General features: G+C 34.1%; 15 protein-coding genes across 29 annotated transcripts; 10 read left to right on the forward strand and 5 right to left on the reverse strand.

Moving 5' to 3' along the window:
• Positions 1–3,961: 3,961 nt before the first annotated feature.
• LOC128166617 (WW domain-binding protein 2-like) lies at positions 3,962–8,761 on the forward strand. Its single transcript, XM_052831900.1, has 7 exons — positions 3,962–4,118; positions 4,861–4,963; positions 5,357–5,495; positions 5,890–5,982; positions 6,248–6,391; positions 6,837–6,938; positions 7,220–8,761. Exons 1-7 carry the CDS (start codon positions 4,063–4,065, stop codon positions 7,351–7,353), a joined length of 771 nt encoding a protein of 256 aa, XP_052687860.1. The 5' UTR covers positions 3,962–4,062; the 3' UTR covers positions 7,354–8,761.
• A 675-nt stretch (positions 8,762–9,436) lies between these two features.
• Positions 9,437–16,344, forward strand: LOC128166616 (tyrosine--tRNA ligase, mitochondrial-like). The gene is made up of 13 exons (XM_052831899.1): positions 9,437–9,558; positions 10,603–10,750; positions 10,835–10,982; positions 11,347–11,525; positions 13,562–13,663; positions 13,891–14,005; positions 14,242–14,320; positions 14,536–14,645; positions 14,760–14,858; positions 15,028–15,094; positions 15,340–15,528; positions 15,671–15,796; positions 16,192–16,344. The coding sequence occupies exons 2-13, from the start codon at positions 10,611–10,613 to the stop codon at positions 16,227–16,229; spliced, it is 1,392 nt and encodes a 463-aa protein (XP_052687859.1). The 5' UTR covers positions 9,437–9,558; positions 10,603–10,610; the 3' UTR covers positions 16,230–16,344.
• Positions 16,345–19,605: 3,261 nt separating this feature from the next.
• LOC128167604 (DNA-directed RNA polymerase III subunit RPC4-like) lies at positions 19,606–30,124 on the forward strand. 2 transcript variants are annotated; one of them, XM_052833404.1, is made up of 10 exons: positions 19,606–19,832; positions 19,956–20,091; positions 20,645–20,746; positions 20,935–21,107; positions 21,221–21,387; positions 22,053–22,143; positions 26,598–26,735; positions 26,941–27,041; positions 27,528–27,683; positions 29,490–30,124. In XM_052833404.1, the coding sequence occupies exons 2-10, from the start codon at positions 20,012–20,014 to the stop codon at positions 29,610–29,612; spliced, it is 1,131 nt and encodes a 376-aa protein (XP_052689364.1). In that variant the 5' UTR covers positions 19,606–19,832; positions 19,956–20,011; the 3' UTR covers positions 29,613–30,124. The 2 variants fall into 2 exon arrangements, with proteins under 2 accessions (XP_052689364.1, XP_052689365.1); XM_052833405.1 differs by having other exon boundaries at positions 21,224–21,387.
• A 2,867-nt stretch (positions 30,125–32,991) lies between these two features.
• LOC128164465 (casein kinase I-like) lies at positions 32,992–39,545 on the forward strand. Of its 2 annotated transcripts, XM_052828297.1 has the most exons (10): positions 32,992–33,180; positions 33,299–33,374; positions 34,120–34,230; positions 34,501–34,649; positions 34,852–35,080; positions 35,558–35,728; positions 35,923–36,071; positions 36,198–36,333; positions 37,465–37,671; positions 38,148–39,545. In XM_052828297.1, the coding sequence occupies exons 2-10, from the start codon at positions 33,299–33,301 to the stop codon at positions 38,369–38,371; spliced, it is 1,452 nt and encodes a 483-aa protein (XP_052684257.1). In that variant the 5' UTR covers positions 32,992–33,180; the 3' UTR covers positions 38,372–39,545. The 2 variants fall into 2 exon arrangements, with proteins under 2 accessions (XP_052684257.1, XP_052684256.1); XM_052828296.1 differs by lacking the exon at positions 37,465–37,671 and having other exon boundaries at positions 32,995–33,180.
• A 905-nt stretch (positions 39,546–40,450) lies between these two features.
• LOC128164467 (uncharacterized) lies at positions 40,451–104,901 on the reverse strand. The gene is made up of 26 exons (XM_052828300.1): positions 104,786–104,901; positions 104,238–104,443; positions 103,170–103,223; positions 102,936–103,040; positions 102,249–102,333; positions 102,024–102,080; positions 100,672–100,793; positions 77,737–77,842; positions 76,879–77,049; positions 76,047–76,097; positions 75,782–75,884; positions 75,618–75,698; positions 75,094–75,169; positions 74,337–74,492; positions 49,015–49,185; positions 48,745–48,798; positions 48,300–48,398; positions 47,790–47,874; positions 47,507–47,563; positions 46,766–46,887; positions 46,569–46,674; positions 46,020–46,190; positions 45,607–45,657; positions 41,820–41,922; positions 41,234–41,335; positions 40,451–41,150 (listed from the first exon to the last, which is right to left on the reverse strand). The coding sequence occupies exons 2-25, from the start codon at positions 104,395–104,397 to the stop codon at positions 41,237–41,239; spliced, it is 2,445 nt and encodes an 814-aa protein (XP_052684260.1). The 5' UTR covers positions 104,398–104,443; positions 104,786–104,901; the 3' UTR covers positions 40,451–41,150; positions 41,234–41,236.
• On the forward strand, positions 104,886–107,247 carry LOC128164468 (uncharacterized). The gene is made up of 4 exons (XM_052828301.1): positions 104,886–105,045; positions 105,378–105,466; positions 106,019–106,113; positions 106,438–107,247. Exons 1-4 carry the CDS (start codon positions 104,930–104,932, stop codon positions 106,465–106,467), a joined length of 330 nt encoding a protein of 109 aa, XP_052684261.1. The 5' UTR covers positions 104,886–104,929; the 3' UTR covers positions 106,468–107,247.
• A 144-nt stretch (positions 107,248–107,391) lies between these two features.
• Positions 107,392–119,170, forward strand: LOC128166615 (sarcoplasmic reticulum histidine-rich calcium-binding protein-like). 4 transcript variants are annotated; one of them, XM_052831894.1, is made up of 4 exons: positions 107,392–107,836; positions 113,200–113,430; positions 116,111–116,587; positions 117,271–119,170. In XM_052831894.1, the coding sequence occupies exons 1-4, from the start codon at positions 107,494–107,496 to the stop codon at positions 118,932–118,934; spliced, it is 2,715 nt and encodes a 904-aa protein (XP_052687854.1). In that variant the 5' UTR covers positions 107,392–107,493; the 3' UTR covers positions 118,935–119,170. The 4 variants fall into 4 exon arrangements, with proteins under 4 accessions (XP_052687854.1, XP_052687855.1, XP_052687857.1 ...); XM_052831895.1 differs by lacking the exon at positions 107,392–107,836 and adding an exon at positions 108,936–109,402; XM_052831897.1 differs by lacking the exon at positions 107,392–107,836 and adding an exon at positions 109,490–110,034.
• Positions 119,171–120,115: 945 nt separating this feature from the next.
• On the reverse strand, positions 120,116–134,546 carry LOC128164473 (serine/arginine-rich splicing factor 7-like). 5 transcript variants are annotated; one of them, XR_008240946.1, is made up of 11 exons: positions 133,524–134,491; positions 133,094–133,171; positions 129,842–129,934; positions 129,394–129,498; positions 127,353–127,859; positions 126,958–127,032; positions 126,818–126,862; positions 126,130–126,267; positions 125,158–125,190; positions 124,573–124,766; positions 120,116–123,281 (listed from the first exon to the last, which is right to left on the reverse strand). XR_008240946.1 is itself a non-coding variant. In XM_052828311.1 (11 exons), exons 2-11 carry the CDS (start codon positions 133,652–133,654, stop codon positions 123,188–123,190), a joined length of 1,299 nt encoding a protein of 432 aa, XP_052684271.1. In that variant the 5' UTR covers positions 133,655–134,137; positions 134,445–134,546; the 3' UTR covers positions 120,116–123,187. The 5 variants fall into 5 exon arrangements, 3 of the variants coding, with proteins under 3 accessions (XP_052684271.1, XP_052684274.1, XP_052684273.1); XR_008240945.1 differs by having other exon boundaries at positions 124,573–124,787; XM_052828311.1 differs by lacking the exon at positions 124,573–124,766 and having other exon boundaries at positions 133,524–134,137; positions 134,445–134,546.
• A 77-nt stretch (positions 134,547–134,623) lies between these two features.
• On the reverse strand, positions 134,624–145,075 carry LOC128164474 (rho GDP-dissociation inhibitor 1-like). Of its 2 annotated transcripts, XM_052828315.1 has the most exons (6): positions 144,925–145,075; positions 140,880–141,065; positions 140,652–140,735; positions 139,613–139,753; positions 138,769–138,783; positions 134,624–136,039 (listed from the first exon to the last, which is right to left on the reverse strand). In XM_052828315.1, exons 2-6 carry the CDS (start codon positions 141,058–141,060, stop codon positions 135,840–135,842), a joined length of 621 nt encoding a protein of 206 aa, XP_052684275.1. In that variant the 5' UTR covers positions 141,061–141,065; positions 144,925–145,075; the 3' UTR covers positions 134,624–135,839. The 2 variants fall into 2 exon arrangements, with proteins under 2 accessions (XP_052684275.1, XP_052684276.1); XM_052828316.1 differs by lacking the exon at positions 138,769–138,783 and having other exon boundaries at positions 144,925–145,073.
• An 82-nt stretch (positions 145,076–145,157) lies between these two features.
• On the forward strand, positions 145,158–155,531 carry LOC128164472 (NADPH:adrenodoxin oxidoreductase, mitochondrial-like). The gene is made up of 13 exons (XM_052828310.1): positions 145,158–145,210; positions 149,913–150,088; positions 150,291–150,386; positions 150,589–150,711; positions 150,813–150,857; positions 151,079–151,147; positions 151,297–151,398; positions 151,869–152,061; positions 152,401–152,591; positions 152,734–152,799; positions 152,899–153,007; positions 153,393–153,563; positions 154,379–155,531. The coding sequence occupies exons 2-13, from the start codon at positions 149,933–149,935 to the stop codon at positions 154,507–154,509; spliced, it is 1,452 nt and encodes a 483-aa protein (XP_052684270.1). The 5' UTR covers positions 145,158–145,210; positions 149,913–149,932; the 3' UTR covers positions 154,510–155,531.
• Positions 155,532–158,331: 2,800 nt separating this feature from the next.
• LOC128164669 (SUN domain-containing protein 2-like) lies at positions 158,332–175,145 on the forward strand. 5 transcript variants are annotated; one of them, XM_052828644.1, is made up of 23 exons: positions 158,332–158,496; positions 160,798–160,890; positions 161,541–161,581; positions 163,283–163,318; positions 163,982–164,148; positions 164,927–165,343; positions 165,524–165,556; positions 165,767–165,793; positions 165,903–166,061; positions 166,294–166,630; positions 167,115–167,188; positions 167,497–167,567; positions 167,822–168,022; positions 170,056–170,232; positions 170,712–170,780; positions 171,006–171,049; positions 171,158–171,365; positions 171,628–171,837; positions 172,101–172,185; positions 172,304–172,419; positions 172,901–173,068; positions 173,210–173,302; positions 173,496–175,145. In XM_052828644.1, exons 3-23 carry the CDS (start codon positions 161,547–161,549, stop codon positions 173,619–173,621), a joined length of 2,853 nt encoding a protein of 950 aa, XP_052684604.1. In that variant the 5' UTR covers positions 158,332–158,496; positions 160,798–160,890; positions 161,541–161,546; the 3' UTR covers positions 173,622–175,145. The 5 variants fall into 5 exon arrangements, with proteins under 5 accessions (XP_052684604.1, XP_052684607.1, XP_052684603.1 ...); XM_052828647.1 differs by lacking the exons at positions 158,332–158,496; positions 161,541–161,581 and adding exons at positions 158,537–158,880; positions 168,222–169,193; XM_052828643.1 differs by lacking the exons at positions 158,332–158,496; positions 161,541–161,581 and adding an exon at positions 158,546–158,880.
• Positions 175,135–178,809, reverse strand: LOC128164674 (uncharacterized). The gene is made up of 6 exons (XM_052828652.1): positions 178,619–178,809; positions 177,498–177,608; positions 177,277–177,355; positions 176,976–177,134; positions 175,553–175,659; positions 175,135–175,249 (listed from the first exon to the last, which is right to left on the reverse strand). The coding sequence occupies exons 1-6, from the start codon at positions 178,757–178,759 to the stop codon at positions 175,202–175,204; spliced, it is 645 nt and encodes a 214-aa protein (XP_052684612.1). The 5' UTR covers positions 178,760–178,809; the 3' UTR covers positions 175,135–175,201.
• A 3,472-nt stretch (positions 178,810–182,281) lies between these two features.
• LOC128164671 (uncharacterized) lies at positions 182,282–184,628 on the forward strand. The gene is made up of 3 exons (XM_052828648.1): positions 182,282–182,486; positions 183,067–183,451; positions 183,984–184,628. Exons 1-3 carry the CDS (start codon positions 182,310–182,312, stop codon positions 184,115–184,117), a joined length of 696 nt encoding a protein of 231 aa, XP_052684608.1. The 5' UTR covers positions 182,282–182,309; the 3' UTR covers positions 184,118–184,628.
• Positions 184,629–194,314: 9,686 nt separating this feature from the next.
• LOC128164672 (uncharacterized) lies at positions 194,315–197,978 on the forward strand. Its single transcript, XM_052828650.1, has 3 exons — positions 194,315–194,530; positions 196,383–196,767; positions 197,295–197,978. The coding sequence occupies exons 1-3, from the start codon at positions 194,360–194,362 to the stop codon at positions 197,426–197,428; spliced, it is 690 nt and encodes a 229-aa protein (XP_052684610.1). The 5' UTR covers positions 194,315–194,359; the 3' UTR covers positions 197,429–197,978.
• Positions 197,979–201,176: 3,198 nt separating this feature from the next.
• LOC128164673 (ependymin-related protein 1-like) lies at positions 201,177–208,242 on the reverse strand. Its single transcript, XM_052828651.1, has 6 exons — positions 208,010–208,242; positions 205,319–205,429; positions 204,611–204,692; positions 202,621–202,791; positions 202,219–202,322; positions 201,177–201,573 (listed from the first exon to the last, which is right to left on the reverse strand). The coding sequence occupies exons 1-6, from the start codon at positions 208,154–208,156 to the stop codon at positions 201,511–201,513; spliced, it is 678 nt and encodes a 225-aa protein (XP_052684611.1). The 5' UTR covers positions 208,157–208,242; the 3' UTR covers positions 201,177–201,510.
• Between the last annotated feature and the right edge of the window lie 14,567 nt (positions 208,243–222,809).

Raw genomic sequence — 222,809 nt, forward strand, 5'->3', positions numbered from 1 at the left:
TCAGTAATTTTCATGCCTTTGCTTATGCCTTTTTCTACATTGTGTTTCGGATCATATACTAGTACATGTCTGACCGCCCCAAATACACTAACAAAAGAGCATGATCCCATATTCCAAAACTACGGAAGCGTATTAGTGCCACATATACACTTCACATTTTTTTATTTTCTACACTTTAAAGTGTAAAATTTACACTTTAATCTGTAAAATTCACACTTTAATCTGTAACATTTACACTTAATTCTATAAAATTCACACTATAAAGTGTAAACTTCACACTTTAATCTGTAAAATTCACACTTTAATCTGTAAATTTTATACTTTAATTTGTAAAATTCACACATTAAAGCTGAACACCGCTCGTAAATAGGCACCGTCACACAGATACCTGGTATATAAACCCTTCGATTTCGTTACACCCGATTGCACACCTGAACCTCGTGGCCGACATGTAGTATTCCTTTCGTGGTCTTTAGATTTTATGCATTTTTTTCTTATCTTATGTTCATTTTCTGTTCGTAAATAATGCATTGACCAATTTATTTGATGTTAGTATTCTCCTGGCTTCAAAAAGTGCGTAAAATTTGATAATTTCATCGCGACCGGGTAACACGGCGAGGCAAAATGTACGTCCACACAGGTGGGACCTCTACAGCGAAGTACTTTGAACTGTTTAGAGGTCTGTCCCTTATATAAGGGTTGTAGGGACAGCAGTGATTAAAGAGAAATATGGCGGACAGTGCCTATTTACGAGCGGTGTTCAGCTTTAAAGTGTAAAATTCTCATTTTAATCTGTAAATTTTACATTTTAATCTGTAAATTGTACACTTTAATCTTTAAAATGCACACTTTAAAGTGTAAAATTCACACTTTAATCTGTAAAATTCACACTTTAATGTGTAAAATATACACTTTAATCTGTAAATTTTACACTTTAAAGTGTTAAATTTACACACTATCCTGTAACATTGGCTCATATATACACATACATTGGAGAGTATTTATCATTTCGAATTCCGATGGTTTGATCGAAGCATTATACAGTGACATCATTACACAGTGATATTTAAAAAAAAAAAACGTGGGTTTTTCAAATAGAAATAAGTGGTTTTATGCCTCGGCTTTTTTCCGCACTTTCTTCGATGATTTTGCAATAAAGATAACAAATAAAGTTGAATTACTGATCATTCAAAGAATATTCGTTATGTATCATTCTGTCTAAACCTCGATTTAGCATAAGTACGTTCAGTACTCTGAGTTGTGTACGTACTACAAAAACTTGATTAAATAAAATTGTACTGTATACAAATGAATAAAATTGATGCTTTAAACTAGTAAAAGTCTTGTATACATTTAGCAGGCTTGAAGGCATTGTTACAGATAATTCTACAATTTATGTTGCAGCCACCATATAATTATGTGGTGGCCGGCTGGCCGTCAGATAAATTAATATTAGTGGTGGTCGCTAGTTTTTAATCCATTAGATTTTCACTTTTTTCAGTTTTTGTGAACATTTTAATCTGATTGAAAGAGACAAGGGAAACAGCTTGCATTATAAAAAGCCCTTAGCGTTGAACATTTTTTGGCCATGTGACACTGATACATTTTGTCTAACAGAATTTAATCATAACTGTTTCAGTTTTTGAAAAATCGAAAACTATTTATGAAAACTCATTTCTCGATTGCAATGTTTATTACTAAAGCAAGATCAAAGAAATGCCGGACATTTAATTTAAACAGCCATGTGGTGTTGACATAGTATTTTACAGATTAATGTGTGAATTTTACAGATATATGTGTAAAACTTACAGATTAAAGTGTGAATTTTACAGATTAAAGTGTAAAATTTACAGATTAAAGTGTGAATTTTACACTTTAAAGTGTAAATTTTGCAGATTAAAGTGTTAATTTTACACTTTAAAGTGTGAATTTTACACTTTAAAGTATGAATTTTACAGATTAAAGTGTATAATTTACAGATTAAAGTGTGAATATTACACTTAAAAGTGTGAATTTTACAGATAAAAGTGTAAATTTTACAGATTAAAGTGTGAATTTTACACTTTAAAGTGTAAATTTTACAGATTAAAGTGTGAATTTTACAGATTAAATTGTGAATTTTACACTTTAAAGTGTGAATTTTACAGATTAAAGTGTAAAATTTACAGATTAAAGTGTGAATTTTACAGATAGAAGTGTGAATTTTACAGATTTAAGTGTAAAATTTACAGATTAAAGTGTGAATTTTACACTTTAAAGTGCCACATACACACTTTACATTTTTTTTATTTTCTACACTTTAAAGTGTAAAATTTATAGATTAAAGTGTGAAATTAACAGATTAAAGTGTGAAATTTACAGATTAAAGTGTGAAATTTACACTTTTAAGTTAGAAAATTAAAAAAATGTGAAGTGTTATGTGGCACTAATACGCTTCCGTACAAAACGCAACGTGCCAGGTTATATTTTATGGAAATCAAACGCTATTCATTTGGTCGAAAGAGCTTTAATAATCACAAAATTCTTTACTTTTGATGAATTCCCATAAACCACATAACTACTGTTTAAATGCTATTGTTTAAAATTAATGCTGACATGAATATGTGGTTTTTATTTGGCATCTCTTTGATGACTTCTTAGGTATATAGTACAGTTTGTTTTTTTTAATTTTATTATGCACAAGACATATATGTATTTGGATTAGGATTATTATAAGTTCGTCTTTTATCTCATTTTGGTTGTTATATTGTGTCTATGCATATTGAATATTATTTTGATTTCATACTTTCGGTTTCTTGAAACACTTAATTTATCAAACGTTTTTTTGTTGGCCATAAAACGACCTTACAAGTGTCAACTACATGTATTTACAATTATTAACTCTCTGAGACTCTTCAATGCAAATAAGTGGCCCGACATATAATTATATAGATGAATTTGAAAAAAATCAATTTTGTTTTCATCTATGATATTGTTTTCAATCAAAACAGTTAAGTATCAAGTCTATCATTTACAACAGTTTCAAATTGTTTTCCGGTGATATTTGTAATTGTTATTTCTCTATACATTGTATGTAATTTTGTAGGACTCTTGGATTTTCAGATTCAAACAGTGGTGCTGTGTATCTTCGTGCTATGTTTCCTGGATAAATGTCATTTAAACTGTTTTAAATATGCCAGTATAAAATATTGAGTTAATTAACTTTAGTAAAAAGGGGCTTTCACTTGGCTTTCGTCATTTCGTGTATGATAGGGGCCTATTGTATAATCCTGACATGTTCGGATCCAGAAAATTTGTCCGGGAGGGGTTGAGGAGGGAAATTTATGTTCTCCGGGGGAGGGGGTGTTCGGGGACTATTTTTGATATGATTTCAATATGTATATGATGTAAAATTAAGAAATTAAAATTTGCCGAGGTGTAATCCAGACCGACCCCCCCCCCTCCTCTTGTGACTGGATTTTGAGGAAATCTTAAATGAATAGGTCCTTTTTGTTTTCATTCATTTCTTTGATTTTTTAGTTCTTTGTCGAACTATTTTTATTTAGGCCTGCTGTATTTTTACTTTTATGAAAATTTTGGTGTCAGGGATAATTTAATCTACTAATCAATGATGTTGTGAATGATATGTACAATGTACATCCTTGACCGAAATATCTGACATTTTTCTGTCGTTTTTAACGATTTAGATATTTTACATGTCATGAAAATATTCCGAAATATCTTAACGTTTTTTTAAAAATGATTTTGATATTTTACATGCCTGGAAAATAGTCCGAACTATGTATCTGAGTATGTTCTAATATGTTTCTTTCATTGTGTACAGTAGGTTTCTCCCAAAAAGTTGGTTATGTCGTTTTAAATAAAGGGAACTTTTTGGAAGTGTAGAAGTTGTATTAACTGGGCATTGGTGGCGTACACAGAAAATGCACGATTTCCGTTTATGTCCGGTTATATGATTTTTGTCTACTCATATCCGTTCGGAAAGCATCGGATAACATTACTACGAAAACGTAAACAAGTTGAAAGTACTTGATCGGGAAGAGATATCTGATTTTAAAGAAAATGTCAATTAATACGGCACATGCCCAAGGTGGAGTTCTTATATTTGCCGGAGAACGGTAAGTCTTTTATTTAGTTGTTTTGAACCAGTTTCACTAAAGGATTTTTTCATACAGTGATAGATTATGAAATGTCAAAATCACCTGACATTGTGCTGTCACTGACTTCACTTATTACGCTAATTTCGGTTTTGAAAGAACATTCTAATATTCTCTCTTTGTTGTGTAAAATATATGTTGGAGGATCTTTTATCTTTGACACATGATAACATTTTAATTAATCACTCAAGTAAAATAAATCGATTCCCAAAGGAAAGATTATGAATTCAGAATTTAAGTGCGCCTTTTCATGGGTGTTGAACGATCATGTCAAAAGTCTAATGATATCAAATATGTTGCCTGAAAATTAAAAAAACCAGTGTATAAGTCAAGCTATAAGTTGTAATCTTAATATCGCAGAAAATCCTCCGGCCTGTGTGCATGGTAAAACTATTAAAAGTTTAGAATGGCTAAATGCATCCATTTATTTAATACCACACATATTGTTTGACTATAGAAAACGCATACTTAACCACTAGTGTAAAAGTCCACACTACACTATAATGAAAATGATTTGTCTACATATGTATATCATTAGCCTACATTTGGTTCTGCTCAAGTTTTTAAACCAAACTGAGTAGCACTGTAGACAAACTGATTAATAGCTTTTTAAAGCTTATTGTTGTCTTTTTTCTTTTAGACATGGTGTTTTTAAAACATTTAATTTTTGTAAATTTGCTACATTACCTTGTTTCTTTTGTAGGATTTTGTTGTATTGTGATGATGTGGAATTGGGATTCGATGGAAATAATCAACCAGAGTTTAAAGGTCACAAGAAAGGCCGTCTGTACCTCACCACTCATCGGGTAAGCTTGATTTGTACCCAAATAATTCATCAGTCATCAGAGGAGGAGAAATAATGTCAAAGTAACTTGTTAATATGAAAGTAAAATTGAAAGTATGGGAGACTGAAAAGAGGGGTATGCAAATAACATTCAATGTGTATGATTTTTTAAAAAGAAGATACAGTAAAACGTGCTCATAACGAAGTCCCAGGGACGGGCAATTTTGCTTCGTTTTAAACGTAATTCGTTATATTTGTTAACTTCACAAAAAGTGTAAAACCCATGGGGAATGAAAATCACTTCACTATAAGCATCGATTCATTATAAGGGTGATTGCTATAGGTGTGTTTGACTGTTTTACTTCTACTGTACTGTATGACCTAGATTTGACACCACCTGGCCTTTACTTTCCAGGTGATTTTCAATGCTGCCAGTAGCAAGGAATCCATGCAGTCCTTTAGCATGCCTTTCTTCTGTATGCGGGAAATTGAGCTAGAGCAGCCCATATTTGGGGCCAACTACATCAAAGGAAGAATTAATGCAGAGCAAGGAGGTACAACATTTGTTAAATGTTTCACTTAAACAATTTGAAAGATTGCATCAGCCCATCAAGACCAATATCGTTTATGATGGACCACTCAATTAGCAATTGTAATGATAACATACTTGTATTCCTTGGGAAAATTACATTTAACCAGTCAAAAGATATAGATGACTAAAGTATATACCGATACATGTAATTAACAGAGCTCATAGCTTTCTGGATTTGGTTAAAATTTATTGGAAAGGAATATTATCATTATGTGACATGGATCACCTTAAAAGGTTTCAATTCAAATATTCCTAAGAATAAGAAGATATTGCGTGTTGATTGTTAATGGTTGTCACTTGTTAAGTCGGTAGGATTATCTGCTGTTTACTTCTGATGGTTGGATTATTTGTTTTAGGGAAGTGGCAGGGGTCAGTAAAGATCAAGATGTGGTTCACTGCGGGAGGAGCCATAGAGTTTGGACAGGCCATGTTACGAGCCGGACAGCTTGGTATATATCATGCTTTTAATGAAGAGGAGATCTTTAAATTTCTCTGAAAAAGTTTTCAAAAAATCTTGGTGAAAAATGAATTCTGAATCAGTAGAATTAATCAAGTTGTTTTATATGAATATATCACAGAATTTATATCTAAACATTTACTTTATTTGAATACTACAATAACATTGTATTTTAGCATTAAATCAGGAACTACAATAACATTGTAGTTTAGCATTAAATCAGGAACACTTTAACAGTATCTATTCGGATTTTACAGCCTCGCGGTACATGCAGGCCCAGCAGCCACCAGCTTACACCCCACCCCAGGGGCCGGTCTACCAGGCACCTCCCCCCATGTACACCCCTCAGTACGGCAACTACAACTGGGTCCCATTCAATACATTCCCTAACGCCCCGCCAGGTAGGTAAAATTTAGACTTCATAAAACTTGTAGCCCAAATTTTATTACTGTAAATCCTAATTAAATGCAAGGATTTAATTTAATATCTGCGTAAAATTACGAGAAGCACATCTTGGGAATTTTAAAATCTCACTTTTATTTTTCGGACATATGTAAACTACATAAAACTATGATAAAAATTTGGCATTCGCGATTTTATGTTCTCGCGATTTGATGAAAAATGTTTGAATTGAGGAATTAAGTACTCGTGTAAAATAAGAAATCTACAGTATATGTAAATTATTAATGATTTTGTCAATTTTTCAAGATGTGAATACTTTAAATACCCTATCCTTATAAAAGAGAAAAAAACTCTCTGAGCTATGAAATGTGAAATTACCAACATTAGATTTTAATGAATATTTCGATAAGATATGGGGCCTTTGATTTATATTGTCTTTTATAGCCCAGCAGGTGTACATGACAGAGTCGCCTCCCCCTTATCCTGGCATTGAGCCCACAGCCCCACCCCAGCCAATGAACGGCCACCCCCAGGAGTCAGCAGCAGGTCAGAATTTTTACATTACATTATCTGATTTTGTGAATAAATATGTTTGAAATATGAATTCCACAAATATTAACTTAATAGACTTATGCATAATAAGTAGTAGTGATAATGTAGCTTAACCCCAATTATTCGTTGGAATGATGGGGGGATTTGTTTAAATTAAAATTGTCAGATTAAAAAAAACAGCAGAGGGCTTTATTATTGCAGCTAATGTGAAGTAAATACATGTAGCATAAATGAATTTGAATGTGGTTTTTTTAATTTGGTTGTTTGTTTTGCAGATGCCAAAGCCCGAGAGGCTGCTGGCTCATCCTACTACAATCCCTCAGCGCCCCACAATGTTTACATGCCCCAGCAGCAGCCCTATGGGGCTCCACCCTCCTACTCAGATGTTGTTGACAAGAAAAATCAGTAGAACAAGTCTGACCAGGTGGTGGATTAAGTGATAAACTGAGAGAAGCTGCAGGTTTAAAGATCAAATGGAGACCTACCTTATTTGTGTATTTCTTTGAACTTTTATCAAATGGCAAGCTTTTCTTCTATTTGATTGGACTACATTATTTAAATGTACAAAACTGAATAGATCCCTCTCATTAACAGATTAAGGTAGTTGGAACACATTGAAATCATTTTAGAGTTTTTTGTCCATGTCCTCATTGTATTGTCCTGTTATAGTTGTTAATGCATGTACTGTGCTTTAAAGGTTGATGGTATTATGTCATATAAATTGTATTGAGATTACACATGTCATTGTGTAAATTTTCATGTACTCGTACATTCAACAAATGTAACTTCACAGGCATTTTAAAAACTCTGCCATGAAAATGAGTTTAAGCAGTGACTCCTTTTTGCTAACACTTCAGTATTCACAGAATCTAATCATTCACAAATGGCCGCCGCTCTTTGTATTTGTTTTATTTTTGGTCATGTTACGAAATTACGTGTAATCAATTCATGTGGTCCAACTTTAAGTCATTGTTATTGTAAGCATAAATATGTTCTTTGAATAAATTTACGCTAGATCTGCAGTGTTGATGTGCACCATGTAGATTATTATTATGAGTATTGTAATTAAGTACGAGTTGCATTAATAACTGTGTAAAGCATCATTCAGCATCATTGTCATCATTCTTGTCTATTAATTGTGTCTGCAGTGAGACAATATTCCTTGCAATTTTCAGTCAGGGTTTTGACCAAATCTCTATGTACTTGTCTTTCCATGATCTTCTCATCTTCACTAGCCAAGGGTTCACTGTCCACTTTGTTCCATTATAACTGTTGTAAAGGAGCGAAGTGGATCATCACCCTTGGCTAGCGAAGATGTGATCTACACATGTACTGTGTAAAATCATCTGAAGTCAACATATAGAACATCTGTTTTCTTTGCAGTTCAACAATAAGTATTAAGTCACTTTTACCACATTTATCTTTTAATGGTTTATTACTATGTAAGTACCAGTATTGTACCTGTCCTTATATATTCTTGGTTAATTTTTATACTTACCTAACTTTGAACTTAGTATTTAAAGATATAACTTTGTGTTGCTTATAAATTAATTGCACACAAAACTCAAAATCCAATAAACGGGGAATTTTTGAAGGAATGAATATATTAGTTATACTGCAATATGTTTTCACATTAATATGTATCTAGTTGCAAATACATGTACATGCAGACATTTAAACTCAGTTGGAATTGTTAATGATTGTTTTTGTAATGTTATTTATATGTAGATTTGACTTCATGAACTGAGTTAAATGCATGCAATGAAAACATTAACATTATATTTGTCAGCTTGTTGTTATTAAAGTTTCATGGTGAATTTTGTTCTCTTTATTTTTCCACTTGCTCCCAAATTGGTGGGAGGGTTAATAACTAATTAAGACTTTTATTTGTGACAGCATTATTCATATATTTTTGAGGCATTTTGATAAAAAAAATTAAATTTTGAAAATGATCAATCAAATTATGTTCAGATATCAAAATAATGCATTTTCTGATACATGTATTAAAAACAGAACATTGAATACCTGAAAATTAATCCCTTTCTTGGTATCAAAAAGTAGATATTTTGTGATAAAAAATTAATTAATTTTATAATTAATTTGATATTGAAATTTACTTAGGTAGGATGTACATAGTAGTTCAAATGCTGAGCGGGGGCATTATAGACGGAATCCAACTACTCAGTGACAGTATATCTGGAAAGTTTTGCCTCTAGAACATGTTGGCCCGACAGTAGTTAAACTCCTTTTTTTTCCCACATTTTAAAGATATTTCTGATATCAAAAGAAAAGAGAATTTTTGAGTAAATAATACAAATTCGTTTTCTATTAAATATAATTATCTGATATAATTTTTTTTTCATATAAGAAAATATTGGTATATAAGCAATACTACAAGTGTTGGTTTTTTTTTTTTTTTGTGAATGAGCATCACTGGTCGATGTAACGTATTTGTCGGAGATAGTTTTTAAAATAAAAAATCAGATTCTCCAAAATTATCCGCTTCGATTTCAATAGTCAACATGGCCGCGTTCATGGGTTAGACATGTCAGAGTATGTCAGAGTGTGTCACCACGAATGTCGATGCATTGGCCACAAATGAAGTAACTGAAAGGTATTTGAACATCAAATAAAGATACACAAAACAATTCAAGCGGACTTATGATTAAGAAGTACACTGACTAATGTGCACCATTAGTTAGATAGGTATTGTCAATGAGTCCGAATTTCCTCAGAGGATTTCCTAGGCTTAAATCTTTCACTCTTAGCGATAACAACAAACAATAGATAAGATAATCATGATTAATTTAGTGTCAACTTTAAATGCATGTGTTGGTTTTATTGAGGTTTTCAGTTTCATTTTCACTCATTAGATCCGTATGGTTTCATACAACACACATCTAGCACTCAAAATATCTGATCTTTTATAGTCTGTCCCAAGTTATTGCTTCCATCGCTTTTTGATGATTTTTAATAAAATTTCACATACCTGTGAATGAAATACAGTTGAAATCGTTAAAAGGGAATTTATCCAAGATATCTTCACTGAACAATTATCCCTTTCCACTCAGAAAAATTCACAGGAACGAAAACAGATTCCTTACGGAGATTTATAATGTGGAATGTTTACATCTTTTCTCCATTCGGAATACACTCGGAATACATCGCCCAATTTTTTAACGTTATCATCCGGGCTTATTAATGGCTGTTGCAATGCAAAATCTCCGTAGACTTTCAATTTCGGGATGTGTATTGAAACCTGAAGCGGTAGAGGGGGCGTTTCAAAACAGATAATCTGGACATTTTTTATATTAGTGGATGAACGTAGTTTGAGCACAAAGCTATTTACTATTATTGAAATATCATGCAAAAAGTGGTGGAAGCAAAAACTCGGGACAGAGTATAGGTATATCTTTTGAAAATGATTTCACAATTCCGAGCATCTTGTCTGCTTAAAAGTCCTTTTTGAAGAATTTTGCTACATATTGAAAACATAATGCATTTCGTTTATTTGTTTATTAATGTTTAATTGAGAGCACTACGGACATGCCTAAAACTTTATGATCTGCTGATATGATATTATTGACTAAAATTCACACCAAATGTATTTAAAGCCTGAATTATTTTAATTGATTTTTGATTTTATTTCACCTTGAAGAGCAAGCAATGACCTCTCTAAAGTTAAGTCTTCGTCTGTGTCAGAGGGCCGTGGTGTCATTACGTCGATCCTACTGCAGTGTGTCGCCACGGAATGTTCTCAAACTCCAAGAGAGGGGCGTCATCCAGTCTGTATTCCCTACCACCCTGTAAGTGTAAAAAGAAGACCATAAATTATCTTTATGTACATTATTTTTGCAAAATATATTGTACCTTTCTCTTTTATTTAACAGTACTCATGAAGTGGAGAAACAGCTGGGTCAGCCTCTGACGGTGTACTGTGGATTTGACCCTACAGCAGACAGCTTACACATCGGGAACCTCCTGGCCATCATAGCCATGCTGCACTGTCAGAGGGCCGGCCACAGCCCCATCTGTGTGGTGGGTGCTCATTTTGTGCATGACATACTTATAATCTGTTGTTTCTATCAGTTATTAAAAACTATATTATTGATCAAATTGAGACACCAATTTATGTTTAACTTTTGGTTGCATGATCAGATGAATTGCAGATTACTAGTATGTATTTACAGATTCCATTAAATTTGATCCAGAAGCTTTATATAAAAATATAAGAATATAAATACAGATTGATATAAAATCTACAATAATACATGATTTCATTCTGTATAAGGGGATTAGGTTTTCAAAAGGTCAGGCAATCAGCAACCCTAATAAGCATTCTCCTAAAATGGGGAAGGAATAATCCTCAACAGATTTGTGATGCCAGAGCTTTGTGTTTCAGGTTGGGGGAGCAACTGCCAAAATTGGAGATCCATCAGGAAAAACAAAAGATAGAGAACCTATGAAGCAGGAAACCATTGACAGAAACATTGCCAGCATCACAGAGAGTCTGGAGCGAATCTTTGCCAACCATCAGAAGTACTTCTGGAGAGACCAGGACAAAGAGCTCCCTGGAGTCAGGTACTGCCAGCTTCAGGGGATCCTAAACAGCTGCTTGACCTTATGTTGTTAGATGGAAGTTGTTTTTTTATGGCTTACGGCCATCTAGTTGCCGGATAATCTTTACGGCAAAGAGTTCAGTTATCTGAACATGCGCGACAAAAAATAGTTCTATTCGAATGTGTTTGTTGTTCATAATAAATATCTTTAAGCAAGATTATGTTTTCCATATGTTATTATCACTTATGTTATTGTTACCAATATGAATTGACTTTATTTAAATAAACTCGAAATCTAACGCGAATGAATATTAACTGCAGTGTTTTCCCTAGGCCGTTTTTGCTATATATATAGCCCCCCGCCATGCATCACACAGTGCCGCCATGCTTTCCGCTATGCATACTTACATGTATTATAAGCAAACAATCTTTTCCCAATTATTTAAGATCCTAACAGTGATAAGTAAATGTAAAGTTGTCGTTATTTTGTTCAATCTTCATAAAAACGTTTGCACCCGCAGAGAGCGTCGCTAACCTTGATCGACATCGATCTCAGCAAGGGGGAAAGTGTTTAATGGTTAAAGAACTGAAGTTATGATTGAGATATATTGAAACTGGGATTATAAATCGGTAATAAATGCATAAATAGAGGGGCAATTACTACTTGTTTTAATATAATGTGCCTTCTTCGACACCTCCGCCATTATCGAATGTTGGGGATTTTCCAAGATCTAAAAATAGCACAATGTTCCCTCGATGGAGTTACCTTGGTTGTGCTATGATTGAACTGTTTATTTGTCGTAAAAATATTGGAAACTTGAGACCAAATGTACTCACATAAGAAAACAATATACAGTGAAGCTTGATTGCAAGTCATATACGGAAGCGATGTCACATTACTATAACATAGAGACATATCGTATAGTATGCCTCTGAAAATGACTGTGTACACATGTCATGTGAAGAGAGACTGACTGCAAAGTTATAGTGCAGTAATTAATTTTAATTAAATTTGATGTCAAAACAAGTTTGCTGTAATTGCATAGTTCTGCCTTTTTTTTTTGCCCTCCCTCCCCCTCCAAAGAGTTTATCTCTGTACAAAGGGGAAAAAATAAAATAGAAGGTGTAAATAATAGAACTGCCTTGTGAATCTATATTTCTTATAAAAGCTTGTGAAGGTCAGCCTCTTAAAAAAGTAGAAAAAACCCAGAAAAATATGAATAAATATACATTTATAAAATATAAATAAAATGGAATAATACTTGTTGGTGTAGATTTCATGAGAATTCATTAATTATAGTACATAACATGCAGTACATTTCATCATTTGGTTATATTATTTTTACGCGCAATGATTTCGCGCTGGCTGTGGCGCTGTTACGTCGCACCGTGCACCAACTCTCGCGCAAGTTCATAGTGCACAGGAATACAAGGTATACTGATATTTGAGAGCATGTTGGTTTTAAGTGTTTTTGTGTCCTATATAGTTGAATGAATTTACAGTTAATGTACTTCAGTCTTTGGATAAAAGAAAGAAACCAATTGTCTCATATTGTAGTTTGAGTCTGACATCATCATTATTATTTTATGCAGTCTATGATTTTCCTAAAAGCAATGGTGGTTTCAACCAATTGATAAAAGAGGCATCTAGATTTCATTCCTGTCTCTTTCGGTCACTAAGGTTCGACCAATCAACAAATGGGGCATGTTGATATGGGTCCTGTTAGTTTCTATAGATCTATGAATTACATGTAGCTAGTTACTTTCTATAGAACTATAAATAAACTAAAGTTTCCGTAAGAAATAGAGGGAATCATACTCGATCCATGTAAATAAAGTCATATCAAACCCGTAAGCCATTATGGCCCTTCAGGCCTTTGATTTTATGGTTTATTTTGGGATCATTGTTTGGAGTATCTATTTGGAATGTATGTTTGGGATCATTGTACTAGTATGAAATATCCATTTGGGAATGTTTGTAATCACTGGTTTTTAAAATTGCTCGAATGCAAAAGAGATGCAGGATTTTTCATCATGTTTATTTTCTTTCAATTCCAGGATTTTGAACAACAATGACTGGTATAGCCAGCAAACAGTGGTTGATTTCCTGTCTACACTGGGCAGAAAATTCAGAGTCGGTAGCATGATGCATAGAGAGAGGTAAGCCAAATCACAGAAAACACATCAACTGTACCAAAACTTAACCCCCACTGGCGGAATGGCCACTTTTTTTTCTATTTGGACAAATATTGACTATATGGCATGTTCTTACTGTAGATGAAATCACTTTAAATAAAACCAATGAACAGACTTTTTATTTGCACTAAATTTGAAGTCAAAACCCATGTATAGTGTTTTTTTGGTTTATCATTCTGTGCTTGTTTCAGTGTAAGAACACGGTTGGAGTCAGAGGAAGGGCTGAGTCTGACAGAATTTACCTATCAGGTGTTCCAGGCTTGTGACTGGCTTCACCTGTACGAAAAGTACAACTGTACTGTACAGGTATGTTAAACACTTTGGGTTTGAAGTACACATCAGTTAAAAATAGTACACATCAGTTAAAAATAGAGAACAATCTATCGGTACCGGGTATATTCATTCCGCATTGTATTTCCTTTCAGAGATAAAAAGACATTCTTTTTCTGTACATGCTGCACTGTATTTAAAACAGATTGAATTTAAGAACATCTACGTAAACAAAATTGTTATGGTAATTGATTGTATGACCTCTGTTGAAGGTTGGAGGTAGTGATCAGCTGGGAAACATTATATCTGGATATGAGTTCCTGACCAAAATCCACAAAAAACTGTTCTTTGGTAGGTACACTGGATACGATGGCTAATCCTTTAAAAGTTTTGATTTAGAAACATTTCAATTTTCTGATAGTGTACATGTTTTATTTGTGTATCATATTTGTTTACTTCAGTAACAGGATAATTTAGCTTCTTTGAACTTGTCACATAAAAAGTATTGTTATAAAGTTGAAGGTGCAACAATGAGCATTAAGACAAAAGAATATCTGTGATTTCAGGTTTGATGGTGCCACTGCTGACCACCTCTAGTGGAGAGAAACTTGGGAAAAGTGTTAACAACTCCATGTGGTTAAATCCCGACAAGACCACTCCATTCAAACTCTACCAGGTATAGAGGGCAGTTAATATACAAAGCTCATGTAGGAAAGATGTCTTGTATAAAAAAAAAACACTCTAGTAGATGTACTACAAACTCCGGTTATTGGTATGTGTTTGTTTTCAGTATTTCATCAACTTGCCTGATTCTGAAGTTGAGACATACCTCAAGTTGTTCACATTTATGACAAAGAGAGAGATTCAGGACTGTCTAGCCAACATGAGAGTGAGTAACTTTTTTAGCATAACTGTAATGGTAACAGTTAAACAGGCCTTTGTTGTAGTCAGAAGACTACCGTTTTTTCATGTACATTTACTTACATGTACATTCATGCACAAGTTTTCACCATGGTAAAATGTATTACCGGTAAATAACCTATGTTTCTTTGTTACAGGAGAGACCTGAACAAAGAAGGTCTCAAAAGAAAATAGCAGAAGCAATAGTTAAATTGGTCCATGGAGGTAAAGTAATTGTTGATTTCTCTTTTATCTAACATCTGATATTTGTTAATATTGAACACCCAAAACATGCATTTTTTATGAATGAATGATTTATTAATATACAAGGTATTTAAATTCCATCATAATGTGTCCGAAGCCAACATTGCCGCTGTTCATACCAACATAAATCATATTTTCCATCATCTCTCCTTGAAATCTGATTTTTTCCCATGAAATTTCTAACAACAAACTGTTTGTTTGAGTAGAGGCAGGTCTGGAGCAGGCAGTCAGGTGGACCGAGGTTTTGTTCCAGAACAAGGCAGAGAGCCTGGCCCTGCTCAGTGACCTAGAGGTCAAGGTCCTTTTCAAGAATGCTCCCTTCATCACCCTTCCTCTTGTCCCTGGTCTGAAGCTGGGCAGCTTGTGTTGTAAAATTAAAATGTTCAAGAAGGAGGGTATGTGCTCTCTCTCTCTCTCTCTCTCTCTCTCTCTCTCTCTCTCTCTCTCTCTCTCTCTCTCTCTCTCTAAATTATTATTCAAGTAAAATTTCATCATTGCTGATGAGGTTGCTTATGCATCATGAATGTTTCCTTTAAGGTGAGGCAATAAACAAAATCCGGTTTGGACAGGTGAGGGTGAATTTCCAGATGGAGACGAACCCAGAGCTGGTTCTGAGAGATACGGATCACATTCTGCCAAGTGATATAACCCTCTTTACACTAGGTACTCTCATCACTTTTGTATATTTGATACTTTGTTGTTGTTTTATGTCCCTTCCAGGTTATTTCACACAATTGAAATCATAATTGCGTCTGGCATTAGGCGATTATTGGCCAACTAACATGAAGGATTTGAAGCTGAGATAAACGGAAAGAAATTCCAGATTTACTCATGCTTGTTCCTGTAAAAATCATTAACATTACCAATCAATCAATGAATATAGCAATCCTCTTAATGTATGAGTATCATAGTGTTGCATCAAATGAATCATTTGAGTTTTGTATTTTTTAAACAGTTAAACTGTATTAAATTTTAGTTATGCTAAAATTGTGTCATTTTCTAAAGTAGATTTTTTTTTTCATTATAACAACTCAAAAATTAAATTGTCTTTCTTGCAGGAAAAAAGAATCATTTTGTTGTCAAATGGGTGTCCTAGCAGTGGGCAGCGACAAAGACTGGATGTTTTAGTTATAACTGTGATATACAAGTACATGTGTGTATGAGGAGTGTATTTGTGTTCATATTGTGGAGAATAAAAGCAATTATTCACATATCTGTCTTTCTCATTCATTCTTTGGGAGAGAGATGGACAGACCAGCTTATGGAAAACGGAAATAGTGATGTATAGAGTGATGATATGGTTGTTGTTGATATGATTTTGTGGAGGAGATCTTGTAGAAGATTGGCTGGTTCACTATGAAGGACTGCTGAACTGGAAAGTCAGCAACCATCAGTTTCTTTGTCATAAAAGTATAGTTGAGAAAAGAAATTTGCTTGAAAAAAGTCTTAGTCTAAAATCTTGAGAAAACTGATCAAATCCAAAACTGAGAACTTATTGTTCTCTCGTCCTGAGCCTATTATAAGACAGCACAATTCTGGAACTAGAGTTATAGGCATTGTGTGTTCCTTGTCTTGGAGAACAAATCCCACCAACTTATTGTGATACAAGTACAAGCAGCTATTACATTGATAATTCAAATTGTAAATGGGAAGCTCAAACCAGCCACTTTTTAGGTCACCTGAGTCACTCAGGTGACCTATTGCAATTGGTCTTCGTCCGTCGTCGTGCGTTGTGCGTCGTGCGTCGTGCGCCGTGCGTCGTGCGTTAACAATTTTACATTTTTAACTTCTTCTTGGAAACTACCAGGCCAATCGTTACCATTTTTGGTGTGAAGCATCTCTATGGTAAGAAGAATCTAAATTGTGAAATTTATGGCTCTACCACCCCTGGGGTGCCACGGGCGGGGCCAAATATGCAAAAAAAGCCAAATTTTCAAAAATCTTCTTCTCTACTTCCACACATGTGAGGAAAAAACTGAATGCATGATAATGATGTCCATGAGGCCCTCTACCAAAATTGTGAAATTTATGGCCCCTGGGTCAGGGGTTCTGGCTCTAGGGTGGGGCCAATATGGCCATATAGTAAAAATGTATTATAATCTTAGAAAATCTTCTTCTCTACTCCCATATGTATTTGTTTAAAACTAAATGCATGGTTATGATGTCCATGAAGCCCTCTACCTTAATTGTGAAATTCATGACCCCTGGGTCAGGGGTTCAGGCTCTAGGGTGGGGCCAATATGGCCAAATAGTAAAAATGTATTAAATCTTAGAAAATCTTCTTCTCTACTATCATATATATTTGTTAAAAACTAAATGCATGATAATGATGTCCATGAAGCCCTCAACCTAAATTGTGAAATTCATGACCCCTTTGTTAGGTGTTCATGCTCTAGGGTGGGGCCAATATGGCCATATAGTAAAAATGTATTAAATCTTAGAAAATTTTCTTCTCTACTCTCATATATATTTGTTAAATACTAAATGCATGATTATGATGTCCATGAAGCCCTCTACCTAAATTGTGAAATTCATGACCCCTGGGTCAGGGGTTCAGGCTCTAGGGTGGGGCCATTATGGCCAAATAGTAAAAATATATTAAATCTTAGAAAATCTTCTTCTCTACTCCCATATATATTTGTTAAAAACTAAATGCATGTTTATGATGTCCATGAAGCCCTCTACCTTAATTGTGAAATTCACGACCCCTCGGTCAGGGGTTCAGGCTCTAGGGTGGGGCCGATATGGCCAAATAGTAAAAATGTATTAAATCTTAGAAAATCTTCTTCTCTACTCTTATATATATTTGTTAAAAACTAAATGCATGATTATGATGTCCATGAGGCTCTCTACTAAAATTGTGAAATTCATGACACCTTTGTTAGGTGTTCATGCTCTAGGGTGGGGCCAATATGGCCAAATAGTAAAAATGTATTAAATCTAAGAAAATCTTCTTCTCTACTCCCACACATGTGGGCAAAAAACTGAATACATGGTTATGATATCCACAATCTCCTTTACCTAAATTGTGAAATTCATGGCCCCTGGGTCAGGGGTTCAGGACATGGGTGGGGGGGGCAATATGGCAATAAAGTGTAAATGCATATAATGTTTAAAAATCTTCTTCTCTATTCTCACACATTATGTTTACCAGGAAGTCCTCTACTGAAATTTTAATTTTCATGTCCCCTGGGGTATGGGTTTTGACTCTAGGGCAGGGCCAAAATGGATGTATAGATGTTAATGCATATAACGTTAAAAAATTATCTTCTTTACTCCCACATACCTGAAAGGAAAACTAAATTCATTATTTTGTAGACCAGATCTTTTAGTTTTTCACCAAAATTATAGGTTTCACAGTTCTTTTTGAATTAAATGTGGTTGTCATTACAAATTTATAATTTTTCTACTCCAGTATGAAACCTAATTAATTAGATGCATATATGAGACTCCATGACAAGTTTGTGTATTGGATATATGCTACTCAGGTGACCGTTAAGGCCAATTGGCCTCTTGTTGATACATGCATGTATTTGCTTGACTTAAAAAAGTAAAGAGTTCATGTTTTAAAAAAAGTGACTGCATGGGAGTTCATGGTTGCATGGTTGGTTGATTGGGGTTTGGTAGTACAGGTATTTTGTAGCTTGTGAATCGCACTCAAAATGCAAAAAAGAAATGTATAGGTTGACTTCATTCTATTGCAGCATCTGCCCAATTTATGTTGTGATGTATCCATTTAGAAGGATATATAGAATTTTCAGAAAAAACACCAGAGTTTCCATTTGGTCATCTTTATACTTTGCTTTTATTTTTTTTAAAAAGTAAGGATAGCTATGCTAGAGACATTTATTTTCTCTTTCTTTGATATGGGCCCCAACTGGTATGCCCATCAGCCAAATTACTCACCTGATACTAGTAATCTACATACTTCAAACAAAATATCTAAGCCCTCTACCAACACATGTAAGGTTACAGGTAGAATTGAAAAATGTTAATGTTTTTTCTTGATAATTTGAACATTTTTTCTCAAAGTAAAGGAAACATATGCCAGAGAAATTTTAATATTTTCTCTTTCTTTGATTTGGGGCAGATTTTTAGGTTCTAGCATTGCTTGTTATCAGGTTATTGTGGTTTCTGAGAAAAAAAATCTTTTTAATCAGCCCACAATATTTTCTTCTTTTTTTTTCTTTTTTTTTTCTTTTAATTTTCTTTCCATGGCCTGTTTAGCTGGTCTTTCTTTTAAACAAGTTTGAAAGCCGTTTATCCAAGATGTTTGTGACCAAGTTTTTATTGAATTTAGCCACGTGGTTCAAAAGTAAAAAAAGAAAGAAAAAAAAGTTGTTATTATAGGTAGTCACGATAAGAAAACTAAACGATATTGGTACAGGTGAGCTAAAAATATTGATAAGTTCAAATTAGTCCGGAAGAGAAAATTTATTATGTGAATGTTACACCGTTTTTGGTTGGTTGGTAGAAGGCAAAGAGAAACTAAAAAGACACGGGGCCGGGCCTATCGCAACGTGTGGTGGTGTGTTTCCTAAGCCTGGCAAAAAATTATATGTTGCTCGTATCTTTACCCTAAACAAATCGTTGAAGGACAATGCATTTATGAGTAAACGTCATATATCATTTTCACCGAGGAAATGCGGTCTATAATACTTGCTTAAGGATTGCATCACTGCTATCGAAATAGAAAGAGGCATGTAACTTTTTTTTCAAGAACACGACTATATTTTGAGTATATTTCGAGTATATCTCTTAGTTTTTCTGGTAAATATCTTATCTTTAAAGATATTGATATTTTAACATACTTTCTTTGTAGATTGAGATGTGTTGCAATTTTTTGAAATGAGAGAGATGGCAATGAGGTAATTCAGCATGGCAGAAGGTAATTCCTCCAAAGCCATTCCACGGGGTCTGATCAGCAGAAGAGGTCTGCCTCCAGGGAGAGGAGCAAGGTAAAAATATCAAATATATAAGTGAAAATACCACACTGTTTGACCCCCCCCCAAACTAGATGGACCAATCTGCACTATGCAACAGTTTTTTCCTTGGCCTTCATCTTGCGGAAACCCTATATAGATTTCTCACAGCAGCCTTTGTAGTTTATTGTGGAATCATCATTGTTTGAGAGGCACAACGCTGACAACCAGGGGGAAAGAAGTGAAAATAAAACAGGGCTGAATATTTCCCTGTATGCAGTAAATAATCTATTAATTAAAAATGAGATAATTTACTGAGATGGAACAGAGTTCTAAAAAGACTTTTGTGATAGTTTAGAAAGTAAACATAAGAATGTAGAAGTTGCCTATTCTATTAGTATATATGTAGGTGGTTTAGTCACCAAAAGAGTTCGAGCATGGTTCACAAACAAGTTATAGTTACTGTGACTGGTTCTTAGTTCTGCCAACAAAAATGTTTGGTTTGCATTTCAAAACTGAAAATGTGTGGTGAGCAAGGCATTCTTTTTAATTCAGAGTGTATTGTAAACTCTGTGGACCTGTATTGTAGACTACCATCAATAGGAAAGCCAAGAGATCTAACCCTTGGAGGAGTCCCAAAGAAAGTGTTTACACCTAACATCCCTGCCAGAAGGGACAAGAGTGCAGAAAAGTAAGAGTAGATTTGTCATGATATTTTATGAATTATTTCTTGCAGACTCATGGAGCTGTTTTTATGATTTAACAATCCAGTCATTATATATATGTGCACACAATGTCAAATGTTAAAATGAGCATATCATAAGTTTGCAAAAGGGAAAAATAAAACTTTGATAATGTCTTTTCCATATTGGTATGAAGGTCCGAAGTTAAAGTCGAGTCAGCAAAAGAAGGCAAGGAAAGATCAGAGAAAGCAAGGGGGAGAGGAAGAGACCAAAGAGGGCGTGGCCGAGGGAGAGGCAGGGGGCGTGGCCAGGATGTCATTCAGTCCCACTCTATTTTTGAACAAGGTCCCACAGACAAAGTAGTAAAAGGTAGATGAAGTTTTGATAAAATTTTAATTTGTTGAACTACAATGTATTCCTATCATCATGAACCATTTAATAACACACACCCCAGTAAAGTTGTTTGAATGACATTTTATTAGTAGGATCTTCAGTATTTGAGAGCTATAGTGGATCAGGACCACGGTCAGGCGGTGGGGGTGGGGGTGGGGGCAGAGGATCATCTGGGGGTGGATCCAAGCTGGGGGTCAAGAAAGAGAGGACCGACGAGGAAACTAAGCAAGCTTTGGACTATCTGCTTAGAGATGATGTAGGTCAAGTAGTGTATTTGCATTCAGATACTGTAGATTCCTAATTATAGGAGAGGAATTACTGTATACAGGGTTATTTTCACTGTGTAATTTTTGCCCTTCTACAATTGCAAACAGATTTACCCTGTCTTGAATTCGCCCAGAGACAGTTGTGTTTCAACAGTGATAATTTGAGACATTGGAATTCGGTCAGTCTTAAATTCGCTCGATGACAACGAGAGTGAAAGGAGCAAAAATAAAACCGTGGCAAATATTTCCCTGTATACAGTAATATCTGTGTGAAACACTCCACAGATTTTACATGTTCATTTCTATTTCTCTAACAGATGTGAACTATAAGAAACTAAGATATAAGGCAATATTTAACATATTGATTTTGCAATTTGAAGCAAAATGGTGTAATAATTGAATAAAGTACTCATGTAAAATGTGGAATCAACAGTACTGCATTTTAAATACTTGAACTAGTTCAAATGATATCATTTTCCAAACATATTTATTATTTGATTTCTCTTCTAATTTATACATTTTTAAATTGAGTCAATTAATTTTATGAAAGTACTGAAGTCACTTACTGCTACTGTCAATCTCATACTCTTGAATGCTGAGAAGTGACTGTAAGTTAGTTATATTTAGATTTTCACTTTTGAGTTTTATCCAACAGTTCATAGCTGGCCCTGTATCAGAAGAGGGAAACATGGCCCCTGTTCACCTACCGCTGTGTGTGATAGAGGATGTCAAACCAGCAATCAAAGGTAAATAGCTCCATAGCTCAGACAGGTGTGATTCTGAGACATGATGACCAACACACCAGACAGTTGTGACTCTGGGACATGATTCTTGGCAATGTGGTGTTGATAAGTACACTTGCTTCATAATATTGACATATATAAATAGAAGCTAATGATGCCATGGAAATTTGTTTAAGAAATATATTTATGTTGTGTTCTACAAATTTTCATTAAAATCTCTAAACAGGATGATAAATACTTGAGTGTGCACATGAGGTATGATACACCGTTTGATCGGCAGGTATTCAGGTGAATGTTGTGCCTTTGCACCGGTGTTAGAGAAATGTTATTCTCTGTTATATGTGATGTCACTTTGCTGATGTCACAACCAGAGGACAAGAACATTCTTAGTAAACTCTCGGAAAGAAATCTTATTTTCAAGTTTTCCAATCAACAAATCTTTACAAATAATATACAGAGTCAACCAGACCCAACCTAACACCAGAGTAGACCCCAACTAAACCTCGAGTTTACTTTTGGGGTTTACTCGGGGTTTGTTTTTAGCTCACCTGAGCTGAAAGCTCAAGTGAGCTATTCTGATCACATTTTGTCTGTCGTCCGTCTGTCCGTCCGTCTGTCCGTCTGTCTGTCCGTAAACTTTTCACATTTTCAACATCTTCTAAAGAACTACTTGGCCAATTTCAACCAAACTTGGCACAAATCATCCTTAGGCAAAGGGGATTCAAAGTTGTGAAAATTAAGGGCCACACCCGTTTTCAAGGGGAGATAATTAGAAATTAATGAAAAATTTCGAGAAATTTTCAAAAATCTTCTTCTCAAGAACCAGAAAGCCAGGAAAGCTGAAACTTGTGTGGAAGCATCCTCAGGTAGTGTAGATTCAAAGTTGTGAAATTCATGACCCCCGGGGGTAGGGTGGGGCCACAATGGGGGGTCGAAGTTTTACATAGGAATATATAGAGTAAATCTTTAAAAATCTTCTTCTCAGAAACTAAACAGCCAGGAAAGCTGAAACTTGTGTGGAAGCATCCTCAGGTAGTGTAGATTCAAAGTTGTGAAAATCATAACCCCTGGGGTTAAGTTGGGGCCACAATGGGGGGTCGAAGTTTTACATAGGAATATATAGAGTAAATCTTTAAAAATCTTCTTCTCAGAAACTAATCAGCCAGGAAAGCTGAAACTTGTGTGGAAGCATCCTCAGGTAGTGTAGATTCAAAGTTGTGAAAATCATGACCCCCAGGGGTAGGGTGGGGCCACAATGGGGGGGGGGGTCGAAGTTTTACAAAGGAATATATAGAATAAATCTTTAAAAATCTTCTTCTCAGAAACTAATCAGCCAGGAAAGCTGAAACTTGTGTGGAAGCATCCTCAGGTAGTGTAGATTCAAAGTTGTGAAAATCATAACCCCTGGGGTTAGGTTGGGGCCACAATGGGGGGGGGGTTAAAATTTTACATAGGAATATATAGAGTAAATCTTTAAAAATCTTCTTCTCAGAAACTAATCAGCCAGGAAAGCTGAAACTTGTGTGGAAGCATCCTCAGGTAGTGTAGATTCAAAGTTGTGAAAATCATAACCCCTGGGGTTAGGTTGGGGCCACAATGGGGGGTCGAAGTTTTACATAGGAATATATAGAATAAATCTTTAAAAATCTTCTTCTCAGAAACTAAACAGCCAGGAAAGCTGAAACTTGTGTGGAAGCATCCTCAGTTAGTGTAGATTCAAAGTTGTGAAAATCATGACCCCCAGGGGTAGGGTGGGGCCACAATGGGGGGTCGAAGTTTTACATAGGAATATATAGAATAAATCTTTAAAAATCTTCTTCTCAGAAACTAATCAGCCAGGAAAGCTGAAACTTGTGTGGAAGCATCCTCAGGTAGTGTAGATTCAAAGTTGTGAAAATCATGATCCCTGGGGTTAGGTTGGGGCCACAATGGGGGGTCAAAGTTTTACATAGGAATATATAGAGTAAATCTTTAAAAATCTTCTTCTCAGTAACTAATCAGCCAGGAATGCTGAAACTTGTGTGGAAGCATCCTCAGGTAGTGTAGATTCAAAGTTGTGAAAATCATGATCCCTGGGGGTAGGGTGAGGCCACATTGGGGGGGGGGGGTTAAAATTTTACATAGGAATATATAGAGTAAATCTTTAAAAATCTTCTTCTCAGAAACTAATCAGCCAAGAAAGCTGAAACTTGTGGGAAGTATCCTCAGGTAGTGTAGATTCAAAGTTGTGAAAATCATGACCCCTGGGGGTAGGGTGAGGCCACATGGGGGGGGGGGTTAAAGTTTTACATAGGAATAAAGAGTAAATCTTTAAAAATCTTCTTCTCAGAAACTAATCAGCAAGATGATTCTTTTTAATTGTTAAGACTTTGGCTCCAGGACAATTCTTCGGCCTCACAAGAAGGTTCAGAGTTTGATGTAGCTAAATATCCCATATATAAACAATTGTAAAGGATCTTTTTGAGAACTGCAATACTCAACATGTGATATGACTATAAAATTGAAGCAGGCAGCTATTTTTTCATTAAAATCATTTTGTATTACTGTTTTGGGTTATTGCCCTTGATTTATTGATTCTTGATTATTTTAAGTAATGCATCCACTGTTAACCAATTAATGTGATGATTATTTTTATACAATAATAAATATTCAATGTATATAAGTTGTTCTGCATAAGTAGTTTTGGGTTAGGCTGGATTAGTTTGTTTATTTTTGATTTCCAATTTTTAGATACTATGAATTATTTTAGGCTGGCACATATATAGGGACAGTGTCTATTGCATTGCAACGAGTGACTGTTTGGGGTTAAACTTGAACAGGTACGGAGAGATTGAGGGTGTTGACATCCCTGCTCTTTCTAATTTTCGTGTTTTTCTAACCAACGATACAGAATGTGCGGTCATTTCTGCCCTGTATCGCATTGATACAAGTGTGCGGTCATACCTGCTTGTATTGGTGGTGGTTGCGGCGGAGCACTAGTGTATGGTCATCCCTGCTGGTGTTCTGGCCTTTCTAGTGCAAGTGTGCGGCACTCCCTGTGGTAGGTTGAGCTGTTGGCGCAAGTGTGAGGTCATCCCTGCTTGCGTTATCTCTGCTTGCATTAACGTTGGTACCTGTTGAGTTGCGTAGGTGTGCGGTCATCCCTGCCTGCATGACGTTGAGTCCCTATATATGTGCAGGAGCGGTGATTAAAGTCTGCTCTTGTAAATATTTTCAGCAATCAGGGCTATCCGAGTTCCAAGGGGGAAATATGGATTTTATTTATACAGGATCTTCATGTATTAATGTACATTGTCCAGATTGTATTATGACTCCATTAAGCTGACTTTATCATACCTATTGTTCCTCAGGTGAGCGATGTGGCCCATGGGCCTCTTGTTTAAAACTTTGGGTTTTCTCAAGGTTTGCTTTTGGGGTCCACTTTATGCATTGAAGTATAAAGCAGACCTGTATAAACAGTATTTTATCTTACCTTCTTACCACCTGTAAGTCCTTTCCCTTGTATATTCCAAATAAATATGTAGTGTCAGCTTTCAGCGGTCTACTTCTGATCGGGGTTTACTCCTGATCAGGGTTGACTCTGTGTCCTTTCTGGGTCTACTCTAAGTTTACTTTGGGTTTACTCTGGAAAAACTCTTGGTCTGCTCTAGCAAACCTTGAGTGAACCCTGAGCAGACCCAAGAGTAAACCCAGGGTTTAGTTGGGGTCTACTTTCTGTAAGGTTGGGTCTGATCAGTACTGTGTAAGAGGGTTTGTAATATATAAGCTTCTCTTTAAATTTATAAAAAGATTTGAATGTCTTGCATTGTAAACGAAATCATGCCTAGCTTTGAAGTGGAGTTTGAAGTTTAGGGCATGTGTTAGATTTTTTTTTCTCAAAGCTACATGTACCGTATATACTTGTAAGTTTTCTTATAAATAGAAAACTTCATTTAAAAATGAACTGTACATGTATCTGTCAGAAAATAGATGTAAAATGAAATGCACGTATATACATGTATTTCATTCTAGTCATAATTAGAAGATGTTTATCTATACACAATTATAAGGAAGATTCTATCTATTTACAAGCATAACTATGTATACTTAAAGGTGGGGAAGTGAAATCTAGACAGTGTAGATGATTGTAGACAAAACTCTGTTAACTAGTCGCCACATCCTAGATCAGCAGATATTCCTATGAATATTTAGCTTTTGCACAGATGTGAGATGAGTACCAGTCTCGGGTTCAGTGTTCACTGTTTAAAGGGAGTGAACCTCTCCATCAGACTGGGACAGAATAGTACTCAACTGTCAATTTACTTTTAGTTTTACTTTATCAATTTTGTACCGGTACTCAACTATCAATTTATACTAAATGATATCAATTCACATGTACGGTTCATGTTCAAGACCAATGTCAATATTTGCATGCATACATTCAGCTGATGCTACAGAATTTTGACCTTGACTTTTAGATGACCCTGAACCTGTGGATGTGGAAATGACAGAAGAGGTCAAGGTCAAGCTGGAAGAGGCATCGCTGAAGATTCCGTCCAAAGCCAAGCTGACTCAGGAGACGTGTCAGCACATGTTCTCTTCACTTAAGAGTGGGGGTCAGTATCAAGTCTGTAAAAAATCCATGCCCTGGATGTATATATTGGAGGAAGAGAGGAATAAGTGTCAATCTGTAGATCTGTTTACAGCCTTCTTCTGGTCATAACTAAGTTATCGATGTTAGAGACCATATGTGAAATTCTGTACAGGTCTGGAGCAATGTCTTTGTCAGATTATGTCTGATATTTGTCATTTCTCTTGCAGACCCAAACCACATGGTATTTGTACAGTTTCCCGATGTGATGCCAGGGGTACCTGCTAGCTACGGAAAGGAAGAGGACGCTAAATCAAGCAATAAAGATCAGGTAAGACAGAAACTGATAGCCCTCTGTCTTGGGCAGTCATTAGTAAAACAGATAAAAAATACTGCCCTTTCTATGTGACAGACACAGGTAAAACTCAAAAAATGGCCCTCTGATCAGTAATGGTGCAGGTTAGTTACCAAAGAAATCGCTCTTTCATTTGTAGGAAGTAATTAGTGATAAAAGAGAAACAATTGACATTTTAACTAAGTCAATTGTTCAAGGCTTTTTAAAGTTGTTGATCTTCAAACATCAATGTTGAAATAAAAGGCTCTCTTTAATGCATACATATATGATCTTGCATCATGGTACTAATGAACAATGTCCAGATGAAAGATTTGTTTTAACATATCTAAAGAACTCTCTGATTTGATTTCTAGAATTGTGTGGCAGATGTGCAATAGATGAACAATGTGAATGCTGTGGTGTATGTATGAGAAGTAGATCAGATAGGGGTATATGTATGATGTAATGTTATTTTTTATGCAGAAAGAGGCTTCTAAAAAGATTGGTGCCAGTCCCCTTTCAGGATTCTCGGAAGGTCACATGGGTAAGCTGGTCATACGCAAGTCCGGTAGAACCTCCCTAATGCTGGGCAATGTGGTGCTGGATGTTTCCATGGGAACCAAATGTGGATTTTTACAGGTACATGATTAAACCATAAACCAAAAAAATATTAACCAATATGCAGGTTATACCGTAATGTCGCGTGTATAACACGCACTTTTTTTCAGCCAAAATTTGATCAAAAGTGGGGGGTGCGTGTTATACATAGGACCAAAATTGTACCCCATTTTTTCAAGCCGTGATTCTTGATACCACGGGAGTAGTGACTGCCGATATAGCGTGTTATGCAAATTGAATGAGTGTATACTAAATTTACTGCATCAGAAATACCTTATTCTTAATTTTTTTTCCCCCATGTATTGAAATATTTATCCTCTCTTAACACTATTTCTTGCATCAAACAAGTTTAAATATCGCCAGTGTATTCGCCATTACGTAAGCAGCCACCTGTTGACTCGGCGCGTGGTCAATGTTTGTTTAACAATTTCCGGTGTCAGAACTAGCACCTCTCTCGTGTCGGACTTCACAGGGTGTTTTCAAGTGCACGTAGATAAGCAATTATTCTGATTTTATTAAACTTAATTACTTTGTGTCCCGTTATGCAGTTAAACGTTATTGCTTTAAATTACATAGACACTGCTAAAATTACATCGATCATTTGTACGACTTGATAATGACGATATACGACATACGTACGTTTCTTCACAATGTTTATTTAAACAACAATCATAGGGTTTGACTATAATTAATCAATTAAATCATTTCTGGTTTATGTCTGCAAACATTATTACTTTTAAGCACTAAGCTCGGTTGCCGTTCTTCTCTACGTATGATGATCTTCTACTTCTCCGATGTTGTAAGAAACTCTTTACGAAGTGTCAAATGATATTTGATACCGTCCATGTAAATCGTGTCGTCCTTTTTAATTAAAAGTATAAGAACTTTGACTCTAATATCGCTTAGGCCATGTTCCGATCACGAAATTACAGTAATTACGCTTGGGTTAAAAAATCATCATTAAACATCGATAGTTATTTGGGAAAATGGCGGCCGTCGATTTTCATCGTCTGTGCTATGTTCCGATCTCAACATTAAAGAAATTGCGCATGGATTATAAAATTAACATGAAACATCGATAGTTTGGGGGAAAATGGCGGCCGTTGATTTCGCCATTTTTTTGGGTGCGTGTTATACATAGGACCTGCTGTTTTTTCGCCATTTTTTGGTCAACTTTGGGGGTGCGTATTATACACGAGTGCGTATTATACACGAGACATTACGGTACTTGACCTATGATTCTTATTGTACTTTGTGATAATTAAGTCAAAAACTTTAATTCTTCATTAGAATGGCCAATTATTTTGGTTATCATATCTAATAAACCTTTGGTTACCTCATGGTATTGCAGTAAATATGATCATTTATCCAATTGCATCACAGTTCACATGTACACTTCATGAACATAAACATACAATTTATTTGGATCATTGTCATGATTGACATTTGACTTTTAGGACGATATTATTTTTGTGTTTTTCACAGTAGTCTATAAGTTTATACATATTTCATCTTCGTCTTGAAGACTTTGGACAGGTTATGTGTTGTGTAAAATAACATTTGTCCCCCTATAGTTTTTTAGAACTAGCGATAAAGAATTGAAGATACTTCAAGATTCCATTGCTGATTTTACTATGATCTTTATTTTATGTCCTAACAAAAATCCTTCCTCAATATTACTGTGATTGTCAAGCAGGGCTCTTAATCAAAGTATCTTGGATGGCAACATGTGATGTCGTGTATGCTGATGTAAAGTGATAGAGTTGTTTTAAGTGTGAAATTGTGTGACAATGTAATCTGAATGTTTTATGTTTTGTGGTTTTTCAGGATGTGGTGTCCATTCACCCGGACAGCGGCGGGGGTGGGGACCTAAGTGTGTTAGGACATGTGTCTCACAGGCTGATCTGTACCCCGGACTTTGACTCTCTGCTGCGGGCCAAACAAGCCTGATACCAACCCAGAGGCAAACAAGCCTGATTCCACCCAAGTGAAGGAGGGATGGACAGCAAACTGACCCCAACTCAGTGAGGGAGGGGTGGACAGCAGCCTGTGTGTGGTTCTCTCGTGTGGATAAAATAGACATGAACTTGGTGTATTTGATCACTCTGTGCATAGATCATTTGTTTGGAGAATATTGGTGATAAACATTGTGTATATGATCACACTGTGTGTGGTCCATTTTGGGAGAATCTTGACTAAGTTGAAGCTTTTGTGCTTAATCCATGATGTGAAATATTGATTGTATTTGTTGTGAAGCATTTCCAATTGGTTTTACTGAAGTGTACTTGTGTTGTAAAGATACATGAGAAGTAATTGAATAAGTATGTATGATTGTGAATGTAGATAAGATATCTAGTTGTTTCTGGTGCAATATTGAAGAAATTGAGTTGTACTGTAATAGATGACAGATTAAGTTGTTATCTGAGAGTGAAAGAGATTAAATTAAAAGTTCTTTCAACGGACTTACTAGTTTGTTTTCTGTTTGTTACAAAAACAGACAGTAGATGCTTTTAAGGATGTTGTTTACTCAAGGTTTGAGTTCTCAAATCTGGATTGTTAAAAAGTTCAATTTAATGAGTAAAATTTGTTTTAAATACAAAAAGTATTTATGAAATGAATTATTAGTGACATAACAATCGATATTTTTACTAAAATATGGAATTAGGCTCTGACAAAGTTTGACTTTTAGCAAAACAGAGGAAATTCGCACTAAATTTTTCAGATTTTGTTTTGCACTGAAATATTTTTGGTAGTATTGTAATATTTAAATTTAAGATTTTATTTGTTAGTCAACATAATTTTGCATATTTTTTGTTGGTTTTATCTTGCTATTTCGTTTAGATAATCGTATGGAACACATCACAAAAATATTGAAAAATGCCTAAAAATTATAAAAGACGCCATATCTTAAAATTTTAATCATTGACCTCATATAAATTTTATGCCAGCAGAGAAAGGTCAATATACTTAGTTTAATACTATAAATGTTTTAGCATTATCATTATTCAGTTTTTTGTTATATTGAATCAAAAATGGGTAGTAATTTGAAAACTGATAGAGGAAATTCGGACTAGAATATCTAAAAAAATTGTGGATGAAAACTTTATGCTTTGTATCTATTTAATGTCACTACCATTCATAAACTGTATTTCATTTGTCAAAGAGTTAAGCAATTTGTATTATTTTCAAAATTAAGAAAATATCAATTTTAGTGTAAAATTTTTATGGATTTTTCTTAAATTTTCAAAAAATATTCAATGGCCATTAACTCAAAGAGTAGGTCATTGACCTACTCTTTTGAAAGTGAAGAATAACACTACCATGTAAGGTCTATAACACACAATAGTTGGTTTTTCATTATCATCATGCAGTGGAATTTTTTTTCATTCTGAGTAAACGCCATCCTTAAGAAAATATAACTTTTGTTCATACATTAATAATGCATAGTTTTGCACTTGATTTGAAAGCCTAATATTTATATGACTAGGATTGAAGAGGTTTTTTTGTTTTTTGTTTTTTTCTTTTTTTTTTTGGGGGGGGGGGTCTGTGAATTGGTTTACCTATGTCAACAGCATGAACGGATGGGCAGTTGAAGAATGATTTGTAGTAAACAGTAAACCTTTAGGAAGGCAGCTACGTAAGCTGGCATTGCTTGAAGCCGAAGTGTTCAAGAAACAGTAACACCATTCTCTCATACTCTCATACTCAAAGACTGACAATAGTTTCTTACATTATATTGATTGCTGATTTCTAACATTATTATGTTCAGATGTCTGTATTCATTATGGTTTAGGAAGTAAGAAGCGAGGAAGTCCCATGTCAACAGTGGCTACAGTAAACACCCCCCCCACACACACACACACACTGACCAATAACCACCGTGCTCTGTTATAGCTGTTCATTGATTCCTGTACGTAATGGATTCTCTGTGGACAAGATCATTGTGCCCGCGTCTTCTCGATTCTCTGTAAATATCGATAATGCCAATTTCCTTAATGACACACGTCCAGCGAAGTTTTTTTTCTCCTGCAAAATGACGATAACAAACTGCAGGGACGTATATACGTCCCTGCAAACTGCAAAAAAAAAAAATTATCTAAAAGATTTGAATTTATATAAAGATGTATGAAATAATGGTTGATGTTTGGCAGATAAAAGTAAAGTAATATTTAGCAGAGTAACCGTAGAAATTTTGCACGGTTCGTCATTTCTTGAAATGTATTCCATTTGAAATAGAAAATGTCACAAACACGTACACATATTAATCTGACCACCAACAGATCAAAGACCAAAATCACTATTTCTTCATATTATTCAAATCACAAGCATTTGCATGAGCGAAACCAGAAATTTATCCAGTGGGGTCCGAGGGATAATTGTGTTTGCCGGGGTGGGGGGGGGGGGGGAGTCTGAGGCCTATTTTCTTTTCGGTAATTTGAATTTTTCCGGGGATGGGGTGACCACCCCCCCCCCCCAACTAGCTCCGCGCATGAATTATTTACAGTGTAGCACAATAATGTTTCTATATGCAATTTACTATATTCAGTCTACCAGGGTTCTGTATTATTCAAAATTAAGCCGGATAATAAATATACTAAATTATATTTGATATAACTATTATATGTTATTCGATATATGATTTTGCATGTAGTAATTCTGTTGAGGATTTGTATGCATGTATTTATTACTGTAATGAAGATTGCTGGAGACAATCCATCTCGGTATATGATATTATATATATAAATCGATATTCATGATACTGAATTCATTACTAATAAGTATATGGGTTTGTGAGGCATACTACTCGTATGATTAATATGTCACTAGATTAATTTTTATGAATAAAAATATGAAATTGTTGTCAGTACAAACTCCGAAAAAGATACTTGCTAAAGCTGTAGTTAATGTCATCGGGCATCAATATTCTTTTACACGGCTGAAAATATCCCGAACGGTATATCATATACAAAAATGAAGTGTTCAGTGTGTGATACAATATTATTACTCTTTACATGATAATTATGATAATTAACAATCAAACCGAATAATTTTAATATTACATTACATTAAACTGCTCTCTCTCTCTCTCTCTCTCTCTCTCTCTCTCTCTCTCTCTCTCTCTCTCTCTCTCTCTCTCTCTCTCAGTTATTGTAGATTTCTTTAATATTTCAACATGCATAAACGTTATCTTACATCCCAGACAAAACGAAATGACGTTAAAAAAATAATAAAAAGAAATGTCTGTAGGAAACTTGTGGAAGGGGAAGTGGGCGTGTCCCACTGTGGACCTTTTTTGGAATTTTTTTCAGCTCTGACAGGAAGTGAACTAGGCGCTTGCGTGAACGTCATCGGCAACCAATAACGAAGTAAATAATGGCGGAGAATAAGTAAGAAGTCTCGACAATCAACGGTAATCCGTCCCTATTAGCTTTCCAATGGCGTATATTGTCGCCTGAACAATAAGTTTATTCATTGTATGAGCCGCTAACAGTGTTTTGAAGGAGCTCTGAAGGACAAGGTACGAGAAAAGACCTTCGAATCGACACCCTAGTCTCTTTGTTTTCGTTTTGTTTTGTTGATAGATTTGACAACTGGAGACAAAGAGTTTTGGTTTTACGGATGCCTTCTACTTTCAGATGGAATTAAGGGTCGGGAACAAGTACAGACTCGGGAGAAAAATCGGCAGTGGGTCATTCGGTGACATTTATTTGGGTAAGACAATAGAATGAATCACAGGAAGTTTTGACAGTTGAGTTTCGGACACACAGTATATGATGTCATGACATTATAATTTCAACCAGTTTGATGTTTGAAATATGTGTATAGGTCTTTTATTCCGATAAGGATTGATAAAGAAAGCTCCAGAGCAATTGACTTCTATAATGTCAGCGAAGTAAGAATATTTCGTTGTACTAATATTTATGTTTTGCCCCCCTCTGAAAAGGGTTATCTAAGGAATGACATATCTGTAAGAAAATTTGGTATTGCTTGCGGGCATTGTTGTTTTGCTTTAATTATTAAAGTTAACGGTATTTTTCTAAGACTTCATTTCAGATATAGTTGGTTTTCAATGTTAATTGACCTAGTGACATAGTTTCCTTTCTTGTTGAGTATAGACAGTGAATGAAATGCAGTGTCACCTTTGGCAAAACAGGAACTCTTTCATTTGTTGAGGCAATATTGTATTAAAGAGTATATTAAAACATGATGAAAGTATATGTGTTTTGTAATGACAAAACCATAGCAGCACACACTAGTTTTGTGAACTTGTCCTACTTTCAATACCTTCACAAGGTAGATACAACAAAGGGCTGTTGAATGTATTCAATAATTAATTGCATATCGTGTACAGAGACGACATTGTATAACTCCTACAATAAAATATGGTTTAAAATCTTTCATGTAATTTAAAATATACATGTATCCTCCTTATTTATTTGATTTTATCCCATTATAGGGACCGACATTTCCAATGGAGAGGAAGTTGCTATAAAGTTGGAATGTGTAAAAACAAAGCACCCCCAGCTCCATATAGAGAGCAAGATCTACAAGATGATGCAGGGGGGAGGTAACATTTGCTTATTCCTAATACACATGCCTATACCATATGTCTACACAAAAAAAGTTTGGTTCAACTTCAAAATGAAAATGGAAAAAAAAAATCAGCACAGGTTATTTCTCAGAAGCAAATATTATGCAACAGTGTGGTATGAAGGAATTGCAAGCTATTTAATTTCGTGTGCAAATCATTCATCAAGTTATTGATTGTTGAAAAACTTAATATGTAAAGGCCAACAACTGTACCTTGTTTCAAATGATGTTAACGGTCATTTTGCAGTGGGTATCCCCACCATCAAGTGGTGCGGAGCTGAGGGAGATTACAATGTGATGGTAATGGAGCTCCTAGGGCCCAGTCTGGAAGATCTCTTCAACTTCTGCTCCAGAAAATTCAGTCTCAAAACAGTCTTGCTGCTGGCAGATCAGTTGGTTAGTAAAGGGAAGAACAGTCGTGGAAACATAGAGAAAGACAAATGGACACTGAGAGAAAAAGAGCGTCTTGAATATCCCCTTCAAAATAAATATTTCATCTGTAGATTAATAATTATAATGGGATGCTGTGGTGTTATAAATTTTTAAACATTTATGCCCAAAATTACGAAATATGTACATTACTTTATGTTTATTGCAGATAAGTAGGATAGAATACATACACTCCAAAAATTTCATTCATCGAGATGTCAAACCAGATAACTTTCTCATGGGACTAGGAAAGAAAGGAAATCTAGTGTATATAATAGACTTTGGACTTGCCAAGAAATACAGGGATGCCCGAACACATCAACATATTCCATACAGAGAAAACAAGAATCTCACGGGAACTGCCAGATATGCCAGCATTAACACACATCTCGGAATAGGTAACTATGACATTTCCTTATACAGAGACTTACAAGTGCCTAACTCAGTAACTATCTATTCCAATTCTTTCATTATGCAAATGCAGCAACAATCTTGCATGAAACTTTTGTTTTTTATTCTGAATAGAATGGTAATTTTTGCCCTAATTTTATCTTGACACAACATTCTCAGGAAACGGAGCAAATTCAAAATGGTAATATTTTAATAAGCAAATCTGTGTTAGGGGCTAAAAAAATGCCACTGTGATTGGACAAAAAATAAGGTGAGGTGAAAATACCCATGTACTTCACAGTAATTGTCATTCCTTCAGCTTTGTGGGAGAATATTCAGAAGTTTTATTGATTTGTTAGTGTTAAAAGATAAAATATTGTCTTGAAATTCTCAGCTAAGGAAAACTATCCACAGTACTCAAGAAACCACAAGAGTAGAGAAACTAAAGTTTGCAAGACAAATGAAATCAAATTTTGTTTACCTAGAACAAAGTCGGCGCGACGACATGGAGTCTCTTGGCTATGTATTCATGTACTTCCTGAGGGGCAGCTTACCCTGGCAGGGACTTAAGGCAGCAACCAAACGCCAGAAGTACGAGCGAATCAGTGAAAAGAAAATGTCCACTCCCATTGAAGAGTTGTGTAAAGGGTTTCCTTGTAAGTTGTACATATTTACACAGAGAAACATACAACAAGGAAATGTTAGATAAATGATTTTAAAGAATCCATCCAAATATCAATAGTTTGTGACAGTATAGTTGTACAAATGTTATTTAGAGGAAACAAAGTAAGAAACAAAATCACATCTTAATATGGCACATGTAAATGTAAAAATTTTGCTTGATTTTCAGCTGAGTTTGCCACATATCTGAACTTTTGCCGATCCCTGCGCTTCGATGATAAGCCTGATTATTCATACCTGCGACAATTGTTTCGTAACCTCTTCCACAGACAGGGATTTACATATGACTATGTATTTGACTGGAATATGTTAAAATTTGTAAGTTATTCCATGTATTTGTACCATAGCAGTACATTGTAACCAATCCACATACTGATCCATAGAGCAATTTGTTATTAATGATATTAGATATATGTATTAACTGTTACATGTGTTCTTTGTCAGGGCGGGCGTAACAGCGATGACGCAGATCGCGGTAAAGTGAGTTCCTCTGCACGTCCCCTCCACGGAACCGCAGGAGGCAGTCGGATGCGGGGGGAACAGATCCCTCCCACTACCACCCCTCCAGGGGACTACAATAGTATGTATTCATTGACCATTATATACACAGAGGCATATAGTAAATACTTGATTTAGTTAAAGAGGGAAAAATAAATAAATTTAAACAGCAAAGAAAAATGTATCTAAATTTCATCCATGATTTTTTTAATGTAAAAGAACATTAAAGCATTTAAAGTTTGATTCTATTATGATTATGATCAAAAAGATATAATTTGAATTTATGTCTCTTTTGGTTTATGTTTTCAGTTGTAGAGTTCAATTATTTGATTATTATTATATTTATTGATAAACATGTTTTGTTTGTAGTATTAAACTAACTTTTGATAGCATTTACATTTGTAATTTTTGTGTTTATAACACAATGCGATACTCAGATTTTAAAAATTTATATAATCATAAAGTATATTATCAGTTATTCAGACATTTTTAGCCATGTACTGAAATTATGAAAGTCAGGAAATGTACATATGAACTCCTTGCATGTTGTTATCAGTCTGTTACTAGCTGTATACTGTTTCGTGACCTGCATTATTCTGTACTAGACGGACAGTGGTTGTTTGATGGATCTCCTCTCTGTCAATGACTGTTTCACAGGACAGACAGTGCAGTAACACTGTGTGTCTCCTGTCTGACAGAATGTACATTGATACACCTAATCTCTGGGTCTGCTTGACTAAGGCAAACAACACCTGTAAACTCAGCTTAGTACCAGCTTTCTGATTGGTCAGATAATCAAGAGTGATACACGAGTAATGCTTTCTGGAATTGGATAACTCCCACAGAGGATTTGTACTCAGCTTGTTCGAGTATTGACAATTTCTCTTTTGTTGCCTTTTGAAATGCATGGAACCTTTATTTTCTGTTGGTTCTGGATCCACTGATGTTTGCTTCATGCTGTTGTTGCCTGTGCTTTTTAAAAATGGCTTTAAACAGTTTCAGGTTCAAACGGTAACTGTCACAAAAGCAGGGCAGCAGCGGCATTACACACCCTCTGCATGTCTCAGGATCTTGCATGTTTTCTTTAGCCTTTATTTTCTGCATGCTTTCTCCTTCTTGATAAGTTGATTCAGAGTTCTGTTGCATTTCTGTACCCCCTCTGTGACTTGTTCTTAGCCCCAAGTCACAGCTACTATCTTTCTTTCTGTCCTAGATGGCACGCGGGGCTCACGCACCAGGGACCGTTTACCCACACGTCTTTCCCTCTCCTCGCGGGGTCCAGAGGTCGCTGAGGGGAATCCCGACTCTAAGGCCAGTGAGAGTAGACTAGCCACCCCGTCATCTGGTGGACGAATCAGTTTCAAGGGTTCAGGATTACCCATTCCTGTGGGGAACCCTAATGATAGTGCCAAGCTCAGACGTATAATGCAGGAAACCAGACCACATAGTGTTCAGTTGAAGCAGAAACCATAGGCAGTTTATCTCAACCGTGTGTTGTTCTGGATATATATTCATCTGTTTTTATGACCCAAGACTATATTAGTTTGTTACTCGTGAATCGTTATGCTTCACTTTGTTAAGTTTCCAGGGAGAAAGGGAGAACTCCATTACTGTATTTTTGTTAAGAGCTGTGTGACAGACTGTTCATTTAATTTGTGTTCATTGAGTGATGCTGAGACGTGAGTGGTATCAGTAACCATAGTGATGATTGTGATTTAATTATTGTTATTTAAGTGCAATATTGTTAACTTAGTATGTGAGGTAGTCTTGGTATCGGACCATTGTAAGCAGAACACACTCTTAGGTTGTAGTTCACCCGTACAAGCTCCTGTAGCAACACTTGTATCAAAGTGCTTTATTGAATATTAATGTTAGTTTTGTACATTTTAATCGTAGCTGAATCTCCGAGACCTATATCTCGGGAAAGAGAACGACGAACAAGTACACGCCTTCATCGAGGAATCCCAACAGGTGCTGAGTTTGTGCGGGACGGAACCCGTGTGTCAACGGCGCCGATGCAACCAGGGATGGTGACAAATTCAGCCATGCGTAGAGGAAGTGCGTCCAAGGATGGCGACAACCCAGCGAGAACGGGCTCCTCGCGACATGCGCGCAAGTGAGAGGAAGGATATTCCTGAACTTTGTACAAGGTTTTCCATGAACAAATCCTACCAAATCAGGAAATATCAGTGTGTGATCATGTGCCAACATCAACCAAAACAGTGATACAAATTGTTATATAAGTGGTGTGTGTGTGGCAAGTCTTGTTCAGTGTATAACAAGAGAGCAATAAGCTGCATAGGGAACTTTTCCCTGTTTCAGGTTTGCAAGTAGATCTCAGTCGTTCATTAGCAGAGTAGAAAGTTGGAAGTCTACTGACTGTAACCAGCCTCAACAGTGCTGGAAAAAGTTCTCAAGAATAGCTAGGCTTGTGTGAATGTGCTATGTCGACTTTGTAATATGTATTACTCATTTTCCGTAAATTAATTCATGCTCATGACTTTGCTCTGTATATATAAGGTAATGAAAGACATCACTTTAACATACTGTAAATATAATGTATCTTTCGTTTTTAACTTGGAAATATTGTGTATGTGTGGCCATTTGTAGGTGATAGATTTCTAAGTCTCTGGATGACAGTACGTACTTGTAGGACCAAGCCAATGTTGTAATATCTGTGTAGAGTTGTCCCCCTTCACCGTGTGTCAGTATTTCTGTAACAGATTAAATAATTACCTATTTATTTTAACTCGTGTATATTCATGATTCCCCAGAAATATTGAGAAAATAAGATTTATTATAGTATCAGATGAACCAATTTAAAAAAAATACTTTCATTACTTTGATACTACAGTATTTTGACAGTAGGACATGAGATGTGGACATTTGTGCTATACTATAGGTCTCTGTTGAGAGCTGGTATATTGACTGGACGGTCACTATATTGCCAATACATGGACAGATCAGTTACCGACAGTTTGATGATGTTTGTCTACTGCTGAGTAACAAGACTGGAACTTGCGTTCGAAAGTCCTCCTTTTGTAATGGGAATCCAATAGAGATGATTTGGTCATTGTCTGATGCATTGTATATGATTTCGTCAGTCTGATGCATTGTATATCTCCTTTAAATGATTTGGGATCTTTTGGACAGGACTACAATGAGTGAATGCTTTTTATACATGAGCAATTTTTTTTTTTATAAGTGAGACTGTTTGAAATTTTTAAAAGCGTATTTAATGGTCAATATTGTTGACTTGTCATCTTTTAAAATAAAAGAATTTTTAAAAATGAATTCTGTGGGTTTTTTTTACTCAAGATATAGCAAGGTATTAAACATTCAAATATGCCAAGTTTTCATTAAGAATTTGAAAAGGTGTCTCCATTAGAAATTCGAATCTTGATTCCTGTCCAAAAACGTAGCTTGGTCAAAACAATAGTTTGTGATCTCTTAGGTCATGTTAAAGAGTCGGTTTGACTTCTTTCAAATAGTTACCTTTACACAAAAAAATTAAGGCGCACTTTTTGGCCATATAATTTTGAAAATATTGGGGGCGTTCTTGCGAATATTTCTTAGTTTTTAATATAGTTTTTTTGGAAGTAAATGTATAGTTTTTTTTGGAAGTACATGAAGTAAATGCATGTAACGTCATGTATCTCTAGTACATTAGTCTTTCAGAATTCTGTTTTCAAAAGGTGAATGGATTTTTTCCCTGTCAGGTCACGTTTATTTTTGGGCCTGTAGGCTAGTGTTTATTCATGTAGACTTGTCTTATCTCATCAATAGCGGATCAGTCAGTTTACCCCCAAAAATAATATTCATAAAATACTTGAGAAGTTGTGTAGGAATACCAAAATTTGATGGTCATGTCAAAGATTTCCTTCACACTTCATAGTTGACCCTCTTTCCGAAGGAGGGGGGGGGGGGGGTATACTGATTTACCTTTGTGTGCCAGTCTATCTGCCTGTTCGCAACAATTTTTTGACGCATTTTTCTCGGAAACTATTACTTGCAACATGCTTGAAATTTTAAAGGCATGGGATTCATTTCTTAGTAAATTCGATGTCAACTACTATTTTTAAATAATATTCCTTTACCTTCAACAATTTACCGGACAAAACACATATCAAAATTAAATTATGCAAATAGATAAAACATGCATTAAGGTGGAATAACACACCTGGAAAAAGTCACTCAAATTAAAATTTGTACGATACCCCATTTATATACTTTTAACTTAGAAACTTTTTTTATACGCTACAGGTATTTACTTGCCATATATATACAACTTAATTCAAATGTCCTTGACACAATTAGCGCCCCTCATTTATCCACTTGCTACAACTCACTTGCTACAATTCGCCTCATTTATTCACTTACTACACACGACTCATTTATCTACTTGCTACATCGACTAATACTACACACGGATTCATTTATCCACTTGCTACATCCACTGTAATACTACACACGGATTCATTTATCTACTTGCTACATCGACTGTAATACTACACACGGATTCATTTATCCACTTGCTACATCCACTGTAATACTACACACGGATTCATTTATCTACTTGCTACATCGACTGTAATACTACACACGGATTCATTTATCCATTCACTACATACTGCCTTGTTTATCCACTTCAACACACGGCCCCTTTTTATCCACTTGCTTCACACAGCTAAATATCCACTTGCTACAAAACTGCATTATTTACATAATTATAGTTATTGACAAAACAGTATAATTATATGTTCTAATGTCAAGGCCTGCTGTGTATTTGTAATACGTCAAATCTTTGAGTTTTTAGACAACATAGCAAACAGAAGCTGCGGTTAACTCTCTCCTGTTGCGTTGGTTATGCAGGTTTTGGGAACCTCCCTATGCTCTCCTCTGCAGAACAACACAAATGTATAGTATTAACATAAACATGTTAAAGTTTGAATTCACTCAATTTCAAGTACAAAAAAGGAAACCTTCTAAGCTTGATCCTGTCCCTTTCTCCTGTGCTTCTCTAACTGTGCCAGATGAAACAATATCTTAGCTTCGTGGACCAGTCGGTCGTGGTATTCAATATCCTTGAAATGAATCATATGTAATTCAGTAGTATATAAATAGTGCCTGTTTGGGAGGGTAACAGTTGAAATTGACACCCCGAGAAAACCATTGTCAACCTCCGCTTCGCGTCGGTTGACAATGGTTTTCTCGGGGTGTCAATTTCAGCTGTTATCCTCCCAAACAGGCACTATTTATTTTGTTATACTGAATGTCTTAATTTTTAAGAAAATTTTACTGCTTTTATATAGGAATAACGTGAATTCTACAGCGAACCGTACGCGCATAATTTTCGCGCATGTAACATTTTTTAATGTTACCCGTTGCTAAGTGCGTTGCTAACGCTGAGGGTAATAGAAAATATTATTAACTGCATCTTAACCAATCAGATTTCAGTATTTAACATGAAAGTATAACAAAATGTAATGTAAAATTTCATTTCATTTCTACTTAACAGTCAAAATAGTCATTTTCAGATATGTCTAAAGTCTTTCCTTTCCACAGTACCTTATAATTTACTTCCGGTACCCCCTGATACCCATACATGGCCCCGTAACAACAGGCCGCAATGACACCGGTACTATCACTGTCTCCCCCATGGAACATGGCCCTATAGTCAATAAAATGAGAAAATTCTTATCAATAAACTTCAGGTATTCAGACAAAAACCTAAATTACGCTAGCAGTTTATTTTTTTTAGCGTTGTTTCTACAAAGCATCTATTTTCTACTAATTGGTGTGTTTTATTCGTTAACTTAACATAAATGCACATTGACTATATAAGCTAGAACTACATTAGACGTAACACAATATTTCCCTAAAGACTACAAATGAAAGTATTCTGTTAACATGGTCATAACAGCGCGTTACTTTCGCAAGCGTACTTTATACAAAAATAATTCGCGAGAAAAATTACTTTCGAAGTTATTGACTTACCATTTGTTAAAAAGAAAAAAATATCATGGAAACAACTCGTACTCTTACTGTGCCCACCAAGGATTAAGTTAATGAAAACTCGCGTACTGAACAACTCACGAAATAAGTTGTTCGCGTATATTTACGGAAGAATTTATATTCATAGTGGTATATTTGCATTTCCATTGTTCTTTCCCACTGTAAGCCCATACGGAGGAGCTGCAAATATTTCTCTATAATCGCAATTGCTTTGTCAGTATACTATGACGTCATAAAGGTGTAACGTTATATATACTTTTCCATGACCTTATAGATTTAAGGTAATGATCCATACGTCACAAAACAACGTCTGACGTAATTCACGCGTTATTACGTCTTTTCCGTGCCCGATCTAATCGAGACCTAACGCTAAAAGGTGTACATGTGTTTCAAAACAAAAAAATCAAGCTGACCTAGAAATTAATTCAAAACAAATCTATTAAAAATCCTGAAAACTGCAATCAATTAGCCTAATATGTTTTACGGTGTGACCGTTGGGGCGAGCGCAGAAGGAGTCACACATCTGTCATCATTGTTAAATGCAACCCGTGGACTTACCCAAACCAAAAAACTTTGGCTTTGTCTCGAAAACTTTTACCACCGCAAGGAACCGGAAGATATCAAACTTTTATTCCAATGGTCCCTTCCTAGGTTTATACACTTAAACAAAAAACTACCACTGAGCATTAATAAAATGTTAAACAGACTTATTAAAATATTTTGATAAACACAAAGCCGGTTTTTTTTAAATTTTTTATCTCTTCTTTACCTTTTAATAATGATCATTAAAATCAATAAATTGTGTGTCTGTGTTATTTCTCATCTTGTTCCTTGTTGTTACCGGTGTTTTAGTTTTCCTCTGTGACATCAATTTTGTTTTTAATCTTTTAATTTTTGTACGCTATACGTTGTAGACATGTTCCCTCCCCCTTTTTTTAGTGTGTGATATCCAATATTATTGAAAGGTTTGACCACATATGTTGCATATAACAAATACATGTAGATATTTTAACAGTTTAATTTTTTTCTTTTATTTATTCATTACAAAATGACGTGGCTACACGTAGATCTAATAATGATTAGACTTTTCTTTTTTAATAAGTTTTTGTCACCTACCTAACGTATACAATGATTGGATCAATATGACAATAAATTTAGCATGGAACTTGCATGTGTATTTACTGAGCAAAAAAAAAATCATTAAAACAAAACTAATCAGCCAAAGAGTCACCGTTAATAGTGAGCGCAGTATCAGTATTAACGGTGACTCCCTACTGTGTACTTCCTACACGTTACATTCAGTACAGATGCTTGATCCACCTCTAAATGTATCGCGGGAATATAAAACGCCAGATCACTGTGACGTCATACTTAACTTTTTGCGCTCGACAGTTTTCGTAAATTGTCGGACAAATTCGGGGAAGGAAATGACGTCATAGGTACAGTTTTTTACGTAAGCATATATGCTGTTTACTTTAATGTTTTTAAAAGGATTTTTTATTGTTAAATGAAAATGTTGTATGCGATTTACAGGTAAGAATTTTCCTTAGAAACGCTTCCTGTTCCGCCAAGTTGCTATGCACCGCAAAGGATCACTGGGATAGTAGAACGTTTTCACGCGGGTCCACAAAATTTTCTTTGAACAATGTGCAGATTTCAACTCGAATTTCCTCCGTTCGTACACGTTGTCTATGGAGCTCGCTACGCGAGCGGCGCTTCGCGCCGCCTCGCTGCGCTTGCTATTACTCAGCGAAATGAGAAATTGACTGGGTTGTGTCGATTGAGTACTCGTTTTGAAAATACATACCGCTTACTTTTGTCCTGCATAAACATCAATTCATTACAAGGTTGAACTTAATCCAATTCTTTGAACGTTAATCCCTGAAGATGCATAAACATCCTGACCGAGATCTATATTCCAGTGTATAAGGGAGATAAATACACAAGGGGAAATAATTTGACTTATTTCATCTATATTCTATATTCGCTTAGCAACGAGCATAGATATATTTTCCCACAAAAAATGTTTTTAGAATTAAAATCATACGCTTGAGAAAAGTTATTTCATCTTAAGAACAGTCTTTAAAACCAGTAAAAAAAAAGTTGAATAGAGGTTTTGTCTTACAGGCATATATCAGGTAGTTAGCATTATCCAAGCGTGGGACTGCAATTTCTAAATACCGATCTCGATCCATAATACTTACCGATATCCAAAGATACAATCTTTTGCGGACTAGATAATACAGATTGATCAACAGTTTGTTTAAATCATGTTTTCTATTTAACAATAATCTAAACATTTTTTTTAGAGTGATGAAATAATAAACCTATGCACAATTTAATTTTTACGGATCTTTTTTTCAAAATATATATTTTAATGATTTTTACCCAAAATACGCCCATTGTGATCCTGAAAAGGCCGATCCCTTGGGTAATTTTATTTCCAATTGATTAAGGGCGTTAATGTGTAAATAATATCAACATTTTAGAGAATTCTGTACGTAAATAAAATTATAAGAGCTTAAATTCTCTTTGAAAATTTATTTCATTTTATCTCATTTGTATGCAGATTTATCTATTTTTGATAAATAAGCAAGTGTAACATAAAAAGTTTTGTTTTGAAATAATAATTCCTTTATTTTACATAGGATATAAGTCAAAAAATTATTTTGTGAAATTCTAATTTCAGGCTTAGGCTTATATTCTTTATGTATGAAAAAGCGCCATTTTCCGCAATCGGTTCTATTTTTAGCAACGACCCTAGCTTTTATAATACCGATGGACCACCCAACAGGATAAAATTTGATGAGAACATATCCTCAGATACATGTTTGAAAAATATGAAAACATTCTGTACGCATTTTATTTATCTAGTGGGGTATGGACCATTACCTTAAACCACTACACAATACATCATGTGTTTTTCTCCAACTCCATTAAAATTGACGTATTTACATGTAATATTAAAACATGTTTTTGATAACGTTTTAAAGGAATTACTGTTATAACATATCATTGATTCTGTTAACAAATCTATGTGAATTAAAAAGATACATTACAGTCTGGATGGTTACTTGTGATGTAATGGCTAAATGTCAAGGTCTAGGCTAATACAGGGTATTTGCGAGTGGTAAAATGCAAATATAAGTAATAAACTACGATTATTTAGTGAACATGGCGTTATGAATAGCAACTGCTCTGCTGGCATATTTTCCATGATGCGCTAGCGCGCATCATGGAATATGCCAACAGAGCAATTGCTATTCATAACGCCATGTTCACTAAATAACGTTGTTTATTTCTTAAATGCATCTAGCAAGCCATTGACAACTTTTATTACCGTTTACAAAGTTCTCCCCAGTTTTTCCCTGCCTGTAGGATAGCATCATACCTAAAATAAAAGAAACCCAAATACTCTGTAAGAATTTCAATTAGGTAAATGCAATTTGAATTTGTATCTGTGGTTTATTAATATTCATGGATATCAATGATTGTGAATTAAAAATTTGTAGTCAGTTACCTGTATATCTTCAATGCAATATGTAATCAGATATTGCATTTTAATGAACAAAATCGTAATCCATAAAAATTGGTATTCAATAAATATTGCTGAAATCACAGAATACTAAAATGTACTAAATAAAATCTGAGGACAAAGAATGCCAATGAAGGTGGATTAAGAAAATGAGTAATGAAAATGTTTAAGATGATTAAGGAGTAGGTAAAAAATTAGAGAGCGGGAAACCAACTGACGCAATCATGGGAGCGTCGTGACCACTGGCCCCGCCCACTCCATCGAAGCTCAGACTGGTGTAAAACGAGTCCCTCTCGTCCGCATCCGTCCTGTCTGCCAAGGGATCACGTCGCCCGTCCAACAGACCTTTCTGGGTCAGATAAGTCTGCCACTTGTTATTAAAATACCCCCTAAAATAGACAATATTAGAAATGAAAGGCACTGTTTGATAAGGTAATACTTTGTTGGATATCAAAGTAATACTAAGTAGATAATATATATAATCCATTACTTATCAACCTGGTTAAAAGTACCGTGATGCAATAGAGGTCAAACAAGTACCATAAAATATATAGCAATCATGTCTATCAATCTGTCGGAAGGGTATTACTGGAAATCAACCGCTCCCACAATATTCTATTATCCACACACATAAATAAAATTTGGAAACAGGTACACTGGCTATCTAGCCCCAATTTTTTTTTTTTTTTTTTTTTTTTTTGCTGTTATAGAAACATCATTTGCTCTACCAGTCAACTTTACAGTAACACTATAACTGCATTTAATACCAAGCCTGTAAGTTTTCATCCACGTAGAAAGCCTGTGATATGATGTACTCCTTGGCCAGAGGAAGCACACTCATTAGTCCTGCTCCCCACTCTCTGGGCGGCTTTCCTGTATAACAAAACAATTTTTTAGAACACTAAAACTTAATTCAATACAAACACATGCACAAGAAGGGTGTTCGATTTAATAATCAAGATACCTCGAATGGCATATGACGTAAACAAAGCGGAAGTGAGACTGCCGAGATAACCGGTGGGGTTATGATGGGTCATTCTTCCTGCTTCAACACTGACAGCAACAAGATCTCTCAGCTCATTTTCACTGTGAAAAATGAAATAACAACTGCTACTGACTGAGTGACTGTCAACAGAAATAAGTCGGGATTTTTGCTGTTTGGCGGCAACCATGTGACGCGTTTTATCAAATGCCGTTCCGATGTTTTATTCCGAGGCAAAATGTTTTCACTGTCGAGAATAATTTTATGACGTCATGTATCCCATATGTGCATCTAATTTGTCATATTTTATGACATTACAGTGCTTGGGTTCAACTCAAAAATACATACACAATTGCTGTCATCGCTCGGGGGACCAAAAATCATTCAATACGATGTGGTGGGACAATAGATATACAATTGAATATGACGTTGCGTATGCTTACAAATAGACCCATTCTGTCTGTTCTTGATGTTTACTACAGAATGAGCCAACTATGTACATATTCATGTGAAAGTTACAACCAGTAAACCTTTTTCAGAAGGAATTTCAAGCAAAAAGAAAATTATGTCTCAGAGAGAGAGAGAGAGAGAGAGAGAGAGAGAGAGAGAGAGAGAGAGAGAGAGAGAGAGAGAGAGAGAGAGAAACAGGAGGGTTTATTGAATGATATGAAATATCTACGTATTTTGGTAACACAACTGTACTAATGTTAGAGGTAGACCTACCTTGGATACCTTAGACCGATACACATGGCTCTCATGGCCGCTCCACATCCCCCACCACTGCTCAACGAATCAGAAAAAACCTTTGTTACACTGTCTCAGTATTTCAGGAGATAAACACGACAAAGGGAATAATTAACTGTTTTACTTACAAGAGTGTGTTTTCATTATATATGTGAGTAAATTTTTTAGAATCAAAGTATAAACATAGATGCTAGCTGAATGGACTCCTATACAAGCTACATTACTGGGAATGTTGGTTGTGTAATACAGTGTCCTGGGTTACCTCGATTTAAAGGGCAGTCTACAGCCTCGCTTCCAATCCGGATCATCGGGGCGCAGTTGGCTCGTTTCGGAAAGGGTTGTCACCCCTGCAACATATAAAGAACAAAGAGGCATCGCACCATCGCACTTTGAAAAATTACACACTTTGAAACAAGTGCGTAATTTTTTCAAAGTGTGTTGTTACAAGGCATCTTAACAAAGAACATATTTTGATAATCTAAAAACAAATTTTACTCTTTAAAAATCCACCCATTGATAAAATTCCCTTATCTTTACACTAATATGTTCACTTGAGTCGGAAGTTACATACATGTATATAATCTTTAAAATATTTCCCTAAGATGAACAGGTAATTCTTTTATTAAAAGTCAAGTCGATTTCAAAACAGAAGACATATCACATCAAAATACATAAACACAAATCCTGAATCCTAAACAGTAAAATTAATATCCTTTAACCTTACTACCTGCTTACCACACGTGCAAATTTTATTATGCATGGATGTTAATACCTGGACTCCGGTATGCCATGTCGTTCATGCATTCTTTGTATTTCCTTGCGATCTCTCGGTACAGTTCGCCTTTAGACGGGGCTTTACATCCGGTCATTGCTGCAAGAACAGATGTATTGACATTCACAGAGTATTTGGTCCTTTATTTAAAAGGACATGGTCACGATTTTTGGCCAAATTCTATTTTTTCTCTATTTGTATTATCTACAATGCTTCTGGAATGCATTTGTAATGATCAAATGAAATTTTGAGAGTCAGTCGTAGAGTTGTAAGCAAGATGCAGGGCTCACAATTCTTTGTCATATACTAGTAAACCTGTTTTTGTATAGGTTCAATATACCAGTTAGAAACCTTTTTATGCAGATTTGTCGATATTTTTAAAGATATTCAAAGAAAAAAACCATAAATGCAAATAAATATATGATAAAAATAATAAGATTCTCACCCTCCGATGTGGCAAGGTGCATGACTGTGTCATCACTGACGATCCAGTAAGGAGCTAATGAATGTCAACACAAATATTGATCAGAATCAGTTTCATGCATGCAACGAAATTTCATGCCACAACACTTAGACGAGCTTCATCTTAATCTAAGTTTCATTTTATTTCACGGCATATTACGGTTGTGAGGAAAGTGAGATTGAGATCAAAAGTGAGCTCGTCTAAGCTTGGTGGCTCAGGAGCCAGGTGAGCTATAACATTTGAACTGTTTACGTTTAACGTGAATGGATTGAATTCCTCCCATATTCCTCAGCTCCCGTTGAATGTCTCTCCCGCTTTGACAGTTCTCCCACTCCCCATTTTTGTACCCCAGGGCATCCCCAGCGGCGCTCAGTACCATGGCCGCCTCGTATCTCCCATAGAGCTCCTCCATGTCTCTTCTATCTAAACAACACGATCGATTATATAATGAAAGCGAAAATAGCATTCGAGATTATTGGAATTCCCCGAACAAATTTAAAGCGTATAGTATACAATTATTTAATGCTTGAGCAGTCAATAGACCCGAATATTTTTCCCGAGTTGCAGGGAACAGCTCAGTATGATCTATTGCCTGAGGCCAACGGCCGATCTATTGCCTGAGGCCAACGGGCAATAGATCATACTGAGCTGTTCCCTGCACCAAAAGAAAAAATTCAGGACTATGGATTGTTCAGGCATTAAATAATTGTTTTATTACCTAATTCCTTTTATAGTATTTTGTGTTCACAATTCTAATATAAACTAGACACGATCTCGTTGCGAGCAACGAGGAGGTCTTCCGTCCGATTTTTAGAACAGGAAATGACCTTGCCTTTTATCTTCATCAACGAAACATATCAGGAAATGCAGATGTGATCTAAAAGAGTGATGGATGAAGGATTATACACCCCGTTGGATCCCTTATTTAAAGGACCAGCCCCATTTTATTTCATATTAAATAAGAGGTCTTTTGACCTAATAACAGGTTTAATGACCTATAATAAAAGGAAAAATAGAGGGTCTGCCTTTGTAAACGGAAGACCCTAATAACAATAAGAATAGAAGGGTCTTCCGCTGAAGACGGAAGACCCTAATAATAAAAGACTGTTTTTGTCTAAATCTTAATTAAAGAGTGTTTTTCAACTTGTACTACAGTCCAACAACCCATTTATGTTGCATATTTTAGTTAGAAAATTAAATAAAAACGAGAGAGAAATAGAGAGAAAGAACAAATCGGCTCCGGCGAGATTAGAACACACATCCTTTGCAGGTGTCTCAAAACATGACTGACGCGAAATAATTCCCGAATTTGTCTTTGAATTTTGGGAGTTTCCGCCCGGGAGGGGAGCTGAGTTTTTGTATGAGATGAGAAACAACGTGTAAGATGTCTGACTATTCAGGTTTGGTAACAGTGCGAGGTCATTTGAAATATTGATGTGTGTTTGTGTCTGGAGGGGGGTGAAAAGACCCGAGCTTGATTTTCGTCTTAAAAAAATCGAAAATAGAATTTTGAGGTGTGGATCTCGGGATTCGGTTAACAACAATTAGGGGAAGTCCTAAAACAATGACTGATAGATTTTACCCATGTATTTCAGTGTTGAGAATGTTTTTTCGTGTCGTTTACTATTATGTTTGACTGTTTTATTTCAGCAGGATTGATAAAATCTTTATAAATGTAGAAATAACGAAATCAGTTACACGTAAATTTATTCGGTAAAAATTTGATGACAGTAATTTTCACAGTTCTAACATTCATAAGTAGTTTACACGCTATCGTAGATACAGACTAAACGGAACACAAGAAATATACATGCAACAGAAGTATTACGCGGCTGCTTACATCCCTTGTACTGTGTATATTTTAAGTCCCCGTACCGGCTATACTCGCCGTTTGATCTCAGGAATTTCTTCTTAATTGTTCAATCCGCTGCATATTTCACAGACAATAAGAATGGGGTCCGAGGTACATTTACACAAAATTTCATTAGGATTGAGTAAGGGGCTCGGGAGTTAGAATTTTTTTTTACAGTACATGTCAAGCACGCCAATCGAAACTCGAATGCCCAAAAATTCATATCTCTCTTAAAAATGAACGAATAGGTTTGGTCATTAGTACAGTAATCTAGACTTGAACTAGGTTGAAAATAAAGGTTCAAGATGACAGATCCAGTAAAATCAGGCAAGGAAAACTAAATGATTTTATGAATAGGAAGGGGCGGGGGGGGGGGGGGGGGGGGTCGGTGCGTGTACTGTGTAAATTTAATTTCCACGTGTAGGCAATAAGCGCCGTTTAATTTCAGATATTCCTTCTTAATTGTTCAATCCGCTGCATATTTCACAAACAATAAGAATGGGGTCCGAGGTTCATTTTCACGAATTTTCATTAGGATTGAGTGAAGGGCTTGGGAGTTAGAATTTTTTTATAGTACCTGTCAAACACGACAATTGAAACTCAAATGCCAAAAACTTCATTACTCTGTTATTAATGAACGAATTGGTCTGGTAATTAGTACAGTAATCTAGAATGGTAATTAGTTAAAATTAAAGGCCCAAGATCAAAGATCAAGTAAAATCGGGCCAGAAAAACTAAATGATTTTATGAATTGGGAGGGGGGGGGGGGGGGGTCGGTCGTTGACTGCTATATTAAACGTAGAATATTGAATTCTAAATATCGCATATTACACAATTTCTAAATAAAATACAGATGTTAGAACAATATATAAGCGTTGTTTGAAAGATGTAACTATTGATTTTTTTACATCTATTTATTCTTAGGCTCAAACACTCATAAACGGGTGGTCAGTTTTTAAACCTTGTTGCAGTCACCCGTTCGTTTGTATAGTTACGTGTATAAACTTCGAATTCGGAGGCTTTTCTTAATCCCGACAGGCAACAGATTTGTATCAGTATATAGACATGCACAAAAAAAGGAAAAAGTACACCATTTTTAATAAAAATGACTTTTAAGCGTTGACTTCCAATCAGTAAGAAGACAATCATTTAACAATGAATTTCAAATTATTTGAATCCATACACATTATCCCCGAACTTGATATAAAATATGTATAATTTTTAAACGCCAATGTACATTTAGCTTCTATCCAATTTACTCCACGTTACCTGTACTAGTTCTTATTCAAATGCTAAAACATTTGTACTTGAGAGAGAGAGAGAGAGAGAGAGAGAGAGAGAGAGAGAGAGAGAGAGAGAGAGAGAGAGAGAGAGAGAGAGAGAGAGAGATTACACAGCGTTTTATAATGTTCAGGAAATCAATATATAAGCAACCTATGTCAATAAACGCATGTATACATGCATGTGTGTATCTATATATGGGATTAAATACTAAGCAGTCCTCCTTTTTAAGCCGAGTAGAATTACGTGGGTGCATTGCTAAATGTTGTGTGCACACAGTCATTGAGATGGCGGCATTTCTTTGATGCCGGCAAAGCGACCCAGCGAACTCTAATGCGGTCGAACTGCAGGGGCACTTCGGCGGCATGTCTTTGATGTCAGCGATGCGACGAGCGTCGTAATTTAGAGAGCTGCTAACAGAAAAGAGCTCTATATTTGTACTAAAAAAAAGCCGCTATTTTTTTCATTTATGACAAAAATAAAAAAAAAAACATTCAAATCCATCATTTTAAAGATAAACCCATTAATCAAAACACAAATGAGAGAGAAAAAAGATTCGGCACTCAGGGACTGAACCCGGGTCACCTGGGCACAAGTCCACCACTCTAACGACTGAGCTACGCGGACCCTCGCTTCAGAACTTTGGAGTCCAAAATCTCAAGAATGCATGGATTGATTTTAAAACAAATTTCATATTCTGAAGTTTTGAGAGCGTCTCTATCGAATGAAAAAATAAAAAAAATTCAAATCCAAAAAATTAAAAAATTAAGGTTTTTCATTTCCTTCCGGTGACGACCGGAAATCACGACGGACGTTCGGATATGCGAAGGGCACTGCGGCCGTTCACTCTCTACCTTCTCTGAAAATTTGAAAGTCCTATCTTGAATAATTTTTGAGAAAAATTGTGAACAAGCAAAAACATAAAATCTTTAATATCTCGGTACCGGAAGTGACGACTAAAAAAATCTCGTGTAATTTTCTTACAAATTTTGTCATGAATAAGATCTGAAAGTTTAATGAAAATCGGCTGAAGCGTTTTTGAGAAAACGTGACAGAAAAAAAAAATAATAAGGAAAAGAAACAAAGCAAAAACAATAAGGTCTTCCGTTTCCAACGGAAGACCTTAATTACAGAAGGTTATACCATTATGCATTCAGGTCATTGTTAATCAATACCAAGGTGACCTAAAAGACAAATTTTAAGAACAATATAGTAAAATAAACATAATAAAGTTATCTTTTAATCTTGTAGCAAATAAACTTTTTCCAAAATATGTTGCTGGTCCAATAGATCGCAGTCTATTGACTGGCGGTCCAATACATTGCAGTCTATTGACCGGCAGTTTAATAGATCACTTTTAAACCTGAATACACATACAAAATTGACAAAAATATTTAATCTATAATAAAACAACAAAATCCCTTTGATTAGGTAATAAACATATTTATTAACTAGACTTTGACCCGTGCGTGCACTGATTGGCATTGCATATTGGACATTTACGAAATAGATACATCGACACACAGTGTTGTTGACATTTACGTAACAAAGCTATAAGCCTACATTAATGCTATTTAATTCAATACACTTTCCTTAGTTAGAATAATTTAACCGTGTCTCGGGAATGGCCCTCACCACAGTTAGAATGCCTCCCATATACCAGTAATGCAGCAGAAAATTTGCAGAATCGCTCCGAAACGATTTTGGAATCAAAGTACTGAAAGTACTGATAGGCGGAAGCATGATTGCAAGTTGTCAATGTCATAGTGTTATTAAGGTCTTCCGTTTCCAACGGAAGACCTTCTTGTTATTGCTTTGTTTCTTTTTCACTATTATTTTTATTGTTTTTTTTTTTCTGTCACGTTTTCTCAAAAATGCTTCAGCCAATTTTCATGAAACTTTCAGATCTTATTCATGACAAAATTTGTAAGAAAAGTACATGGGTTTTTTTTTGGTCGTTACTTCCGGTACCGAGATATTAAAGATTTTACGTTTTTGCTTGTTCACAATTTTTCTCAAAAAGTATTTACGATAGAACCTTCAAATTTTCAGAGAAGGTAGAGAGTGAACGGCCGCAGTGCCCTTCGCATATCCGAACGTCCGCCGTCACTTCCGGTCGTCACCGGAAGGAAATGAAAAACCTTAATTTTTCAAATTTTTAGATTTGAATTTTATTTATGTTTTTCTTCGATAGAGACGCTTAAAACACTTCAGAATATGAAATTTGTGTTAAAATCGATCCAGGCATTCCCGAGATTTTGAGTTCAAAAGTTCTGAAGCGAGAGTCCGCGTAGCTCAGTCGTTAGAGTGTTTGACTTGTGCCCAGGCGACCCGGGTTCCATCCCCGAGTGCCGATTATTTTTTTGTCTTCCCTAATTTTGTTTTGTTTAACGATTTTACCTTTAAAATGATGGTTTTTGTTGTTTTCCGTTTTATTTTTATCATAAATAAGAATAATAACAGCTTTTTTAGTACAAATATAGGGCTCGTTTTTGTCAGCAGTTCGCATCGCCGCCATCAAAGACATGCCGCCGAAGCGCCCCTTCAGTACGACCGCATTAGAGTTCACTGGGTCGCTTTGCCGGCATCAAAGAAATGCCGCAATCTCCATGATTGTAGGCACACAACATTTAGCAGAAACACCAACGATATTCTACATGGCTTTAATACTGATTAGTATTTATTCACATAACTATATAGATACACGCATGCATGTATACATGCGTTTATTGACATATGTTGCTTACATATTGATTTCCTGAACACTATAAAACCCTATGAAATCTCTCTCTCTCTTTCTCTCTCTCTCTCTCTCTCTCACCCTGACAACCGGGTGACTGCGATATGGTTTGAAAACTGACCACCCTTGTATCTGTGTTTGGGGCTATGTATTAACAGATGTAAAGACTGATCGTTGATATACACTGTTGAAACAAAGAGTCTGATTATTCACTTTTGATTTATAAAAATCATTACGGCAGGGTGGATTGGGATTATAATCATTTACAATCAGTCTTATAAAGTTTAGATTTATTTACAAAAGTCTATAAACATGTACATGTTCGCCCAAAAGCGGGATTAGTGATTAAGCAGCGGGGTCAATAATTCTCTCTCTCTCTCTCTCTCTCTCTCTCTCTCTCTCTCTCTCTCTCTCTCTCTCTCTCTCTCTCTCTCTCTCTCTCATTATAGCTTATAGCTAAATAAACAATGAATGTGCATATCCGTATAAATTACAATAGCGAACATTTTTATATGGGTATTATAAATGTATTAATTTATTAAATCGGAATTTGAATTAATTATTCTCCCCTGGGAATAAACCCCGTTTCAAAATCGCCCTCACTTGGTTTCAGACTTTTGACGAGTCATCGGACAATACATGTATGCTTTGCCCTGCGTATAATCTCTCTCGGATGGGGATCCGATTACTATTGATGAAATAAAATCACTATTATTGATGAAATAAAATGTTTTTCTATTAACTTATATAGCAAATTAAAAATGCTGAGGTGGATTGAAAATACGCTTCATATATCAGACGTCCGCGTCAATTTGTTCCCGCCCATTTCAAACGTTTTGACCTGTTGCATTCATCTCCATGTACCTAATGTTAATGCTATACATATATTAGAATAAAAGTAAATATCAAAGAAAAAATCATAATTAAGATTTTGAGATTTTTAAATTTCAAATCAATGGTACAGTGGCTTATACAGCGCTTATACATTGTTCTTACATATGTATTTTGTTTAGAAATTGTGTAATATGTGATATTTAGAATTTAATATTCTACGTTTAATATAGAAGTCACCGACCCCCCCCCCCCCCCACCCCCCCCCCCAATTCATAAAATCATTTAGTTTTTCTGGTCCGATTTTACTTGATCTTTGATCTTGGGCCTTTAATTTCAACTAAGTACCATTCTAGATTACTGTACTAAGTATAATTAATTATAGTACAAATTATACTAATTATAGTACAAGTTGAAAAACACTCTTCAATTAAGATTTAGACAAAAACAGTCTTTTATTATTAGGGTCTTCCGTCTTCAGCGGAAGACCCTTCTATTCTTTTTGTTATTAGGGTCTTCCGTTTACAAAGGAAGACCCTCTCTTTTTTCTTCGGTTCCTTTTTATTACAGGTTATTAGACCTGTTATTAAGTCAAAAGACCTCTTTTTTAATATGAAATAAAATGGGACTGGTCCTTAAAATTAAGGATCCTACAGGGTGGATGATCCTTCATCCATCGCTCTTTTAGATCACATCTGCATTTCCTGATATGTTTCGTTGATGAAAATAAAAGGCAAGGTCATTTCCTCTTCTAAAAATCGGACGGAAGACCTCCTCGTTGCTCGCAACGAGATCGTGTCTAGTTATAACTATTTTCTTTTTAAGAATTAGTTTGATAAGATAAAACACTATTCTAATATGTCAATTAAGGTATATACATGTAGTAAATGTGGAAATATTCTGTTACTGCACCAGATTAGTCTGGATCATGCCTTAAATAAAGATTCAATGAGAAGAGCAATTTAAACATCAAAACATTTGTTTTATGAAGTACATAAAAAGTCACATTCGTATAACAGTTGATACTTATATGCAAGCTGAAATTACAGGAATACATTTTCATTTATTATGCCGATTTATTAAAAATGTCCATTTTGATATCAAAATGATGAAAGATTATTATAGAATTAGAATTTAGTAAACTGAACTTCTGAAACTGTAGTATTTTATTCTTTACAATAATGTTTCACAAAAATGCAGAAGATACATTTGTACATCACTTGATTACAGTATTTTACAGAAACAAGTAGTATGTGTGTCACTTTGCTTACCTGAGAAGCAATAGCCATTGAGAAATCAGCTTCATAGAATAATTCACAAAATATCTGGATAATGTGTTGTAAAAAAGGTATTCAATAAAGATATTTTGATGTTTTCTTAATATATTCTCCAGTTTAACAGTAACAGGATGATTTCAAAGTCATTTCATATGTGGAGAATTGCAGACCTCTAATTGATCCTCAGATTGCAGTTCATATATTTTGTTGACAAATGTTTAAAACTTAGAAAGAATGTATTTACTTACTGTAACATATTTTACAAAGATCAAACATATATGCAAATGTTGAGAGTTACAATACAATGTAAAAGCCCAGTAAGTTATGGATAACTATATATTGATATTCAATAATGTACAAATTATGTGTCCTTTACAATTGCTCCATGTTGTACTGTCAAATCACAGGTCTCTAGTATTGAAGACATTTGAACTTTTTAGTTTTTATTTTAATACTAATCTTCAAGAGAACTTTCACCATTACAGAACATAGACTTTCAAAGAATCCCTTTATGCCTGCATGCCGTAATGGTGTTTTTGGAAAGCGTGTTATCCTGGAGTGTGCCATTTGTGGTAACAACAATTTCAATTCACTAGTGTTGTCTTGCATCCATTATACCAATGAAAACTGTCTTTTTCAGCAGGATATTAAAATGTGTTGATGAAAAATGAATAATGGATATGTTATCAAGCAATATTTCATTACAATATACTTGACCCCCAATAAAGAAAACATGGATTTAAAAAAAAAATTAATCTATAATAAATTTCAATTTATATGTGTTTTACCTTAAATAATTTATTTTCAAAAGTATACATGTATTTTGCAAATAAAGGATGAGATATATAAGAAGATCACACAATATGAATTATCAATAATTGTAAGGTTATTTTGGTATATTAAATACAAGTAATGGAAAATATAGTGATTGAACTGTAAATGAAAGTTTAATTTTTTTTCTCCAAAATTCTTCAGTTTTTAATTGCATTTAGTATAAGAATATTTACTATATTATTAAAGATATGACAACAAGATATATGTGAGTTAATGCTCACTAGTGATACCCCTGCTCTGATGTGTATACAAAAAAGCATAGTTAACATTACATGTAATGGGAAGTTGACATCAAATATTTTGAAAAATCAATCCTACCGAATGGCATACCTTAACAAAGACTGAGTTAAAATTTCAAGCATCTGCGATTGTTGCTGAGATATCTTTGACAAAATTTGTGTTATAGACAAACAGACACACAACGGTAAAACAATATACCCCCTCTCCTTCCGAGCATGGGTATAATTAGTTCATTCTTAAACAAGAAAACCACGGGGAATATCATATTTAAATTTAGTTGTATTTACTAACCTTGAAAATGGCATTTAGGCCATTAAGATGAGGATTCCAGCATATTTCAGATGCCCTGCTTCCATTTAGAAGTTGCAAACGTGCAATGTTTGTCCCTCTTTAAAAGTGCTGAACTGAGAAGCCAACACCGCATTTTTATAGCAACCGTCTTTTTCTTTGTTTTGCTTGAATTTAGCTGTGCACCCAAATTTAGCAACTCTCCCCTTCACCAGAGATGAAGAATGATGTTGAGCTCTCATTGTCTCCTCTTGTCAGTTAATGTTAATCAGTTTCTTGACATTCATCTGAAAGAACATATACATATAGAACAAATAGATATATGTTAGGTTTTTATCTATAATCATTGTCAGGTATATAATTGAGTCTTTTTGGAATTGCAATTAATCATGAACGTGGTAGATCAAAGATATACTGGTATATAGTCCAAGTTCTCATGAATTGGAAATTTTAAAATTTAAAAACAAAAAATGCAGTCATCAAAATTATCATATAATAATGATGTAGAGAAATTTCCATAGGAAATTTTAGTCACTTTCATTATAGAGTAATGATAAGGTAATTCTGAGATATAAGTAAATACAGTGGGTAAAAGGATAAATCATATTAATTATTTTTAAATGTTCAATGAAATATCTTTGCAATTAATAGCCTATCTGGAATATTCATTATATCAACCAATGAATTGTATCTTGTATGATACTTAAAAGCTATATTTGAGATATTTTTAAAGAAAATTCATTTGCATTATTCATGAGTCATTTCTAAACCAAGCTGAATATTGTAATTTTTTGTAATCAAAATGAATAAACCCAATATCATACAGTGCTGTTCGTAACAAATTATAAAATCACCATATGAACATATAGATCTGCAAAGATGTCACAAGATATTAAAGGTTTAAAAAACGAAATGTTATCTTCCTATATATGCGATTCCATTGTGCTAAATTTTAATCTTTAAAGATATCCTGTAGGCCTCGCCTTGTATAGTATTCATAACAAAAGACCGACATTTCAGAATTATCGATGAATGCCTAACACAAACAATATAAATTCTTTCATAAAATGTGTTTACTTATCTGAGATTTCTCTGATTCTAACCCCCGCTTTTATATTGTGACATGTCTCCTCCGCACGTCACAATATACAAGCGGGGATTAGAGTCAGAGGAATTTCGGATTAAGAATGTACCAGCTCCTCGATCAAGATTATTGTAACACAAGTAATAGCTTTCCAAAAAGCTTGCCTGACTAAACAAAATTATTCAATGGAAGCATGCATGTATCAGTTAGGCTATCTTATTAGAAATGAATTTTAATTTTCGCTGCTGATCATAAATTTATAAACGGAACGTGCAAAATTAAGACGAAATGTCAGTCTTTTCTTCGATCTAGAACATGTACATATATATCACTTAAAATTCATTTATTCTATTAAATCAATTTTTTTAGGAATGTACACATATCATATAAGTGCATGTAAGTTTGAAAGCGGGAGAGTAAATGGTCGGTTTTTAAAAAAAATTGTATTGTTATATTAAGATGCAAAATCAACTGAAAGGCATTTTTAAAAATTTCCAACCATATGAAATATGAAAGGGTATAAAACACGTATTGTTTTTGAATGTGTGTGGGCAGCTTCATCAAAATCATCTTGACAAGCAATTAAAAGGGTGAATTCTCAAATTCATGAAAAAAACCTAACTGTAACTTCAATTCAATTAGAATTCTTTATTTGCAGTTTCATTTATTGCATACTACTACAAAAGTGGAGAGGGGGGGGGGGGCAAATCCATAATATTTCCATTTATCATATAAAGTTAAGAAAAGTGCCAGCTGCCAAAAAAGTGGGGAGGGGGAAGCAGCCCCCCTCACCCAACCCCCGATGCTACTTGCCTGTGATGTAAACACATGGTGTACTCTGGGGTATTCGCATGATCCCAACGGAATCGTCAACTAATCGGTGCGCAAAAACTATGAATGAGAAATTATGGCGCGAAATCCTGCTATTACCGTTCACGCGACGAATGAACTCATCCATTGGCAGAGATCCATGGGGAGGGGGTCAGATGAATTTTTTGACATTTGTTTTGTAAAAGCTACATAATTGTATATTATACTTTGGATCGGATGTTTTGAAAGAAATCGAACGAATTAAGAAACACACAATTAGTAATTGTTAAATGTAGTAATGTACATTTAGTAAGACACACGAGTAATGATCCCTTTTCAAGATTAATTAAATCGCCCAACTGAACGAAAATCGGGTCACACCCCGCTTCGGCGATTTAGTTCCTCCAGTAAACATTCCAGCTGTATAGATATATATTTGTTTTAATCCAAACTGATGACTCTCTTGTAATAATGATAATCCAACACCAATTATTGCTTACATTGTACCGTAATTTTGACAATATGTTACAACTTGTTGCGATGACCCCCTCCCCCTTTTTCACCATTCAAATAAAGTGGAATGCTGATCTATTTTTAAATCAGGATTACACACGTGCACTGCATGGTGAACGTCCCTTTTACTTAAAAACTCTTTCTCGCTGTTGTCATTACATGCCATATAACATTTTCATCAATTGTGAATGTAAATGCTGACATCTTAAACATGCATCGGTTAATCTTTTTTTGTGAAATATCATGATATTGCTTGTCCCATTGTCTGCACTGTTTCGGAGAATGCAACTTTTAAACCTTAGATATGCCTGACGTCATGACGTCAGGCAATGAAAAACTAAAATGATGAGGCAGACGTTTATACAATGAGAAATAACACATTAATTACCTAACTTACCTTACGTATGTCGAAGATGGACAGTCACCAGTTGTTCTCAACGTGGGTTTGGTGACAATAATTTTACACTGCATAACGTAATGTAGTATTGTCTGAGATTACTACGCGAAACGTTGGTATGTTTACAAATAATTTATAGGCATTGTATCATTCTAATAATCTTTTTAGATAGATTTATACACACCCTTGTTTTTTTTTGAAAAAGCATTCATTACCTGTTTCCCTATCAATTTTTCCTTCTGTACTCATAAACACGCAATTTCAAATTGAACTATTTTTTTCCATCGGAATTTCATCTACAGGCATCAGACTCCGTGCTTATCCTTTGTTTATGTCGCATACATCGCAAGAGTTATCGTTCGTTCCTGTACTATCAAAAACGTATATATACCACTTGCTATCTTTGCTATAGGTATTTTCAATGGATAATTAAAAACGACGAAGTAAAAATTTAGATCTATCAACAGAAACGATGTTTAAACGGGGGTCGAACAGTATGGGGGGGGGGTATAGAGTTGTGTGCCCTTAGTTTAAATAACATCCGATAGTTTACCATGAAAAAGGTCAGGAATTTGACCTATGACGTAGAAGGTCATGAAAGCAATTGCAATAGGCGCTTCCGCCTAAAAATTAATGAAGTTGCATTGAAGATTACATTGAAGTTGCAATGAAAATTAATCATAATAAACGTTTTTGAGACTGTAAATACCTTTCATCTAAAAAGGACTATATATGGTTTGAGCCTAAATTGGCCCCCTTAAATGAACATTGTCATTTTACTGTAATTCTTTGTTTTCTTTGCACAGATATACATTTGAAGTTTTTTTCATAATTTTCATTTTGATTTTTAGTGCCCACAATTTAAAAATATTACATCATAAAATTTACCTTTTCCCGCCATTTTCGCATTTTTAGCATAAAACGGCTTGTTTTGAAGCAGTTTTTCTTTAAGGAAACATTGAGCGACTGCTTGAACAAACAAAATATTTTCACCAAAGATGTATCTCTCAAGTACTTATTAGTGACAGAAAGTTCGTTCTTGTTCAAAGAGTCGCTTTATATTTCCCATTCGAAAAAAGATAAGAAAAATGTGAATTTTTGACTGATTTTGATTCCATTATAAAAATAGTGTCCCTTCTGACGTCATATACTGCCAGCGAGTGCATATAAATACATGTAGGTGAAAAACATATTTTATGTCAACTCTTTTATAAAATATCACAACAAATTAATGTGCCTGAATCACTTTAAAATTAGCAAATTATGGGGGCCAAATTTGACTAATATCATATATAGTTCTTTAATCCAAATAATGGAAGAATTCAACACTTTTTCGCCAACGTACAAATATTTGTTTGCTACAGAGACAATACACGAAACGCATTCTATCGTAAAACCAGGTCTGTAGGACATTTATCATTTTAACAATAAAACATTCTATCTTCACTCTCCTAAGAAATATAATGTAAATTTTTTGCATGAAATCAAATATTTTTTTGCCATCACAATGACAAAATTAAAGTAAGTACACGTACTATATATGTATATTTGTTATAATATTTTATAATTTCTCTCATAAGAAATCATAAATATATATGAACAGAATATCTAGCAAATTTCCAATGAAAATTTACACTTATTTGTATTATTGTTTATGAGTTTATTCATGCAAATATGATAGTGTGGAAACATAAACTAAAGATCCCAATAGCATGAATGTAATAAGCACGCGCAAAATTGTAAAATCTAAAAAAAACCAGATGATTTCCGGGATTTTTTGAGAGTTTTCGTTGATTATAAATTAGCGAAGCTTAGTTGAGAAAAAATAAAAACAAATTGGTAATCTTCAAGTACCAATGATGTTTAAAATATAGGAAACAAAAGACAGTACTCTTCCGATTTATCGGTATTAAAGCCAAAAAAATCCAGTCTATTATATTAATATAGTAGTATAGAAATGTCAAACCTTATATTTACTACATCAGTACGTATATTCCCCATTATCTCCCCTAGGTGGAGACATGTCCCTCGGCCATCTTTAAAAAAAAGGGCCAGTTGATAAGGCCAGCTAGTAGTCCGGAAACACATTTTGGTTGGTCGCGTATTACGTAACATAGAGACCAAAATTAATTATGATGTATATTATAAAGCTCGTGTTTTAACACGGACCTTTGATTGCATTGTTGAAAAACTTGGAATGATCAATTGAAACGATTATTTGTTCCAATGCAAGTACGTGGCCAATTTAATTAAAAATAATCTCATGAAATTTCTTCCGCAAATAGGCGCTTTTTAAATAAAAGGAGACAATAAAGTGTATGTTATGACTAAGTTTTAATACTTCCATTTTTTTAAATACATGTATTGAAAAGGCGTATGGGTTACATGTCTCACCTGGCCAAAATTGTCTTATGACCATTTGTTAAATTTAACAGCAGAAAATAAATTATCAGGATTAATTTCATTCCTTAAATAAACCATACATAAAAGGATTAGAAACAACTTTGTACAATTTACAAGTTCTTCTCCTTAGAAGGTAAATAAATGTAATATTTCACAAATGTCATTGAAATATTAATTAATTACACAAAATTTAAAACAACAATAAAAACGAACGAACATATTTTGCAATTTGCATGGGACATTCCCAAGTTCTAAATTGCATAATGACATTATTTGACTTCTCAATAGTTATGAATATTTATGTAAGTTGTAGGAATAAAGCGATTGACTCGATATTGTAGCCCTACACAGGGAAGGCATTTGATACTTTTTTCTAAATTGTAATCAACAAGAAAAAAAAGGAAGAAACAAAAATCCCCAACTCATATTGCCTTAATTGAATGAATTGTTCCTTACAGAGAATGTTGTAAATTGGTTTTCTTCCTTTGTTTAGAAACAAAGGTTAATGCTTGTCACTTCTTCCGGGTTGACTTTCAAATTTCTCGTTAATATTTTCTTAATTTCTGCAAACTTGCATAACTCAGAAAATCAGTTTTGTTGTAAAACTTTCTTTCAATTCAGTATTCTTTAAGTAAAAGAAAAGTGTAAATACTGTAGTATGTCATATTTAATCACTAATCATCTTTTTTGAAACATGGAAAATTAAACTACAGTAGTAATTAAATAAGATTTAATTTTCTAAGGACAATGAAATAGTATTAGAAAGACATTTCAAAGTCAACTTGCAAGGGAACATGTCATTTCAATATTCCAGTGCATGTCGGTACTTTCAGTACCTAGACTTAACACTTCAGCGAACAATTATCAATTATGACGCGGTAATTACGGGCTAATAATACTTGTTGATCATTTAAATAAAATTAAGTTGAAAAACATCTGTCCCCTATTTAGGTCTGTTATTGTTATCCCGAAACGTTGCAGGAAAGATGGAATCCTTCTCGCCTCGCATGTAAGTATCAATTTAGGATGCCCCATTCACAAAAATGTATAATAAATTGTAAATAATATTATGTTTCATATTGCTATACCGGTATTTTCTTTTTCTTTCACGCACAAACTTAATCTCGGATTAAGGTATCCGATCCATAATAGCCAATAGGACCTTATTTTTCTAACCTTGAATATCCATCATATATTTTAAAATACTTTGATATTAAGTTAAAGCATTTTAAGTAGAAAAAGATTTAATGAGAGAATTTTTCCAAAAATATTATAAACTAAGCAGTAATTAATTAAGGAAGATTGCATTAAGGTCTATGGGGACAAGCACGTTTTAAAAAATAAAAAAAGTATATACTAAGAACATTAATACATGCTTCGGTGGAAAGGTCTATCTTATCATTAGAAATACAAAAACTAATGAAAATAAACTTTATACCGTATAGATTTTTTTTTAAATTAATTTTTATAGATTGAAATCAAAGGGGGGCAACTCTGCAGGAAAATGGAAAGGTCGTTAATAAGAACACATTCCGCTCTCACATATTGATACTTAAACATTAAAATTATGTCCAAGAATACTGAGTATTAGGCCCAAACACATCTGTTACTGTTATACATCCAGATTCATTAAATCTGGGGTTATTAAGGATCAGATACCTTAAATTAAATCTATACTATCAATACTACTAAATTAAAATAATAGATTTGAATTTTTGGCCTTTAATACCGATAAATCGGAAGAGTACTTTTTTTTGTTTTATATATTTTAATCATCATTGGTATTTGAAGATTACCAATTTGTTTTTATTTTTCCTCAATCAAGCTTCGCTAATTAATGATCAACGAAAATTCCTCCAAACATTCCGGAAATAATCAGGATTTTTTGGATCTTACAATCTTGCGCATGCGCATTACATTCACACTAAATCGGGGGGGGGGGGGGGGGCTCTTTAGTTTATGGTTCCACAATGTTACATTTGCATGGATAAACTCAGAAACGATTATACGAATAAGTGTAAATTTTCATTGGAAATTTGGTATATTTTCTGTTCATGAAAGAAAATACGGGAGATAACCACAGTGCATTTACTATGAAAAATCCCGAGAGTTCTGAATGTCAACATGGTGTGTAAATTTGAAGCGAGTAAAAAATGTTGGTGAAAAAGTGCTGAATTCTTCAATAATATGAATTAAATTTTTAGATGAAGGGTATTTACAGCCTCAAAATGGCTTGTTCTGAATAATTTGACTGTTATTTTCAATGCAACTTCATTTTCTCCAAAATCGTCTCGGAGCGATTTTGCAATTTTCTGCTACATTACGGGTATATGGGAGGCATTTCAATTGTGGTGAAGGCCTGTTGCGAGACACAGATTATTTTTACTAAGCAGAGTGTAGTGAAATTAATAGCATTATTGTAGGCTTGGTTATGTAAATATCAACAATATCATGTGTCGATGTATCTGTTTAATAAATGTCCGATATCATATGCAATGTCATCCGTGCGTGGTCAAAGTCTAGTGTTGACAAAAACAGTTCATTTTTGATACCAAGTTTTTGAGGATACCATGTGAATATTTTTTTAAACTTTAAGCTAAAATAAGCGGTTTACTTAAATTCTGATAAAAATATTTTTCTTTAATTTTAACAACAACCGATGATAAAATTTTGGTATATATTCAAAACAGATCTTTGCTGAAAAAATACATAGTAGATGATTAATTTAAGAGAACACATTGATGTTTAAATAAAGAACTCAAAGCTCAAAAAGCTTTTCTGATCAAAGTTGTCGTCGCTATTGTCCGCGAGGTTTAGGTCTTACATTTTAATTTTCTTCTAATGAACCACTGTCCCAATGTACCAATTTTATCAGTGTTGCAGATACCATCTATAGGTTTAAATTTGTATAAAAATCAGACCCCATTCAAAAGAAACATTTTTATGATTTACAATTAAAAATCTTTGCATATTTTTACAGAATATTTAAAAAGGCTAACAAATATATAATTTATCACATGAAGCTTCCTAATATAAAGAAAATTCATTAGAGTTTTAATGGGGGTTCAAAGTTATCTCTAAATTGAATAGAAAAACTATATTCTTCTATTGAAAACGAATGCAATGATTTCTCAAATCAGGTAAGAAACACAATGGTACATGCTTCCAGTATATTAAAGTTTATTTAGGTCGTGTCCTATTTTAATCAGAAAGACACTTAAAGGAGGTGGGGGCACTTTTGCCGAAGTATATTTTAAAAAATATACTAAAGCAAATTAATGCTTAAATATGTCTAAAATTATTATTGCGTTTTGAACGGAAGACAGACAAATTATGACGCCTAACTAAAACAATAGAAATAACTTGCAAGGTATCGATATATTCTCTATATATTTACTTTAAATAAAAGGCATTCCCGATAAAACATGACATATGCACTATAAATGAATTGCTTAACAAGTAAAGTAAGTGAGTAAATATTTTTATAGTGACATGTGTATGTCAAAAGTATAGTACAATACAATATTATACATCATCGAATTATACCCGGCCCATTGGACATATATGTCACTTTGAAATCTTAGAATATACAAATAGAGTATATATATATATATATATATATATATATATATATATATATATATATATATATATATATATACATTTAATTGAGCGCATGCGTTTACTTTGATTTGTACAGATAACTTTGTCTAACTGAATAAATCAAATTGAGATATTTGGAAGTTTGTCTTTGATGTTTTTCCATAATGATATTTAAGTTGACAGTCTCATCTAGATGTTTATACTATGAAAGAAAGAGTTTCTATTATTTTCGTAGAATTTGCAATGAAAAATAAAACTTTTTCATCTTCATTTGAATTGCTTAGACTTATGCTCCTTCTTTTACCATGTTTACTTGAGCACGGTTTTAAAAGATTGGCTTATTTAAAACTTGGTTCTTAATCACATACTTTTTAGAATGCAAAAAACCCTAGAAACCAGAAACTAGTAACCAGGACATCTGTCTTTCACATTGATTTAATAAACAATAGGTATATAATTTGAAGGGGCATGGAACCTATTTTGGTCAAATTTTATTTTTCTTTTTTTCTTTTTATTGTTTACAATGCTTTAAAAATGCATTTCTAATGATCAAGGGAATTTTGATTTTTCTCTCTTCTAATTCATTTTAAGCATAAATAAATATTTCCTAGCATTTATCACATTTATTTTAAGTTAAAAACTGGAATTTTTACTTCAACATTCAAAACGTAAACAAAAACACGACGTAACCTTTTTTTTTTTACATGACACCGAATTGTGAGCTCTGTATCTCGATTATAACACGACGACTGACACTCAGATTTTGGTTAAATATTAGAAATGCCTTACTGAAGCATTGTAAATATTTTAAAACGGAAAATATTTTTTTTACCAAAATCGTGACAATGTCCCATAAGAAAAACCACCAGTATGAGTGTTTACATTACTTATATACATTGTATAACTTCATGATTATGTAAATTTGTGTTATGTGTCCTAGGGCTTTGATCAATGAAAATTCAAAACATTAATAGTTAACATAAATTATATATTGTCAGATTAAAAAGTATCCAGCACATGTCAGAGTCATTGTTTCGGGGAATGTGTCTGATTGTGGGTACCTCAGATCAAGTGGCAATTAGGAGAGATGTGGAGGACATCAGACAGATTGTAGTAAAATGACTAAATAAAATTGACGATTTCATTTTTATGCTGAGTGGAAGTAAAAGAGAATGCTTCAGACTGGAGGGATCAGATACGGACATTATGTGCTGGAAAAACGACCACAGAGTAATCTTGGACATGTCTCAATCTGAGTTTTACTATACAACCAATAAAATCCTGATACTTTCTGACACTTCTGAGAGTCCACCGGGATTCGTTTTACTTCAGTTACTGACACCATCAATGTATCAGAATGGAAGATAATCTCTATGTTTCTAGTTTTACTCTTATACAGTTAACATGTTCAGGGATTTTTTCTAATTCAACCGTACATGGATCCTGTGGTACTTGTATTGCTGGACCTGAACGAGGGAGGATGCAATTTGACTCTGCTGAGTGTTTTGTTTGTGACTTTTGGCCTCCGTCTGCCTCCTCATGGATAGACAGGTGTCATTCATGGCCTAACCCTGATGTTGTAAATGAGATTATCAGAAATGGATGTCACTTTGTAGCAATAGGACACCCGTTAGGACCCCATGAAAATAAAGAATGGAGCATCTCATTTTCTCGGGCAGAACAAAAATGCGTGTATGCTATGAACCAGTGTCAGTTTTTGACGTATGGGTTGTTAAAACTATTTTTAAAAGAAGTTATTAATCAACAGTTAGAAGAAACCAACAAAATGCTGTGTTCTTATCACATGAAGACAGCTATTTTCTGGGTGATTCAACAAAACACACTTTCCCACTGGTGTCCCCAAAATCTCTTGAGTGGTTTTTGGGCTTGCTTTAAACTCCTAATTAAATGGGTTTATGCGGGTTTTTGTCCTAATTTTTTTATCCCCCAAAACAACCTGTTTCTGACGAAGATTTATGGCTCAGCACAGAACAGATTGTTTCTGCAGTTACAGGAGTTGTACACGAGAGGTCCTACATCATTAACGTCCTTTGCAATCCTAGACTTTACATTTGTTCGGATGAAAGTTTGATAAGATATGAAATTGATCATGACAAGGAATTTTTTTAACGAGATTGGTGCTGATGAAATAGGAGCACTAGATTTACACCGTTGTATAAAGTTACTGCATGCAATAGAGCAGTTATTAGCTTCACCCTTGTCTCGATATCAAATTGTCACTTTATAGAAATTGACAGCCAACACCTTTCATAGAACTGCTTTCCTATTACAAAATATATGTACAAATATCAACAAAAAGGTGTATATTGCTGAAAAAATAAGTCGTCACATGCTGAAATTAGTAGCTAAGTCAGGGAATGTTTCTGACATGTTGTACATTGCTATGTATTATTACAAGACATTCAGATACAGGGAAGCTTTATCTATTGTAGAAATGACAAAGGGCAAGTTAGCACAACCGTATATAATATACGGGGGGCATGTAGATAGAGAAAGGTATGCTGAGGTTATGGGGGGAAAGACCTTATCTACTAAAATGAATCAGGCTTTAGCAAATGATATCATTCTGATGAACACTATTTGGTACATCAATGAACTAATACCTGGACAACAGTCTTCTTTTCAGAACAGGTGGCTAGTATTAGATATCCCAATGTATGTTATGATACACTTTTTAGAAATTTTGTGTTACAAACACATAAATACAGCGTTAGCGCAAGCATCTCTAGACGAGTTACAGTTCTTGATTCAAAATAATCGTGAAGGACATGGACCAAAAAAAGACATCTCCTGGGAGATCCTGGGGATCTGTCAACAGATCACAGGGAACCTCCAGGCTGCTCTATACTCATACCATCAGTCACTCGCACAGGATCCATGGCATAGAATACAAAGTGCGACTCGATGGAGAATACATTATATACTAGGACTAAACCCAACTGACTTTGCCTAAAGGATTCTTAAAAAAATCTATCGAACACAAGAGATTTTTTTTATTTTCAGAAATGAGGAAATTGACTTAATTGTTTTGCGTTTGTATTGTTCTCAGTTTTCAACATTGTTTTTATGAAAAACTCGACGGAAAATTATCATTCACTTGATTTCCCAAGTTTAATTCATTATCATCATACAAGTTGTATAATAAAAATAGACAAGATTTTATACTCGATTTTGATGGAGTTGAGATTAAATCATTGACCAGATTCCATTTTTAAATAATTTGTTCAAAGAAGTTGCAATAAACACTTCGGGTCTTTCATGAACTATACATGTATTCAAATAAAGGACATAAGTGATTTACATCACTTCTGATTGAAAGAACCATGTTATAACATTTTGAGGCAAGTTTTGTGTTTAACTTTAGCAAAGCTTAATTTTGTAACTAACACCATGGTTCTTAAATTGTTAAAACAAGAAATTCAGACTGCTGTGAAGACAAACATTACCATGAAGTTGTTATCTTTTGATTTGATTTGAACATATTTTATTATGCAAATATACATTTACATAAATGGATTAGGCAGCAGACAATGCCTATGTAAGCCTTCTCCGTAATCTTTTATGGATTGATTTTAAAAAATTAAAGATGCGTCAAATATAACGAACATATTTTTTTTGAAAAAATAAAGAATGTTAATGACAGTTTGTTGTTGTCATCAATTTGATGTTGTTATCAATGTGCCATAAATCTACACAGTTACAAACTCATGTAATTATATCGTAATATTTGCTGTTTACGTTTGCAAAATACGCAAAAAACTAATAAATCTGTAAATTTTGGTGATTTGGGTCTTTTTTGTGGCACAACTTATTGAGGACGCACGATCTACAACGACAATGCTTTTGGATGTCAAGAAATAGAGAAAAAAAATGGTTTTTTAAAAAAAATATCAACGCATGTTTGCTATCTGATTACAGTTCTGTTCCATAAGGTAAATTGTGGGCCGATCACACAGTTGTATTGTGTTATGAAGCCGATTTATAGATTGTAGATTGCATTATTTCTGAATTGTATATGAACGTTTTGTTAACTAACTTAAATTATTTTTGCGCAAATGAATTAACAATATCTACACAAAGGAGTTTTTACCCTTAAATTGATTAATTAAATGAAAATATGAAGTATTAGCTATTGGAGAAAAAGAATATTTTGCAGTGTATATCAAATGTATACATAAATAAGTTTTAAAACATATGTTTGCATTTCTAAAGTCGTTTTTGTTTCCAGTGGATGTTTCTATAAGGTTCTTCTGCCAAGGCCGAAGAGATGCAAATAGGTTATTAACACTGTTTTTCTATTACACACATGCATTTAATTACAAGTAAAATGTTTTAATAATGTATTTTGTAATCGAGTTCAATAGAGAGCAGTAAATGATCATGAAGGATATTAACGTTGAGATTTAAAACGATGACGTAAATGACTTCATTATTACGCATACGTGCTAGCATACGCTAGTGCACTGTCCATCATAAGAAGTGCAAATACGGCACCAAAAAATGAATCCCTCTGGCAAAATTTGATATTGTTTTTTAAATTGAACAATGAAATTATGATTTAAACAAGAGGCCCATGGGCCACATCGCTCACCTGAGGAACAATAGTTATGATAAAATCAGCTCAATGGAAACTATCTGGACAATGTACAATAATACATGTAGATCCTGTATAAATAAAATCCATTTTCCCCTGGATATTCTTATGTTTATAATCATTAGTCCCTTTTCTAACAGGATGATTTTATAGTCATATCATACGTTGAGTATTGCAGTTCTCAAAAAGATCCCTAACAATAGTTTATATATGGGATATAAACGTACATCAAACTCTGAACCTTCTCGTGAGGCCAAAGAATTGTCCTGGGGCCAAAGTCTTAACAATTATAAAGAATCTCTGGCTGATTAGTTTCTGAGAAGATTTTTAAAGATTTACCCTATATATTCCTTTGTTAAACTTTGACCCCCCCCCCACCCATTGTGGCCCCACCCTACCCATGGGGATCATTATTTTCACAACTCTGAATCTACACTACCTGAGGATGCTTTCACACAAGTTTCAGCTTTCCTGGCTGATTAGTTTCTGAGAAGAAGATTTTTAAAGATTTACTCTGTTTATTCCTATGTAAAACATCGACCTCCCATTGTGGCCCAAACCTACCCCCAGGGGTCATGATTTTCACAAATTTGAATCTACACTACCTGAGGATGCTTCCACACAAGTTTCAGTTTTCCTGGCTGGTTTCTGAGAAGAAGATTTTTAAAGATTTACTGTATATATTCCTATGTAAAACTTCGATCCCCCAATGTGGCCTCACCCTACCCTCGGGGGTCATGATTTTCACAACTTTGAATCTACACTACCTGAGGATGCTTCCACACAAGTCTCAGCTTTCCTGGCCGATTAGTTTCTGAGAAGAAGATTTTTAAAGATTTACTTTTTATATTCATATGTTAAAATTCGACCCCCCATTGTGGCCCCAACCTACCCCCGGGGGTCATGATTTTCACAACTTTGAATCTACACTACCTGAGGATGCTTCCACAAAAGTTTCAGCTTTCCTGGCCGATTAGTTTCTGAGAAGAAGATTTTTAAAGATTTACTCTATATATTCATTTGTTTAACTTCGACCCCCCAATTGTGGCCCCACCCTCAGGTGAGCTAAAAAGGTTAAGTTTACAATTCAATAAGTTGGTTTCTGGAAGAACAGACTTTGAAAATTTTCGTAATTAATATTGACAATTTTTTTTACTTTTTTAATCTGTAGCTTTTAAGATCTGTGTACAAACATAGAATTGTGAGCAAATCTCTGTATCTTGCTTATAATTCGAAGCTTAACACTCAAATATGGTTAGTAAATAGAAATTGTAGGGTAACAATTAAACACAAGAAACATGCACTACATGTATAACAAATTAAGAACACAATTTATTTTTTCGAAATGAATCATATATATACATGTATATACCTACATATTTCCGTCAGCGATATCAAACTCTATTTAAACTGAATAAACTCGAGAAAATGCCGAGCATCTCAACAAAACCTATTGCATTAATCTACCATTATGCAAAAGATAATGCCGAATTACCAATAGAATGAATTGTACTTCAGTACCCCTACATCAGATTTTGCTTAATTTGCGCAGGTAAACTGTTAACTGTTTGATTTACCGTAGTCTCTGTTTTATTTGATACGTAAAAATCACGAAATACAGACGATAGTTCTCAGGTTACAAAGCATAAAAAATGAAAACGAAACGAAAATCAGAACAAGCTAACACCAACGTCATGTGTGAAAGCTGTCAACGCATTGAAATATTTAGCCTTAATTTACTTCACAAAATCGGCACCAATATATTTTGCATGTTTCAAAAATTTCCCTTCATACGCGAACGGTTGCATAGCAAGTAAATTCATCATAGTCAGATCGACCCTTTTTCGTATAATGTCATGGCTGCTTTAAACAAAGAACCTCGTTTTAGAAGTATGGAATACGAGTCTTGGTAAAATGGGTATGCAAACCCGGGCCGTGGCAAAATAAAATCCGGGGCAGATCGGCAATCGTCAATTGCAAATACGCATTATTTTGCAGCAATATTTACAGCGAATACAAATATACTGGTCCATCAAATATCCCGAAATTTTAATGAGATTGGCAGATGTATACCTGCCAATCTTTTGTTTTGCTCAGACCAAGTCTTGCCTACCTATTTTACCGTAGGTAATTCTTACCGTATGCCGAGCCCGAAGCTATTAAACTGATTGAAACACGCATTTCCTTTATTATTATTTTCGTAATAACTCAGATTTGAATCAGAATTAGCACTTAATTTTTGCAATTTATATTTTCCTTCCCATAAGGATAATTTATGCTAAACTACGTTGAATTGAACTAATTAGTTCTTGAGAAGAAGATTTTTAAAAATGCACCCTCCTTTTTCTACAGTTTCAAGGTTTTCTCCGCTTTGAATACAGATCGGACTTTTATTTCTGCAATTTATATTTGCCCTCACATAAGGATGCTTTGTGCCAAATTTGGTTGAAATTGGATAAGCGGTTTTAGAGAAGAAGTTCAAAATGTAAAAAGTTTACAGACGGACAGACGGACAGACAGACAGACGGACAGACGGACGGACAGACGGACGACGGACAAAATGTGATCAGAATAGCTCACTTGAGCTTTCAGCTCAGGTGAGCTAAAAACCACAAACATGATTGTTTACATTATCTATATACAACTCATACTTATGTTAGTTGTGTTATGTGTCTTCTGGATTTGATCGATGAAAATTCCAAAGTACGTTAAACACTGTTCAATAGAGGAATGACAATATTTATTGTAAATAAAAGTCAAATACTATATGTTAAAAGAGATGATGCCCAACATAATCATTCCATACCGCCCTGCATTTTCTGTATTTCGAGTGTGATAAGTGTATTCCTGAGTTTTAGATTTTCAATTTCAAGCTCCACTTTCCTTTTTTGTAGGTCTACCATATCGAAGTTTCTACCACAGCTATTGCAACCGTTCCGCTGATACTCAGTTATGGATTCATCTGAAATTGATTGGTTGCGAAATATTGAGAATATAGGCAATTCTTCGAATAACTACCTCTTTTCATCTTAAAACTCTGATTGGGGTTATGTGTACATCAATTGTACTGTTAGTTTTGTTATGATGAGGTTACTCATATAATGTTATGATTTGATATTATTTTATATCTCAATTCTACAGAAGCTTCTCATGATAAAAGGAAGGCCTAGTATATAATTTTTTGTCGAACTTTCTGTAAAATTGCAATTTACAACCTGTGCTCGCTCTTCATGATTGAATATGATGAACTTGGAAAAGATGAATAATAAAAAATTGCAGAAACCCCTTTATATTAGCTTAGCAAGTATTTCAAATATCAATTTGCAGTAAAGAGGTATTGCAGAATTGTAAGGTTTTTGTTTAATAACAAATTTCCAGGTATAATGAGTATTTTATCATTGATTGGGGGGGGGGGGGGCTTCTTTCTCTTTTATAAAAGGGGTGACAGTTATGTTACAAGTATTGTTGATATATTTGATTTGCTCATTTTCAGTAGTTTACATTTCATTCCTCTAGAATGCTTAACGTTGACAGAACAATACATTAATATTCAGAAGACGTACATTCTGCACATTGACCCTCCGCCTGATAATCTTGGACATCGTCAATCAAGGTCTTCACCTGGGTTTCTTCACTTTCCTGTAAAATATTCACATATGCATTTTCTTATTGGTTGAAGTATCTTAAAGCGATACGGTAATATGAGCTTTATATTTCATAATTTGATTTTGCTGTATAAACCTTCTGTTAAGATAATTCTACTTGAAACTTAACCATTTAAAAAAACGACAAAATAAAAATAACCCACACATTTTATTAGAAGAAAGATTTTTCTTCAAAAGAATAAATGGCACACTAAAAGGAGTATTTTTACTTTAATCAATGCCTCTTTGGCTTCCAACTAAATATGTCTATCAGATGTTTGTTAACCAAAATTCTTTGTGTCTTTTCAGTTTTCATCAATCTTTCACACTAAAGAATTTACGACATTAAAATGTTCAGTTCACATTGCTTTCATTAATAAGAGGATCTTCTTTGTGAAGTTGACCATTTTATCATATGTGTAATTGTTCGTCACTGTACTCACGTCCTCTTCGTCATGAGACCCATACACCAATTCATACAATAGACGACCTTGTTCGACTAGCCTCCCATGATATTCAACATTCTGGGAAAAAAACCAAGGTTGTACATTCGGAAAAATAAGTATTCTACAGATTTAAGAATAACGTAACACTTGAATATTGATACCTTAAAGTTTCCCTCTGGTACCCCATGATACCCATACATGGCCCCGTACCAACAGGCAGCAATTACACCGGTATTATCCCCGTTTGCCCCATGGAACATGGCCCTATTTCAAAAGAATTATTAACAAGAAACAAGACCTCTTATATGCAACAATATTATAAGGGCTTAACATCATATAATACAAGTTTAATATATTTTGCAAAAGTATTGAAATTAAACCATTATTATATAAAATTTTAAAAAAAATATGAAAAAAACCCTTTACCTCTCACACAGCTCTTTCCAGTTCTTTCCAGATTGTAGAAGAGCGTCATATCTGTTGAACAAACAAAAGCACAGTGTACAACAATCGGCCATTCCATAATATATATAACAATGCAATCAAGCAGATCTACAAAAGTAGAAACATGTAGTGATTTGAAAATATACAAGTATATCATTTGAGAAAAATGGAATCGATGACGACCTTTAAAAAACCTTTAATTGTGTCAGATAATAATGCTTACTTCATCATTCAACACAGTGGTAGTAAGGTACACTATTTTTCATAGAATTTGTTTGGCTTGACTTAAAAAATCCACACAATGATATTCAGTCATATTTGCGATATGACTAGATGTTAGGGAATATTTTAAACATAAATGTCATCGATTTTATGCTTAATTACTTTACAAACCAACTTGATCTGTAATATTGTACATAATTTAGGAGGATGCCGGGTCATCTTGCACATATTTGGGCCAAATGTGTAAAAATTTCTTTTTACAACTATTTGTAAGGAAAAATGTTGAATATTTAAGTTGAAATTTTGTCTCAAAATAGGGTACTCTATTCTCAAAATGGATATCAGGTACAATTAGAGTGGACATCAATGACCACCTTTCATATTTTTCAAGTTTTTTAAAGGTATAGTTTTGGTCTTCGACTGTAGTTCAAAGTGAACAAGGCTTTGTTTTGTACTTGTGTCCACAATTTAGTGCAATCAAAACAACATGTAAAACCTCATAAAGCTACATGATATAGGTATGCTGATTTCAAATGTAATTATAGGATTCAAATTACATATATACCCAATTACTGGATATAAATTTACTTACGCAATCATTGGTGCATCATGTCCACTGGCTCCTCCAAAACCACAGAAACTAAGCTTCTTATAAAACGTGTCCCTCTCATCAACCTTCAGATTGTCCGGCTTGGGATTCTTCGTTCCGTCCAAAAGATTTTTCTTTTTGAGATATTCCTTCCAACGAGACTCAAAATAATCCCTGTTGATAATAACATTTCTACACCTTTCAATAAGATGTAAAATGATCTTTTAATTGACAAAAATCGATTGCACTTTTATTTCTCAAAATATAGCATATAACAAAATCACTATAATGGTTTAAAAAGGCAACAAAAAAGCTTTTAAAAATCTGATTTCCCTGGAAAGTTCTACATTTAATATATGTATTCTAGACAAAGCATAGCTATATTTTGGAAAAACAACCAATCCACGCAAGGATTTAATTTAAAGTTATAGATGCATTTAAGAAAAGAACTCCATGCATACATATTCTAAAAATGAAAATAGATTGATGAGGACAGAGAACAAAATAAGTCTGGGAAGATTCACTTCTCGTTTATATCGTCTGAAATTGTTCTATACTGTATTTATTTCCATTAAGGGTCCATTGACGCATGAAGAAAACAAAATTAAAAATGATTTTTTCCCTTACAAGTGTATATTTTTTTCAAATACGTTTGTAACAGAGAAAGCTTAATGTGATATCAGGCTGGCAACATTAAGACAAGCAATTATTATTTATATGGATAAACATAAATCCGACCTAATTTTATCATTGTACATTTGTTCAACGATTTTTATTTACAAAAATCGGATGACAACCAAACCACATTGTGGGTCAGCTCTTTGAAAATCCATTTATGTTCATGCTTATCTTGAAACTTACCAGGCCTCTAAGTTTTCCTTCACGTAGAATTTCTGCGATATAATGTATTTTTTGGCCTGTGGTAGAACACCCATTAGTCCTGCTCCCCACTCTCTCGGTGGTTTCCCTTTTTTGATGAAAAATTATGTATAATAGTTTTATGATAAATTCATAACATAATAAATTTTCATATCATTTAAAGGGTGAATTAATATTGGTGTTCGTAGTCTGCATAATATTGTGGATCAGAGTTATGTAACTGGTAAAGCGTAAGCTGTGAAGAGGGCAGAATTAAAGTCCAGTACATTTTTAATTCGCATTTTCCAAACAGTAAAAACAACCAATCTAACACTATTAAGTGAAAATATTTTCAAGATATCCATACCTATATATAAACTAAGTATTTCAATACCATTTTCAGTTCAGTGTGTGTTTTTGTGTGAGATGCATATGGAGTAATGTACCTTGTATTGCGTATGCTGTGAAGAGGGCGGCGGCCAGACTACCCAGGTAACCCGTGGGGTGGTGATGGGTCATTCTCCCGGACTCTATACTTACAGCAAGCAGGTCAGGTAAGTCCTCCTCCCTGGAATTTATTCACATCGAACAAAATTAATGAGTGAAGTGATTGAGTGATATCATGTCAGTGATAAAATTCTATTCGTTTGTAACAATCAAATCTCTCGCCTGTTTAAGGACATGGTCACGATTTGAGAAGAAAAGTTTTAATTTTTTTCTCATTTTTAGTGTGTATATATTCATTTATTATACACTCGGGTGCCAAAGGTATGTCTACTTTTTCTTTTTACTATATATTTCATTGAAAACCAACATTAATTAAAGATTCGTTAAAAAGTAACCCCTTGACCAATTTTGAAATAAAACCTGGATTGATAAATTCAGAATTTCTCTAGCTTTTGTTGCATCATTATTAAATATTTTTTCAACCTTGTGTTTCTGAGATTTGAAGATAATAATCCGAAGAAGGATTTTTCGGCTTGCATTCTGCAAAAGATATATAGTATAGCTATAATTTTATGAAATGAGTCGTGAAAAACACAATTTCAGTGAATGTCAAAAATTGCCAATTGAATCTCCTTTAATAAATAAAAATTTCTTCAAAATATGACAAAAAGAACAACAGAAAACCTTTTAAAATTAAAAATTTAAATCTTGTTTTCAATAAATAAATAGGGAAAAATATTTTTTAAAAATGACATACTTTTGGCACGCAAGTGTAGGTCAAAAACGAATTTTAGTTTTCTTGTAACAAACTAATACCAGGTTTTGATTTACATAGCTTGAATTTGGTAAAAATTTAGTTTAGATAAGATTATTTTCCAAGGATCAAGTATATTATCAAAAAAGTCAAACAGTTTTGAATTTTTGTCCTGTTTCGTTTTGTATAATTATAACAAATGCAATTTCTGTCTAGCAATCTTTATGCAAATAAAAATATAAAAATAAAATGGAAATAACTATCTGTTATTTTGCAATACAAAGGATTGGAGGAATATGTCTGTTTTTTTAACACATGACCACTAATAATTAAACCTTTAGAAATGTTCATTTGCGGCTGTCATTACGTTGACCGTACACATAAAAATTGAAATATAAAATTAAAAATTATATGCTTGAATATAGATGAGGTTGCAGAAAAAGTGAATGTAAGATAAAATGTTTAATTCCCTTCTAGAAACACATATTATGATTCAATTAGGAATCAATTCGTAGTTCATGAACATTATTAATAGAATATTTTGACATACCGTGGATATCTTAGACCAATACACATCGCTCTCATGGCTGCTCCACATCCACCACCACTGGTAAAATTAAACCACTTCAATGACACATGACAATAATTACAGCGGTCACTTTTCGATGTCCACACATCTCATGATATATCTTTTTTGCACAGCTTTAAACTTTAAAAAAATTCATCCATAACTAAATACCTCGTGCTGAATGCGATTCTACATCCAACCTCCCAGTCAGGTCTATCAGGCACTAGATCACGAACATTCGTGGTACATGTCTTACCTGATTTCATAAATTAAAAAAAAAATCCTCTGAAAATTGAAAACTATTGCTAGCTTAATGAATTCTATTGCATATGATGGAATAACAGAAGGTGTTGTGAACGGTACTTGTATATCAAACACCACTTTGGTAAACATCGCATGAAGTCATATACCGGTAGATAGATAGATAGATAGATAGATAGATAGATATATATATATATATATATATATATATATATATATATATATATATCTATCTATCTATCTATCTATCTATCTATCTATCTATCTATCTATCTAGCAAAGAAAAGATGGTTTTCCTCCAAATAAGACAATGAACCAATACCTGGGAATCGGCCCTTCGTGTCAATCATGCATTCTTTGTACTTCACTGCAATCATTTTGTACAGATCTCCTTTGCCACCGTTTCTACCGCTTTTTTGGGTTAGTGCTGAAGTTAAAATGTAGAACGTTGCTTCACTAAACCATATACATGCTCTTTGATTTGTAAATACATATTTATAAGTTATATTCTGATATTTATAGAAAATGTTGTCTCGTTTATTTTAATCTTACCCTCTGATGTGGCTAAATGCATGACTGTGCTATCACTGACAATCCATTCTGGTGCTGCATAGCGACAAGGAGCAAAAGTTCAATAATTCTAATTGCATGTGAAGTTTATATTTTATCGAATCATACATGTTAAGAAAGTTGGCAGTGTGAAAATTACCCACTGAATCCTTATTTGTCATAGGTTCAATAATGTTTTATGTTCAATGTATATGACAGCTTGTTCAATTGATTAGACGACCATCGAAGTTGCTTGTGTGTGTCATTGGTCCTTTTTAGTCCTTACCTGTTCGTTAAATTGGCCTTTGATAAATTTAATTTTCTTGTTCCAACATTTTAGGGTGTTTCAGTTCTTGGTTGATTGTTGGTTGATTAATTTATGGATAAATGGATTTATATACTGACTAATGACTGGCAGATATCTGGTAAATGTGTATTAAGATTTGACAGTATGCTCAATGGTTACTTTAATCTCATTTTCATTGGATAAAAAATTAAAGGCGTGTTACAAAATATCACCAAATTTTACTAGGAAAGAAACAATTTACATTGCCAGGAAATAAAAAAAATTCTTTGTTATTAGTGTATGATAATGAAACTAGATTTAAAGTTATATTACGTTTAACATTTAATGCAGATAGTCCTCCCATTGATTTCAATTCCTCAAGAATATCGTTCCCGACTTTGTAAAACTTCCAAGAACCACTCTTGAATCCCAGGGCATCTCCAACACCGCTAAGTACCATAGCAGCCTCGTAGTGAAGAGGGAGGAGAGCCATGTTTTTGGTGAGATACTGTTGAGTATAAAGTCTCCATAAATACCCGTAAAAGCTTTTGGAGCACATTTCACAACAGTCATTTGGGGTATTTCGAATCACCCCCACTTTACGGGTTATGTATGTTATGCAATATACGAAACATCAACAAAAGAAACTACCCATTATCAGCAATATATAATTTATCTATACACAAAATTTAAAGAAGAAATATCATACATTAATTAGTTGATGTGATATTTAATTAACGTACTCACTGTCCTCAATGCGGAAAATTTGCATGGTGAAAACACTTCAATGTTTCCCATTTATGTTAAAGAAAATTGACAAACTTTAGATTGATAGATCGGCATTTTCATAAGCTTTCAGAAACAGTGTTGGTTTAAAAAAAAAAAAAACCCTGTCAAATGAAGACCCAATTGCTGCATTTTCAACCCTCTTCAGTTTGGGGTAATTTGAATCGCGTGAACACAGTGACCCCATCCAAATAAATGAGAGCTTTGCCCACATTAGTAATGGATATATTTTGTTCAAAACAACGATATTAAAATGCTATGGCTATTAAAATTAAGCTTTGTAAAGGGACGAATGAGTTCTAGTTTCTAGTTCTAGTTCCGCACGTTTCTACCGACAACATGTAAAGGCGATGCATAGGGGGTGTACTGAAAATTAAAATAGTCCAAAGAATGGGCTAAGATAATAATTTCTTTACTCTTTTTAGAGTAAAGAATCAAAGTACTAAAAGTACTGAGAGACGGAGGCATTATTGCGGAGGAGATTAATCTAATAATTCCAAGTATAGAAGTACCGACGGGAGTTGATTTCATCGATTGATATTTATCTTAAAATCAACGATATGTAATATCGCATGCCAAGTAGTTTCTTATCCGTAATTGAATAACGCATATTTTCATAATATAGATTTTCACTTTGAATACCTCTCTATCCAGCCATTATAGATAATCTAAAAATAGGACTATACCGGCTAAAATGAGTAAATAAATAAATAAACAGCTAAAAATATCAGCTAGATATTTATTTTAAACTGACAAATTTTATCCAATTTATAACGTTAATTCTTAAATAGAAATATGCCTAATGATTCAATATAAAGCCTAATTGCCTTGTTGCAAGTCCGAAAGCTTACTGAGAAAGTCTTGAAAATGCTAAATTGGAAGTAAAAAGATCCGACAAAACTTTTTTAATTTGAGTCAAGATTTCTGACACAACTAGTTTTGTAGATATATGAGGAACTATTTTACCTATGAATGGCAAGTATTTTAAAAATAATTCCAAAATCCCTTCATGACGCTTTTCATCACTAAAACACACTTTATTCATACAACGCCCAGCTTCGATTTTTCAGATTCAAAAGGAACCGCCATCTCAATATCTAATGTAAACAAAACAAGCACATTCCAATCCCGGATGATGTAAATGACAGAACCAAATGAGGAGAAAATATTTCAGAATTACTTATTTATTAAAATTTTTTGATTTTTCTCATTCCTTTCTATATATATTCTATTGTATTGAAAATCGCCATTGTGATAACAATACGGCCGCTAAGCAAATTAGTAAAATGTACACCATTTCTCCATATGGACAATTTTAAGAATTCTATGAAAACATCATATGAATCATGTTGCGTAAAATTTTAAGATAAAATAAATTCCATCAAACTATGTATCAGTAATGTAAATATTTCTGGAAAAGTATATGGATCCAAGCAATATTTAACTATAAAAATTTTTAATGCTTCAGAATGCATTACATCGAATTAATCGATTATTTTCGAGAACAAGGTCTTGTCAGCGGCGATGATCTGTGGTTAGGTCCAAACACAGTTTGACTTCCGGTTTACCAGAGTTACTGCATAAGAGAGTTGATAAAAATCAATTCCCAAAAATAATAATGGTTTTTTCTTCTTCCAATTTTAAGGTATAGAATTCAAGGTTTAGAGTATCAATTAAGGGTTTGCAATACTAAATACTACAGGACAGAAACTACCTTGCTAACATATTCTTGTTCTTTTATGGAATATGCAAAAACAAATTACAAACAAAAACAATATTTTGTTAGTTAATAGTACTATACCTAATGATTCACAATATATACTAAAATTTATGATATATAATCAATAAAAACTTTTGAACAGTGAACTTTTTTCATATGAAAAAATCGTTCATGCTTAAAAACCCCTAATGTTACATGTAGGTAATACATGCATGATCTCAATCTCGCATAGTTGTTGTTCTTTTTCTTTTGCAGAATGTACGATTCGATTGTAGAGAGTGATCAAATATATTTCTAAGCGTTTCAAAAAGTTATGGAGATGAAACAATTATATATAAGAGACGCTACAGCTCATTTTGCTCAATTTTGCTCAAAATTACAGTCAAAGGAAATATTGCTAGCTCAGCCTTTTGATCAACAGCTTAGCGCATCAACTGTAAACATTTCATCGTGACTTTCTGCAAGGGATGAAAATTATACGAATTTATACAGATTTTACTTGTGGTGTAAACAAAATTTTAGAATTTCGGAAAAATATTTAACACGCAATTGCGAGACTTTTTTGCTGTAAAAAGATTCAATCTGTCAGTATATGTACGAATTATATTCTTTTATCTAACTATGTTTAAAAAGGGAAATATCCAAGAGGAAGATAATTCGCTGTAATATCTCTTTAAAGCTAAATTTATACTACTATATATTAATATTAAGATAATAGACTCGAAATTTTGAGCTTTAATACCGATAAATCGGAAGAGTGCTGTCTTTTGTTTTAAACATTTTAAACATCATTGGTACTTGAAGATTACCAATTTGTTTTTATTTTTTCTCAATCAAGCTTCGTAAATTAATAATCAACGAAAATTCCTCAAAAAATTCCGGAAATCATCTGAATTTTTTGTATTTTACAATCTTGCGCATGCGCATTATATTCACGCTAAATCACGGGAGCTCTTTATTTTATGTTTCCACAATATCACATTTGCATGGATAAACTTGGAAACGATAAAACAAATGCGTCTTAATTTTCATTGGAAATTTTTTTCTATTCATCAAAGAAAATACGGGAGATAACTCAAACACAGTGCATTTACTATAAAAAAAATTCCGAGAGTTTCGAATGTCAACAAAGTGTGTAAAAAAGGTTGTTGAAATATGTTGAATTCTGCAATTATAGAATTTAATCTTTTCGAAGAAAGGTATTTACAGCTTCAAAATGGTTTGTTGTGAACAATTTGACTGTTATTTTCAATGCAACTTTATTAATTTTCTCCAAAATCGTTTTGAAGCGATTTTGCAATTCAGTTCTGCTACATTACGGGTATATGGGGACATTTTAACTGTGGTGAAGGCCTTTCCTGAAGCACAATTAGATTATTCCAACTCAGCAGAGTGTAGTGAAATTAATAGCATTATTGTAGGCTTAAAGTTTGGTTATGCAAATGTCAACAATATACGGTGTTTCGATGTATCTACTTTGTAAAGCCCGATATCATATGCAATGTCAACCCGTGCACGCACGGGTCAAAGTCTAGTTTAAAATAATTATACCGCGGTAGATCTTGAAATACCCCGTACTTCGCTTTTAAAAGAAAATATGTACATTCTGTGACTGTCAAATGTTTTTACACTTTTTTCACGCGAAATTCTCTTATCAGCTTGCAAAAACACACTGACTTCCCAACTTACTTTGAAATCGACAGCGCTGGCCAGACGAATGCAGGATTAATCAAGCTTCACAGCACGTGGCCTGGGTACTCTACCTAAGCAAACACTGAATGTGTAGGGTTTTTTGCGTTAAAGGGTGTAATTTGGATGTTTAATTTATTCGTTTCACTATCCTTATAGTATGTTTAGTATGCATGCCAAGTTAAACTAAACTAAAATATACCATGCTACGATCACGGTTGTCTGTACTTAATTGAGGGAATACTAAAGTTCACAGAGCAGTGGTTCAACTTGTTGAATAATCACTTTATTGGATCGATGCCGGGGGCGGGAGTGCAGCTATACATAGAAAGATATATCTCCACAGGAGATTAATTGATAATGCGCAAGTAATATACGATACAGACTAAGAACCACGCCGTGTTTTATCCATTGACTCTCATAATTATTCAATATTTCGGTCAGCACAAGATGGTTCTTGAGGAATCCTCATTATTTGACGTCACGGACAGGAATTAACTGTATAAAAAGTATAAATAGCCACTAAACGATTACACACCACTGCTATTCTTAAACTCATGCATATTCATACTTACTTGGAATTTGACATATGGACTAAAATTTTCGAGAGAAATCAATATGTTTATTGATCGCAATATGTATAGTTCTATTTATTGTAATTGCAAATAAGATATTTATTTCAATAATAATATTGAAATATGAATCCCAAACGAATATCGCAATTTTTGTCGCTAGGTGGTGTCCGTCAAATCCACTATCGACGTCACATGCGAGCTGACCGGTAGCAATAGAGGAGGCTCATAGAGCCTCCGTCTAAAAATAAAATGAACTAATTCGATAGTATTATAATTTTTGCCGTGCTTTTTTTGTCAGTTTAGTTAATAATTCAAAATACCTGGAAGTGACACTTGATACACTAAAGTGGTGATGTCATAAGAATCCCTGTCAAAGTCACTATTTTAAAGACAGATTTCCTTTGTAACATAGCTCCTTTTTCCTGACATAATCTCCTTTCTGTTGATACCAACCAACCAAACAATTATAAACACGAAGTTTATTTATCTTATTGCAACCTAATTGTGAAAAGTGATTTGAATATCCCACGAGACTGTAATTGTCGTTTATCCCTCGCCTGATACACTGTTAAAACTTGGGTTTGCTTAAAAATGTCTTTTACCAACAATAAATAGGCCTTCTGGAGAAATCTACAAACGGCATTTAGAATACAATGTTTTGCTGAAAATGCATAGAAATATTTATTTAAGTTATATACTTTTCATTCTCAATCGGGAGAAGGCAAGCAATGTTTAAAGAATTTATAGTTTAGTGGCACAAACGATTAATGCCTCTATCCTCCATTCACTTTGTTCTGCATAATATATGAATATTAATACTTACTTTGAAATGGTTTCCACAATTTGAAGCAAAATGTTACATTGTTATGTCTCAAGTGCGTAATATGAGAACCTGTCCTCATTTCGGTAATATATGGGTATTTCCCCAAGATTCGTGAAAAATGATTATTTTCAAAGAATGGTAATGTTACTTAAATGACGATTTTAAGTCATTTTTCTCGGTTACAAACTGTTTGATTTTAATTTACAAAAAATCTTTTTTGTTCAAAGTGAAAGTAAAGCGACAGGAATTGACCTATGAAATTTGGCAGACCTGAACGTCTACCTACGCCAGTGACAGTAGTTAAGTTTACCTGTACCAAAGTTTTAAGTGAGCTTACAGTGTGTTTCAGATGGTATGAAATTTAAAAAATCAGAACAATTAAAAATATTGCAGGTTATAACATGATATCAAAAATAAATAATGTTAAAAATAGCTTATATATATATATATATATATATATATATATATATATATATATATATATATATATATATATATATATATATATATGGAATTACTAAAATACATATAGTATTTTTTAGTAAGCCAAACAGCTATACGACTATAAAAAGAGACAAGAGTACACGATACATTGTCAGGTGTGAAACATCGCTAGCAATAAATACCAATATGTTCCATCATCATCAGCGCGATTATTCAAGCTATGAATAGGGATGATCATTTTAAATGTATGATGGTACTTAATGAAATGATATGTTAATAATTAGCTCGTAGATTACGTCATGAAACATATTTAGTTTCAATATCCGACATAGTGACTTTGAAAGCTGTTCTTATAAAACCACCACTTTAGTGCATTGCGGGTTACTTTCAGGTATTTTGAATCAGTAGCTACCCTCCTCCCCCCCCCCCCCCCCCCCAAGTATTTTTCTTTAAAAACACACCTGGCTGCGGTCATAGCCGATTTATCAATTTAGAGTTTGTCTTGTTTTGCCGATTATAACAGATAAAAAAAGTAAACTGAACAACCTTTCTTAACGTGCAAATTTCTTCTATAAGGGGAGTACATTATTCAAATCACAGACTAATGTGCTTTTGTGAGGTATTATTTGTTTAAATTTTGATTAATTTTTAGTCCAGTTTCTCTATTACAAAGTGTTTTTTTTTTCATAAGCTCACGTAGTTTTTGTTAGGAATAAGTTCAGTTCAGATAATTCGATCAAACCAAATAATTTGGTACAAGAGGAACATACATAAAGAATACACAAAAATACAAATCGTCATAAGTAAATTTTTTCATACAGGAAAAAGATATGAATAAAATTTCAGGACATATTATACATGTAGAATCAATACTGATGTAAGACTATGGTATTAAGGTTCAAAATAGGAAAGCAACTAAGGGGAACAGACAGCGTCGAAAAAATTAAATATTAGAAAGTTGACATATTTATGTGATTTTGATTTCTTTTAATTATGCAAACTCCGCTTGCACCCCAACAATACGTCTTTTGAATTTATTGAACTGTACATTTAAAAAACCGATTCGTAGTTTTATCAAAGACAAAGACGCTGAAAATGTATACAACAAATACACTCTATTAAGAACAATCTTTTCTTTAGTTCAAACCATTGCGCTATGCTACAAACAAAATTGATTCATTTTCCGTAGTTTGATATGTCTATGATATTCCTGAATACTTAACCTTAGTCGTGTACCTTTGGCTGATAAAGTTTTAATGGCTGTACAATGTAACTTTCTTACTTATGATCGTTTGAATTTGAAAATAGGGTATATATTCAGACACTTACATACTTGTATCATACCAAGAAAGAACTATTGTCTGGTCATCTCCCTTTTTAACATCACTGTACATTACTTATAGCAAAGCTTAAATTCCCTTTTTCAGTACTGTAATGTTTATATATATTCTACAGTTTGCTGAATTTTATATGTTTTGGAAGGATAGTTGACAGGCGAGGGACCTTCTTCCTGTATTCAATTTGAAAGATGAATTGCTAAATGGACTATATACTGTGGTTTCATCAATATTCGTTGAACACCAATTTTCGTGGATTTCGTTAAGTTTATCCATGAAATTAAATGTTCATTGAAGTGCAATTTGTACTAATTATTTGTATTGATAGGGTCATTGGCCACGAATTTACATATCCTTGAAACTGTGATTTTCATTTTATCCATGAAAATTGATACCCTTGAATATTAATGAAACCACAGTATTTAGTTGTCCGTTCCCAAAGTTGATGGATCATGTTCATCAGTCTTTACAAACAATTATACTGCCAACTAATTTAAAAGAAGTCCAGAATAGTGTGATTTATACATATTTTTCGAAGAGCATTAGGTGTCTGAATGATAAGAAATATCCATGAACACTCTTAATACTCATGATGAAAATAAAAGTCAACGTTGATATTGCATATCAAGAATTAAAGACTAAAGGAAAGACCCATTTAACAATAATACAATGATTCAGCACGACAAATTTATAGACTTACAAAATGAAATTTTGACTTCTGTCAAAATGACTTCTAAAAGATCATTAAATTGGGCATTTCTGATGCGTTGGAGATGTTGTCTTAATCTCCCAAGTTCTTAAGATTATTAGCAATTATATTTTATTTTGAAATATTTCCCTTTTTACAACTACAAAATACTTATAAGAGACCTGTGCCCAGCAGGGCTGCCATAAAGGAGAGCTAATAGACTTTGATGCTGAGGTGGTGCCTTCTAATTCAGACAGCTAACTGTTTTGATAATATTTTTAAAAATGGAAATATCGAGCCAAATTTACGAACCAACAAAAATATTGATCATCCAGACATGAATCTGTGCCTATCATATTCGTAGAACATACAAGTAGTTTACTAATATTGCCCTAGATTTAACAGGTCATGTTTAACAATAATATATTATTGTAGACTGAAAATTTATGTCCTGCAATATGTTTTAAGGGCGTGTTGTGTTTCTTTTTTCTCTTTACTTATCACTTTATAGACGAGGAATGGAAAATAAAATGGGAAAAATAAAAATAGTATGATAACCACTTATTGGTCATAAAGCCTTTCATTTTATATACCGGTAATTACAATGCAATCACATGAATAACTAAACTTCAAATATATCAATCAAATCAACAAATTACTACCAGTAGTATTAAAATATTTTTTGCGAAGCACAGAACTATAGCATAACATAATTAATTTTTTAATTTAGTATTTTTATAAAATAGATTATTTCATTTTGTATGCCAACATCCATTAAGGTGCCTCACTACACCTTGAAATATTTTCTCAAATTAGCAGAAAATTACTTCCTTATGCTGGAAAGCATGATGGATAAGAAGTATATATGTCAAATAGGCGAAAAAAGTGCAATCTTGGAAAAAAATGATATTTTCAAAAATTTCATTCAGTAAACATAAACAAAAGCCCGGGCGGATTCGAACTCAGGATCTGCGGTTCACAAGCCTGATAGTTTAACCACTGAGCTATGATGCTATACATCTGAATCGATTGATACAAACACTTTAACAAAACATTTAAATTGCCATCTTGTGACGTAGTGTCTTAAAAAGTATAAGTCTAGGTGTAGTGAAGTACCTTAATTTGATTTCACCAATAAAGAATCTATATTAAAATAATAGACTCCAATTTTTGGTCTTTAATACCGAGAAATCGGAAGAATACTGTCTTTTGTTTTAAATTTTTTAAACATCATTGGTACTTGAAGATTACCAATTTGTTTATTTTTTCTCAGTTAAGCTTCGCTGATTAATAATCAAAGAAAAATCCTCAAAAAATCCCAGAAATCACCTGGATTTTTTGGATTTTACGATCTTGCGTTTGTGCAATACATTCACTCTAACGGGATCTTTAGTTTATGTTTCAAGAATATCACATCTGCATGAATAAACTCAGAAATGATAACACAAATACGGGTAAATTTTCATTGGACTTTTGCTTTATATTCTGTTCATAAATATTAATGATTTCTATGAGAGAAAGTATACATTTCAACTATGTACTTACTTTTGTCTTCGTGATGACAAAAAATATTTGATTACATGCAAAGGGTTAAATTATATTTGTTAGGAGAGTGAGGATAGAATATGGTTTATCGTTAAAATGGATAATGTCTTACGAACCCAGTTTTAAAAAGACAATACGTGTACGTTGGTGAAAAGGTGTTGAATTCTTCCATTCTATGGATTAAAATATTTAGTTGAAAGGTATTTGCAGTCTCAAAATAGTTTGTTGTGATGAATTTGACTGCGATTTTCAAGGCAACTTCATTAACTTTCTCCAAAATCGTTCCGGAGCGATTCTGCAATTTTCTGCTACATTACGGGTATAAGGGAGGCATTCTAACTGTGGTGAGGTCCTTTCCCGAGACACAGTTAGATTATTCAAACTAAGGAAAGTGTAGTGAAACTAATAGCATTATTGTAGGCTTATAGCTTTGTTATGTAAATGTCAATAATAAGGTGTATCGATGTACCTATTTCGTAAATGTCCGATATGCAATGTCAACCCGTGCACGCACGGGTCAAAGTCTAGTTAATGTAAAATTTATAGATACAAGAGCATTACATTCCAATTAATATATGACCATTTCTATGGAACTGGTCCTGCATAAAAGCTTCAATGAGTTACAGAAACTCGCAATCCAGGGAATGACTTGTTCATCAAACTGGAGTTCCCTCCTCTAGAGTAGCCTTCTGTTCAGTGTCCACTGGAATTTCATCCTTTTGACTTGGAACTTCATCATTTGCACTTTGAACTTTGCCCGTTTCTTCACTTTGAACTTCATCCTTTTCAATTTGAACTTCATACTTTTCTTCACTTTGATTTTCATCCTGTTCATCATCAACTTTGCTTTTTTTAACTTGATCGTCATCTTTTTGACTTTGATTGTCCTCGGTGTTACTTGAATTGTTGTCTTTATTTACTGGATCTCCTTCATTCATGGGTTTTCCTTGTGTTTTTGTCTTTCCCTTTTCCTGCAAATAAAATAAAACTCTGCATAATTGTAATAAACAAGAGATGATGAATTATCTCTAAGTAAACAAATTCTACCTCTTCTGTACGTTGTTCCTTCTCACCACTCACACCCTCTTTGTGTTCAGATCCATATGCTAACTCATACAACAGGTAGCTCTGTTTAACAAGTCTGTCGTGGTATTCAAGATTCTGAAGATGAAGTTGTGTATTTAAACAGATATATCGTACACATATTAATCTGTTTTGAAGACAAAAAACAATTTTATTGAATATACTCATAAACTTAATAATATTGATACCTTATAATTTCCCTCCGGTACCCCCTCATATCCATACATGGCCCCGTAACAACAGGCCGCAATGACACCGGTACTATCACTGTCTCCCCCATGGAACATGGCTCTAAAAAGTTAATCAACGTTAAAGGATTCTTCTGATCTATAGTTTCGCGTTTTTAGAGCTAGATCTTAAATAGTGATATACATGTTAATGATTTTTTTTCCATTGAATGAATGAATGTTAACTTTGCTCAAACCATATCAATGGTACATGAGATACAAAAAAAAAAACAAAAATATTTTCAAATGTACAATACAGGGTCAAGTTAGAAAGAATACAGAGTTAAATAAATCAAGCTAATGTTTTTTTTAAACAAATATGGACAATTTTTTAAATGAATCAATGTCATTGGTATTCATAAGTTTCCCAAATTTATTGGTGTTAACATTTGTTGAATATTTTTCTTCAATTAATTTGTTGCGGAATAAAGAAAATTCCTGGAATTTCATAAAAAAGTGGTAATCGTCACCCAAAGTGTTTTTATTACATTACTTTCTATGTTATTCCATCTTCCAGTTTCAATTGGTAATTTATGATTACAGGTTCTAAATTTTGTAAATATGAATCTTAAACCATTTCGAAGTTTTTTAAAATAAATTTCTTGTCCAAAGCTTTTCTTAAAGATTCTGTAATTCAAACATTTGGGTGCATTTTCTACATTCCTGAACCAATATTGTAAAAACTTATTTATGAGCGTCTCTTTCACAATAGATTTTAGCCAGTTGATACTAATAAAACTTTGATTAATCCAGACATAGGAAAGACCACATGAGTTAAGAATATCTGTAACATATTTCAACCATGTGTTCATAAACGAACCTCAGAAAAACATTTATAAAAATAGCAATACATTATATGCTTAAGTTTACAATTAATGTACAGATTGTAAAGCTAAAATAAAGGAAGAAGATTGTCTGTATACATGTACTTTCAATATTATAAACATTTCATGTATTACCGTTTACACAGCTCTTTCCATTTTTTTCCAGACTGTAGGATAGCATCATACCTTCAGAGCAAACAGAACAGTAATCATCAATTCCAAGAGATGAATGGTATTCAAACCAAGGAACAGTACATGTAATACATATGTACAAAATCAACGAATTTTAAAGAATTCGAAGATGTTTTGTCCTCTAAAGCATGTCATCATAGGTGCTAATATTTTCTGTAAAATCATATTTGGAACCTAAATGTTTAGAAAAGAAATTTCCTTTTAAAAATGCATTACGTACTCTGTAAGCATATAAAAGGGAGCAATAGGCCCATGGGACACATTACTTACCTGAGCAACAAAGCCATTATAATATAATCAGCTTTTTGGAGTCAAACAAAAAAGATGTCTGTATAATAGAGTTTTCTCGAAATAACATATAAACATATAACCCCTTTGGTAACAAGATGATTTTATGGTAATTTCACATTGGTTTTTAAAAAAAAGATTTATACAGATTTATCTCTATATATTCCTGTGTATAAATCCGCCCCTTCCTTGTTGCCTCACCCTACCCTTGGGAATCATGATTTCAACAAACTTAAATAACCACTATCTGGGGATGCTTCAAAACAAATTACAGCATGCCTGGCCTAATGGTTTTAAAGATTTTTCTCTGTATATTCCAAAGTAAAAATTTGACCCCCTCCAATGTAGGACCCAGCCTACCCCCTAGGGATCATGATTTGAACAAAATTGAATCAACACTAACTGTTTGTGCTTCTACGCAAGTTCAGCTTTTCTGGCTAAATGGTTTATGAGAAAAAGATTTTTGAAATATACAAACAAATTTTCAAAAATTCCCAATTATCTTGCTGTAAACAAGAGGCCCATGGGGCCACATCGCTCACCTGAGCAACAATGGGCGTTCAAAAGATATTGTGCCATATGGTCCCTCGGTAGAATAACAAAAATAAATATTGTCAAGTATTCGAATTTTACACTTATTTTTGCATACACGTAATCTTTGAATAATAAGAAAATCCTACGCAAGATATAAAACTAAACATTTGGTAGGTGTACACTGTTAAGTTGTTAACTTCCAATTCCCTATATATTCGTTCTGCCCCCCCCCCCCCTTGTAAAGCGATCAAAATATATGAGAGCATATAGGTACATTTTTTTCATCAACTTCTTACTAGTTATTGTATTTTTTTAAAAAATATAATAGTTATTGTATTCTATTTAAAAAATACTACATGTATAGATGTGAAGAAGAAAATTGTACCTCAATGTGCTCAATTCCTCAAATTTAAAACATTCAAAAATTTAATTTGTCTTCTCCATTATAATTAAATGACTGTTATTTACCTCGCGTACAAACCAGGATAATTTTCCGCTGTGATATTTTCTTAGGAATAGCGATAATTACTTTATCCCCGCAACAGAAATGTGTCAAAACTACGGAAACTGTTTTAAAGATGTCGTTTTTATTTACTCGTGTTTGAAAAACTATCAAAATTGATGTAAATTTCACATTATTTGTTGTATAAAGAGGGGGCCCCAGAGAGTAGGTATATACAGAATATCATTCTTTTATTTTGTTTTTACAAGTATTTAACATACTCTAATTCATACAGAATTTCTAATGTTCAACCAAATTTTCAGCGTCAATCGTAGAATTATAAGCAAGATACAGGGCTCACAGTTCGCCTAGGTTTGAGTCATATTCTGTTCACATGAGTTAATTACATTCAGCTTAAGATTTTTAACTTGGTTTTTCCTATTCAGCATTTAAAATGGAAAAAAAGAATGGTCTAAGATGTTCAATTCTTTTATTCACTCAAGACCAGTTCACTGGTATTTGAGGTTCAAAATCAGTTTATACAAATGTACATAAACACAGTCCAGGATCACATGTACAGTAGTCCTGAGTAATAATGACGAAAAAGGGTTAAGTTTACAATACAATTAGTTGTTAAAGTTGGTTTCTGGAAGAACAGACTATGAAAATTTTCTTAATAAATATTGACAAACTTTTTTAATCGATCTGTGTACACACATAGAATTGTGAGCAAATCTCTGTATCTTGCTCAAATTCGAAGCTTAACACTCAAATATGGTTAGTAAATAGAAATTGTAAACAATTAAACACAAGAAACATGCACTATAACAAATAAGGAACACAATTTTTTTTTCGAAATGAATCATATATATACATGTATATACCTACATATTTCCGTCAGCGATATCAAACTCTATTTAAACTGAATAAACTCGAGAAAATGCCGAGCATCTCAACAAAACCTATTGCATTAATCTACCATTACGCAAAAGATACTGCCGAATTACCGATAGAATGAATTGTATTTCAGGTTTTTTTTTATACATCAGATTTTGCTTAATTTGCGCAGGTAAACAGTTAACTGTTTGATTTACCGAAGTCTCTGTTTGATTTGATACGTAAAAATCACAAAATACAGACGATAGTTCCCAGGTTACAAAGCATAAATAATGAAAACGATACGAAAATCAGAACAAGCTAACACCAACGTCATGTGTGAAAACTGTCAACGCATTGAAATATTTAGCCTCAAGTTACTTCACAAAATCGGCACCAAAATATTTTGCATGTTTCAAAAATTTCCCTTCATACGCAAACTGTTGCACAACAAGCAAATTCATCATAGTCAGCTCGACCCTTTTTCGTATAATGTCATGGCTGCTTTAAACAAAGAACCTCGTTTTAGAAGTATGGAATACGAGTCTTGGTAAAATGGGTATGCAAACCCGGACCGTGGCAAAATAAAAACCGGGGCAGATCGACAATCGTCAATTCCAAATAAGCATTATTTTGCACAATATTTACAGCGAATACAAATATACTGGTCCATCAAATATCCTGAAATTCTAATAAGATTGGCAGATTAATAACTGCAAATCTTTTGTTTTGCCCAGACCAAGTCTTGCCTACCCATTTTTCCGGATGCCGAACGCGAAGCTGAATCACGCCTTTCCTTTATTATTATTTTCGTAATAACTCAGATTGGAAACAGAATTAGCACTTGATTTTTGCAATTTATATTTTCCTTCCCATAAGGATAATTTATGCTAAACTATGTTGAATTTGCCTCGGTAGTTCTTGAGAAGAAGATTTTTAAAAATGCACCCCCCTTTTTCTACAGTTTCAAGGTTTTCTCCGCTTTGAATACAGATCCGGCTTTTATTTCTGCAATTTATATTTGCCCTCCCATAAGGATGCTTTGTGCCAAATTTGTTTGAAATTGGATTAGCGGTTTTAGAGAAGAAGTTCAAAATGTAAAAAAGTTTACAGACGGACGGACAGACAGACGGACGACGGACAAAATGTGATCAGAATAGCTCACTTGAGCTTTCAGCTCAGGTGAGCTAAAAATAAAAAGCAAATAAAAAAAATGATACATATATTCGACCCCCCATTATGGCCCCATCCTACCACCAGGGATCATGATTTGAATACACCTGAATCTACCCTACCAAAGGATGCTTCCACAAAAGCTATAGTTTTTTTGGTTGACTGGTTTTTGAGAAAAAGATTTTAAAAAAATTTTCCCTATATATTCCTATGAAAAAATTTGACCTCCTCCCCATTGTGCCCCACCGTAACCCCAGTATTTATACCTATGTAAATTTCTACCCCCAACTGTGGCCCCACTCTACCCCCAGGGAACATGATTTGAACAAACTTGAATCTACCCTTCTTCATAAGGGTTCTTGTATGAAATAACTATACAGTTCTTATTTTGAAGTTTCATGTTTATTCGCAAAAGTTGCATTTTCATTTGCAAAAATTTTATATTTTATAGCAAAATTTATGCATTTATTCGCAAAGGTTTTGTGTTAATTTGTGAAATAATAATTTTTTTACCTATAAATATGAGCTCAAAGGGCTTTTGTACTTTATGTATATACTTATTTGTATATTTTCCATACTTACATGTTTTAATTGAGATTTTGGGTTGTTTTTTTTACTTCTACATGTACATGTATGTGTCATATTTGACAATGTTTTTTCAAAACTTACAGGTATTAATTGACTCTTGTGTGTTTTTCAGTTATGCAAAATGCTTATTTTTGGATATTGTCATTCCTAAAGCACACCAAGCCATGCAGACAAATAGAATACTGACCGTTAACCACTAATGCAGTACAGTGTATTATTAAGCAAAGGTCTAAATCAGTATTGGTAATTACATATTTTTAATACAGTGTATATAGAACTATCAGTGATAATCAAGTTGGGACCCATTTAAGTAAGTTACATACGCAATAATTAGATTTCAAGTTACATTATGCAATAATGAACATTTTATGTTACATACGCAATCATTGGAGCATCGTGCCCACTTGATCCTCCCCACCCAGAGAAACTGAGCTCCTTATAAAACTTGTCCCTCTCATCCTCCTTCAGTTTGTCTGGCTTGGGATCCTTGGTTCCATCTAACAGCTCTTTCTTTTTCAGATATTTTCTCCAACGATCCTCAAAGTAATCCCTGTAAGTGATAATCATGTTAAAGCATTATATTTTGGAACCTGAAACCGTGTAGACTGTTTTATCAATGTATAAGATATCAAAATTTTAATTAGATGCTGAATAATGCAGTCTTATTTCACAGTGTCATATACAAGGGTTGTCCAAAAGGTTCGTGGACGCATGTAGTTTTATTCAAAATAACATCCCATTATCAGGAAAATATTATAATATTGTAATATAGAGTAAAATAATGTATATGTATAAAAATCAGAGCAATGTGCATTTTTGTAATGCAGTTATCAATGTATATACATTGCCTAAACAGGCCGCATGGCCCAGTCTGACGTTGAGTTATAATGAAGTTTTTATAACGTCGTAGTCCTGGGTCTACCTGAGAGTAATATGCTGCATTCAGCGTTTGGTCAGAGGGTACTATCGCATATTCCATCAAAATATCACTTGTGCCACTTGTGGATAAGTAAACTCGGACTATTTTGATGTTTTTTCTGTTTCCTCAATTGTTTGTTTTGTTTTTATCGGTATTTTACCTCAGTCAACACAATTTTACGATGGCGCGCTGTTCCATGCGGTCAGATGACGTCGCTTTTTCAGGCGTTTTTGAAGACATATTCTTGCCGTGATATCTTTATAAGTTCTCTGCTGGTTTGAAAATATTTCTAAACGACATATGAAAATGACGTACACCGTATAAAAAATGCAAATATTCATATCTAAAAACTCAGTCATAAATTGGGGCTGTAGGGGTACCACCAAGTGACTCATGGGTTCCGGCTCATTTCAGGGGTTTATATCTCACTTGAGATAGGCCACAAGAACTTGGAAACACTAGGGTTAGGTAGAGGGCCTCAGAAGGTATTCATAATAAGCGTTAGAGGGCACATATGGCCCCTACAAGTGTCCAGTTAGCTCACCTGAACTTTGTCATATTTTTAACATTTCACAATGATATAGGGGGTAAAAGTGGTCCATCATCTTCCTTATCTTTGAAGTGTGCATCAAACAAATAACAGGGCAGTGTAGGAGGCATATGGGGCTGTTATTTCCCGGTCTTAAATTGAATTCTGCTTTGACCTTGACCTATAACTTAAAACTTTTCCAGCTGGCATTGAACTTTTAATTCAATCTCATTACAGAGTCCCCTAAATACAGACATTTTTGTTCAATCAATTCACCTTGAAAATTGGTTAATGTCACTACACATCCTTTAGGCTCTTATGTGAAGAACGAGTCAAATAGGACTAAGTAAAAAGAATATATGCTCTTGAAATAGGATTCTTGTGTGATCCAATATGACCTTGACGTTTGACGTACAAAATTCATTCAAGGTCACTGCACACCCTTTGACCATAGACACTGAGGTGAAGTTTGAGCCAGATTAGACCAAGCGGAGAGGAGATAAGCCCCGGACATGGATTTTTCATATAATACTGCTATGACGTGCGTACTTTCCTCGAGCCTTTGATACATTATAATTTTCCTTTATTTCTATGGAAAACATTCAAAACCACTTTAGTTTGATTTGAAATTTTATGACAAAGATTTAAATATACAATATGTATAAATAAACCCATACAAAATGACAAAAACATGATTGTCCATGAACGTTTTGGACAGCCCTCATATTTCAAAGTTACCGGTACTTTAGCAAAATAATTAAAATTTTGTTTAATAATTTTTTAAATTCACATAGTGTGATCAGTGCCAATTCTAAAGATATCTTTAAAGAAGATGTGAAGTTGAATTTTGTATTTGATGACTTGGGCTTACATAAAATAAATAACCAAATAATGTGATGATCATTATTTTAAAGAAGAAAAGGCAAATTATATCTTATGATGAATAAGATTATTTTTCAATCAATTTAGAATAAATTTACTTTTTCTGTAAAAGATGAAAATGCAGAAGAGAGGTATAAACACCTGAATGATCATGGAATACATTTTCTTTGATATTAAGAGAAAGCAAGAGAGAGGATACGGTAGAGTACTTTACTTAGAATATGTAATGGACATGATTCTAATGTATTGATAATCACTTCTAATCTTTATTAATGAATGTATTTTTCTGTTTGATGGAACATCACTTAATGCATATCTTCAGATAATTTCGACTTTTTAGAGGGTTTTTTTTAATAAAAATTTCAAATAGATTAAGAGATAAACATTTCAGCTATAGAATATTGTTGAATTCAGTGTTAGTCACAATGGTGTGGCAGGCATTTAACATTGTTTATGAAAGGAGCAGACTGATAAAAACTAGAAGTACTGTGAGCAAGCAAGCTCACAAATGATATCCCCCACTAAAAAAATATAAAATATTGAATGCATCATTTTTCTTAGAGTGACCTGGAACTTGCACAAATGACCAAAGCTATTAAGAGTAATGACATGTGACAAGCAATCTTTGTATCAAATGTAAGCTTTTTATCACTTTCCACTACAATATATGACATGGACAGGAATTATGCACTTTTATTAACACTGAACTTGAACAAATGACCCTGGATCAAGTTCATGACCAGCCTGAGGTCAAAAGCAATCTTTATGTGAAGTATGAACTTTCATTGTTTCTCCAAAAGACAGATGTTGACCGGACCAAATTTTGCAATTTTCCTTCCAATGACCTTGAACTTTCTCAAATGACATTGGGTCAAATCCTGATATACATGAGGTCATAAGCAATCTTTGTGTGAAGTATGAATTTCTAATGTTTCTTTATAAGAAAGATTTGGACTGGACACAAATTTTACAAATTTCGCAATTTTCCTTCCAGTGACCTTCAACTTGCCAATATGACCTTGATTCAAAATCATCACATATCCTCAAGTCATAAGCAATCTTTGTGTTAAAGATAAAAGTATAAATTTCTATACTTCTCCATAAGAAAGATATGGACCGGACACAACTGCACAGACAGATGGGTGAACGGAGAGACGGACACGTTGATTCCTATATATCTCAACCCCCCCCCACACAAACTTTGCAGGGGTATAAAAATCCTGACAAACAAAAAAACAACCAAATAACTTTATGAGTTTTCTTATGTTCACTTCAACTCTTTACATGCATCCAAAAAAGTCGGGGAGGGGGAGGGTGGGTGGCGCAACTTAATGATATTTTATTTTTCTGTATGTAAATTTAAGTAAACTGTTTGTTGCAAGAGCCCTCCTTTCCACCCCACCCCCCTTTCCGGCCATTGAACATTACATTTTTAATATATATCAATGCTTATCTTTGATCTTACCAGGCCTCTAGGTTTTCCTTCACATAGAAGTCCTGTTCTATGATGTATTTCTTGGCCTGTGGTAGCACACCCATTAGTCCTGCTCCCCACTTTTTGGGCGGTATTCCTGATTTGTTAAAAAATTTCAATATGTTACAAGGACCTCTGATGGAAAGATAGTAAGATGACACAAATAAACAACAAGTTATCTCTGTAACCAAAACACATTCAGGCTTTATTTAGTGAAATGATTCCTGTGATTTCCATGCCTGCTTGAAAACAATCAAGACAAAATAATAATTGTCTTTTCTAAACCAAAGTATCTCTTAGATAATGATCATGATTCTACTTTTCAATAATTAATACCAGTATTTCTTATATTTCAATACTTCAGAAAAAACCTCAGTAAGTAAAGATTTTAAGTCCTTGATAACGAATGGATAAGAGTTTGATATGTACATGTACCTTGTATGGCGTACGCTGTGAAGAGGGCGGCGGCCAGACTACCCAGGTAACCTGTGGGGTGGTGATGGGTCATTCTCCCGGACTCTATACTTACAGCAAGCAGGTCAGGTAAGTCTTCCTCCCTGGAATTCATTTAAAATAAACAATGTTAACTTCATAAGAATTATCATCCACTGGAGAATGATATAATTCACTGGAGAATGATATAACTCGGAGTACTGTAGATACCTTATTAAACGCGAAGAATTAATATCCACGTATTATCATGAGAAGCAACCCTCGCAGATTTTAAAATATTGCATTTGTTTTTCAGACATAAAATTATAACACAACAAGTGAAAAGCTGTCAATGTGACAGCAAACCGGGTTTTCTTTTATGTGAACTGTATCCATAATCCATGTCAACCCATGTCCAGTGAAATGGAGTACCCTATATGCAATATTTTGCTAAAAAATGACCAAGTTCAAAAGCTGGTATTTTTTTTCATAGATAATCAGAAATCAAAATCCTAGCAATATGCACACCTCTGATATATGTACAATTAATCTGCAAAAGAAAAACTTCCTATCTTGAAAACTGAAGGAGGAGTTATCCGTACAATGAGGGTACCCTATATGCAATATTTTGCCAAAAAATGACTAAGTTCAAAAGCTGGTATTTTTTTCATAACTTATCGGAAATCAAAATCCTAGCAATATGCACACCTCTGATATATGTACAATAATATGCAAAAGAACAACTTCCTATCTTGAAAACTGTAGGAGGATTTATCCATACAATGAGGGTACCCTATATGCAATATTTTGCCAAAAAATGACTAAGTTCAAAAGCTGGTATTTTTTTCATAACTTATCGGAAATCAAAATCCTAGCATATGCACACCTCTGATATATGTACTATTGATCTGCAAAAGAACAACTTCCTCTCTTGAATACTGAAGGAGGAGTTATCCGTACAATGAGGGTACCCTTTTGGCAGCCGCCTGCCCACCCATCCACCCTTTTCACCATTTTAATAACCAGATTTTTCCGTTGGAAAACCCGGTTAAAAATTAGTGCTTGCAGTATAATAATCTGACTCGAGATTGATTCAAAACAGCTGAATGTCGGAATTAGGTTCTCTTGTAAAATAAGGAATCTACAGTAACTCAGTGACCAGATTTCAATCTTCTTGTACTGAACTTTATTTTCGGTACTGATTCTTTCCTAATTCCTCATGGTATCAAAATGAAGAGATATATTTTGATTAAATAAGCTTGCAAGGAGATGGATGTAAAGAGATTTTTTCACTAACACAAAATACAAAACAAATTTTATCAAGCAAGCATTGCAATGGTGACACACAGACATACCTTGGATACCTCAGACCGATACACATGGCTCTCATGGCCGCTCCACATCCCCCACCCCTGGTCAAATAGAAATAAGAACTGGTAGTACAACAAAAATACAGCCACCAAAGCAACAAGATATCCTTGTCCATACAGAGCAAGCTTAATGCCTGAGTCAGATGATCCTTTTTGTCAATTTTTTAAACTAACTTTTACTGTTCTACTTAGGGCACAAAACAAATTTACCTCTCGTTGAATTCAATTCTACATCCATCTTCCCATTTAGACATGTTGGGTTTCAGATCATGAACACTGTTGCAACAAGTCATACCTGATTTCAGAAATTCAAAATCACTAAATATAGCATCCTTGCTAGCGAAGGTTCTGATCCAAAGGAAATGAAAATTAATGAATTGGACCCTTGGCTAGTGAAGATACAAATATAGTACTGGTAAATAAAATTATTAACCAACTAAAATTTTTCTTTGTAAAAATTAAAATTGCAAATCAGAAAGCATCAAAGTCAACATGTCATGATATGGATGCTACACAATGTCACATCTATTATGAACATGAGTGAAGAAAAAAAGGCTCTGCTCCTTATACAACAATAAACCTCTTCGTCAAAATGACATGATATATTACATTACGTCACATGTATAATGAATACAAGTGAGCCTATTGGTTTTGGTCCTACTATGAAAATAAACCTCCTTTGTTCCCTCTTTCCCACCTTACATGTTACAGTAGCATGCGCGAACCTAGGGGGGGGGGGGGGGGTCCAGACTCAATGCAAAATTCAAATTTCTTTAAATTACATTATAAAATTACCAAAAAATACCCCCCCCCCCCGGGAAAAATTTTCTGGATCTGCACATGCTACTTCTACAAACCTCCTTTTTCCACCCCCACCCCCTTGCCCCATTGCTGTACCTGGAGCCCTGCCCACCATGTCTCTCATGCATGCCTTGTACTTCTCAGCTATCGTTTTGTATAGCTCTCCTTTATCACAATTTTTACCACTTTTCTCTGTCAGTGCTGCAAACAAAAATAAATAGTCTTTTCTTTATGTGCATCTATACAAAGTAAACATATATGTAATATTTTTTTTTATATGACTGCCCGATAGGAGAATATCAAGAAAAGAATAAGCTTTTGTAATCTCACCTTCTGCTGTTGCTAAATGCATGACTGTATCGTCACTGACCATCCACTCTGGTACTAAAAATAGCAACAACCTGGTTATACTGGTTACAAAGAGGAAAAACCCTAAAACCATAACCTAATACCAGCAACAAAATACTTGTTACTGGCTACAAACTGCAAAAATACTCACACATGTTGTAATTTAACCTGTTACTTACAACAAATTGGTTTCAACACTTAATGGTATCAAGATTACCTAACCTTTGTACAAATTTAGGAAATATGTTACAAGATACATATTAAAAGTTTTTTTTCTGGCAATATGTATGACACACCAAATTCACAACAATAAGTTATACATAGTTTCATGGTTGATAAACTAAGTTTATTGGTTGCAAACTGTAGTTTATGGACAGAAAACTATAGTAAAAGACATTAACTTAATCTATGTTTTACATCTCGAAATCATAGTTAACAGGATCATCTTATTTCAGAAGTGTAAACTATAATTAACACTAAAAACAACCATTTGCGATTGCAAAACATAGTTAATAAATAGTTGATAAATATGTGAAACTATGATAAAGAACTCTCAAATATAGTTAACGAATATAAAATATAGTTTACAGATGTGAATCTATATTTATCAGCATAATCTATGATTAACGTTTATTTACAGACAGATAAAAAACTTAGATTAGCATTTGTTAACTATAGTTTACAACCATTAAGTATGGTTTTACAGATAACAAATCAATGACTATAAATTACAGTTCGTAAACTATAGTTAATAGTCAATAAACCTAGTTTATCTACGGTAAAATTATGTTTAGCTCATTTTTGTGAATTTGGCGTGCCATAAATATGAGCTTAGTTTCAGTCACCCATGAACCAGTCCTAAAGAAAACATATTACTGAATGAACCTGGGATTACAACTATAAATCTACTGACTAATAGAGCTCCTGATTAGTAAAGTAAGGGTCCTCGGTTCAACTTCAAGTCTGCCTAAGCATTATCATCTCATATTTACACTTACTAGTAACTCAATCAATTTAGTACTAACATATAAAATGTGGTCAGAAATTTACATTTAACATTTAAGGCCTCTATTCCTCCAAGAGATTTCAATTCCTTGAGAATCTCCTTCCCTTTATGGCAAAACTCCCAGGAACCATTCTTGTATCCCAGGGCATCTCCAGCTCCACTCAGTACCATAGCTGCCTCGTAGCGAAGAGGGAGGGAGGCCATATCTCTTTTCTTAGAGTTAGTTAGTCAGCTACTAGTGAGGCAAATTCTTAATATGAAATGAAAATGAAAGTTATTGGTAACGATCACGCTTAGTAAAAACAGTGCGTATGTAGCTTTTTAAATTTCAGGAGATACCCTTGATCCCCTTCTACAAACAAGTTAAACTCCAAATTATACAATAACATGATTACATATTATTTTTGGTTTACATTGTTATTACATGTATAGTTTCAATAAAAGAACACCAACCCGTGAACTGTACTACAGCCACCGAGGATGGGTATTTCCAAATGACTCAGTATTGACTTTACTCAGAAATCACTTTAGACGATTTTTTCTTCACATTGTATAAAAAGTAACAAATTACCGAGTAAATCTTTATACTTACTGTTACTTTTATATATTTTTTCTTTTGTTGTTGGCAAGTGACGGTTCTCGTTCAGGCGTATGTGTTGTGCGAAAGTGAAAGTACAGCAAAACAAATGGGAGATAACTCGTAACATACTTGCACACCGGAAACAACGTTTACGTTATGAAGAAAATTATGACAATTTTGTTTATTTTCATGAATTCTGGGCTCTGTTTTTGTGGCTGGACAGAAGACGGGGGTTACATTGGCCTCTATCCCGGGGGTTGCGCCGTACAAAGGTACTGTATTCAAGCCCCGGAGCCCGGAAGATGTATTAAACATGTTAAACATGCTGTGTAAGGGGGGGGGGGGGGTTCACAGGAATAAAAAACATTAACAGTGATTAAAGAATCGTCTTTATATTTACTACATATACAGGTAAATGGTGAAACATATTAACAAATCAGATTTTTCGTGTCAAAAGTATAGAATTAAGATATCATTGAAAATTACCCTGTTCATCATATTTATATGTTGCAGTAATTTTTTTTTTATATCCAGGAACATAGATCATTTAATTTCTATACGTTAGGTCTACAGCTGATCTCTGATTGTACATTATTTGTTACAGTGACTGTCCATCAGATGAAAGATGCATGCACTCTTTAGAGGAAACCATTTGTCCCCCAAATCATGAAAACCTGTGTCGGTGTACCCTAGGTATGTATTAATTATAAATCAGTAAAGGTATTATAGTCTGCCCCATGTTATTGCTTTCATCACGTTTTGATGATTTTTAATAAAAATACACATACCTGTGAAAGGAATACAGTTGAAATCGATAAAAGGGAATATATCCAAGATATCTTCAGTGAACAACTATCATTTTTCACTCATTAAAGTTCACAGGAACGAAAACAAAATTCTTACAGATATTTATAATGGGAGATGTTTACATCTTTTCTCCATTCGGAAGTACTCAGGACACCTCACGCAACTCACTTAAACCACTGTCCTTTTGTTAATTTGGTTTATCATCTTTGTGTAGCGAGTTCACAAGCTGATCGACCTTTACAGGAACATCTTATTTCATGATGCATGAGGCAATTCCAAACAAACAATAATTTTATTTTGGCCCCAAAATGTACATCCCCCTTTCCAAAGCATGTTGTTGCTCGGTAGTTGTGAAACTTGCAAGTTTCACAGATCTTAGTGAGTGTAGGTGTAGAAACCTAAAATTAAATTTTAAACTTCTTGTTGATGTGATTGTAGGCTGTGAGATAGATAGCCGTATAATACGATATGAACAATGGAGACCGATTCCAGGAAAGGGGTTCTGCAAATGTCTAAATTCTGCTACCAACAATGTAAGTGCAATCGGCAAAAAGAAGAAATATTAAGAATAAACAAGATGTTATTTGAATTACCAGTAGTCTGCTCATTTGCTTGCATTTCTAGCGGTTGGATTTTTTTTCTGTTTTTAGAATTTTTTTTCAATCAACCTTATCACTATTAATTACATGTGTAGTCAGTATTTCTGGGTATTTGTCATATATGTTCAAGTTAGAACTGAAGACACATTACATTTGTAATATAAAAAAAAATGAATGAACAAAATCCCTTTCTTTTGCTTTCAACCTTCATTAAGAATTTCTTATGTTACACATGATCATTCTTGTGTTGTTTTACAGTCATACTGTTCAAAGAACATGGATTTATGATGGAAAACGCTTGTATCAGTGCTGGTCATTGAAGAAGATGAAGAACAAATAGAGATATCATGAATGAAATTTTGACTTGTGATTAATCCTCCCTCATGGACAACTAACAAATGTTGTTTCTCTTCAAGAGCTTATACAATTGGCTTATTTATAATACTCATAATATTGATCCTTCAAGAGTGACTATCTGCTACCCATTTTTTTCAGCATAATATCAATGTTAAATTGTGACCTAAAAATGAATTAATGCACTATTAACTGTTTTACCAAGGAAAAATGTTCTCATTTATAATGCAAAGTTTATTACGGTATAATAAGATATATATACACTGCTGATTCGCCAAAATTAATGTGTGACACAATATTTACATGTATGAATTAATTTGTATCTTCTATGGTACTTTTAGTGAATTTACTTCTTATGGTGGTTGTATGATAATGGTTATGTGACTTTTTGTGAATGAATTGTTTACTTGCTTCAAGAGAACTGTTTATTTGTTTTAAAATATATTTTTTGAATTGTTTGTATAAATTTACGCATTATTAAATGTCATTGCATAATACATCTGCTCCAGGAACAGAGCATTTATTAATTGGAATGTGGTTTCAGTACATCTTGACATTGCACTGAAAGTTATTGTACGAATATTTATATACTTAATTTTTTATTCCATTATATGTATAATTTTTATGGGTTTTTTTTCCCTGTAAATGCTGGAATGGTTGGTTTGTTTTATTTTGTTTTCAATGAAAAAAAGATCTTTAAATACGAATGTTGAACATAGTGTGTTGTTTTTTTTTTTTAGTGAAACCACAAAATGTATATATATATAAATTGAGGTTTTCTCAAAAAAATTAATGAGTGAAAAAATGTGTTTAGCGGGGGGTAACTCTTGCTGGTCTCTAACAGGTGCTATGCGTATCCAATGAAGCGCGTCGGCTGGCGTATATCGGTAAACACAAGAGACATCTGATCGGCGTTCGAATGTAGTGGCGGTTATTATCAGGAGGGCTCTCATAACAATCATGCCCAATCGCAGAGAAGAACCCGGAATTCAAAAGCAGCAATCAGTGACATCGCGATGCTTGGCCATTGTCTTGAAATTTGAAAATGGAGGCAAGAGTGAGGTTGATGTGAACGAGGAAAGTTGTGTTGGAAAGGATATTTTGGACGATTTTAAGCTAAGGAATAAATCTTGTTATTGGAATCCAGCTTTATTGGAAAGCATCAATAGTTTGGAGTATTTGGGATTCGTGTCTCCCTGTACTGTTCTTGTGGGAGGTTCCGACCTTCACCTGGAGAATATCCGGACGGCCTGGGGAAGACGGGTCTTGAATGACCCCACGAATTTCAGTGTACAGAGCATAGGTGAGTCAGGTATTTTAGCGGACCATGAAAGAATGAAAAGAAACTAGCACTAATGTTTTGAAAAGCGTTTTTCGACAGATGGGCGAAAGGAAAATATTTTTTGAAGTTAGTTTGCAACCTTAATAGATTTATTTAAATTAATTGTTCAACGATTACGAAGTTGAGACAGATGTTTCCTTGAATTTTCATTGGTTTGTCTGCTTGTTTGTTGAGATGGCAAATTCAAAAATTAAAAGAAAAAGGGAGATGGGGGTTGTCAAGAAAAGTTCTTTTTAGGTAAGCACGGTAAGACAACTTTATTTTCAGTGGCCGAAATAATTATGCATGTTACACATGTAATTGTGCAAACATATAGCTTGAAGCAATTTTAACTTTATGATTTATTACCATAAACAGATAACAAAGTGTAGGAAATCGCAATTAACACCTAGGCTGACAATTTTATGGAAATTCTTTAAACAGGATAAAGTTTACAGGTGACGGGTTTATAATACAACGTTTAACGGTTAGAAACAATTGAATTGCGAGATTAAAGAGATTTGCTACAGATAAGATTGTGTTGCGATAGGCTCGGTAACATTACCGAGCTGAGAGGATTTGAGGTGAAATCCTGTCGTGTGTAGACTTTCTGCTTGCCTTGATTTTCTTACCTGATAAAGGTATAGTTGAAAGCAAAGAGGATTTAGAAGGGACCTAAGTTATGTCATAGTTTGAATCAGACTTCATAATCATTGCCTCCCAATACCTGTCAGACAACAATTCCTAAAAAATAGATAAACCTACTTTAAACTGATTTACAACCAGTAATTAAGATATTAGTAACTTTATATCTCATAAATAATGGCTATATATCTAAGTTAAATGATATGGAATAAAAGACATTTTAAAGATGCATTCAAATAATACAGAAAAGTTCAGGGATTTTACAAATCTAATAACAGGTGAAGAAATTTCTTACCTGATTTTAATTTCCAAAATTATTTATAAATTACCCATCTACATATCATTAATATTTTATACCCTTATATATGGTCTTTATTCTTTAAAATCTTCAGAGCATTCTAAGCAAAGAGATTTCTTTTCTTTATATAAAATATTTAATTTGAAAGAGGTTTTACGTAACAGTTTTTTTTTGTATTAGTGACAGACAATGAGATAATTGACAAGCCCAAGATAAATTCATAATGAGGAGACCATGAGATTGATTAATTAAGAGACTAATTAGTCAGCTGTCCCACACTGTGCAGATAATGATGAGATAGGGTATGGAAGATAATATGCATTCTTCATTTGGCATGTTTATTTTGTAAACAAACAGTTGTAAGGTTCTGCACTGAGATTTGTAGTTGATAATTAGTCTGACATCAAAACAGGTGTTACTGTGCCAGTTGGCAGAAAAATCAACACCTCAGGCCCTGAACAGTTTAACACCTTTCTGGTTTCACTGCTTATAAAGGAATTTAACTGGACAATTGATCATCATTCATGTAAAAGAAATATAAATAGTAGACTAGACATAAGAGAATCATTTGTGGACCTAAGGAATTAGGGAAATGTTCTTTCAGGGTAAGTGTTATGTAGTTCTTTTTTTTCACAAAATAATTACAAGGAAAATTTCTTAAATTAATTAGTAGCTAAGTTAACAGCTGGTTAAATTATTTTAATTAATTTTTGCTTTGATATCAAATTAAAATTATTAAACAGTTTTGTTTGCTGACTTGAAATGATATCAAGTAAGAATAATGAAGCATCGAATCAATGGAAATATTGATGTTTGGTCTTAGTACTTAATGAAAAACAAACAGAGATATGCTCACTTTGATAAATCTGATTAAAAAGGCTACTGTAGCAGTCAGTAACTGTATTCCAAATGGAATATAATTGGTTACATCAGGGGGTCCCTCCATCTTATTGTGTGTGAGACAGAGTGATAGCATTTAGTGACATTTGATTGAGCCCCACACTGGCCCCTAATGAAGGAAGTTAGAACAGCCTGCTGGGAGGGACAAAGGAAATACTGGAGTGGTCATTTTCCTATTTTACACAACTCTCTGACACTTTCTATTATACCCATATGTAATTTTGATATCTGTGGCCGAGCATTCCTCTGCACATGTTGAATACAGAAAACAGGAAAGAATAAGGCGTTGTTTGTTGGCACCCAGGCGTTTGGTCTGCACACATCAACATTTGGTGAGGTAAGGGCTAGACGATATACGTTCGTATTGATTTCTGTCATTGTTAGATTTACCCGGAGGGTTTTAGAGGGTGTCAAGTGTTGGTATACCCCCATAAACATTTCAGCCTGGAGTGGAGGCCCTCTGTTTCCTACCCTTAATGAGACATTTAATGCTATCAATATTTCACATCCCCCCTAAGATCTTCAATAGGTTGTTTTAGATGCTAAAACCTATTTAAAATTGTTTAAGGATGCCTTGCATTTTGTAAGAAATAAGAGACATACGCTGTAGTGTTATACATTCAGGTTAAGACCAAGCATTGCAGTAGATTATCAAATGTAATTTTACACAACCTCTCTGGAGAATTGATAGCTTATTCACATAGATGTGACAAATATTTTCAAAGAAAACACAATAGAGGAAGTTTTCATTGGGCAGTTCTATAACTTGCTAATCAGTAAGAAAACACTCTTTGAAGGAGGTTTTCTTTCCTTTCATACCTGACGCGTACCTGTGAATTAGGTACACACACACCTTGATAGATGGATACCTTGTTTGCACAACAACTTTTTCCGTTCAAACACTCACCCCAAAAATTTAGTATCTTGTGTTTGCTCTGTGATAAATGAATAAAAGAAATATTTAGTTTTTGCATGTTGAGTTTCAAACAATTAAACTAAATTTAAATTATATCCTAACTTCAAGAGATTGAATTATACCATGAGAGAGAGAGAGAGAGAGAGAGAGAGAGAGAGAGAGAGAGAGAGAGAGAGAGAGAGAGAGAGAGAGAGAGAGAGAGAGAGAGATTTCCACTGCTAGTACTGCAGCCACCAGCTACAAGATAATGGACATTGTAATTATATGTTGATAATATCTATAGAAGCCATAAATCGCCCTGATCAAAGGATTATCAGAAAATACCCTAGAAAGAAGTCTTTATTTATTGGAGTTGGGGGAGGGGAGAGATCTATACTGTAGTGATACTAACAGCGGTAGTATAGTATAGATCAATGCTCCGGGCCAGGCATTAACACCAACTTAAAATACTTCAGTAGGGGTTCAAGAACTGGTAGATTGTCCAGCCCAAACAAAGGGTTTATTGTAAACCAGATTAAGAGGTAATTTATGAGTGGACATGTTCTAAGTCCTTGAGAAATAAGTATGATGGATTTCGTTGATAATGGGATTAGGAGATGATACCACTTAGGTAAGGGGAAGTAACCCTGATTTCTTTCTGTTGTTAAGGGTTTGTTTAAGGGGCTCATTATTGCACACTGACCACAATCGTCATATTGATAAATCCATGCTCTGTGTCCTTTGGTGATGCCTTAGTCAGGAAAACTGATAAGACAGCCCTTCAGATAGAAATATCTCTAACAAGGACCCACTAGGGTACTTATGTGAAGTGGCTGATGAGTCAGTGGGGCATCATAACTGTACCTGACCCCTGGGGTTAGGCTCCCTCTAATGAAGTCAAATCCAGCTGTAGAGCATGTCAAGTACACTCAGTAGTGTGAAAACTGCCCAGTGTAACTGACCAGTGTGACATCACAATCACTTAGCAGGCTAATGAACACAGAGCCCAGATTTATTACTGTAACATCAGCACCCCCTATTTAGTGGACCTCTAGACAGCGTTAAGGCTTAAGAACAAGGGAGATAATTCACAGGTAGGGATTTATAAGGTGTTCAGGATTATAACAGGAATTAATTGTATATGTTCAGTAAAGGGGAGATAATCACTATTTTAAAGTCAAAGACAGTGACAGAAGTGTGTCTAGGCATCCTGACAGGTCGGGAGGTTTTATCCATTTATCTGTTCGACCGGGAGCCTCTATTTCTATGATTCTGATAGGATTGTAAGTTTTATTTGATAGATTAGGGAAATATTGTTCTGTAAGTGGTTAGAACTAGTCAAGCTTTTGTGAATTCCCAAGATGACATGTCACAAAAACGACACCAAATGTATTTGTAAAGGGTTTCTAATAAGTTTCTCCCTAAAAACTTTTGAGGCCATTTTTGGGTTGCCGGGATACGTACGCTGGCTGTGGTAGCGGATCCTTCACACAACTCTCGATCTATCTCGTAGTCTCTGATTGACACTGCGGTATACATCATACTTTTGTCACATATCAAAATGAAGTTCTGTCTAAATATTGTTCAAGACACTGTGCTGTCTCCTCATTTTAATATTGTTTTACTTTCACTCCTGTTCTACATGAAATTGCTCTGTGATAGCGATAAGTTAGTTTGCTTGTTTTCTACAACTCAATTTTACAGCTCATCAATATCGGAGTGGAAAATAAATATCAAAAGTGAGCAGTGATTATTGGTTTCCTACAAACGGAGATTTCTCTTAATTGACGTACATCTAAATGGACTTAGCCATAATATTAGTTTATTAAAATAGCTATGTACACAGTGCGTTTAGAAAACGTAAAATCATTTCTGTTTGCCAATCATCCATTATGATCAGACAGTAAAAACTGGCCAGCTCCAGACATATTGTATTAAGTCTAATGAACCAATTATAGGTCAGAATATATTGAAGAATTGATGGGTCATGATCCCAGGCCATTAGACAATCATTTATTACGAAACATAAAACTACCTGCTAACAAGTTTTTTATGAGGAATCCATAAACTCTTTGTAGCATTAGGGCAGTGCTTTATCTACAAATTGTTCTGTCTCCCATTCTATTGTTTGCCGTGAAAACAAGGTTTCTCAAGTGGTTAGTGTGACTTCAAATGAAATTTTGTGGATGTTTGATATTCTTTATCGGTGTTCAATAAATGCACAGCACGCATGGCATTACTGGTGCTGCGTTTCTATACAGCAATGTTGCAAGGCTTAAGACTTTGGTGTAACCTGATGACTTGGATCTATTATCTGGCTGTCTTAATCCTGTTTTGAAAGATGTTAGAAACAGCCTGTCATAATGGATTTAGTTCTTGTCAATTTGAAAAACTTAGCACTTCAAATTTAATTTTGTGAAAAAAATTAATCAATACTATAATATGCAACAAGAAACAAGATTTCATAAACATTGTTTCTACGTGTATTTTATGAGAGAGAGAGAGAGAGAGAGAGAGAGAGAGAGAGAGAGAGAGAGAGAGAGAGAGAGAGAATTTTAACTTTTAACCATAGAATTATTTTATTCAAAATTGTTTTTTAACTTTTAGGTGATGTTGAGGGAATAAACATGGAGGTGATACCACAGACACAGTTCATTCCCCTGTCAGAGATTTTATGCATGGTCATCCTTGACCTGAACAACAAGCAGGTGGTCGCGACCTTGGACATAATACAGGAGAGACTGAATCAGTGTTACAAGGGCATGCAGATCCCCGCCCCTCCGGTCATCTACGACACACTGGGCACACTCATCAGAGAGAGGAAGATCTTCCACACAGGTGAGGGTTACATCACAACTTGTACTCCACACCCACACCTCAAAGAAATGGATATTTTATTCAGGATATTAATTATTATCAAATATGAAGCAGAGCTCCATGCATCTTGAGAAAATGATAAAATAAAAAAATAAAGCTCCCCAAATCTGATGTATCATGTTTCTTGTCTGAGATTATAAATATCAAAATGAAACAAAATAGAGTTATGAGAATTCTAAAAGCAAATCAAATGTTTGAACAGACATGTTTAAAAGACTTAAAGATTTCTAGTTATAACATTATTTGATTTAGACCAAGCTGACAAAATAAGCATAAAAATTAACATCATTGTCAGGAAAGAAAGCCATTGAGAGCTGAATGGGCTCAGGTTTCTTTCTAAATGTTTATTACTAATACCAAGGTATTGAAGCTTTAAACGGAAGATAATTAGATTGAAAAGACTCTACAATTCATGAGTAGTTTTCCAAGCCACTGATTATACATTTGTAAACACAGACAATTTGTTCATCATTCTCTCGTTTGTTATTCAAGCATATTCTGTAACTAAATACTTGAGCCAGATAATAACTTGCAATTTTGAATTCTAAAAAGTCAGTCCCAATAGAGAAAGGTATAGAATGTCGCATAGGATTTCTCCCCCTCTTATCTGAATGTCCTTTGTTTGGCTGTAAGCAGAGTGTACCTGCCCCTTCATCCTACTGTTGTCCAAGAGCATTGAGTAATAATGGATTACAAGACAATACTGTGGTGTCTGATCAAGTGTGCATACAGGAAATCACCTACCCTCCTACAGCTCACTGAACCCATATAAACCTTTCAGGATCAGTACAAGATCAGAGGACTCAGTGACTTGTTTATTAATCGCTTCAAAGGACTTCACGATTATGTGAAAGTTTGGCTGTTTATGTGGGATGAAAGAGACATATGGCCCTTACTGCAGAGTCGATCAATTGCATTACCTCCCCATCAAGGACTGTAGTCCACCAGATTTATATCCATCTATAGTCCAGTGCTGGTCAATAGTCAACATAATATGTCCCTTAGCTCTGGGCAGCTAAATGACTTGCCACTAATTTGTAAAGTACCTCAGACAAATTGAGACAATTATTGCCAAACATGTTCACACTTGGTTTATGGTAGTGCTAAAATTGGTGTTCGTTGGACATTCCCCAGTTGCCTTGGGACAGTGTTAATTAGAAATATAGCACTGAACAGGGGGATAGACGGCTTATTATGGCTGAATTAGGGACAGGCCCAATTTATGCTGTACACCTGTCATATTAACTTCAATAACTCAGCTCATTTCACTTTCTCTTATCAAAGGAAATTTATGTCCGGTCCCTGATCAATGTCTTTCCGATTCTGTCTTGTTCTGTTTCAACCTGTTGTGAGATATGCAAGGACTGGATTGATTCACGGCCCACAAGAACCTTGGTATAATTTGGGGAAGTAGATGTACCCCATAATACAGAGATTTCTGTAAGTGACGCACATTGGCTTCGACTTACACTGACAAAACAATATCGACATGCCTCAATCACACAAAGCCACCCAGCTAACATTCAACTACAACTGAGGGTCAAAAATCTATTTGTTGTGCATATGCATATATGCATTTCTAAGACGTCATAGCAAGAATTAAAATACATCCTATTTAGGTAATATTTCTTTCCATGATCTGATCCAGACGCTATAAATCAGACTTGAATTCAGTTTTACAACTCTTGGTCTGGAGTTTTATGACAGTGCGTTTGCTCAGACAACTGAGCCATAAGTTCTTTATTTGAGGACATTATCGGGTGTTATGAATTTGTTAGTAAACACTTTCCAGCAGTTGATTGAAAATTTTGAGGCTTGCCTTCTTCCTGTAATTTCTGTCTCCCCGGACTATATCACAGCAATAAACCCAGCTAGACCAACATGGTGGCATTCAGTAACCTGTCTCGACCTTCGGTTTGTGAAGCTAGATTAAGCAACTGATTTTTAATATACCACCTTCAGGGTAGATGCTTTGTTGTAGCAAATGTCAAAGGGCCAGAAAATATCCGATCACAAAAGTTTAAAGATCTAATTGAAAAATCAGCTGTCAACTTGAGGGTGCAAACATTTTATGTTGCTTTGCAATCCATCGAATAGCCACACCACTCGTTCAAAATATCTTTTTATTGATTTCACCCCAAGTCATCCTAATGCATTGATCTCTTGTTCACCAATTCAGAGAGGGTGGAAAAATTACAGGATGCACTATTTTCATGTTTGAATAGAATAAAATGATATGAATCTTGGGTAATTGAAACATTGAATTATGGGAGATATTTAGTTTGTCACCTTTTTAAGAATTCTTGAAAAACTGACTCAATGCCAATGAGAACAAGGCTCTAATTGATTTGACAGAAACATGAAAAGATTTAATGAAACCATAAGGGTCTCAGTTTGAGTACAGGAGTTAATAAGAGAGAATTAATTGAATACCTAGATTTACTCTACAACCAGGCTTCAACCTGTTTTTATGAATACCTGTTTTGTAAATGCCTTACACTCCTTGTATAAATAGATTGTCAAAATGTCATCAGTATAATTGTGTTAAAATTCCAGTTTTTGATACATATCAATTTGATGCCAGAGGCCATATTTGTGATTGAGTGTCAATTTAATATTTTTAATCTGTTGAATCCTTCAGGAAGTGGATATTTTGTGGTGACATCAGACACCTATCGAATGCCCGAGGACCCAACTAAAACCATTCCTCTGTCATGGCTTCATTACAACCCTAATTACATACCAGTCCTGAACTCTAATGCCAAGGGTCTGACCAGAACCATTTCGTGCCAAGTGACTCTCGCCAACGAACCCCGCAAGGACGGGTCAGAAAAAAGTTCCAACCCAGACGATAAAATTGCAGAGATGAGGCAGACACTTGAAAGAGAGGCTCTGGATCGACATCCATTAGCAGACAAACCGAGATTGGCCCGAAGTCTCAGTGCTAGAAGACCTCGGGAGAGAGTTCCGGCAAAGAATGAGGATCTCCGAGACTTCAGAAGGAGTCACTCAGTCAGACGACAGGACGAGAAAGAGAAGAAAGTGGTTCAGGAGGAGAGGAAATCCACAGAGGATATAGCAGTGAGCAAGAAGAGCACCAGCAAATCCAAAGACAAAGGTATGTCTCAAACCGGACAGAAGACCTGTTGTAGAATTTTGTGTCTGAAAATAGTTTGATTTATAGTATGAACAAGGTGTATAGGTGCCGTATGTCATTTTATAAAATTTAAAGTTTAAAGGAGATCCTCAAGATTTCAGAAAGTATTTGTACGGTGCATTTGTTGGAATCATATGCATTTAAATACTGGTACACTAATATATCTAGCTTTGAAAATTTTGAAGATGAGTTAAATAGTTTACCCTAAATATCAAAACATGTACCTGTATTGTAAGAAAGCTTTTAGATGGACAAGGTAAAACTTTGCTATTAGATATTTCGTAAATATCAATAAGTCAGAATGTTTTGTCAATGTCAGCTAATCTACTAAAGCTAGCTTGTGTGTATTTTACAATAAACGTCTTAACATCAAGAGTCTTAGATCTCCTGAACCAACAAATTACTTAGTACAAATGTTGTGTTCTTTGTAAGTACACTGTACAAGTAATCCTACTTAAGCACATGGAAGAGCATTAATGAGACCTCTCATGAAAATGTATTCTCACAAGAATTAAAATCATTAATAAGTTATTGCAGATTATCCTAACACATATCTGCATTTATTGGATTCAACATATTCCTTAGCCATTATAAAGTACCGTAATCCAAGTTTGCAGGTCTTATAATTCTCTTCTTTTTTTCAGGTGAGAAAAAATCCTTATTAGCCAAAATTTTTGGAAGGAAAAAGAAAAAGCCAGAAACAACTCCGAAGGAAGAACCAAAGAAAGTGGAGCATGCAACATTCTCTGACCAGTTTCCACCTCCGGAGTGGTCATGGTACAAGGAACAAGTGGAGAAACAGCATCGCATCCACAAGTGGATGCAAAATGTTCCTCATCATCCACACAACTTCCACCACCAGAACTATGAGCAGGTTCATCAGATCTACCAACATCATCCACACCACTCAGACTATCAGACCATGAGGTTCGGACACGGGCCAATCAGAAGTGATGCTATCTATGGAAGACATCTTCCACCTCAACAGGAGAACCATTACCATGTTCCACCCAGAATGAGGATGAGGAACAACCCACCTCCTCCTATGAATGATGATTACGAAGAGATTCAAGATGTGGATGCCAACAGCAGATTTAGGTCCACCCTCCCTCATCATCATCACCATCCACATGAAATTGAGAACCTAAGGAGGATGTCAGATGGAAGACACACAAGGAGAAAAGAAAAATCAAAAAGAATGTCACTAGATAGAAAAGTGGACTCAAATTATGAAAATGTTCCAGTGTCTTCAAAATACCACTCCCCAGCCTTTCCCTACCACACAGAGAGGAGTCCACATACCCATGAACACAATCAGCAAATTACTCATCCCCAGCACAGTTCAACTCCACGTGTCACTGGCATGTGGCATCCGCACCACGAGTCACATTACCCAGAATTCCATGCAGAAGAAATCATTCAGCATCAGGGTACCGTCCAAAAAACCAAGAGAAAGTCACACCGCAAACATGGACAATCGAGTCACAGACATGTTGATGAGCGCCACAGACTTCCTGCCAAGAACACCTCTATTTCATTGTCTCATGATAGTGGTGTGAATCTTATTGGACTTCATGCTGTGCAATACAACCATCCGCATGACATTCACCACAGGAGAAGAGTTCAGGATGACATGTCCATTAGGAACAACCTTAGAAACGACCCATACGACTCTTATGAAGATATTCCCAACTACAACAAACACGAGGATCGTCCAAACTACAACAAACAAGTGGTTTGTGAAGTAGAAATTAATAAATCCCCAGAAATAAGAACACGACCAAATGAATATGTTTCCATGGAGATGGACTCCAAGACTGAGAATCAGAAACAAAGAAACAGTTGTAATTCAGATAGTGCATTAACTTTCAGTGAACAGAGTTGTGAGACAGTGGTGAAAAAGGAAGACAAGGACATTGAAGACATCACCAAGGAAACATCGGAGATTGTCCTTGGAGACAGTGGTTTCAGCTCACCGCGTGTCTGTGATGATAACTCTCCGGAAATGGAGAAACAAAAAATCAAAAGCAAAGTCAAGGAACTTGAGAAGGGAAGTCACTCTGACCTCTGTGACAAAAACGTGTACCAAAAATCTGATGACAGCTCTCCTGAAATTCACGACAGCCGCTCAAGTGACAAGGAAAACCGAATCAACATGATTAACAACTTAAAGCAAGCTCATGGTGACTATGGGGTCCTAACACATGTCAATCCAGTGAACGGCAAAATACCCCTATTCCCGCAAAACACAATGAACCCACAGATTCCAAGGAAATTCAGTTTCAAGGATGACTATGGATTCTTGTGAGCAAGGAGGAAAAAAATTATTAGACTGGAAATTTCCACTTTTGGGAGGTGCAATATTAAAACATTAACAGAATACCTCAGTTTGCATGAACGAAATTGTTTTAAATATTTATGTGTGTGTGCAGCCATTGTCATTGTTTTATAGTGCTATTTATGTAAATAATTTTTTTAGTCAATTTAGCAATGATTTCTGAGTTCTTTTACAAGATTTTCTACATTAAATAAATTAAAAAATCATTTAATGTTGATGTTTTTCTTTCATTGAACTGGAAATGAAACGTGTGTTTATGATTTAGTATTATAGCTTGAATGCAGGATGGTAAAAATTGTCCCAGTGGCAGCAATCTATGTAGAAAGTAATGGCTGATAAGAGCCATTAAGACAAACATTAAAGTTGGGCTTGGTTTATCATCTGAATGAGTTTTAAAACATGACCGTGATCTCTATGGTTGTTAACAACATAAATTTTCTTGATGCGATCTAGAATGATTTAGTTAAAATGAGTTGAACAAATCGTCCAATTCAGGCTTAAACAGGTAGAACATGATGTATGTTAACAAGAGCTTGGTTAAAGCACAATATTGCGACATTGCTAGAAGATGCTAAAAAAATCATATAACTGTTATAAGAAAGGAGGAATAAGCAGATGTACAAAAAAATATATGGCTGGGTCGCAAAACGAACTCGGGACTTGTGCCGTATTAGTCAGGAACTTTACCACTGAGCTACCCGGCCAGTATTTATGATCCATTTAGCCCCAACTACTAAACACACATATATGCAATACCATATATGATTTATGAGTTTCCGTTCCAGCATATAAAATATGGCTTACAACTCAGGTTTCGTATCATGTACATGTGTAATAATTTGTATTTATTTAATATCAAATACCTTGGTTTACTATCTAGTGAAATATGCAGAATTCTTTTTATGATAAGTAGGTCAGAGAGCAGTGGCAAGGTTACATTACAGAGGGCAGAGATTGACAGGGTCAGAGCTTTGAGGTTTTCTGGAACCAACGAACATTTTTCATTTGATTGGGGGTGGTGGTTAAAATACCCCAATAACCAAGGTAATAAAACTGCAAAGAAAACCACTTGCTCATTTCTGTAGAGATTGTCAAAACACAATTACATTCACAAACTGCAACGATATAGATTGAATAATGACAGTAAAAGCTTTAAATTAATAAAGATTTATTCATAAAATTAAGTATTTTAAATCTACAGACAAATTTCATTTGTAAATCAAAAATAAAATGTTCCAATATTGAACAATAGAATCTGCATAGTATACCATGTAACAATATAATCACTCCTATTGCATAGAATCATAATACATGTCATGTGACATAAACAGATTTTAATTGAAAAACAGTACATGTACTTCAATTCATACAAAATGGGGTAATCAAAATTTCCTACAACAGTGTAATTTTTTTTTGCATGGACTACCTTATGGCTTACAACTCAGTTTTCTATCATCCTGAAACGAGTGCCAATTAAGGTACCTTACTAAACCTAGACTTATACTTTTTAAGACACTACGTGACAAGATGGTGATTTATATGTTTTGTAAATTAAACTGTTTACATTGTTCAATTGCGTTGTATATCGTCGTAGGTCAGTGGTTAAAGTACTAGTATTAGGCTTCTGAACTGCAGATCATGAATTCGAATCCGCCTGGAGCTTAAATGTTCATATTTACTGAATTAAATTTTCGAAAATGTAATTTTTCATTCAAAATTGCACATTAAATACTGCCTATCCATAATGATATCTATCAAAATCAAGTAATTTTCTGCTGATATGAGAAAATATTTCAAGGTGTAGTAAGCCACCTTAACAAAATGAAAAAAAAAAAAATGCATGAAGAAACTTGACTGTTGAAACTTTAATTATGAAATCATCGATCAGACTATAAATGGATTGAAGTAACTGCCTTAATTTTGATTTTCAGATTTTGGACCTTAGAGAATTTTGAGAGTCTCGGAGAAGCACATTGATCCAATAGATGTACCCTATAGCCCATCTAATACTATTACATACATATTCATACAATGTTTATATTTGTAGGTTTATAAGAAGCTGCTGTATATTACCCTAAACTAATACCATCATTGTAGACTTGACCACAATTACCCCCTATAAAACATATCAATTAATATATGTACGTGTATACCAATATTTCTGTAAAGCAGGTAAACAGATCAGAAGATTCAAATCATAATTCATGCATACATGAACATTATATAAGAAGGGTAAAATATGGCAATTTTAACAGTGGAATGTTTCCATTTAGTATGGCATCATAATAAACAAGAGTAAAAATTTTGATAACAAACAAGAATTATTCATAAATATCAATGCATAGAAGTGATGAATTATATGTTTCCTAGCTTATACACATGAGTACCGGTATATATTAACACTTATGAACTCCATTTAGTGGTAGTGGTTTTATCTTCATTTTGGCCAAGCTTTCAAGCCCCACTGCACCAGGTCAAATGATGCAGCAACAAAACAATCAAAAGAAGGATAACTTTTTCAAAATGAAGAGTTATTTCCCTTTGTAGATCTTGGCAGAAAGAATATGCCAGCAGCATTATTTTTAATCTTTTATTCTAATTTATTTTATTTTTGACCTTAAATACTAAAGATTAATTTTGTTAATCCCTTTGAACCTTTTATAGTGGTAAACAATGAACACAATCTATAGAAGCAAGCAAAAACGTGCACTGGTTCATTGGAGAGGCTGAACACATCATTGAATATCTTCATAAATAAAAATCCTACATCACTCAAAACACAACCATTTTACAATACATGTAATTTATAGATAAAAACAAATACTTTTCAAAGCAACATTTTCTATAGCCTATCGTATTTTCCATTGGGACTGCAAAATATTGAAAAGCAAAAGTCTGTAAATTTTCCCGCATCTTTAGATACTGAGTAGATGTAGCCCACAAAAATGTATATTCATTACATATACTGAGATAACAATAAAGTTTGTTAGGGGATTCTTGCATAGAAACACAAGACAGTTAACAAACTAACAAAAATCTGAAAGAGACACAGTTCTATATCAATTTCTACTTGCACTAGCTGATATTGCACACATTTCATGGTTACTTAGTGGCGCTTCATTCATCAAGAAAATTTTTTCCTTCAAATAATTTGCCCGGGTATGCAGATTAACAAAGAATCCAGATAAGTAAATCAGCATCATATCTACCATCATTCTTGGATAAATTATTTCCCATCCACTTGGTCTGGAAGGTAAAGAACATGCAAGGAAAATCTGAATACAAGAGGCCCCACTGTATTACATATTCGCAAATATGCTATTTTAATTTTTTCTGTTTGTTTGTGTTTATCCTAATTGCATAAACTATGTATTATTTGTCTATCTACAACAAAAATATTATTTTCAATAAATAAATTTCTAATGACTACGAAAAAATGTATATGAAGTAATATTATTGCAAAAAAATCATAATTTGTCATAATAAGCACTTACTGTGTATGGAACAATTATATGACTGCAAATACATGTATATGTATGGGACAATAGTGTTCAGCATTATATTCTCCCTCTTTTCTGCCCCCCCCCCCCTCCATTTTAATCCCCTATCGTATGTACCTACTTGGTTATTTTCATTTGTCAAGAAATAAGAGACCCCGATCATCCTCAATATCCTGTACTAAAGAACAATTATTAGGGTACGTTGTACATATATGTCTTATACTCTTTTTATATGAAAGGAAACTCACATGACATCTTGAAAAAGAAAGTGAATATTGCAGAAATACCTCACATGACCATTATATTGTTTATTTTAATATCATAAAATTTTCACAACCCAAGCCCAAATCTAGAAAAATCACAAAAACCTCGATCTAAATTAAAGCTAACTGATGCCAATACTGATATATCTTGAGACAATCAAATCAGGTTTAAATCAATGTGTTATTGGCAATATATATTTTTGAAAAATGATTTATGAAAAGTTACAGTAAATGTAAAATTTCAACATTAATACTTGTAACAGACAACATGTGTGTTGGAGTGTAACTAAAACACAGACATTATTTTTAACATTGTATCATGGTATAATTCAAAGTGTGATTAAAATAAATTATCTGAGACTTTGATTTGTCATCAATGATTGCTGTAATATGATTTCTGATTGACAATTACAGCCTGGCATTTGACTGGCTAGATCTTGCCCTCTTGGTGCGAGTGAGTTCAATCCTCAGAACCTTCTGAGTTTGGGCTGTCTGCTCGACTTCCAATCCTGTCAAATTTGTCCCTCCCATGATGCTTCACTTTCTCCTCCTTGCTATAAAATCAAGACATAAATGAATCTGAATTAAATGAACAGCAAAAAATAGGCTGGGTCAGCAGCCTGTGGTACATACGAAGCAAGCTATCAGAGTAGTCTAGGATAGTATAACTGTTGTATCACAGGAATATCACAGCCTACCACTTGTATCACAGGAATATCACAGCCTACCACTTGTATCACAGGAATATCACAGCCTACCACTTTTCTACCTACCGGTAGTCTACAATCTAATATTGCAACATTCTATTTCCAGTGCTGTTTCAATCTCTAATATTATATTTATTTAAAACCAAAAGATTTTAGACCTTTTGATCATAATTACATGTATATTTATTTATACACAATTGAACAGGCATTATATACTGGTATACATATATATGTACAGTCATGTATAAAATGTCTCAATTATGATCATGTTTCAATATGGTAAGTTGAACTTTTGAATCACCAACAATTTTTCTAAAAGGTAGATGCTGGTATGTATGTGTATCCTAGTTATTATAAAACTTGATAAGTTTATAAAGATGTAAAAATTGCACACTTTCAGTCCATGTGCCCATGTAACTTATGTCACAGGAAATAAAGCAAAGGGATTTGCATCTTTGTAGATAATTCAAAAAAGTAACTGTGTACGGAGTTATTTTTGTCCTGTCAATTTTAGTCAAACACACTTTTTAAAAAAATGCCCAATTTTAAATTTTCCCTTAAAGCATTGTGTTTAGAGAGATTTTACATGTATTACTCAATTTCCAATTCCCCCCACTAAACTGAGGGACTAATGAAAAAGAGGGGATATAATAAAATGTGGCAAAATCTTTTCTGTCTACTGTATTATTAATATAAAAATGGAAAATATTTGGGATTGCACGACTTCAACCCAAGCTAAATAAATTGAGCAACAAACTGATCAACAACTGCATACAAGAAAAAAACCCAAACGTATTATCTTAAAACTCGTGGTACTGCTAGTAAAGGGGCATAACTCTTAACAAAAAGCTGAAAATACTCTTTTCCAAACCTTTCAATAATGGAATGCTTGTTATTATAAAGTCCTGAGAGAAGGAATGTCAAATTCTACTATTATAAAAAATACAGATATACTTCTCTGCCTGGATTTGTCAAATGCGAAAGAAGGTACATTATTTCTATAACTGGATCTACAGTTTGCTCTGCGCTAGCCTAATGCAAAAGGGAAGGAGTGTGTTAGTATATGGCATATGTGAATGCTATATCTATCTTTAAAAGAGCGTTAGTACTCCTTAAACCTCCTTATCAGTTTACTCACTTCCAAGTAAAACAGTTTCTGATTGGTTAATCCTCTTTGTGAAGGTGTGTCCTTAAGTGGATTGACAAGTCATAAGTTGCAGCTATCAGAACTTGAGTGGTGGTTTGTTACATGAAATTTGCTGTAGCTGATGGAAGAGTTACGGTTCTTTGTCAAATGCTTCCAAGTTAGTTATCTCCCTTGAGTAGCTGTAACTATTTTGATTCATTTTCTTGCTAAATATACTGGTGAAAAAATATGCAATGGGAAAAACTTAACATATCTACATTAGAGTTTGCTTGCTCTCTAGATCTATGACAATTATGTTACTGTGAAGTGCCTATCAATTTAATGATTTTATGAATAATGTCACCTTCAAAGTCAAGGTATGCATATATATTTAAGCATTCTACCTGAGTTTTTTCTATGTGCAAGATTTTATAAATTAAATATTAATATACATTATTGATAGCACATGAATAATAAAACAAGTGCTCATAATGTCTCTCAGAGACAATAAACTCTCGAGGGTGTCTCTCCTCAGTCTGTATCACTTGTCAAATTACATATAGATCCTCTTATCAAAAATCTCTATGCAATACATACCTTTCATCTTTACCATTTGAAATTTCATCATTCCTGTAAATAAAATAATTCTTAATTATTAAATGATTTCACCAAACAAAAATGCTGACCTGTAGAAGTCAGTTTATTACCAATGTATACGACTATGGACTCTTTAGTGGGGGTTCATGCACATTTAAATAATGAAACATCTTATAACAGTGTTGTTGCTCTTCAGCTTAATCATCCTCCCACAGGATTGTGAAGGAGAGGTCTCACCCTTGCATGACATTTTGATTACAATAAGTTCTTTCTGGTTCTCTAATACAAAAGAGACCATCATTCTCTGTTGGGTTCTATCATATTAAAGAATACCGTATATCAGGTTTTTTCCACGTCATGTTTTTTCTGCAAATCGCAGCCTAGAACGGTATATAAAATTTACGTGAATCAAATTTTCACTATTTCAAAGTCACATTGAAAATGTAACTCACAATTGTTTAAACTTGTGAGGTAAGAGGGGAAAAGTATCTAAATTGTCGATCTTTGTAATGAAAAATTCGGACAATGAAACCATTTACACGATTTCCTTAATGTGAAATAATTACCAATAATTATTTTCAGACACGCAAACAGTCATAGATAAATAGATCATGTACCTTTACATATACTGGTAGCTTAGGTATTATTAGACATCGGTTTATGCAAGGAAAATGACCGTTTTAATTAGCTTGTTAATGGATTATTCAATAAACAACAAGGCTTACAAATCCATTATCTGGCGCTTGTCCTCCGATCCCGCAATTTGTACCTCTAACTAAACAAACTGAACAAAGTTAACCGTACTTTTTCTTACCTGTTTACTTTATCAGAAAAGAGAGAACTCTATCACAAAAACAAAACTTTGTATCAAATTTACGCTGATTTATTTTCCGCGGTTCGGAAATAGTCACGAACAAAGCGGAAATTGGAAACATGCGGAAAAAACCCGATATATGGTATAAAGACCATTACCTTGCTTTGTTCTCCCCTGTTTCCTGTTCCTCCTCTGACATTCTGACGTCTACATCTTCACTGAGCCCATTGTTATCACTCAGCTTTGTATTCTCATCAACCTTATCAGCAGAAGAATTTTCCTTAGCTTCTGGCATACTTTAAAATCAATAAAAGGAATATGAAAATTTTGTGAAATACCATAATATATGAAAGACTACAAAGTAGGATGGTCTCCCTGCGCCAAAGTCCAATGGTTTGCTGCCTGTATGGACATTTTGGTGTCTTTCGCCATCAAACTTTGGCACCTGCACCCAAACCATCATACTTTGGCATGTTTAACTTGCTCAAAGGTATGCCGTAAATATATGATGGACCTTTTCAGAGCAGAGTAAATACAAACTTGTAGAATATCTACATGTACAGTCAAGCTTCGTTAACTAGATGGGACTGTTTAAAATCTTCGAGATATCCGTGTATTCAAGATATAGAAGTTAAAATACTTTTAAAAAAATAGGTGGTTGGGACTTACACATCACTTCGACATATCCACTGTATTCAAGATATTAGTGTTGGAGATATTAAAGTTCAACTGCACAACAGCGTGCATATTCAGCTTTTGTAATTTCAGATTTTGCCATATACTACAGTAAATAAAGCTCAAGTTACATGTGGTACCCTCTCAGATCATTTTATAGCTGGCCCTCACCTCTCTTCTGGTTGTTTATCTTCTGCCGGGGACTTGGAATTCAACCTGAGAAAGTTATGAATTAAAGTTACCTCCCTTTACGTAAAATTAGCTTTAAAACATTCAAACTTCATTCTTGTTGTTTATAACACCTGTAATACCTTTCAACATCATTATTGGTGTGTAGTGAATCTACTTTCTGTTTTGACAATCCATCTGTGTCTCTGTCTTTACTTCTACAAGAAACAAATGCATACTGAACTGAAAAATCAAATACATTTACTACGTAGCATGAATTGTCACATCAGTATTTTATTTCTTCATTGTAAATTTGTTAAACAAATATAAATGTATACTTAGATGGATAATGTGGTTTTATTAATACTCTTTGGTGCATCAACTTTTGGGGATTGTTAGAAAATATTGGACAAAAAGCCCACAGTTTTGAGGACATATGGCCCTGTGAATACAAATTATTGTGATTTTCTAGGATCTGACAAAAGCAAAATTACAAAAATTGGTGCTCAAAAAATATTTATGAAACCATATTATATACCTTCTTTCTAGGCTTTTTGACCTTGATCTATTCTTTTGTCTTGACCTTGACCTATCACATTTTCTTGATCTTGACCCAGATCTGTCTCCCTTTCTTGATCTGGATCTGTCTCTCCTTTTTGATCTGGATCTGTCTCTCTTTCTTGATCCTGATCTGTCTCTCTTTCTTGATCCTGATCTGTCTCTCTTTCTTGATCCTGATCTGTCTCTCTTTCTTGATCCTGATCTGTCTCTCTTCCTTGATCTAGATCTTTCTCTCTTCCTTGATCCAGATCTGTCTCTCTTTCTTGATCCAGATCTGTCTTTCTTCCTTGATCCTGATCTTTCTCTCTTCCTTGATCCTGATCTGTCTCTCTTTCTTGATCCAGATCTGTCTCTCTTTCTTGATCCAGATCTTTCCCTTTTCCTGGATCTGGATCTAGATCTGTCTCTCTTCCTTGACTGTGACCTTGACCTAGTTCTGTTTCTCTTCCTTAATCTAGATCCATCTGTATTTTGTGATCTTGACCTGTATTTGAAGAGCAGATTTGCCGTAAACAAACTATTCTTGTCAAAATAATTAAAGTTGCTTATGGGAAAATAAATAAAAGAGGCATTGTAGACATAGCATTTAACATAGCCTGAAACAAATTTACAAACATCAGAAAAAAATTGTTTAATGAAAGAAAAATTGAGCAAGATTACATACCCCATGCTCTCCAAAAACTTGACAATGGTACAAATAAATGAATGTAAGGTATGCATTAAATACACAAAGTAATTTGAAAAAAGGCATAACTTGCAAAACTTCCTGCTAACATGCACATCTATTCCTTTGGTTTTAACAAATAAAAAACTTGTAAGTTCAAAATTCTTACAAAAATAAAGGAATTGGAAGTTCCTGGTAATATGCACATCTGCAAATTGTGTCCTATATGCCTGCTAAGTTTTACTAAACTCCATGCAGCAGTTTAAGAGGGGTTGCTCTTACAAAAAACAGGACTGATGGACTGACTGACTGACAGACTAGTTAACAACATTATACCCTTCGCAACCTTGTAGAGTGGGGTATAATTAAAATGGATATAAAAAAATTCAAGTTGAAAAATAACCTTGCATAAAGAGTACTAATCATTTAAATAGGTATCTTTATTAGGTACTTCCCATTAAAAAATAGGACTCACTGAGGTTAATGGAAAAAGCATGATACCTTTTTATACCTGACATTCTTCTATCAGCCTGTAACAGTAATACTTTACCCCTATCACCTTGTAACAGTAATACTTTACCTCCTATCAGTCTGTAACAGTTATACTTTACCTCCTATCAGTCTGTATCAGTTATACTTAACCTCCTATCAGCCTTTGAAAGTTATACTTTACCTCCTATCAGCCTGAATAGTTATACTTTACCTCCTATCAGCCTGCAACAATTATACTTTACCTCCTATCAACCTGGATCAGTTATATTTTACCTCCTATCAACCTGGATCAGTTATACTTTACTTCCTATCAACCTGCAACAGTTAAACTTCACCTCCTAGCAACCTGTAACAGTTATACTTTACCTCCTATCAGCCTGTAACAGTTATTCTATACTTCCTATCAGCTGGTAACAGTTATACTTTACTTCCTATCACCCGTAACAGTTATACTTTACTTCCTATCAGCCTGTACCAGTTTTACCTTTACCTCTTATCAGTCTATAACAATTATACTTTACCTCCTATCAGCCTGTAACAGTTTTACTTTACCTCCTATCAGCCAATAACAGTTATACTTTACCTCCTATCAGCCAATAACAGTTTTACTCTGCCTCCTATCAGCCTGTACCAGTTATACTTTACCTCCTATCAGCCAGTAACAGTTATTCTATACCTCCTATCACCTGGTTACAGTTATATTTTACTTCTTATCAGCCTGTAACAGCTATACTTTACCTCCTATCAGCCTGTAACAGTTTTAATTCACCTCCTATCATCCTGTAACAGTTATACGTTACCTACTAGCAACCTGTAACAGTTATACTTTACCTCCTATCAGCCTGTTACAGTTATACTTTACCTTCTGTCTCTTGAGCATGACCTTGTCTTTCTTCTAGAAGATGGAGATGCTGGAGATCTTTGTCGCCTTGGAGATCTTGACCTTGAACGTGACCTTCTAGACGATCTGTAAGTAATTATTATTCACAAAATCTAACGTCTTTCCTTCAACAAGACCTGTAAGTGTGAGTAAGGATTATTCATAAATCCTCTCATAATGATTCATGTTACAAGTTGACATACAGTAAAGCATGGTTGTAGCAAAGTTTCTGAAACTACTCATTTTAATTTGTTGTACATTATATAATGTTTGAGACTACCGGTAGGTTAAATGAAACTTGCTTCATTGTAATTCTGAATTCATTATATGTGAATTCAATGCAACTATGTTTTACTGTATGAAAATATTGTTTTATTAAACATCAGCATTGCTTTACTATAAACTGTCTAATTACATGACTTCATGGTACCTATTTCTCTCTGATCGGGAGCTGTATTTGACAGTGGTCTGCTCTCCATAAGGGACAGCGTGTTCTACTCGCACACGACGCCCACAAACCAAGCTGTAACGATATGAAAAGCCTTCAGTGGGTACATACTACATGTATCTATTTCTTTCACAATCTAGGATACTTGTCAGCTTGGGTAACCATGTAACAGGAAGGTAATTTCATACAGATATTTGATACTCTGTGTGGCTAACAGTAATGGGACCCAGTAAAATTATTTAATAACTTCACGAATGGAAATAGAGCACCTTTGCAATGAATGAGGAAATAATGTCTAGATAAATAACTCCATTCAGTGCATGCTCTACAACCAAAAGTTGTTAATCTGTTTGGAGAAAGCACATACTGAATTTGATAATTAATTAAAAAGCAAAAAACTCTCACTGCACTGTAGGCACACATTGAAAACTCCTCTCCCCATCTTTAAAACTGGTAATTAACAAGCATTCTGAGAGTATTGCATAAGCAATACATGTCCCCTACCGGTTTGTGGAAATTGTGAAAACAATGCACTGTTATGCAGAATATCGAACCCGAACATTAAAAAATTGGAATATAAAAAATTAATTTTCTCAAAAATATGTCAACCAGACGCTACAATAGTGTAAACTTGATCTGTAGTTTGACATTTTGAAGCTGTTCAGCAAATTTCATATTATTCCCCAAACGCATAAAGAAAAAAAGTGTGGAAAACTGAAGTGGGACAGACAGACGGACTGACGGACTCCGGTGAAAACTGGTAGGAGAATAATAATATCATTAAATGAGAGAGACAGAATTTAAGCCAATTACATTTTGTATTACCACTTGTTGTCTGGTGTATATAGGTAAATTGCATCTACATGAGATAGATCTATATACAGACTACAGTATATACCTATTCACACAAGCCTATAATATTTTTAAAATAAACAAGGTTGTATACAAGTAACAGTATATATATAATGGTATGAAAAACTTGATATGTTAAAAAATGTGGTGTTTTCAACAAATAGGTGTCAAGTCGGATCTTCCGAGAGGTGACCTGGCAATGTATCGCAAGCTGGCACCAATCTATAACTGTTGACAGTTGACCACTGAATGAAGTTTCAGTGGCCAGTGCCTGGTAATGGGTACATTTGTGTCCATATAAAAGTGTTAAACATGCTGACAACTGCTCGCTTATCTAGTAAAAATAATGAAGCAGTACGGATGGAGACCTGGTACATCCAATCTTTTACGCAGGTGGAGCATCCCCTAATTTACAGTGGAGACAAGCAATATCCAAAATATTGTAGAAACCGCCTTTTAACAAAAGAACTTATTTCTTTGCAATTCTGCTTAATGGAATAATTCAATTAATATGAAACTTATTATTTCATGCGAAAGGAATATATTTAACTCATCTATATAAATTTGATTACAATTTCACCAGTTCTTTAAGTTAAAACAAATATCAGTATATTAGTTGATATATGATCAGCTTAAATTATTTAAATGGGTCAAGTTGCAAGTTTTAATGTAAAATTTGTACCTTTGGGTTGATTTTTTACAAAAAGTTTTAATCTTTTTGGTTCCGTTTAGGAATGATCCCCTTTGTGCACACAAATCAGCAGAAATTTCTTTAATTCCGAACTTATTTAATAGTCACTAGTTATTTCTATTACAGTATGTAATACATACACATGTATTTACTTTTATTTAGAAAAAGAATACATTAATTCTGCAAAATAAACATTTTGTTCTTTGGTCATTTTAAATCATGTTCTATTGTAAAATAATGCTGTGTACTCCAACATAGTATACATGTAGAATTAAAATCCCAGTGAAGAGTCTTACCGATCAATATGCTGTACTGTTTCATTGATGACTGTGGTTAAATGGTGAGATAAACTCATACACTTAAGCTGCCACTGCCAGCATCTGTTTGCAGCTGTGCACATTTTATGGAGAACAAAACCTGGTAAGTGAACATTTTTCCCGGGTCAAATTGAATTTTGTGATGTCCTGTGAACAATTTCTAATCTAAAATGATTGATCACAAGACGACAAACACCAGGTTTATGTGACATATTGGCAGATCATATTTCCAGTGTCCAAAAAATGTTTTATTTCACTCAGGAGATGCATACATTTAATCAATAAGTAATATCTATTCTTTATTGACAAAAACATTTTTTTTTATTGTTTTCTGACATATCCTTTTGTAATGTTTTTACATGCACAATTAAGTGATAAGAGTTTTTTATTCATCAAAATTAATCCATATTTCGGGTCAATGTAGTTTTGAAATCTTTAACTTCCTTCAGCTACAAGTAAGACGATATATATATAGTGCTGGGGGGGAGGGGGGGGGGGGGGCTCAAATTGATTGATAGTACATGTATTGATATATCTTACAGTTTAATATTTATTAAAATTACAATACAATACATAATAATATTTTATCAATACATGTAAGAATCTTTATACATATACATGTACTATATATTTCAATACACAACCAAATGCCTGGTTGACATATGATAGCTAGGTTGAAAGTGTTCAAAAATACTTCATCTTACTCTGCAAATGCATTCATTTAATCATATACATTTAATAATGAATTCTCTAGATTTTTATATTATTCTGTCACATCTTTTGTAGACATTAATATGCACCGTGCACAGATTAGAGTTATCCAGTCATAAAAAATAATCATCCTATTTTTGTTTGGGGGGGGGGGGGGGGCAATGTCATTATAATAATTTACTTAACTTTACATCAGTAGCCTAATTCATATCTTTTTGGATGCTTGTCCTTTTCAAATTTATTGGGTCTTTGTTTTTTATTTTTTTAAATACACAGTGCCAGAATTTTTCAGTTTTTACAAAAAATGCCACTGTTGAAGAGCTCATATGATGTAAGTCATTTTAGAATCCAACTCAAGCCCTGTAGAGTGTGCTCTAAAGTATCAGGAAGTACGATCATTTCAATGTATAACAGATGTAATGAATACACTTTAACGGAAGCAATATTTATAATTTTTGTTAACACACCCTGTGTTACTAATTCTGACAAAGAAACAGCCAAATAATGGCTTTGGTGTAGATAGGGTTTCCATGTTACACTTCGTCACGTAAGAACAGGTGCTTGTTTCACACACAGATCAGAGTTCCAGCTATAGAGGGGTTTATATCAATCTTAAGATAATGGATTATGAAGAGGAGAGATAGACATTCAGAGAACACGTACTTTCCATGAAGTTTCTTGACGGCTTCTTCGGCATCTTCCCCATACTTGTAAACCAGAAATGCAAATCCTGGTGGATTTCTAAAGTTACAGAAATTCTCAATGAACCTATATACAGTATTTTCACTTTGTCCATCTAAAGATAATGTCAATTTATTTCATTTTACAAAATTTAACACACAAGAACTATTTGGAGAAAATTGAAAACGTTAAATCTATAGCAATATCGTTAATGGACCATGTTGTGATTTGGCTATGATTAGGGCCTATATGCTATCAATGTACTGACATGTCAACATTTCAATAATTACTTCCACGTTATCTATGAAATTAATGTAACGGTGACCTACTTTTAAAAGTTTTACTATATAGGTCTACATTACAAGCATTTGCAACTTAGTGAGATTAGGAAGGAAATTCTAAAAACACACACCTGGCCACCCAAACGTCCAATATAGGACCAAAATGCTGGAACTCTCTCTCCAGCTCATATTTTCCCACACGACTGCCAAGGTCTCCCACAAACACACGGTACCCCCCTCTGCTCTCGTCCAGTATTGCCATCCCGTCTGGCTTCTTCACTGAACTAGCGCCATCTCGCTCACGGGACAACGCACTGTCCTCAAAAGATAGGGATTTTCCCACTACAGGACCTCACAAAAGTTTATACTACCGGCTGCGCGATGTCTCTTTAGGACGACTGACGCGGTAAATCTCTTTTATCTTCAGTAACGTTATGTCTTACAAATAAAATGGTCAGGACTTTAACTACAAATTCATATATATCCTGACAGCTATCTGTTTGTTTACTGCCGATCATTCAAGTCTCCATCCTCACAATGTCATTCGTTGCCGTGATTGGCCACGTGTGGTTTCGGGACCCTTGACATTGTGTGGATGTCAAGTCTCAACCTAAGTCCACTGTACCAGCTAAGTCATCTTCCATGCTACTTGTCATTCAGGGCTGATCCCAACCAACGGTTAATATCCAAAGGACTGGTACAAATTCATGGCAGTGTTTTATATTGTTTACACAAAGTAACCATTCTGAAAATTAATGAATTTACTTCCTGTTTATCATCCTGAACTGAAAAGCCAATGATAACACAAATGACACATAAGTATGAATCCCATACAGATGAAAAAATGAAAACTAGAAACAAAAGCAGTCAGTAAAATGACAAGACATAATTATCAATATGCCTCTTTTGGTTTGAAAAATGGCTTATTGCTATTACTCATGTGTTTGCAATGTACAGTCATAGTTTAAAAAAATTATTCAGTAAATTACCTCTTGCACCATCTTCCTATTTTTATAATTAAATCACCTTTAACTCTTAGTACATGTACTTACACTTTGGGAATATTGACATCTTGAATGTTGCTGCATTATTGCACAATTATTCAAATTTTTCAGATTTACTTCCCATCCACATATACACGACAGCTTTCATATGCTGCACTTTTAGTGACTAGCATCTGAGGCTTTAGAGAAGTTGACTTTATAAATCCACACAAACAACAACACACAAGTGATCATGTACACATTTATTTAGTGACAGATAAAGAAAATGACATCAGAGACAAGGAAATTACACAGAAGGTGTGGCCACAATCGGTCGTCTCTCTCTCCCTCTCTCTCTGTCCATCAAACCTCTAATTGCATAGAGCATGCAGCACCAAACATAAAATACAGGCATCACATGGAAAACAAAGCGCAGAGTGGTACAAACACCTTAATTAATACAGGTATACAGAAGATTTTGTATATACTAGTACACTTCATAGCATGCTATATTACAGATACAGGTATACATTATTCATAAATTCACAAAATGCATGTACATGTACCAATTTTAAGCCTTTCAGAAAAGCTGAGATTTTAAGTACCAGTTAAACTATATCTAAATTTGATCATATACCAATGGAAAGGCAAAAGTTAAAAACAATCTAGTGTCTAAATTTTTTTTTTTTTTTTTTTGATGCAGCAGTTCTGACAAATTGACCAACAGGTTTGCACAATACAATTAAAAAAAAAACTTTTCACTGTACAATCAAAAAATGCACCAAGAGAGATTGCACTTCAGAAATATATCAGATAAAGTCCTACAAACGGCATCTCAGAAGACTTGAAGCCACTGTACATGACCATCAAAAAGGAATGATCTGTGTGTTTTATTTCCATGGTATGTATAACAAAGATATACAAAAATATTACAGCAAAATTATAAAAAAAAACTACCGCTGATTTACTGATAACAAAAGTTTGGCTATTTTAGCTATGTTAGCTGAGACTAGCACTGAGTAATGTAACGTTAGTAACATTCAATAACAGGCCAATAACTGCTATCGTAAGGAGAAGTTTATCAGTATCTTAAAGCACTTGATAACACACATTGGCACTGGAGAGACACTACTGGAACACCTGCCAGACTACTTAGTTTCACTTTCTCTTGGGTTAAGTTGATGGAGTATGTAAATTTTTTGACAGAGTATGCAATTGTTTAGCTATCAACAAGGTGGGATCACTTTAATACAGGCAAGACTGACATTAGACCAAAACCATTTTTTTAAAACTAAGTATAAAAGAATATTAAATTATTATTATTATACAAAAATTTTCAAAGCCATTGCCAAATACAAAACTTCTACCATTTTCTTCACAGCTGTTCATCAATTTAAAATAAAAAGGCCACAATGTATTGCAGTTTGTCAGGTTATCCTAGATCTACGGAATATCTGAGCACATTTAATCGTCCCAGTCCTTCTTGATTTCAAACTTCCACTTCCACTCCAGGATGGAGTTGCGGTCGTCGTCTGTGAACTTACTCTCCACTGTGTATGACCCCCGCACCAGCATACCAGAGGGGGCCTCATCTATAGGGGTCAGGTATTCGTGGGCTGTCTCCTTGGGTCCGTAGCTTCCAACCATGAACTTTGATTTGTCAACTGTCAAACAAAGATTAAAAGGAGTATTAAAAGATTTGAACATCTACAGTGTCACTTGAATGCATTCTACATATAAAACACTATGCCACATTCTTTAAATATTTCATGTCCATACTTTAAATATGGTAAAAATAAAGATGCAGAGAACTAAGATATTTTTGTTGTCTTTGTCAATGGATCTCTGTGTTTATATACTGGTGTTCTGTCGATGCTTCTAAAGCATCCAGATCTACTGATGTACAACAATAGACTAGTGTAGTGAATGGTTTCCACTATACAGAGAGCACAATCAACCACTCTCTCGTATTAGTCACAGTTCTGGTCTATATCTGCCTGACTTTTCTTACCTCCCATGAGTCAAAATGTCAAATCAACTTTTGAGGATTTGTCAGGGTACATGTTTGCATTTCAAAATTTATTTCATTTACCGTTATAAATACATGTACGATCCATAACATAATAATGTAATTTGTCTTGAAATGCATTTGTAAAACATGTAATGGAATTTAAACATGAAACCAAAAATTGCATCCAAATATCTGTGTAAATCTTGAATAATGTTCTATAAATGTTTCATTCAATTATGCATTTTAATTATTCAAACACATTAACCAAAAAATTAAATTCAGAAAGAATTTTATTAAAGAATTCAGGTGTTTTGAAATTTTGCTCAGCTGAGTTGTGGTTCAGCATATTAATGAGGTATTCTGCAATTTGACCTCTGACCCATGGGAAACAGGAAGTAGGGGATGCAGACATAGGTTTCTGGTAATGATCTGACATGCAAACTGCTCCTTCCAAGATGCTTCTAGAAATCTACACAACAAAAGAACTTTCTCAGGATTCTGAATTTTTTTCTTCCTTCAAATTTACTCACGTATTTTTTAGAAAGTAATAGCTTTCTGTGACAGATTTATTGCATTGGTGGATAGAGTAAAAAAGAGTTTACTGGGCACCATATCACTGTCCAAGATGCACTTTATTGATGTATTTCATATATTTGTGAATGCACTTCTGTCAGAATATTCAGAAATACGGATGAATGCAATGTACATGAAGCATTGGCAAGGATGAGGGGAATATTTGACAGGTTGGAGAGAGGTCCCACTAATAATACTGGTTCATATGACACCTCCCTGTCTTACAACTGAGAGTATACAAAGCATTTTCAGCATGTAAGAACCTGCATTAGTTTGTGTTTATATGTAATATAAGAATACAAAAAATCCTATACACTAATTGAATGTTTTATAATTGTAGATATCTGTATAGATGTTTTTTATTTTTAAAAAATGATACATTATACTAGTTTGGCAAGCTTTTTCTCATCTTTGACAATATACCAGATAAATACAATAAAAAAAACAAACATGCATCTCTCTTTTTATTTTTCCTATATACTTATAAAATAACGACACATTTTGGAGTTGAAATAAAGCATTTATGCAAGCTTGTTGAAGACATTGTTTGATATTAACTGCAGGCAGTGCAGAGGCTGGCTGTACCTTACACTTGATACAACATCCAATTTCTCATCCAATGGTAAAATATTTTTTAAAACTGTAATACATGTTGACCTCCCTTTTAAAAGGACTTAGACAAGATTTGAAATTTTATTGTTCAATCTTTAGTGAATAGAATAGTTAATATGGGTATTTTTAACGCTTTGTCAAAATTGGAAAGTCAAATATTGAGTCATAAACAAGATACAGAGTTTGAAATTCTTTGTTTTGTAAATAAAGCTCGTCTTGTTATTGTTTAAACGTTTTGTTTTTTAAGTTTCAATCAAATGTTCCTTTCTTCTGTTGATAATATTATTTATAAATACATTGAATCAGTTCACCTTGCTTGCCATGAGTCATTCTGTCAAAGAAATGGAAATTTCTTTACATTATTTGCAAACAACTATGAGACTCAAGCTTTGTTTACATAACAATGAATTCTCACTTCTGTATCTCTCTTATAACTTTACTTCTGAACATTCAAATTTTGGTCAATCATTCACGATGAGAAAGTAAAACATTTACATATAACAATCAGAAAATAAAATTTTGATCTAAAATCATCTCTAAGTCCCTTTACCGTCCCCTAGTCTTCCTCAGCCTGCTCAATACACAGTCATATATATGTAATTTCTAGTCTACAAAAAGCTGTTTTCCTATAATGAATGAATCTGTTCTTCTGTTATATGACATCCATTAAAACATTATCTCATGGCTGCTAAATATGGATTGAACTAAACAAAATCTATTGAGTAACCTTGACATAACTTTTCAATATTACCTTGACATTGACAGTCACAAAAATCCTAATTTGTCTGCTGAGAACTACCAGTAAATACTGGTAGATGTAGAGTTGGAAGATCCTTTAAAATATGATTAAGTGTCACATCTTAAAAGGTTCCATCTATTGTTAACATAGTTACACGGAACTGACATTGTCTAACATGAGGGGATGTATGCTGTGTGTGACTATTGCTATGGAGGACTACGGGTCCCTACAGTACATTCCCATATAGAACAGACCATTCATTTACCAGCAAGGCTACAGAATGCAATTCATGGTGGAAAACATCAAAGGACATAACTTCATTATACACAACATTGATATCTGTTTTAAAGATTTATGAGTAATGAAGAAATAGTACACCAGTATGATATGCATATTTCAAATACATCAAAGAAGTTATGTTAGTAACACCAATAAGTTATGAGATCAAACTGAATTACCAGCACCAAGAACATCTAAAAGAAAGTCACAAAGTTGCATTAAAATCTTCTGAAATATATTCATGAATGTTGTCATTTTTTTCCTAGTTATAATAAGAAGTTTTAGCCAACATTAAGTGTTTCCTTATTTTAAACAAATGTAAAAGATTCTACTTCACTACCCTTCATCACATGACTTGAAAGTTATAGCTTCCTTTTACAAACTGTTTATCTAATGATTACATCTAGTCTAAAGTAAAGAAATATTTGAATACCTGAATGAACAATACAATAGCCATCCTAAAACAAAGCAATATGCTGTCTGTTTATTCCGTATATCGACTATTACCCAGCTTTTACTATCCACATTACCACTATAACACAGTCATTTGAACCCTATATAATCCAGGACAATGCCATTATAATGATTATATCCACCATTTATTTTTTCTGTGTATATTTGAATCCATTCTTTACTTTTCTCATCAAACATTGTTCTATCCAACCTACATCATCCTGTATAACATAATCTTTACTTTGGCTTTACACTTAATATTCAACCAACACTATCCCTGTATGACAGTTATCTTTACTATTACTTTAAACTGAATAATCCATGTACACTACTTTCATTTTTCCACTCATTTCATCCCTCCCTGTATTATACCTATGTATTCAGTCAGTATTATCCCTGTAAAAAATAATCTAGGATATATTCTCGGTAATACCCCTGTATCCAACCATATTATCACTGTAAACACTGTCTTATCCACCCGATTAAACTCAATACTCTATAATTCACACCTAATACAATACATATGTACTAGCAAGTGCTTGCTCCAGCATAAGCTGTTTCTTGTCTTACCCTGAATTCCTTTCCTGGATGTTTTTTGTTCATACCGGAGTCCTGAGACAATTTCTCGCTGTACATAAAATGAGACCTTCATTCGGTATTTGGCTCCCTCTTTAATTGTGAAGACTTGTTCTTTTAGTTTTGATAAATCCCCTGTGAAAATAGGAAAGAAATAGATAAAGCATTTATTCTGGTCCTACTAATACTTTCTACGATCAAGTCTTAAAATCATAGATATATTAGAAGAGACAAGTTTTAAAACATTTATAGATTACAATAGAAATTTATTTTGACAATATTTCTTCAAATCTGTTCTGTTTTTTCTAACTGCCACCAAACATGCAAGTTCATAAAACCTCTCCCCTTGAAATATTACAAGGAATTTAACATACATGGGCAATATAAACAAATACACACACAAACAAAAAACACTGAAAACAGTAATTTTTTTCATGTTCAATGGGGTATTCTGATGCAAGCTTTAATGTGAATAAAGACTGCATTTTTAAAAATCAGCATCAGTGGAATGTACATTCAATATGCTGTGTGAAGGCCTTTCTCATTCATATCACCTGTAATAATTATTAAATTAATCGCCTGGTGTGCATTAACATAACAACACCATGCAGAAGATTCACAAACCAGACCAGGCCCCATCAAGTTTACAGTGATACACTAACCATCAACTAACAAATAATGAAAGGAATTTAAAAAGAATTAAATTGAGACATAGATTTCATTAAACACTTGTAAACTTGTCCCTTAACACATGGAGCCTGACCACAGTTCAAGGAATCAGAATATCTCAAACTTTATGCTTCACTTACCAATTTCTATGCAAATGAGTATAATTATTTTTGTATTAAATGTAAATCCAACAATCAAATGAATTATATATAAAGAATGAGAGTATATTAAGGTATGACTTTTTAAACTTGAATTACTGCACCTTGTGAAAAAGTTGCTCATATAACACATACTAAAGAAACGTAAGCTTTAGGGCTTTACTTTTAAGGACATTTCCTAGTCTGACATTTTCTGGACCACTTACCTGTTAAATCTAATTCTTTGTCAGTTCGTCCTTCCACTACCAGTGACAATTTGGAAACTATAACATTGCGTGGATCATCAGGGACTGTGATACAAAAAGAAGCCTTGTGTCAATTTATCTGTTATTGAGTACCAATCTATCAAAATTGAATAGCAAAAAAGAAAATCTTTTATTTTTTTCTAAAATGAACAATTGATAGTTCAAACATGCTACTATTTCTACACTCACATGGAGGTTTGACTTCCTTAATGGCGCCCCCTAATAGAGACTCCTTGTATTTGCGCAGACTTTCATCCTCCTGATCGGCTTCAACGATTTCTTTGACAGACTTCTGAGCGGGGGCCTTGTAGTTAGGGTCGTCCTCATGCAGATCCTCTTCAGCAGTTGGCTTGTTCTCAGCTTCTGCCATGGTTCCTATAGACAAAAAAAACATCATTGGTATTGAGTGAAAACAAAACTTATCATCATTAGTTACCCTCATGTGTATATAAAGATAGACAGCCATTTTATGGAGAAGGCTTAAAAAGGCATTGCCTGCTGCCGAATCCCTTTATGTAAATGTATATTTGCATAATAAAATATGTTCAAATCACAGTGTGCCATTTTTAAGAGAGTTATATGCTCATGGCCATTTTCAGACTATATATTAAATCTCCTTTAGATGAAGAAGTCTAAGTAAAGATATTGGGTCTGATTTTTTCTTCTTTACTAAATAATGTTTATGCATTTACGTCTAAGCATTTACAAAGTTGCTCTCAAGAGCAGAGGGATTCACAGAGTACAGTATTCTGAGGTTGTACATATTCCTTCTACTAAGTCTTCATATCAACAATCTAATTAAAATTAGACCCTTCACTATCTCTTATTTCACATGCTGGTCTACAGTTTATCATTGAGGAGTGGATAAACAAGTCTACTTTTAATGAGATTGACATATCAATAACCAACACAAATAAGACACCTTTGCTTGTACATGTACATGTACCATGTGCACATTAACTCTATAGAACTTTTCATATTTTATATTCTACATATTCTACTGTATGAAAGCACCTTTTCCTCAAATGTGCAGCACTGGGCAGCAATTTTACAAGAGAACTTACAACCAAATTAAGAAATGCTAATAAATCACAAATTAATCAATTTTTTATTCTAAATGGCCGTAAAATATAATATTATGGAAATCAAAATAGTTGTAGATAAATGGTTATATATAAATTTTGTTCATTAAAGATTATTCCGCTTGACTGAAAATATCTTCACCTTTGTCGTAAGTTCTTTTGTAAAACACTGTCCTGTACTCTAATTTCCTACTTGTTTACTACAGTGGGATCTGAGCTTATGGAAACAGGGTCTACTCCTTAACCCACAACTCTAAAAATGAACTATGCAAACAGATTTAATCTGGAAGTTGGAAAAACTTGTTCTCATGATGCTTTTCATATATATCTGAACTGTCTGTTTTAATTTTATTCAAGTCTATCATAAGCAGCTGTTTGTTGTAAACAAGCTTCACCAATGTTGAAATGATTGGGTATTGGATGAGAGAATATATATTACACAGTTCTAAACTGTTTACTTGGGATTCAATATTTCAGTAAACTCTAACAGTAACTAAAGGCCAAGGAGAGCATCAATATCTCACGTGGGTCAACTATCCAAAAAACAATTAACAAATAAGTGGACTGAGAGGAAGTGTTTCTGAAATTGAAAAAAAACTATTTAAATCCCCAAAATACACGGATAATGAAGGATTAGTGCAAATATATTTCTGCTATCTGCTCTGTGGCTTCATATGATAAGAGTTGTTTGTGTAAAATGCAGAGGACCATTCAACTAAAAAGTTGCCACTACAATAAATATGATAAATAAATCAGTTGTCTGATGAAATCATGCTGTTGTAAACAACACCGACACAGGAATTATCATTATGATTGCTCTGTATGGCAGTATTAATTCTGTAGCACTACTACAGTGAATACAGGAACCAGTTGTCACCCAGTCAATTCTTAGAGGAAGAGAGAGATATTTTTGACATAGATTCATTTGTGAGCCATCATGAGTCTACACAAAATACACACCGCTTTGTTAAAATACACATACATTTTATATTTATAGGGAAAGGAAACATTTTACATTTCAAGCACAATGTACTTAAAACTGATGTTAATTTACACTCCTAATTAACCACAAGTGAGAAATACATTTATATGTATAAGGAAATCCAGGATATAAAGTATTTGTTCTGGAACTTTGTATGAAATTGTTCCAAACACAGGATGTAGGACACGTGGGATAATGATATTCCTTGATGCACTGACATTTACCATTCAAAGATGAAAACTGTTTAATTATTACTTACATGATATCTTTTCTTTGAAACTTTTAAAAAGCCAATCAATTTAGCACATATTGCTGTTTTAAGTACCCTTGGTGTTTAATATCAGTGGGCTTTTTATTCATTTCAAAACATGTAAACAACAAAATAGTAAGGTGACAATGTATTTTGTATAGTGTTCCTTGTCTGTCTCACAATTCAATGTAAGCTAGCTCACTAAGCTGTCACATCACCAAGTTCAAAAGAACCCTTATGAAATAGGCATCCATGCTCAAAGCATTTTCATCAAAATACCTGACTCTTGTCTTTGATTGGGGCTGCTGGATTAACTTAACAATGAAAAACAAAGAATACTCCCAATTTTTTTGTTATTTTTCCTAAAGGGGTGGGGGTGGGAAGTGATCATGAGGAGTGGATGTTATTATACAAATGAATTGATTTTCCAATACCCTGGTAAGCTAATCGATCAATAGCAGTTTATTAGGAACATAAAAGCAAATAACTGACTATACAGAAATGAGAATTTTAAACTAATTCAAGGGACATGAAGGACAGGTACCAGTAATTGAATATTCAGGGCTTTTTAACTAACCTGAAAACTTTGCTAGCATTTTGAACTACTGCATCTTGCAATTTTACAGGACCACATCGAAATCAAGCAGCCCACAAATTAATATAAATGCCCCTTGTGTGTCACTACCACTTAAAGTTAGCTGTAAAGTGCATAGTTTTTTTTAAATAAAATGCAACTTTTGGACAAAATTGGAATTCAAAACAACAAATATTTCAAGTCTTTTAACATATAACTATATTTGTAAATGATGAGTGTGAGATTGTTAACCTACATATGTTATCTATGCAAACTGAAATTAAGTCCACCTTAAAACAAAACTATTTGGTGACTTTTCAAATAAATTTTCATAATTTTCCTTGTCCCTATTTTTCTTTCTAATTGTAACATGCCCTGCCCCAAAGCAAATAGAAAAAACCCTTAATTTTTTTTTGTTTACAAGTGAATATATATTTCCAGGTTAAAGACAGATGTGTGCTCTACTTGCATTCATTACAACTGATTATTTGATTATTCACACTATGCAAATCAGTAATAGATCCATCTTAATACATCCATTAAGTGGTCCTGTAACTCCTAAGGACATTGATAAAACCTTCAAACCAAGACTACATGTACATGTATTATGCATCCATAATGGTGACTCAACATTCAACAACGGTTGACTCATCCGTTCATCAGATTTGAAAATGACCCATGTCATGTAATACTGACCAGAGTTACACAGAAAACATTCATCAACACTTAAAGTATTCATCAACATAAAGTGCCAGCAATAATAATATTCTGTATATTTTTTTACTTTTTTCCCCCCATCATATATGTTTCTGTGTTGAAGTAACTGATGACTATTGATCTATATAATATCTCTCAACTCAATCTTCTCCTCAAAATATAAAATTACATATTAATATACAATACATATCATTTCAAATGAAAAGCATGTTGATAACAAACTATCATTGCCACCTCATCCTCTGCCCACTACATCCAGGGGGGATGATGCATTAATCAGTTTGTTTCCTTCTGGATGATGTAGTTACAGACATCTGCTATTTATGTAGACTTGCACAAAATCAGGATTATAATTTGCTTCAAATGACTTTTTTTCAAAAAAATTATAACAAAACTGCGAAAATGGAGTCTAGACACAAATGATTAGAAAAAATGGACATTGGTGTATGTTATGCCCCCACTGGATCAGGAAGCTACAGAGCACCTGCTTGGACCTCCAAACAATGCATTCATGTCAAAAACAATAAAATATCCTCCACATATACATACACCAATAGGATACTATGTAAAACAAGTTTGAATAAACGTTAAAAGTTTGTTAAAATATCCAAAATGCATGAAAAATATACCCTGAATCCTTTTCAAACTGATGATCCTCCTCGCCCAATAAATACGCTTCCGGCTTGTAATCGTCACTCGCCGTAATGAAAAATAGTTCGTTGAAGCGTAATCAACGTCAAAATATGAGTCATATACAGCAAATAACGAGTAATTATGTCGTTAAACAATACAAATCTTAGAATTATTCTATCTTTTTTAACAGAGAAACCAAATACAAAAAATTAAAACTCTAAACAAATTACTACGCTTGACCTTTGACCTATGTGTATTCTGCATGATTTTGCATCATTTTGGGTAAGCACTAATGACAGTTTCAACTCAGTGTATTTTTACTATCTTTAATTTGTTTGATCCAATTGTTTAATCTTAGTTTTTCTACCCTTTTCTTGTTGATTTTGTCAAAGTGCATGGTCCTGCTATATACTTTGTTTTCCGAGCCCGATTCGTAAAAAACGAGAATTCTGTACATGTACAAATTAAAGTAAAAAAAATTTCATTAAACATTGTTATCACCTGACACAAGGCGAGCAATCGATTTGACTTTTTGCAGATTTGTGTTTGTTGATGAGTGTCGTTTGAAGTTAATTTTCATTGAGTTTCAGAATAACTGAGCCAATCATACCTATAAAACTTGGCACAGAGTTTTTATTATTTTAAAAAATAATATATATATTTACTTTATTCTTTCCATACTTTCATATTATTAAATGCAGGTCAAAGGATAAGGTGCTTAATTGGATCAGAGACATAAATGTCTCTAATTGGATTTATTAAAGTTGAATTCTTCTCCTAACCATAAATTTAATTAAGGGAGTTAATTAAAGGTGCAATATGAATGGTCAATTGGTGCAATGGGTGGTGCTAAATTAATATTGCCTAAATTGACTTCCCTGAATGTGGTATCAGTCCGTCAGGGATTAACCCCCAGCATAATCTGATACCCACTTGCAGCTGAATGGACTAGCAGCTGAGACAATTCGAACATCGAACTCAAACATTAATATCTCGGATACAATGGATATGTCAGAGTTTTTAGCTCACCTGAGCTGAAAGCTCAAGTGAGCTATTCTGATCACATTTTGTCTGTCGTCCGTCTGTCTGTCTGTCCGTCTGTCTGTCTGTCTGTCTGTCTGTCCGTAAACTTTTCACATTTTCAACATCTTCTCAAGAACTACTGGGCCAATTTCAACCAAACTTGGCACAAATCATCCTTAGGCAAAGGGGATTCAAAGTTGTGAAAATTAAGGGCCACACTCGTTTTCAAGGGGAGATAATTAGAAATTAATGAAAAATTTTGAGAAATTTTCAAAAATCTTCTTCTCAAGAACCAGAAAGCCAGGAAAGCTGAAACTTGTGTGGAAGCATCCTCAGGTAGTGTAGATTCAAAGTTGTGAAATTCATGATCCCTGGGGGTAGGGTGGGGCCACAATGGGGGGTCAAAGTTTTACATAGGAATATATAGAGTAAATCTTTAAAAATCTTCTTCTCAGAAACTTATCAGCCAGGAAAGCTGAAACTTGTGTGGAAGCATCCTCAGGTAGTGTAGATTCAAAGTTGTGAAATTCATGATCCCTGGGGGTAGGGTGGGGCCACAATGGGGTGGTCGAAGTTTTACATAGGAATATATAGAGTAAATCTTTAAAAAACTTCTTCTCAGAAACTAATAAGCCAGGAAAGCTGAAACTTGTGTGGAAGCCTCCTCAGATTGTGCAGATTCAAATTTGTGAAATTCATGATCCCTGGGGGTAGGGTGGGGCCACAATGGGGGGTCGAAGTTTTACATAGGAATATATAGAGTAAATCTTTAAAAATCTTCTCAGAAACTAATCAGCCAGGAAAGCTGAAACTTGTGTGGAAGCATCCTCAGGTAGTGTAGATTCAAAGTTGTGAAATTCATGATCCCTGGGGGTAGGGTGGGGCCACAATGGGGGGAGTCGAAGTTTTACATAGGAATATATAGAGTAAATCTTTAAAAATCTTCTTCTCAGAAACTAATCAGCCAGGAAAGCTGAAACTTGTGTGGAAGCATCCTCGGGTAGTGCAGATTCAAAGTTGTGAAAATCTTGATCCCTGGGGGTAGGGTGGGGCCACAATGGGGTGGTCGAAGTTTTACATAGGAATATATAGAGTAAATCTTTAAAAACCTTCTTCTCAGAAACTAATCAGCAAGGAAATCTGAAACTTATGTGGAAGCATCCTCAGGTTGTGTAGATTCAAAGTTGCGAATATCATGACCCCCAGGGGTAGGGTGGGGCCACAATGGGGGGTCGAAGTTTTACATAGGAATTTATATATATATATAGAGTAAATCTTTAAAATCTTCTTCTCAGAAACTAATCAGCCAGGAAAGCTGAATCTTATGTGGAAGCATCCTCAGGTAGTGCAGATTCAAAGTTGTGAAAATCTTGATCCCTGGGGGTAGGGTGGGGCCACAATGGGGTGGTCGAAGTTTTACATAGGAATATATAGAGTAAATCTTTAAAAACCTTCTTCTCAGAAACTAATCAGCAAGGAAATCTGAAACTTATGTGGAAGCATCCTCAGGTTGTGTAGATTCAAAGTTGCGAATATCATGACCCCCAGGGGTAGGGTGGGGCCACAATGGGGGGTCAAAGTTTTACATAGGAATATGTAGAGTAAATCTTCAAAAATCTTCTACTCAGAAACTTATCAGCCAGGAAAGCTGAAACTTGTTTGGAAGCATCCTCAGGTAGTGCAGATTCAAAGTTGTGAAATTCATGATCCCTGGGGGAAGGGTGGGGCCACAATGGGGTGGTCGAAGTTTTACATAGGAATATATAGAGTAAATCTTTAAAAATCTTCTTCTCAGAAACTTATCAGCCAGGAAAGCTGAAACTTGTATGGAAGCATCCTCAGATAGTGCAGATTCAAAGTTGTGAAATTCATGACCCCTTGGGGTAGGGTGGGGCCACAATGGGTGGTCGAAGTTTTACATAGGAATATATAGAGTAAATCTTTAAAAATCTTCTTCTCAGAAACTAATCAGCCAGGAAAGCTGAAACTTATGTGGAAGCATCCTCAGGTAGTGTAGATTCAAAGTTGTGAAATTCATGATCCCTGGGGGTAGGATGGGGCCACAATGGGGGGGGGGGTCGAAGTTTTACATAGGAATATATAGAGTAAATATTTAAAAATCTTCTTCTCAGAAACTAATCAGCCAGGAAATCTGAAACTTGTGTGGAAGCATCCTCAGGTAGTGCAGATTCAAAGTTGTGAAAATCTTGATCCCTGGGGGTAGGGTGGGGCCACAATGGGGTGGTCGAAGTTTTACATAGGAATATATAGAGTAAATCTTTAAAAAACTTCTTCTCAGAAACTAATCAGCAAGGAAATCTGAAACTTATGTGGAAGCATCCTCAGGTTGTGTAGATTCAAAGTTGCGAATATCATGACCCCCAGGGGTAGGGTGGGGCCACAATGGGGGGTCGAAGTTTTACATAGGAATTTATATATATATATAGAGTAAATCTTTAAAATCTTCTTCTCAGAAACTAATCAGCCAGGAAAGCTGAAACTTATGTGGAAGCATCCTCAGGTAGTGCAGATTCAAAGTTGTGAAAATCATGATCCCTGGGGGTAGGGTGGGGCACAATGGAGGGTCGAAGTTTTACATAGGAATATGTAGAGTAAATCTTTAAAATTCTTCTTCTCAGAAACTATTCAGCCAGGAAAGCTGAAACTCGTGTGGAAGCATCCTCAGGCAGTGTAGATTCAAAGTTGTGAAAATCATGATCCCTGGGGGTAGGGTGGGGCACAATCGGGGGTCGAAGTTTTACATAGGAATATGTAGAGTAAATATTTAAAAATCTTCTTCTCAGAAACTAATCAGCCAGAAAAGCTGAAACTTGTGTGGAAGTATTCTCAGGTAGTGTAGCTTCAAAGTTGTGAAAACATGATCCCTGGGGGCAGGGTGAGCCCACATTGGGGGGGGGGGTGTTAAAGTTTTACATAGGAATATATAGAGTAAATCTTTTAAAATCTCTTCTCAGAAACTAATCAGCCAGATGATTCTTTATAATTGTTAAGACTTTGGCTCCAGGACAATTCTTTGGCCTCAAAAGAAGGTTCAGAGTTTGTTGTAGCTTAATATCCCATATATAAACAATTGTAAGGGATCTTTTTGAGGATGCAATACTCAACATGTGATATGACTATAAAATCATCCTGTTAGAAAAGGGACTAATGATTATAAACATAAGAATATCCAGGGGGAAAATGGATTTTATTTATACAGGATCTACATGTATTATTGTACATTGTCCAGATTGTTTGTATTATGACTCCATTAAGCTGATTTTATCATACCTATTGTTCCTCAGGTGAGCGATGTGGCCCATGGGCCTCTTGTTTGTAAGTCCCAATCATTTATTTTTTAAAATATTTTACCCTGGATATCTCAAATATGTGTACTCGGATATCTTGAATTTTTTAAACAGTCTCATTTAGTACGAGATAATGAAGTTTGACTGTATATATATATACTGGTAGTTAAAGTGTCTTGTACGTTGTCTAAGGACACAACATTAAGTTACCTTCAGGGGCTCAAATCAGCAACCTTTGGGTTACTGGCATAATATAACCTATGATCACAGAGCCATGTGTTTGACTGTGTGTGTCTTCAGTGTTTAGGCAATTTTGATTTATATGACTAATATGTGATGTGTGTTTACAGGATTGAAAACTATATGAATTTAAAGAGGGAGGAACATATTTATCAAAACAATATATTGTGAATATCAGCCTGGATAGTTCTTGACTAGACTAAGACCAACGTTAGTGTGAGTCTTGACATTGTGCAGAGGATTGTATTATAGTTCTACTTTAGTTTCAATCTGATTACCGGTATCCGAATTAAAATCAGATCCTTGATGCCCACGATAAATAGCAACATGTCATGTCACAGATCTGATTTTAATCAGATAGACTTTTGATTTGCACTGATGGCATTGACACAGCACTGAATTTCTTGTTTCAGGAGTATATCCCTGACTGATCATGTACATTCTACCACGTCTCTGTTCCCGCCATCTGAGACAAGTTCTTCAGAAGTCTTGTAGTAGGAACCTGTCCACTTCCTCCAAGAATGTGCCTCATGTTTGTATCGTGGGAAGTGGGCCAGCAGGATTCTATACAGCACAACAAATTCTAAAGGCTAGTTATCTTAAAACAAATTACCAGTATGTGAATTGTAAAATGAAGTAGATTTGCTGTATGAGTTCTGTTACTGTGCCATATGTATTAAATTTTCTGGTTACAACTTCAGTTACCAAATTTCTCTAGATTTGCTTTTGTCACTACAGAATTTCCAAACACAGGAGATACATGAATTTATTCATTGATATTTCAACTGCAGGGCCATCCAGCAGCAAAGGTGGACATTTTAGAAAAATTACCAGTGCCATTTGGTTTGGTGAGATTTGGTGTGGCCCCTGATCACCCAGAGGTCAAGGTTAGTACTGGTATCCTAATCTATCAACAGCTATTTTACTCAGTCTACAGGTAGTCCCAGTTTTTAAAACTGCCCAAGTGTCTGTACACCTGTCCAATGTGATTTCATCCCTCAGATCATGTCAAACTCTTCATTTATTTTGGGTTGTATTTGTCCTTATGTTATCCTTAAAATGTAGCAGCATGAGTTTAATTTTTTGTAGAATGTGATCCACACTTTTACCAACACTGCAAGAAATGAGAGGTGTACATTTCTGGGGAATGTGGAGGTTGGAAAAGATGTGTCCATTGAGGAGCTCCAGGGGGCCTACACTGCTGTTGTTCTGGTGGGTCTGACATGTATTTAACTGTATTGGTATACACAAGTGGAGTGTCAAATAGTAAATGTTTAATTAGTTTCTGAAGTTAAGGATTCTTCCTCTTTCAGGCTTATGGTGCAGATGATGACAGAACACTTGCCATTAAAGGGGAGGTAAGCATGTACAGTGATAAGAGGTACAGAGTACATGTGTTTACAACTGAATGGATTACTTGTTATTTTATAATGCATTGCTGTAAATGGGACTATTTTCATCAACTACATCAACTATATAGAATTCTTGGTTTATCACTTTCACTCCCGTAGGTGCACTGATAGCAAATTTTTTTATCCATTTGATTGATTGATTGATTGATTGATTTTGCTTATTCCAGAAAAACCCCAATGTGATCTCTGCAAGGTCCTTTGTGGGCTGGTTCAATGGGCTGCCACAGGATAGAGATGTAAGTACATGTACTAACACCATGCTAGCCAACTCCAACCACTAGCTGTGTATCATTAGATGTTTATCATGCCTTCTTTATTTGTAAGGTTGCACTTATAATTATGGTAGTCTATTCTAGTAGTTTTAGCAATATGTTTCATTTTACAGCTGAATGTGGATTTAGACACAGAGAATGTGGTTATATTGGGTCACGGCAATGTGGCTCTGGACGTCGCTAGAATTCTTCTTACACCGATCAGTGTTCTAAAGGTAGGTAACTCAATCAGTGCACAGTGAATTCTACAGGTGAATTTTGAAGATAGTTTATACAGATATATTTTTTATGGGCATTCTATAGGTCTATTCTGCATGTACAATGTACTTTCTACAGGTATATATATACCTGTACCTACGAGGGTTTCTTACAGTCATGTATACCTCTGCCAGAAGTAAAAATAGCAGAAAATGCTTTACTTTACATTGTATATATATAAAAAGAAGGAAACTACTTGGTCTAAAAAAAAAAACAGTGAAAATTTGTAAATAGTATTTACCACAAACTGCTCACTGCAAGATTTGTAATTTGCAATTCAAGCAAGGGACCTAACTTTTAGATGACTGTTTACACTTCATTATTTTTTACACCAATGGTCAAATTTATTTGTGCAAAATCATACATTTAATTGAATTTTTATTTATCAATTTTTATTCTAAATATAAATATTCTAATACTTTCACAGAAAACAGATATATCACAGCATGCACTGGATGCCTTGTCCAGAAGTCGGGTTAGGAAGGTGTATCTGGTGGGTAGGCGGGGTCCCCTACAAGTGGCCTTTACCATCAAAGAGCTTAGAGAGATGATCAAACTGCCGGACTGTCGACCAGTCATACACAACAACGACGTTAAAGATCTCAACAAGGTCATTGAAGGCAAGTCTCATAAACTGTATTAACAAAGACACCAAGAACTAAAAAGTGTCTATATGATGTTTTAAATCAAAATGTAGATTTTATTTTAACACTTTTATTAGAATATTTTTAAAAGATATAAAATATTGTGATACATGTACTATAGAAAGAAACGTTTTACATTTGACTTTAATGTGTAAAGGAAGGTATCCTTATCAGGGCTTAGAAATTTTTCTGCAAGAGAAAGTTGTAGCAATCAGATGTACTTATATAATATTTAGCTTCCTTTAGTTGTATTGCACAAGTTTTATCAAAATATGTGCTTCTGAAATATTTTTAGCAAAATTTTGTTCTCTTTAGACTTGCCCCGTCCACGGAAGCGACTGACAGATCTTCTGTACAGAACTAGTATGGAGCCCTCGGACACAGACTCCCAGCTGTGGGCCCAGGCCTCAAAGGAATGGGAGCTCAGGTTCAGACTCACCCCTGCTGAGGTCATCGAGACAGAGGGCAAGGTCACAGGGGTCAAATTCTACATCAATGAACTACAGGTTGGAAATTTGTATATGTTTTATACTCATAAACACTAGATTCCCACAAATGATATTTAAAGAAAATTCTTATTTGAATAAAAAAATAAAGAACTTGTTTCTTATCAATACTGTAGTTACCGGTACTACTCCTATTCTTTAGGGAGAAGATCTTGTCAATAAAATAGCCAAGGCAACCTCAGAGACAGAAGACATTCAGTGTGGATTGGTGAGAATCTTTTACCCATGATGCTGTAATAACTGGAAGTTCACATTATGACTCGGTATATCTATTTTCTTACTATGATTATGAATTTTTGATTGATAGGTTTTCAGAAGCATTGGATACAAGAGTATACCCATAGATCCATTTTTGCCATTTGATGAGAGGAAGGGCATTATCCTGAACAAGAAAGGAAGAGTGGAGAATAGACCAGGTACACAATGTAACAGCTTGTCGTAGAAGATGATTGAATCTGATCTGTATTACATTTGAGTGTCTACTGTATTTGATACATGTATTTTTTCTGATAAATTACATGCATAGGTAATTGTATCGCATCAGCATTACCTGTAGGTCTGTACTCTGAAAGACAATAGTAGTAGGTCTCCAGTCAATGATGTAATGACGTCTGATTTAGGTACATGTATTTACTTTTGGGGATCATTGTATCCAAACTTTATTGGTTTTGTTATTCCTTCTATAAGTGTCCGTAATGCCATTCCATTTGTTGTAGATAATGGTGACGGTCTATCTGTTCTGTTTTAGGTCTCTACTGTAGTCAGTTTTTTAGAGACTGAATGGTGTGTGCTCTGTTTTAGGTCTGTACTGTAGTGGTTGGGTCAGCACTGGACCAGTGGGGGTTATTCTGAACACAATGACATGGGGGTTTGAGACCGGGAAGGTCATCCTAAAGGACATAGAAGATGGTGCTATCAGCTCAGAGGGAAAACAGGGGAATCAGATTATCAAGGACAAAATGCTTTCAAATGGTCAGTGGTGGATTATAAACATGTTAAGAAAGACTATAACTCAAACATTTCAGGTTTTAAGGTACCTTATCCCACTGAAAAAAAAACTCTCTTATATTCAAGTGAAAATAATTTCTTTTTTAAATTGTTAAGTTGAAAGAAAATTCCAATCAAATTTTGTCCTTAATCGTAATGGTATGCTGAAATTGTGTGTATTTTAATTATGATTTGGATTCGCTCTAGAAGACTATAATCACTTCAGCATACTTTGAAGAGAATGTCGATTTCCAAACAATTTTTACTATTAAGTACAAGATATGTAATCTGAAATTTCATGCATTTTGATGAAGGAAGACTGCACATTGAATTCATCTACCAGTTTTTACATAATCCATGCACAAACTCAATTTGTATATGCTGATCCCAATTCAGGTCTTTTTAGGATAAAGAGATAATGTTTTATGACACTACTGTGGTACACGTGGATCTTTACTGTAACAGATGATTGTTACCTGCTTATGTTACAGGTACATGTAGGCCTGTAATGTAACAGATGATTTTTACCTGCTATTGTCACAGGTACATGTAGGCCTTTAATGTAACAGATGATTGTTACCTGTTTTTGTTACAGGTACATGTAGGCCTGTAATGTTACATGATTGTTACCTGCTTGTGTTACAGGTACATGTAGGCCTGTAGTGTAACATATAATTGTTACCTGCTTTTGTTACAGTACATGTAGGCCTTTAATGTAACAGATGATTGTTACCTGCTTTTGTTACAGGTACATGTAGGCCTGTAATGTAACAGATGATTGTTACCTCCTTGTGTTACAGGTAAACAACTGGTGACCTTTTCTGAGTGGGACAAGATTGACTTAGAAGAAATAAAGCGGGGAGCGGAGGTGGGGAAGCCAAGAGAAAAGATCACCCAGATCTCAGAAATGCTCAAAGTGGCCAGGTCTTGAAAGAAGACAATTACCAAATGATTTTCTTTTCAAAATTCAGGAATCTCTGTTTATTTCATATGTAAGAGATGTTGGCTAATCTAGTCAAGTGCTGTATAAATTTTGATTTGTTTGTTAGGTCTGCCAATGGACAACAAAAGTCCCAATAAATATTACAGAACTGAAAATGTGTACGGTAATATTTATTCTATACTAAGGTCAAAGAAATCAATGCATTGGTTCTTAGGCCAAAATGTTCAAAATCAATTCATGGATGCAGGGTTTTCAATTTCAAAGGAGAGTAACTCAATTTAATTGAGTTATTCTTCTTTTCAATATGGCAATAAATCAATTAATAATCTGCTGCAGCAATTGACCTAATGCAATTTTTTGGCCCGATTTTTTATGAAATACATATCTCACTGCAATTATGTAAGATTTTGTATACAAACAAAATACATGTACTGGTATATTGGTGATTATTACTTCTAAAATGGCGTAGTCATGTGCCATGTAGAATTCCAACTTCTGGGGCTTTTCTGGCAAACCTCAGAAATACACGTCAGATGTAATAACGTTTAAATTTTATACAAAATGGAGTCATATTCCATCAATTTAAGTACAAGTATAGCCTTATATGTCTCTTACTTGGTATATTTTGGGGTACATCATTAAATTTGATAAAGTCTTGCTCACATCTCTTTGTAAAAAGGTTTTATTGATGCATATGTAATGCATTAAAGGTGTTTTTCTGAGCTCTGCAGGAAAGGCCCGAGAAGTTGGGATTGGTGCCACATATTCAAATTTTACTTTCGCATCTCATATGTTATCAATTTAAACTTAGGGAATCGTTAGAGCTTACTGGAAATAAAATGAATATTGAATTATGTTTATTTATTATTGTACAATATCAAAGGGGGGGGGGTTAGTGATAATTGTTAAAGGGTTTCCAAGGAAATAACTTGATCTGACATTAATGTTGTAAAAATCTATGTTGTTAATTAAAGATGGTCTTTGTGCATTAAATGCTTATCATACTAGTGTGTTTGGCCTGTTTTTTTCAAGTACATGTAGTGGATCCTTGTTATGTACAATGTACCTGTATATAGATGTGCTGCATACAGAACCCCTGCAGTCAGAGGAGACAGTGTTTAATACCTCTAATAATACAGCATCGCTATTTATGCCCAGTGAAGTTGAAATTATTATGTACTGTCATGCAGTCAACTAGAAGACAGAAAGAGATTGAGGACTAAATACTGTAGAATCTAAAATACAATTGAGTTGACTCTAAAAAGTTGTATTTTTTAGGGGGGGGGGGGGCTTATTTCTGATTAAAGTTGGCTGATTTTCAGAAAATGCAAAATAGACGTGTCAGCAACTTTGTCCAGAAGGGTAGCATTCTTGGTTGTAAGCTCCCTGATAAACTATGTAAGTCAAAATTTGGTTAAAAATTACAGAATATTGTTCACTTGTCTCAACGTCAACCAGTAATGTTTTGGTACAAAAACCTAGCATCAATCAAGAAATCACTTGTAAGACTAAAAGAGAAAAATAAACTTTTAAAAGTTTCTCAATAACACTTACAGATTCCCGTCGATACGGTAGCGCAAGTCAGTGAATCAAAATCCAGTGTTGCAACAAACTGAAATTTGCCCCATGAAGAGTTCATTTAAATTGGCTGCTTATTAGATCAGCATAATATTCTAAGGGTATCGAAAATACACCTATTTCTTACAGCAAAAGTCTTTGTTTTAAAATTTCCAATCAACTTTCGATGTTTCTGATTAAGGGGGCTGGGAGTCAAAATATAATATAATATAAAACCATCAGATTTATTTAAAAATTTTGTATGCGATTTCTGAAACTATCAACTACTATTTGGTAAAGAAAAATTTCATATATTTTAATATAAAATTTTATTATTTTTTATTATTTTTATATGGAGCTCTAAAATGGCAGCCATCCCCAGCCCCTTTAAAAGTCTAAGCGGTAGAGGAAATCTACAAAAAAAATCTACAAATATACAGTCGACCTTCGATACGCCGAATTCCATTGTTAAATTGAACCGAAATATTAATTTGTAATCGTCTACTTTAACAGTGTACCATAAAATTTCATTGGGGTTGGTTGCTTTAGATAAAAAAAGTAGATAAATATGTGATTTCTCTCTAAAATGATGTTATTTGACGGGGGGGGGGGGGGGGGGGGGGGGGGGGGCTTGTTTAATCTAGTGGACAATTTTCCTACGTAACCAAATCCTTGTATGAAGTTCAATTTTTTCATAAAACGATTTTGTTCCTTTTCCTAACTTTTGTTTGTTTAGCCATTAGAAGTGACTCGGAATAAACATGGATAACGATATATATGTTCTGTACATTATGGACTTCCATATAATGAACAACTTCGTGACAGCTTAATGCCAACCGCTTACTGCCGAAATGCTTTCGCGCCTGTGCCGAAAAAGTAATATATAAGTACTGGTATCAATTTATATTTAGTCTTTTGACGCACATATCTATTTGCACATTCTGCGTTTTTCAAGTAAAATCGGAATTGTCCCGTCAATATTTCAGATTCAGTGACTAAATACTCCCGTCTTCAAATGCGACTTCATTTAACAAAGAGAAAATATCAAAGAAAGCGGATCTCGTAGTCTTGTCAATTTTTAAACAATTCATGCAGCTATAAAACACAATAGAGTAAAATTGTTTATAATGAATTCATATATGATGGTTGGACAAGAGGATTGAATCGAAATAATATGTTTTATGAACAATGATTCATTTGGTTCCTTAGAAAAAATTTCTTGATCCGCGCATGATCTTCTTACGAAAGACGAATAGGGCCACTTAAAAAAATATTTTTATCTCGTAATAACGAGAAAAGATCTCGTTATTACGAGTTAATTATCTCGTTATTACGAGAAAATATCTCGTTATTACGAGTTAATTATCTCGTTATTACGAGTTAATATCTCGTTATTACGAGAAAAGATCTCGTAGTTACGAGAAAAGAAATTTTAAAGCAAATTTTTTTTTCTTTTCGAAATAATAGTTTATGGTCTAAAACATCATAATTAGAATTCCAAGGTAAATCTGATAGGTAAGTTCACCATCCAGCCTCCTAATATGGGCATTACAATCAGGTATTTTATGAATACTAGGTGGCGGTGTTATATATTTATTTACCGAGTTTATCAATATGCATGTACTTATTATTGATTGACATTTTTTACACAGAAATTGGGAAACAAGACATGAGGCTAATCCCTAGTTCAGGTAATAAAAATATGATATGCAAATTCCACGAAAAGAAAAAAAAAAGATATGTTCATGTTAAATTAAAACATCAAAAATGTATTAATGTGTATCTTCATGTATTTGTGATATGGGGATGGAGAAGTTGCTGATTTTCAAGAATGACAGGGCGATATGTAATACTATAAATCACCATTTTAAAGTTTTGAAGTATCTTTTAATATTATAAAATAACTAGTTCTATATCAGAATATATCTTTTAGTATCAGAAATTTGAATATACAAAAAAGATCACAGAAAATTTTAGGAAACAGTTGTTATTTTTTCTTATCAAGAAATGAACTTTCAGACACATATTGAAAATTTGTTAACAACATCATTTTTATAGATGACCTCTCAAAATTATTGGAGCGGCCCCCACAAAAATTGTTTTTTGATAAAAACTCTATCTTTTGATATCAAGAATTCAAATTAGGTCTATTGATGTCAAGATTTTTTTTAATATCAGATAATCCTTAATCAATCCGGATTTGATTGGGGAATAAATTTCTACTTTAGATTTTATGATGATTTTGAGTTATCCGTTGCGCAGTTTACAAACAAACTTCTGCTAGGCTACTTCTGCAACACCATTAGAAAGTTCATAAACAAGCACTGGACGTGCTCAATCACTGAATCCCGAATGCTGAGTGGTTCAATATATACATTTAATTAGGTCTATTTAGAGCACGATATTTATTTCCAAAAGGTAAATGATTCTTCAAAGACATTTTAATGATATCATATTCTTGATATGGTTGGTTGATTCACGTTCATGATGCCATTCTACTGCAGCCGCGGTCGCCCATTTTACGATAAATCTAAACATTTCCCCTTCACGAATTTAATGCGACAATATTTTGATCCGCGCCCCAAACACTGACCCACCATGTTTTCGTCTTCAGCCAATCAAATACCTCGTTTTATCAAGCGTTCGACGAGTGTATGATGCATCGGTGTGATTGTCAAGCATAGGATTAGGAAACGATGAAAAAACCGCTGATTTTGAGTTTGTGAATTAGAATTTTGGAAAATTGCATTAATCTGCAATTAATGTGGTTAAGAAATAAGAGACTTATACAATGCAAACCAAGTAAGTATTCAAGAATAGGCTAAAATTCACGTTGATAACTACTGTTTGTGTAAGGTCAGCTACTGTACTACACAGGTCCAGTACAATCTCTTGATTTAGCTATATAGCTTGAAAAAGCTATATAGCTTTATAAAGCTATTCAAAATAGCTTGATAAAGCTATTTATGTGCAGTTTTTGAAGAAAATATTTATTGTAAGAAATGGACAAAAAATCGCAATTAACTTGCTACTCATATTTGCACAACTGACCATTATAAACTTGACCACAATTAAAGATAATTTTAACACTGCAGCTTTAAAGCACTTATAAGCAAAAAATATATTTCCATTGTTTGGGTAACTGTTTACCACTTTGTGTGCAATGAGGCGTGGATAAGTATGATTTCTTCTCATTGTGATAAATTATTACCAATCAATTATCTTGTTTACCATAACTGACCTCCTTTATATTTCATTCAAGAAGTAACTGTGTGGTCATGAATCAGTTGCCCCAAAACTTTTAGTGCAAAGTCTCTTAAGGAGACGCAAGTTGATGAGTAATCTTTACATGCATTGTTCACAGAACAGTTCAAAGTTAAAAACTATCACTGGACTAAAGTGCGATATTTTATACATACTGATAAAATTACAAATTTAAGAAAAATGTATGACGAAATAGCTAAATGAAGCTATTCTGAATAGCCTAATAAAGCTATTTAGCTTATTCAAGCTATATAGCCAATTCTGGAGATTGTACTGGACCTGCTACAGTCTGTAGCATGTAACATTGTTACCTCTCAAACCTGTTTGCATCATTCACTAATTATGTTGAATTGCAACAGCATAGAGAGAATTATTACATGGAATGATCAAAAGTGTCGTATAATGAGTTTCCCTTAATAGGCTTATATTGTTGTAGGTAGATATACATGACTTATTACATAGCTAAGATTCAGAAAAAAAAATACTTAATGAAAATATTATACATTCAGATTCAAAGATAGGACAAAACATTTGGAAAGTAATTTCAGACCAACTCTTTGTTTAAGAGTGTAAAACATGAAATGACATGAATCTATTAATCTTCCATAATGATTGTAGCTTTAGATGGATACACTGTTTAAGTACAGTTTTCTCCTTCTCAAGCATTTACTTGAATTATTTTCTTGTTGGAACTTCTTATTTTCCTCATGTTTATTTTAGTTTGATTGTTGGTGAATATTGCCCATCAATCTTCCTGTACAGACTGTAGGGCCAGTACTGTGCAGCTCTGTACTATTCATTTTCCTTGAAATCTCTCAGTCTTCACAGTGCTTACATTTAATTCTTTTGATCAGTAGTTACTTAAGAGCTCCTGGCATTATAGGGTTGTATTTTACAAAAGAACATACCACTATGAACAAATTAATTAATGCATATTAATCACAAACTAATCAATATTTGAATTTGATGGCTGAAAAAATATAATTATAGAAATCAAAATCAGGATACGTAATGGTTTTATATTTTTGTTCCTCAAAGATCATTCCACAAAAACTGAAATTGTTTATGACTTTATCTTATTATATTCTCTTAATTGTAAAACGCAGTCCTGCATTGTCTATTTATCTTGTGTGCAAGGAATATACTACAAGTACAGGGCCATCATTGTCTAACTGGGGCTGTTGAAAGGCCCCTGAATCAAATAATAAAAGCACTGGTCCTTTCTTATCACCCAATGAATGTTTTATTATTTGGCCAGTTTTAAATAAGTCAGTACTCAGTAAACTGGTAACTTCTGTTTCTGTGTCCACAAACAGAAAATTGAAATGCTGATACATTGTCACAATCACAGGTTTTGCGACAGTGTAGCTAATAGTTTTTTGTTTTAATTGATGTAAAGAATTAATTTTCGTCTGTTTTTTTTTTTATGTTATCTGTATTTTATTCAATTGATAGATTGAGGAGAAAAGTGAGATCAGACACCTACAGCTATAACAGAACAGTGGACTCGACCTCCACAGATTACCTCAAAGATGACTACTTTGAGAAGTAAGTATAATCAATGTGTGATGTTCATTGCATTAATGGGTGTATGGTTAGTTATACATTATGTACAGATTTGTTGTATGCATGCATTTTGTAGTGTACCTGTAGCTACATTTTTACCATGTATAGTATTATTGCTATCTTGACTCAAAAGTACAAATTAACTTGATGATGCAATGGTCTGCTCTAAATTAAGTTCAATAGTCATATGATATATAAGGATAATCTAAAGTTTTAGAGCTTTCTCCATTCAACATGTTCAAGAAGTCTGCTTGAAAGATTATGAAATTAATTGTCATGTTTTAAACAACAGTCAAAAAAGATCTTGATAGTTTTAAGTTATCATACATGTTGTAACTACTTTAATAGTAAACAGAACAGCTCATTATGTGTTTTGATCAATACATATGTCATACTTGACATTCCAAAATGTAATTGTAGACATTAATTCATCTGTGACTCCACTTTTTCCATGAAGAATTAATCCTACAAGTACCAGTTAATGATGTATTAATGTAATTGATCATTTATTGTGTAAATGAAGATAAAGAGTATAGATTTACGAAGCTAGGCCAAATTTCGAACTCCTCCTCCCCTCAAAAAAAAGAAAAGATTAAAAACATACATGAATTATTCTTCATATGTTTTGTTAGGTACCAATGAGATTTGTCAGAAGTAATACATTCATAGTCCAGTGAGTACATGTACCTTTGATACTTAATAGGTTTTATTTTTATGATTAATGATTTGTCTGTTTTTTCAGGTTTTTGGTTTGTTGTGAGTGATCATGCTTTTATTAGCATGGAGTTTTGTGTGATGTTTTTAACGTTTTACAACTTGTGAACAGATGCATGATATCCATAACCATTCATATTATTCTGTACTTTAACCAGGAGTCTTTGTATGCACACTGTTCTTTAAAATGAACTGATTTCATTTCAAAACATTTGATCTGTGAACACTACTTTATTTCTGACTACATGTATTTGTTTTCATATTACATTTCTAATTTTTAAAGAATGACCATATAATAATTAACTTAGTGTAAACGTTGAGTAAAATCTTCTATAGCTAGATAAATCTTCTGTTCTATATGATGAGAAGTTGAAAATTAATTGATTCTGTTGCAGTTTTTTTAATTACTGAAATCAGAAGTAAATTCACATTTATTTCCTTTCTATATAATGACATTGTAGTATGTGCAGATTTATATGAAGTTCCCTGAATGTTGCAAAGCCTGCGGCATCGCAGTACTGCATGTACATCAACTGAATCTTCATAATCTTTTGCTTAGTCCATCATTTATGTTAGTTTGTAATACAGTATACAGATTAAAGAAATTGTATCTTCCATGGTAGTGAAAAGAGAGCTTTTGTTATTATTGAGATGTCAGCTATCGGTGTATCCAGATAACCATTAACTTTCTGGGTCCTAGTAATGATCAGAATCAATAAGCAATATAACAAACATTCTGTCCCTCCCTCCTGGCTTGCAAACTTCCTGAGGGGTGACATGACATAAATCAAAGGGGGGGGGGGGTCATCAATGTCACACTCACACAGATGTGTACCAATAAACTGATGCCACATGCAGTGGCTTACCATCGGTGGTCCTCATTACAACTCTGATTTTACTGACGTGTATGATTATGGTATATTGTTATTATGTGTTTTGAGAGAGGGCATTTTGGGGGGGGGGGGGGGGGGGTATGAACTTGAACTTGGGTTCAATTCATTCTTTTTTATTTGGAAGGCACCATTGAACTGTTTATGTAGAAACTGATGGAGAAAATGAAGAGTTCAGACTGAACAGACTGGATTTGTTTTATCCCTGTCAGATCTCCACTGCAGTATGGGTGTGATCAGTTGGGTTGTTTACCAAGAAAACAGGCAATTATCTAGAACAAAAATAAACAGGGCCTGCAGCCTTCAACTCTTGGGGTTGAGGGTGAAAATTAAGATTTTTAACGGTAGATGGGATCATATTAGCTGGAGTTTGTGTTTTAATAGATGTGTAGAATTTGTAGATTGTGGAGAGGAACACTGGAATTCAGGCTATAATGGTGTTTGGCTTTAAATTCACATTTATATCATTTATGTGACTCAGGGTATAGTTTGTATGTGTACATGTTAAAATGTCTGTCATTTTACCCTAATATTAAGTCCATTACAGTAATTAAAGTGTTTAAATGGTGTTACATTTTTCAAATCAAATACCCGGTCTGCTGGCCCGGGGCATGTAATGTTATAAAACTGCTAATAATGTCCAGGAGATACGTGTTGTTGGCTTGGGCTAATTTATACATACCTTGTACACCCTGAACTATGTCCCATAGCTTGTGTAGGAATTCTGTTTTTAATCTGCAGTAATAGCTGTGTATTTCTAAATTCTTCAGGATGAGCACAAAAACGGATTATACCTATTCCAGAAGGTATGTTATTTTCTTTTTATGAAGAATACAATTGAATACATGTACTTATCTAAAGAGCCTGCTACCCAATTCAAGAAAACACATTTTTCTAAGCATTTGTATTAATTTGTTATTCAGATATAAGAACCTGGATATAAATTTATGCAGTCACCAGTGTGTGCACCGACATAAAAATTTCTCTAGCTTTCTCTGCAGCATGCTTATAATTTTGATAACTACCGGTACAACATGCATTGAGTCACAATAAGCAGTGCTAGCATTCAATTCTGAGATGTAGAGGAGAGAGAGGAGTGGTTCAGGAAACAAATTGTGCATTCATGAGTGGGAGTTGTTTTTATGCTGTTTAAAGCTAAAAGACGTACACTTTTAAAAAATTTATTTAAAAAAAAATTTGTGTCACTGATAGTGAGGCACAAGGAAAGGGTTTATTTTGATTTGATGTAAGCATTTAATGTGTTTTCTGTGTGTTTAGTCAGTCAAGAAAAACAAAATAACACCTTACTTTACGCTTTACTGAGCACATGAATTATTCTGGATTGGATTCTCGCAGTGCTTCACCGGTTTCTGTACGTCTACATACAGAAATAAAATGATGTTATGTAGGCTGTGATGTGAAATCTCTTTGATACATGATACCGGCATTTTGTGACTTTTTACTTTCAGTCCTAGTTATAGAAGAAAAGTAGAAAGTGCTTACTACCAAATACCAAATATGTCTCGGGCACATGTGAGAGGAAAAGCCGGGACCAATGTGACCAGTGATTTATATGTGAGCTCTGATGATGAGGACATTAGTTACATAACAAAGGAAAGATTGTCCACTCGTACAGGTAAAATATATGCCAGGATACACACCCAGGACAGAAATAGTGCTATGTTTATTCAGCTATACTATGTCCACATTTATATTATCAGCCAACACAATCATTGTTAATGGAACTGCGTGTATTTCCCACTCGAATGTTGATATTGCTATTTACTTGAAAGTCGTTTGATGTATTGTTTGACTTTTATGAAACACTTGGGCAATGAATGACCTGTTGCTATTCTGTAGTCACTGTAAGTGATTTTGTTTTCTTGAAATAACAAGGTCAATTATCTTTAAAGATACTTAATAAATGTTTTGTTTTAAATCCTCACACTTGCTTTAAATTTGCATCACCGTTTACCTGAGCTATAAATACATGTACAGGTGTGTAGTAATTTGTAGAGATTGGATTCACTTGCATGCAGATACCTTTAAATTAAAAATTTTAAACCCCTTTTTCTCCCTATAATCAATCACACAGAAAAAATGTAACTTAATTTATCGTACCAAATTTATTCAATGAATAAGGTATTTGGGTTAGATAAGAAATTTGCTAAAAAGAAGAGTCATTGATAAGGCTTCACAGTGTGTGCTTGTTGAATTGTCTGCCCTAGGTATCCATACCCTCTGATCCCATGTATTTGAGGTAAACAATGCACCTTTGTTTTAGATACATACCATACCTGTATTTTTCTGATTCTGTTTTTTAAATGACCTAAATAGGTTGGAAAATGCATCAAAAGAGGAAAATAAGTCATTAGTCTGCCTATTTGTGTAGTGATTTTTCCGTTATTTTACAGTTTACGAGGATGGAATACTCCTGAGGTCAGGCAACAATCTGAGGAATGCCAAGACGTTAATAGAGAGACATAATGTAAAGAACAGAAGATCCCTGCAAGCTCTGAACACCAACAAGAATGCGAGGGAGGTCCGGCGATCCCTACACTCTGTCAACACAATGGAGGACTCCAGATTGTCCCGCAGCACAACACGGGGTTCCAGGTCCCGGAGATCCCAGGCCTCGGACTACGTCACCAGTACAAACCGAATAACGGAGACGGCGTCATCCTCGGCCTCTTTGTCATCTTATACGTCATCGTCAAAATCATCTGTCTTAGAACCAGTCCGGAAAACTCTCATCAGGGAGTTTGATGATCTGGAAATGGAGAAAGGAATGAAAGAAATTCAGAACTCCAACAGGAAAATCAAATTATATGGTACAGTTGTCTCTGAACGAGTCTTTACATATTGTAAAACCATTGGACAGTGCATCATTATTTAAATTTCATTAATGAAATCCTATTTGTGAAAAGGTCCTTTTTAAGATTAATTAAATGAAAATGTATTGTCCAATACCTTCTTAAAGATTATAACAATAATTTTTTTTATCTTTTAAGGTCTAGATCAGGTGGACTCTGATGAAATGTCTGGTATGTGACTTTATCCTAGAAACAATATGTTCCTCAATGATTTTTTTTTTTATTTTATAAGGATTTTATTCATGATTTATTGTTATACAATCATAAAAAGTTTGCAATGTGATTTCTTATTTTATGACTTGTGCATGTATAGAAATACATGTATTTTGCGCTGTATATCAGTACATGTAATAAATGAGTTGGATTTTACTTGTTTTGTAGCAATGGAATCAGAATCCGAGTTTACTGGTAAGTACTCTGAACTCTCATAAGTTTTGTGGAGTAATTCAGATTAGAGAACTAGCTGTTTTCACTTTCTGTTCAAACATGAGTAGATTTTGGGTGTATGTGTTTCCAGGAACCAACATGTCTGGCTACCGCTCCAACTCCCAGTACAGTAGGAGTAGCCCTCGGAGGTCAAGGTCAGACACCACAACCTCTACCACGACCTCAGCATCAGACTCCTCTACTTCCATGGTCACCACGGTCACCACCACCGTAGTCACCACCATCATAGGTAAGTATGCAGAGACTAGACTGTGAAAAGAATATGGAACTCAGATTGAATAAGAAGAGCTGAAAGGCTATAGAATTCTGAATACCTGGAATGATTTCAGTACTTTTCATGTACCTATATATAGTGAAACTTTGTTATCAAGTGAAGATTTCATTCTAAATAAAATACAATATGATGAAACGTCATGTTCAAAAGTGGTATATAAAGTGTATTCAATTTTTTTCCCCCATAGAAACCATCACCTCCACTGCAAGACCTGTGGCCCAGCCATTATGGAACAATGTGGGACGACCAGTGTGGAACAGTGTAGGCCGGCCGCTTTGGAACAGTGTGGGGGAACCAGCATGGCGGTACCTGGGTAGACCTGTGTGGTGGTACTTGGTCAGACCGGTCTGTTCACTGACCAGCAGCCTATTGTCGGTGGCACTCCTGATGCTGTACCATCTGATCTGGACGTACTGTCTGCGACACATTGTCAAAGCTTGTACGTTTGTGACCAGAAAAACGCTGTCCACTGCACGAGCAGTCGTAGTGAAAATGGTTGTCTGGGAAGTTGGACTTTTCTCAAGGTACTGTAGATTCCTAATTAAACGTGAGGAATTAGATTCTGTGTAAAATCACAAAAAGCAACCTTTGCAGATTTCAAAATCTTGCTTTTAATTTTTAAGACAGTTTTGAACTATAGGATATTATAACAAAAAATTGTTGATTGTGATTTTATCTTATAGGAATTTTATACAAAACAGCGGAATTAGGTACTCGCATAAAATAAGGAATTTACAATAAGTTTCTTATGAAAAATGAATATGGGATTAAAGTCATAAGAAATGTACAAGATATTTGAATGAAACAGATATGTGTTCTGTTGTTGTCACAATATAAGAAAGAGACCTTTAAATGGTACTTCACTGAAGCAGAACGTTACATGTATGTGATATTTACCATACATGTATAAATGAATGATTTTTTTCTAAAAGAATATCAAGAGAAATATGGGACTGTGTTTAGCAATCTGTTACAGGATATGTCATCTGTATAACTTGTTTGTTACAGAATGTCCAGGCTTTCCCGTCTGTGCTGTATCATCTTGCCATTGATGCTTTTGTTACCATTATTGTTTTATGCAGGTAAATATTTGTTTATAGATAAAATATTTGAGTTAATAGCTATTAATTTTAAGCTTCGTAATATGACTATCAAGTAATATACATGTATATCTCAGGTAAAAAAAAAGTATCCAAAGCAAACTAGATTGAATGTCTCACTTATGAATCTCATTTGTGACATTCTAAATTATTGATATTCTGGACTATATCTGTAATCTCAGTTTAATTTGATCCTTTGTAAATGTATATGTTAAGCAAACATATAAGTGAAAATATTGACATTGTTCGATCATATCATTATATGAAGTTAAGTCTTTATTTTTGTTTAGTTTCCCCATTCGTTATGCATTCCAACTTGATGGAGATGTGGAAGGAGAGGTCTTATGGAGAGATTTCAGGGGTAAAAGTCTTAACCACTAAAGATTTTCTTAGCTCACCTAGACGAAGTCTGGGAGAGCGTATGCTAAACCCTTGGCATCGGCATCTGGACTATGCTTTTCATATAAAATGATAAAGGTAGTCTCATAAAGGTGATGCCTTGTCTCAGTGAGCTCTGTAATCTTTAATAACCTCATAATATGTTTTTTCAAGTAGTTTGAAAAATATTTAGAAAAATGAGCTGGTACCTGAGTACTTGTATCTATCTTTTATCAGGTGGGCAAAGGACTTAGTCCTCACGAGTTAAGAGAACATGTGAGAAGGATTGTCATACAGATTGACGAGGGCAGGGAACACTCCCTGTCGATGCCAGAGGTAGAGAGTATCGTATCTACGATGGTGGAACAGCGACTGAATGAGGAAAAACTGGCCAATCAGAATCGCTGGTTGGAGGAGCAGGAGGCTGCTAAAAATAAGGTAGGTATATCATTTCTTGCTGTGGTTATGGTGGTGTTTGGGTGTCTCTATGCACTGAACCTTTGCTAAATTGGTGACCTCACTGTATGCTTGAAATTTCTTTATAACACACTAACTGGTAAATAACTGCTTTATCTTGCTTTGATTGAATGATGTACTTGAACATGTAGTTGTAAGCTCCATTTAACATTTCATGTAGCTTAGGGATGCACTAAGCAGTGTAAAAACTAATAGCAAAGAGGAAGAAAAAGATGGCCCTGTTGAAGACATCAACAAATCACGGATTAGTTCACAAGCACCAAAAGTACATGTAGATACTGAGGAACCAATAAACATTGATGAGGATTTTGGATTAGACATAAAGATCAACAAATCACATATAAGTTCACAAACACCTAAAGTACATGAACATGTAGATACTGAGGAACCAATACACATCGAAGAGGATTCTGGAAAAGACATAAAGATCAATAAATCACATATAAGTTCACAAACACCTAAAGTAAATACAAAGAAACCAATACACATTGATGTGGGTTCTAGAGAAGATTTGAAGATCAACAAATTGTCAGTCAGTTCTGGGACGCGTGACTTACATACAAGGGAGCCAGTTGACAATGATATGGATTCTGAAATAGATGGAGAATCTCAGTTGGACATGGAGGAGAGGGAAGATTTTATAGAGGAAACAGGATATGAAGATGAACCAGTCTTAGAGCCAGAGAACCAGTCTGAAGGGGGAGATTTGGGGTTTGGGGGCCCTGAAATCTTGGACACCCCCATGGATGATGGAGGAGTGTGTGAGGCACTTGATGTACATATCAGTGAGACGGACAGGTCTGGGAGCCAAGGGACTGGGGGAACAATGGACGCTGGAGAATCTGAAGGCTCTCATGGAGTAGACACAGGAATAGCAGGACACACAGCCACAAGGAAACAGAGAGTTACCAGTGAACAAAAGCATGGAGATAATTCCACATCAATCACTGGTCACTCACAGAGCCCCTACAGGATCAGAGATATCTACAGAAACCTTATGCTTAATCCACGAAGAAGGTCAAGGTATGAAATGGTATCAAAGAAAGAGGTAAAGGTGAAGAAATCTGCCAGGAAGAAACCTGTAAGAACGAGACCTGTACAACCCCACCTAGACAACATACCTGCTCCACCTGTATGTAGTCCATTGCATCGGTTTCCTGTTCCAGTTGGTTGTTCAGACCAGTGAAATTTAAGCTACATTTCCTTTTGGTTGCTTTTTCAAGTTAGCTTGCTTATATTTATTTTCAGTTCGTCTTTTTTTTTTTCAGGCATGCTTGTTAACATAATTTGATGATGTTTCTGTAATTGAATGTAATTTAATGCATCATGATATTTGTATTTTCTTGTTATTCAACAAGTTTTATGAATTAAGAAGGCTCACTACACCTTGAAATATTTTCTCAAATCAGCAGAAAATTACTTGATTGTGATAGATATCATAATGGATAAGAAGTATTTAAGTCAAATAGGCAAAAAATGTGCAATTTAGGATGAAAAATTACATTTTCAAAAATTTTATTCTGTAAACATGAACAAAAGCTCCAGGCGGATTTGAACTCATGATCTGCGGTTCAGAAGCCCAATACTTTAACCACTGACCTACGATGATATACAACCCAATCGAACTATATAAACAGTTTAACAAAACATTTAAATCGCCATCTTGTGACGTAGTGTCTTAAAAGTATAAGTCTAGGTTTAGTGAGGTACCTTAAGATTTGTTTTATGTGTTTAATTTCATGTAACAAAATTTTTGTTATAATCTTTTATATTAAAGAGAGAGAAAAAATAATGTAATGATAAAAAAATCTCTTAAATATACATGTATGTATAACAGAAATAAAATTTTATGAATTGTTAATGTAACATAATATGTCATTCTTTTTAAATAATTAATTAACTACCGGGATTGTTTTCGCAAAGGTGTCTAAATGCATAAGTTTATGATAAATACAAAATATTTTAAAGTGCTGATGTTTTACTGTCTTTGTTAGATGGAGAGAACCAACCTTACTGAGGAGATCCTTAGGGTGCTGCAGCGGCTCAATGTGGGCATGGGTGGGGGAACAGACACTCTGACCGAGGGGGACGTCAGAGCTATTGCCAGTCAGCTGGTGCAGCGGGAGGTCAGCGGGCTACAGGACAGAATCACTGAACAAACCCAGGCCAAGGTCAGTCCATCAGACAGCACTATGTTGGTAATTATATAGAAGCACATTTATTTGATGTTTTATACTTCAGTCCATTGCACTGTCAACACTGTATCAAAATGATAAATACTAGTAAAAGCATAGGTATCCGATTTTATGTATTGTAAATTCCTTATTTCACATGAGTACTTAATTCCGCAATTCCACTGTTTTGTATCAGATCACAAAAATATAAAATCACAATCACCAATTTTTTGTTTTAATTTCTCATTGTTCAAAACTGTCTGAAAAATAATGACGAGATTTAAAAATTTGTAAGGGTTGCTTCTCGCGATTTTACATGGATATTAATTCCTTGCATTTAATTAGGAATGTATAGTATTCTTCCTATAATGAGTATATATACACGATCAGTGACTCTATTTGATGGATTTATTGTTCCTGAGCAGTGTTCTTGTATTTTCTCCCTCATGTTTAAAAGCTTTCTTTACTGTTTACAGATGTCAGGGAGTGGAGAACAAGAAGAAAGAATTCTTAATCTTCAGAATGATTTAAAAACCAGTATAGTGGTGAGTGGTGATGGTAAAACTTTCGAAACTGATATTTCATTAATATTCATTAGAATCAAATTAGTTCAGTTTGGTAAAATTCAATGTTTCAAGAATAGAATGATACATTGAAAAAAAAAGTTTACTGAACTAAAGACATTTCTAAGGTCTCATTGTTTATACTTCTGAAATTAGAATAGTTTTTTTTCCCCATTTGATATCGCTTTGACCTTGTCTTCTTTGCAGAATCTTGAACAAAAGTTGACAGACGAATTGGATAGAATGAAAAGGTATGGATGGATATGATATATATTTCATTTGATTTGCACGGAGAGCTCTGGTAGAATGTTTTTATTACCTTTTTCTATGATTTAAATGTTTGATTTCTTTGGTTTTAGTGAATCTGTCCCTGGTGGTGAGGGAGTCGGTGATGAAGCGTCGGCGGCCCTCCTACAGATACAGGAGGACCTGTCTTCTGTCCGCGCCCGCCTAGACAGTCTGGAGCTAGAGAAGCGGTCACTGGCTGTACAGCTAAGGAACTGCTGCCGGAACGACAGCTTCTACACCAGCCTAGTACAGGATCGCATCAATCTGATCCTGGGACAGGTAGGTGTCCCGCTGACTGGGAAACTCTATCATTCTACAGGATTTGTTTTTTTTTAAAACAGTATACCCAAGAATCTGTCTAGATATCATTTGATGTATTTCATATTTGATCTGACAGCAGATTTTAAACAAGTTACTGATGTTGGCAGTAGACCCATTTTTATTTTGCTAAGCTTGGAGACATTTCCTGTGATGTCTAAAATGTGATGTTTTCTCTAGAATGTCCAGTCTAGCCTTGTGGTAATCATACCAATGTTTACAGATAATGTCTGGCAATGACTCCGGCAGTGCTGACCAGTACACGTTTGGGGCATGGTTGAAATCGACCTACATCAAGAAGAGTGACCTGGAGGAGTACATGGCAGAGTTCAGTCAGGGGCTGACTGAGAAAATCATGAAGGAAATCCCACAGACAGAGGCGACAGAGGTCTACGTGTCAGAGTCAGGGGTACAAGGCAAAGTGACGGAAATGGTGAGGACATTCAAAACAATTTATCCACTTTATTCACATTATTTCTACATTCTATTAACAGTTGCTTTGTTTTTTATTAAAATAATTGATAGATTCAAATTTTAAAACATTACAATTTGAATTATTACCAAAGAGTCACAAGTGGTCTACTATTAAACCTGAACCACGTTTACGTCATCAATTCCTTCTCTCTAAAAATTCAGCTGTGTAGTTTTACAGACCATATACCGGTAATAATTGTACACTTGTTGTAATGTCTACAGGCTGTGAGACAGATTGTGACAGAAGCTCTAGAGAAGTTCAGTGCTGACAAGATTGCCATGCCTGATTTTGCCCTGGAGTCTGCTGGTTTGTATTTGTCCTTTCCTCCAGTATGAAATATGTTCATGACTGATTTCTCTTTAACTGTTGTTAATTTGTGTGTAGTGTAAACAAGACTCAAATGACCATAACTCTGTCATTGCAGGAGGAAGCATCATCAGTACAAAGTGCTCGGAGACGTTCCACAAGAACACCGCTCGTCTGAGTATACTGGGGATTCCCCTGTGGTACGTCTCCAACTCCCCACGCAGTGTCATTCAGGTAAGTCCACACTGTGGCATGCTGGGTAAGCCTTGGTGGCATCTGCAGTTTTATAGTAAGGGACAGTAATTTGTTTACTGTATTGGTATATCAAATGTAAAGGAATATGGGAATTGTGTTAGACAGATGTTGATTTATCACATGTACAGGATATTTTAGAAAGTTTACATAAAACTTGTGAGGTATTCTATCCTCAGATATTCTATCCTCAGATAATAGAGAGAACTTTCACATGGGTAAATGACTGTGATTCCTTTATAAATGTCCAAAAGGGATTTCTGTCAACCATTGTCCTGCAGGTTGTGCTGATATTTACATAAATGTACATTTTGTTATGTGTAATGTTCTTTTTGAACTCAGTGTCACTGAAGCAAAATTTATAAATGGCAATATGTTATACAAAGTGTCTATGAAGCACAAAGATGTGACAGATTTTGTAGAACTGTAAATCTTCAATCATGATGTATTTTTTCTTCAACAGCCAGAGATGCAACCTGGCTCTTGTTGGGCCTTTCAGGGCAGTAGAGGTCACCTGGTGATCGAGCTGTCAGCCAATATCACCCCCACAGCCTTCACACTGGAGCACATCCCAAAGTCAATTGCTCCCGAGGGGAAAATTGATAGCGCCCCCAAAGAATTCACTGTTCTGGTATGATACTTAGAGACCAGATGATATCAACGGAAGAAAAACTTTCATTTTTTGCATATGATACTCCTCCACATATTTTGATTTGAAATCTTTGATTTGATGGATATTTTGATTAAATGACATTGTATTTTCTTGGTGCAGGGTCTGAGTAATGAATTTGACACAGTGGGAAGTAACCTAGGTAATTTTACCTACAATGAGTCCGGGCCTCCTCTACAAACCTTCAGCATAAAGGTAACAAAATAGGTCACACACCATACAACTTGTATATATCATTATTTGCAGTATATGTGTAATCTTTGTCAACTCTCAAAGGTTGCAATATAGGTCGCACTTGATGCAGCATGTACATTGTATATCAATTACCAGTACAAATATTTGTATATCCTTTGTTAACTGTCAAACTGTTTCCTGTTTGTGATTTCAGAAACCAAACGTTGGAAACTACAAGTTTGTTCAACTGAGTGTTTTAGAAAACCATGGAAACCCGTTATATACATGCATCTATAGATTCCGGGTGCATGGAATTCCATATAAACCAAAGAAAAAGTAGAAAACAGACACAAATCGCTACATGGCAGCAAAAACGTTTGAAATGGGGGAAAACGGTTTTCCCAAAATTGATTTCTCCCGAGTGCATTTAATCAGGACTCTGTGATATAAACAATTCAAGGACTTTTATTTGTTTTAATGCCTTACCTTATGTTGGAAGTTTACAAGGACTGACTAGGTACAGACTGTTTTATATTCTTCTGTTGACAGTTGTGAAGCACTGACTAATTATGGACGGTGTTGTTTTGTATTCTTCTATTGAAGATAGATGTGCATAATTCTGACTCTGCTCGAGGAAGCTTACTCGTAACCACCAACGCTGTGTTCAGTTGTCGTCATGTTTTAATATTGTTAAATCATACATGTATATATAGGTATATTCTGTTTATTTATGTACATTGTGTGAGATTTTGGTATTGTTAGTCTATATGCTGTTTATTTATGTATATGGTGTAAGAATTGGTATTGTTATGTCATATATGCTGTTTTTTAATGTGTATAGAGTATGATAATTATTCAAATCCTCAATATCAGGTAGTGTTTTTTACACAAGGATAGCAATTTCTCAAAAAATCAATGCATAGTATAAGTACAGAGCAGCTACATGTAACTATGCTGGTTCATTAGGTAGATATGCCTGGTTCATCAGATAGATATACCTGGTTTGTCAGATAGATATACCTGATTTATCAGGTAGGTATACCTGATTTATCAGGTAGGTATACCTGGTTTATCAGGTATATATACCTGGTTCATCATATAGATATACCTGGTTCATCAGATAGATATACCTGATTTGTCAGGTATATATACACCTGGTTCATCAGATAGATATACCTGGTTTATCAGGTAAGTATACCTGGTTCATTGTTGTTAGCACTCATCCATACCTCTGATGGCAATGTTACTCTATGCACTTACTAGAAAAGTTAAAAATTAACACATTGATCTACAAAATGCATACTTGTACTAATGAATTCACTTTAAAACCATTGTGCTTATTTTACAAGAGTTCAGGGTATCCCTTGGTATTATTAAGAAATAGCCGAATGTGTTCTGCGTTTCATTTACATCTTAGTCAATCAACTGTTAATCTATGGTATATCAATCAGGCTATGGGTATCCTGCTGTTTATAGACAATTGCAGTTCAAGATTTCTAAATAAGAATACCATTATATAGCTGCACATCTGTCTATCCAAATTTTTTCAACCAGAGAGCTACAGATCTGCAGCTACTGTAAGCTATGTGTAGCCGACTTCACTCTGTATGAACTATTAGTTAGATCTCCTGTAAGCTATGTGCAGCTGACTTCACTGTGCGTCTCAGGTCAGAATCTCAGTCATTTCATGTGTTGTTCGGAAGTTTGGAGAATACTATTTAAGTTTTATGTATCGGCCAGTGATTTAATGTATATTTAAAATAAAATCCTGTTAATCTTATTCACTGCCATAAACATTACATTGACATGTCATTTGAAGGGAATCAGACTGTAAGTTAAATAAAAAGACAAGATAATTCTATAATTTATTTTGTTGTGAGTACAAAAAAAGAGTGACTAAAGAGATGCTGGAAAAAGGAACTATCTAAGAGGATGAAGGAAGGATACTCTTTTCATCATTTGAATCTCCTGAAAAGAAAAATAGTTGAAAAAAAAATCTTTACATTGATAGATTTTGTCTTGCAATAAGTTGTATTTAATTCTATACCTAAAACAAATACTACGAAAATGCTAATCCGATTAATCTAATACAAGTAATCATTTTATCTGTTTTCTCTGACAAACTGACAATCTGTTTAAGTGGAATCCACTATAGTTCAACCTTAGATTAAGTAGTGCTTTATGTAAATGTAATTTTTTTAAAAATTTTGCTTTACTTGATTATTAATTTCTCTTGTTCAATTTGTGATGTTTAAAATGAGAAAAACGTACAGCGGGATAAATGGGACCCATCATACAGCTAACAGGAGGGTTGAAAACGGTGCGGTCAGAAATCCCTGGGGTTATCCCAGTGAAACTGGTCCCCATGTGGATAAACTCTGAAAGAGAATACAACATGGTGATTTTTCTTCTCAAAATTTCAAGTACATATTATTAGGTTGAAATCTCATTGATTGTTTCTGTATTGAGGTAGTAGAGATTAAGTTGAGGACTCATTGATTGTGTCTGTTTTGAGGTAGTAGAGATTATGTTGAGAACACATCGATTGTTTCTGTATCAAGGTAGTAGAGATTATGTTGAGAACTCATTGATTGTCTCTGTGTTGAGGTAGTAGAGATTATGTTGAGGACTCAATGATTGTTTCTGTATTGAGCTAGTAGAGATTAATTTGGGTACTCATTGATGGTTTCTGTATTGAGGTAATAGAGATTAAGTTGTAATGAGCTAGTAGATATTTTTAAAGTTGAATACTCATTGATTGTTTCTGTATTGAGGTAGTAGAGATTAAGTTGAGGACTCATTGATTATTTCTGTATTAAGGTAGTAGAGATTATGTTGAGAACTCATTGATTGTTTCTGTATTGAGGTAGTAGAGATTATGTTGAGGATCATTGATTGTTTCTGTATTGAGGTAGTAGAGATTATGTTGAGAACACATTGATTGTTTCTGTATTGAGGTAGTAGAGATTTAGTTGAGGACTCTTTGATTGTTTCTGTGTTGAGGTAGTAGAGATTATGTTGAGAACACATCGATTGTTTCTGTATCAAGGTAGTAGAGATTATGTTGAGAACTCATTGATTGTCTCTGTGTTGAGGTAGTAGAGATTATGTTGAGAACACATCGATTGTTTCTGTATCAAGGTAGTAGAGATTATGTTGAGAACTCATTGATTGTCTCTGTGTTGAGGTAGTAGAGATTATGTTGAGGACTCATTGATTGTTTCTGTATTGAGGTAGTAGAGATTAAATTGGGTACTCATTGATGGTTTCTGTATTGAGGTAATAGAGATTAAGTTGTATTGAGCTAGTAGATATTTTTAAAGTTGAATACTCATTGATTGTTTCTGTATTGAGGTAGTAGAGATTAAGTTGAGGACTCATTGATTATTTCTCTATTGAGGTAGTAGATATTATGTTGAGAACACATTGATTGTTTCTGTATAGAGGTAGTAGATATTATGTTGAGAACTCATTGTCTCTGTACTGTGGTAGTAGAGATTATGTTGAGAACTCATTGATTGTTTCTGTATTGAGGTAGTAGAGATTATGTTGAGAACACATTGATTGTTTCTGTATTGCGGTAGTAGATATTATGTTGAGAACACATTGATTGTTTCTGTATTGCGGTAGTAGATATTATGTTGAGGACTCATTGATTGTCTCTTTACTGTGGTTGTAGAGATAATGAACTTACGTCCTGGACTGGATCCCACAATGCTCTCCGACACAGGGATACAGCCGTTCTGTGTCACCTGGGCCGTCACGGACAAGTTTCCCACCATCATGGTGTAGGTCCTCAGGTTCATAGTCTTCCCTCCTGCCCCAATAATTGTCTGGGTCTCCTTAGCACCATCTGTTTTCATATCCAGATAAAAACAAATCAAATATAGTGCTTATATTCATAAAATTTTAGGAAAACAAATCTGTTAGATTGATTATATGAGCTAGAAGAAGGATAGTTTGATGAAAGAGAGGTGTAAATGCCGTTGTGTAACCTGGGATGCAGTTTTCCACGAAGGTAGTTGGGAGAGTTGTACGTGTGCATTTGGTCCCATTGATCGAGTATTGGACACCCTGTGTAAACGGGTTAAAGGAATAACAACGGATATCAAATTATCCCACTTAATTTCTTTTAAACCAAAGTCTTTTTTGCTTAAAGAAATATGGAATGAATATTTTTCTCCCCGCCATCTCTCTCTCTCTTTCTGATACCTACATGTTTATAGTCCATGATGGACTTGACCATTATTTGAGTTCCATCTACGTCTATGTATTGAGTTGCTGCCACTTTCTGGTTGTCCGCGTCATAGGCGACGTTAACAGAACTCTGAAAAATAGGCGTCATATGCGACGTTATCAGCGGCGAGTCCAACAGTGCGAGCGCTCGCCAAAATTTGTGTTGCGGGTAAAGGGAATTTTGGCGAGCACTTGCTCTGTTGAACTCGCCTCTGAACTCTAAACAAGAGTCGTCATAGGCGACGTCATATGTATTAAAAGTTCACCTAAAATGTCAAGATTTTGACGCCAAGCTATAATCATAGTACTGAAAGTAAGAAATGTACGTACTCCAAGTGTTGGTCAATTGTGAGAGCAGGTCCCATAATGTCATAAAAAGGAAACCTAATACTTGTAGTATTTATACTAATTGATTTTGTCGGGGGTGGGGGTGGGGAGTCAGTTTTTTTGGCAAGGACTTGTCAGACATATAAGAAATATTGGTTTTTCCACAAACTTTAATTTTCACAAATAACATTATAAGTAAATATCCCAATGCTGAACGTCGGTTTTTTGCGACTTTGCATAATTTTCAATACAAATAAAAGATGTTTTCTCGTACATTTTTTTAAGGAGTATTTTCGTAAGTTTCAAAACATAAGAAATCGATTAAAGCCCAGATAGAATATACAATTGCTTCCGCTTTGCGCTGCGGCAAAAATGTCACATGATTTAAATAAAAAATGCGTCACAGTTGCAAATATAAAGTATTTAAATGAAATTCTTAGCCATCGACTCAGTATTTTATATCATTTTGAAAACTCGATTTGGCCATATATTGTCAAAATACTGTATAAATTATTTTATGCAATATCTATTTACAAACACTTTAAAATGGGTATGACCTACTTTTCATTAGTACATTGTCTCAATTACTTACATTCATATAAAAAGAAATTGGCTTGTGGAAGCATCTTCCACAATCTCATCAATTTTGTATAAAGTACCTTAGAACTGAATAGTACCATACTAAAGGATTTCAGATATCATAAAAATGACTTGTACTTTTATAATTGATACAAAAAAAAGTTTCTCGTAAAAAACAGGGGGAGGGATACTGACCTGAATGAAGTTTGGATAGGGAGCCCCTTCTCTCAGAAGTCCTAATTCTGAGCCCTCATTGCCCTCCCACTGGCGAGGCACGCAACAGATGCTGCCTCTTGCAACACACACAACAGATAGGAGGACCAAAACACGCAACATGTTACTAACGGAAGCGTTCGGGTTGTAATGAAACAATGCGAGAGAGAAAGCTTGGGTCGTGACTTATCTTTGTTGACTTCTGCCGAGATAAGGCGGTTCTGACAATAAAGTACTACTTAGGGATTCAAAGCGGTGATACTGCGATAAAGAGTACCTGTTATCATGGCCGATTTCAAACGATGCACAATATTAGTAATAAGTAGATAAGATCAGCATCGATTAGAAAGCACCTGCTGAAGAGTACATTAAATTTTGTTGTTATAGTTCATACCGCAGGAAAACTTTGGATTTGAGCGTACATTGCCTGTCGAATCCCCCACACCCAGGATATTTAAGGTGGGCCGCGGGTTTGCTTTCGTCATCAAATTCTGTACTCAGTTTAGACAACTCGACTGGCTGTTATGTGCACATTTGTTTATGACGTCATAAAAGACATCTCAAGGTTTCCCGCTTCACATTTTCTAACGTCAAATGATCTTAGTTATGATGAAGTAATTCGATTTAGGTCTATAGTGTAAATACTAAAGTAGTAATTCATACCAAGTCTAAGTTTTCATGTAAGAAACGTAAGTTGGAAATGCAGATTGGAAGCAATACATCATAACTAAGTAGATTATTAGCAAGAATTAGAGCGTGACTTTTTTACTCTATGTGAAATTGTACATAAAAGCTTATTAATGACAGTCATGTAGTCTCTAACTTGAGAGAGAGAGAGAGAGAGAGAGAGAGAGAGAGAGAGAGAGGGGTGTCTCTAAAATAGTTTGGGTCCGTAATAATCTTTCAAAAGAAAAAATTACAAGCGTTAATAGTAAGTACATCGTAACTATTTTGACTGAAAATGGGAGGAGGAAAGCCGGGGTTTAATTTTCTAAATTAGTTGTGTAGATTTTGATAACCAAAATAAAATTTCATATCTTACATATATCATTCGTTTTCTAGTTTGAGACTATTCGCATAAATTTTCATTAACATTTAACATAACATTTGACAAAGAGAATGTGGAAATTGGGAACCTACTTAAAAATTTGGTACGACCCTTTCCTCTAAATTTTAGATATAAAAAAAATACTATGCTCTGCATTTTCTGATTTAGAATAAGAGGGCAAAAGTGGGCTTTTTAATTTTATATTCTTAATAGCAACTAAACAAATCTTTTTAATTTTTAAAAAAGAAAGTCTTTATAATACAAAAGCAAAATTAAGAATTGTTTTTACAGGCCAATGCTAACCGTGGGTACACGGGAGGCCTCATACTTCCTAAAGTTGCTTTTTCAGAAATGTAAGCTTCTAGTTGAAACTTAAAAAGTCCAAATTTGGTTTTAAAGTGATGTTATCACTAAATAACCGGAACGGGTTAAAAATAAATGACGTCGTACTCACGACGTCAAATACGAAAATACGGCAATATTCGGTAAAATTATCAAAAATAAAGATAAAATAGCAAAAAATTTAGCGAGAACTTATATCATTTTTTTTTACATAAATTTATTTTAAATCACTTTTTCTTTACGTACAGAAACAGTTGATGAATTTGTCTAAACTGTTGAAAAGTTACATGCAATTTCTCAAAATAACTCCATTTCGAAAAATGCTCATTTCCTTATGTATTTATTAGAAAAGCGTCAAAACAGCACCATCAACAATACCAAGTTCAAGGTGGCACTCCATAAAAACAGCGAAGACACATTTGATAAATATTTTACATAATGAACTGTAAATCCTACAGAACGATTTGACAAATTTTCAGGGTATGCTTTTATGGGGTAAACCAGCGACCCACCTTAAACGACTCGTGTACATCTCCTTTAAAGGAATCTTACATTTGAACGTGTGCATCAGTACATGTATAATATAGAACTGCATTATTTGACCATTTAGAAACATACATTTAAACTTTATACTTTTCTCATTTTCATTTTTATGATTATTTTCTTAATATTACAACGTGACCTCAAGCAATCTTTTACTGTGCTAGAGCTATTGTTTATTAAACGTTATTTGGAATTGGCAAGATCATTATGTGGGTTTTTTTTTTGTCGTTATCTGAAGAGTCTTAAATATTTTCAAAAATAATTTTAGATCTATTGAATAAAATGGTTGAAAAACAATTAATGTTTAACCTGAAAGGAAGCAAAGGCGCAGAATTTTTAAAGAAAAGTTCCCTATGATTCGAACACCCTCTCAGCCGTGAGATACTGTCTATAGACCCCGCCCTTTTTTTTTTTAAATTTATCTTTTATTTATAGACCTCCGCCTATTACATTGACGTAAGTTGACACATACCAATCGTTGTGAAGTAGTTTGACAATTATAAATAAATTTTGAATGAATTTTGACCCATAATGGGTAGACTCTACTTTAATAAATCAATAGTAAAAAAGATTGAAAATTTATTCTTTTAACATAAGTACTTTCAAGATAGAGTCTAGACCCATTCATACCAAAATATTGCAATTTATCACAGTTAATGGTCAATATTAGGGCATAAAACGTATTGTGGCTTAATTTGGAAACCTATACTTCTTGTGTTTATAGAATGAAAACACGTTATTAACATGTATCGTGAAATTTATAGTATTATCAAAAGGTACAAGCCCAGAAAACATATTTTATTAACATTCGAACAAGGTTTTTTTTATTGCTTCAAGTGGGGGATATGTAACGCCTTGTATCATGTGTATGCCCCTGTCCTTTAGATTTTAATTAGTTTTTCCAAGCTTGATTGATAGTTGGAGAGGATTAATAAAGATTAAAATTAATTCAGGTAAATGAGGATCTAAGACATTAAATGATTCATCGGTGTGTTCCCGTTTTACTATATTTTGTGTATCAAAATAAATAATGATTATTTGTAAGGAAAAACCCGGAAGAGCTGTAAATTTTCAGAATTGTCAAAAAGTTGTACATCTATCCCTTAAAGTCTTTCAAGATTAAGCATGATAATTGCCAAGTTTGAACTACCTAAAATTTTAAATTTAACAGGAATATCTCTACTGCATTGGCGAGAAGAAAGTTCATTTATCCACGAAGGACATTTTCAGACGTTCACTTTTTTATGGTTTGAGTCCAATGTGTCTGACATTTGATCTATCTAAAAAAAATTATCGTAAAACTGATGTGTCTAAGAGCTTGTATATCAGAACAATCGCCTTCAGTCCTTAAACCATTTGATGAAAGATGCAGTCTTCTACTTGTTTACCGATACTGGACTGTATAGTGCAGACGAAAGTGAATGATAAACAAGAGAAACCAAAGTTTGCATTTTTCCCAAAGATAAAATATTTGTTATCTTAGAGTATTTAGAATTTCAGAAAGAACGACAAAAAGAAAAAACCCAAACAAACCAAAATTCCCCCTGACTCACGACTGAGTGCACGGGATCTTACCCCATTACTAGTTTGTCTTAGACGGACAGATCCGCATTCCTTTCGTCTAACGATATCAAAGACAGGTACCCCAGGGGGTAACCAGGGTACCTAGATGACAAGGAAGAGAAAGTTGTATAAAAGAGAGAGGTAGACATCTGTGGAGTTATAACCAGACCAGACTCTATGACGATGGAGACCATCAGTGTATTGTTTGCCCTAACTGTTGCCAGTGGGTTGGTGTCCCTTGCTGAGGCCCACGGACGCCTGATCCTACCCCCCTCTAGAAGCTCCATGTGGCGTTTCGGGTTCCCCACCCCAAAGAATTACCAAGATATGCAGTTGTGGTGCGGCGGCTCATGGGTGAGTTCTTTATAATGATAAAAATATTCATTTACTGGTAATCTGTCCAGTGTTTTATTGAGATTAGTAATCTAGGTTAAAAAGTTCATAATGTAAAATATTTACAAGGTTTATTTGGATAATCAATTTGAAATATTTTAGAATTGAAATTTGAAAGACAATAACTTTTTTAAGATTTAGGACAATTTTCCGTTTAAAAGCTTTAAAAGCTCTTACGGAAAATCATACACTAGCACGTTGATAGATTATAAACAAATTTAGAAATAATAAACCAAAAAATACAAAACAAAAAATAAGACATAAATTGGTTGGCTTTTGTCACGAGTCTACTGGAATTAGCAATTAAAAGTGAAATGTTTCAATTCAAGGCAAGTTTTTTTTTGGCATCTATTCGAAAATACTACACAAAATTATTGGCATAAAAAAATGTTGGTTCAGATTTTGGTTTATTTATTTATTTATTTTTTTTGGGGGGGGGGGAGGGGGGGGTGGTAATTGCCAGACGACACTGTTACATGGTTGTATATATATGGCAAGCGTTATAACACAAGTGTAGCAAAAGATTTTTTTTGGTCCACAGAACCAGTGGGGTCTTAATGGAGGACGATGTGGTGTGTGTGGAGACCCGTACCAACAAAATCCCCGCGAGAACGAGGCTGGCGGGAAATACGCCACCGGCATCATATCCCGATGCTACCGGTATTTTCCCGCAGGACAGATAATTGCCGTGCAGGTGGACCTCACGGTGAACCACTTTGGCTACTTTGAGTTCCGACTGTGTGAGCACAACGACACCTCCACCCCGATATCACAAGCCTGCCTGGACGCCAACCTCCTCCAGTTCGCGGACGGCAGCACGCGACATTACGTGAGAGAGCGGGACTACGCGGTGATGACGTTAAACCTCCGTATACCACCCACAGTGGTGTGTACTCAGTGTGTACTGCAGTGGAAGTACCATACAGGTATAATTTAAAAATTATTTTGGTGTTTTATATCCAAATATGGACCAGTTTACAGATAAAATACTATATATATTGACGCTGAAAACAATCTTTTATTCGTGTACGAGAAAAAAAGCCTTAAACCTGTTTTTCTGTAGTTTGTAATTTGTTTCAGACTTCATCCCCAAAATAATTCACTGCAAACATGTTAATCACGCGTTCTTCCCAATTAAAGTCGATGTCTGAGAGCATCATCCCCCTCCCAGTGTTCTAAACCCTGTCTCTTTCGCACGTTAGAATAATAGATTATTGTTCTGTAAATCACATATATACTAACTACGTCCGATCCGCAACTACAAATTCAAGTGTGATCTTCAGGTGTACTATTCATCCTACTATAATGCTGTAGTTTTCAAATTGCAATACACTAATACCAACCCTATCACTGCGTATTCCGACGAAGCAATGAACTCACCCGCCTTTCATACAGTTTAGTTATCACTATATCGATATAGTTGGAGTTAATCCTAAACTTGACTTTGTTGTTTTGTAGGTAACAGCTGGGGTAGAGACGAGGGTGGGGAAGGCATTGGTCACGGTCCCCAGGAGGAGTTTTACGGTTGTTCAGACATCGCCATCCTACCAAACTGTGATGACGTCACAGGAAAAGCAGCCACTCCCTACTAAGGCCCTTTCAGGGACGACACAAGCCAAGACATAGTATCTGTATACTATGATCGCTTTGTTGCTGGAATTGGTTACAGGATGGTCCAAATGAATGCAAAGGTTTAAGTGGAGTTTTACAGCATGCGCATACATCATCTTCTTTAACAAAGGGAAAGACAGTGCAAGCAAAGTCAAGTTGTTTTGTCCTATGTATATATTGCAGTATATTTGTGCTTTTGCACTTTGAATTAATCAATTTTGAAAGCTTTCTTCCTGTATTTCAATCTGCTTCAATTGATCTTATTGATAATTAATATCCCTAAGAGAAACTGCCTTTATAATTTTGTTCACATATGATGATTGTTGAAAGTTGAACTTTCTTGAACAATTAATCAACATTGAAAATTGTCTACTTTTGTATTGTGCAATAGCTTTTAATCACATGAAAATGAGATACAAACTAATTATTATCAGAATAAAGTGATTTTTTAATTATTTATTCTAATCTTTAATAAAGCGATCTGCATCTTTCCTTTATTTCTTAATCATTATTGAGCATAAATGTGAACTATACTAGTTTGCATGAAGAAAAGCATGTCAACCAGTCTACTCAAAAGTTAAAGACAGTTTATGACCAGACAGTTTTACGAGACGGCTATTGTTGGCTTTTGGATAAAACAATGGTTCGATGGCTCCCAATAAAGAATAAATGCGCGTGAATGGTGCTCATTCAGAGCGGGAGTAGGTGTGTAAGGGGAGACATCTTCTCCTCTCCGACTGTTATAGCATAAGTATATCCAGGTATTTCATGGGGGGAAATTGATTTTATTAGGAAATACATGATTAAATCGGCTCGAATAAAGACTAAGAAAAACATAATTAATTCAACAGCACTTGTTTCTGTGTTAACTGTATTCTAATGCGTAGTTAACTTTGGTAAAAAAAAAGAGAACTTCATCATAGAAAAAACTATCTGTGTTCAATAGGTTTACAAGCACTCAATAGTGTATGGACAATTTCAAAAACTGGAATGATAAAGAATAAATATACGACTGCATGGCAGTTTAAATGACCTGATCAGAAGAGATGAATCAAAACAATTCTATATTAATAATGTTAAGCTTGTCGCTATAATTACTATAGTGCACATACATGTAATGAAGAATGATTGTATTTTTTTAACTTCACGTCGAGATTCTTTCAAGCCTTCCAGTTGTGACCCATGACCGGTGCTAGAGGTCATTGGACAGTAGGGGATATTTGTCGTACCAATACGAGAACATAAACTTTTTTTCTGGAATATTGAAGAAAATTGACAAACTTGTTTCCACAAGAAGTATTCCTACCCAGACAATGACAGCTGATAGTTGACACGACATTTCTGAAAAGTATGGCAAATGATACATAAATTTTTATTTAAAAGTTACACGTAGATCAATTTATTTTCTTGAGCCAAATTTGAACATCTTGTTTCGTGGTTGCTGAATTGGGAATAAACTTTGAAATGTGTGCATGACCCTTAAGTTTGTAGTTTACACTGACCGAAAGTTTTTTGATCAATTTTTCCTTTGATATGTTGATCAAAAGAAGAAAAAAAATCCGGAAAAAAATGACAATTTATTACCTGAAATTGAACAGTTAATGCTTAGGGGGTCTTTTAGTATTCCAGACACATCTGTTGATTTTGATAAGAAAAATGTACAATGTATATACAATATACAAGCAATGTCTAACTCAGAGGCTACTGGTTTGGATGACATTGCTGTAAAATAGATGAAATTGAGTGTAGATGTGATTGCTGAAAGTTTGACTGTCTTTTTAAATATATCTTTGAAAAGATGTGGGATTGTATATGAATGGAAAAGGCGAGAGTTACTCCTCTTTTTAAATCAGGTGAAAATTTCATTGTAATCAATTATCGACCTATGTCAGTTTTACCAATTGTCAGCAAAATAATAGAAAAAAATGTTTTAATTCCTTTTATCTGAATAAACTTTAACTGAACACCAATCTGGTTTTAGACCTACGAAAGTGTATTGTCTGATGGAAAAGATGTTACAATTGGTATTCCGCAAGGATCTATTTTGGGGCCTTTGTTTTTTATATTATTTGTAAATGACTATCCAAAGTGTCTAAAACATTCAAATGTAAAATATTTATGCAGATGTTACAACTCAGGATGTTTTCCATAAATGTATTGATATTATTGAACAAAAATTGTATGAAGATCTTTTATATTCCGTAAAATGGATGAACAGTAACAAGTTGACTATAAACTTAGGGAAAACTCAGTGTATGTTTATTGGTACAAAACAAAAATTATCGAAAAGTAGAAAGTTGTATATCAAAGTTGGTGATGTTGTTTTAAATACTGTATAAAAGGCTTCACTTCTTGGTGTTACCATAGATGAATCGCCTACTTGGTCGGATCGAGCACATTGAATTTTTAAGCAAAAACTCAAAAGTAGGTATTTTATATCGTCTTGATGTTTTTATGTCAAATGCGGCTTTATTAAAGATTTATAAGATTGTTATTTTCCCACATTTTAACTACTGTTGTACAGTTTTGTGTTCAGCCAAAAACAATGGCCAAATTAAGAAAAAATTTAAATTACAGAAAAGGACAGCTAGAAATTTACTGTTAAAACCACTCAACCTTCCTCTGTTGATATTTTTAGAGTTCTACAATGGATGCCTATTTAGGATAATTTATTTTCAAAAACTTTTGTTAGCTTTTAAAATGTAAAAGGGCATGACCACAGAATACATGATTGTTTTTAGATATGTAAACCAAGTAAGTTCTAGAGAAACAGAAAGTTGTGTAAGTTGATTGTTATATGTACCAAGATCAAGAACTAAATATTAGAGGCGCTCTTTTAGATTATCAACAGCTATCCAATGGAATCAACTGCCAGATTGTGTTCGAACATGTAACAGCACGGCTTCTTTTAAAACAAAATATTTACAACAATATTATCTAGAAAAAAAAAATGTTATAGATTATGATATCATTTAATATTTATTCGTTTGATGAGATATCGGCGCTTCTGATTGGTTGAAAAATTTCTTTGATACCTGCATCAATAAAAATTTTTCCAGATCTACTTTTCTCAACTGTTCTGATCTAACGCTATTTATAGAACGGGAATTTCCAAGAAAAACACTGTCAACACAATGTAAAATTGTGTCTGTTTTATTGTCAAACAAAATGCAACCTTAAGAATATAAAATTTTGAAAGTTTAACCTTCAAAAATAAACAAAACACATTATTTGATTCACAAAATAGAAAATTAAGCGTCCTCTCACGATTTCGTCTGCTTGAGATCAATCAACATTTACAGCGAGGCTGGCTGTTCCTTTTCAAGGAATAGTATAACGAACATATAGGCCTATAAACTTTCACGGTAACACTGCTGTTCAAATTTGGTAACGATAATTCTTAAATTTATACACGTACATGATCGGTCATCAGAATAAGCGTCGTAAAGAAAAGCTATGAGTAATGCATCAACTCCTTCGGCGCATTGCAAACGGCAGATATACCATCACTGGCTATCTAGCCTAGTTACCACAACGTTTACAAAAGTTGCTTATACATACTATTCTTTGTCGACATATCAGCTATTTTCGTCCACAATCGCCTTTCCTTGGATGGTTATGACAAGTTGCATATTCCAGCGATCTCACATGTAAAATAGTTTTATTACGAGTTTTTCTGCATAGTGAATAATATCACAAGCTATTGCATGTATTTTCCTTTCGTTTTCATTTCAGCCAGTTCAGATTTTAACTCACAATTAGTGATTAATCCATTAAATTCAGCTCAATAGCTCTGCATCAGCTGAAGGCGCTTCAATTTTGAATATTGTTGCTGTTGTTGTTTTGTATTCATACGCGCCGTTTCATTTACATTATTTACATTTTTGATCAATAACACTTCACATTTTTTTAATTTGAAAATGTTTTATTAAATGATAAGAAATGAAGATAATAATTTTTCTATTGATCGACGTATCAAAGAAAAAATTGACCGGAAAACTTTTTCATCAATGCGCTACGCGCATCGATGAAAAAGTTTGTTTTCCGGTCAATTTTTTCTTTAATACGTCGATCAATAGAAAAATTATTATCTCAATTTCTTAAATCAAATCAGTGCATTTTTATTTATTATAGTATAGTTAGTATATTTCATCTACACCATTTATCTTTGTGTCTTATACTTATTCTTGTACATATGTTTCTACAGGACCACTAAGTAAACTATTACATTGTTACTTATTGTGCTATCCAGTCTAAATAAAAGACTCTATCATTATCATAAAAAAAATTCATCTCTTAAAAAAACATATGCATAGCTACAATATTATATATGATAGCTAGACATGTTGTCATGACAATATATCTGTTTCAAGCACATTTAAACGTCGTTTTATTTTCCTTATGGAAAACTATGCATTAGTTACTAGTCTGGTGTTTCCTTATTAGTTATCAGGCTTGGGGTAATGCTAAATGTAATGGTAATGCATTGCAATGCATTACATATTTTCAAAGTAATGCTAGTAATGTGTAATGCCACAATTTTAGCATTACAAGTAATGCTAATGTAATGCATTACTTTCCAAAATCTAGTGTAATGCTGGCATTACATGGCATTACTTTGCATTACTATGCATATTTATGCATGTTCACTTTCAAAAAATGTGATGAATAAATGAATAGTTGAAATTGAATTTGATTAAATCTATTTTTAAAGAAGAAAGAAATAATTCTAATTAAGAAAAAAATGTTTTAATTGTACATGTTTTATTAAAAAAGGTTTTTTAAAATTCATTTTTGAATTGTTTTTATTACTAAAGATAACAGCACAATTTCATAACATTTTTAAGAGTGTTGTTATTAAGAGTTTTTAATCATTTAAACAATTTACTCCAATTAGTTTGCACTTCAATAAGAAATGTGTCAACAACACACTATGCCCCCAGGATAATCTAAGTATCAAAACAATCTATTGTTATAAGAAGTGCTAAACATCCCAATCCCCTTCCCTTCGCTATGTCACAATAGAATAGGAGACAGACATGCACCTTTAAAAGCAAAATGAATGCACTGTCCATCCATGATGTGAAAATCAATATCACTTCCAATATTATAACCCATTTGAAAATAATCTTACTTATTTTCTCTCTCTCTCTCTCTCTCTCTCTCTCTCTCTCTCTCTCTCTCTCTCTCTCTTGTATATTAATTACACTGTACATTAGTTTGGACTGATAGAAAATACAAGATTTATGTATTTAATCTATTATTGCACTTAATTTATCCTAAGATAAAGATCGTCAAACAGTATTTCCAGTCAAAGCTTTGACTGCTCCTTCAAAACATATATTTAGTATAGCCCGGAAGATGGATGCATTTAAAAGATGAACACTCTGAAACTTCGATCATAAAGTGCAACAGCAATATTTTGTCTTAAAGTGTCCTCCGAAAAAGAAATACGATTAAAATATATTAAGAAATATAACTGGGAAAAATCATATGTTTATAAATTAATAAAATTAAGTGTCCAAAATCATAAAGATTTGTTTCATCTGGGGATATATCTATATTTAGCTTTTAAAAACCGCAACATTATTTCATAAATTGTTTTTTGTTACGCATGTTATCCTGTGTCTCTATTTCATATCTGATATTGTATCATGCCAAATGTCTATAAATATCATTTTACTTATATAATATGTTGTTCATATTGCCACAATATGATTATATATTGAGCAAATAAAGAATGACTCTTGTTTATTCATTGAATTTGAACCTGATACTGAGCATGAAGCTGTAGATATGTTAAAGAGTGTTGTATATTTAAAACATTTGCAAAAATCTTTATTAGCTTTACTTTAAAAAAAAAGTAATGGTAATGGTAATGCATTACTTTACTCATGTAATGGTAATGTAATGCATTACTTCAAAAAATCAAGTAATGGTAATGGTAATTTAATGCCCAAATTCATGAAGTAATGGTAATGTAATGCATTACTTTACAATGTAATTCGCCCCAAGCCTGTTAGTTATTGTATCCAGGACATTTCTGCTGGCATGGCAACTGTTACCATGACAACATATACTGGTGTGATATTGAAATCCCAATAAACCTCAGTATCTACAAGTTTATCCAACAACCGAGGGAGAATAGGACGAAAATAATATCCGTTACCTAAGTTTAATTCGGAAAAAGACTTAAAAGCATCAACATATTGCCAGAAGGCTTCAGATATTATGACCAAGTATCAATGCAAATCAATTTAAAAAAGTACAGATCGCAAACTTTAAAGTTTCACGGAAGTGTTGAGATTTCATCCTGCATATAATGTTTAGTTTTCATTAATGATTAAAAAACTGGACATTTCGTGTTTAAGAAATCGAAACTTCAGATAAAGATCCACAAAGCCCTGCAATATGAAAGACGTTGTCAGTATATGCACAGTCAACACAATGGTCTCATTGCTTGTCAAGAATATTGTGAGAGGACTACTGCGGTATCCCCATTATTCACTGAACATTCATTTAATTTTTAATTTGATTTTGTTGCTTGGTCAATCCACAAAATGTGACACAAACTATTGTTCATTCATTCAAGATTTCTAAACCCCCTTAATTTCATTAAATCCATGGAAATTAATGTCAATGAAACCACGGTATTATATTTTGATTACATAATTGGTGATTAAAGAAAACAATTCATTGGAGACTGTTTGATCCTTCGTGGTTAGATCTGACTCAGTTACATGAATAAAATTTAAGTGAATTTTTTAAATGACTCTCCAGATATATCAATGTGGGAAATGGTGACAAGAACAGAACAATCCAGAAATAAGTTGTCATGAGTGAAATATACCGTAAAACATGTTTATAGCAAAGTGCCAGGGACAAAGTACAAGTATCTGTTATAAACATAACTTGCTGTAGTAATCTGTTAGTTAATCATAAATTTAAGACTTTGGGGAAATGACTTTGCTAAAAGCATGAATTCATAAAAATATTGTTCCCTGTAACTGTGTTTTATTGTATTTCACCTACTTGGCTGCTGCATATCCTGGGTTTGTCAAAGACCCTGGGGTCTTTAATTCCTGGTTCAATCCCTGTGTACCCATGGTGGACATATACCCCATACCTACAGAAATATATCATCTCCATTACTTATATCCCATACCTACAAAAACATATCATCTCAATTACATATACATGTCCCCCATTCCTACAAAAATATATCATCTCCATTACATATACCCCATTCCTACAAAAATATATCATCTCCATTACATATACCCCATTCCTACAAAAATATATCATCTCCATTACATATACTGTAAATTCCTAATTAAACGCAAGGAATTAATATCCGCGTAAAATCGCGAGAAGCTTGTTTCGCGAATTCTAAAATCTCGCTTTTAATTTTGAGACATGTAAACTACTAGTATATGAAAGAATGATGAAATTTCCGCATTTGCGATTTTATTTTCTCGCGATTTGACGGTAAATCGTTGAATTGTGGAATTAAGTACTCGCGTAAAATAAGGAATGTACAGTACACCATATCTACAAAAATATATCATCTCCATTACACCGACCCAATACCTACAAAAATATATCATCTCCATTACATCTACCCAATACCTACAAAAATATATCATCTCCATTACATCTACCCAATACCTACAAAAATATATCATCTCCATTACATCTACCCAATACCTACAAAAATATATCATCTCCATTACATCTACCCAATACCTACAAAAATATATCAGCTCCATTACATCTACCCAATACCTACAAAAATATATCAGCTCCATTACATCTACCCAATACCTACAAAAATATATCATCTCCATTACATCTACCCAATACCTACAAAAATATATCATCTCCATTACATCTACCCAATTCCAACAAAAATATATCATCCCCATTACATCTACCCAATACCTACAAAAATATATCATCTCCATTACATCTACCCAATACCTACAAAAATATATCATCTCCATTGCATTTACCCAATCATACAAAAATATATCAGCTCCATTACATCTACCCAATACCTACAAAAATATATCATCTCCATTACATCTACCCAATACCTACAAAAATATATCATCTCCATTACACCGACCCAATACCTACAAAAATATATCATCTCCATTGCATATACCCAATACCTACAAAATATATCAGCTCCATTACACCGACCCAATACCTACAAAAATATATCATCTCCATTACATCGACCCAATACCTACAAAAATATATCATCTCCATTACATATACTGTAAATTCCAACAAAAATATATCATCTCCATTACATCTACCCAATACCTACAAAATATATCATCTCCATTACATATACCCAATACCTACAAAAATATATCATCTCCATTACATCTACCCAATACCTACAAAATATATCATATCCATTACATATACCCAATACCTACAAAATATATCATCTCCATTACATCTACCCAATACCTACAAAAATATATCATATCCATTACATATACCCAATACCTACAAAAAGATATCATCTCCACTACATCGACCCAATACCTACAAAAATATATCAGCTCCATTACATATACCCAATACCTACAAAAATATATCATCTCCATTACATCGACCCAATACCTACAAAAATATATAAGCTCCATTACACCGACCCAATACCTACAAAATATATCATCTCCATTACATCTACCCAATACTTACAAAATATATCATCTCCATTACATATACCCAATACCTACAAAATATATCATTTCCATTACATATACCCAATACATACAAAAATATATCATCTCCATTACATAAACCCAATACCTACAAAAATATATCATCTCCATTACATCTACCCAATACCTAAAAAAATATATCATCTTCATTACATCTACCTAATACCTACAAAAATATATCATCTCCATTACATAAACTGAATACATGATATTTACTAGTACAAAGAAACAGCCATTATATAAACTAAACCTCTTGACATACAACGACGTTTAGGATAATCTTCACAACATAATACCAGCATTCCATTTACTTACTATTCCTTCTACCGATATACAATTGTTCTAAAATTGACTTTTTATCTATGAATATTAGAAGTAGTTAAAAGACTCAGAGCTAAAAAAGACCCTCACCTCTTTCCAATCAGGTGTTTCTATTAAGACTATACCGGAGTAAAAAGTTAGATATTAATCTTTCAATTATAGATTGATCTCAGTTTTACCAAACTTGATTGATAGTTTGGGAGGAACAATAAAACTACAATAAATTTAGGTAAATTTGAGAGGATCTAAACATTATCTATTTCATCGGTATGTACCCGTTTCGTTCTATTTTGTGAATCGAAAAGATAATGATAATTTTAAGGTAAAAGCCATGAAGAGCTGTAAATTTTCAGAGTTGTCAAAAGATGCATATTGCGGATATGTGATAACCAGATAATAAGCTTGTTAATATGCATGCATACATATATTTTTTGTTGTTAGTTCTACAACTATTCTTTAAGCAAAGTATTTCAAGATTAAGCCCAATTAATGCCTAGTTTGAACTACCTTAACATTTTGAATTTAACAAGAATGTCTGTATTGCAGTGGTGAAAAAAGTTTTAAATATGCACTAAGAAAATTGCGGGCGTGCTTTGTTTTTTTTTTATGGTTTGAGTTCATTGTGTCTGACATTGGAATTCTTTTCTTCAAACATTGAATAAAAAAACGCATATCTAAAAAAAGCAGATTATCGTTAAACTGATGTGTTTAAGAGCTTGTGTTTCAGAACAATACCTTCAGTCTTTCAACATTTTGTTAAAAGATGGCCTTGCATGTACTTGTTTACCTATACTGGACTGTATAGTGCAGACGAAAGTGAATGATAAACAAGAGAAATCCAAGTTTGCATTTTTTCCCAAAGATAAAATTATTTGTTATCTTAGAGTATGTAGAATTTCAGAAAGAACGACTAAAAAACCCAGAATAAAAACCAGAGCAAATGTTCCCGATCTGACTCACGACAGAGTGCACAGGATCGTTCCCCCATTAATTATCAGTTTGTCTTAGACGGACAGATCCGCATTCCTTTCGTCTAACGACATCCAAGACAGGTACCCCAGGGGGTAACCAGGGTACCTAGATGACAAGGAAGAGAAAGTTGTATAAAAGAGAGAGGTAGACATCTGTGGAGTTATAACAAGACCAGACTCTCTGACGATGGAGACCATCAGTGTATTGTTTGCCCTGACTGTTGCCGGTGGGTTGGTGTCCCTTGCTGAGGCCCACGGACGCCTGATCCTACCCCCCTCTAGAAGCTCCATGTGGCGGTTCGGGTTCCCCACCCCAAAGAATTACCAAGATATGCAGTTGTGGTGCGGCGGCTCATGGGTGAGTTCTTTATAACGATAAAAATATTCATTTACTGGTAATCTGTCCAGTGTTTTATTGAGATTAGTAATCTAGGTTGACCATTCCATACTTAGTAAAGTATTACAAATTACCTTCGGAGTGTCCGAGTCAGCACTTGATTGGTTTCAATCGTACCTTTCCTCAAGGAGGGCGGGAGTGCATATTAATACGTCTAAATCTCAGCCTAGATGCCTGGACTTTTCAGTCCCACAAGGCAGTATATGTGGACCTGTGCTCTACACTGTATACGCAAGTACTCTACAACAGTTTATCAAAGACTCGGGGGTCTTATTACTAGGTTATGCCGATGACCACTCCGCATATGATAGTTTTAATCCAAAGGCAATCGCAGATGAAAAACATGTAATAACAAATTTAGAGAACGTCTTAGTTAATATCAATGACTGGATGAATCTAAACAGGCTGAAACTTAACCCAAGTAAAACTGAATTTGTGTTATTTGGAAGTCCGCAGATGCTATCTTTGTCTTCTTCCACTTCCATTAATGTTGTGGGTGCTAGTGTAAATTCATCTGTGTGTATCAAGTATCTCGGTTGTTATCTAGATGAACATTTAACGTTCAAGAAATTTGTCAGCGAAAAATGCAAAACGATATCCTTGAATTTGTTCTTGATCAATAATATTCGCCAATACCTTACTGTCGACTCCTGCAAGCAAATAGTACAGTCCATAATTACTAGCCATCTGGACTATGCCAACAGTGTCCTGTACGGATTGCCGGAATGTACCATCAAAAGGTTGCAGTTATTGCAAAATCGCGCTGCTAAACTTGTGCTGAAGTGGAAGTCGACTGATAGCTCTACAGAGGCTCTTAAGCGATTACAATGGTTACCCGTCTATTTTCGAATTAGATTTAAAATCGCGTGTGTTGTTTATAAGTGCCTCAACGATAGTGAAAGCCCAATATACCTCAGAGAAATGCTAAGTATACGAGAGTCACCATAAAGCATTCGCTCCAAAAGTAGTGTCGCTAAAACACTAAATGTTCCTGCCGTCAAACGCAAAACTTTTGCTGCCAGATCATTCGCAATTTCAGGACCGACCGTTTGGAATGAATTGCCGATAGACATGAGAACTATTCGTGATTTTACTACTTTTAAGCTCCAGCTAAAGGCATTTTATTATAAGTGTGCTTTTTAATTACTATGTGTAGTAAGGGGGAAAAAAACAAAATAAAAACTGTGAACTCTTCTTAGACAACATTTTAAATTCTGCATGTATAATAAATCTATGTATTTTATTTGTGTGTACAGCGCCATTGATTGCATTTCTATTTGTAAAATTGTGCGCTTTATAAATTATAATAATAATAGGTTAAAAAGTTCGTAAGGTAAAATATTTACAAGGTTTATTTGGATAATCAATTTGAAATATTTTTAAATTGGAATTTGAAAGAAAATAACTTTTATAAGTTTTAGGACAATATTCCGTTTAAAAGCTTTAAAAGCTCTTACGGAAAATCATACACTAGTACCTAGATAGATTATAAACAAACTTAAAAATAATGAACCAAAAAATACGAAAACAAAAAATATATATGACACAAATTGGTTGGCTTTTAATTTGTTACGAGTCTACTGGAATTAGCAATTAAAAGTGAAATGTTTCAATTCAAGGCAATTTTTTTTTTGCATCTTTTTGAAAATACTACACAAAATTATTGGCATAAAAAAATCTTGGTTCAGTTTTTCATGATCATTAATTTTTTTTTTCGGGGGGGGGGGGGATTGCAAGACGACACAGTTACATGGTTGTATATGGCAATAGTTATTATACAAGTTTAGCAAAGGATTTTTCTTTTGGTCCACAGAACCAGTGGGGTCTAAATGGAGGACGATGTGGTGTATGTGGAGACCCGTACCAACAGAATCCCCGCGAGAACGAGGCTGGCGGGAAATACGCCACCGGCATCATATCCCGATGCTACCGGTATTTTCCCACCGGACAGATAATTGCCGTGCAGGTGGACCTCACGGTGAACCACCTTGGCTACTTTGAGTTCCGACTGTGTGAACACAACGACACCTCCACCCCGATATCACAAGCCTGTCTGGACGCCAACCTCCTCCAGTTCGCTGACGGCAGCACGCGACATTACGTGAGAGAGCGGGACTACGGGGTGATGACGTTAAACCTCCGTATACCACCCACAGTGGTGTGTACTCAGTGTGTACTGCAGTGGAAGTATCATACAGGTATAACTTAAAAAGTATATTAATGTTTATATCCAAATAAGGACCATTTTACAGATAAAATTCTATATACTGACGCTGCAAACAATCTCTTATTCGTGTACGAGAAAAAAAATCGACGAAAACCTGTTTTTCTGTAGTTTGTTTCAGACTTCGTCCCGACAAAATTTACAGCAAACATGTAAATCACGCGTTCTTCCCAATTAAAGTCGATGTCTGAGAGCATCACCCCCTCCCAGTGTTCTAAACCCTGTTATTTTGCACATTTGAATACTAGATTATGGTTTGATCTGTCATTATTACATATGTACTAAGTACGTCCCATCCACAATTTAAAGTTCAAGTGTGATCTTAAGGTGCAATATTCATCCTACTATAAAGGTGTAATTGTTCAATTGCAATACACTAATACCAACTCTATCACTACGTCTTCAGAGGAGGCAATGAACTCACCCACCTTTTTACAGTTTAGTTATCACTCTATCGACATAGCTGGAGTTAATCTCACACTTGACATTGTTATTTTGTAGGTAACAGCTGGGGTAGAGACAAGGGTGGGGAAGGCATTGGTCACGGTCCCCAGGAGGAATTCTACGGCTGTTCAGACATCGCCATCCTACCAAACTGTGATGACGTCACAGGAAAATCAGCCACTCCCCACTAAGGCCCTTTCAGGGACGACGCAAGCCAAGACATAGTATCTGTAAACTATGATCACTTTGTTGCTGGAATTGGTTACAGGATGGTCCCAATGAAGGCAAACATTTGAGTGGAGTTTTATAGCATGCGCAGACACCATCTCTTTTAAGAGGGAAAGAAAGTGCAATCAAATTCAAGTTATTCTGTCCTATGTATATAACGGTATTGCTGTATATTTGTGCTACACACACTTTAAATCAATCAATTTGATAGCTTAAAGGCTTTTCTATATTTCTATAAGCTTAAATTCATCTTTTTGATAAATAACAGCCTTTAGTGTTTAATTACATACGATAATTGTTGAAAGTTGAACTTCCTTGAGCAATTTATCAAAGTTGAAATCACGGAAACTTGGTCTTAGCTAAGCATAGTAATCCAAAAGTGTTCTACTTTTGTATCGTGCAATACCTTTTCTATCACATGAAAATGAGATACAAAATACATGCAATTATTATCAGTATAGTGATTATGTCAATTATTTACTTTTAATCTTTAATAAAGCGATCTGCATCTGTGCATTTCTTTCTTTCTCATTATTGTGCAGAAAAGTGAACTGTACTCCATACAAACGGAGAAGAACGTGCAAAAGCTAACGGACGTTTGCGTCCATACAATTTTAAGAGACTGCTATTATGGCTTTTGAATAAAATAATGGTTCAATGGCTCCCAGCAAAAAATAACTGCGTGTGAATGATGCTTTTTGAGACTGGAAGTAGGTGAGTCAAGGGAGAGATAGTCCCCTCTCCGACTGTTATAAGCATAAGTATATCCTGGTATTTCTTTGGGGAAATTGAATTCATACGGAAATATATTACCAGATCGGTTCGAATAAAGACAAAAAAAAAACATAATTAGAAAAGTTCAATAGCACTTGTTTATGTGTTAAGTGTTCTCTAATGCGTAGTTGACTATGGTAAAATAAAAACTTCATCACAGAAACACATATCTGTATTCAATAAGTATACTAGCGCTTACACTCAAATTCACTAAGCAGAGGCAGCTGATGTCCCGTCGTTTGATTTTTTCCTGTTTGTCGTATTGATAAAAATATTATTATTATGTCGCTTTCCAAACAGCAGATTATGGACATATTTGAATTGTCTTTTGTTTCAATGATTATTAATGGATTCTAAACTTTTTACATCTAAATTTTAAATGTACGTTACTATCGCCTGTCGGAAGGTAACAAATTGCATGAATTTCTTTTAATAATAAGAATAAACTTTACAAAAAGAGAACCACTATTGGATATTCACAAATATGCATCACATTGTCAAGAAGAAATCAAAGTACTGAAGAACTGACGGGAGTTGATTTTATCAATGTTTATTTATTTTAAAATCATTGATATTTTATTTTGCATGACAAGTACATGTAGTTTCTAATTTGAATTATGCACATTTTTATAATATGAATTGTTGGACTTTCTCGACAAGAATGTCGAAAAAAAAACCATATGAATCATGTTAAATCATATTAAAAGATAAAATTACTTCAATCAAACTATGTATCAGTGACAGAAATATTTCTCGAAAATTGTATGGATCCAAGCAATATTGAACTCTAGTCTGGTTCAACCAAACGCTCGGCTGACACCGTAAATCTCCGACAAGGATTTACGGAGACAGCCGAGCGTCGAGTTGGACGAAACTATATTGAACTCTGGCGTAGTAATACATACGAATACAAAAAATATTCAAATTGTTCGTACCATTTAAAATTTGACTATTTTCAAGGTATTTATAAATAAGTTTCCTTGAAAAACAATGCTTTAGCATACATTACATCGAATTAATCAATTATTTTCAAGAACTAAGTCTTGTCAGCAGCAATGATTTGTGCTGAGGTCCAAACACTGTTTCACTTTCGGTTTGTCTGAGTGACTGCATAGGAGAGTTGATTAAAATCAACTCCTAAAAATGGTATCAAGAGAAAAGCATATCATTCTGAAAAATGCATAAAAAAATTAAAAATGTACGTTACCTGCACCTCTCAGACGACACATTGATAGTTATTAAACTTAAAATAATCTGAAATAATAAAATAATTAACTATTCAAGCAAGTATTAATTGAAAAACAGTTTTTACCTTTAGGTTTAAAACCTTTCAAGTGCGTACAATTGAGCCAATTACTATTGCGAAATAAAACATTCTAATGTGCCCTCCAATACTGCTGCAATTGATTTTAGTTTTTGCTAATCATGGCATAAAAACAAAAACGTTGCAACATATGCATACAGGTATATTTTTTAACGAACAAATACATTTAACAATCATATAAATATCATTTTAAAAATATTAAAAAATGTCCGGTTACTTACATTTAACATGGTTCATTTTATTGGCTGATATAGGATAGGTAAACATCAGGATATGTTTTAACTAAAACCACAAACTTTTTCAAAGTCAAAATTTAACCCTGTGTTCAAGCAAATATCATTTTACCACATTTTATTTTTTGGACAATTTGGCATTTGAGCATCTTGTTTGGAAGTTGCTGGACTGGGAATAAACAACTATGCATTGTTCATTCACTGTGCATTACATTCACATGACCCTTCGTAGTTTACACTCTACGAAAGTTTTCAGGTCAGTTTGTCCTTTGATACGTCGATCAAAAGAAAAATTAATAAATCCATTTCTTAAAATAACAAATGCACAGCTACAAGACTATATAGATGATAGACTTGTTGCCAGGACAATATATCAGTTTCGAGAACATACGTACATTGTAGTTTTATCTTACTTAGAAAGGAAAAAATAGGCATTAGTCACTAGCCTGGTGTTTTTTTAATTACAGACCCTGAAACGTGCTACTACACCTCTAAAACGAACCGTACCGCTCCGTGCAAGAAACGAACCGTACCGTTCACAAAACGAAACGTACCGTTCACAAAGCGTACCGTACCGTTCACAAAACGAACCGTACCGTTCACAAAGCGAACCGTACCGTTCACAAAAACGAACCGTACCGTTCAAAAAGCGTGCAAGATAATTTATGCAAGACCCGCCTCCAGACGGACAAAAAAGCGTACCGTACCGTGCAATAAGCGTGCAACTTCCATATACGGCTTATTGGTCTAATGTCTTTGGATGAATACAGACGGATATTATCGCTGACCAGTTAAGTTCAATATTATGCTAGATTATTTTATACGGGATTAGATAACACATACTACGATTTAAATCTGTTATTCTTAAAACAGTTACAAATATTTTAATTTCCTTTCTAAGACAGTAATCATTTCTTTCGACAAAACTTCCAATGCCGATTTCTTAAACATTGTAAACTATTAATGTTCACACAATTCGTGGTTATACTATGTTTATGAACTGTTTGAAACATTGGGTACATACTATAGACTTTACATAGACTTACGCGGACCAAGAAAATGATCGGTGCTTTCAACGTGAAGTTAATTTTTTGTGATCTGAAATCGTAAATGGAGACCTTTAAATTTATTTGTTCTAAGATAAATTCAAATTAATTTACCAAATATATTTATTAATCAATTGGTATATTATCAAAATCAAATCAATTTAAGTCATGTGCTTTTTGTAGTTATTGTGTCCAGGTCATTTCTGCTGGCATGGCAACTGTTACCATGACCTCAGATCTTGGTGTGATATTGAAATCCCAATATACCTCAGTATCTCTATAAGTATATCCAACATCTGGGGGAGAATAGGACGAAAATAACAAACCTTTACCTAGTTTTGGTTAATTTTATTCAGAAAAGACTTTAAAAAAAGTACACATTCTAGTACGTTAAACTTTTCCATTAGAAAAAACACACAAAACAATGAGGTAAACAAGCCCCCTCTTCTCTAAAGAAATTGTACAGATTGAAGCATCAACTCAACGCCAGAAGGCTTCAGATATTATGACTAAGTATGAATGCAAATCAAAAAGGATTTAGAAGGAATGATCAGATATTAAAGTTACAAGAACATTGTCAATACAAAAAAGTGCAGATCACAAAATTTAAAGTTTCACGGAAGTGATGAGATTTCATCCTGGATATATGGTATAGTTTTCATTTATGATTAGAAAATACTGGACATTTCGTGGTTCAGAAATCCAAACTTCAGGTAAAGATCCACAAAGCCCTGCAATACAAGAGACATATTGTGAGTTCACTTACACAGTGGTCTCATTGCTTGTCAGGAATATTGTGAGGGAACCACTGTGGAGTGTGGTCTCACCATTATTCACTGAACACTCATTTAATTTGTTGATTTTGTTGTTTGATTAATTCACAAAATGTGACAAAAACTATTGTTCACCCATTCAAGTATTCTAAACCCCCTTAATTTCATAAAATCCATGGATATTAATGTCCATGATTGTTAATAAGACCATAATACAAGTATTACATTTTGATTATACATTTGGTAAAGTAAACAATTCATAGGAGACTGTTTTTTCCTTTATAGTTACCGGTAGATTTGAATCGGATACATGGATAAAGTTTACGTGAATTAATTAAGTAAAATTTTTTATTTTCAAAAATGTTTTTCAAGATATAACAAAGTGGGCAATAATGACAAGAACAGAACAACCCAGAAATAAATTGTCACTAGTGAAATGTACTGTAAGACATCCCTTTAGCAAAGTGCCAGGGACAAACTACTAGTATCTGTAATAAACATATCCTGCTGTATTTTGTTTGTTTATCATACATTTCTGACTTTGTTGTAAGCATGAATTCTTAATAAGCTTGTTCCCTGTAACAATGTTTTACTGTATTTTACCTCTTCTACTTGGCTGCTGCATATCCTGGGTTTGTCAAAGACCCTGGGGTCTTTAATTCCTGGTTCAATCCCTGTGTACCCAACGGTGGACATATACCCCATACCTGCAAAAATATATCATCTTCATTACATAAACTGAATTCCTAAAGCAACATAGATGTTACCATTTCATTTACTGAATCCCGATATATATAGTACATGTACAAGGAAACAATCATTACATAAAATAAACCCACGGTTTAGTTGGGGTTTACTCTGGTGTTAGGTTGGGTCAGATTGGTACTGTAAAACCATATTTAGCATAATCTTCACAACATAATACCAGCATTCCATTTACTTTGTATTCCTTCTAATCGTACACTTTCATTCCATAAGCGGCATCCCCCTTCCACTCGTGCTTACCACTCATGGGGAGGGTCCCAGTGATGGTCTCCCCCACAGGGACACACAGCTTGTTAGTGATGGTGAAGTAGCTGTTCCCTCCGATGCGTTTGCGGGCCATCTGGTACACGGTGACATCCAGGCTGTCATCAGCTGTCCCCATGTGTGTATCACTGACTGCCTTGGCTTCCTCTAAAAACAGAATCTTAATATAATCATGTTTCTGTCACAGCCATGGCTTCCACTAATGTACACAACAAGCTGCTATGTATCTATTTATTCCATCTCAAAGCATTATCATCAGCATCTTCCCAAGTCAAGGGTTTCTGATCCGCATAGCTTCTTGTGAGAAGCTATGCGGATCAGAAACCCTTGACTTGGGAAGATGTATCATCAGCTGACAGGGAAACATTAATTTGATCCCCCCACTCCCCCCCCCCCCCATTATGTAATCAGAAATAAATGGCTTTGAGTTTTATCATAGAATATGGTAGATAAAGGTTAATCATTTAGCATTGTTATACTTTCATGTTAAATACTGAAATCTGATTGGTTAAGACGCAGTTAATAATATTTACTATTACCCTCAGCGTTAGCAACGCACTTGGCAACGGGTAACATTAAAAAATGTTACATGCGCGAAAATTATGCGCGTACGGTTCGCTGTAGAATTCACGTTATTCCTATATAAAAGCAGTAAAATTTTCTTAAAATTTTTAAAAAAGACATTCAGTATAACAAAATAAATAGTGCCTGTTTGGGAGGATAACAGTTGAAATTGACACCCCTCGAAAACCATTGTCAACCTCCGCTTCGCGTCGGTTGACAATGGTTTTCTCGGGGTGTCAATTTCAACTGTTACCCTCCCAAACAGGCACTATTTATATACTGGATCCATTGTAAATCATTCAACAAATTTTTTCTATCTTTCATTATAAATTATGATCACTCTTACAATTTGAAATGAGGCACATATTAGACCTTTATGAGCTGTGAGTACCAGAACTGTTTTGGAGAAGGAGAGTGCTGTTTGTTAAAAATCTCTAAAAATACATTAAATATCGTGGATAAGTGTTCTCTACAAAATGAGCATGCTGATTTAAATTTGCAAAAGATGATTCTGGGGTATGTGAACACAGGTATAACAGTCCAACCTGGTACCGGGTATATTTACCATTCTTACCTGATACACAGGTATAAAAATATATATATATATATATATATATATATATATATATATATATATATATATATATATATATATATATATATATATATATATATATGTCTTACCTGGCAAAGAGGTATATTTATCAGTCTTACCTGGTTCACAGGTATATTTATCAGTCTTACCTGGTTCACAGGTATATTTTATCAGTCTTACCTGGTTCACAGGTATATTTATCAGCCTTACCTGGCACACAGGTATATCTATCAGCCTTACCTGGCACAGAGGTATATGTATCAGTCTTACCTGGCACACAGGTATATTTATCAGCCTTACCTGGCTCACAGGTATATTTATCAGCCCTACCTGGCACACAGGTATATGTATCAGTCTTACCTGGCACACAGGTATATCTATCAGCCTTACCTGGCACACAGGTATATTTATCAGCCTTACCTGGCACACAGGTATATGTATCAGTATTACCTGGCACACAGGTATATTTATCAGCCTTACCTGGCACACAGGTATATGTATCAGTCTTACCTGGCACACAGGTATATTTATCAGCCTTACCTGGCACACAGGTATATGTATCAGTCTTACCTGGCACACAGGTATATATATATATATATATATATATATATATATATATATATATATATATATATATATATATATATATATATATATATATATATATATATATATATATATATATATATATATATATATATATATATATATATATATATATATATATATATATATATATATATATATATATATATCAGTCTTACCTGGTTCACAGGTATAAACATTACTGCAGTATGTAAGTTTTACCTGGAATGCAGGCCTCCTTGAATTCCTTTTGACTCAGTCGGGTAGTGTTACAATGTCCATCCATGAACGTGTACTGAACTCCCTGAAAAACAAAGCATATGCAGCCATCTTAGATTCACAGGGCACAGACTTTCTACTTGGAACTACTCCGACATCCTCGACAATAAATTTATTCAGAGTACGGTAGAGTCACTTCCAAAGCCAGCTGAGGATTGTGGATTGCAGACTTTCATGTACAGCTCCATATTTAACAGAGCTGACCAAAACATGCAATTGCTAGGTAACTTTAAGGTACTCTGGATAACAATGGAGTTTTCCACTTCCTTATCAATACTGTAGATTCATTTTTTTACATGAGTACTCAACTTTAGGATCCCGCCGTTTTGTATCAAATCGCAAGAATATAAAATCGCGAACACAGACTTTTAATTCTTTATTATAGCTCTCAAATCTCAAAAAATCATAGTGAGATTTTACAATCAATGAGGGGTGCTTTTCATGATTTTATGCGGATGTTATAATTTCTTGCATTTAGTAAGGAATCTACACCACTAAAGGTAGTGATCCTTTTCACTAATATTTTTTATTTGAATAAATAGTTAGATTAACAAGGTTATTCAATAATTTATTAGTATACATATATTTACCTGGATTGGATGGTATAGGCCTATATAATATCAAAATTTCTTCAATTCTGTTGATACATACTGTTTCAAAATCCATGATCACTCCACCCTCAAATGGTCGTCCATCAACTACCCCCTTTGAGAATTCTGCAAATTTTCCGTTCCTTGCATCATAGAAAATTTTCACCATTCCCTGTGAAAAATAAAACCCCCACTATATACCATCAAGAAATTTGATGTCAGTTACTTTTAAATCACTCATTCTAAATTCACACTGCCTCAAATCTGAGTTTTACAATGCATGCATATTATTAAAAATATATCTGATTCACTTATTCACGAATCATGCATGTCTCCTTCCCAGACTTTGAAATAAACCATGTGAAGAAATCAAGCACCGATGCACACATGGTGGTGTACAGTTACAGAATTGATGAAAATACACGTACATCCATATATATATTTTCATTGTGAGAAAAATATATAATATCAGGTGCCTGCATGTTAAACTTATCTTTGATTCAGGTTGCTTCTTGAATAGGCCATATAACAAATATTAGTAGTCAAAAACTTGCAACTTTTTGTTATATATATTTCTTGCAAAAATCATTTTTGTAATTTCATCAAACATGCATCTGACTAAAATTTGCAAAAACCATGGAACTTCTCATCAAGCCAAATAATTTTCAGCTATATAGCTAATTCAAGTTATTTATATCATAAGTTATTCAAAGGATTGTGTCGAACCTGAGCATGAATTTTCGTCACATTAAAGTTGTAAAAGTTCAAGGTCAAGATCTAATAAATAAATTTTGAGAGTTGTTTTAATTCTAGTGAGGTTATTATAATGTCAAAATTGATTTGTAACATTTTTTCCCGTACTTTACTGCTTTAAAAAATTATGTTGAAAATTGAAAAATTTCTTGATACTCTATATTAATTAAATAATTGGAAATTAAAGTATTTTGGATACCTATTCAGATCCCTATACACATATCTCTTTAATTTGACATCATTAGAAAGAGGGGGTCTAAAACTTGTTTAATACTGTTTTTGGAGAGACTGTTGGCATAATAGATAAATTTTAATAGCTAGAAATGGCCAAAACCCTGTCATTTGTTACTTATTTTCTTAATTTTCCATTTAAAAAATAGAAAAAACTAGGAAAAAACAAGATTTTCCATTGATTTTCCCAAAATTAAGCCCCAATACACCTTATCAAACAAAGCTATTGTTATCTTTGCAAGAATTTGTTTATATCTAAAATTTCGGCACCTTTTACCAACTGGATTTTGATCTTAAAGAAATCTGTGTGAACTATTTGTATATTTATTGACTTTGTCTTCATAGATCTATGCAATGCAAGCTAAACCAGCTATAACTACTTGTATTCAGAGATATATATATATATATATATATATATATATATATATATATATATATATATATATATATATATATATATATATATATATATATATATATATATATATATATATATATATATAGTGAAAACTATATAATTATAATATACGAGGGTTGTTCGGAAATTATTGAGACATTTTCTCTTATTCTTTTAGTAAAAAAGATAATCTCTTGAAATTTCACCAAAACGTAAATCAGGATAGAGATTATCAATGTGAAAAGTTTCTTGTCCGTGGCATGAATAGATCATTCCTGGTAAACTGACCAACGTGCCTTCGACCAGTGACCCGGCGCAACCGAAAACTTTTCGCAGCATCATTTTAACGCTTCTTATTGCTCCTGTGTTTTAAACACCTTACAAATGAACGGAAATAAGAATTATTCTTTATTTCTCATCTTTTGTTTTCATTTCAAGATGTCATCATTTACATTTTCTCTCATTCTTGTTTTTTTAGGGAAAAAAATCGAGTTATATTTACCTGAAAGTCTAATTACTGTGAATGTCTCCTGCAGTCATTTTTTTTTTATATATTTTAGAACTGTTGACAACAGTTAGTGTGTCAAAAGTACTTGATAATTAATCCCTTTGGCCTAATTCTAGTTAAACGAGATGTTTGTAAAACACTTATGCCCCCTCCCCGCCCCCCCCCCCCCCTTGGAAATATCCACAAAGAAAATGAGCGGAAACTGCAAATATTTGGAATTTTTCAATTTCAATATGTTCATCCTCTGGAAAGAAAATGAATGGAAACTGTTGGTGGACCGACCAACAGACCGACAGACAGCAGCAAAGCTATATGCCCACCCTTCTTCGAAGGGGGGCATAACAATCAGTGAAAAAAAATATGATGAGCTGCATAAAGCTCTATATACCTTGTCTTGTCAAAGTATAGTTTATTAAGCAATTGCATGGCCTTAAAAGGTCTCCTTCTGAGATTTCCACCAGTTTGACGGTTTTCAATGCGCCGCCTTGACATCAAAATTCAATGTAAAATCGTCAGATTTCTTTTGTTTGGTAAATATAATACATGTGTACCATATCCGTATATTTCAACTCTAACATCAGTGAAACTTAATCAAAAGTTAGTCGCAAAGAATAGCAAAATGAACATATTTAATTTGATTTCTTTTATCATTTCACTGTTTATTTCCTTATTCTCAATTCAATTTTTATATGGTCACAGAAAAGTGGGGGGGCCAATTCCATTTTAATTCAATTTTTTGTATGTAAATTTAAGAAAATTCTTTGCTACGCAAAAAAAGTGTGTGGGTGGGGGGGGGGGGGGGAGGCCCCTCATGATGCTACGTGCCTGTAAGTAAACATCGGGTCAATAATCAGTACACTCACCGCCTGGTATCCAGCCTTGCCGTTCCTGTTGGTGCCTACCATAAAGCCCATGTCCCCGGTCCACTGTTTAGGGACGCAGCACCCCCGGGCCCACGACAGATGACAGAGGACAGAGAGCCCGACAATCGACAGAATGAGAGACTGCATTTCCGAGATTCTGTTTAAGGTTTACCGATATACGAAATCTTCCGGGTATTTATGTAAAGAATCACGTGTGTTTGTTACACCTCGTGACTTTTTATTTTTAACGTTTTACAGAGTATTGCGAAAGTTGGTACCAGCCCACTTTTACACGTTAACCTAGTCTATTTCAAGAGATTACTGGACATCACACATAAACCCACGTGATGCATTCGTTTGCTCTTTCATGCTAATATCAAGACGATAAGGAAATGATTATATAATCTCGCATATACGTCCCTGGTCTGGTTAATTTGTAATTAACTTAGCACTCTGCAGCTCATATATCTATTGTTGTGATTCATCACTTTGAAGGAAGTAATAATATCTAGGCCTACTAAAAATTCAAATGCGTTAGCGGCTTATGTACTACTTAGAGACGAATGAGGCATTTGACCCCCCCCCCCCTTAAAAAAATGAAAAAAAAAAAAAAATAAAATAAAATAAAACGTCTCTGTTTCAAATTCTTTCTCATTTACCAAATGCTTAAGTCATAACTGTATTTCAAAACAAGATCCTAACCCCTTCTAATTTTTACAATATACATGCGTTTTACAAAAGGCATTAATGCCTAAATAATTTGTATTACTGAGTAAAATATTTTTTTTAGTCATTATTCATATGATAAACTATGTAAGATTTATATGTATTTTGGCATATTTACGTATGGGTGTTTAATATAAATATACATATGTATTGAGTATGAAAACATACATAATATATATACTTATTAAATGTTCCTGGCTCTTTCAATCATCCAACTCTTTCCCTCTTCTATATGTTTATTGAAAGTTTTTTGTATAATCTTCATGTTGCCCCTTGAGGGCCATTAATTGGTCAATAGAGAAATTCAAATTGAATAAATATTTGAAATGTGCAAATATTGTTATAACTTATTGATTACAGCTATGATTTACACCAAACTGAAAGGATGCTTTATGCATCTTCTGGAACTGTTTTCTCTAAGAATTTATTGTGTGGAATTGTCTTTTGCTGATTATATAGGCCAAAGGCGGCGAATCCTTGATCCACAAGCACACTGCCCTTGTTATATTTATTATGATGTTACATACTTTCTATTTCTTCTTCTCATAACAGATGAAAATCAGACTTAATCTAAATCACTTATCCGTTTATTCAGTTCTAGTTTACACGGATTCCCAAATAGTGTTGCTGGATGATTCATAAAAAAGATAAACTTAAGTCATAATCAAAGTACTGAAAGTACTCATGGGAGTTGAACTTGCATAAATTTATTTTCAGTATTATGTTTGTAATTGTGCAATGTACGTTAATAACTAGACAGCATTGAAATAGTCACCATCTCAAGGGGCCCTGCTTAAATAATGGACAATAGAGTGAAAAGAATTTCAAAGAACTTTGCTTTGACATTGACCCATAAGTTAGAAATATTCCAGCTGGCTAAGAACGTTTCTTCACAAATAAAGATACATGTTCAAGACGATTCAATAAAACACATAGATATAGACGACTCTAGGGACAGAAAAGGACCATTTTCCACAAATGATTCACTTATATTGCCTGAGAGAGCATCGTAGCAATGTGTTTTTAAACACTCATCCCCATTTTTCAAAATGAAATCTATATCTCCTGAAGTCCAATCCAGAACTTCCTTTAAATTGAGATACTTGTACAAAATACTGATGAGTGCATTTGAAACACACTGCCTTCCTAGACTCCATTTTGGAAATGTATTAGAACCTTGGTGAAAATTACCAACCAAACTTTTTTCAACATCACTGCTACCACAAGCACCTTTTTGTTGTTTCTTCCTATCAATAGAACAAGAAGGTGATATATATCTCTTTGGCATATATTGGTTTCAATTTTAAAAACGAAATTTTCTCATCATAAGTTGATAAACTGAACATTCACATATCAATACGCCCTTCATTTTATTAATGTATGTCAGAAAAATAACTGTTCTAGTCCCATATGTCCTTGATTTGCATTAAATTCCTCTCTTTGGAAAGTTCGTCTCCAGAATGTTCATCTCTTTGTTTGTTCCGTTTACCATTGGATGCTCAACTCTACGATTTAATCTCAATGATCAACTCTACGATTTAATCTCGATAATCAATGTTTATTTTTTCATCTCCATGTTTTTCAACTCTTGATAAGTTCTTTATTTATTAAAATCAACATCACATTTTTAGTTAAACCATACATGCATTTGTTGTAAAGTGCAAAACTGAGTAAGATTTCTATCATATAAGGGGTTTCAAATTAACCTTTTTTTATTTCACGGAATAAAAACCTACCAACTCATAATACTTTGCCTCTTACACCCAGCAGCACAATGATTTCACAGATCACTACCATGTACACTCATAGTAAATACTATTGCACAAATTAATAAATACCACTAAAACATCAATGTCATATCATTTACACACACCCTCAATCACTGTAAAAAAGATATTTAATTACTTTTGAGATTCAGTGCACTCAAGACTTCAATCATTATAACTTTCAGATTCGCAGACTAACAAAACACACCAAATATGAAACATACAAATCACGACAAACGTCTTTTTTCAGGTTCATTATACAATATTCAAATAATAGATTCTTATATCATAGACATAAACGTAATCAGAAGATTTTACATTGGCCTTATTCTACCTAAACCACAAAACGAAAACACGTGAACATCGAACATCGGCTTGCACGTATACAGTTCTAATCTAACGGAATTGCCGACTTTCTGGTGAAAATACAAATTAGTGCAGTTAAACGTTATTTCAGCATTTACCTAGACTTTAATAGGATTTGTCAAAAACCTGATTTTCTTTTCTTCTTCTATAAGCCGTTTTCTTCGATCTTCTTCGAATGTAAACAAAACTTGATGACGCTATCGTGTATGAACATTTTAGTGTACGAAAAGTAAAACTAACTAGAGCAGAGCTCGTGGCAAAGCCCCGAGTAGGTCTTCCGTTGTTGCTGCGAGTTGAAAATATATGTTATATGGTGTCTATAATGACTATACTTTCAGTTCTGCTTTTGTTATAAAAACGTGTTGTGATTGAAAGCCTGTATATAAAACGTGTTTTGAAACAAAGAAAGGAAGAAAATATTTTAGGAAAACTATTTGTCGAGCAGAGTTTATGTAATCGTTTCAAACATTCTTTAAAAAGTGAGATGTTTAATGGCGAGTTAAATTTTCAAGAGTAGCAAGCATTGTTATAAACAGTATGTACTCATGATTCATGTCAGGAATTGTATTTCTTTTTTAAACTGAACCCGCCTACAAAACACGTAAACCTTTCTCAAAGATAACTTCTATATTAAAATATTTCTAAATTTTTGAAGACTATGTGCAAGTTTAGAATTGCGTGCTGACAAAATTTACAGACCCTAAAACGTACTACTACACCAAAAAAGCGTGCGGCCTACGTGCAAGAAACGTTTCGTGTAAACCTTTTAGAGTTTCATGTAAACCGTTTAGCGTTTCGGGCAAAGCGTGTAAATCGTTTCGAGCAAAGCGTGCGAGAACCGTGTGAAACGTTCATCAGATTTCATTCGGAACTCTCTGACAAGTTAATTGTTTCAAAATGGCGCTCGTGTTTTACATTACTTTAACAAAATTGAGCGAATTTTTAACAAACAAAAGAAAGGTATATATATTAAAAGACGACTAGTAACAGATAATTACATGTATATTTAACGTTTTCATGCGATGTTTCAGTACTGAAACAATATTAAAATTCGCTTTACATAAAAAATATTAAATACAGTTAGTGAAACATGATTTCTATTGGAACAAACCTAAATCATCTTTAATTTGCACGATCATGTTTTGATAAGCATGTATTTTTATTATTTATTTACATCGATAACTCTTACTGAGACCATTCGGCTGTGTACAAGCAGCACACATAACCTCGGACATCGGGTGAGACCTGCACCTGGCTAAACCTGTCAATCAAACTCTGTGTATTTGTTTTCATTGGATGGTCAGGCGTCTCTATTTTGTCAAAAGCCAATGGAAAATTAATGACTTCAAGGTAATCGGAATACGTATTTGATGAAGCACACAATTTAAATGATAGAAAATTTATTAATTATTTGAACAAAATTAAATGTAAACATAGAAAGGTAATAAAAAAATTAATTATTATGGGAATCTATACGCATGGTACTCAATTCAAATAGATTATATTATGATTTTATTATTTTATGTAGTAAAATCACCCTTCCAACTGTTACTCAATTACATAACAATTGATGACATGGGGCTATAAATGTTCTGAGCTGTGTGCGCTGAAGCGACACAGGATTTTCGGTCGCATGCGGCCATTGAATTAACACAGACTGGCCGAATAAACAAAGGGGTGGGAAAGTGAAACAAAACGTTACACATAAGAAACCACCAAAAATGATTTTCGACAGATCTTGCTATCTTTTCTCCAATTAAAAAAAAAAATCCAGCGCGAGCACCAATCAGCGGGGCGGGAGGGGGGGGGGGGGGCAGCAATGAGTTCGCTTCCACAATGAAACTACAGTAGTGATTAATATGTGACCGATAGAATCTAATCTAAAGTTGTTTAAACTCATGTGAATATTTTTTAAAATAATCATCGAATGCCTCAATTCAGGGCATTCCTTTATCGTGCTACCACCAACCGCAAACATGTAACATGGAACTTTGATTATAATTTGATTTGATTTTTAAACTACCTTATACGCTATCGTATAAATCAATGCTTAATCAACTGTACAAGTAAAATAAATTTATCTTTTCATCTTAAACCAATATAATAGGTGAAAACATAATAAAATATAGTTGTGTCCGTGCAAAATATGAAACATAAACACGTCATAAGGTACATGTAGAAGAACACGAACCGACCGCGGATCACTTATCCACTCGCGCCGGATCTCCTCAGCCATGTGCGAGGGATTATCATCATTTAAATGTTTAATATTTGAGGGGGGGGGGGGTGTTGATTTAAAACATTAATTGTACAGTTTTTAAAGTAGTTTACATAAACAAACCAACCATTAGTTTATGTCTAACGATTTTTCCGATTTGGAGTAATATCGTTCATTAATATTCATTTACACTCAAATATTTAATTAAATATATACAAGTAGGACAAACTTTTATAACATAAAATTAAAACAGTTCTTGTATATACGGCTATATTAACTCAAACACGTTCATATGCATGTAAGTGTAAGTCGCGGTGTGCGAATCTTGTGTATTAAATAACCGCTTACCGCTAGGTAATGCAGCCGTCGCTGATCTCCTCGGCCGTGGGCAAAGAATATATTTCGTAAAGGTACAACGCACAGAAACGCACAGCTCACAACCAAGGAAGATTTGAAAAGTTTGCAATATAATGACCTTACTCTATCAAATAGAAGTTATATATTTTAAACTTCAACCCCACAATTGATCTTTGTCTATTATTGCTTTAGAGAATGACATTGCTTTTATTAATTAAATGAACTATTTCTTACTTGACATCCAATCGTTTAATCCACAAAAGATTTTGTGTAATCAAAACTAAAACAATTCTTGAGTTCGCGGCTAAATAAACTCATATATGAGAGACGCAACTCTCGTGTATTAGATAACCGCTGACCGGTAGGTAGTCCAGCCGCGAGCATGGTGACCGATTTTCTCGGCCGCGGGCGAGGGAGAGCTTACGTAATGGTACACACACACACAGCTCTGATTCAAGGTAGATTTTAAATGCATGGAGTTAATAAATAAAATGTAATGCATAGAGTTTTTTAATTCCATATTTTGTGGTTAAAAAGAAAAGAAAAAGAATGTTTTGTTTTCCAATTGCCGTTTTTAATGATTGTGCACTATAAGAACTTAACAACAATGACTTAAACTCCTAAAAAAAAAAAGCATGAACTCCAACAAAAAAAAAATTCTTATAAATTAATGCCTCCTGTATAAACCAGCATACTTTCTGCGGCAACTTTATGCCAGTTGTACGCACAAAGACTTTCGTTAACTTGTCAAATGAAAACAGGTACATGTCAACATGTAAAGCTTTTTACACTCATACTACACAAATCACTTACAAAAAAATATTGTAACGACCTTTATGAGATCCCAACAAACAACTTTTCCAGCGACATCCATATCAAAATCCAAACCGTTTTTGAGTTATTAAGCAAAAACTTTTAGGGGCTATTGGCCCTTAATTTAAGGGGCCAGCCCTTTTTTATTGGTGTCAAATGAAAGCCCTTGATATTCTGCACAACTTTTATTCTACATGTCTTAACAAAAAATTTTTCGTTAAAAAGATATAAAGGAAAATATGTCTAAATTTTTGCACATTTTGGAATCCTGTTTTTTGACCCCCTACCTTTTCCTAAATAACGAACGTAATCCAAAAACAAAAACCGATGTATACAACTTCAATGTCTTTGTTATTCAAATTCGTTGGATTCCCATTCCCTGCTATCATAGTCTCGGAGCCTTTGTCTGGAAACCAAAGGCCCTAAAAATTTTTAAAAGGGGAATAACTCGTTAACGGAAAGGGAATTCTAACTTTTATGAATTGATGAAGATAGTGTTTTGTAAAGTCCATTAGCCCTGAAAATTTGAGCAAAATCCGTTCAGAAATAAGCAAGATATGAAGCCTCAAAGTTCGCGTCTAGGAAGAAAAAAAAAAAAGAACTAGAGCAAAGCTCGTTGCAAAGCAACGAGTGGGTCTTCCGTTAATGTCGGAAGTAAAGCTGGAAGTTCCTGTAAGAAGCAGAGCTCTTGAACCAATAACAAGAGAAACAAAAATAAAAAGATAAAAAAAATCAAATCATTTCTGGTACGACTTAACAAAATACGAATGATTTTAAGTACGACTTAACAAAAATCTTTCCAATTTCAAGAACGACTAAACAAAAAAAAACCCGAATGTGTTCCAGTATGACTTAACAATTATTTTTTGTACGAGTTAATTTTACTTTGAACAGTACGCTATTTTTTAAACCAACGACGCGGAATAAAAATTTCCGGAAAAATCAATTTTTAAACCCTGATATCTCTGTAACGCATCGTCCGATTTTCAAACGGACTTCAGATTTAAATTCACCATGGCAAGTTCTAGAAGACTGTAGTATTGTCTTATTTTGTTCAAAAAAATGAAAATTTCCAAAAATTGGAACTGCTTCCGGTTTTGAGCAAAATTTATGAACAAAATTTTAAACCCCCCAGTACATTATAGAATTGATACATCTATCATCAGCAAAAATTTCAAAGCGATATCTTTTAAGTTTACGGAGATTTCTTCCGGACAAAATCACTTTTTTTAAATTTAAAAATGGCCGCTTAATTTGAACGGAAGTGACGTAAATGCTGAAACTTTAATATCTTTTAGCCACGGTATCTTTACAAAAGTTCTGAAAATTTCATTGAAATCGGATGAAAACTTTCTGAGATATGAAGCCGAGAAGGAGTCAGAAAAAAAATAAAAAATAAAATAATAACTAGAGCAAAGCTCGTTGCAAAGCAACGAGTGGGTCTTCCGTTAATGTCGGAAGTAAAGCTGGAAGTTCCTGTTAGAAGAGCTCTTAAACCAACAACAAGAGTAACTAAAATAAAAAGATGAAAAAAATCGAATTATTCCTGGTACGATTTAACAAAATCCGAATGATTTTAAGTACGAATTAACAAAAACCTTTCTGATTTCAAGAACGACTTGACAAAAAAAATCTGAATGTGTTCAAGCACGACTTAACAATTATTTTTGGTACGAATTAATTTTACTTTGAACATTACGCTATTTTTTAAACCAAGGACGCGGAATCAAAATTTCCGGAAAAAATCAATTTTTGAACCCCGATATCTCTTTAATGCATTGTTTGATTTTCAAACGGATTTCAGATTTGAATTCACCATGGCAAGTTCTATAAGACTGTAGTATTGTCTTATTTTGTTCAAAAAAATGAAAATTTCCAAAAATTGGAACTGCTTCCGGTTTTGAGCAAAATTGATGAACACAATTTTAAACCCCCCAGTACATTATAGAATTGATACATCTATCACCAGTAAAAATTTCAAAGCGATATCTTTAAAGTTAAAGGAGATTTCTTCCGGACAAAATCACTTTTTGTAAATTTAAAAATGGCCGCCAAATTCGAACGGAAGTGACGTAAATGCTGAAATTTTTATATCTTTGAGGCACGGTAACTTTACAAACGCTCTGAAAATTTCGTTGAAATCGGATGAAAACTTTTTGAGATATAAAGCCGAGAAGGAGTCAGAAAAAAAATAAAAAATAAAATAATAATAAAAAGAAACAGAAGAAAAACAAGAGGGTCTTCCGTTGGAAACGGAAGACCCTAATAAAAAGAAACCGAAGAAAAACAAGAGGGTCTTCCGTTGGAAACGGAAGACCCTAAAAATAAGAATAATCTTAACCCGCACAATAATAGAAAGGTCTTCCGTTGGAAACGGAAGACCTTAATGAATTTTCACACGAAAACTTGTAAGGTATTCGTATACAAATTGTTCTAATATACTCAATGTATATATTTTTTAAAAGGTATAAAACAAACAATGAACTATTTTTCATTACACTCTATACAAGGCAAAGCTGTTTCGCACCACCGTGTCCGTCTAGTCAAGAGCACTACTTTTAAAAGCACGTTTCGTTACAAAACATAAACACAAACAATAATTCATTATACTCCAGATATCAATCTAAATTTTAATAAGAATTTGAATAGAAAATATGAAATTGATATTATTAACATCATATTCATATGTTCATGTATTTTATCAACATCGATTGACACGGATTATTTGAACGCGGAATACCAAATTGACATTATATTGAGTAGTTTGCCCCACAGAAACTATTCTTGCTCTGAGTTTGCGTGACAGCCTAAGGAGCTTAATTGAACATAGTTCAACTCCAAAAAAGGGCATTGATTTGAACATATCTTATTATGCAAATATAAAGTTACATACATTGTAAATGGATTAGGCAGCAGGCAATGCCTATGTAAGCCTTCTCCATAAGGTGCAAGGCAATACATATAAAGAATTGTATGATGAAGCATAAAGATATATGCATAAAAATATATATTAAGATGGGCAAAAAAAAAAGGGTTGGCAAAAACCGGTTCGTGGAAAGAGGAAGAGAAAAAAAAATCTAAAACTTACATAGTACAATTACAGCATAAGTATACTACTTTTATGTACATGCTTTAAATATATATATAGCTACAGTTATGATAATTTTAATTAAATCTCTTAGATTTTAAAATGTAGTTATGAACTAATTTAAATAGTACAGTATTTTCATCATATGATATGTCATCATCTCCAAATAACAACAAATCTAAAGTTACTGGTTTTTGCAAGTCTAACATTGATATTTGATAAAATAGACGGTTTCTTTCCTCAGTATATTTAGGACAAACAAAGAAAAATGATATGCATTTTCAGTATGATATCCACAATTTTCAAAGATTGAATTTTCACGAATAAAATCATCAAAAAGGTCACCATTTAAACTACTAGCATTGTTTCTTAATTAATTGACAATGTATAATATTTTCTCTGCGATTCCATATGAAATTGAATATCAGTTTTTAAGATTATTAACTATTTCTTATGCTGATGATACGGTTTACTCTCATAAATACCTAAAGATCTTCAAAACTAACTTAATAGTTTCCTATTATATTGTCAACAAGATATGGAAATTTGAAGTTAATATTTGAAATTTTTTTTTTTTTTTTTATTAAGGGAAGATGAAAAATAATGTTTTTTTTTAAAAATTACAGTGGTAAAGAAATTAAGATTGTTAAAATCTTTAAATATCTTAGGGTTATGTTTTCATCATCGGATTCCTTTATTCAGACAAAAAAATATGCAACTGAAAGGGCTACTAAAGCTATGTATGGAATTCTGGAAAGGGTCAAACAAATGCATCTTTCTCTAGACCATCAGTTACATTTGTTTGATAAGATCGTAGTAACTATGCTGTTATATGGTTGTGAAGTATGTGGATGTATGTATCTTATGTATATACAATAAAATGTGTTCAAATCAAATCAAGTATGGGGATATAGTAATGTTGATATAATAGAAAGAATACATGTTAAATGTTGTTAACTGGTTTTTCATCTTAAGTCTTCTACTCCCAATACATATGGAGAATTAGGGAGAGTACCATAAATTGAACTTCAAACCATAAATTACCGATTGAAACTGGTAGATGGAATGACACTGAAAGAAGTAACAGGTTATGTAATTTATGTAAAAGAGTCAATGGAGACGAATTTCACTATACTAGTATTTTGTGTTGCACCTTGTTGAAAAACGAAAAATATACATATACAAAAATATATTTTTTAGCCCAAATATTGTCAAATTTAATTAGCTTTTTTTCCTTACACAATGTGAACTTATTAAGCAGGTTATGTAAATTTATCGGTATCGTTAACGAGAAGGCTACACCTCCTGGTTATTAATCCCTATAAATTTATCTACATAAAAATGTACATTTATACTTCATACATGTATATACTATGTACAGAACCATAATGAGTGTTTATTTTTCATCTACTCGCGCATAAAATGTAAATTGTGTATATGTTTGTAATATCTACAACAACCAAAGAGATAAAATAAAATGGTCAACTGTTCAAACGATGTGTTCACATCAGAGAGAGAGAGAGAGAGAGAGAGAGAGAGAGAGAGAGAGAGAGAGAGAGAGAGAGAGAGAGAGAGAGATGTGTATGTACCATGTAAATAATTAATGTTTAATTGCTTGGTTGGTTTCTATGCGTTAATAATGTTGACAAAACAGTTTGCTTATAATGCCCTTGCGCATTCTAACTCGTTCAGTCAATTTGAAAAAAACAAACATTTGGCTTAAAATCAAAATACACGAAGAAACCTATATCGCACCATATAACGATTTTCTGTTTATAGCAGGTGCCCGTGAGTATTAGATATCATAAAGGACAGGGCAACCATCTTTATTCATCTCAGTATTCAAGCTTAGAGACATGATAAACCATGAAACTCTGTTTGATGGTCAGTAATCATACTGGTCTTAATTTTCTGATCCTTTGTACAGAACAAATTGATTATAGGAATTCGTCAGTCTTTATAGTTAGGAGAAGTCTTTTGACAGGTAGATTTTTACATACTTCTGATCTACCAGGGGAATAAAAAGATTTCTTTGAATCCGGAAGCTCAATACTCTTTTGAAAAACACTATCTTTATTAATAAACATCCAAAGCCAAACACCCCTGTTTTTGGCGGCCGTGCCTGATGTGATGATTATTAAATAGAATTCGATGTATTTTACAACCACTAATTATTTTCTGTTTTTTAAGGACACATGAGACGTTCCTCATTTTTATACAATTGTCCTTGATTTTTATTCCTTAATTATTAACATTTAAAGCTGTTAATTCCCCAAAATACAGGGTACATTACCAGGCTCTTTTTGGAGCTAGAATATTTCTTAAAATATCATGCTGAATGCATTTGAATGCTTATAAAAAGCCATACTATACATTTTCCAATGAACACGTTTCATCTAAATAAAATAAGAATCATATAACATAAAAATATAATTATAAAATTAAGTGGAAATCTTCCCATTGTGGAGATAGGAAAAATAGAAAAAAAGGAAGATAGGTTGCGCCTGACCTTAAAGAATAGGAATTCTCTCATAGGTACAATATAACCATTTTTTTAAGTAATACACGCACTTCAAAATTGTCAATTAGAAACATATATTTAAATTTTCGAGAAGTTTTTTCGACTTAGATTGTTAATAAACTGAAAGCCACTGCAAAAGTTGTCAGGTGTTTGTGAATAACCTCGGAATCCACGAAAATTTTCTTTCCATACGCATGAAAAATCCCACGGAAGAGCACACGATTTAATCAAGTAATAAAATTCATCGGATTATATTACCATCTTTAATCCTTTTTATTCAGAAATAATTAATTCGAATTATTGAAAAATGTTTTTGCTTTATAAGAGTGGAAAAACGATTAGAACCCAGTATTATATATTATCACCAGTTCTTCGGCATGATAAACAATTTATTGCAAGAACATTATGAAGATATAAATATTCATTCCCCCAGAAAATCATTTATTTCCTCGGCCGTTGTCCTCGAAAAGTATAATTTTCCCTGAGGAAATAAATCTTCATATCTCCATCACCATCATGCAATAAATGTATAATATGCCTGAAATTTTTTTTCAGGGTTTTTGATAATATAAAATAAAATTCATAAATCTTTTTGATAACCAACGTTAAATATGGATGTTAACTAGAATCTTATCAAAAATACACCTAGGAGGACTTGCACACAATACCTTCTGATCATTATAAAAGAATATATTCCCTTGAATGTTTAAAGTTCAAACCGTAAAGGTTATGAATGAATTGATGTTTACGACTATACAGTTAGTCTTCCGTGGGGATACTTTGCCACAGGAAGAGGTTTATTGTCCCATCAATATTGCCTGCAGCAAAGCCGATTATGATTTTTTTCTAACGAAGGCCCATTGAGCTCATTTTCTTGCTATGTAACCCAAAACTTTGGCGATTCAATATAAATATGATTAAATTAATTATCGCTCACATTTCTTGAGAACAGTGAAGGAGGATGTTTAGATGACCACAAACCAACCACCGGAACTAACATAAAACTTTAGATATGATTTCTTTAGCCATAAATTATCCTTTGGAAAAAAATGCAAATTATTTCAGATCTAAGATTTGAATATTTTCATATATATTTATATAGAGCTCTTCTTCTTAAGGAGATCAATAAAGTCTAAAAATGGCCGCGACCACTTAGCTGTCTTAATTTGGTTGAATTTTTCTATGCTTCATTTACGAACGACGGGTTAAAGTATTTTTTAAATTCACGATTGCAGACAAATTTATTCATACCAGAGACTTTATTATCAATCACTGGTTGTTATCTCATTTAGAATTAATAGACAAAAAATAAACGTTTCCAGTCTACCAGCCATACTATGTAAGCATATGCTTATATCCACACAAAAAAAATAATCAAATGAATCAAAACTTAATTATTTTATAAAACCTATAAAGAAGTATATTTCTATTTTTACACGTAGTTTTCAGGGTGAGAGGAATGACTTTGGAACAATATTAAGATATTTTTCACTTTCTGTTGACTTCGCTGTACTTGCGCCGACTCTTGCTTTCCAAAAGATAACCGCCTTTAAAAAATAGATACACAAAGAACATTGGCAATATCAAAGACTTTGTCACTGGTTTGAAATGACATATTTATTATCTCGTCGATAAATCTAAACACATTGATTGTCAAATAAATACGCAGAACTCTGCTTAAATAGTTTATATTCTACATATACATTTACGGATTGATAAAGTCGTATGAATATATATATTTATAGAAGTTTTATTTTGTATGTACGTATAAAAATCATGCGTAAATGCTTTCTTTTGGGGTTCATGCGGGAATGAATGTAGCTATTTGATTAATAGCATTTAATGAAATTCTTTTTTAAATAACACAGCTATTTAAAAATTGTTTTGAAAGTGCCTTGTCTTATATCCTCCCGCTGAAACGTGGGCGAAAATAAAACTGGGCGAATATTTCCGTGTAGGCCTATATTGTAACCCACGTAGTTTTTAAAATTCTATGATATATATGCTAGAAATGGATTTAAATAATTAAAAATTTTGCGTTAGATGGTTTGAATACTGTCCCTTTTTTAAATTATGAAAGCATAATATAGACAGATGAATTGTTTAAGGTATCCATATAAGTATGTCTCCCCATACATGCATTTCTTTTGTAAATTGATTGTAATTTATACATGCATGATTAGACTGAAATATACGCAATCCAAAGCACGACCTAAATATCGGCGATAAATTGGCGCACTTTTTCTTATTTTCAAAAACTTTTATAGATGCATAGTTTATCTTTTAAAATGTCACCTTTAAATCAAGTAGCTATAGTTGATAATTTTTACATCGTTCATTGGTGTCTTCTTTATACTTTTGCTACTGATTTACGTGGATTACTCGTATGATGTTTGGAAATGCGCACCCACAGTTTTGAATCTCGCATCTTATGAACTGTTTTGCAAATGAGACAACATATTATTATAAATACAACTTCTGTTGCTTAAACGAAGATAACTTATTGATTAATTTCCCCTAATCCCTTCAATGTTCTACTATGTACTCCGAATATTTTGACACTGTAAAATACTAATACTATTTCTTTAGAAATAATTAGTACAAGATTTCCAAAAATTGACTACATGTATTTGGGAAATGGTTAGTATGTTGTAGGTTTTGCCTGTTGCTCAATCCTACTGATATGTTTATGAATCATAAATTATTTATATTTATTGCAAAAGCTTCAAGTTTTTTTTCGAAAATGTTGTAAATGTTTTGCGTATCTATAAACACGAAATTGATGACATCGCCAAATTTAAATTAAGTTTAGCATTGTGTCGGTGAATGTTTTAGCTTATTCGCGAGATATCTATGTAATATGATTGCCAAAAACTAGCGTTTTTGTTAAAAAAAAATAGCTCAATATAGACTTTTGTACCCTATTGTGATAACTGATAATAATT

The sequence above is a fragment of the Crassostrea angulata genome, chromosome 10 (assembly GCF_025612915.1).
Source record: "Crassostrea angulata isolate pt1a10 chromosome 10, ASM2561291v2, whole genome shotgun sequence".
Classification (NCBI taxonomy): Eukaryota; Metazoa; Mollusca; class Bivalvia; order Ostreida; family Ostreidae; genus Magallana; species Magallana angulata.

Coding starts and splice junctions, on each gene's coding strand:
- LOC128166617 (XM_052831900.1), top strand. CDS start 4,063: ATGTCAATTAATACGGCACATGCCCAAGGTGGAGTTCTTATATTTGCC. Junction 5,983..6,247: donor GTTACGAGCCGGACAGCTTG/GTATATATCATG, acceptor CGGATTTTACAG/CCTCGCGGTACATGCAGGCC. Junction 6,392..6,836: donor ATTCCCTAACGCCCCGCCAG/GTAGGTAAAATT, acceptor TGTCTTTTATAG/CCCAGCAGGTGTACATGACA.
- LOC128166616 (XM_052831899.1), top strand. CDS start 10,611: ATGACCTCTCTAAAGTTAAGTCTTCGTCTGTGTCAGAGGGCCGTGGTG. Junction 10,751..10,834: donor TCTGTATTCCCTACCACCCT/GTAAGTGTAAAA, acceptor TTTATTTAACAG/TACTCATGAAGTGGAGAAAC. Junction 14,006..14,241: donor AGTACAACTGTACTGTACAG/GTATGTTAAACA, acceptor CCTCTGTTGAAG/GTTGGAGGTAGTGATCAGCT.
- LOC128167604 (XM_052833404.1), top strand. CDS start 20,012: ATGGCAGAAGGTAATTCCTCCAAAGCCATTCCACGGGGTCTGATCAGC. Junction 20,747..20,934: donor AGGGACAAGAGTGCAGAAAA/GTAAGAGTAGAT, acceptor ATTGGTATGAAG/GTCCGAAGTTAAAGTCGAGT. Junction 27,042..27,527: donor AATCAAGCAATAAAGATCAG/GTAAGACAGAAA, acceptor TTTTTTATGCAG/AAAGAGGCTTCTAAAAAGAT.
- LOC128164465 (XM_052828297.1), top strand. CDS start 33,299: ATGGAATTAAGGGTCGGGAACAAGTACAGACTCGGGAGAAAAATCGGC. Junction 34,231..34,500: donor CAAGATGATGCAGGGGGGAG/GTAACATTTGCT, acceptor GTCATTTTGCAG/TGGGTATCCCCACCATCAAG. Junction 35,081..35,557: donor TAACACACATCTCGGAATAG/GTAACTATGACA, acceptor TTGTTTACCTAG/AACAAAGTCGGCGCGACGAC.
- LOC128164467 (XM_052828300.1), bottom strand. CDS start 104,397: ATGGCCTCCCTCCCTCTTCGCTACGAGGCAGCTATGGTACTGAGTGGA. Junction 46,675..46,765: donor TACGTCATATGCCATTCGAG/GTATCTTGATTA, acceptor TTTGTTATACAG/GAAAGCCGCCCAGAGAGTGG. Junction 41,336..41,819: donor TACCGGAAGTAAATTATAAG/GTACTGTGGAAA, acceptor ATTCATTTCAAG/GATATTGAATACCACGACCG.
- LOC128164468 (XM_052828301.1), top strand. CDS start 104,930: ATGAAGAAAATTATGACAATTTTGTTTATTTTCATGAATTCTGGGCTC. Junction 105,467..106,018: donor CCTGTGTCGGTGTACCCTAG/GTATGTATTAAT, acceptor ATGTGATTGTAG/GCTGTGAGATAGATAGCCGT. Junction 106,114..106,437: donor TAAATTCTGCTACCAACAAT/GTAAGTGCAATC, acceptor GTTGTTTTACAG/TCATACTGTTCAAAGAACAT.
- LOC128166615 (XM_052831894.1), top strand. CDS start 107,494: ATGCCCAATCGCAGAGAAGAACCCGGAATTCAAAAGCAGCAATCAGTG. Junction 113,431..116,110: donor GAGGAAGATCTTCCACACAG/GTGAGGGTTACA, acceptor TGAATCCTTCAG/GAAGTGGATATTTTGTGGTG. Junction 116,588..117,270: donor CAGCAAATCCAAAGACAAAG/GTATGTCTCAAA, acceptor TCTTTTTTTCAG/GTGAGAAAAAATCCTTATTA.
- LOC128164473 (XM_052828311.1), bottom strand. CDS start 133,654: ATGGCAATACTGGACGAGAGCAGAGGGGGGTACCGTGTGTTTGTGGGA. Junction 129,499..129,841: donor TCCCGATCAGAGAGAAATAG/GTACCATGAAGT, acceptor AATTACTTACAG/ATCGTCTAGAAGGTCACGTT. Junction 127,033..127,352: donor TCAAAAAGCCTAGAAAGAAG/GTATATAATATG, acceptor TGTTTCTTGTAG/AAGTAAAGACAGAGACACAG.
- LOC128164474 (XM_052828315.1), bottom strand. CDS start 141,060: ATGGCAGAAGCTGAGAACAAGCCAACTGCTGAAGAGGATCTGCATGAG. Junction 140,736..140,879: donor TAAGGAAGTCAAACCTCCAT/GTGAGTGTAGAA, acceptor TTTGTATCACAG/TCCCTGATGATCCACGCAAT. Junction 139,754..140,651: donor CAAAGAATTAGATTTAACAG/GTAAGTGGTCCA, acceptor CTATTTTCACAG/GGGATTTATCAAAACTAAAA.
- LOC128164472 (XM_052828310.1), top strand. CDS start 149,933: ATGTACATTCTACCACGTCTCTGTTCCCGCCATCTGAGACAAGTTCTT. Junction 150,387..150,588: donor CTGATCACCCAGAGGTCAAG/GTTAGTACTGGT, acceptor AATTTTTTGTAG/AATGTGATCCACACTTTTAC. Junction 153,008..153,392: donor AAGAGTGGAGAATAGACCAG/GTACACAATGTA, acceptor GCTCTGTTTTAG/GTCTGTACTGTAGTGGTTGG.
- LOC128164669 (XM_052828647.1), top strand. Junction 171,050..171,157: donor GAATTGGATAGAATGAAAAG/GTATGGATGGAT, acceptor CTTTGGTTTTAG/TGAATCTGTCCCTGGTGGTG. Junction 173,303..173,495: donor TACAAACCTTCAGCATAAAG/GTAACAAAATAG, acceptor TTGTGATTTCAG/AAACCAAACGTTGGAAACTA.
- LOC128164674 (XM_052828652.1), bottom strand. CDS start 178,759: ATGTTGCGTGTTTTGGTCCTCCTATCTGTTGTGTGTGTTGCAAGAGGC. Junction 177,135..177,276: donor CGTGGAAAACTGCATCCCAG/GTTACACAACGG, acceptor ATATGAAAACAG/ATGGTGCTAAGGAGACCCAG. Junction 175,660..176,975: donor TGTGGGATCCAGTCCAGGAC/GTAAGTTCATTA, acceptor ATTCTCTTTCAG/AGTTTATCCACATGGGGACC.
- LOC128164671 (XM_052828648.1), top strand. CDS start 182,310: ATGACGATGGAGACCATCAGTGTATTGTTTGCCCTAACTGTTGCCAGT. Junction 182,487..183,066: donor TGTGGTGCGGCGGCTCATGG/GTGAGTTCTTTA, acceptor TTTGGTCCACAG/AACCAGTGGGGTCTTAATGG. Junction 183,452..183,983: donor GCAGTGGAAGTACCATACAG/GTATAATTTAAA, acceptor GTTGTTTTGTAG/GTAACAGCTGGGGTAGAGAC.
- LOC128164672 (XM_052828650.1), top strand. CDS start 194,360: ATGGAGACCATCAGTGTATTGTTTGCCCTGACTGTTGCCGGTGGGTTG. Junction 194,531..196,382: donor TGTGGTGCGGCGGCTCATGG/GTGAGTTCTTTA, acceptor TTTGGTCCACAG/AACCAGTGGGGTCTAAATGG. Junction 196,768..197,294: donor GCAGTGGAAGTATCATACAG/GTATAACTTAAA, acceptor GTTATTTTGTAG/GTAACAGCTGGGGTAGAGAC.
- LOC128164673 (XM_052828651.1), bottom strand. CDS start 208,156: ATGCAGTCTCTCATTCTGTCGATTGTCGGGCTCTCTGTCCTCTGTCAT. Junction 204,693..205,318: donor TGATCATGGATTTTGAAACA/GTATGTATCAAC, acceptor TTTGTTTTTCAG/GGAGTTCAGTACACGTTCAT. Junction 202,323..202,620: donor TGGGACCCTCCCCATGAGTG/GTAAGCACGAGT, acceptor ATATTTTTGCAG/GTATGGGGTATATGTCCACC.